Below are 288,358 nucleotides of genomic sequence, written 5' to 3' on the forward strand. Positions count from 1 at the left end.
GAGTTTAGTCTATAGCTCCAGGTGCTACCTTAAGCATGGATTTACCACAGACTTCTGTCATGATACTAGAATGAAGTCTGTCCTGTTTGAGTCAAAAGTAGAGATGAGAAGAGGGGAGAGGAGATGAGAAGGGAGGAGAAGAGAGCAGAGGAGATGAGAGGAGCCAGACAGGTCTGCTTTAGAAGTATACCTGACCCAGGCCTCTCCCAGGAGTGGCAGCATGGATCATGGAGCTCAGGCTCTGACTCAGTCTGCTCTGCTGCTCTCTGGCCAGATGTTTTCTGCTCTGCAGTGCAGCCGGCATCCTCTATCTCCTCTCTTCTCCTCCGTCCTCAGTGGGGGACACATTCTGCGGCACACGCCAGGGGACCCAGGCTCTCCCAGCACAGCCGGGCCTTCCAGCCCAAACAGCCCAGCTAACTTAGCCTCAACCCAAGCAAAGGACCCCCTGACGTAGAGTTACACAGAGGTCATCGCCTCTTAGCACTGTTGTTTCGCCCCCCTCAGAGAGACAGACAGTCTGGAAGGCCGTGTTTATCCACTTCACCACGTGTTTATTGGCTGTCTGAGAGTACCCTGGGGCCTGTCTGTCTTTTCACTATGTGTTTCATTAAAGTGGCCTAAAACGAATCTGCTACGGAGCTTCCAGCTCATTCCAGTGGAACTCCAGACCAGACACATACATACCTGTCTGCAATGTAAATGCGTTACCTCAGGGGCAGGACGTGTGCTACTCATGGCCACCACCAGGGGGCTCGGTTGGGCGGTAAAACTTGAGCCAGCAGTGTCACTCATAAACACCTGTTCCCACAGTCAGTGTCTGTAGAAAAATATTTTTTTCCAAGAATCTTTATCCATGTTGCATGTGATTACTTTTGGTTGAGCTATAATTCAGCCCAGGCCTGATATACACCATATGATAAAGTATTAAGGCTATGCCAACTCCTTAGGGAGTTTTCCAAACTCTGTCCTCAGGACCCCAAGGGGTGCACTGCAGGATAAGCCTCAGCTTTACCTCCTGGTTTACAGTAGGTGGTCATAGCAGCCTACAGGCTACAGGCTGGAGACACATGGGATGGATAAGGAACACTGGTTCAGTGAAGCTAGCTTATCTTCAAGCAGCTACCTGTCTGTGGGTTATTCTCACTAACAGACCCAGTTTTCCCCTCTCTCCTACATCTTGTACTCTCCCCAAATCCCCTATGGAATCCCAGACATGCACACACTGGACTGGAATTCTAATCTCCCTTGGGAAGCTGCAACACTTTTGCCAAACTCAGCAAACTTAGTGACTAGTGTACTCTAAGATCAATACTTCTCACTGGTGGCTCATTGTTATGAAATTGGAGTTTTTAGTAGTCTATGACTGAACGGTACACCCCCTCTTACTGTGACCTCATGTCTCAGGGCTTTGTATTTTCATTCAAACACTTCAGACCTGGTATGAGTCAGTCTATCAATGCACTACTTATTGACTCTCTGTCTGAGTGTTACAAATGCTTGAGCCAAAATAGAAATATTAGCCTACTGGGATTTCTCTGAATTTTGCTTCACTTATTGAGGTTTTGTAACATCTTACGAGTTATGGGCGATTTCCCCTGGATTACATGGTTAATATGTCATTTCATAAGGATGAGAAGCAGCTAACAATGACAATTGTAGTCACTGTCCTTGTTGTGGTTATGGCATGGTTACTTATGAGTCATTCTAGTATTGTCTTGACATGTTTACATACTGTGGGCCTATATCACTAGGATGTAGGTCACATCCTATCTGACTAAGACTGACGTACTATTGGGGTCTTTCCTGAAGCTCAGCACTATGAATGGAGTAGACTGAGATCACCTATTTTACTCTGACTTAAGGGACATGTCTGAGCTACCAGCGAGTATCAGAGAGGGTGGTCATCCCTGCAGTGCAGTGTGACATGCAACCGGTTGACATACTAACAGACGTTAGTGGATTTAAAAACCTGCATGCTTAGCCTAGCTCCCCCAGCCACCACATGGCCCTACGTTAGGTGTGTGCGTGTGCGCGTTCGTGCATGTTTTGCCTGCTGTTGACTGTGACAGGCGTGAGTCACTCTCAGACTTCCATTGTTAACTGTTTGCTGATCTATGGGGCATTTGATGTTGCTGCCCCAGCACAATGCAGAATGGCAGATAGATGCTGACACTGCCTCAAAATGGCTTTATTTAGCAAAAGCGACATAGAGCCTCTGACGTGTGTGTGCCACACGACAACAGAAATGAGGGAAATTGATAATAAAAGAGAGGGAGGGAGGGAGCACACAAAATGTAAACAAATAGTCTGTCGAATAGTCTAGCATCACTGGCTTTCAGTTAGTTTGTATGTTTCTATATTTGACCCTGGTACCCCTGATGCAGGTCTCCGTAGACTGTGTTTACACTGACCTGCAGCCTACTGATCTTTTTTCCACTTTGGACCAATCACATCAGATCTTTTCACATCAGATATTTTTTCAGAGCTGATCTGATTGGTCAAAGACCAAATGATGAAAAACAGAGCATAATTGGGCTGCGTGTTTAAACGCAGACATGGAGACATACCTCTGCATGTATTTCCACTATCTTGGGACATCACTAAAGGCTTGGGCTATAATAGATCTGCAACACTCTAACACATACAAATGGGGTTGTGCTATCGCATCATCCCTAAAGCCAACACCTCATTTTGGCCGCCTTTCGTTCCAGTACTCTGCTGCCTGTGACTGGAACGAACTGCAAAAATCGCTGAAGTTGGAGACTTTTATCTCCCTCACCAACTTCAAACATCAGCTATCCGAGCAGCTAACCGATCGCTGCAGCTGTACATAGTCTATTGGTAAATAGCCCACCCATTTTCACCTACCTCATTCCCATACTGTTTTTATACTGTTTTTTAAAAATTTGATTTATTTATTTACTTTTCTGCTCTTTTGCACACCAATATCTCTACCTGTACATGACCATCTGATCATTTATCACCCCAGTGTTAATCTGCAAAATTGTATTATTCGCCTACCTCCTCATGCCTTTTGCACACATTGTATATAGACTGCCCATTTTTTTTCTACTGTGTTATTGACTTGTTAATTGTTTACTCCATGTGTAACTCTGTGTTATCTGTTCACACTGCTATGCTTTATCTTGGCCAGGTCGCAGTTGCAAATGAGAACTTGTTCTCAACTAGCCTACCTGGTTAAATAAAGGTGAAATAAAATAAAGAGAATACCCTGCTCACCGTTGAGCATATAAAACGGTCTTGGCCACCCAACCACTGCCTGTTCCCCCCTCAGTCAAACTGTGCCAAGAGAGATACAGTGCCATCTTGCAAATCTGTGGACCACCACCACCCCAAGCAAACAGACGAGACACCAACAACTAGGTCTGGTGGAAACTCTCCTAAGCTTTGGCCAATGGACAATCTCGGTCTGAATGCTTGCGGATTCTTGTGCAATGCAGCACTTGAACCCCCCGGGTGGAACCGTTCATCACTGGTTGTAGTGGAGATGAGGAGAGGCTTGAGACAGCAGTTTGAAGAGAGGGGGAGCATGAGAGGAATGAGGGGGAAAATATGGGCGCCCAAGTAGGGGGTGTCAATGATAGGATTGCCTGGCTAATGCCGGGACGAATAAGGGACGTCAAGGTCGGCCGTAAAGAGAGAGAGCGAGAGTTCCCTTCTGCAAAACTACCATGAATTATTCAGCTTCTCTTTTGTCTCCTACTCCTCTCCTCAGCGCTCTACTGGAGCGGCCCTGACAAGTTTATTCCAGCTCTGCCTCAGTCTGTGGAGTGGGTTGTGTTGCCTGCCTGCATGCCTGCCTGCCCGCCTTCCCAGCTAACAATTGTTGGGAAAGAAAATGTTTTTGTAATGTTACAGTGTCCAATTTTCCATTAGTTAAGGAAACATTCTATCTATGTTAGCAGAAATATTCTGAGGACCTTTTTAGCATGTTTTGGTGTTAAAGTGAGGAGAGCATTCCCTTAATGTCAAGCAGAACTAATCTAGAACATGGTTACAATGTCCTCAGATTATGCAACATTATGTTCTAGATGTGTTTTATGGGACATTGCAAGAACATTGATGTGTAGTCTTCTTAGGGTTTAGGAGACTATTCCATCAACCAAACATAGACACCATGTTCTCAGAATAGAAGATATTAATGTTCTAGACACATTCCATGAGAACACTCCTGTGTCAAGGTTTTTGAGGGTTAGATCTTTTTGTCTGTTGGCAAGGTTAGGGATACTCACGCACAATGTTTTCAACTTACATACATGATTACATTGTGCATGTTCATTTATACAGTAATTATTATTTGAAATGTCCATACCTGGGATATGAACTCGCAACCTCTCGGTTCAAGGCAATCAGATCTTCCTGCTTTGCCACCATGTCTGTGTCAGTCATCAGTTAATGTGACTATTCTCTCATCACTGATTTGATTTGAGGGCTTTCTGTATGCCCTGAAGATATCCTTTATTGGGACAGTGGTTAGGGTGTTTGTCAATGGTGTAGGTGGCCGGGGTTCTAGACCTGCAAGGGGAGGCCCTCTACTCTCATATTCTTAGCAATATAGTATATATTAATGTCAACAGTTACAACACACTTATCTGATCTAATTAAAGTGTGTTTCTCATTGAAAGATGAGAATTGGTAGAATTCTAGATAGCTGAGCATCTCAAAGAGTATTTCTGAAATCCACAACACATATACCATGTAGAACAAAGATGTGCCTGTGATAAGGAATCACATCAGCTCTAGTCATTGCATTTCTGTCTGTAACATTCCTAATTTGTTGTAGAAATGTGGCCCAGGTGGTAGTGTTGCTTCTGATAGAAACATACCCAGAACATGGTTGCCATATTCTTAGAATATCAGAAATGTGTATATTTGCAGTAGCATCTGTACTTTATCACAATTGCCATTCAAGCAATGATGATGCCAGTTATACCAAAACAGTACACAACACAGATTTCCATCTCCAAGTTTTTATGTGGAAAATAGACAAATTGCAACAGAATCACTTGGGATCAATGTTATTACTTACAGCAATATAGTATAGTAATAAATTCCATTTATGAGTAATGAAGTAATATAACGAGTTATTGTCTTTAAATATTGTAATATTATTATAGTTACTTTTTCAAGTAACTTGCATTACTTTCAGGAGCAAATCTCTACGGGCCTGTTATATACATGTATATATTTTTTAAGTCTTGTCTCATACTTACGGGAATTTATGCCGTAGGCTAACCCGTTTTCCAATAGGCTAACGTAAAGCCTAAAATCGAAGCAAGATGGCAGCTGTGTTACCCCTCTTAACCTTTTCCTTGGGGAAATGCTCGAACCCAGACCACCAGCACCAATAATAACCACTGTCTCAATAAGGGATATCTCTAGGGCATGTGCTTATTAGGCCAGTATAGTTAGGCCCAGTCCGGAAGAAACCCTAAACCCTCCTCCCATAGACAACCACGTTCTGTCTATGTTTGGTGGGACATTGATAGAATATTCTCCTAACTCCTAACAGAAAACTGGACACATTAATGTTCTTGCAACGTTCCCATGAAATGTGTCTAGACTATTAACTATTAACATGATAACCACATTCTGGGTAAGTTCTATTTGATGTTAAGGGAATGGTGCAAGGAATGCTTCTGAGAGACATCACAGTAGCATTATTGTGAAAATGTTAGTTCATGACCTAAGGAGACTCTTAATGGAATGTTCTCTAAAGTTGTGAGAACATTTATCATTAGCTGGGTTCACACCACTTCACACTGCTCAAAATGGCCAGTTACTTAGATTGGCAAATTACAAACCCTGACGCTTCCTTGCAGCAGACGGTGGGAATTGCATGTTCTTCAAAAGCTCTTTTATTCCAAGGACCTGGAGAAGAAGCTCTGTAGCAGCTTCGGAGACTGAGGTATTGTTGTTAAATGGCCCAATGCAGTAAATATCCTATTGTACAACAACTGATGAAACAAATTTAATCAGTGTTATTTCCTGATAGTTGATGGTTGAAAGTACAATCTACACAGGACCTTCTAAATCAGCAGGTTTACATGGGTAGGAGTTTCGGCTTTCCATGGTGACATCATCATGCGGTAAATTGGCTAACAGACCAATAAAGAGACTTCAAAACCTGCCAATAACAGCTAGTTTTCAGTTCTCTCCTCCCCACTCAGACCAATCCCAGACATTCCTAACAAAATTCTTGCTTGAGAAATAGTTGTTTGCTAAAAAGCTATTTTTGCCTATTTGAATGAAAATCTATTACAGTAAGGTACTGTTACCCCGAAATTATATATATATATATATATATATATATATATATATATATATATATATATATATAAATGGCTGCATTTGGCTTTTAAGATGCATCCCTTGAAAAGGGGGCCTTGGATATGATTAGGGGCATTAATTATTTTCTGGCCATGTGACCTGACCAGGAACAACACTGGGCTATAGTTATATCCTATGAGAGACGACTCCCAAATATCTACCAATACAACTGTGACTTAGCCCAAAGTCAATATTGTGCCCATGCCAAATGTTACCTGAACGACAGGTCTTACCTGTATCAGGTTCACAAAGTCAATAAGGACAGATTTAAGGTGTGTGCATTTCATATCCACATGAGGTCATTCAGTAGTTGCATTGTGCAAATAATCATTCTCAACATTCTATCATCACCACAAAGGAATGTGCAAGTATCAATGTAAGAATAGTGTTGTGATGAATCAATCAATGAATGAATTGGATTCATCTGTTTCCTCTGTCATTTCTACAGGAGGATGAGACACACAGTTTTTTGACACATTGTCTAGCCTTCTAATTTCTTTCTGCGTTGCAAATTAATTTGTAGCTTGGCATTGCAATGAGACAGCAGATAATGAATTACGCCCACACAACCCTCAGGCCTGTTTGTCAGACAGTATCAGACTGATCTCTTGTCTCTCTCTGTATAGGTAAACATCTGAAATCTGCCGCTCGCTACAGAGTGCAAGGGGGAGGGGGGGGGGGTCCCGTGCTGGATCTAAAAGGCTGGGATGGTTCATTCCTTGGCTGCCGGACAATGCCAGAGAGGAATGCCAGCATTCCCCCTGTACCTAAGGCCTAGATGGGCAGCGCTTTGTGAAGCATGGCATGGTAGGCCGCTGTGTGAGAATCCATCACCAGGCAGTCTACAGCTGTCATTATGAGACTATAAAGCTGTATACCTCTATACTATAATATTTACCTCTGATGTTTAGCTTTCCTCTCTTCACAGTTTGTCTCCTGCATCCTAAAATAAAGGTATTTCTGTATGTACAGTGGCTTGCGAAGGTATTCACCCCCCTTGGCATTTTTCCTATTTTGTTGCCTTACAACCTGGAATTAAAATAGATTTTTTGGAGGGGTTTGTATCATTTGATTTACACAACATGCCAATCACTTGGAAGATGCAAAATATTTTTTATTGTGAAACAAACAAGAAATAATAATAAGAAAAAACGGAAAACTTGAGCGTGTATAACTCTTGGGGTATGTGTCTATAAGCTTGGTACATCTAGCCACTGGGATTTTTGCCCATTCTTCAAAAAAAGCTAAATTTGAGTCTCAACTGACCAGAGTACCTTCTTCCATATGTTTGGGGAGTCTCCCATATGCCTTTTGGCGAACGCCAAACATGTTTGCTTATTTTTTTATTTAAGCAATGGCTTTTTTCTTTTTTTTAAATAAAAAAATGTAAACAAGCCATTTTTTTTCATTTCACTTCACCAATTTGGACTATTTTGTGTTTGTCCATTACATGAAATCGTAACGTTTGTCGTCGGAAGGAGACCAAGGAGACCAATGTTCCACCAAGAAATAAACAATACAACGAACGAAAAGCTTCGTTGTGCAAACTACATGCACTCAAACAAAGATCCCACACTGAAGGAGGGCAAAAGGGCTGCCTAAGTATGATCCCCAATCAGAGACAATGAAAGACAGCTGCCTCTGATTGAGAACCACACACAGCCAAACACAAAGAAATAGAGAACATAGAATGCCCACCCCAAATCACACCTTGACCTAACCAAATAGAGAAATAAAACGGCTCTTTAGGGTCAGGGCCTGACAGAAATCCAAATAAAAATTCATTTAAATTACAGGTTGTAATGCAACAAAATAGGAAAAACGCCAAGGGGGATGAATACTTTTGCAAGACACTGTATATGGAAATATCTCTCTGCCCTCCTCCTGCCTCCTCTGCTCTGCCAACCAACCCTGAACAATCAGACATACTGTTGCTCCCAGCAAAATATGTAATTTTTGTTTGAAACATGAGACACGACTCCTGATACACTGTCAGGGAACTGGGAAAGCTGGGATACAGCAACTGAAGAACTGGGAAAGCTGGGATACAGCAATTGAAGAACTGGGAAAGCTGGAATACAGCAACTGAAGAACTGGGAAAGCTGGGATACAGCAACTGAAGAACTGGGAAAGCTGGAATACAGCAACTGAAGAACTGGGAAAGCTGGGATACAGCAACTGAAGAACTGGGAAAGCTGGGATACAGCAACTGAATAACTGGGAAAGCTGGGAGACAGCAAACCCAATGGTACAGTTACAGTGCCTTCGGTAATTATTCAGACCCTTGACTTTTTTCACATTTTGCTAGGTTTACAGCCTTATTCTAAGATTGATTCAATTGTTTTTTTTCTCATCAGTCTACACACAATACCCCATAACGACAAGGCAAAAACAGGTTTTTAGACATGTTTGCTCATTTATAATAAGTAAACTGAAATATTACATTTACATCAGTATTCAGACCCTTTACTCAGCACTTTATTGAACCACCTTTGGTGGCAATTACAGCCTCGAGTCTTCTTGGGTATGACTCTACAAGCTTGGCACACCTGTATTTGTGGAGTTCCTCCCATTATCCTCTGCAGATCCTCTCAAGCTCTGTCAGGTTCGATGGGGATTGTTGCTGCACTATTTTCAGGTCTCTCCAGCGATGTTCGATCAGGTTTAAGTCTGGGCTCTGGCTTTAAGTCATTCCGCTACCCAAGAATAGTAAAGCCCCCTTTACTGGGTTTACTGTTACCAACCCTTAGTAAACTTCTGAAAAAAATAGTGTTTGACCAGATACAATGCTACTTTACAGTAAATAAATTGACAACAGAATTTCAGCATGCTTATAGGGAAGGACACTCAACAAGCACCGCACTTACACAAATGACTGAGAGAAATTGATGATAAAATGATTGTGGGTGCTGTCTTGTTAGACTTCAGTGCAGCTTTTGACATTATTGATCATATTTTGCTGCTAGAAAAACTTGTGTGTTATGGCTTTACATCCCCTGTTATAATGTGGATAAATAGTTACTTATCTAACAGAACACAGAGGGTGTTATTTAATGGAAGCCTCTCAGATATAATCCAGTTAGAATCAGGAATTCCCCAGGGTAGCTGTTTAGGCCCCTTGCTTTTTTCAATTTTTACTAAAGACATGCCACTGACTTTGAGTAAAGCCAGAGTGTCTATGTATGCGGATGACTCAACACTATACACGTCAGCTACAACAGCGACTGAAATGACTGCAACACTCAACAAAAGCTGCAGTTAGTTTCAGAGTGGGTGGCAAGGAATAAGTTAACCCTAAATATTTCTAAAACTAAAAGTGTTGTATTTGGAACAAAACACTCACTAAACCCTACACCTCAACTAAATCATGTAATAAATAATGTGGCGATTTGAGATGACTAAACTGCTTGGAGTAACCCTAGACTGTAAACTGTCATGGTCAAAACATATTGATGCAGTAGTAGCTATGATGGGGAGAAGTCTGTCTATAATAAAGCGATGCTCTGCCTTCTTAACAACACTATCAACAAGGCAGGTCCTACAGGCCATAGTTTTGTCGCACCTTGACTACTGTTCAGTCGTGTGGTCAGGTGCCACTAAAAAGGACTTTTGCAAAAGGAAAATTGCAATTGGCTCAGAACAGGGTAGCACGGCTAGCCCTTGGATGTACACAGAGAGCTAAAATTAATAATATGCATGTTAATCTCTCTTGGGTGAAAGTGGAGGAGAGATTGACTTCATCACTACTTGAATTTATGAGCGGTATTGACATGTTGAATGCACCGAACTGTCTATCTAAACTACTGGCACACAGCTCGGACAGCCATGCATAACCCACAAGACATGTCACAAGAGGTCTCATCACAGTCCCCAAGTCCAGAACAGACTATGGGAGGCACACAGTACTACATAGAGCCATGACTACATGGAACTCTATTCCACATCAAGTAACTGACGCAAGCAGTAAAATTAGATTTTAAAGACAGATTAAAAAAACACCTTATGGTACAGTGGGGACTGTGAAGCAACACAAACATTGGCACAGACGCGTGCATATACACACACACACACAATAACAATACACAATATACATACACATAGATTTAGTGGTATGTGGTAGTGGTGGAGTAGGGGCCTGAGGGCACACAGTGTGTTGTGAAATCTGTGAATGTGTTGTAATGTTTTAAAAATGGTATAAACTGTCTTAATTTTGCTGGACCCCAGGAAGAGTAGGGGGATCCATAATAAATACAAAAACCACTGTCAAACACGTTTCAATAATGCCTTACATAAGATTTTACACTGAAAATAAGGAGTGTCCCTATAAATCACAGTGCTTAGTGTGATAATAGCTTTTGTTCTGATCATGTCAGTGGGCTATGGCTGCTCTTTGATTATCTCTGGGTCCGAATGAGGTGTAGCTTCCTCCATTTGAAGCCATTACCATGGAAACAGCGTTTTGTGGCAGGTGGGCACTGGCTACCCATAGCCCACCACTTCCGTCTCCATTTAATCAGCATGGAGAAAGGAGGTCTTAAAAGAATACACTTCCCCCTGAAGTCATCCTGTGGGTCAGTGAACAAGAGAGAGAGCTGCCTGACGCATTGCCTGCCTGTAAAACCACACTAATATCAAGCCCAGCTGTGAGGGAGGAGGGTTATGAGGAGCCAAGCGTCTGCAATTTGTCGAGGTTAGGAGAGCACTGCTCCCCTTCAGAGCCCATTTGTTTGCTAGCTTAAGGGAGGATGCATAGTTTTACTGCTGTAGTGTGTTCAATCATTGAGTGAGTGGGAAAGGTATTCAAATTAAGCCTTACCGCCCAATGGAAATGGGCTAGGACCTTATGGGAGAAATGGTGTGAGAAGAAAGTCTCACAAGCTGTGCTTTATTTGGCTAATAAACCATGTTGTACACCAGAGAGGTGGGGGGTTACTAATTGTCTCTTTAGTGGGGCAGTGAACAACATTAAGCAATATGAGAGCCTATAATAACAAATGAACCAAGCAGAAATGTGAAGGTGAAGACATATTAAACATCTATTTGTCCTTATTATAACCCTCCACTATTTCATGAAGAATTCATCACTCCCACTCTGTACTAGTGGTTGAGACTTGCACTTACCTACCGTTCAACGCCTTGTCTGCTACAGCCAGGCCTCTTAGAAAAATGGAATGATTTATCACATTAGTGTTTGAGGCTGTAACTGTGACTCTCCCCACATTTCACCTCTGCATCCTGACTGAGTCACTGGTTTAAGAAACCAGGCAGCTGTTCTGTTTGGAGATACTGCCAGGTCTGTTTTACATAATAACAGCATACGCTCTCTCAGGTCCGTCAGTGGAAAAGAACCAACTGGAGATCTTTAACCTTTTATTGTGGTGTGTTAAATCAGGGTCATAGAGTGATTCTTGGTAGTCTTAAACAAATCTACGTTGAAACAAAAGTATACACCTCACACACATGGTTAAGGGTTTAAAAAAATAAGACACCTGTACCATGTCAGATACAGAGTTGAAATTTGTTCAATTTTTAGTTTGCATCCCAATATTACACTTTATATACAGTACCAGTCAAAAGTTTGGACACACCTTCTCATTCAACAGTTTTCCTTTATTTTTTACTATTTCTACATTGTAGAATAATAGTGGAGACATCAAAACTATAAAATAACACATATGGAATCATGTAAAAAGCAAAAAAGTGTTAAACAAATAAAAAAATAGATTTGAGATTTGAGATTCTTCAACGGAGCCACCCTTTGCCTTGATGACAGCTTTGCACACTCTTGGCATTCTCTCAACCAGCTTCATGAGGTAGTCACCTGTAATGCATTTCAATTAACAGGTGTGCCTTGTTAAAAGTTAATTTGTGGAATTTCTTTCCTTCTTAATGCGTTTGAGCCAATCAGTCGTGTTGTGATAAGGAAAGGGTGATATACAGAAGATAGTCCTATTTGGTAAAATACCAAGTCCATATTATGGAAAAAACCAGCTTAAAATAAGCAAAGAAGAACGACAGTCCATCATTACATTAAGACATGCAGATCAGTTAATCCAAAAACTTTGAAAATTTCTCCAAGTGCAGTCGCAAAAACCATCAAGCGTTTTGATGAAACTGGCTCTCATGAGGACCTCCGCAGGAAAGGAAGACCCAGAGTTATCTCTGCTGCAGAAGACATGTTCATTAGAGTTACCAGCCTCAGATATTGCAGGCCAAATAAACGCATCCCAGACACATCTCAACATCAACTGTTCAGAGGAGACTGCATGAATCAGGCCTTCATGGTCAAATTGCTGCAAAAAAACATTACTTAAGGACACCAATAACAAGAAGAGACTTATTTGGGTCAAGAAACACGAGCAATGGACATTAGACTGATGGAAATCTGTTGTTTGGTCTGTTGAGTCCAAATTTGCGATTTTTGGTTCCAACCGGCGTGTCTTTGTGAAATGCAGAGTAGGTGAATGGATGATCTCCGCATGTGTCGTTCCCACCGTGAAGCATGGAGGAGGAGGTGTGATGGTGTGGGGTGCTTTTCTGGTGACATTGTCTGTGATTTATTTAGAATTCAAGGCACCCTTAACCAGCGTGGCTACCACAGCATTCTGCAGCGATACGCCATCCCATCTGGTTTGCGCTTAGTGGGACTATAATTTGTTTTTCAACAGGACAACACTTTTTTGGTTACTACATGATTCCATATGTGTTATTTCATAGTTGTAATGTCTTCACTGTTATTCTACAATGTAGAAAATAGTAAAAATAAAGAAAAACATTTGAATGAGTAGGTGTGTCCAAACCTTTGACTGGTACTGTACATCACAGAAGACGGAATTTTAAAACTGTTTGACATAGTAACACCGGATTTTTGTCTGCTTTTAATTAAAAAAGAATCTTTATTAATGACAAAATTATGAAAAGTATTAATGCAGGAAAGGGCTACAAGACAAAGTCTTACCAACTTTAGAACCGCCAATCCCTGAAAGTCCTTTCAGTCCACATGAGAAATATTACAGTTTACTACAGAATACTACAGTACTATAGAATTCTGTAGTATACTGTAGAATACCATACTACACACTGTAGTATCCCTCAATCATGTGTATTACTTACTATAAATTGCTGTAGTATGCTATAATAAATATTACAGTATTATCCACACAAAACACTACAGTCTGCAAAAACACCATATATTTTGTCATAGAAGAGAGCAAAAACGCATAACTACGTGTTCAGACGCTAGTACTATCTACAGGTTATGGAAAACTTGCTCTTTTAGTATTTTCCCAGTAGGTTTCCTGAAGGAGAAAGCCTCCGCATCTATGTGAAAGAAAATAAAACTAAACTCTATAGTAAATACTACAGTCATGTATGCAAAAACACGACAGTAAGTATTGCAGTATACTACAGCCTGCAAAAACACTACAGTAAATCCTTCAGTATTGTACAGTCCGCAAAAACACTACATTAAATACTACAGTATACTAAAATCCACAAAAACACTACATTAATTACTATAGTATATACTACAGTTTTTTACTACAGTATTTATACTATAGTTAACTGTAAATGCTACTGTATATTACATTATACTACAGTGAATACTACAGTAAAGTCAGCAAAAACACTACAGTGGATCAGTATCTGGTGTGACCACCATTTGCCCCATGCAGTGTGACAAATCTCCTTCACATATAGTGGATCAGGCTGTTGATTGTGGCCTGTGGAATGTTGTCCCACTCCTCTTAAATGGCTGTGCGAAGTTACCGGTTATTGGCGGGAACTGGAACATGCTGTCGTACACGTCTATCCAGAGCATCCCAAACATGCTCAATGGGTGACATATCTGCTGAGTATGCAGGCCATGGAAGAACTGGGATATTTTCAGCTTCCAGGAATTGTGTATAGATCCTTGCAACATGGGGCCGCGCATTGTGTATGTGCTTCTACACCTGCATTGCTTGCTGTTTGGAGTTTTAGGCTGGGTTTCTGTACAGCACTTTGACATATCAGCTGGTGTACGAAGGGCTATATAAATACATTTGATTTGATTTGATTTATCATGTTGAAACATGAGGTGATGGCAGCGGATGAATGGCACGACAATGGGCCCCAGGATCTCATCACGGTATCTCTGTGCATTCAAATGGCCATCTATGAAATGCAATTGTATTTGTTGTCCGTAGCTAATGCTTGCCCATGCCATAATTCCACTGCCATCATGGGCAGCACTCATTTCACAACATTGACATCAGCTAACCACTCACCCACACGACGCCATACACGTGGTCTGCAGTTGTGAGGCCGGTTAGACATACTGCCAAATTCTCAATAACGACATTAGAGGCAGCTTATGGTAGAGAAATTAACATTAAAGTCTCTGGCAACAGCTCAGGTGGACATTCCTCTGTTCAGCATGGCAATTGCACTCTCTCTCAAAACTTGAGACATTTATTGCATTGTGTTCTGTGACAAAACTGCACATTTTAAAGTGGCCTTTTATTGTCCCAAGCACAAGGTGCACCTGTGTAATGATCATGATGTTTAACTTCTTGGCGCACCCATCCCATTAGTGGGATCATTTTCGTCAACATTGCATAGCGCCAAATTGAAATTAAATTACAAAAAATATTTCATTTTCATTAAATCACAAGTGCAATATAGCAAAACATAGCTTAGCTTGTTGTTAATTCACCTGGCGTGTCAGATTTCAAAAAAGCTTTACAGCAAAAGCTATCCAAGCGTTTATGTTAGGACATCTCTCTCAGCAGACAAAACATTACAAACAGCTAGCAGCAAGGTAGATTGGTCACGAAAGTCAGAAAAGCAATAAAATGAATCGCTTACCTTTGATGATCTTTGGATGTTTGCACTCACGAGACTCCCAGTTACACAATAAATGTTCCTTTTGTTCGATAAAGATTATTTTTATATCCAAAATACCTCCATTTGGTTGGTGCGTTTTGTTCAGAAATCCACAGGCTCGAGCAGTCACGACGGGGCAGACGAAAATTCCAAATAGTATCCGTAAAGTTCGTAGAAACATGTCAAACTTTTTTTTACAATCAATCCTCAGGTTGTTTTTACAATGAATAATCAATAATATTTCACCCGGACCGTAGCTTTTTCAATAGGAGAGAGAGAGAAAATGTCTGCTCCAAGCATGCAAAACTCTGCTGGCACCCAGCCATCCACTGACGCGATGTGATCGTTCTCGCTCATTTTTCAAAATGAAAGCCTGAAACTATGTCTAAAGACTGTTCACACCATGTGGAAGCCATAGAGAAAGGAATCTGGTTGATATCCCTTTAAATGGAGGGAAGGCATGCAATGGAACAGAGGTTTCAGGAAAAACAGCACTTCCTGGTTGGATTTTCCTCAGGTTTTCACATGCAATATCAGTTCAGTTCTGTTCTGTTATACTCACAGACAATCCTAATCTGACAATTATATGCATTTTCTAGATTCTGGGCCTGAGAAATAGGCAGTGTCATTTGGGTACGTTTTTCATCCAAACATCAAAATACTGCCCCCTACACTCAAGAGGTTAATCAGCTTTTTGATATGCCACACCTGTCAGGTGGATGGATTATCTTGGCAAAGGAGATATGGTCACTAACAGGGAAACAAATTTGTGCTCGAACGTTTCTGGGATCTTTTATTTCAGTTTATGAAACATGGGACCAACACTTTACATGTTGCGTTTATGTTTTTGTTCAGGAAACATGAAGTGACAGAGACCCATTCCTCACATCTCTGGTCTTAACTGTACTGTACCTCCTATCTAATACCAGGCATACTGGATAGTAATGTCGCTTACAGATGACTGCCCTCCCTTACTCTACAAATGGAACAGGATGCGACAAACCACATGTGATACTCAGTCCCTCTGCTCCTCCTCTTGTAAAGAATGTGAAATGTGTGGGTAGCACTGGCAGACACTGAGGTGAAAACAGCTCACTGCTAATGAGTCTCTTTGGGTTTCTGTTCTATCGCTTACAGATGGTAAGGGTAGCTCAGCAAGACAAAACAAAGATGTTTCACTTAGTTTCTTGTTTTGTTTCCCATTTTAGAGTTATTCTGTGTGTGTGTGTGTGTGTGTACACTCCATGTTCCCTATGACCTTACCTTGTGAGTTATGGGATCACATGGCTGTTTCAATGTCATTTTATGCAATGTAATGAATTCCATTCTTCCTCTCCCATGACAGAGTGATGTTTAGTACACTGAACTGGAACAGAGACATTGTTCTCAGCCTTTATCAGATAGTTAGCTACTTCAAAACAAACAGTACATATGTCATATTGACCAAAAACAGAGTACCCAAAATGTAATTTATCATTCAAAAGTGTGAATGTGTCTTTCTAAAATGTTCTAAGATTTTATCTTACTTGTTCTGGCAAATTTTATGTTAAGAAGTAACATTTTATTTTAATTATGTGAATGTGTCTAAATACCATATAAAATACCATTGAATTTTAGGTAAGGGGTTCATTGTAACAAATGTTACAGTTAACCCCCAATTCAAATCTGAGTCTAATCTGTATAATCTGAGTCTAATCTGGGTAATCTGAGTCTAATTGGACTCTAATCTGAGTAATCTAAATCTAATCTGAGTCTAATCAGTAATCTGAGTCTTATGAAGAAATACAACAATAATTATTGTCATAAACTATACCGGTCAAAGGACCTCTTCGTGCTGATAAACATGATATACAGTATACTGAACAAAAATATAATCGCAACATGCAACCATTTCAAAGATTTTACTCAGGATCTCGTCACGGTATCTCTAGTACATGGGGAATGTTCTGCGGGTCAATAATAAAAAAAAAAAAGAATATTTATTCGGCCTGAACAAAAAAAAGTGTAAATAAAACCCAAAATAATGAATGGATTCAAGATAAACTTTCTTGGCATGTAAATAGATTAACTAAGCATTAACACATTGAACACGTTTCTAAGTGATTTCTAATTTGAGTTATTTAGTTGTTACTTTGGGCCCGTGTTACTTTCTTCCAATTGTCCCGTAGTCACTACTCTAGGTTTATGTTTCTGCTCACAAAAACACTAACTACTGCGGAGGACGACATTTCCATTAATGAATTCTCTGTGGAAGCTAATTTGTAAAGCTCTCATAACAAATTGCTGGAGGGTTATGTTCATATGACGTCACCATAGAAATACAGATGAAAGAGTGTAGCCTCAATCTGCTATTCTAAAGGCCATATGCAAGAGCTGGCTGTGGGAATTACTGTCCTTAGGACCTTGAAGGAGATTTTATCTCAATATTATAAAGATCAGTTATTGTACCAGCAGTAATGTCACTGAGATGTTCTGGTTGTGTCAGAGGGAAGCTGCAAAACACCCCCGCTGACATAGAAAATTAATAACCAAATAATCAGTTTTACCAATCACTTTACCATTTTAGATTCTAATTGAATCTGTCATATTCAAATGATTTAATCTGAAACAATAGTACTGTGTGATGCTGTGTATCTATCTACACAATGGAGCAGAAACCGAACTGTATAGCAAGATTGCCTCTCATTGGTTGCCTTCCCTACTGGACCAATAGGAGTAATGAGGCCTGTGACGGCTTCATCAATATGTACCGTCTTATCTATCTTTATTAGTAGTTTGACTTCACCATGGATTCATTCATTGTGGTGCTTGATTGATATCAAATTGTCCAGTGTGGTGCCAAGGAGACAATCTTTATGTGGCAGTTGTGGAGATAGATCTTCCTTCCTCTGGGCTCAAAGCTTCCTTTAATGGCAAGGCTAGCTTCCTGCAACATGAACCTGGCTTTAAATGTGGTGAGTCTTTCAGAGCACAAGCCTCATCTCTTAAACTTTATAAATGATTTTAGGTTTCACTTTTGAAATATAAATTCTTGGGCATGTCATTTAGTAAAAGTATGAACCAAAACGCAGGCTATAATCAACAGCTGTTGATGATAAACCTACAGTAAATTCAGAAGGACTGAATACTGTATGTGCGTAAGTATATGCTAAACTGAATCAGTTTTGTCTGACACAGAACAAACCACAGCAGGAAACCATATTACCAGATAACTTATTCTCTTCCTGTCTGGGTTGATACTATTTCTACCTCAGTGGCCACAGAATACAGCACAGTGTGTTAATGCTACTGTATAGTGTTTCAACATCATTTAAAAGATGACAGTGGGAATAGGTACACCTAGAACACAAGTACTTTTGATGTTTTTAAGAGCTTCTATGTTGTTGTACCTTGAAATAGTGGTATAAAGAGTTGCTTCAATGCAAGTGTTGTTCTCCAAACTCCTCTCCTCGCTCTGTGTTTCTCACCAGTTTTTAAAACTTATTTCAATGATTTGTATTTCTCAAGGACCATGACATAATTACCTGACTCCTCCGCACAACACTTGAACCATGGCAACAATAACAAACTCCAATTGCATACCCACACTTACAGCAGGTTTATGAGGAAGTGTGGTTGACTGGAATACTCTGTATAATTACGCTGGAGTTATTTTTTCATTGCATAGTTGTGTACTTTATACATTTTCTTCGTCAAAACGACAACTCATAGGCATATATTGACCTGACTGACCTGTACCTTGCTCGAATGTTAGGCATACATATGTTTTTATGTACTTTACATGTACAGTGACAGCACCTCTGAGATATCACTCGTTCCTGAGACCTATAGGGCATCAGTTGCCCTGGTGACACAGAGGTTAATACAGAGGCAGAGATTTATAGAGCCTTGTCAACAGTCACCATTTGAATCATCAAACTCCAAACTCCAAACCAAACTCTGCCAGAGCAAATGTTTATACAGCTTTGTCTGGCTGGACACTTTGCCTGGAGCCAATCCAACTGAGCCTCTTTGGTGTGTAACAGGATTGATGGCACAGGGTTGAGTGAGAGTTCCCAAAGGACACTGACACTGTAAATGCCGTTATATTGATGGTTCTGCAGCTGATGAATATATTGGCCACTCCAAGGTGGGCTCCCAAGTGGCGCAGCGGTCAAAACCACTGCATAAGGGGCAGCAGGTAGCCTAGTGGTTAAAGCGTTGGGCCAGGAACCGAAAGGTTGCTGGATTGAATCCCCGAGCTAACAAGGTAAAAAATCTCTCCTACTCCTGAATAGGACAGTTAACTCACTGTTCCCCGTTAGGCCGTCATTGTAAATAAGATTTTTCCTTAACTGACTTGCCTAGTTAAATAAAAGTTCAATTGAAATGTAACAAAAAAACAATCTCGGTGCCAGAGGTGTCACTACAGACCCTGGTCTGATTGAAGGCTGTATCACAACCGGCCATGATTGGGAGTCCCATAGGGTGGTGCACAATTGGCCCAGCATCGTCCAGGTTAGGGTTTGGCCGGGGTAGGTCATCATTGTTCTTAACTGACTTTCCTAGTTAAATAAAGGTTACATTAAAATACAGTAAAAAAATAAAGGTCACACCTTGATTGTCACCTTCCTCTTGACTCTGACTCTCAGTGTACATTTGTCTTCTAGTCATCGTATGTACAGTTGAACTCGAATAAAGTCAAGACAGCCTCACTTGAACCTTGAGTGTGTCTGTTTGCTAGGCTGTTCTCAAATGTGAAATTCAGCATGACTGTGAGAGTTTCCTTCTCCGGAGATGCAATACATTTTACACTGTGCTTTCAAATAACAAAAATCTTGCCACTGTTACATTTTTCCAAGACATCTGCACTACCTTTGGGAACATGGAGGAGTCACAACTCAATCAGCAGAATATGTCTCTTGTCGTGATGACACCTAATTTAGCCACTGTTCAGTACCATGGTGACATGGATAAACATGTTCTTTGCCTTTGTCAATTTCAGGTTAGCTATTCGTTTGAAGATATTTTGCAGACATAACATGTCCTTTTCATCTACCGTAATAGCGACAGTATAATTTTCCAAGTTTCCCCCCACAAATGTATCCCTCTGTTGGCCAGTCCAAGAGTTACATTTCCCTTTCCTTCTAAACAGGAAACATCTGCAGTGGTGAGAAATGTGAACGTTAGGGATAAGTCGGATTTAATTGTGAACATTTCAATTCCATTATGATGTGAACTGTCTCCCCTGATACAGAAATAAAAAGGTGGGAGGTGAAATCACACCTCTGCAAACAGAGCAATGCTAACAAAAGCAATCGTCATCTTAGTCAAATGGCACGAAGCAAAAACAGGTGAAAACAGAAATGGATAGAGATGGACCAAACCAAAGTCATCTTCATTCACAATACATGTCCAACAAAATGTTGCTGAGTGATCTTGTCTTTATTTACTATGTTGTGTCTGATGGAATGATTGGTGCAAAGACTGCAATCAGATTTTCTCTGAGTAACAATAACAAACTATCTTAGTAGACAGAAAATATCCCTTTATCCTGATTTCTACACTATCCACTGGCCCTGGTATAAGAATCCTTTGTCTTTATGCTCTGTAGGATGGTCTAGAATTTACTCAGCCATATAGTGCCCAGTCCCGTATGCCCATATAGAACGCAGGCAGCAACGTAGTGACGCAATTGGGCTTATATTGCGCCAGTGGCCACAGTAGCCCTGCCTGCCTCATTGACTTGACTGCTGCACAGGACTGCACAGCTGCGCTCGTCAGGTTTAACGTGATGCTGTCAGACTGTGCATGGCCCTTCCATCATTGCATGAGCACAGGAGCGAAAGCTACGCAAAGTAGGCCACACAGACAGAGCCATATGAGCAAATGCTCTGTTCAGCCCTGTTTTTATGATCCCATACAACACAACCTTCTTCTGTCTGACTGACAATTACAGCACACACTATTGCAAGAGGTTGTTGTTTTATATGCTGACAATTCCAAAGCATTTAGTCTTGAGTCAGGATCAAAATCTGTCGGTAGCAATAAAATGAGTATAAATGATGAGGCGATCACCGTTTGACCCTTCAGTTAGTGGCATGCCTATATCATGTCACAGTGACTTTTTCTGAGATCCAAAACAAACCTATGTCTCAGTGGGTGTGGTTACAGGATGACGACATTGCCATGGCAGTATGACAATCAACATTTACAAGACGCTCTTATCAAGAGCAACTTACAGTAGTGAGTGCATACAATTTCATTTGTACTGGTACCCCATGGGAATTGAACCCACAACCCTAGTGCCATGCTCTACCAACTGAGCCACACAGGACTAATCAACACCTGCTGACTCAGATCTGTTTTGGGGACAAGGAGAGAAACAGATAACATACATAGGCCTACTGTCATGAAATATTAGATAACATACAGGTAACTGACAAACTAAATGAAACACTTGAGTAAATATGGGATACAAAGTATGTTGAAAGCAGGTGCTTCCACACAGGTGTGGTTCCTGAGTTAATTAAGCAATTAACATCCCATCATGCTTAGGGTCATGTATCAAAACGCCCAGAAGCCCATTATTTTGGCTACTGTGACTAGTAGAAAAGATCTCAGTGACTTTGAAAGAGGGGTCTTAAAAGAGCATATGGGGTTTAAAGTGTGTGTGTGTGTCACCAGATCTCAACCCAATTGAACACTAAAGGGAGATACTGGACTGGTGCCTGAGACAGCGTTTTCCACCACCATCAACAAAACACCAAATGATGGAATTTCTCATGGAAAGAACAGTGTCACATCCCACCAATAGAGTTCCAGACACTTATACAATCTATGCCAAGGTGCATTGAAGCTGTTCTGGTGGCTCAATGCCCTATTAAGACAGTTACCTGTGGCATTATAACTAGATGACAATTGACATGAATATGCAATAGCTTAATTATTATTTATTGAACTGTGGTTTATTTATTTAACCTTTATTTAACTAGACAAGTCAGTTAAGAACATTAAGAACAAATTCTTATTTACAATGACGGCCTAGGAACAGTGGGTTAACTGCCTTTTTCTGGGGCAGAACGACAGATTTTTAACTTGTCAGCTCAGGGATTCAATCTAGCAACCTTTCAATTATTGGCCCAACGCTCTAACCACGAGGCTACCTGCCGTCCATTGACAACGTTTTTATTTTTTTGTATCTATGTCTTGTAGTAACTGGAAACTCAAATGGAAGCTGGACTGGAGTCGAAATAGTTAAGCGGGGACAGGCACAAATCACTATTGTGCTCGTGCACGGCGAATTGTAAGGATGTGAACGCGCACCAAGGTAGTCACATTTGGTTCCCGGGGAGAGAGAACGGAGTGCGATAAACGAGAGAGCGGGACGTGGAAACAGCAGGAGCGGTCCGCGAGAGAGGTGCAGCGACCGGTGACAGCTTTTCACTCGAACCGTATAGAGACCAAATAATTGCTGCATTTGTCTTTTTCCCCCGTGAATTTTCGGATCAGAGGCTTTTTGTAGGGACAAGGGGATCTTTCTTCTGTATAGAGAGTATCATTCGGGATTCAGAATGTCGGGGAGCAGGGAGGAGGAGCGGCGGAAACTAGCTGACATCATTAACCACTGGAACGCCAACCGGCTCGACCTGTTCGAGATCAGCCAACCCACCGAGGTGAGTCCGTGGACCTTCCCCGAGTACAGGCCGCACCAGTCGGAAAAGAGACGATAATTCCCCAGTGCAGTGGGAACTAGCTGAGGGAAACGCGCCTGATGAATTATTAAAAACTGGCAACCAAACACGTTTGTTAACAAATACCTGTAGAGTACTGTTGAAATGCAAAAATGAGTCTCAACAAAGTACCCAACCCACACCTTAGTTAATCGCTAACCAACCTGTCAACCAGATAGCTAGCCTAATGTTTGTGAACGTTAGCTAGCTAGAAAGACGCCTCGAACCGGGTTTTCTTGCGTCTAACAACAGCACGCTCTAGTTGTGGCGAGTGTATGCAATGCACGACGAGCTGCAACACAATTTATCCAACAGATCGCGTAAACTTACTACAATCATGTCAGTCACACTTAACTGTATTATTAGATCGCTAACGTTACCTAGCTAGCTAACAGTAACATCTAAACAGACGCAATCCGACCGGCGTTAGTTAGCTAGCTGGAAAACACTCCGTAGCTAGTTACAGACAATTCAGTTTTGTATTTGTGCAGTTATTTAGCTTGTTTTAGCTGCATTCATTCAAATTATAGTTATACCTACACGTGGGACACACACTTAGATACCAACCCCGTCATATCGCTATATTTCCGTCCAAGCCTTCTGTATTTCACCACCGTGATGAGGGCTATCATTAGCCGGCATCAAACTAAAACCACAGAAACCTAGATAGAGCAAATGCGATTCGCTGGCTAGCTAGCTTAGATATCAGCTAACGTTATCAATGGTTGAGATGACGATCAAGCCATTTTGTATGCCACCAGGTCGTTTGGTAGGTCCAATAAACACTATTTTCTACTATATACGAAATACGTGTTTACTAAGATAATGTCTAGTGTTTATGCAATACTAGTACTGTAGTGGGCAAAGTAAAATAATGATTATGGCTTATCCTACTACTACTGCATCTCTCGATATAACCAGATGGTTAGCTAGGCTAAATCCGTTTTAAAATGGTCTAAATACTGACCATCGATTATGGTTTGCTACCAATCTCTGTTCTAATCAAACTACTAAAATTAAACTTTGGTCTCATGCAGATATTTCTGCATCCAACGTGCACGTGGTTTTTGTCTGATGGGGTTTTAGGTCTAGCTAAGATTTGGTGGACTGTGTGTGTGCTGTTTGCCACCCGTAGTCAAGTGTTTTTACGCGCGCAGGTAGAAGCCAGCCACCCCCACCTCTGAGTTGCAAGTCAAAGCATTGGGGGTAACGGGGGACCCCTCTCATCCGATTAATTAGCTTTGGACAGCAGGACCGCTTCAGGCCTATGGCTGACGTAACTAACTTGCTGCGGTGTTCTGGGAATCCTGCAGTCCTGGGTCAGTATGCCCCCTCTTATTTCTAGGTGCATTATTTTTGCATTTGCTTGAGCAAAATGTATTTAGTGTTGGTTGGATTAACATGTCTCACATGTAACATACACCCCCCCCCCCTCTAGCCATTGCTCCCCACACCCACAAGTTCAACCATAATGCATGGCAATTTTCAGACAATTTTGAAATTGGTTTATTGCTTATGAGCTTGCCAACAAAATGTCAGGGATGTTGTCAGTTTTCATTACCATAATGGAGGCCTTCTCAAAATGTTGTCATTTTTAGCTATGTGTGATTTTTTTTGGTATTGTTAATGACATCGTTTTATAGCATGACCCCATGGCTGGTTATTTTAAAGCAGGTTGGCCAGTGTTTCTTTTCTTCCTCCCCCTGACTATGTCCTGTGGAATTCACTTCCTCTCATTACATTACCACACAATCATATATAGAAATGAGCAAATTGGGTTTGTTTGTAGTTTGTATGAAACTGCTGCTTTTCAGACATACTGGTGGCTTGTGGATAGCAGGGGAAAAACCATGTTTGTTCTCCTTACTCTTGATAAATGCTATAAGATTCAACTGGTTGTAACTGCTGACCAAGTCTGTCTCCTTTGGAGTATGGACAAAATACCAGCAGTCTTAAGGGCTTGAATGTTAAAACAATCCAAGCAGCATTTTCTTCTCCGATTTAGTATTGATCCTCATTAGCTGCGGGGCTTGAGAGAGGGTGGATGGAAACTTTTGACAGGCCCAAATCAACACCTCGTGCATCACTGCGTCGTGTCAGAAGGTTGAGTCTGTCCGTGAGTAACCAGCTTTGTTGCCGTCAGTGTTTCCGTTCTTCCCTGTGGAAGCCAGTGATTTGATTGTTGGTGTCAGTGGAACGGGTGCACTGTTTAGGCCCTATCACATCCCTCCTCGGACTTGCAATGTGTGACCACTGTGATCCTGCGAAGTGTGATTGTTTAAACGGGGCCACCTGGGTTAAAGCTAGGTATGTCATCACTCTGGGTGGAGTTAACCAGAAATGAAGCGCTATCCTCTTTTGTGTGGCACTGCTGCCAACCGAAATAAAGCACAGCTTGTTTTTTGTTATATTTTGAATGGAAAGAGGACTGAGTCAGTGATCAGAGCAACATTACGTATAACCTAACTGACCGTCTGATCCTTTGATGTTTAGTCCTAGTTTGTTTTTAACCATGCTGCTGTGAAATCCCATGTTAACATATCTACTTTCGTCATCCACCAGCAAAAGGCTGTGACGTCATGTGGCCGTGTTTGTTATTGTTCCGGGTCATCATGTATGACGGTGGAGAGCTTCTGGTCCTGCAGGTCTCCTCTCCAGCATGTGACTTGCCACTTGACTCACTATTGCCATGGCAACACCATACTAGTGATGAGCACAACACAGGACTTCTTGCGTTGTGCCCTATCAGCAAAGTGGACAAAGTCGATACCAACGGCGTATTATACATTCATCTCTACTGTGTCAATTCACTACAAGCTTTCATATTAACTGATACATCGGAGGTTGTGTGAAGGATTGTTTCATACAAAGCCCTATGATATGCTTCACTTTTGAGTGTATTGGATATCGTTATTCTCAGGGTTGTTTGTAATTGGAAAAGGAGAATGTGTCAACAAGATAAATACACACGGTCCACACACACTCCCCAGCTGGCATATGCTGCAGATTGTATAGAAAATAGTTTGTCCACAAAATGTTGTCTTCACGCCATGCAGAGTAAAGTAGGCTACATAAAAAATGTAGCACAGAGGAAATGGACCTCTTTGTTACATCTGCCATTAGTGTGTTTGCATTACTGAGTGGCTCCCAGTACTTTAGTAGACCATCCATTCCACATGGGCTGACTGGTATGTGGTTTTAGGGAAACGGATCTATCACCCTAGATAAAAGAGCACAACTTCAGCAGATGGAGCCTGTCTTGCTTCATAGTCTTGAGATTAAATTGATCAAAGACGACGTGTTATTAGATTTGTCACACACCCACTTTACACTATGTCATTTCAGGTTTACAATCTCCATGGAGATTCTTTCCCTGCATTTAAATATGTGCACACACAAGCATCCTTGTGTGGGCGTTCGCTGTGTACTGTAATTACACCGTACACAGAATAGAGGAGGTGATTTACAGTTCCCAACAGCTGTAATTTGTGATTTTTATAATCCAGACAGTGGTAATCTGTGGGGACCTTGGAGTGGGCTGCCTGGGATTAGCACATCCTGACTGTGCATTTGGCTCAGTAATTCCCTCTGTGACTTTGTTTGTTGCTGCTCATACTGGCCAACACTTGGCTCCTCTTCATTGGGCCAAATTTATTATCCACTTAAAGTTGGAGACATGCATTGTAATATTTGATTACCACTGCCGGTGTTGTTGAATAGTTCACAAGATGACTAGGCTGGTATTTGCTGAGCTATTGGAGCTATTGGCTTTTGACTTGAGGGGATGCTGAGGTTTGGACTAACACGTGTCGTTCATCCTACAGTGTGTGTGTGTGTGTGTGTACTACTGTGTCTTGTCTCCTCCTCCATGAACAAATCTGTTCAACTCTCTGCTACTGGGAGAATGGAGCCGTAAATGTTTTACATGTCATGGCTCAAGGGGGTGTGTGTGTGTGTGTGTAGCTGAGAAAGTTCTGTCAGAGTAATGGCTCCCACCCAGTTCATTAAGAATTGGGCCAAAGATCACAACCACATCTTGTCACTTACTGGCTTCAAATGGAATTATGGCCCTTATGTCTCATCTCCACACTGGCTATTACACATCCTAATCTATCAACTACACTGCCTGCTGCTATATTATGTTGGGTGATATAAATCAGCTGATTAACAAAAATGAGAACACATTTTCATGGATATAATTCTCAAATGGTGCTCTTTGGCTAATTGGTCACAGGATGTGGGGATGGTGACTCCCCCCCTTCCAGGGCACATTGAAAACACCTGGTATCATATGTGGATCTCTCTCTCACACGTACACAAGTGCCCTGATTAGTGGGCTCAGCAGAGAGGTGGTGGTGGTCTCTGCTGTAGGAGAGGCCTGGCCTTGGCTTGTCAGTCCCATTAATCCTCAGAGGCCCGGCGGTCGTTCCAGTCCGCCTCTGCCCTTTCCTCACTCGACCACACAGCCCATCTAGTCCCCTGATATGGTTGTTCCTTCAGTCACTCAGAGCCAGACTCAAGCCTGTAGGCCTTTGTGACCTCACACGATCAGATCATTTTGGGCTGATGACTTGTCTGTTTTGGTATTTACAATCAATAGAGATCTGCCCCACAACCTGGTATTTTCTTCCATTCTCTTCTGACTGGAGGAAATGTACATTTGCAGGCCCGGTGTCTGATATCAGGCTTATTGTTGCAGGACTTTTCTCATGTGAAAAAACATCATCATCTGATCGTGTTGCGTTGAGTCTGCTTAGCTAAGGGTAATTGAAACCTACCTCAGCCGCCCCTTGTTCTTTAGTTACAGGGAATGTCTCCTTCCATTTGAACAAAATGTCTTCATGTTTCTGTCTGCCAAATAGTTTGTGGTCGTCTTTCATATTCCCAGAATGGTGTCTTTTTGTTTAGTACAGCCTGTCAGTGGCCGTGGTGGTGTTTTGGTGTGTGGAATGTCTCTCATGCATGTTTATGAACAACAGTCCGATGCTAGAGTAGCATGGGAGCTGCTGCCGCTGCCAATTAAGCTTTTAGAATGACCCTGGCATGAACTTAGACCTCCTACAGTAGGTGACTCCTGCCTAGCTGCTCCCTTCAATGGTGTCTGGTGATCATCGCCTTGTTGAGTGAAAACATGCATATCCCTTGTACAGGATTCTCCTTAATACTTCTGGAGAATATTGTAACATAAACAGATTAGCACAATCTTCAGGGCTAGGTGTAGCCTAATACTCCGGTCCAGTCCACACATTATCCAGATGATTACGTGGCTGCCCTCCCGTTTAGTTTGAGTGATGGTCACATTAGAGACCAACCTTCTAGCTTTGAAAGCACACACAAATCCCTAGAACTGTGAAAGGTGAAGACGCATTAAACCTCCATTTTCTCCTATGATGAGGAACAGAAGGCGGGAGGAGAGAGCGATTTTAGAGACGGCAGGACTTCCTCTTCTCATTTTCAACCTGCTGGGAGAGCGCCTTCCTGGCAGAGGCAGCCTAATGCACGTGCTGTTCACTTCCTAATGTCCAAGTGGTGCTTCACTGATAAACTAGATATCCCAGTTGTATGGCCATGGTACTGTGCACAATGTAGCCTATACATTAACCTTGTTGTTGTACTTGTACGCATACATACATTTATTTAATTTCTTTCTCAGTATGACGAGCAATGAGTTAATGTTCAGCTGGTTGTCTTCCTGATTGGCTTTGAGTTTCCTCCTGAATAATGATCTATTCTCAGGTTGTTTCCCTTGGATTAGGAATGCTGCATGCCTGTGTATCTCAGAGCTTCCTGGAACTATGACATCATCCTAACCCCTTTTTGTATGCCTTATGGTACTGTATGTCCTGCTCAGACTCTTTGATGCTGCCTTTGGCAGTGCCGGCGACTCATCTCTGACCTACTCTGATCAAGCCAACTCTTGTCAAAGGCATCTATTCAAGTATGTTAATGATGGTGGGTGGCATCATATCCCAGTAGAGTTTTCAATTTTTTTTATAGCAAGATATTGTAGTTTTGATCAGTCAACAAAAGCATGTTACATTCTGGAAGCGGCAGAAACTCCAGCCGTCTTGTGGAGCCCGGCTCAGAAGATGAAGGGGGGAGTAGGTGTTTAAGAGCGTCTGCTAAATGACTTAAATGTAAATGTATGTGGAGTGTCATCACATATTATACTTACACAAGTGCTTAGCCCAGCGTTGTGCTCTTTGTCATGTCTGTCTGGCCGACCCAGGTTAGTGAGCATCTCTATTTTTGTATGTGGGAAAAACCTGAGCATGGCCTCTGTTGCTACTAGCCTGGGCCTAATCGCTGACACAGGAAAGTCTTCACTCTAGCACACTGTTGGAGGGGGGGTTGAGCTGAGAGGGGGGTCTGCTAAGTTGGCCCTCTGTTTGCTTTGGACAGGGAAGAAAAGCACAGCCATCCTGTGGGAGGGGGAGGGGAGGGGTTAAGGGGGTGGTCAGAGAGGGGAACGGTGGGGGAGGTTGTGTTTGTGCCTTGTGCGGACAGCGAGCTGGGTTGGAGATAAAGCTGGAATAAGGGTCTGCCCCCCCCCCATATCCTCTATCCCTTGTGGCCCCTGGGTGACCAAACTAGCCCTCCTGTCCCTCTGGCTGGTAAAGGCCTGTTAGATCACAGACTGAGGTTTGGGAGGAACGAGGGGGAGGTTGGGATGAATAGCACTGTAGCATCCTGCAGACAAGTCACTCAGGATTGTTTTGTAAACATTTGGTGAACCCTAATCTAAGTCTAAATATCTTTCAGTGAGAAGTAGTTTGGATATAATAACTTACAGGCTTTTAAATGTCCATTTCACAATGTTTGGTTGGTTGATAATTGTGTGTGTGTGGGAATATTCTGCCTGAAGCAGCCTCGCCCTGAAACTCCAAAAATGTAGACTGGGAACATCTGCTTCTCATATGGGTCCCTGGCGTACCCTCTCCTCTCCTTTTTAATAATTTCAGCGCTCGACCTGACCCCACCTTGCTGCTGCCTGTGTGGTGGGGCTGGGCTGGACAAGGAGGACGATTTGGCAGGCTGAGGGGGGGGCCTCTCTTGGAGTCTACTACCGGAGCACTTTCACCTTGTCCCACCTCTCCAACCCACACCCCTGTAGGCCTCAAGCAGGGGAACACCACAGACTGACCGGGCCTGGTCGACTGCAATAATAATAATAATACTGTTGCCAAGCAGACAATGGCTGCCTGAAGGATGACCGCTGTGGCCGAGGCTTCCCTAAACACAGCTCCACCCTCATGTTTGTTGACTTAACTGTCAGAAAAATGCCTTCAAGAGAGACTTCCTCCTTCGCACACACGTTTTCTTTCCCCCTAGTTGAATTGCCGGGCCAATTCTGAACAGTGGAACTGGAACACCCCTAGTTAGCAGTAGTCTGGGGCTGTGTTGTGTGCCAGGATCGGAACACGGAGGCCAGGACAAGAGGGGAGAGGCCTGGTGGCGTTGAGTGACTGACCTCTGCCACTCCCTGACGCAGGTTGGGCCCAGATGTGTGATCTAGCTGGCCACTGTGGTGTGTGGTTATGAGGAACCTGGGGGGGGGGGGAGTCCAGTCTGAAAGGATGTGTTCAGCTCCCAGACGTCTCCCTTCAGGCCCACGTGTTTGGTGGTGGTGGTGGTGGGTGGCTGTGGAGACTCCCGGCACACACACACACACACTAACATAGTCATCTGACAGAAAATGTGTTCCAAATGAGGCAGGCGGTCTGGCTCGCGCTTTGAGGGAGTTGATAGTATTTGGTAGGGCTGGGAATTGACTGGACTGGGCATGCCTTTATGGTTACACTACACCTGGCTGTGGTTGCTATGGACACAGAAGCCTGCATAGGTGTCCTAAATTGGCCTGACTCTCTAAGGACTGACTGGCCTCTGACTTCATAGTGCGAGGTTCAGGTGAATTTTGTAGAGAATTGCATTCTCCCACTCTGATAATTGGATAATGTTCGTCAGCACATTCTTACATTTTTTCCATTGTACCAAAGTCACCTCTCCAAGTGGATGGTGCTCTGTTGCATAATTCAGTGTATGCCCCTGTAAAACAACACATTTCACTGCACCTATCTGGTGTATGTGACATAAAACATCTTGTTTTTCATTGTGTGTCACATTTCTCATCTCCACACACAGGAGGACCTTTAGAACATGCACACTAACGTCACACACACACACACACACTGCGGAAAGCACTCTGACATGCAGCCTGCGTGTGAGAAAATCTATACATTGTAATCATACAGTGCCGTGTTGCACAACCACCCAATATTTCACAGCGAGGGTTTACATAAAGCCATTATCCAGCTTTAAACATCTATTGATTTCCAATGGAACATTTATTTATTTATTTTTGGCCATAGACAGTAGTACAGAAATGCAGTTATTGTTAAAATTACAGGGCTGTGTGTCGTCAACCCCATCCCATGTGATGGGACCTCAGAAGCACACAACAACCCCTGTTACTTACGCAGCCAGACCAATACCGACTTCTAAAAGAGAGCTCTACTCCCTCTGTCACATGATCATTCTTGTAATACTAGTGTGGGGGGGGGCAACAGTAAGACATTGAGTTACACAAGTGGAAGCCTCCATCTATAATGAACCATGGGACTGCAGTGCAGAACTACAGTTTTATTCAAATAAAAATGAAGCACCTTGTTTCACTCTGGTCAAACGGGAGTTTGTGTGCGCTAGCCCGTCAGTGTGCGAGCCGTCGAAGAAGACTGAATAACGAGCCTATGAGGAACAACCTTGAGTCCTGTCCTGGAACTCGCCTGCTATTCTCACTGGGCTCCGTTTAGGAGAGTCAGGAACTTCTTTTGGCAGATACAACACTATTTATCAAGGGAGGAGAAACAAAAAAAAGAAGCCACACCTGTTTTTATTTTCTTCAACCCGTGCCATAATGGTTCATGAGCAGGGCCTGTTTTGAGCTCCCAGGGATAGGATAACCCACATACCCGCTCAGCCACAACAGCCAACCATGTGACCTGCCAGGCTCAGAACCCTTTCCCCATTCATCCAAACCTAATCAATGGCTTTTTGCAAGCACTCCGTGTGTGGGAGTGCCTTTCACCGCTCTTACGTCTGGGGTTTGCACCCACCCAACTCTGCTTAGTCAGTGGTGCCTTCAGAGAGGAGCCCTGTTTCTGTGTACCACAGAGGGAATGCCGTTCTGCTGTCTCCTCAGCCAGGACGGGGCCATTTTAAGAGGCAGTATCCCTCCCTAAACGGTCTGTGTTATTGAAGCGGCAGACGGGCCCATCTCCCCCTGCGATTTACTGCCGTCTCTGTACACAGTGGACACTTTACACAAGGCCACTGGGCCTGATGATAAGACCTCACAACCAGGAAGTAAATTACCCAGCCCCCTTGGGGGACAGTAAATACTGGACCCCCCCATAACAATGCGTCCACAGTTGGGCTATCGCATAACCTTGATCTGGCTGTTTATCAATGCTGTTAAGTGTTTTCCACGATTGATTTGCAGTGTTGCCTGGCGTCAGGGGATTTATGTCATGCCCCAGGTCCTCACTCCATCCCCCTCCCACAATGCTCCAAACGGAACAGACTGGGCACACCTGGGACACAGGAGATGCACTCATCTGGAGAGTCAGAGATTTGCTATAGAGCAGTGTTCTTCAGTCTGTTTCCTGGGGACCTATGTTCCTGTCCAGCACTAACAAGGATACTGCTGCTTAATAGTAATGTGGGGATAACTCTATACAGTTACATGTCGCAATATTATTTTTGGCTGATATTACAGAATTCTGCGTTATTCACGCCAGAAACAAAAAATATCCTAAAATATTTAGCTGTGTATTGTAAAAGTATATATCTAAAATGCTTCTTATTGTAATTGCTGCTCTGCACCCGACAATTTTGACTTTGTGGATGTGCTATTTAGTGGAAGCCATTACAATTCCCTCATTCACAAACATGCATTATATCAGCAGACAGCGTTCCACCTGATGTGTACACTTCTCTCTGCTAAAATGTAAGATTTAACTTCAAGCCAAACAGTAGGTTTTCCTGTGTACTTTTCTATAATACACAGAAACATGATGGCCATACTTAGTTTTTGAAAAAAAGACCATGCCTTTTCATTGTAAGCTCATTTACTTACGTGTGGCTGTTAGCCAAATAGCATTGCACTTCGGTAGTCATCTGATGAAAATGAAGCTATTTTGTGTCGAATGTGTTCTACTAATACAATGGTCACCAATCGGTCGATCTCCAAGGCATTCCTAGTCGATCACCAAACATTTCTGTAGAAAAGCCAACGTTAAAGGCTTGCGCTCCTTTAAAAAATAAAAAATAGGTTCTAGGTGCACTTGATTCAGAAGCTCTGCACACCGGGTAGGCAAAGTGTTCTCATTTTCAACCGTTTAATTTGACTGAAAAGACACTCTGCCTACCCAGCGGACCAGGATCCTGTGGCTAAATCGAGTGCGCCTTCAGTACTGGCCTATCTGATAGCTCAAATCACCGTGTCTACCGCTTCCATGACCCCGGCCACAGCGACGTTTGGTAGGCTACTAGCCTACATTTCAGAACTTTTAAAACCATGACCAGAGAGAGGACTGTCAAAGAATACAGCAAATAGCATCATTTTGAATGGTCATCCAAATCCAAAGTGGGAATTCCCGACTTGAAGATCACACACTGATCACTCCATTTTTTTTTTCTCCAAGAGTTCCTAGTTGCCTTGAAAGCACCATGACCATCAGATGCAGGTACTATCAGTCCACTAAAATAAAATTTTAAAAAAGCAAATGATTTCAAAATCATTTTTTGATTTTTGCTCAGCTGTGCCTTGCAAGTGCTACACCAACTGATCTATTTTGTTCTCAAAATTGAAATAAAATATCGTCGGAGAAGAACAATATTGTCAAGACGGGCAAAATGTATTAGGTCTACTGCACTAACCTAATTCCTTCAGAACTGTTTTTATTAGGTTCAAAACCAAATCTGAGCGCTAGATCTCTGCTTGCTTTTTGACTGCGAAAGTGACCTTGCCTCCGAGGTTGGTGATCACTGCACTAATGTATTGTGTGAAGGAAAGCTACAGTTGCAACGCCCCTGATCGCTCTATTGAAGCAAAACACACTGACTTTCAATATAAAACACAAGTCAAATGTTTTATATTTTATTGTTCTGCGTCTTGAAAATGCAGATTTCTGAACGCTAACCTGACCCCTGTATTACTTCGACATTTGACTCCTAAGTATGGATTTGTAGCGCTAGTCAGCTGTACCTGCGCCAAAACTCTGGTGTTTCCTTCCTTTAGCTTCTTCTCTGTCTTCTTAAATAGTGAGCCGACCTGTTTTCAGCACTTGTTTCAAAACTCTTTTTCTCATGCTCTCTCGTCGCTCTGCAGCAGGCGGTGAGCAGTATGTTTAGAACATCAAATCGCAATTACATCGCAGTATTGAGTCGCAATACATATAGAATCGTGAGAATCACGATACATATCGTATCAGCACTTGGGTTTAGTGGTAATATCTTATTGTGAATTCCCAGCCCTAATGCTGTATGTATAAAGGAGGGGCATAGATACTCTCCATAGCGGGGAAGGAGAGCAGCAGTTTACGACACACCACATCCATAAGAGATGAGAAATTGGAAATGAAGACCATTGCCTCATGTTAAGTGGGTGTGTAGGAGGGGATTCGTTCCAGTGTAATGAAGGCTATTAAAGCACTATGATTTAAGTGTGTATTAATAGACTGGTAGGTGTTGTCTGGGTGTGGCATTAGTTTCGAGAGAGGAGAATGTGAAGAAGCCCACAAACATTAACTGCAAGTAGTGTGATGTCATTTCCCCCTCCAGTTCCTCTGAAATCCCCCTTCAGGTCTTAAGTCTAAAAATATTTACTTAGAAAGGGGAATCCTAATTTGCCCGCTCCTGGCTGAGCTGTTCCAATAAGGTGGTAATGCCTCACAGCGTGTTTAATAAGGCAGGTCAGATGAATAACCCAGAGTCCTGGGGAGATGACAGAATGCTGCTGGAATCCATATTGAACAGGCACCTGTGAAAGGCCCTCTTATCAGATGGGCTGTCATCAGCCACAAAGCACTATTTAAAATACCTCCAGCTCCAAGTCTCCTATCTTAATGAACCTTTCCCTCTGAAGGGGTGACTGACATTGGTGGCACCTGCCAAGTTTGGTTGATGGGGCCAGCAGACCTCCAGACCCAGGTCTCCTCTGAGTCTTGTCCCAGGACAGAGCTTCGCTCCTGGGACTCCCTTGTGGTGGAGGTCTGAGACTTGACGCCTTACCTGCCAGAGAGCCATATCCTCAAGCTGCTGCAAAGCTCTGGTTTTTACTGACCTCAAAAGCTGCAGTGTTGTCTAATGCCCAACGGAGTTCTCTCAAAACCTCAAGAGAACATGTGCTTTTTAGCTGTAGAATTCATACAGCAGAGCTGTCAACAACATTGACTTTGAGGTGAAAGCATTAAAGTTAATCTCACATTTAGTCTTTCCTCCATATTAAATTCAAATAAAACAAAAAGCCTGGTTTTGTGAGTTTAGGCTTCATACTTGTCTCCATGCTTTATGATGGGAATACTGTAGTAGTTTGAATTCCTCTTGGTAGTAAAATTATTGGTATTTTTGCTGTTGGAACATGTCAGTCAGTCTAGCTCAGTGGGCCTCTAACTGTATAGCTAAGGGGGTAGTGTCAGTGCAGGTGTGCATATCGCAGCTGGCCCCACCCGGTACACATGGACACTGTATTCTTAGAAATAGGCCATGGAGCTCATTTTAAAATGCATACCAGGGTTTTTTTTATCAGCCAAGCTTGATTTGTATCTGGATGTTTACTCAATATGGCACCACGCCCCGATCTAGAGATGGAATCCGTAATAAAGGCTGTTCTCGCAGTCGCTCTCTTTCTTCATTCACTCTCTCTCTGGAGAGGAGGATGTGGCTGTGTTCTGGCCTCTTGCCCTGCCGTGTGTTTTCTCCACGGCCCTTCAGGGGCGGTGGTCCAGCGCAGGCTGCAGCTGGGAATCTGTCTTTTATTACCGGAGAGGGAGAGATTCTTTGTTTAACTAAGCACTGCAGAGGGCCTAATGGCATTTCAGCCCGTCTTTTGAGTGATGTGCTATTCTCGCCTTAATGGTGACGACCTGCTCTTAACTCCGGCGAAAGTAGGTCCCCTTCAGACTTCACGGTGTTACAGGAAAGTGGGAGTGAAGGTCGAAGGTTAAGGAGGCATACAGTGTAACCTGGAGTCTTAACATGGACTGGGAGGGGGACTGACTGGCCGGGTGGTGTTACTTGTGGCTTTCAGCTCTCCCCTCTTGGCTTTCACAACCACCACCGCAGCTGCTGTGGTTACGACCAGTTCTAGTGTCTCTAACCACCACTAGCCTCCCAGAGGAGTTATTTAGTAAGACACTCCTGTCTGGCTGAGGCTGTAAATCCACTAGGCACGTCCAAAACGAGACCCTATTGACTGTGGGAACAAGGCCGAGAGGACCTTTTCGAGAAGACCTGACAAGCCTATCAGTCCACCATTACATCTTATCTTTGCCTGGTCCCTGTGTGAGTTGAGGGGGAAGGTATTCAGGACACCTGGTTTGTGTTCCTAACTGGTTGTCTATAGAGCTGATAGTGGAGGGGGATGTACGGTCAGTCTAGGGAAGGTGTTGCAGGGTCTGCTGTTCTCAGACTGATAAGAGCTACTCCGAGTTCATGACCCCTGTGTTGCTACATTATCTCCATTGAGGGTTGGTTGTAGCCTACTTTCCCCCCCCCCCAGACCTGGACTGATAGCAGTGTGTTTTTGTCCCCAGTGTGTCTGTGTCCCCTGCCTGGAAGCTCTAATAGATCAGTTTCTGTTTATTAGATTGTAAGGTTCCAAATGGACTTGAACTGCCTTTTTAGCAATCTAATCTTCATCTCCTGATTGTGGTTCTGTCAAACGGAGGCCATGGAACGGTTTCACTGTCACCGTTTTGCTTCGGGTTTTCGGCAGCACCTCAGAATTTGGCAAGCTGGGCTATGTGACAGAATCCGTCGAGTGACATTACCGCAACCTTTTGTCAGACTTCGTAGTGGGTTGTGCGACGCTGTTCTCAGACGCACGGTGACATGTTGTCGTATGGTGTCTAGTGTGTTATCTCCTTTCGTTTCAGACTTTCCCTGACTGACCCTGCAGTTATTGAGTTGTTAGCTAGCATTGGGGTGCTAGTTAGCATTAAACGTATCTTATAAAAAAACAATCTTAACATAATTACTAGTTAACTACACATGGTTGATATTACTAGTTTATCTAGCTTGTCCTGCGTTGCATATAATCGATGAGCTGACTGTTAATTTATCATTGAATCATAGCCTACTTCGCCAAACGGGTGATTTAACAAGCGCATTTGCGAATAAAGCACTGTCGTTGCACCAATGTGTACCTAACCATAAACATCAATGCCTTTCTTAACATCAATACACAGAAGTATATTTTTTTTAAACCTGCATATTTAGTTAAAATAAATTCATGTTAGCAGGCAATATTAAACGAGGGGAATTGTGTCACTTCTCTTGCTTTCATTGCACGCAGAGTCCGGGTATATGCAACAGTTTGGGCCGCCTGGCTCAATGCGAACTAATTTGCCAGTATTTTACGTAATTATGACAACATTGAAGGTTGTGCATGTAACAGCAATATTTAGACTTATGGATGCCACCCGTTAGATAAAATATGGAACGGTTCCGTATTTCACTGAAAGAATAAACGTCTTGTTTTCGAGATGATAGTTTCCGGATTCGACCATATTAATGACCTAAGGCTCATATTTCTGTGTGTTATTATATTATTATTATTAAGTCTGATTTGATAGCGCAGTCTGACTGAGCGGTGGTAGGCAGCAGCAGGCTCGGCTCGTAAGCATTCATTCAAACAGCACTTTTGTGCATTTTGCCAGCAGCTCTTCGCTGTGCTTCAAGCATTGCACTGTTTGACTTCAAGCCTATCAACTCCTGAGATTAGGCTGGCAATACTAAAGTACCCATTAGGACATCCAAAAGTCAAAGGAAAATGTAATACAAATGGTATAGAGAGAAATAGTCCTATAATAACTACAACCTAAAACGTCTTACCTGGGAATATTGAAGACTCATGTTTAAAGGAACCACCAGCTTTCATATGTTCTCATGTTCTGAGCAAGGAACTGAAACGTTCGCTTTTTTACATGGCACATATTGGACTTTTACTTTCTTCTCCAACTTTTGTTTTTGCATTATTTAAACCAAATTGAACATGTTTCATTATTTATTTGAGACTAAATTGATTTTATCAATGTATTATGTTAAGTTAAAATAAAATGGTTCATTGTTTATTCAGTATTGTAATTGTCATTATTACAAATAAATATATATAAAATCGGCCGATTTAATCGGTATTGGTGTTGAAAAATCAAACGGTCGACATCTATTCAGGACTGTGTCTGTCAGACCAACTGCCTGATAGTGCCCATGTACAGTACATTCAGAAAGTATTAAGGTTTTGATGACTTCCACGTTTTGTTACTTTCCAGCCTTTACCCCCTGAGGCCCTGAGTGCTCTGGAGCAGGTTTTCAATAAGAATCTCCCTGTACTTTGATTCATTCATTTCCCCCTCGATCCTGAGTAGTCTCCCAGATCCTGCCACTGAAAAATATCCTCACAGTATGATGCTGACACCACCATGCTTCACCGTAGGGATGTTGCCAGGTTTCCTCCAGAAGTGACGCTTGGCATTCAGGCCAAAGAGTTCAATCTTGGTTTCATCAGACCAGAGAATCTTGTTTCTCATGTTTTTCAGGTGCCTTCTGGCAAACTCCAAGCGGGCTGTCATGTACCTTTTTTACTGAGGAGTGGATTCTGTCTGTCCAATCTACCATAAAGGCCTGATTGGTGGAGTGCAACAGAATAGTGTTGTTAGTTCCAAACTTCTTCCATTTAAGAATGATGACCACAGTGTTATTGGGAACCTTCAATGCTACAGAAATTTGTTGGTACAATTCCCCAGATCTGTTCCTCGACACAATCCTGTCTCGGAGCTCTACGGACAATTCCTTCCACCTCATGGCTTGGTTTTTGCACTACCTTACACTGTCAACTGTGGGACCTTATATAGACAGGTTTGTGTGCCTTTCCAAGTCATGTCCAATCAGTTGAATTTACCACAGGTGGACTCCAAGTTGTAGAAACATCTCAAGGATGATCAATGGAAACAGGATGCACCCAAGCTCAATTTCTAGTCTCATAGCAAAGGGTCTGAATACTAATGTAAATACATTTTTTAAAACCTTTTTTGTTTTGTCATTATTGGGTATTGTGTGTAGTTGGAGAATGGGGGGTTTAAAAAAATTATATTCTAGAATAAGGCTGTAAAGTAACAATGGAAAAAGTAAAGGGGTCTGACTAGTTTCCGATGGCACTGTATTACACCCCTCTCTGTCTGTCTGGAGAATGTGGCTGCCAACTCGCTGGGTAGTTAAAAGCCCTGCTTTAGCTCAGCAATAATTACTGTTCTCAGATCAGTCTGACGTGGGAGGAGGGCTCTTCAAATACCAGAATAGCAGGGTTGGCCTGCCTTCTTAGATTTAAAGATGTGTGTAAAATGAGCTTTATCACTTGGTGTAAATGCACTGGACTAGAAAGACAAGCTAGTTCTATGTGCTGAACTTTGGAAATGACAACAAAAAGTTATTTTGGACCCATTAATTAAATATGGTCTATTATGCCCAACTTCTGTATTTAAGTCTTCTGTTGTTGAAGTCAAAATAAGCCTCCTGAGACTCACTAAGTGCATGATTTTATTTTTACATTTTTATACAGGAACACTGTCATAATCCTGAGTCAGTTTCAGAGTTCACCCCCCCCTCCAAAGCTTATCTCCCAATCCCCATTGTACTGTACTGCAGAGAGAGAGAGAGAGAGAGAGAGAGAGATCAGTGCACCTCAAACCAACTGGGCTGACTTTATAAGGTACTGCCCCAAGAGAGAGAGAGCAGCCTCACCAGGGATAGCGCATCAGGGTGAAAGGGGGACCAGAGAAAAGAAGGGAAGGAGAGTAGAGAGCAAGAGTAGGAGAGACTGAAAGAGTAGGAGATGGCTCCCAACCATCCAAGCTTGTCGGCTGTCCTGAACTCAATCATTAACCTCTCTTTCACCTCCCCCTTATGCCCTCTAACCTGTGGCCTGGGGGGGAGGGCTTTACTCACCCCCCCCCCTCTAACCATAGGGTTTAGTCATCCATTTCCCCCCTCTCTAACCATAGGGTTTAGTCATCCATTCCACTGGCCCTGTTTCCTGGATTAAGACCGTGACTGCAAGGATATAATGAGGTATGATGTCAGAGACCCTGTCGATTCATCTCTCCCTCCTAGCATGGTTCTGATCTCTTGAGGTGATTGGAGAGTTAGCCACTTGAAGCTTCCCCCCCCCCCCATATGGTTAGAGGCGGTCAAGTCATAACGATTAGAAGCTTTGCTTTGACATACTTACTGTGAGGCAGCTTCGGGACTAAAATGACACGGCAACAAAACAAGATGAATGACCGTATGTCACCTGACCTGCTACTTTTCAGATCCCTTTGTAACAACCCTTAAGATGGCTCCATGTTTGAATGGACTACAACCGCAGTTGTAGGCAGCTCTTATAAACGTAGTGTAAATAGTTAACCTCTTGCTTCTACTCGGGACGCTTGCGTCCCAACTAGAGCTCTGGAAATGCAAATGCGCTACGCTAAATGCTAATAGTATTAGTTAAAACTCAAAAGTTCATTAAAATACACATGCAGGGTATCGAATTAAAGCTACACTCGTTGTGAATCCAGGCAACAAGTCAGATTTTTTAAATGCTTTTCGGCGAAAGCATGAGAAGCTATTATCTGATAGCATGTAACACCCCAAAAGACCCACAGGGGACGTAAACAAAATAATTAGCATTTCGGCGTTACACAAACCGCACAATAAAATAGAAAACATTCATTACCTTTCACCATCTTCTTTGTTGGCACTCCTAGATGTCCCATAAACACTATTTGGGTCTTTATTTCGATTAAATCGGTCCATATAAAGCCTAGATATCGTTATATGTAGACTGTGTGATAAACGAAAAAAACATTGTTTCAAAACGTAACGTCATTTTTTAAAATTCAAAAAGTCGACGATAAACTTTCACAAAACACTTTGAAATATGTTTGTAATGCAACTTTAGGTATTAGTAAACGTTAATAAGCGATAAAATTCATCAGGAGGCGATGTAAAGATCATTAGCTGTCCGTCTGGAAAAATGTCCGGCTAGAAACTCAACGAAAATATCCGGTCCTAGACCTAAGGAAATACGGTGCCCTGCATGTGTTTGACCAAGAAAAAACTCGAAGGGAAATGACAAGACTCTAGACACCGTGTGGAAGCTGTAGCTACTGCAACCTCAGTCAATTAATTGTGGTTCACCTTTATCAATGGGTTCAAGTAGCGCATGGATATATTTTCCCATTTTCAGTGATCAGTTTTTCCTGTGCTTTTCGATGTAAATGCCGTTCTGGTAAAGCCACAGCAGTGATTTAACCAGTTTTATAAACGTCTGAGTGTTTTCTATCCACACAGACTAAGCAAATGCATATACTATATTCCTGGCATGAGTAGCAGGGCGCTGAAATGTTGCGCGATTTTTAACAGAATGTTCAAAAAAGTAGAGGGTCGACTTAAGAGGTTAAAGACTTCGTAGAGTGGGGATTAATTCAAACACTGACTAACATTGTAGTAGGAGTGTAACCTGTTCAAAGTCAGTGAGCGCTCTTATCACTGGGCCCTTCCTGGGGTAGATAATGTGTGGGGAGATGTTGACTGGACTGACTGGATACCCCCTGAGCTGCCTTGTTGTTCTGGCTTGGGGAATGCTGTGGAGATGCTGGGCCACGTTCAGTAAGTCAACGCTATGAAACACTACAGATAGAAATGGAACTGATGTAGGCGGAGTTCGACATCAAATATTTGTCTGATTGGTGCACAACATTGTGCCCTGCTGAACACCAGGCCATTCTGGCCTCAGTTTGACCCTAGCAGACAGGTGCTAATGGAAAGGCTCATTGGGTTGATTGGGGTCATCCTGTGAGCCTGCTGTGCCACCCTGCTGGAACTATGTTATGGTAATCACACAGCAGCAGCTTCTAATGAACCAAGACACTCTCTCACTCTGTGCTGATTGGTCACATATAGTTATTTACTCCCTTGATGTTTCCCCTTGTCAAAATGTGGTCGGACTACCTCTTTGTTTTGAATGAGAAGGAAAAGGCACACAGACTGTTGTATGTCTGGTCATGGTTGTTGGTACTGCATGGTTCGAGTTCTGACTGTGACCCAGCAAGCTCCTCAGGCTTATGTCTTACATGTTTCTGCTGTCGTCAGTTACAGACCTTCCTCCCCTCACTCATTCCTCCCCCATTTCTGTCACCCTAATTTTCTATATCTTTCCATGATTCATTCAAGGGTTATACAAATATCAACTCAATATATAGAATTGTGTCTGAAAGACCATAGTCCAAACCCCATGTCTCTACCATATATGGTTCTGACGATTAACTCTGAGAATTGAGCATGTTTAGTGTGACTGGAATGTCGTCACGGGATCAAAAAGTGGTCACTGCTCAATAAAACCCTGGCGCTGAGAACGGTGCTAACTTCCAACGTCAACTGAAAAGCTAACAAGTACAAAAATAAATCAAATACTAAAAGTTTGAGTGTAAACATGGGCTTTTTCTAAGTGAAATCCGCTGAATAGAAAACACAATACTGACGTGTATACTCATTTATTTTAGTATTTGATTTATTTTTGTACTTTTTACCCCATTTTGATCCCAGTTTCATGATATCCAATTGGTAGTTAAAGACTTGTCCCTTCGCTGCAACTCCTGTACGGAGCCGGGAGAGGCGAAGGTCGAGAGCCACGCGTCCTCCGAAACACGACCCTGCCAAACCCTCTCGTAACCCGGACGACTCTGGACTAAATAGCCCACCCATATTCACCTACCTCATCCCCATACTGTTTATATTTATTTACTTTTCTGCTCTTTTGCACACCAATATCTCTACCTGTACATGTCCATCGGATCATTTATCACTCCAGTGTTAATCTGCAAAATTGTAATTATTCACCTACCTCCTCATGCCTTTTGCACACATTGTATATAGACTCCCCCCTTTTTTTTCCTACTGTGTTATTGACTTGTTAATTGTTTACTACATGTGTAACTCTGTGTTGTCTGTTCACACTGCTATGCTTTATCTTGGCCAGGTCGCAGTTGCAAATGAGAACTTGTTCTCAACTAGACTACCTGGTTAAATAAAGGTGAATAAATAAAAAAATTGTGAGCTGCTTCATGGGTCTCCCGGTCACGGACAGCTGTGAAACTACAGACCCGGGATCGAACCAGTGTCTGTAGTCATGCTTCAAGCACTGCACTGCTGCCTTAGACTGCTGCGCTACTCGCGAGGCTTGACTAAACATCTTTATTTACAAAGCTAACAGACTGATTTTCAATATCCATCCTCCATGAAGACAATCTGTTCATGTTTTTTTTTTGTGTTTCTAAGTCTTTCCCTTTAAATCTCCATAGACATGCCCCCCTCAACGTAGCTTGAACACCAATATAGCCAATGAAAGCCAAAAATCTTAAAATTAAAATGACTAGGGTATCAAGTTGATTTTGATTGGTCCACAAGTAAAAAGAGCTGACAGGTAATGTCTTAAAAATAACTTTTGGAAGTGATATTGAGTACCACCTCCCGACGCCAAATATGGAAGAGATACAAGAGTTGTGCGGTCTAAACGAGCAACGGTCACAAGAAATGAAAGTATTTATTTCATCAACACTGTCAAGTACAAGTATATTAAATTAAGGTCCCCGAACAAGCTCTGTTTTTGGTGGCATCTGGAACATTCGAATGCCTTGATTATATCCGAAATACACAGCGAAATTATTGAAAACTTTGAATTTAGCCCCCAGATTGTGAAAATGTGTTTACAATTTAAATGACTGAAAATGTATGAATTCAGTGCATTGTTAGTTTTTTGGGTTATCGCCTAGGCTTATATGCTTGGGTCTATTTTCAAAGTAAGAGAACATTCAACTTTACATTTAAATTGTCTTCTCTTGAAGATGTAGAGTAGTAAATGTAGAGTAGCCTAGTGTTTAGAGCGTTGGACTAGAAACCGAAAGGTTGCAAGTTCAAATCCCTGAGCTGTCGTTCTGCCCCTGAACAGGCAGTTAACCCAGTGTTCCTAGGCTGTCATTGTAAATAAGAATTTGTTCTTAACTGACTTGCCTAGTTAAATAAAGGTAAAATAAAAAAAATATTAAAGTATTTTACTGCAACATATTAATTGCCTTAATTATGTTTGCTCAAATTATACAGTGGGGCAAAAAAGTATTTAGTCAGCCACCAATTGTGCAAGTTCTCCCACTTAAAAAGATGAGGCCTGTAATTTTCATCATAGGTACACTTCAACTATGACAGACAAAATGAGGGAAAAAAATCCAGAAAATCACATTGTAGGATTTTTTAATGAATTTATTTGCAAATTATGGTGGAAAATAAGTATTTGGTCAATAACAAAAGTTTCTCAATACTTTGTTATATACCCTTTATTGGCAATGACATGGGTCAAATGTTTTCTGTAAGTCTTCACAAGGTTTTCACACACTGTTGCTGGTATTTTGGCCCATTCCTCCATGCAGATCTCCTCTATAGCAGTGATGTTTTGGGGCTGTTGCTTGGCAACACGGACTTTCAACTCCCTCCAAAGATTTTCTATGGGGTTGAGATCTGGAGACTGGCTAGGCCACTCCAGGACCTTGAAATGCTTCTTACGAAGCCACTCCTTCGTTGCCCGGGCGGTGTGTTTGGGACATTGTCATGCTGAAAGACCCAGCCATATTTCCTCTTCAATGTCCTTGCTGATGGAAGGAGGTTTTCACTCAAAATCTCACGATACATGGCCCCATTCATTCTTTCCTTTACACGGATCAGTTGTCCTGGTCCCTTTGCAGAAAAACAGCCCCAAAGCATGATGTTTCTACCCCCATGCTTCACAGTAGGTATGCTGTTCTTTGGATGCAACTCGGCATTCTTTGTCCTCCAAACACGACGAGTTGAGTTTTTACCAAAAAGTTATATTTTGGTTTCATCTGACCATATGACATTCTCCCAATCTTCTTCTGGATCATCCAAATGCTCTCTAGCAAACTTCAGACGGGCCTGGACATGTACTGGCTTAAGCAGGGGGACATGTCTGTCACTGCAGGATTTGAGTCCCTGGCGGCGTAGTGTGCTACTGATGGTAGGCTTTGTTACTTTGGTCCCAGCTCTCTGCAGGTCATTCCCTAGGTCCCCCCGTGTGGTTCTGGGATTTTTGCTCACTGTTCTTGTGATCATTTTGACCCCACGGGGTGAGATCTTGCATGGAGCCCCAGATCAAGGGAGATTATCAGTGGTCTTGTATGTCTTCCATTTCCTAATAATTGCTCCCACAGATGATTTCTTCAAACCAAGCTGCTTACCTATTGCAGATTCAGTCTTCCCAGCCTGGTGCAGGTCTACAATTTTGTTTCTGGTGTCCTTTGACAGGTCTTTGGTCTTGGCCATTGTGGAGTTTGGAGTGTGACTGTTTGAGGTTGTGGACAGGTGTCTTTTATACTGATAACAAGTTCAAACAGGTGCCATTAATACAGGTAACGAGTGGATGACAGAGGAGCCTCTTAAAGAAGAAGTTACAGGTCTGTGAGAGCCAGAAATCTTGTTTGTTTGTAGGTGACCAAATACTTATTTTCCACCATAATTTGCAAATAAATTCATAAAAAATCCTACAATGTGATTTTCTGGATTTTCCCCCCTCATTTTTATCTGTCATAGTTGAAGTGTACATATGATGAAAATTACAGGCCTCTCATCTTTTTAAGTGGGAGAACTTGCACAATTGGTGGCTGACTAAATACTTTTTTGCCCCACTGTATATTTTTTTTATTAAAACCAAAAATGAAGTAAATAGCCCAAATGATCTTTTACAACTGACCAAATTATTAATTCTTAAAGAATCAGTCTGCTGACTTTCACAGGCTTCAAGCTTCTGTTTAAGAGGCATTTTCTCAACTATCTGCAATCCAGGTACGATTGAAGGATGTTACAGGTGTTAATCATGGGCTTTGCTACATTGCGAGCAGCAGTCGACTACTCCGTTGTCAACACTTTGATCAAATCAGTAGACCTAGATCAATATATTTGAGAATAACCGATGTATCGTTAGCTTTCAAAACAATCCAATCCGCTTTCCTTTATCACATCTTGGACCAGAGTGAGGCTCTCTGTCCACTAGCCTGCCTGTTGTTTCTGCAGTGAGGAGGATTCACCATCTTCATCGAATGTGTTCATAATTTATCTGCAGAGAATCGCCAACAAGCCCACTCTCTCTTACTGATGCGATTTGGTAGGCTGCTGACGAGTCACTCACTTTAACGTCACTTTCTGGCAAGTCCTGATGGACTAAATATGGAAAATGCAAACAATTTTTTTTTGTGTACTTGTCCCAATGTGATACCGTGGATATATAACTAAGTTGTATGATTTATGAATGGGAAGGATATATGAGATCGACTGTATTCAGTCAGTTCAACACCATTTATAAACTAGTCAAGCTTGCTGTTTGTTTGTCAATCAAATCTCACTAAGTCTACGCGCCAGCAATTCGTGGCTGCATATGAAACACGCGAAAGAAAATAACTGAATTAAATGGGAAGGGCAAATCTATTCGCGTAGACGATGAAGGGCCATCATTAAATGCGACTGCAACCACAGCGTACACAACACACACACACACCCAGGTACCGAGAGGCCGGCCAGATGGCAGACAGTCAAACCAGCAGCCTTTGCGATCGATAGATTGCTAGAAGATGCGTATCGTTCATCCTAGCGTGAGAGGGCTCGACTGACTTTTTGTACAGTGGTTCCTCTCAGGGTGGTGGCAGAGAGGGTGTGTATGGGGTAACTCCTCTTATTTAAAGCGTTACTGCCGGGATGATGTTAGCACTGACCGGGAACATTATCGTCATCCTGCAGCCCACTCTGGGAGAAGGCATTACTGTCTGCCTGCCTACCTTAAAGTGAATGTAATTCCTTTAGATTTGTTTTAATGTTTTAACTACTTCTGTGAGTAGTTTTGAGATCTAAGAGCCAAATCCTAACTTGAGATACGTGAACAGAATCTACATGCAAATCTTCCAATGACACCAATGCATGATTTAGGTGTCTGGCTTATGCATTGCATATGTGAAGTGATGATTCTCCCCAGACTGTGCTGCTAGCTAGCTGACTGGTGTACGACATCCTTTGGGTCAGACCCCAGCAGAGGCCAAGCCTTTGCCTGACAGGTTGTCACTTTCAGTCCCACACTGCAGACAGCCTGTCAAGTCCCAACCCGTCCCTGTCTCTTACCCTGAGTGACCCAGTGTGTGTGTGGTAAATTCCCTGGTTCCGTCTGTGCGTTTTAGTCACAGAGGTCACCCTTTCTCTCTCCCCCAGCTGCCCCCTGGGAAAGGGAAACCGACTTCCTTTGGGCGACCAAAGGGCCGACATACCCAGGAGTATGTAGACGTTAACCTCTAACCACAGATCTATGATCTGATTACCATAAGCATTTAGGGTTCTGAAAAATATCTGAACCTACATCTGTGGTTAGGGCAGGGGTTGCAAACTTTTTTGGGGGGGGCCCACGACCCCAGACGAGCTTCAATGCCATACAACTCTCCTTTCGTGACCTCCAACTGCTCTTAAATACAAATACAACTAAATGCATGCTCTTCAACCGATCGCTACCTGCCCGCCCGTCCAGCATCACTACTCTGGACGGTTCTAACTTAGAATATGTGGACAACTACAAATACCTAGGTGTCTGGTTAGACTGTAAACTCTCCTTCCAGACTCACGTTAAGCATCTCCAATCCAAAGTTAAATCTAGAATTGGCTTCCTATTTCGCAACAAAGCATCCTTCACTCATGCTGCCAAACATACCCTCATAAAACTGACCATCCTACCGATCCTAGACTTCGGTGATGTCATTTACAAAATAGCCTCCAATACCCTACTCAATAAATTGGATGCAGTCTATCACAGTGCCATCGGTTTTGTCACCAAAGACCCATATTCTACCCACCACTGCGACCTGTACGCTCTCGTTGGCTGGCCCTCGCTTCATACTCGTCGCCAAACCCACTGGCTCCAGGTCATCCACAAGACCCTGCTAGGTAAAGTCCTGCCTTAACTCTGCTCGCTGGTCACCATAGCAGCACCCACCCGTAGCACGCGTTCCAGCAGGTATATCTCACCTGTCACCCCCAAAGCCAATTCCTCCTTTGGCTGCCTCTCCTTCCAGTTCTCTGCTGCCAATGACTGGAATGAACTACAAAAATCTCTGAAACTGGAAACACTTATGTCCCTCACTAGCTTTAAGCACCAGCTGTCAGAGCAGCACACAGATCACTGCACCTGTACATAGCCCATTTATAAATAGCCCAAACAACTCCCTCTTCCCCTACTGTATTTATTTATTTTGCTCCTTTGCACCCCAGTATTTCTACTTTGCACACTCATCTACTGTCATATCTACCATTCCAGTGTTTTAATTGCTATATTGTATTTACTTTGCCACCATGGCCTAGTTATTGCCTTTACCTCCCTTATCTCACCTAATTTGCTCACATTGTATAAAGACTTATTTTTCTACTGTATTATTGACTGTATGTTTGTTTTACTCCATGTGTAACTCTGTTATGTGTTGAACTGCTTTGCTTTATCTTGGCCAGGTCACAGTTGTAAATGAGAACTTGTTCTCAACTTGCCTACCTGGTCAAATAAAAAATAATAAAATAAATAAAAAAGTGATATCTGAAAAAATCTTGTGACCCCAACCATGTGAAAAAAAATGGTGTAATTAAAAGGTCATGTTTACTTTTTAATGCGGGGCTATGACAGTCGATTACAAATTAGTCTGACATGATGCATCTTCTCTCACCACCACTAAAGAGATGGGTGTGCTTGATACACGTCGTGTCGGAGCTTCTCAAATTCGGGGGATGTGGTGGACAAAGCGCACCTGCTCTTTGCTGTCACATCCAACCCGTATGGATATTTGGTTTTAATGCAGACGAGCGCACTGAATCCAGCTGGAGAAGGGTACCATGAGTTTTATGGTGCTTTCAAGACAACTGGGAACTCTGAAAAATACATAGCCAAATCATGACGTCCGTTATCTTTAGTTTGGAATGTCAAAGTCCTAAAAAGAATTCTGAGTTGGCTGACCGTTTAAAATATTTTTCCCGGTCTTGTCTTGAATGCACTGAAGTTGGAAGTCAGAGATTTCAGAGTTCCGAGTTCCCTGTTGTTTTGAATGTGGTATTAATGCTCAGAGGGACACGGCAGGGTATTCCTTTTGAGTCAGGAACCAAAACTCCTCCTTAGTGACCCCTGAATGCATTCAGTCACATTACAGCGCAATCAGCTGTTCAATTTCACTTACCAGTATGTCAACTGAGCCAGGATCTTAGTCAAACGGATTAGGAAGTAGGTCCCAAAGTGCTCTTCCATGCACTGGAGGTGAGCAGTCATCACTCGTGTGGGACACTTGGAGTACAGAGTCATGCCTGCCGTTCCTGCCATAGATGGAGCCCCATCTGTACAGAAGTCTACCATTCGATCCCATGGAATCAGCTTTTCATCAATATAGCCACGCAGGCACATTGCACATCCCCTGTGACGATTCATGCTCGGGAATCGTGAGAAAGAATAATATGTCCTGGTGAATAACATCCCTCAATATTTAGAGCGAGCAAAAATCAATGCATGGGCATCTCGGCCCTCACAGCTAACGTCCATTTGGAGACCATACGATGTAGTTTTTGAGACATTCAGTCAGTTTCCACTTGATTGTCAGCAATAGCATAAATTCTTTATTCATCAGTGTTATCTGACCAAGGTATTGATGTGAGTTTCTGTGCCTCTGCCTCCCAACACATTGTTTTCACCATATCAATTGCGTCCGGTAATATCAAAGTTTCTGCAATAGTGTGTGGTTTCATAGCGTAGCGGGCTTAGCCATTCACCATGGGAATGATTCAAGTACAGGGGGTCAATCACGGCCTTTTCCCATGATCTAAGGGTTGAATTTAATCTGTTAGATTTGAATAATTTTAGATTTTGAAGGTTAGCCACATTACAATGATTTTGAGATACAAAGATGATATACTTTTTTTATCTGTTCTGCTTTTCTCTTTTTGGATTTGTAAATTCAACCGCGACCCCATTTTCATAACCGTGTGGGAAGCACTGGGTTAAGGGCTTCCAGGTAACGTGGAGGAAGATGGCGGTCAGCATTGTAGTTTATCCAGTGAGTCTCCTCTCTACCCAGTCCTCTCAGCAACAGTCACGTGAACTGATGATTTGTCCATATGTGGTCATAATTCTTCCTTTGAGCAATTATCATATTTTTCCCCTCTGCTAATCCTCAGAAATGCTGGACTGTCAAACTGGGGAGATGAAAGCACTGCTGGTGTAGAAGGGAATCTGGGGTGCTTTTAAAGCAGCGCTGTTTTGACATCTCCTCTGTCGGGAGATGGAAAGGAGAGCTCTCTGATGCCAAAGATACTGTTCTCCCCCTCTCTCCGTATCTTTCTCTGCTTGTGCTGCTACACGCTACGCATCACAAAAGCCCTCTTCAAAGGAGCATGGGCGTAGTGCGTGTTATTATTAACAAGAGGAGAGAGCAATGTCGGGTCTTTCAGAACATTGGTACAGGTCGTCAAAATGAGGCGAGATTGGGCTCCGGCAGGGCACACACACACACACACACACACACACACACACACACACACGACCTCCCAGTCACACCCCAACTCCCCTGCAGAAATACCATGAGAAGGAGAGGCCAAGCCCACACACTGAATTTGTTTTCCACTCGATCAAAGCCCATGTCCCAGCAGCCATTGTTTTTGTCTAACTGAGCCTCCCCCTCATGTAGAGATTCCATTGGGTTTGGACGGCTGGTTCCTTTTCATTAGGGAAAGGGTTACCGCGTAAGTTGTGAAACTGAATGCATTCAACCGAAATGTCTTCCGCATTTAACCCAACCCATCTGATTCAGAGAGGTACAGGGGCGGCATTAATCCACGTCCACATCATTGACGCCGAGGAGCAGTTGTTGTAGAGAAGGGGGGGTTTATCTGCTCCTCCAGCCCTGTAGTTGTAGTTCTGTTTGATGAAGATGTAAAATCTCTCTCGCTATAGTAATTAGGGTTGGGGGTTCATCAGGTCTTCAGTGGGCTGGCCTGTACATTCCTCCGGTGGGCCACTGCCGTCTCGGCCTGTAGCAGAGGGATTAACTCAGCCTTTGACACACACACACCTACCTCTCTGAAGGAGGAAAATCATTTCACTACCCTCCAGTCAGCCTTAGGCTCCGCTCAGAGAAGGATGTATATCTACCACTACGCTCTTCACTCAGCCGCTCCTCTGCCAAACTGAGCCACTGGGAATCAGCACACGAGCATTGTCACTTAATCCCAGTGTTTATCCAGCAACATTGTATACACCCAATAATCTCAATACCCGTCAACAATGACTAATCCAGATAAGTGTTACCACGGGTGAGAAATGGTTGGCTGACAGTTGACTGAAACCCGTTCCATTGGATCCCCCTCGAGTGGCATGCCAGCAACTGATCCTCTGGTGTGGTACGACTCCGCTCTTAGCTCAGCCTGCTGCTGCTGTGGAGAGAGACTGGCTTTACTCCGAGAGAAATCATCTCCACCAGCTCTCTATTCTAAGGCTGCAGTCATCTAGTTAGTTACTTTGCCCAGATGTCATTACAGCCTGCCTGAGCTAAGAGCTTAACTCATTGAAACCACTGGTAGATGACCGGAACTGTGTTTCTGCCAACTCCTTTGGCTACCAGGGTAAAATGTTCCTGCAGCCCTGTGAATGTGGCCTATCTACATCTAGTGTGGATCACCTCATCTTGAGTAACCAGGGCTCTCATGGTTGCTGCCGCTTGTATCAAAAGGGTGCAGTAGATGGATAGAGCTAGGGCCGTCCAGGGCCACAGCTGAGGGTCACCAGCTCTTGCTCTCTCTCTCGTTCTCTGGTTCACCGTGCTGCTGACGGTGTGGAGTTTATGGGAAAACCATTGTTCTCCTCTACCTATTGATTCTGCTGCAGCTGGGGTCTGGTCTCTCTCTTTGTCACTCTCCTGCAGTGACAGGTCAAAGGTGGGGTTTCCACTAGCTGATTTGGCAAAAAAGAAAAAATTAGCTTCGGGTTAAAGACGCCTGCGTTGGTTGTGCAGCATTTACGTTGATCTGGCCTCTGCAGAAGGTATTGCCACATTCCTGTCATGCCATTGGTGAAGAGCTAGCGGTGGGGTCAGAGTCCATAGTGTGATGTAAGCTGACAGAGCTAACGGTCATCTGTTCGCTGTCCCTAACACACTGAAACAGGGAAAGGGTTTGTCTGTACCGTGTGTGTTTTCTCCTGTGTGTGTGTGTGTGTGTGTGTGTGTGTGTATCAAGTTAGCGCATAACTGGTTTTAATCACGCCTGACTGCTTTATTTCCTCATTAATTATTGTGATTGAGGGAAGCCAAATGATGTTATGCTTTGATGGGCTCGCTGATTACCTGAACCCTGATATGACTGGAGTCGTGCTTAGTGCATACCCTCACAATCTGTGCTCGCTCTATCCCTGCCTCTCTTCGCTCCCAATCTCCCCCTCTCCTCTTCCAGTCTCCCCCTGTCTCTAATCTTCCTCCTCTCCTCCCCTTCTCCTCTCTACAGGAGCCTGATTGAAAGTGGTGTCAGTTTTACCCAAGGGGCCAGGGTTCCGGTCTAGAAGCACAGTTTCGACTGCTCCTGCAGGTTTTCTTCGGTACTGCAAAGGCCCAGCCCAGAAAGACATTTTCCATACAGGGCCACATAGAGAAGTCGGATTAGAAAATTCGTAATAAGACACTTTAGTCGTCACCTTTATGCACAAAACGTCTGAATTATTCCTATAATTGTCGCTGAGGCAGATTAAAAAATCGTTTTTTTCATCGCTCTCTCAGCCAAAGATGTTTACATTTTATATTCATCCAATGTCTGCCATGTTTTCGGGTTGATGTCGTCGCTTCTCGCACTGACGACTGTGTGTTCAGAGTGATGTTGGTCCGTATAAACCGGATGCAACCCGGATATAGACGGTCCATGAATCGGCATATGCTAATGTGAGTAGATTACCTTGAAGACAACGGTCAGACCTCATACCTCACTACTTATTTCCCCCCGTCTTTATTAGACAGGAACAATCCGGCCCGTTATCCCTGGTAATAGTGAGCTTATCCCAGATGACTTAATGCTTGGCTTGCTCTCCGGAGGTTTCTGGATGGGTCAGGTGTTTTGGGGGATTGAAAGCAGGAAAGGAAATGATTTTGTCATCCTAGCGTAGCCGCCACTGCTAGCTGTTTGAAGCTAAGTGTTTCCAGGTGCTGGCTAGCGGTGGAGGATGCTGGTTAATGGTGTAGAATGGCCTGTTAGCATGGCCTGGAGGGGGGAGGCTTCTGCTTGGGCATAGTGCTCTCCCCTCCCTGTGTCAGTACAGGGGTCAAATGGTCACTGTGGGTTTGGGACCGAAGGTATCATTCTAATCCTTCTGAGTGAATGTTTGCTTGATGCTCTGCAGTAGATTGAAGGTGAAAGGCAGGTTTACGTGTCTGGTGTTTTCAAAGTAAAACAACTATTTTATTCCCAAGAGAACCTCATATCGCTCTGAAACTAGTGAGTTGTGCGCGTGACTGGCTCTGCGTATCTCTGTGTGCGCGTGTCAGAGAGTGAATGAAAGAGTTCCTCGCTTTTGATTCTGTGGTTCATAACACAACGCACACCATGGCTTCTTCTCCAGGCCCAGTAGCTCATGTAATGGAATACTGATGTGCCGTGCAGGACAGCTTCTAACGTTGCTGCTGCTGAATAGCAGCACTCAGGCCTTTAGTCCAGCGCTCTCTTTCTCTCTTGATCTCTCCCTTTGTCTCTTTTTCTCTCCCACTCCCTGATCAATGAGCTAGCCTGCAGCTGACTGACAGCCATCACCCATCCAGCCATGCAACCTGATAGATAATCACCGTGTCTCGACCCATCTCCTCCTATTGGCTTTCGAGGTAGATGAGGAACGCTCAACTCCTTTCTCTTATATCGATGCGGAGTTGAGTTAGCAATTTGCTAGCAACAACATTGATTCTTGTAAAAATGTCAATTTGGGAAAAACTTGTCCTGTACAACAGTGCTCCTTCAGCGGGGTGTTGAAATTCATATACAACAGACCTTTTCCTCATTGCACGTACTATGTAAGCTCCTTGGGATGTCCCTACCCCCATCGAAGTAGACATTTTAAAGGGTTGGGGTTAAAGTTAGGGCTGTTCCAAGGATCCCGGATAGCACTGACCGATTTTCAATTGGCACATTCGAGCCGAGTTTCAAACACAAATTAGTCAAAAGTATTTTTTTGTAAAAAGTATGAATTTCAGCACAACGCAGAAGGCCCGGTAAGGTAAGCGTTTTCAGAGTTGACATTTTTACAAGAATCGACTGACGGTGACTCAATGTTGTTGCCAACAAATCCTGCATCCACATCAAAACTCAACTCCGCCTCGATATAAGAGAACGAGCGTTCCTCAGCTACCTTTTCGAGGACTCTGCGGTTGCAGTGGTGCTGTTGCTATACTAACCGGGCCTATATTTGGCTCCCGTTTGGAACTGTAGATGGGAATAAGACAGACAGAGGCACGGAGATGGCTACAGACTTGTTTTTCCAATGTGAGAAAGTGGTTGTTGAGTTGTGCGGGGCCCTAGAGGTAGATTAATAATTAAATGGTCTGGCTGGTCTACTCATTTTATCAGGGGACAGTATCTCTCCACAGTAAGGTAAGAAACTTAAAAATGAGTTATAGGCTTGGTGGATCTGTGACAATGTAATACAACTGATTTGCTTATAGCAGGGCACTCTGAGCCCATTGCCCCATCTCTCAGTTAGATTCCTCCATGCCTGTGCTGGAAGGATGCTCCTCTCTCTTCTGCGGAAGTATTGATTTCCTATTGTCGTTGACTGGGCAGCTCTGATGTAAAGGCCTGTCGACTCGTTTAGCTTAACGATCCTAACTGTGTTACACCTTTTTGACGGACCAACTATTTACTGCGCAGTGGTTGAGTGGTCTGTTCGTCTGCCTTTTTGCTTTGCAAGGAAATTGCATTGGATATATTTCCCATATCATATGGAGACAAACATAAACCTTTTAACTTTTCATAAGTAGACGTAATTGCAAATGATTAAATCCTTCCAATAGAAAAAAATATATATATTGTTACGAATTAATTAAATGAGTTGACTCTTCACATGGGATGATTTCACTGAACAACAAAAGGGAATATTGAATGATCCATCGCATCTCTCAAAAACCTTTTCAAAATACATCTGTAAAATGATAGTCCAGAAACTAAAGCTTTGGTTGTCTTCCTCTCAGGCTTCCATGTCTTCTCCCAGGACCTCCTCAATGTCTGCCTCTTAAACATCAGACTCTGAGGCCTCATCTTCGCTGTCACTTTCCAACCTTGTTGAGGATGGTTTGTTGTCAGGCTCAAAAAGCCTAAAATTTGCCCAGGTGGCCACTGTTTTTTTTTCAACCCTTGTATTGGTCAGCCTGTTGCATGCTTTGACGTGTGTATGTTCCCAAACAAGGACCAGTTGCGCTCTGAGGCGGCTGATGTTGGTGGGATTTGGAGGATGATGGAGGCAACAGGGGAAAGAGCCTCAGATCCACAAAGTCTCTATCACCAGGTGGCTGATGAGATATGTTGGCACGACTGCCATATTGCATCTCCATCCCAAAGCCCTTGCTTGGAAGTGTACTTTGCCAGGCTGCCAAGAAACTTTCTCTCATCCAGGACAAGGTGGTGAAACACGGTAGTGATGACACCATAAGCCTTGTTGATCTCTGCATCAGACGGGACGCTCTTGCCAGCATACTTGGGGTCCAACATGTACGCTGCGGCGTGTATGGGCTTCAGGCAGAAGTCTTTACGTTTTTTGATGTATTTCAGAACTGCATTTTCCTCTGCTTGGTGCAACAGTGAAGTGGGCAAGGCAGTACAGATTTATTCTCTTACATCTGCAAGCAGTCTGAACATGAGACATCAGACTCCTACCCCTCCAGGTGACTGTCAAACATGACGACACCACCCCACCAGGTGTTGCTGGGCAGCTTCAATGTGGTGCTCTTATTCTTCTCACTTTGCTCGATGAAGTAGATTGCTGTTGTAACTTGATGACCCTTCACATACCTAACCATTTCCTTGGTTCTCTTGTAGAGTGTATCCATTGTTTTCAGTTCCATGATGTCCTTGAGGAGCAGATTCAATGCGTGAGCAGCACAGCCAATGGGTGTGATGTGAGGGTCGGACTCCTCCACTTTAGACAAAGCAGCCTTCATGTTCGCAGCATTGTCTTGTCACCTCTGCAAACACCTTCTGTGGTCCAAGTCATTGACTGCCTTCAGCTCATCTGCAATGTAGAGACCGGTGTGTCTGTTGTCCCTTGTGTCTGTGCTCTTTTAGAATACTGGTTGAGGGTTGGAGATGTAGTTAATTATTCCTTGCCCATGAACATTCAACCACCCATCAGAGATGATTGCAATACAGTCTGCTTCCTCTATGATTTGCTTGACCTTTACTTAAGCTCTGAACTCTGCATCCAGCAAATGAGTAGATAAAGCATGTCTGGTTGGAGGGGTGTATGTTGGGCGAAGAACATTCAGAAACCTCTTCCAATACACATTGCCTGTGAGCAACAGAGGTGAACCAGTTGCATACACTACTCGAGCAAGACATTCATCAGCATTTCTCTGACTACGTTCCTCCATTGAGTCAAAAAAACTTCTGATCCCAGGAGGACCATGAGCTGTTGCTATCAATAACGTGTCTGATTCATCATTTTCACCTGGAATAGAAGTAGAGGGACTTTTGTCAGAGGTTGCTTGTTGTGAGCTCTGAGGGAACTTGGCCAGATGATTCTGCATCTGCTGCATCCTTCACATATGATTTGGCACATTATTTGCAAATGTACACCGCTTTTCTTTTCACATTAGCTGCAGTGAAATGTTTCCACACATCAGATGGTGCCCATGGCATTTTCCTGTAAAGATTAGGAAACATTTTGTAAAAAAACAACATACAATTCCACATACAGATAAATAGTTAAGCAGTTAGATTAGAAAACTCCTTTTTGTAAGATAAATGTTTTAAAATGAAACATGCATGGAAACAGGTGAATTGACACTCCTCAATTAGCAGGCTCAAGCAAGCTAAAACCCACATGGCAGCAGAAATGGTTAACTAGTTAGAAATGTTTTAAACACTTTTCTGTAGGCTACTACTTACGAGTTAACAAAAATCATGTCATATAAAATATATTCACCCCACCCAGTATTGTAATCAAAACTTACCAGAATGCATGTAGTCCTTGGCTCAGACAGTTTAGTAGTGTGGGCTCAATAGCATCTCATTAGTGTGGAAGATCTTGAGAATCAGCTGTACATGTGATGGAAGACTGCACTGTGCATGCAGAGGGTTGCAATTCCATTGAATTGGGGAAAGTTTAACCAAAATATACCACAAGACCTAGAATTGCATTGTGTATCCCACAAAAAAAGGTTCCCTGTCATAATCTACTTTAAAAATATATATTTTAAGCAAAAACCCCTAAATTCCCATGCCTAACTTCCCATGGAAAAATTCAGGATTTACAGGACAGTTTCGGACCCTTTGCAACCCAATCAGAAACTTGTTGTCCACAGGAAGAAGAGAAATATTACCTTTCCCTACAAAACAGTGCCAAGACAGCTGTGTTTATCTAACTTTCTGTGTTGCTCCCTCTTCTCTATCTCTCATCTCTTTCCTAGTTTGACTCCACATACTTTACTCCTGGTGCAACCTGTTGCTTAGTCAATAGCAGGAAGACAACTCACACACCACCCAGAACCAGCCAAACCAGAATGACACTTACCTCAAAGCACAGGTCTCGCTCTCTCAAACCTGGCCTTGTTTCCCTAGCCATTGGCTCTCTCTCTGACACCAGGGGGCTATGGGCTGGAGATGATGATGTCAGTGCTGTAGAACTATGGATGTGTTTTCGTATTACATGTCTGCTCTTCCCTCGCAATTCAACGGCTCAGACACAAGAGGGATGTGGCAGGGTCTACAGTCAATCACAGATTATAAAAAGAAAACCAGCCCCGTCGCGGACCAGGACGTCTTGCTCCCAGACAGACTAAACAACCTCTTTGCTCTCTTTGAAGACAATACAGTGCTACTGACATGGCCCGCTACCAAAACCTGCAGACTCTCCTTCACTACAGCCGACATGAGTAAAACATTTAAACTTGTTAACGCTCGCAAGGCTGTAGGCCCAGACGGCATCCCCAGCCGCGTCCTCAGAGCATGCGCAGACCAGCTGGCTGGTGTGTTTACGGACATATTCATTCAATCAATCCTTATCCCAGTCTGCTGTTCCCACATGCTTCAAGAGGGCCACCATTGTTCCTGTTCCCAAGAAAGCTACGGTAACTGAGCTAAACGACTACTGCCCAGTAGCACTCACTTCATGAAGTGTTTTGAGAGACTAGTCATGGACCATATCACCTCCACCCTACCTGACACCCTAGACCCACTCCAATTTGCAGCATTTAACACCATAGTATCCTCCAAACTCGTCATCAAGCTCGAGACCCGCCTGGACTTCCTGACGGGCCGCCCCCAGGTGGTGAGGGTAGGTAACATCTCTACCCCGCTGATCCTCAACACTGGGACCCCACAAGGGTGCGTTCTAAGCCCTCTCCTGTACTCCCTGTGGCCATGCACGCCTCCAACTCAATCATCAAATTTGCGGACGACACTACTGTGGTAGGCTTGATTACCAACAACAACGAGACGGCCTACAGGGAGGAGGTGAGGGCCCTCGGAGTGTGGTGTCAGGAAAATAACCTCACACTCAACGTCAACAAAACAAAGGAGATGATCGTGGACTTCAGGAAACAGAAGAGGGAGCACCCCCCCCCCCCAATCCACATTGACGGGACAGTAGTGGAGAGGGTAGTAAGTTTTAAGTTCCTCGGCGTACACATCACGGACAAACTGAATTGGTCCACCCACACAGACAGCGTGGTGAAGAAGGCGCAGCAGCTCCTCCTCAACCTTAGGAGGCTGAAGAAATTCGGCTTGTCAACAAAAGCACTCACAAACCTTTACTTATGCACAATTGAGAGCATCCTGTTGGGCTTGTATCACCGCCTGGTACGGCAACTGCTCCGCCCACAACCGTAAGGCTCTCCAGAGGGTAGTGAGGTCTGCACAACGCATCACCGGCGGCAAACTACCTGCCCTCCAGGACACCTACACCACCCGATGTCATAGGAAGATCATCAAGGACAACAACCACCAGAGCCACTGCCTGTTCACCCCGCTATCATCCAGAAGGCGAGGTCAGTACAGGTGCATCAAAGCGGGGACGAGAGACTGAAAAACAGCTTCTATCTCAAGGCCATCAGACTGTTAAACAGCCATTACTAACATTGAGTGGCTGCTGCCAACATACTGACTCCACATACTAACTCCAGCCACTTTAATAATGGAAATGTTGATGTAAAAAATGTATCACTAGCCACTTTAAACAATGCTACTATATAATGTTTACATACCCTACATTACTCTTCTCAGTACCATCACTTATTCATATATTGTTTATGTACATATTCTTCATCCCTTTACACTTGTGTGTAAGGTAGTTGTTGTGAAATTGTTAGATTACTCGTTGGTTATTACTGCATTGTCGGAACTAGAAGCACAAGCATTTCGCTACACTCGCATTAACATCTGCTAACCATGTGTATGTGGCAAATATAATTTGATTTGTGTGTGCACGATGCACTCCATGAGTCCTGGTGTCTGTAGGGTCAGGAGGAAATGCACACTGCAGCTGCAAGAGGAGAGGGGCTGCGGTCAAGAGCTACAGCTCAGGTTACTGTACAGAGTTCATTCCCACTCTGAACTCACTACCTCTTCGTTTAGTTCCAGAGCCATTTTTTTGTTGTTGTCTACGTTGGCTTGTGACTGCGAAGCCTAACCCACATCAACACTTGCCAATAGCAGTTGTGTGTCAGCGTGCTAAAGCAAGACGTGGTCCCTCTCAGATTTGTCATTTTAATCATTGCATTAGGGCCATTCCATGTGTATGTTTTCAAGTGAATGTCTGTAAGTGCTAGCTAGGATGTGATATTACATCATCTGTGAAGCAGGGTTAACATTTCTACCCAGCGAGGTTGACTGACGGCTTCATAATGAAACGGCACAGCCGCATTCCCCATGGAAGTGTTACACCTACTTCTCACTAGGTGGGAAAATACCACAGGCCTGGCTGACTGACAACTCTGGGCCACTTAGGAGTCCCAGGCCTGGCCAGCCAGCAGCTAAATAACAATCACAATGTGCCTCCATGTTCCTTCCTGCAGTACACACGGACACCGAAACAACACCCACGACACATTGCAACCCACCATGCCGGGCTCCTGTTCCAATCTGTTGTTTATGCAGTGTTCGTTTTTGACCGATGAAGGCTGGGGCTGTACTTCAGGAGTTTTGTTTGGCTGACAGGGGTGGAAACGGAACCTGACGGTGTTTCTGGCTAACCTACAGTAGCTCACGGTGCACAACGGGGTATTTGTGTTGGAAATGAGATGGTGGTATTTTAAGGGGCTGGTTTCCCTCAGGTTAGGTCTGTCTCTGTGGTCAGGGTCTTGATGGGCCTATGTTTGTATTAGCTTTGGCTGTGTGAGGTTCTAAGTGTGGGGCTGGGTGTTGCTCTGTAGCCAGACTCCTCTGAGGTGGTGAGTTAGGTCAAGGTATTCTCAACCCCGGGAAGGTTGGCTCTGAGGGAGCCCTTGGGGTTAGGAAGGGGGGACGCTATGAGGGAGTGAGAGGGTGATGTGGGTGGTTTCTCTTTCCCGCTACTCCCATTTTTAACGAGCTGCAGAGGAAGTAGTAGTTTCCCGTCCGGTAATCATTTAGGTCAAGAAACCTTCGCTCCTGGACCTTCTACAGACCCCGACGTCGCCATCCCTTTCTCTGTACCATACCTGTACTACTACACAACACCCTGAGGCCAGATGAAGCCCTGTGAGACGCTGGAGCATCCTACTAATAAAGCTTAGCGTCCGTTACTCCAGTCCGTACAGGACCTATTGAAATGGCTGGTAGTTGGTTTTTCTATCATGTCATGTGGAAAATGTGTTTGTGGCTAGACTTCACGTTAAGCGGTAGACTATGTATGTGCTGAGGCAAGTTGTGTGTCATCCATGTAGGCTTATGTTCTGAGCTCCTGCTCCTAGGGCAGTGTGCTTCCAGGGCCCTCATCCACTGTAAATTCCCCTCGAGTGATGCTACTGAAGGACAACGGGCCCCTGGGGCAGAGAGGGGCTTAGCAGGCCCTAAAGGTGTCCTGTAAGAATGCTGACGCCAGCAATACACACGCGCGCACGCAACCCTGAATGATGGAGAGACCCCGGGAGAGATGGCCTCACTTTCCTCCCCTCCTCTCCTCCGCTGTTCTTCTTATGATGGATGGGTGGAGGAGAGGAAAGACCAATCGAATAACAGCAGGCCAACTGACAGTCTGGCGGATGAGGCTCGGTAGAAGCAGCAGACCCAGCGGTCTGATCTCTGTGTCAGGGGGTTCGGGTGAGGTTGTTTGATGATTAGGGGGGAGGAGACGGGTCAAGTTGCCCCCCCCTCTAGAAAAGGGCATCATGGGATGGGTTGCGAGAGGGCACCCATCTATCAACATGTCAGCTCGGTAGAATTGGACTGGGACAGGGTTGTGACGGTGACCAGGGAGCTAGCTGCTGGCTACGCTGTGTTGTCTGATCTCTCGTAAAATGTGTCAGACTGAGATTTTATTCGGTCATTGTGTTGTGGTTTTGCTGCCTCTCCAGCTGTGCATTGTATGTAGGGTCCTGGGCAGGTCGACCATTGTTTAGGTGGTGTTGAATGAGGGGAAGTGGGAGTACTACAGGAAGTGACTGTGGTCAGTGTTAACTACTTCTCTGTGTTATCTCTGCTTACTGTAGAGGACTGGAATCAGTTTAGTCATGGATTTCACTGTTCTGCTTTTCAGCTTCAAGTATGAGCGAGAGGGAGCTGCAGTTGTACAAAGAGATGGTTTTACTTTCTCAAACCTGCAGACCATCCAATATTCAAAAGCTTTCTAAATAAAGCTGTCTTGCCCTTCCTCCGCTAGTGAACAGTAGTGTTGTCACGATAGCTGGTTTTCCTTGGCAAAAAAAGAAACCACGAAGCAGACTGAACTGTCTGGTCTTTTTAAAAACCTACTTTTGGAAGATATTGTGTGCTATAGCTTGGAAAATAAACACATGTGACTCTGGGTGACAACATCAGGCTATTTTCCTCAAGAAATTCAGCCCGCTTCGTGATTGGGTTTCCTTTCCTTCATTCCTTAGTATCGCGATACTGGTATCGTGACAACTCTAGTGAACAGTTCAGGAGCGGGAATTGGGAGGCAGGCTTTATCTGAAGAAGCACTTCTCTTTGTGTGGGAAACGCTGCTATTAGCATATTTTATCACCGGCATATGAAGCTGTAGTCTCTCTCTCTGTGTTAACCCTGGCCATGAATGAAAGGGAGACTTTGGCTTCTGCTTTAGGGGATTATAGCAACAGTATGGAGACTGGGGGAGAGGGGGGACAATGTGCTCTCACTCCCTGTTAGCCTGTCTCTTTGTTGCTTTTCCAAATGGATATATTACAAGAAACGCATCGTAAGTCATGGAATGGACAGGAAATGGAAGAGAGCTGAGGAGGAAATGAGATCTCAGAGGGAGTGATGTCCAGTCTGCAGTGCTTAACAAAGCCCAGGTGTGAATGTGTGTGTGTGTGTGTGTGTGTGTCCAGGAGAACAGGGTGGAGAGAACAGCCCCTCCAACCAGGAAACAGAGGTGGTGAGCTGTCATCTCCATTAACCTCCATGCCCCCTCTGTCACGTATGAGGAATGAGCTGCTACACAATCACTCCTCACTCACACACGTTTCAGTCCTGTTTTCCCTGCAGGACTGGTTTGATTTGATAAAGGTCTACAGGGCGAATTCAACACCACACTGTTGTCTTTGTCATGTCCCGTCCGTGTTGGTTTGGACTTTTTGTTTGGCCATAGCTGCGCTTGTCTCCTAGGAGACGGTTGCTGCAGCGACCAGACAGATCTGACTGCTCTATGACAGCCCTTAGTGACCCACATTCCAGCAGTAAATCAGCCTGCAGTGCTGTAAATCCTCCCTTCCTACCACTATAGTGTGAAACTTGCTGCTAATAATGCACCACTGTGCAGACTGTATTCAGTAGGTCCTGTTTGTTCTCCCATTCACCACCCATGTCCCCAGAGAGAACTGTTCGAAACTGCTCAACATCTCATGAGTCGGGGGGGGGGGCGGCGGCGGCGGCAAGTATTCAGTGAAAAGGGGCTTTGTTCTCTCCCCCCTCCCCAGGTCAGATCCAGTCAGCTCAGTAGACCAGCAGGGATGTCTCTATTCACAGCCACAAACTGATCCCCAGTCAGTCTGCAGGGTTCGCTCAAGGTGCTGAAAGTACTTGAAATTTGGCACTCTGAAATTCAAGTACTGGAATATCTTCAAAATCATTTTCTCAAGTTGGTACATGAAAATGACATGAATTAAAGTGAGGGGAGAGCAGAAAATGATGTGTTAAAATGAAAAGAGTTATTTCCTTGTGTTTTGTGCTCTGGTTGCCAGACGAGCTCGCTCATTCCACTCACGCTGCCACTCATCCAGGCAGGTACAGAACTGACTACTTAGGTGCCGCCAAACGTTACACAGATAGCTAAAATGCCCGGCAAATGTAGATTCAATCCTGCCTGGCAGGATATTGATGTTTATGAATGGGTTTTGCCAGACCCAACCAGGGATGTAGTGGAGGATACACGCAGGTAAGCACACCTTTTTATTTGTGAAATAGCATTTACTCACCTTTTTATGATTTTGTTATTTATTATTATTGCGTTCCCAGTGTTGATCAGCGCTCCGAAGGCTTCTTGATCCGAGTTTTAATTGCGCCCGCTGTAAACAAGTGCAATTGTGAATGATTTGTGTAGGCTCGTTATGTTCACCTGCTCCCACGGATTTGGCTTGTTAGCAGTGCATTCACTGACCACTCTGTCCATCGGGCCCACGACGTAGGCGACACGAACTGACTCAGCCCAGACCTACAGTGGCAAGAGAGACGCCGCTGACAGTGGGAATTATTTTAACATCCCTCGACTCCTGCCGTGTCAACAGACACCCCCCGACTCTCAGAATGAGTGTACAACTGATATTTTTAGCTAGCTCAATGGCTCTGGCTATTTGCCAGGTAGCTAGCTTCTAACAGCCTTCTAGCCAGCTAGTTATAGCTAACGTTGAACGGAGCCTGACCTCAGCTTGAGCAGTTGACTGAAATTAAGCTAGCAATTATCAAAAGATGGGCTACTCTTAAGTTCTCATAACAAAATACCCTTTCTTTAGTGAGACAGTGGTGAGTTGTGCTGCAAAGGAGATGCACAGAGAAAGCATTGAAGCAAGCAGGGAGAGCGGTTAGTAGTACAGTGGTTCCAAACCCAAAAATATAAACGCAACATGCAACAATTTCAAAGATTTGTTACAGTTCATATAAGGTCAACATCATCAGTACTGACTTACCGCTCATGTATGTAGTGAAACACGTATTATTGAGTAGAACTTATAAGGTAATGGTGAATAAATAGTAAGTTAGTTAATTTTGAGGTTGTGGCGATATACTGTCACCTGGTGGCGACTAGAAACAATTGCATAATAGGAACTATTACAAACTGATGGCCCTTGATAATAAATATTAGCGTTTGAGAATGTACTTGAAAGTTCTTGAATTTGACTTGCCACTGTTTTGTACGAACCCCGAGTCTGATAAACACCGCAGATAATAACGGGCCTGTGGGAAGTAGCCAGGGCTGTGAGAGATACAGGTGGGCTGTACCGTGTGGTTGGGTGTATAATCCTATGGAATTGTGAGCCACTGACTTGTTTTGTGTCTCTGGTAGCGGTGTCATGCTTTGGGATGACTGAGCATGTCTTTGTGGTTTCGACTGTAACAAAGCACGTTGATTTCCCAGTTAGCGAGCCTGTTAGGATATGTGATGTGTTGTTCCATGGAGTCTGGTAGCTCTCATAACTTCTGCTCCTTAGGGGGACTCCTCTCTGATGGCTCCATGAATTAGGCAGAGCCTATTAAAAACCATTTATTTTTTTATATTTTTTATTTCACCTTTATTTAACCAGGTAGGCTAGTTGAGAACAAGTTCTCATTTGCAACTGCGACCTGGCCAAGATAAAGCATAGCAGTGTGAACAGACAACACAGAGTTACACATGGAGTAAACAATTAACAAGTCAATAACACAATAGAAAAAAAAGGGGGAGTCTATATACAATGTGTGCAAAAGGCATGAGGAGGTAGGCGAATAATTACAATATTGCAGATTAACACTGGAGTGATAAATGATCAGATGATCATGTACAGGTAGAGATATTGGTGTGCAAAAGAGCAGAAAAGTAAATAAATAAAAACTGTGGGGATGAGGTAGGTGAAAATGGGTGGGCTATTTACCAATAGATTATGTACAGCTGCAGCGATCGGTTAGCTGCTCAGATAGCTGATGTTTGAAGTTGGTGAGGGAGATAAAAGTCTCCAACTTCAGCGATTTTTGCAATTCGTTCCAGTCACAGGCAGCAGAGTACTGGAACGAAAGGCGGCCGAATGAGGTGTTGGCTTTAGGGATGATCAGTGAGATACACCTGCTGGAGCGCGTGCTACGGATGGGTGTTGCCATCGTGACCAGTGAACTGAGATAAGGCGGAGCTTTACCTAGCATGGCCTTGTAGATGACCTGGAGCCAGTGGGTCTGGCGACGAATATGTAGCGAGTGCCAGCCGACTAGAGCATACAAGTCGCAGTGGTGGGTAGTATAAGGTGCTTTAGTGACAAAACGGATGGCACTGTGATAAACTGCATCCAGTTTGCCGAGTAGAGTGTTGGAAGCAATTTTGTAGATGACATCGCCGAAGTCGAGGATCGGTAGGATAGTCAGTTTTACTAGGGTAAGCTTGGCAGCGTGAGTGAAGGAGGCTTTGTTGTGGAATAGAAAGCCGACTCTTGATTTGATTTTCGATTGGAGATGTTTGATATGGGTCTGGAAGGAGAGTTTGCAGTCTAGCCAGACGCCTAGGTACTTATAGGTGTCCACATATTCAAGGTCGGAATCAAGGTCGGGTGCAGGCAGCGATCGGTTGAAAAGCATGCATTTGGTTTTACTAGCGTTTAAGAGCAGTTGGAGGCCACGGAAGGAGTGTTGTATGGCATTGAAGCTCGTTTGGAGGTTAGATAGCACAGTGTCCAATGACGGGCCGAAAGTATATAGAATGGTGTCGTCTGCGTAGAGGTGGATCAGGGAATCGCCCGCAGCAAGAGCAACATCATTGATATATACAGAGAAAAGAGTCGGCCCGAGAATTGAACCCTGTGGCACCCCCATAGAGACTGCCAGAGGACCGGACAGCATGCCCTCCGATTTGACACACTGAACTCTGTCTGCAAAGTAATTGGTGAACCAGGCAAGGCAGTCATCCGAAAAACCGAGGCTACTGAGTCTGCCGATAAGAATATGGTGATTGACAGAGTCGAAAGCCTTGGCAAGGTCGATGAAGACTGCTGCACAGTACTGTCTTTTATCGATGGCGGTTATGATGTCGTTTAGTACCTTGAGTGTGGCTGAGGTGCACCCGTGACCGGCTCGGAAACCAGATTGCATAGCGGAGAAGGTACGGTGGGATTCGAGATGGTCAGTGACCTGTTTGTTGACTTGGCTTTCGAAGACCTTAGATAGGCAGGGCAGAATGGATATAGGTCTGTAACAGTTTGGGTCCAGGGTGTCTCCCCCTTTGAAGAGGGGGATGACTGCGGCAGCTTTCAATCCTTGGGGATCTCAGACGATATGAAAGAGAGGTTGAACAGGCTGGTAATAGGGGTTGCGACAATGGCGGCGGATAGTTTCAGAAATAGAGGGTCCAGATTGTCAAGCCCAGCTGATTTATACGGGTCCAGGTTTTGCAGCTCTTTCAGAACATCTGCTATCTGGATTTGGGTAAAGGAGAACCTGGAGAGGCTTGGGCGAGGAGCTGCGGGGGCCGGAGCTGTTGGCCGAGGTAGGAGTAGCCAGGCGGAAGGCATGGCCAGCCGTTGAGAAATGCTTGTTGAAGTTTTCGATAATCATGGATTTGTCGGTGGTGACCGTGTTCCCTAGCCTCAGTGCAGTGGGCAGCTGGGAGGAGGTGCTCTTGTTCTCCATGGACTTCACAGTGTCCCAGAACTTTTTGGAGTTGGAGCTACAGGATGCAAACTTCTGCCTGAAGAAGCTGGCCTTAGCTTTCCTGACTGACTGCGTGTATTGGTTCCTGACTTCCCTGAACAGTTGCATATCGCGGGGACTGTTCGATGCTATTGCAGTCCGCCACAGGATGTTTTTGTGCTGGTCGAGGGCAGTCAGGTCTGGAGTGAACCAAGGGCTGTATCTATTCTTAGTTCTGCATTTTTTGAACGGAGCATGCTTATCTAATATGGTGAGGAAGTTACTCTTAAAGAATGACCAGGCATCCTCAACTGACGGGATGAGGTCAATGTCCTTCCAGGATACCCGGGCCAGGTCGATTAGAAAGGCCTGCTCACAGAAGTGTTTTAGGGAGCGTTTGACAGTGATGAGGAGTGGTCGTTTGACTGCGGCACCGTAGCGGATACAGGCATTTAGACTAGTGTCATGCTCTGGGAGGAAGTGCAAACAAGGCGATCTAGAATCCTTGACTCCTGAATTCCTTGACTCAATATGTGGATTTTTAAAATTCAAACGTATGTAGACTGTGGAGTGTTGTGTTTTAAGGAAAATAAAGGGTGTGTGAGGCAGAGGAAGTCCAGCCATCCGGCCTGCTGTATCTTTCCATCCTGTCTGCTGTATCTTTCCATCCTGTCTGCTACAAAGCATGTCCACACCCAGCGTCGCTAATGCCACACTGGTCTCTGGGCACCAGCACTGTGTTAGCTGTTTGTGTGTGTGTGTTAGCTGTTTGTGTGTGTGTGTTAGCTGTTTGTGTGTGTGTGTTAGCTGTTTGTGTGTGTGTGTTAGTGTGTGTTAGTGTGTGTTAGTGTGTGTTAGTGTGTGTTAGTGTGTGTTAGTGTGTGTGTTAGTTGTGTGGGTTAGCTGTGTGTGTGTGTGTGTGGGTTAGCTGTGTGTGTGTGTGTGTGTGTTAGCTGTGTGTGTGTGTTAGCTGTGTGTGTGTGTGTTAGCTGTGTGTGTTAGCTGTGTGTGTGTGTGTTAGCTGTGTGTGTGTGTGTGTGTGTGTTAGCTGTGTGTGTTAGCTGTGTGTGTTAGCTGTGTGTGTTAGCTGTGTGTGTTAGCTGTGTGTGTTAGCTGTGTGTGTGTGTGTTAGCTGTGTGTGTGTGCTGTGTGTGTGTGTGTTAGCTGTGTGTGTGTGTGTGTTAGCTGTGTGTGTGTTAGTGTGTGTGTTAGTGTGTGTGTTAGTGTGTGTGTTAGTGTGTGTGTGTGTGTGTTAGTGTGTGTGTGTGTGTTAGTGTGTGTGTGTGTGTTAGCTGTGTGTGTGTGTGTGTTAGCTGTGTGTGTGTGTGTGTGTGTGTGTGTGTGTGTGTAGTGTGTGTGTGTGTGTGTGTGTGTGTGTGTGTGTGTTAGCTGTGTGTGTGTGTGTTAGCTGTGTGTGTGTGTGTTAGCTGTGTGTGTGTGTGTTAGCTGTGTGTGTTCGTGGTTACCAAGCCTAGCCTGTTGAGAACACTGGGCCTCTCTCTCTCTCTGGTGCCTGTCTCTCCTTAGCCCCTCAACACAGACTTTAATGGCAGGGTGATGACAACCACAGTCCACTACAGCCTTGTCATATGGAGGGGCTGCTGTGCTGTGTCTCTCCTATTCTCCCCTTTTCTGCCAGTGTCTTTCTATGTCGCCACCACTTCACCTCTACCGTCTCTTTTCCACCTTCCTGTGTGTGTATGTGTGTGTGTGTGTGTGTGTGTGTGTTAGTTCTCCAGGCGTTGTTAATGAGGCCTGGGGTCAGGGCCAACGGCTCCTGTTGTGTATGTTCTGTGCTCCTGTAGCTTTAGTGCTGTGCAAGCGCTGCTCTTGTATCCAACATGAGGGCACAGGGCCATTATTGGATTCCTGTCCTCCCACCTCCCTCCCCCACCCCCCTCCAAGAATCGACTCCTCAAAGTCCATAAAGCCACCGATTGAAGATGCTGTCCTGGGGGCCTCTCTCTCTCTCTCGCTCCCTCTCTCTGTGTTCTTTTATTTGATCTATTTCTCTCGCTCTTTATTTTTCACGTTCTCTTGCTGTCTCCCTCCCTCTCTCTGACTCCTGTCTGTAAAAGGCCACCTTTGCTATTTTGGGGGTGCAGTGTGCAGAGATGAGGGTGTGTGAGGAGAAAATTGTGTCCTAACAAGCACTGAGCAGCACAGTGTAGAGAATGTACTTACTGAACACAACTCCTCGTCTGGCACCTTCCCTGAGAGAGATGGAAAAAGAGACGAGAGCGAGACGCGGAAAATGAAAAACAGGGAGTGAGGTGGATGCTCTCTTTCGCTCGCTCGGGTGGTGAGCCAGTAGTAACTTCGAACACCGAAGAGACACAGGCCAGCCTGACTCCAGGAACTCTAATCTGTGCGGGTACACAAACAGAACAGGCCTGCTAATTAGATTGTGATTTCCACTAGCCAGTGCCCTTCCAGGTCACACGAGTAGGACAACAGTCGGCTCAAAGCTGCCATGAGGGATCCACATCGATGGAACAGTAGTGGAGAGGGTAGTAAGTTTTAAGTTCCTCGGCGTACACATCAGACAAACTGAATTGGTCCACCCACACAGACAGCGTCGTGAAGAAGGCTCAGCAGCGCCTCTTCAACCTCAGGAGGCTGAAGAAATTTGGCTTGTCACCAAAAGCACTCACAAACTTCTACAGATGCACAATCGAGAGCATCCTGTCGGTCTGTATCACCGCCTGGTACGGCAACTGCTCCGCCCACAACCATAAGGCTCTCCAGAGGATAGTGAGGTCTGCACAATGCATCACCGGGGGCAAACTACCTGCCCTCCAGGACACCTACACCACCCGATGTTACAGGAAGGCCATAAAGATCATCAAGGACAACAAACACCCGAGCCACTGCATGTTCACCCCGCTATCATCCAGAAGGCGAGGTCAGTACAGGTGCATCAAAGCTGCGACCGAGAGACTGAAAAACAGCTTCTATCTTAAGGCCATCAGACTGTTAAACAGCCACCACTAACATTGAGGGGCTGCTGCCAACACACTGACTCAACTCCAGCTACTTTAATAATGGGAAATGATGTAAAATATATCACTAGCCACTTTAAACAATGCTACCTAATATAATGTTACATACCCTACATTATTAATCTCATATGTATACGTATATACTGTACTCTATATCATCGACTGCATCTTTATGTAATACATGTATCACTAGCCACTTTAACTATGCCACTTTGTTTACATACTCATCTCATGTGTATATACTGCACTCAATACCATCTACTGTATCTTGCCTATGCCGCTCTGTACCATCACTCATTCATATATCTTATGTACATATTCTTTTACTTGTGTCTATAAGGTAGTAGTTTTGGAATTGTTAGCTAGATCACTTGTTGGTTATTACTGCATTGTCGGAACTAGAAGCACAAGCATTTCGCTACACTCGCACTAACATCTGCTAACCATGTGTTATGTGACAAATAAAATTAGATTTGATTTTTGATTTGATTCCCAACTTCACAGTCCTAATACTAGCTAGTTTCTCCTCAAGAGCTTGACCCTTCATTTAAGTGGTGCTTCTGGATTGGTCCCCTTGTCTGTGGTTGTATTTGATTAGCTGCTCCCTCTGATTTAGTGACAGGGGCCAAGCTTGTGAGAACTGTGGTTTTGACAGCTGGGGACCCAGATGTGGTAGCCGTGGTAACACATTTTTACAGCTGTACACGCCTCATCTGCCCAGAGAAAATGGGGACACAGACTACGGAGAAACACACACTCCGAGCCACATTTGGATGGATCATAGGACACCTGCTAGTGTCATATCAGGCCGAGGGGTTTCAATGGATGAGTTGCCATTGAAGGGATGATTTGATAGTTAAGAGGCTCTGAGATTAAGTCAAATGAGTTAGGCCATACACACGGCTGGAGATAACAACCCTGCTTATTACGTAGTGTGTTTGAGCTGGGGCCAGCATGGGGTATTGAACTACAGAGAGGGAGAGCTCCCTCCCTCCGTCTCCTGCGAAATTCAGCTCAGACATAAGAATTAGCCTTCACACATCTCCTCATTCCCGTCCCAGTGTGGCTCTGCTGCTAGGCTAGTCCTCTCTTCAGTCCCGTCCCAGTGTGGCTCTGCTGCTAGGCTAGTCCTCTCTTCAGTCCCGTCCCAGTGTGGCTCTGCTGCTAGGCTAGTCCTCTCTTCAGTCCCGTCCCAGTGTGGCTCTGCTGCTAGGCTAGTCCTCTCTTCAGTCCCGTCCCAGTGTGGCTCTGCTGCTAGGCTAGTCTTCTCTTCAGTCCCCTCCCAGTGTGGCTCTGCTGCTAGGCTAGAGGGGCCGAGGGGTGGCTCTGCTGCTAGGCTAGTCCTCTCTTCAGTCCCGTCCCAGGTGGACTCTGATGCCAGGCAGACATCTCCCTCCCATGTGACTCCTCATCAGCTACCTCTGCTCTGGCCTATTTACCATTACCACTGACAAAAGGGGAAACCCAGACACATCACAGGGGGTATAAATCTTCCACTCACCACCAAGGACAGAACATTGCACAAAATGGCTAAGCCTGAAAAAGATTACTTGACTCCTTTTCTCACCTGCTAGTGCCCTCCTTGTCAAAGTGCAGTGTTTGGAGACTAGGCTGAGCCCAGGGATGTGCTACCAAGCCATGTGTGTGAGGCAGACTGACTTTGTAGAGGTCTCCAACCCTGTGCTAACAGCTGCTGACAGGCCAGGGCTACAGATGCTGGGCTCGGCTGCCATGCTATTCTGGTCTGTCTGTCAGAGGGAGACGGTCTATTCTGAATGCCTGGCTGTCACCACACCAGTCCATCATCCAGAGTGTCAGGGCTGTTTGATGTATATTTACACCCTTAGTTGTCCTATGCTCTGCCACATACTTTTTATCCACGCCAAACTTGGTGCAAAACCACGACCGCGAGTAACCTAGCAACAGTTAAAAGGCGAGCTGATTACGTCGTCACGGACATTCCCTGTGACGAAGAAAATGTGCCAAAGAGGGTTCGTGCCTGCGGCGTTCGCTCGTGCCTGCCATTCCACGAACCGCGGGAGATGCGCAGTTTTGCGGGCTCATTTGAAATGAGCTAAACGAAAGGCAAGCAGCAAGTGACTGTAGATGGCTAACATTATTACATATTTGTCAGTAATAGTGAATCAATGGAGCTAGCTTTTCCCATTTCACCTAGAGCTAGCTATGCAGCGTCTAGTTTAGTTGCCAACGGGCACAAATGTCATGTAGCTTAGATGACCACACTAAGCTAATGCTAGATGATGCACGCTACTTCAGCTCGATCAGCGTTGTAAGCTTGATAGAATTTATATCCAGTGGTGTAAAGTACCTAATTAAAAGATACTTTAAAGTACTACTTAAGTAGTTTTTCTTGCGGTGTCTGTACTTTACTTGACTATATTTTGGACTACTTTTACTTCACTACATTCCTAATGAAAATGATGTACTTTTTACTCCATACATTTTCCCTGACACCCAAAAGTACTAGTTACAATTTGAATGCTTAGCAGTACTGGAAAAAGTTGAATACAGTTATCAAGACAACGTCCCTGGTCATCCCTACTGCCTTTGATCTGGTGGACTCACGAAACCCACTTGCTTCCTTTGTAAACGATGTCTGAGTGTTGGAGTGTCCCCCTGGCTGTCTGTAAATGATGTGAGTGTTGGTGTCCCCCTGGCTGTTTGTAAATGATGTGAGTGTTGGTGTCCCCCTGGCTGTCTGTAAATTATGTGAGTGTTGGTGTCCCCCTGGCTGTCTGTAAATGATGTGAGTGTTGGTGTCCCCCTGGCTGTCTGTAAATGATGTGAGTGTTTGTGTCCCCCTGGCTGTCTGTAAATGATGTCTGAGTGTTGGTGTCCCCCTGGCTGTCTGTAAATGATGTGAGTGTTGGTGTCCCCCTGGCTGTCTGTAAATGATGTGAGTGTCCCCCTGGCTGTCTGTAAATGATGTGAGTGTCCGTGTCCCCCTGGCTGTCTGTAAATGATGTCTGAGTGTTGGTGTCCCCCTGGCTGTCTGTAAATGATGTGAGTGTTGGTGTCCCCCTGGCTGTCTGTAAATGATGTGAGTGTTGGTGTCCCCCTGGCTGTCTGTAAATGATGTCTGAGTGTTGGTGTCCCCCTGGCTGTCTGTAAATGATGTGAGTGTTGGTGTCCCCCTGGCTGTCTGTAAATGATGTGAGTGTTGGTGTCCCCCTGGCTGTCTGTAAATGATGTGAGTGTTGGTGTCCCCCTGGCTGTCTGTAAATGATGTGAGTGTTGGTGTCCCCCTGGCTGTCTGTAAATGATGTTGGAGTGTTGGAGTGTCCCCCTGGCTGTCTGTAAATGATGTTGGAGTGTCCCCCTGGCTGTCTGTAAATGATGTTGGAGTGTGCCCCTGGCTGTCAAAAAAGAAGGAAACTGTACCGTCTGGTTTGCTAAATATAAGGAATTTGATGTATATCTTTTACTTTTACTCAAGTATGACAATTGAGTACTTTTTCCACCATTTAAAATCGGATACTTTTAGACTTGAGTAGCATTTTACTGGGTTACTTTCACTTTTACTTGAGTAATTTTATATTAAGGTATCTTTTACTTTTACTCAAGTATGACGATTTAGTACTTTTTCCATCTCTGTTTCCAGCTTACTTACCTCCAAAAACAATGCAACTATCTAGTATGTCAATGCTATCTGTCTGGTGAGTCAGGCTGGCTGCAATCACTCACCCAAAAGCTACATAGCTTAATGCAACTTCATATCCTAATTCGGGAAAATGCAAGTTATGGATGGCACTGTTTTGTTTTGGTGAGGATTCTGTCTCTAGTGTTTTGTTCTTTCTTAAAACGCAGGGATCAACTGACCAATCAGTGCGGGTTTGAATGTTGCTAGGTTTCTTGTGGTTTGGCGAGGCCAATAAAGGATGCTGCCCTGCCTCCTCAAATGTGATGACTAGTTTGTTCCTCACTGCTGTTAATATGCTGGATGAACAATACTGTAGTTCAATTCTGTCCAAATGACAGTTGGTGTTGAAGTGGGATCCGGTGGGGTCTTAACAGCTGCTGGGTCTGGATACAGCAGCAACTGTGTAGGGTGTTAAATCACTGGTCCTATAGCTCATCTTCTGGTCAAGGGGAGTGACTGTCCATCCACCCAGTAGCCCCATGTCCACAGTCCCTCAGAGGCCTCGTCATCCTCGATCACTATCCCCTAGCCCTTCTCCCCCTCGTGGGCATGGGACTGTGTCTGAGAGTCACACTGTGAATTCTGCTCCGAGTGAAGTGTTACTACTGCCCCAAGGATAATGTGCTGCTCCCCTCGGTCCCAGAGGACACATGAGGGAAGAAGTGCTTTCATACCAGATTAAACTAGCTCGTAGTTATATGGATCCCAATTGAATGGAACTTTAGTGATTATCTGGCCTTTTATTAAATGAGATGATGAGTTACATGGAACATGCTCGTGATGGCTTCTGAGCGAGAGCGTTTTTTTTAAGGCATTGGAATAGGTAACGTTAGATTGTAAGTTCACTCCAACAGTGTGTTGTCACTATTCAACGAGCACATCTGGAGCAGTTTGAACAACTCTTGACTGCTATTTTACGTCAGTGGTGGGAGTTGGAGCAGAGAAAAGCCTCCACTCCTGCTGAATCGGGTTCAACCAGAGTCCCAATGGCTCAGTAATAGTGCAGAATGTGTGGGGGGTGGATTGACGGCATGCTAGCTAAGCGGTTCATACAGGGAGAGGTTCTGACTGCTGATGGACTGACGGGAGAGGCCTGTGTGTTTCTGAGGTGTGTGTGTGTGTTTCCGCTCCACCACACTGTCCTTCTGCAGCCTCAGCCTGTCCTGTTATCACGTTTACTGTATGGCTGTAATAAACACAAGCTCACTCTCGTGTGAGTGCGTGTGCGTCCAGGCTGCTCCCTCCATCACACACACTTCCGTCTCCACAGCTAAAAGAAGGTTGACTGTTTATTTGAGGACCAGATGCTTTGCTCCTGCTGCAGCTGTGCTTCCTTCTCTCTGCACCTCTGGACAAGACAACGCTGTCTATACTTGATCCACTATGGGATTATGGTCAGGTACACTAGACATACAAAAGTATGTGGACACCCCTTAAAATGTGTGGATTTGGCTGTTTCAGCCAACCACTGTTGCTGGCAGGTGTATAAAATCGAGCACACAGCCATAGACAAGCATTGGCAGTAGAATGACCTTACTGAAGAGCTCACTCTTCACCATCTGGCAGTCCGACAGACAAATCTGGGTTTGCCGGATACCATGAGAATGCTACCTGCCCCAATGCGTCGTGACAACTGTAAAGTTTGGTGGAGGAGGAATAATGGTCGGGATGTTTATCATGGCGCAGGCTAGGCCCCTTAGTTCCAGTGAAGGGAAATCTTAACGCTACACCATACAATGGCATTCTAGACAATTCTGTGCTTCTAGCTTAGTACACGTTTTAACACCAAGGGCAAGGCCAGTGGTTTAACATTAGAGACAAATATAGATTTCTCTCTGCTTCCTCTGCCTTTTTACTATATTGAAGGGAATTGAAAGTGCTCTAGTGCTGGAATTGAAAATTGTTGAACGACATTACCAAGCTTTTATGACTTTCCCCCCCTAGGCCCCAGGCCTGTTTAAAAAAAAAATGTTTTATAAGGAATTCATTCATGATGACTACATCGTTGTTCGTTCTCTCACCTCATGAGATCATGTGTTTTGCATGTCCCTCCCATGGCCTCATCTGTGTTTCCCTGTTATGACTGGCAACTATTATGACAGATGGCCCGTATCTCTGTATAGAGACGGGAGGAGGAGCTGCATGGCTCGTAGCTAGATAACTCTTCCTTGGTGTGGAGAGGCTTGGCATATTGAAACGTTGCAAAAACGCACTCGGGAGTGTAAAGGTTGCTTAGATCTATACACATAATTGCACATCCTATAGGTATGTTTCTGACTGGGTCACTGCCCTGTCTCTCTCCAGCCGGTGTGCTGGCTTTAAGAGCTGTGTTTATACAGAGCATTTCTCTGGTACCTCTGCTATGTAAACTCTGCCCTAAATTCCATTTCACAGGGACTTCTCTACCCTCTGTCCTCCGTCACTATCTGATGGAGAACACCTTGGAAATGCCTAATCTGGCCTCGCTGCAGAGATGACACAGAGGTATCTTCCTTCTCCTCTCCTTTAAACCTCAGCCAGCTCACTGACTGACTGAGCATCGGCCCTTTCATGTGCTGGACTCAGTTAAGACCCAATCTAGCCTCTCATTGCCAGAGTGAAATATGCTGCGGCATATCGCTCTCATTCTCAACCAAGTCACAGCAGGACTATTAGCGTTAGAAGCAGCACTGTCTGTGTTGAATGTACAGTAGTATATTTCTCCATGTGGGTCCCTGGCCCTACAGTAGCTGTGACCATGTGTATATCCTCCAGTCTGTCCAGCTAGAGCCTTGGGGAGCTTGATGAAATGCTTTCCGTGTCATGATGTAATGCTTGATTTTCCCAGCCAATCCCCTGCCTGCTCTCCTCCCAGCTAGCCAATCCCCTCCCTGCTCTCCTCCCAGCTAGCCAATCCCCTGCCTGCTCTCCTCGCAGCCAGCCACTTGGCAGAAATCGTCATGTCTCTCACGAGAAAGGGAGAGGAGTGGAGGAGAGAGAAAGGAGGCTAGAGGAAGAGTGACAGCCTCCATCTAGAGTTACCAGTGGTCATGATATGTGTGCAGGGAGTTGGGTGGGGCTTGCTGGATGGATGTGGCTGTGGTGATGGTGGATGATGTGTCTATGTGATGATTACAGCAGTAGATGGATCAGGTTGCCTCAGCTGATTCTAGGTCTGCGGTAACGTGGCTTTCTCGAACCCCTCCATTACTCTGCTGACAAGGTCAGGCTGTTCTGTGTGTATGTTCGAGGTTTGCTGACACCCACACAGTCTGTGCTGTTAATCCTAGACACTGACCTGACTGCTAGAGGAGAGACTTTGATTTCTCCTGGCATGCTTCAGGCTGAGGAAGAGGATAGAGGAAGAAAGGTGCTGCTGAGAATGGATAACTGTGTATGTCTGTCTCCAGGACCTGAATCTTGGTCTTGACAAAGGTCAACCTGACCGCAGTTACTATGCCAAATACAGGTTTAGCAGGTGTGTTGGTTTTACCATGTTACCATGGCAACCGCTCCCTCCCCCGTCTGTTTCTCTCTTTCTCTCCACTTTCTCCCCTGTGGCCCTCCGTGGTCTGGTCATGTGACCAGGGTCAGTGCTTCGCTTGGCAGTGGTTAGTGATAGCCTAGGCAGGCAGAGCGTGGTCTCGTTTGCCCATCAGTTAGCCAGTTAGGCAGGCTGTTGTTTGCCAATCAGTTAGCCTACTATGGCGCCTTCCTCCATCCCTCTCCCCCACTGGCCCAGTGCAGTTCTGACTGGAGCCAGTCAGATTAGAATACTTATGCTGACACAGGCAGGATGCTGTCGGGCCCCTCTGTGTATCAGACATGTCAGTCCCATGCTGTAGTCCAGCGCGCGCACACACACGCTCACTCTCACACAACCCTCTCCTCGTCCCCTGCTTCTCTCCCCACCGCTGGGGAAAAGTGGAATGAGGATGTATATTAAATGGAGTTAATCCATATAGGTCTGTATTACCTGTCTATTTGCTGAAGGTTTCTCATGTCAGATGAATCGGGTCAATGCAAGTCGTGTTAACCTAGCATTACTTTAGATAGTAAAGCTACACTGGGCTTTATAGGGCGGTGGGTTTATCGTCTGACTAGGATTGCAATCATTTAGATCATGTGGGATTTAAAAAATGCCACATCTGGCATCGAACAGATTCTATTGTGGTCATATACGCTGAGTGTACAAAATATTAGGAACACCTGCTCTTTCCATGACAGACTGACCAGGTTGAGTAGAAGTGACAGCTATGATCCCTTATTGATCCACTTCAATCGGTGGAGATGAAGGGTAGAAGACTGGTTAAAGGATTTCTAAACCTTGACATTTGAGACATGGATTGTGTATGTGTGCCATTCAGAGGGGGAATTTTTTAAATTTGATTTTACCTTTATTTTACTAGGCAAGTCAGTTAAGAACAAATTCTTATTTTCAATGACGGCCTAGGAACAGTGGGTTAACTGCCTGTTCAGGGGCAGAACGACAGATTTTGTACCTTGTCAGCTCGGGGATTTGAACTTGCAACCTTTCGGTTACTAGTCCAATGCTCCAATGCTCTAACCACTAGGCTACCCTGCCGAATTGGCAAGACAAAATATTTAAGGGCCTTTTGAAGAGGGTATGGCAGTAAGTGCCAGGTGCAAAAGAATGCACAACTCATCGTACCTTGACTGTAGTGCCATTTCTTCCTGCAAAAATCAAGCAACTTCGGTTGCAGTGAGCTAAGGAACGAAAACACTAGACACTGGGGAATTCCCTTGTCTGATGAATCCCGGTTCCTGATGTAAAAAAAAAATATATATATATATATTCTTCCTTTATTCAACCAGGTAGGCCAGTTGAGAATAAGTTCTCATTTACAACTGCGATATGGCAAAGATTGAGCAAAGTGACCAAAAACAACAGAGTTACACATAAACAAACGTACAGTCAGTAACACAATAGAAGAAAGCAATTGTACAATGTGTGCAAATGTAGAAGATTAGGGAGGAAAGGCAATAAATAGGCCATAGAGGGGAAATAATGACAATTTAGCGTTATCACTGGAGTGATAGATGTGCAGATGATGATGTGCAAGTAGAGATACTGGGGTGCAATATAGCAAGGAGATGAATAACAATATGGAATTGAGGTAGTTGGGTGTGCTATTTACAGATGGGCAGTGTACAGCTGCAGCAATCGGTATGCTGCTCTGACAGCTGATGCTTAAAGTTAGAGAAGGAGATATAAAAGGAAGTGTTGGCCAAAGGAAGTGTTGGCTTTGGGGATGACCAGTGAAATATACCTGCTGGAGCGCGTGCTACGGGTGGGTGTTGCCAACGAGAGCATACAGGTCGCAGTGGTGGGTAGTATATGGGGCAGTGGTGGGTAGTATATGGGGCAGTGGTGGGTAGTATATGGGGCAGTGGTGGGTAGTATATGGGGCAGTGGTGGGTAGTATATGGGGCAGTGGTGGGTAGTATATGGGAGAGTGGTGGGTAGTATATGGGGCAGTGGTGGGTAGTATATGGGGCAGTGGTGGGTAGTATATGGGGCTTTGGTGACAAAATGAATGCCGCTGTGATGGACTACATGCAGTTTGCTGAGTAGAGTTTTTGGGGGCTATTTTGAAAATGACATCGCCAAAGTCAAGGATTGGTAGGATAGTCAGTTTTACGAGGGTATGTTTGGCAGCATGAGTGAAGGAGGCTTTGTTGTGAAATAGGAAGCCAATTCTAGATTTAATATTGGATTGGAGATGCTTAATGTGAGTCTGGAAGGAGAGTTTACAGTCTAGCCAGACACCTAGGTATTTGTAGTTGTCCACATATTCTAAGTCAGAACCGTCCGGAGTAGTGATGCTAGTCGGGTGGGCGGGTGCAGGCATCAATCAGTTGAAGAGCATGCATTTAGTTTTGCTAGCATTTAAAAGCAGTTGGAGGCCACGGAAGGAGAGGTGTATGTTTCATGCGGATGGGAGGCATGCAGGCTGGTCAACATTGCAGGCTGGTGGTGGTGTGGGGTGTGTTATTCATGGCACACATTGGGCCCCTTGATAAAAGTGCAGCAACGTTTGAACGCCACAGGATATCTGAACATCGCCAATCAGGTTCATCCCTTCATGGCAGCAGTGTATCCATCTGCAAATAGTTTTTTTCCAGCAGGATAAAGTCCCATGCCACAAGGCTAGGATTGTCCAGGATTGGTTCCACGAACACGACTGGGAATTCCGCTTACTGGAGCTACTTGCTTTATTGTCCAGTCACCAGATCTCAATCCAGTTGAGATGGAACAACCTATTCAGAGTAGAGATCTACTACCAGCCAACTTGACACAACTGTGGAACGCATTGTAGTCAACATGGGCCAGCATCCCTGTGGAACGCTTTCAACACCTTGTGGAGTCCATACCCTGACGAATTGAGACTGTTCTGAGGGCAAAAGGTGGTGCAACTCAATATTAGGAAGGCGTTCCTAATGTTTTGTACACTGTATTTAAAACGGGTCTCTGTCTACATTGTTTGTAACTTGATATAGACGGACGGAGGGAGAGATGGGATTTAACCTTTTTAATTTGTGTGTGTATATATATACATATATTTTACCTCTGGCATATTCCTGTGCTGATGAAAGTGCCTTTACTCCTCTGCTCTCGTCTTATGGGGAGCTGAACTGTACAGGCATATTGAGTCAGGGTGGGCTGAATTCCCCATGGGATTGTTAACATCCAGACCTCATCATGCAGTGGCTAACAAGCCTTCGTTGATTACAGTCCTGCTTTGTTACTGTTCAAATGACCTGCCAGTGTACATTGACTTGGCAGTGCCACCTGTTGGGCTGATGGGGAACTGCAGGCTGTATATTTAAATGGGAGAGATGACAACAGTGATGTGGTGAAGAGCAATCTAGTATTACCGAATTAGTCATGTAACTCCTTTTGCTTGTTGCAATTCTCATTCTTCATTTCAAAAGACTTGAAAAGATGCTTTACTGTGGTGTCTACGAATGGAGCTTTTCTTTCATGCTCTAGCATATTGTTGTCTGCATTGATGTCAGTTGATTGATGTGTGTCACACTGTACGTGCAGTATACTGGCCGTCATCATAACTTCAGCACGGTCTCTCAAACCCATCAGTCTGCTCTGCAGTCCTGGACCCAAGACAAGTCTCTCTTGTTATATTCAATCACCAGCCAGGTCCAGAGAGCCTCCCTGGCCTGATCAGCTATAGTTTAAGTTCCCTTCTAATATCCCCCATCCCACTCTTTAATATCTCTCCTCCACATGGTTTTCCAGAAGGCCGGGTGAGGATGAAAGCAGCCATATTTCTGCCCAGGGACAGAGGAGGAGTGTGGGGGCCATAAATCAGCAGATTAACGCTGCGCTTGAGGAGGCAGGGCGATTTTGGGAATGTGAAGCGAGTCGAGGGATGAAAGGAGCTATAATGGAGTGAAGCTGATTTATCACCTCTGCTATGAGGCTCGGGTCAGGCCTCTGTCAGAGAGAGACTAGTCAGTCTGGGCCCCTCGGAGCAAAGAGCAGACTGTCTGTCGGTCTGTCTCCGTCTGTCAGTGGAGGCAGGCCTGAGGTGGGTGAGTTAGCTGGTTAAGTCCATGACTATATACAGTCAGCATGCAGAGGGCCTCACCACAGCTCTCTCGCCTTTCTGCCTTTTTGTCAAGTCCACTCCTTTAACTTCAAGGACATTGCTGCCTGTGTATGTCTTGATTTTGCATGGTCAGTGAGTGGGGATGAGACTCATCATGACTCAGGGTTGTGTTTCTTGTAATAGGAGGGTGTGTGTGTGAGCTGAGCTCTCCCAGGTGCATTCTGGATCTGTAAATAAACCAATAGATGAACACCTAGTCACAGGTTAGGAATGAGGTCATAGATATCTTTGTGCGACTCTTTCTGTATATTCCCCTCACTCACACACAACGCTCACCCGTTTTCACACACACACACACACACACACACACACACACACACACCATATAGAGCAGGGGGTTTTAGGAAGTTTTCTCAGAGGTGAGGAAACACACGGTGACTCTCCTGACATCCATTGTTCGGGTTGGCCTGACATCACTCACTCCTCCCGCTCTCATTGGCCAAGAATGAGTGTCTGTGGCCCATGAGCCCGTGGGATGAGGGCTGATGTGATGTCACATGCTGAGGGATTGGACACAGCTGACATGGAAAAACCAGATCATGCTGGACCAGTGGACGGCCCAGTAGAAGACCAGATCATACTGGACCAGTGAACTGCCCAGTAGAAGACCAGATCATACTGGACCAGTGAACTGCCCAGTAGAAGACCAGATCATACTGGACCAGTGGACTGCCCAGTGGAAGACCAGATCATACTGGACCAGTGGACTGCCCAGTGGAAGACCAGATCATACTGGACCAGTGGACTGCCCAGTGGAAGACCAGATCATACTGGACCAGTGGCCTGCCCAGTGGAAGACCAGATCATACTGGACCAGTGGACTGCCCAGTGGAAGACCAGATCATACTGGACCAGTGGACTGCCCAGTGGAAGACCAGATCATACTGGACCAGTGGACTGCCCAGTGGAAGACCAGATCATACTGGACCAGTGGACTGCCCAGTGGAAGACCAGATCATACTGGACCAGTGGAAGACCAGATCATGCTGGACCAGTGGAAGACCAGATCATACTGGACCAGTGGCCTGCCCAGTGGAAGACCAGATCATACTGGACCAGTGGACTGCCCAGTGGAAGACCAGATCATACTGGACCAGTGGACTGCCCAGTGGAAGACCAGATCATACTGGACCAGTGGACTGCCCAGTGGAAGACCAGATCATACTGGACCAGTGGACTGCCCAGTGGAAGACCAGATCATACTGGACCAGATGATCACATGGCTTTTTATTATTTGGGTATAAATATCATGCGACCTGTGAGTGCTGTGTATGTTGTCCCTGGATTCACCTGTGTGGAGTGCAGTTGTCACGACAAGGTCCTATGTGATCATGTAGGGCTATTTCTGTTCTTAGCTGAACAGACTCTGAGAGGAGCGCTGGAGTGTAGTCTGCCTGGGAGAGGAGCAGGTAGGCTGAGCTGGCTGTTTCACACACACCCACACACACTGACTGCTACCTGCACACCTCTCTTCCTTTTAGGTCATATGATGAGTATTAGTTGGCCTGTCTGTCCTCCTGCCCCCGACTCTCTCCTAAGGCCCTTTTTTATAATGATCACACTTGTTACCACCATTCTACATCTTGTCTAAACTGTCCACAAAAGGCCGGTTTAGCTAGAAATGACAGGCGCCTATAGATGTTGATCGTTGCCACTTGACCAAGGGCGGTCTCCGAGCTTGACGTGGTCAGGGGTCTAGGTGTGGTGGGAAATGAGCTCTGTATGCTATTATAGTGGAAGTGTGCTCTGCTATTAGACGTGACACTTATAGCGAAGTCTAATTTTCTTGCTCCCATACACAAGCGAAATGCTTGTGTTCCTAGCCCCAGCAGTGAGGTAGTATCTAACAATTCACAACTATACACACATCTAAAAATAAAAGAATGGAATTAAGAAATATATCAATATTAGGATGAGCAATGTCAGAGTCCGGAGTATAAATAAATATGTATATACTGTGCGTGTGTGTGATTTTTATAGACATTGTGGACAGTATGTGGATAGAATATTTGTTGTATATCTGACGAATACGTGGATATAATAGGAAATGTCCAGACATGGTTAAATAGGATGGCCTTGACTAGTGGAACAGCATGTAAACATTATAGTGATTCCATGTCTGTGTACATTTCCTGGCTATTGCTGAGTCACTGTAGCTACGGAGCGCCTGCTTCTCTTTTGTACAGACCAATAAGGAGAGCAGGTTCCTCCAGCGTCTTCCCTCCATCTCCTTCCTTCTATCCTTCTCTCTCCGTGCTGAGTTAGAAACGGGAGCAGCTATCCCCCGACTACCGTCCTCTCCTCTTCCCGTTACTTCTTATCTTGTCCAAGAAATATCTCCTCGCTCAAATTTCAGCTGCAGGTTGGTTATGAGGTTACTGGTGTCAAAATAAGGCTGCGTTCAACAAAATTATATATATATTTCCGGTGATAAATGTGATTTTTCAAGACGCTCAGTGTTTTGTGTAGCATGAAATGTTTATTATGAACGTGTGAGAAAGGAAGGATAAAGCCAAACTTGGCCCTTCAGGTCTTCAGCTGTAAAGGAAACGAATGACCCCTCACCCTTCTCTCTTCTCGTCTTCCCTCTCTTTCAGGACTTGGAGTTCCACGGCGTGATGCGTTTCTACTTCCAGGACCGCGTGGCGGGGAACTTTGCCACCAAGTGCATCCGCGTGTCCTCCACGGCCACCACTCAGGACGTCATCGAGACGCTGGCCGAGAAGTTCCGGCCCGACATGAGAATGCTCTCCTCGCCAAAATACTCCCTCTACGAGGTCCACGTCAGCGGGGGTGAGTGGAAGGATGGGGGTGTGTGTTTCGGTGGGTTGTTTTGTAAGTAGACCAAGGTTATTGAACGGGTATTATGGTCGACCACACCGAGCATTAGACTGCTAACATTCAACATCGGGTTGCTTATTTGTTTGGATATGTGGTTTGAGTGAGCCACTCTGTTTGGGTCACGAGACAAGGACTGTTAGCCTGCGCTACAGAGAAGCCAGGAGAGCAGGGTCCAGCTCCCATGGTGCCTAACGGGACCTTGAGATCAGCAGCCCTCAGTCCAGGCTTTGGTATCTCTTCATATTGAGAGAGGAGTAGCGTGTACTGTACGTGTGTGTGCCTGCATAGTACAGTTGTGCTTTTATATAGTCATATTTTAAATCTCCACAGTCCTACCACATTTGTCTGTCAATCATTAATGCTATATCCTAAGCGCATCCTAATACTTTATCCTAAGCTTATTCTGTTTATTTATGTTAAATGAGAGTATATAGCCCAGAGCTAGCTAAGCTGGCTGTATAGGGGTGTGGGATAGCAGGGTGTAAAGCAGTGTGTTAAGCGGTTGACTCCCCCCTTCTCTCTCTGGCAGAAGAACGGAAGCTGGACCTGGATGAGAAGCCACTGGTGGTGCAGCTCAACTGGAACAAAGACGACCGCGAGGGACGCTTCGTCCTCAAGAACGAGAACGACATCATCCCCAAGGTGAGTGACGACAGCAGCAACAAGGAGCAGAGCGGTCTCAGGCAAGCCTGGCTTCCAGTATGCTTCTGCTAGACATAAAGCAAGTACTGGACTATATGGTGTGATTTGGGGATTCCTGTGAATGTGCGTTGCATCATTGGAAAATAATAATGGACCTAGTCTATTCTTAGATTTGGCATCAGTGAAATGACTCAAAACTGCTGCACAGCAGGACCCTCGCGATGACAACACTATCAGATTTCTCTGCCTCTGTAGAACTGTAACTAAATACCCAACCGTCAAGTCCACTGCTATGATCTTGTTAGTCTATATTTCATTAGAGGATCATATGAACTGACTGCTCAATGTGTTGATGTGCATCCTGGCTCTGATACAATGAAGTGCCTCCTGCTCCGAGACTTCTTTAGTGCTCTTTAGCACCCTAGAGAGATGCAACTGTTTTTATTTTATACTGGGCCACTTGACCTGGAGTAGCTCGGCTCCCGAACCTCTCTCCATTTCCTCAGCCAAATATGTTCTCCCCCTGGCCCAGGATATAAAAGCAGTTGTGTGTGGTGGGGGTGGGGGGGGGGGTGAATGAGATGTGAATGAGTTATGTGTGTTTCATCTCTTGGGATGAGTGGCTACACTCTGACCAGTGTGAGGATAATCAACCACCTCTGCCCAGGGGAGCAGTAAAAGAGCTATAAAACACACACACAATTCTCCTACCCAGTCATCACTCCAGTCATCACAGGGGAAGCAGATCTTAAACTACACTTATCTCCTCTTAGTGGCAGCACCTCTCCTCGCCTCCTAAAAGCATCTGCTACTAGAGGTACATAGAGGACTCCCCAAAAGGCTTTTAGGCTGAAATGTGTGAGCGTGTGTGAATGAGTGATAGGCGATCAGGAGTGCTTTTGGGGAGTGGAAAGAGATGGAGTCTTCTCAGAAGAGTCCCCTGCTCAGCCATTTGACAGGGCAGTTCTGGAACACTGGAAGGCTTTAACACATCTAATGCTTTATGGGGATTTAGACTCCAACTGATCCCCTCTGAAAAGGCTCTCTCTGCTTTCTTTGGCCAAGTAAGTTCACATTTTGGCTTTTGATTGAACTCTCACCCTGTTGTTCTGTCTGTCAGCTGATGGTTTTATTCGGCTGGCTGGTAGAGTGGTGCCCAGACCCCTAGGCCTCAGGCTCTAGGTGTTAAGTTGGCCCCGTTCCAACTCTGTGTGGCCTTGGGTCACTGAGTCCTAAGACCTCAGCCCAGCCAGTCCCCCTCTCGGGCCCCCTAATACCACGTATCGCCTTAATAAAACACTTAGTAACAAACCTCACACCCTCTCACCTATCGTAACCTTTTCCCTTGTCTGTCTCTCTCGCTTTCTCTTGTTTTCTCTCACAACAGAAGATGCAGAGCAACGGGCCGGAGAAGGAGGGAGTAATCCAGAACTTCAAGCGGACACTGTCCAAGAAAGAGAAGAAGAAGGAGAAGAAGAGAGAGAAGGAGGCTCACATTCCGGACGGAGATGAGCAAGCACTGAACAGAGAAGATGGGTAAGGAGGGCAATGTCACGTGTGTGTGTATATATACACGTGTGTATGTGTGTGTGTGTATATAGATAGATAGATATAGATGGCGTATAAAGAAGTAACCTGCATGGTAAAGTAAATATATTTCTGTGAGTAGGTTTGCAGTGGAGTACTTCTGAGTGTTGTGTTTCTCCTGCTCCTCCAGAGAGAACTCCAGACTGGCGGCGGAGGTGTACAAGGACATGCCGGAGAACAGCTTCACCAGGACCATCTCTAACCCTGAGGTGGTGATGAAGAGGAGGCGGCAGCAGAAACTGGAGAAGAGGATGCAGGAGTTCCGCAGCAGCGACGGCAGGCCCGACTCGGGTAGGGTCCCTGGACACCTGGATCTACCCATTTCAAATGTGTTACTTTGAGCGAGATATGCCTATAGGCCAGTACAAATCCATTGTCTCTTGTCCCGGTCCTATCAGTTGCCAGGAGAGAACACCCTGTCTCCATACTGTAATTACATAAGGCCTGGGCCAGACAGAGCAGGGGGCCACTCTAATCTGCCCATGTCCTCAGTGAACAACACACACTGGCTGGCACTGCCAGGTCTCACATCTTGTTCCCAATGGCTTACAGCCCTCTGCCAACCATGGGAGGGACACCATTAATGTCCGCAGGAGTTTTTTCTTTTGCAGCCTGAACTCTGTATCCCAAATCTGTTTTGGTCAAGTGGTGACACTGACATAACTGTTTTAAAAATGTGTTGATCTCAAGTGTTGTTTAGAAGAAGTACAAGTTTTTGTTTTGAATCTAGTTTAATCTGATCCTAGATCTGAGGTTAGGGGCAACTTTCTACCTCTGGCCACTTCTTTACTTAGACTAGCTTCTTAGAGGCACATGAGGGGAGGGCTTCTTTGATTTATCGTTAATCCACGAGGTGCTCTTTGATCATGGGGTAAAATACTATGGAACAAACAGAAGTTGATGCTGGAGAGTAAAACTGCCGTTGTGCAAACCAACTTCCAGAAGTAGTCAAAGCGCTCTCATGTAGTGAAACCATGTAAAAGCCTTTAATGTATTACGGCTAGGCAGGGCTCGTCGCAGCGACAACAGCCTTCATCAGGGTGACAAAGAATAGTGGTGGACAAAACAGGTTTATATCGCAACTCTCACAGGACGTGACTCAATTCATTGTAGTTGATAAAGAGGAAAAAACACCTTCAAGATGCAAAGAGGAACAGAATAAACATGGTATAAGGAGAATGCAACACCACAAATGAAATGCAGTATCATAAAAGGAAAAAAACAAACTGTGACAAACTTCTGAATAGAGAACAACAACATTTGACACTTCTTACAGGAAGGGAGAATAGTTAATTTCCTCATATACATCTGGCAATGCAGTGGCCCTTATTCTAAAGATCCCCTGTCCTCCTATGTAAAAACACCCACACGGGCACTCCAACCACTCCACACACATGTGGTGTTGCACTTGACAGACTCTCGGTCCCTGAACGGATTTGTTTTTACAATGTGATTTGCAGATGCCAAATGGGAAGTTGCCTGTGGGCTTGGGGAGCCAACTTGGGTTCCAGAGAACACAAAAAAAATGTATTTGTCATAAACTTACCATTTTGTAACATAAAATAGTTAGCAGAACCGAGAATAAACTTCTCTTCCCGAAGTCCCATAAATAAGTTAGCATAGTTTTGGAGTGGCTCAAACCCCCATAGCAGTCCCCTTCTGTTGTCTGAAGAGCTTGTCCTGGAAAAGGGAAATGTTGTTTATCGAATTTGTTGTTGACTGACTTGCCTAGAGGTTCCAGTAAAAAAATACAAAATAAAATAAATGGAAAATGTGTTAATTGAAGGAGAAAGTCAGCAGAGGGCGTACTTGCCTCTGGCCTCAGTTGGAGATAATGCTTAAAAGCCTCCAGACCGTCATTGTGTACAATACTGTTGTGAAGAGATTCAACATCCATTGTTAGCAGATACGAAGGTCCATCTTTGAGCTCAGTGTGAGTGGTGTCTTGAAGGAAAGAGATGAGTTTGGACACTAGGCTTAATGTAGAAATGAACATGCATGGAGGCATGCTCTGATATATAGTATCATTGTTGCTTGTGATTGGCCTTCCAGGAGGGTTATGAGGATCCTTGTGGATTTCTTGGTAACATGTAGCAAGCAAACTTAGAATGGGCAGGGAGAAGAAAGTAATATTAGGGTCACGTAAATTGCCTCCAGTGTGTCAGTGCGCTCTGGGTCGTTCATAAAATCAGAGCGTTGTCAGATTGTCTGTTCATAAGTTCAGAGTTTTGGCACACTGGACGCTCTGGCTGAGGAGTAGGGTTGATCTGGGAGTTCTGACCTCTCAACGGCAGTCGAGCACCCCAAGCCAACTGGCTAAAGTTGTCTAGCTTGCTATCTCCTTCCAGACACAAATGAGAGAACCTCACTGACCATTTTACTCGCCCTAGCAGAGCTGGTCAGGCTGTTTTCATGTTATCTAGAGCGTTAGGGGCTAACTGGTGCTGCGGTTACTGACACGGTCATATCCAACATTAAAGGCCTTTACATTTCTTCACTACATGAGTGCCTCGATTACTTCTGGAAGTATGTTTGAACAAAGGCTGTTTCTGCATTTACTTTTTATTTATTTTTAACTTCCAGACTTTCTCCTATTGAGTGATATCCAGACCTCAGATGTTATGTAATCTGGAGGCCTGAACCATAAGCCCTCTGGCCTGGTCTGCTGGTTCACTCCCAGCTAAAATGCCATCTATCTGACACGGACATAAACCCCCTTCCCAGTTCCTCCTCAGTCTCTCTCTCTCTCTCTAGTCCCAATCCAGAGGAGTAAATCCCTGTGTGAAATGGGCAAGCGTCCTAGACCTACATCCCTGTCTGTTAACTCCGAGCCAGTCTGTAGTCTGATAGAGAGAGAAAAGAAAGTGTGTGTGACAGAGTGCTGATGGTGAGGTATGCTGCTATGTGGAATATTCCTGCTAAAGGAAAACAAAATATATTGAGTACAGATGTGGCATAATAAAATGAGTGTGTAACTCCAACTCCTGCTTCTGTCTCTTAGGGGGGACGTTGAGGATCTATGCAGACAGTCTGAAGCCCAACATTCCTTATAAGACCATCCTGCTGTCCACGACAGACATGGCAGACTTTGCTGTGGTGGAGGCCCTGGAGAAGTACGGCCTGGAGAAGGAGAACCCCCGGGAGTACTGCATCGCCAGGGTAAGAGTCCGCACCCCCATCCCTTACCAAGAACAACTAGACCTTACTCTCCCCCCCACCCGTTGGAAGCCAACTGTGGTCCTGGAGAGCTTTCATTCCGACCCAGCGCCAACCCTCCTGTTTCAACTCTTAGTCTCATCCAGCCATCCACACTCTTCCTAGTCGTCTGTCAGATTAAAGCAGGAAAGGAACTGTTGGCACAGTCATCTGTTTGGTTGTAATTGAATTGCATTTCTTCAAAGTGCCAGGCCAGCAGGTGTGTGTGTATGGAGTCCCGGGCAGGGATGACAGAGTAGCAGCAGAATGGCTGGCCTAATCTCTCCTGTCACCATGTGACCGACATCTCCTTCGCCGCCACACGCCTCCTATCCCTGCCGCCTGACAGCTCCAGTCACAGCCAATCCCATTCAGTTCCCCCTCTCTCCAGCCGTCCATCCGCCTCTCAGTTATACATCTGTCGTTAATATATACAACATCAAACTGCTGTGACCAGACATGGACAGCGCATGTTTCTCACCAGCGTCTTGTGTTGGGACAGTCAGTCATTACTACAGCAGAGATGTGAGGGAGAGACCATTATTAGGGAGTGGAGGAGGGAGAAAGGGTTGGATGGGAATAGAGGGAGAGGTCATGTCTGGTGCGTGCAGGAGACATGGAGGGGAAACCTACCAAGGGAAAGGGAGAGCAGCCACCTATTGGCTCATGTTCTAATGGGCAATAATCAAATGGTTTGGAACACATCCTATGTACACCCTATATACGCTACACTATATTTAAGCCATGGTTGTATGGTCACAAGTCGATGCATGTTGATATGTCACTCTTCTAGTTGAACGTGTGGTGGTTTTACGGTTGTGTTTTGTGGTCCTGCAGCACACAGATGACAAGTCTGGGAAGGAGATCGTCCTGGACGATACGGAGTGTCCTCTTCAGATCTTCAGAGATTGGCCCAACGACCGAGGTAGAAGTCTCAATGAAATGTGCAGATCTAAAGGGAGTTGACCTTACAAGAACAACCAAAAGCTAGTTTTAACCGACTTGGTTGTTGAGGTTTTTGTTCATACGTTTTTTCCCCCGAACTAGTTCATTGTCTTTATGCTTTGTGTTTTTATCCGATGTCCCCCGTCTGTACTGCCCTCTCCTGGTAGCTCTGGGTCATAACGCAGCTCCTTGTGTTGTTTCAGGAGCCCTCGTGTTCCAGCTGAAGAAGAGACCTCCAGACTATGTGCCTAAGAAGGGCCGGAAACCAGAGGACAAGGGCCTCAGAGGGAAGGGCATGGACGGGCCCCTGTACGGCTCTCTACCCCCAGAGAAACTGCCGTACCTGGTGGAGCTCAGCCCAGGTGCATCTCACACACACACATAGATACAGGTAGACACACACTTGAAGATACACACATTCCCAGCTGACGCCGAACACAAGAGAGCACAGACATTCTGTAAGGAAGGCCCAGTTCTACTCACATAGCCAACAGAACCGTGTAATGGCTGTGTGATTGTGCACTGACATTCACACACCTGTAGTGGCAGTGAAGGTAATATACTGAATGGATCAGACTTGCTGATGCCCTGAGAACTCTGTAGTCTCTTCTAACAAGGTGAGTGAGTGGGCCTTAGAAGCATCTCCTGCCCAGTTTATTGTACCACTCCACCAAGAGAATACATCAGGTCTAAGTTAGCTAGTCCTCAGATGTTGTGTCCAGTAATTTGGCCAGTCCTCACTGCTGGGCTGGCCCTAACAGCTGCTTGTTACCCTCCATGCTCCCCTTACCAACCTATCACCCATACAGTTAACTAACCCTGTCTCTCAGAACCATCTTAACCCCGTCAGAGATTTATTTAGTAGTTATAAGTTATTCAGGTATCTAAGAGATTCGGTTTGAAGGTTTGAGATCCGTTTGAGTGCATTGCAACAAAAGAGCATGTCTCCCAGGCTAGGGTTTTCTTCTTTCCGCATGAGGGATTCAAGGTGTGTGTTGAGTGTTTGGGGGAAAGCTGTGTGTCTGTGTGTGGAAGTCTGAATTGGGTGTGTGTTTGGACAAGTATGTGTGTGGACTCTGGGGGTCTGTGTGTGTGTCGACTCTGGGGGTGTGTGTGGACTCTGGGGGTGTGTGTGGACTCTGGGGGTCTGTGTGTGGACTCTGGGGGTCTGTGTGTGGACTCTGGGGGTCTGTGTGTGGACTCTGGGGTGTGGACTCTGGGGTGTGGACTCTGGGGGTCTGGGTGTGGACTCTGGGGGTCTGTGTGTGGACTCTGGGGGTCTGTGTGTGGACTCTGGGGGTCTGTGTGTGGACTCTGGGGGTCTGTGTGTGGACTCTGGGGGTCTGTGGGGACTCTGGGGGTCTGTGGGGACTCTGGGGGTCTGTGTGTGTGTGGACTCTGGGGGGTCTGTGTGTGTGTTGACTCTGGGGGGGTCTGTGTGTGTGTTGACTCTGGGGGGGTCTGTGTGTGTGTTGACTCTGGGGGGTCTGTGTGTGTTGACTCTGGGGGGTCTGTGTGTGTGTGGACTCTGGGGGTTTGTGTGTGTGTGTGGACTCTGGTGGGGGTCTGTGTGGACTCTGGGGGTTTGTGTGTGTGTGTTGACTCTGGTGGGGGTCTGTGTGTGTGTGGACTCTGGTGGGGGTCTGTGTGGACTCTGGGGGGGTCTGTGTGTGTGTGTTGACTCTGGGGGGGAGGGGGTCTGTGTGTGTGTTGACTCTGGGGGTCTGTGTGTGTGTGTGGACTCTGGGGGGGTCTGTGTGTGTTGACTCTGGGGGGTCTGTGTGTGTGTTGACTCTGGGGGGGTCTGTGTGTGTGTGGACTCTGGGGGCGTTTTGTGTGTGTGTGGACTCTGGGGGGTCTGTGTGTGTGTGTGGACTCTGGGGGGGTCTGTGTGTGTGTGTGTGTGTGTTGACTCTGGGGGGGTCTGTGTGTGTGTTGACTCTGGGGGGGTCTGTGTGTGTGTGTTGACTCTGGTGGGGGTCTGTGTGTGTGTGTGTTGACTCTGGTGGGGGTCTGTGTGTGTGTGTTGACTCTGGGGGTCTGTGTGTGTGTTGACTGGTGGGGGTCTGTGTGTGTGTGTTGACTCTGGTGGGGGTCTGTGTGTGTGTGTTGACTCTGGTGGGGGTCTGTGTGTGTGTGTTGACTCTGGTGGGGGTCTGTGTGTGTGTGTTGACTCTGGTGGGGGTCTGTGTGTGTGTGTTGACTCTGGTGGGGGTCTGTGTTGACTCTGGTGGGGGTCTGTGTGGACTCTGGGGGGGGGTCTGTGTGTGTGGACTCTGGGGGGTCTGTGTGTGTGTGGACTCTGGGGGAGTTCTGTGTGTGGACTCTGGGGGGGTCTGTGTGTGTGGACTCTGGGGTGCGCGTGTGTGTGGACTCTGGGGGGTCTGTGTGTGTGTGGACTCTGGGGGGTCTGTGTGTGTGTGGACTCTGGGGGGTGTGTGTGGACTCTGGGAGGTGCGTGCGTGTGGACTCTGGGGGGGTCTGTGTGTGTGTGGACTCTGGGGGGTGTGTGTGGACTCTGGGAGGTGTGTGTGTGGACTCTGGGAGGTGCGTGCGTGTGTGTGGATTCTGGGGTGCGCGTGTGTGTGGACTCTGGGGTGCGCGTGTGTGGACTCTGGGGGGGTGTGTGTGTGTGGACTCTGGGGGTCTGTGTGTGTGTGGACTCTGGGGGTGTGTGTGGACTCTGGGAGGTGCGTGCGTGTGGACTCTGGGGGGTCTGTGTGTGTGTGGACTCTGGGGGGGTGTGTGTGGACTCTGGGAGGTGCGTGCGTGTGTGTGGACTCTGGGAGGTGCGTGCGTGTGTGTGGACTCTGGGGTGCGCGTGTGTGTGGACTCTGGGGTGTGTGTGGACTCTGGGGTGCGCGTGTGTGTGGACTCTGGGGTGTGTGTGGACTCTGGGGTGCGCGTGTGTGTGGACTCTGGGGTGCATGTGTGTGTGGACTCTGGGGTGCGCGTGTGTTAACTCTGGGGTGCGCGTGTGTTAACTCTGGGGTGCGCGTGTGTTAACTCTGGGGTGCGCGTGTGTTAACTCTGGGGTGCGCGTGTGTTAACTCTGGGGTGCGTGTGTGGACTCTGGTGTGTGTGTGGACCCTGGGGTGCGTGTGTGTGTGGACTCTGGGGTGCGCGTGTGTGTGGACTCTGGGGTGCGCGTGTGTGTGGACTCTGGGGTGCGCGTGTGTGTGGACTCTGGGGTGCGCGTGTGTGTGGACTCTGGGGTGCGCGTGTGTGTGGACTCTGGGGTGTGTGGTCTCTGGGGTGCCTGTGTGTGTGTGGACCTTGGGGGTGCGTGTGTGTGTGGACTCTGGGGCGTGTGTGTGGACTCTGGGGTGCGCGTGTGTGTGGACTCTGGGGTGTGTGTGTGTGTGGACTCGGGTGCGCATGTGTGTGTGTGTGGACTCGGGTGCGTGTGTGTGTGGACTCTGGGGTGCGCGTGTGTTAACTCTGGGGTGCGCGTGTGTGTGTGTGGACTCTGGTGTGTGTGTGGACCCTGGGGTGCGCGCGTGTGTGTGGACTCTGGGGCGCGCGTGTTTGTGTGTGTGGACTCTGGGGTGCGTGTGTGTGGACTCTGGGATGCGCGCGTGTGTGTGGACTCTGGGGTGCGCGCGTGTGTGTGGACTCTGGTGCGCGTGTGTGTGGACTCTGGGGTGTGTGTGGACTCTGGGGTGCGCATGTGTGAGGCGAAGAATGGCGCTGCATTTTCTCCTTGCTGCAACATTTTCACCCTCTGCTCTGTGTGTGTGTGTGTCCTCTCTCCTGGCCTCCTCTGGCATGGTGTTTGTTCTGTCTGTCCTTACTGCGGCCGCCTCCTCTGCATGTCTGCTCACCTAGGGAGGGGAAATCACTATGGCTACTACACGTATCAGCACCTGGAAGGTAAACCTGCCTACCCACCACACATGCCTGTCCTCCACTCTCATCACCAGACCCATCTACTGCTGTGTTTCTCTGGAAACAAGCTGGCTTGTGGTAGAAGTTGCCCTTAACTACAGATCTAGGATCAGATTACCCTGAAGATTGAGTATTCTATTTTTGACCGATATAGTGATGGAAAACGATCTGATTGTATCAGTGGTTATGTTCAACTTCTACCCACTCTCAAAAGTTGACCTTTGACACAGATCTAGGATCAGCTTCTCCACCCCCAAAATGCTGACCATAACTGTTGTGGGGAAATGGCACAAAACAGATCTGAGATCGGTGTCTATGGGCAACTGAATGCTACTTTCCTGAATTCCTTTTTACGCCATGATTCAGCCAGTCAGAGGAGTTCCTCACTGTCTAGGGCTAGCCGCCTGAAGGCAGCTCCTTTGCTCCAGGCCACGTTTAAGGCCCATGACCAATATTGTTTGGCTTAACAATAGCAAGTGCATTTTTGCAAATGAGGATTTTCAAAACTAACAATCTTCAGAGGACGAATACATGTTAACTAAGTTCCTGCTTGCTTTTACTAAAATATGTGGTTTAGTAATCAAAATGCACAATTGATCTGGTCTACTGGTGGTTGTTAGGAATACATGGTCTTGTATGTGTCTTTCCCCTCGTGTGTGTGTGTGTGTGTGTGTGTGTGTGTGTGTGTGTGTGTGTGTGTGTGTGTGTGTGTGTGTGTGTGTGAGGTGTACGACTCAAATCCCCGCACTGTAGTGTGTGTGTCTCTCCTGCTGTGCTCTGTAGTGCGTGTTTGTGTCTCTCTGTGTAGCGAGTGAGTGTGTGTGTGTGTCCATATTGTGTGTACTGACTATCTCCTGGTCTCCACCATAGACGGCTCCGACTCCAGGGACAAACCGAAGCTCTACCGTCTGCAGCACAGTGTCACTGAGGTGGGCTCAGACACGACAGACGACGGCTCCATCCAGGTAAGGACATGCCCTTTGTGTGTGTGTGGTCACGTGCTACATTGACCTAGCTGTAAGTTACTAGCCTAATCAAATCAAATGTATTTATATAGCCCTTCGTACATCAGCTGATATCTCAAAGTGCTGTACAGAAACCCAGCCTAAAACCCCAAACAGCAAGCAATGGAGGTGTAGAAGCACGGTGGCTAGGAAAAACTCTATAGAAAGGCCAAAACCTAGGAAGAAACCTAGAGAGGAACCAGGCTATGTGGGGTGGCCAGTCCTCTTCTGGCTGTGCCGGGTGGAGATTATAACAGAACATGGCCAAGATGTTCAAATGTTCATAAATGACCAGCATGTTCGAATAATAAGAAGGCAGAACAGTTGAAACTGGAGCAGCAGCACGGCCAGGTGGACTGGGGACAGCAAGGAGTCATCATGTCAGGTAGTCCTGGGGCATGGTCTTAGGGCTCAGGTCCTCCGAGAGAGAGAAAGAAAGAGAGAAGGAGAGAATTAGAGAACGCACACTTAGATTCACACAGGACACCGAATAGGACAGGAGAAGCACTCCAGATATAACAAACTGACCCTAGCCCCCCGACACATAAACTACTGCAGCATAAATACTGGAGGCTGAGACAGGAGGGGTCAGGAGACACTGTGGCCCCATCCGAGGACACCCCCGGACAGGGCCAAACAGGAAGGATATAACCCCACCCACTTTGCCAAAGCACAGCCCCCACACCACTAGAGGGATATCTTCAACCACCAACTTACCATCCTGAGACAGGGCTGAGTATAGCCCACAAAGATCTCCGCCATGGCACAACCCAAGGGGGGGTGCCAACCCAGACAGGATGACCACATCAGTGAATCAACCCATTCAGGTGACGCACCCCTTCCAGGGACGGCATGAGAGAGCCCCAGTAAGCCAGTGACTCAGCCCCTGTAATAGGGTTAGATGCAGAGAATCCCAGTGGAAAGAGGGGAACCGGCCAGGCAGAGACAGCAAGGGCGGTTCGTTGCTCCAGAGCCTTTCCGTTCACCTTCCCACTCCTGGGCCAGACTACACTCAATCATATGACCTACTGAAGAGATGAGTCTTCAGTAAAGACTTAAAGGTTGAGACCGAGTTTGCGTCTCTGACATGGGTAGGCAGACTGTTCCATAAAATGGAGCTCTATAGGAGAAAGCCCTGCCTCCAGCTGTTTGCTTAGAAATTCTAGGGACAATTAGGAGGCCTGCGTCTTGTGACCGTAGCATACGTGTAGGTATGTACGGCAGGACCAAATCAGAGAGATAGGTAGGAGCAAGCCCATGTAATGCTTTGTAGGTTAGCAGTAAAACCTTGAAATCAGCCCTTGCTTTGACAGGAAGCCAGTGTAGAGAGGCTAGCACTGGAGTAACATGATCACATTTTTCGGTTCTAGTCAGGATTCTAGCAGCCATATTTAGCACCAACTGAAGTTTATTTAGTGCTTTATCCGGGTAGCCGGAAAGTAGAGCATTGCAGTAGTCTAACCTAGAAGTGACAAAAGCATGGATTAATTTTTCTGCATCATTTTTGGACAGAAAGTTTCAGATTTTTGCAATGTTACGTAGATGGAAAAAAGCTGTCCTTGAAATGGTCTTGATATGTTCTTCAAAAGAGAGATCAGGGTCCAGAGTAACGCCGAGGTCCTTCACAGTTTTATGTGAGACGACTACAACCATTAAGATTAATTGTCAGATTCAACAGAAGATCTCTTTGTTTCTTGGGACCTAGAACAAGCATCTCTGTTTTGTCCGAGTTTAAAAGTAGAACGTTTGCAGCCATCCACTTCCTTATGTCTGAAACACATGCTTCTAGCAAGGGCAATTTTGGGGCTTCACCATGTTTCATTGAAATGTACAGCTGTGTGTCATCCGCATAGCAGTGAAAGTTAACATTATGTTTTCGAATAACATCCCCAAGAGGTAAAATATATAGTGAAAACAATAGTGGTCCTAAAACGGAACCTTGAGGAACACCGAAATTTACAGTTGATTTGTCAGAGGACAAACCATTCACAGAGACAAACTGACATCTTTCCGACAGATGAGATCTAAACCAGGCCAGAACTTGTCCGTGTAGACCAATTTGGGTTTCCAATCTCTCCAAAAGAATGTGGTGATCGATGGTATCAAAAGCAGCACTAAGGTCTAGGAGCACGAGGACAGATGCAGAGCCTCGGTCCGATGCCATTAAAATGTCATTTACCACCTTCACAAGTGCCGTCTCAGTGCTATGATGGGGTCTAAAACCAGACTGAAGAATTTCGTATACATTGTTTGTCTTCAGGAAGGCAGTAAGTTGCTGCGCAACAGCCTTTTCTAAAAATTTTGAGAGGAATGGAAGATTCGATATAGGCCGATTAGTTTTTTATATTTTCTGGGTCAAAGTTTGGCTTTTTCAAGAAAGGCTTTATCACTGCCACTTTTAGTGAGTTTGGTACACATCCGGTGGATAGAGAGCCGTTTATTATGTTCAACATAGGAGGGCCAAGCACAGGAAGCAGCTCTTTCAGTAGTTTAGTTGGAATAGGGTCCAGTATGCAGCTTGAAGGTTTAGAGGCCATGATTATTTTCATCATTGTGTCAAGAGATATATTACTAAAACACTTGAGCGTCTCTCTTGATCCTAGGTCCTGAGAGAGTTGTGCAGACTCAGGACAACTGAGCTTTGAAGGAATACGCAGATTTAAAGAGGAGTCTGTAATTTGCTTTCTAATAATCATAATCTTTTCCTCAAATAAGTTCATGAATTTATCACTGCTAAAGTGAAAGTCATCCTCTCTTGGAGAATGCTGCTTTTTAGTTAGCTTTGCGACAGGAATTTCGGATTGTTCTTATTTTCCTCAATTAAGTTAGAAAAATAGGATGATCAAGCAGCAGTAAGGGCTCTTCGGTACTGTCTTTCCAAGCTAGTCGGCAGACTTCCAGTTTGGTGTGGCGCCATTTCCGTTCCAATTTTCTGGAAGCTTGCTTCAGAGCTCGGGTATTTTCTGTGTACCAGGGAGCTAGTTTCTTATGAGAAATGTTTTTAGTTTTTAGGGGTGCAACTGCATCTAGGGTATTGCGCAAGGTTAAATTGAGTTCCTCAGTTAGGTGGTTAACTGATTTTTGTACTCTGGCGTCCTTGGGTAGACAGGGAATCTGGAAGGACATCAAGGAATCTTTGTGTTGTCTGTGATTTTATAGCACGACTTTTGATGTTCCTTGGTTGGGGTCTGAGCAGATTATTTGTTGCAATTGCAAACGTAATAAAATGGTGGTCCGATAGTCCAGGATTATGAGGAAAAACATTAAGATCCACAACATTTATTCCATGGGACAAAACTAGGTCCAGCGTATGACTGTGACAGTGAGTGGGTCCAGAGACATGTTGGACAAAACCCACTGAGTTGATGATGGCTCCGAAAGCCTTTTGGAGTGGGTCTGTGGACTTTTCCATGTGAATATTAAAGTCACCAAAGATTAGAATATTATCTGCTATGACTACAAGGTCCGATAGGAATTCAGGGAACTCAGTGAGGAACGCTGTATATGGCCCAGGGGGCCTGTAAACAGTAGCTATAAAAAGTGATTGAGTAGGCTGCATAGATTTCATGACTAGAAGCTCAAAAGACGAAAACGTCATTTTTTTTTTTTGTAAATTGAAATTTGCTATCGTAAATGTTAGCAACACCTCCGCCTTTGCGGGATGCACGGGGGATATGGTCACTAGTGTAGCCAGGAGGTGAGGCCTCATTTAACACAGTAAATTCATCAGGCTTAAGCCATGTTTCAGTCAGGCCAATCACATCAAGATTATGATCAGTGATTAGTTCATTGACTATAATTGCCTTTGAAGTAAGGGATCTAACATTAAGTAGCCCTATTTTGAGATGTGAGGTATCATGATCTCTTTCAATACTGACAGGAATGGAGGTGGTCTTTATCCTAGTGAGATTGCTAAGGCGAACACCGCCATGTTTAGTTTTGCCCAACCTAGGTCGAGGCACAGACACTGTCTCAATGGTGATAGCTGAGCTGACTACACTGACTGTGCTAGTGGCAGACTCCACTATGCTGGCAGGCTGGCTAACACTGGCTAGCCTAGACTGGACTATAAGTTAGCTGAGGTTAAGTATGTTGTGATACCAAGTGTATTTTGTCTCCAGCTGTTTGGTCCAGGTATCCTGCCCCACCACTGCAAACTGATGCACACAGAGGGTCTGGTGACAGTGACGCCACACAGTCTGGAGGCTGAGACCTACGTGGACGGCCAGCGTGTCACCGAGACCACCGTGCTGCGAAGCGGAGCCACACTTCAGTTCGGCGCCTCCCACGTCTTCAAGTTTGTGGACCCCAGCTACGACCACAGCATGGGCAAGGGAGGTCCCGGACCGATGATGAGAGGAAGGCACAAGTCAGGGTAGGTGGAGTGACGGCTGTTGACACAGGTGGGCACACACACACACTCACTTGGAGGCTAGGTCTCTCATCCCAGTGGTGATAGCAGGAATGGCTTTGAATGAATAGGCCCAGGGACAGGAAGCAGTGACCTGCTGAAACCAGTGTCATCAGACTCAGGATCTGTCTCTCAGCTGGGTGACAGAGGAGCACGAAGGTGGCTCTCATCTCAGTCCTCTGAACACACCAGCACAGCTTCCTATTTACACGTGCCAGCCACCAGAGATGATATCAGGTGCAGCCTAAACGGAAGTCTGTTCCCTATATAGTGCTTAGCATTGCAAAAGCATCACAAATCATTGTATTTGGTTCAAAGCGTTCTCTTAGACCTCAACCTGGAGTTGTGCATTAAAGGTGTGCCCGTTGAAGAAGTTGAACTCCCAGGAGTAACATTGGGAAGTCACTTATCCAAGTGATATTGATCAAGTTGTTGTGAAGATGAGGGGTGTGTCTGTTATTTTTAAAAATCAGTTCTGCGTTTTTGACACAGATCAACTGTACTAGTTGTTCAGACGCTGGTCTCATCTTGATTACTGTCAGGTAATATGTCAGGTGCAGCAAAGAACGACCTAGCAAAGCTGCAGCAAAGAACGACCTAGCAAAGCTGCAGCAAAGAACGACCTAGCAAAGCTGCAGCAAAGAACGACCTAGCAAAGATGCAGCTGTCTCAAAGCAAAGCTGCAGCTGTCTCAAAGCAAAGCTGCAGCTGTCTCAAAGCAAAGCTGCAGCTGTCTCAAAGCAAAGCTGCAGCTGTCTCAAAGCAAAGCTGCAGCTGTCTCAAAGCAAAGCTGCAGCTGTCTCAAAGCAAAGCTGCAGCTGTCTCAAAGCAAAGCTGCAGCTGTCTCAAAGCAAAGCTGCAGCTGTCTCAAAGCAAAGCTGCAGCTGTCTCAAAGCAAAGCTGCAGCTGTCTCAAAGCAAAGCTGCAGCTGTCTCAAAGCAAAGCTGCAGCTGTCTCAAAGCAAAGCTGTCTCAAAGCAAAGCAAAGCTGTCTCAAAGCAAAGCAAAGCTGTCTCAAAGCTGCACGCACAGAAATAACATCAAAGCGTGATCGTCTTTCCTGATTGAGGAGAAATGTGCTGTTCTTCTCTCCGAGTCTCTTTAAGAAACCTGCGTGTTGAAAATGCCTCACCACTTGTATCTGTTTGCGTACACTTCAAACAGAGTCTGACATGCATACTCCACCAGACACTGGGGGTTTCTTCACGGGACCCAAACCAACAACAGATTGAATGCTTCGCTCAGTTACGTGTAGAGCCATGTCGTGGTGGAAGGCTCTGCCACCAGAGGTTACTCAGACAGAGAACTAGTTAAAACACATTATCACAGCTCCGCTCCTTTTTCTAAAGATCTAATTTAACTGGCTATATGAATGTGGATATGAGTGGTAAGGGCGTAAGTTGTGTTGTCTTTCGGTGTCTTTCCCATATCTCGTTTTTTTAGAGCGTGCGTTCGTCGAAAGGAGTGCACTATGAAGGGATTAGTGCCATTTGGAATGCAGACATCTTGTAACCTTGTCACACCAGCCCATGGCCTTCCTGCTAGTCATTCAGGTCCAGGACTCTGTGGCCTCAGTACACCTCGGTGCATGGGATTTCCTCTGATAGTTGAAGCTTTGATCAGAGCCTATATCCTGTCAGGTATCCTAGCCACCGCTGTATAACTTCTCTCTAGCTGTGGCTTTACTGCTGTCTCTGTCTGCATCAGAGAAGTCAGTGCTGCTGAATTCCATTTCCAGGGTTCTGACCCTTCTCAAGGTTGTGTGTGTGTGTGTGTGAGAGAGATTGCCTGGGGGTGGGATGTGACTTGAGGCCTGGAGTTGACCACACTGCTGCCGTGGAAACAGATTCCACATGGACATGAGGGGGAGGAGCCATCTGAGTGCAGCAACTGTAGTTGTAATTTAACTCTGCAGGGAGAAGGGGAAAGAGAGGGAGCCGAAGAGAGAGAGGAGGAGGCAGGGAGAGTGTATTAGAGGAAGGGAAGGGAGAAGAGGGAGAGAGAGTCCAAGAAGGAGAAAAGGGTAACGGGCGGAGTTATTGCAGGCGAGGGACTGGTACATCTGGGCTGTTGTAGGGACTCTAATCTGGCTGGCTGGCTGGGGTGTGGCCTGAAGTGCCTTGTCATTGAAGAGGGAGGGATGACCAGAAGCCTGACACACACATGCGCACACACACATATATACACCGATCACTGATGCAGCCTCCGTGCTCACTATCCACCCTACTCCACCCAGAGAGCGAGACCAGCACAGAGGGTACAGGAAGGGGACAGCTCCGGTGGGTCCTTCACTTGCCAGGTGAGTGAGAGTAGAGGCTTTTATGGTAAAAATGGAAGTTAAGGGCCTGGGATCTCGGCTCCGTCCCACAGAGGAGGAGAATGTGTCAATATAAGTGGACTTCAGCTGCGTCGGTCTCCAGCACAGAGGCTTGTACACTGTAGTAGACGACTAGAGAAGGACTTTCTAGCCCCTCATTGACAGTAGTTGTATGAGGACTCGTCAAAAATATTGACCACATTAGCATGTTGTTACCAGTCGTTAGGCTTCTAGAGTGCATTTGGCGGTTGGAGACCGGCTGTGGCGTGTTGTTGAATCAGATGTGGTTTTAGTTGTACAGTAATTCGAGGGTCATTAAGTCGCTGTATATCTGTGCTTTTAGTGGAATGACAGAATCCCTGTGATGTTAATTTAACCAGCCACGTTGACTTGATGTGTAACATTTGGACTGAACGACAGGCTGGCTGGTGAATGAATTTACGGCTGTGGATGTAGCCAGAAGCCTTAATCCGCCGTTAATGCTGTGGCCTGATGCTGGAGAGGATTACGTCTGGGTGGGAGAGGAGAGCGGGAACGAGGGAGTGGGAGGAATTGTGGCAACGAGAATTGAAGGACTTCAGCTTTTGTGACAGTTCTGATGGTTCTGGTTGATTTCTTGCTTGTTGTACATTGGGCCACGTGTGTTTGCAATGGGACCTCATGCTTACATCCAATAATTCCATTGCTTTGAACACTAATGGAAATCAAATGACACCAAGGTAGTTCAAACACAGACTGTGGTTTGCATGATGTATGAACGTTTGTGATTTAAAAGGCTTTTGACTGAATACGTGGGTACACAGTTATCCTGTATCAGTGCCCTATGGTCAATTACACAGCTTTCAGTGAGGGCTACTGTCACATTTCCCTCAGGGCAGACAATATGGCTCATATGTTTCATCATGGGGCAGCATGGGAAATTCTAAGGCCTTTTCTTAAGAACAGACCGCTCTCTCACACAGCCACACTGTGTGGCTCCCGGCCTGTCATTGCATGTCACCACTAATGTGGTTAGCTGGATTTAATTCAAGTGTAGTGCAAGGGTATATTTAGATAAACATGTTCTAGTCATTCATTTGCAGTGATAAGGCCAATGAAAGGGAATTTCTGACTTTCTGTTGATCGTCCCAGTCCTGGGATGGCAGAGTGCGTGTGTACGTACAGCATGTGACTGTGTGTGCATGTTTATATCAACTCAGGTCATTTCTTCTCAGTAATGGAAGTTCCCACCGCCTTGTGGCAGTTCTGTTCCTGATCTTATTGATGCTCTCTGTCCCTCTCTCTCGCTCTCCCCCCCCCGTCCGTCCGTCTCTGTCCCTCTCCCGTCCGTCTCGTCGTCCGTTCGTCTCCACTTTCTCCTTCTCATTCTCTCTCTCTGTCCACCTTTCACGCAGGAGTGTTTCTGAGACGACCTTTGACCTGCAAGGGGACATTCACAGTGGGACGGCCCTCCCCGCCAGCAAGGTACATTAACTACCCTGGTCCTCTGTATCAATGTGTGTCCATACAGTTGAAGTCAGAAGTTTACATACATGTTAGCCAAATACATTTAAACTGTTTTTCACAATTCTTGACATTTAATCCTAGTAAAATGTCCCTGTCTTCGGTCAGTTAGGATCACCACTTTATTTTAACAATGTGAAATGTCAGAATAATTTTTTGTGTGTGTTTTTCTCCCCCCCAGCTTTTATTTATTTCATCATATCCCCAGTGGGTCAGAAGTTTACATACTAATAGAGTGTGTTTGGTAGAATTGCCTTTAAATTGTTTAACTTGGGTCAAACGTTTCGGGTAGCCTTCCATAAGCTTCCCACAATAAGTTGTGGGAATTTTGGCCCATTCCTCCTGACAGAGCTGGTGTAACTGAGTCAGGTTTATAGGCCTGCTTTCTCATACACGCTTTTTCAGTTCTGCCCACAAATTTTCTATAGGATTGAGGTCAGGGCTTCGTGATGACCACTCCAATACCTTGAATTTGTTGTCTTTAAGACATTTTCCACAACTTTGGAAGTATGCTTGGGGTCATTGTCCATTTGGAAGACCCATTTGCTACCAAGCTTTAACTTCCTGACTGATGTCTTGAGATGTTGCTTCAATATATCCACTTCATTTTCCTACCTCATGATGCCATCTATGTTGTGAAGTGCACCAGTCCCTCCTGCAGCAAAGCACCCCCACAACATGGTGCTACCACCCCCGTGCTTCACGGTTGGGTGGTGTTCTTTGACTTGCAAGCCTCCCCTTTTTCCTCCAAATATAACGATGGTTATTATGAACAAAAAGTTATATTTTTGTTTCATCAGACGAGAGGACATTTTTCCAAAAAGTATGATCTTTGTCCCCATGTGCAGTTTAGAACCGTAGTCTGGCTTTTTTATGGCGGTTTTGGAGCAGTGGCTTCTTCCTTGATGAGCGGCATTTCAGGTTATGTCGATATAGGACTTGTTTTACTGTGGATATAGATACCTTTGTACCTGTTTCCTCCAGCATCTTCACAAGGTGCTTTGCTGTTGTTCTGGGATTGATTTGCACCTTTTGCACCAAAGTACGCTCATCTCTAGGAGACAGAACGCGTCTCCCTCCTGAGAGGTATGACGGCTGCGTAGTCCCATGGTGTTATACTTGCGCACTATTGTTTGTACAGATGAACGTGGTACTTTCAGGTGTTTGGTTCATCCTTGGGAGGAATTTCCAGACTTGTGGAGGTCTACAATTTTTTTCTGAGGTCTTGGCTTCTTTTTATTTTCCCATGATGTCAAGTAAAGAGGCACTGAGTTTGAAGGTAGGCCTTGAAATACAATGGGGCAAAAAAGTATTTAGTCAGCCACCAATTGTGCAAGTTCTCCCACTTAAAAAGATGAGAGAGCCCTGTAATTTTCATCATAGGTACACTTAAACTATGACAGACAAAATGAGAGAAAAAATCCAGAAATCCACATAGTAGGATTTTTTAATGAATTTATTTGCAAATTATGGTGGAAAATAAATATTTGGTCACCTACAAACAAGCAAGATTTCTGGCTCTCACAGACCTGTAACTTCTTCTTTAAGAGGCTCCTCTGTCCTTCACTCGTTACCTATATTAATGGCACCTATTTGAACTTGTTATCAATATAAAAGACACCTGTCCACAACCTCAAACAGTCACACTCCAAACTCCACTATGGCCAAGACCAAAGAGCTGTCAAAGGACACCAGAAACAAAATTGTAGACCTGCACCAGGCTGGGAAGACTGAATCTGCTATAGGTAAGCAGCTTGGTTTGAAGAAATCAACTGTGGGAGCAATTATTAGGAAATGGAAGACATACAAGACCACTGATAATCTCTCTCGATCTGGGGCTCCATGCAAGATCTCACCCCGTGGGGTCAAAATGATCATAAGAGAATGGTGAGCAAAAATCCCAGAACCACACTGGGGGACCTAGTGAATGACCTGCAGAGAGCTGTGACCAAAGAAACAAAGCCTACCATCAGCAACACACTACGCCGCCAGGGACTCAAATCCTGCAGTGCCAGACGTGTCCCCCTGCTTAAGCCAGTACATGTCCAGGCCCGTCTGAAGTTTGCTAGAGAGCATTTGGATGATCCAGAAGAAGATTGGGAGAATGTCATATGGTCAGATGAAACCAAAATATAACTTTTTGGTAAAAACGCAACTCGTCGTGTTTGGAGGACAAAGAATGCTGAGTTGCATCCAAAGAACACCATACCTACTGTGAAGCATGGGGGTGGAAACATCATGCTTTGGGGATGTTTTTCTGCAAAGGGACCAGGACGACTGATCCGTGTAAAGGAAAGAATGAATGGGACCATGTATCGTGAGATTTTGAGTGAAAACCTCCCATCAGCAAGGGCATTGAAGATGAAACGTGGCTGGGTCTTTAAGCATGACAATGATCCCAAACACACCGCCCGGGCAACGAAGGAGTGGCTTCGTAAGAAGCATTTCAAGGTCCTGGAGTGGCCTAGCCAGTCTCCAGATCTCACCCCCATAGAAAATCTTTTGGAGGGAGTTGAAAGTCTGTGTTGCCCAGCAACAGCCCCAAAACATCACTCCTCTAGAGGAGATCTGCATGGAGGAATGGGCCAAAAATACCAGCAACAGTGTGTGAAAACCTTGTGAAGACTTACAGAAAACGTTGACCTTTGTTATATACCCTTTGTTGGCAATGACAAAGTATTGAGAAACTTTTGTTATTGACCAAATACTTATTTTCCACCATAATTTGCAAATAAATTCATTAAAAATCCTACAATGTGATTTTCTGGATTTTTTTCCCCCTCATTTTGTCTGTCATAGTTGAAGTGTACCTATGATGAAAATTACAGGCCTCATCTTTTTAAGTGGGAGAACTTGCACAATTGGTGGCTGACTAAATACTTTTTTGCCCCATTGTACATCCACAGGTACACCTCCAATTGACTCAAATGATGTCAATTAGCCTATTGGAAGCTTCTAAAGCCATGACATAATTTTCTGGAATTTTCCAATCTGTTTAAAGGCACAGTCAACTTAGTGTATGTAAACTTCTGACCCACTGGAATTGTGATACAGTGAATTATATGTGAAATAATCTGTCTGTAAACAATCTGTAAACAATTGCTGGAAAAATGACTTGTGTCATGTACAAAACTATAGTTTGTTAACAAGAAATTTGTGGAGTGGTTGAAAAACGAGTTTTAATGACTCCAACTTAAGTGTATGTAAACTTCTGACTTCAACTGTATACCCCAGGTCGGGGTCGCCATTCCGCTTTAGTCTGTACGACTCATGTCTTTTTTTTAATGTGATTGCGGTGGGTGTGTGTGTTAGAGGGATGATGGTGCCATCAGCATCATTGTTGGGCTGCAGAACATTCCATCATACTGTGTATTGCTGTGTCATTGCAGAGCTCAGGGAAGCTGGATATGGAGCGTTCAGCCAACGGCAGCGAGAGAGGCATGGTCAAACCCATGATCCGCGGAGAGCAGCAGGACGGCAGGTGAGACACACACATCTGGAATCTCCGTTGTAGTCAATTAAATCCTAATAGTTCGGTCAACTGCTACTAGAGCCTATGTGTTTGTTGTGGTGCTGCCTAGAGAGCATAACATCATAACTCTGTCACGCTCTGCCTGTCAGACACCTTATCTCCATCTGCACCTTGTGAGCCAGCCACAGCTCAATTCTCCTCACTGAGCTGTACTGGGTCCCCTCATCAATAATACAGACAGACCACTGAGCTGTACTGGGTCCTCTCATCAATAATACAGACAGACCACTGAGCTGTACTGGGTCCCCTCATCAATAATACAGACAGACCACTGAGCTGTACTGGGTCCCCTCATCAATAATACAGACAGACCACTGAGCTGTACTGGGTCCCCTCATCTATAATACAGACCACTGAGCTGTACTGGGTCCCCTCATCAATAATACAAACAGACCACTGAGTTGTACTGGATCCCCTCATCAATAATACAGACAGACCACTGAGCTGTACTGGGTCCCCTCATCAATAATACAGACAGACCACTGAGCTGCATTGGGTCCCCTCATCAATAATACAGACAGACCACTGAGCTGCATTGGGTCCCCTCATCAATAATACAGACAGACCACTGAGCTGCATTGGGTCCCCTCATCAATAATACAGACCACTGAGATGTACTGGGTCCCCTCATCAATAATACAGACAGACCACTGAGATGTACTGGGTCCCCTCATCAATAATACAGTCAGACCACTGAGCTGTACTGGGTACCCTCATCAGTAATACAGACAGACCACTGAGCTGTACTGGGTCCCCTCAACAATAATACAGACAGACCACTGAGCTGTACTGGGTCCCCTCAACAATAATACAGACAGACCACTGAGCTGTACTGGGTCCCCTCATCAATAATACAGACCACTGAGATGTGCTGGGTCCCCTCATCAATAATACAGACCACAGAGCCGGGTACATACACTCACACACCGATATCTACGGAAACACACACACACCCCTGGAGAGGTGGACAGCGGGGTGAACGGGCCCGACTTGTGCTGGTTCACTGAGAACCACCTCTGTCCTCCCCTCAGGTCCCAGGACATCCTGAGCCCAGAAGTGACGCTGCCGGCCAGCATCGAGTTCAGGGACAACTGTGAGTACTGCAACCACCTTTTGTTGTGGCTTTCTCTCGCTTTGTGCCCTTCCTCTCTTTCTGATACTTGGTGTGTAGTAAAAGTCATGATAACATAACTCTATGGACCCATCCACACTCCATCTGAGCGATGATTTCAGTGTCTATTTTAAACTGGAGGTCGTACCATAACTGCACTTAGCTAGTGTCTGAAAGATCAATGGGTGGAAAGTATTGGTTCATCGTCTGCTGCTGCTGCTAATTGGCTTTTACTGTTTTATTGAACACGGTCATGTTAACATTGAGTGAGAAGGTATTATGTAAAACTACGCACATTGTTAGACCTTAGTACCATAGAGGTTATATCTGTATGAATGCCTACTGTGAGCTGTGTCAACTGATGTGGTCTCTCTAGCGCTCTTGCTCTCTAGCGCCATCTCTTGCTAGCCTTAGCGCTATCGTACTAGCCCTAACGCTAGCATGGTAGTGCTAGAGCGAGCTGAAAAGGGGGCCTTCGCCAATAAATGTTTTTTGTTTTGTTTTTCCTCTGGGTTTAATAAGTAAACAATTTGAACATGTAGTAATTTCTATCAGTTGTGAGGAATATTTCTCAAATTAAAGGAGAAAGTGCCTCTGTTTCTACCTCCCCTGTGGTACAGTGACCACACACGCTCCTCTTTGGATAGCCATTTCTTTTTGTCTGCTGGTTTCTATTGCCAATTGGTGGTCTCTCAGCCTGTACTTGGGAAGGATCTGTCTCTTTATCTCTCTCTCTGTATTTATCTCTTATCTGTCTCTCTCGTCTCTGTCTCTCTCTCTCTCATCTGTCTCTCGCTTTCTCTGTCTCAATTCAATTTAAGGGCAAGTGAACTAGATGATAAACAATAAAAATGAACATTACACAAAGTTCCAAAAGAATACTCTCCATCTCCCCCTCTCTCCTCCATCTCCCCCTCTCTCCTCCATCTCCCCCTCTCCCCTCTCTCCTCCATCTCTCCTCCATCTCCCCCTCTCTCCTCCATCTCCCCCTCTCCCCTCCATCTCCTCCATCTCTCCTCCATCTCCCCCTCTCTCCTCCATCTCCCCCTCTCTCCTCCATCTCCTCCATCTCTCCCCTCTCTCCTCCATCTCCTCCATCTCCCCCTCTCTCCCCCTCTCCCTTCTCCTCCATCTCTCCTCTCTCCTCCATCTCCTCCCTCTCTTCTCCATCTCCCCCTCTCTCCTCCATCTCCCCCTCTCTCCTCCATCTCCCCTCTCCTCCATCTCCCCTCTCTCCTCCATCTCCCCATCTCCCCCTCTCCCCTCCATCTCCCCCTCTCTCCTCCATCTCCCCCTCTCTCCTCCATCTCCCCCTCTCTCCTCCATCTCCCCCTCTCTCATCCATCTCCCCCTCTCTCATCCATCTCCCCCTCTCTCATCCATCTCCCCCCTCTCTCCTCCATCTCCCCCTCTCTCCTCCATCTCTCTCCTCCATCTCCTCCCTCTCTCCTCCATCTCCCCCTCTCTCCTCCATCTCCCCCTCTCTCCTCCATCTCCCCTCTCTCCTCCATCTCCCCCTCTCCTCCATCTCCCCCTCTCCTCCATCTCCCCCTCTCTCCTCCATCTCCCTCTCTCTCCCCCTCTCCCCCTCTCTCCTTCATCTCCCCCTCTCTCCTCCATCTCCCCTCTCTCCTCCATCTCCCCCTCTCTCCTCCATCTCCCCCTCTCTCCTCCATCTCCCCCTCTCTCCTCCATCTCCCCCTCTCTCCTCCATCTCCCCCTCTCTCCTCCATCTCTCCTTCATCTCTCCTCTCCTCCATCTCCCCCTCTCTCCTCCATCTCTCCTTCATCATCTCTCCTCCTCCTCCTCCTCTCTCCCCCTCTCTCCCCTCTCTCCTCTCTCTCCCCTCTCTCCTCTCTCCTCCATCTCTCCTCTCTCCTCCATCTCTCCTCTCTCCTCCATCTCTCCTCTCTCCTCTCTCCTCCATCTCTCCTCCTCTCTCCTCCATCTCTCTCCTCTCTCCTCCATCTCTCTCCTCTCTCCTCCATCTCTCTCCTCCCTCCTCCATCTCTCCTCTCCTCCATCTCTCCTCTCCTCCATCTCTCCTCTCCTCCATCCTCTCTCTCCCCCTCTCCCCTCTCTCCTCCATCTCCCCTCTCTCCTCCATCTCCCCCTCTCTCCTCCATCTCCCCCTCTCTCCTCTCTCTCCTCCATCTCCCCCTCTCTCCTCTCTCTCCTCCATCTCCCCCTCTCTCTCCTCCATCTCCCCCTCTCTCTCCTCCATCTCCCCCTCTCTCCCCTCCATCTCCCCCTCTCTCCTCCATCTCCCCCTCTCTCCTCCATCTCCCCTCTCTCCTCCATCTCCCCCTCTCTCCTCCATCTCCCCCTCTCCTCCATCTCCCCCCTCTCCTCCATCTCTCTCCCTCTCCTCCATCTCTCTCCTCTCTCCTCCATCTCTCTCCTCCCTCCTCCATCTCTCTCCTCCCTCCTCCATCTCTCTCCTCCCTCCTCCATCTCTCTCCTCCCTCCTCCATCTCTCCCCTCCCTCCTCCATCTCTCCCTCCCTCCTCCATCTCTCCTCTCCTCCATCTCTCCTCTCCTCCATCTCCCCTCTCTCCATCTCCCCCTCTCTCCTCCATCTCCCCCTCTCTCCTCCATCTCCCCCTCTCTCCTCCATCTCCCCCTCTCTCCTCCATCTCCCCCTCTCTCCTCCATCTCCCCCTCTCTCCTCCATCTCCCCCTCTCTCCTCCATCTCCCCCTCTCTCCTCCATCTCCCCCTCTCTCCTCCATCTCCCCCCCTCTCCTCCATCTCCCCCCTCTCCTCCATCTCCCCCTCTCCTCCATCTCCCCCTCCTCTCCTCCTTCATCTCTCCTTCATCTCCTTCTCTCCCCTCTCTCCTCTCCTCCATCTCCCCTCTCTCCTCCATCTCTCCCCTCTCTCCTCCATCTCCCCCTCTCTCCTCCATCTCCCCCTCTCTCCTCCATCTCCCCCTCTCTCCTCCATCTCCCCCTCTCTCCTCCATATCCCCCTCTCTCCTCCATCTCCCCCTCCATCTCCCCCTCCATCTCCCCCTCCATCTCCCCCTCCATCTCCCCCTCCATCTCCCCCTCTCTCCTTCATCTCCCCCTCTCTCCTTCATCTCTCCCCCTCTCTCCTTCATCTCCCTCCTCTCTCCTCCATCTCCCTCCTCTCTCCTCCATCTCCTCCATCTCCCCCTCTCTCCTCCATCTCCCCCTCTCTCCCCCTCTCTCCTCCATCTCCCTCTCCCCCTCTCTCCTCCATCTCCCCCCCTCCCCTCCATCTCCCCTCTCCCCTCCATCTCTCTCCTCTCTCCTCCATCTCTCTCCTCTCTCCTCCATCTCTCTCCTCTCTCCTCCATCTCTCTCCTCTCTCCTCCATCTCTCCCCTCCCTCCTCCATCTCTCCCCTCCTCCATCTCTCCCCTCCTCCCCTCCATCTCTCCTCTCCTCCATCTCTCCTCTCCTCCATCTCTCCTCCCTCTCCTCTCTCTCCCCTCTCTCCTCTCTCTCCCCTCTCTCCTCTCTCTCCCGCTCTCCTCTCCTCCATCTCCTCCCCGCTCTCCTCTCCTTCATCTCCTCCCCGCTCTCCTCTCCTCCATCTCCCCGCTCTCCTCTCCTCCATCTCCCCGCTCTCCTCCATCTCCCCTCTCCCCTCCATCTCCCTCTCTCCCCCCTCTCCCCTCCATCTCCCCCTCTCCCTCCATCTCCCCTCTCCCCTCCATCTCCCCCTCTCTCCTCCATCTCCCCTCTCCTCCATCTCCCCTCTCCTCCTCTCCCCTCTCTCCTCCATCTCCCCATCTCCCCCTCTCCCCTCCATCTCCCCCTCTCTCCTCCATCTCCCTCTCTCCTCCATCTCCCCCTCTCTCATCCATCTCCCCCTCTCTCATCCATCTCCCTCTCTCCTCCATCTCCCCCTCTCTCCTCCATCTCCCCCTCTCTCCTCCATCTCCTCCCTCTCTTCTCCATCTCCTCCCCTCTCTTCTCCATCTCCCCCCTCTCTCCTCCATCTCCCCCTCTCTCTCCTCCATCTCCCCCTCTCTCCTCCATCCCCCTCTCTCCTCCATCTCCCCTCTCCTCCATCTCCCCCTCTCTCCTCCATCTCCCCTCTCCTCCATCTCCCCTCTCTCCTCCATCTCCCCTCTCTCCTCCATCTCCCTCTCTCCCCCTCTCCCCCTCTCTCCTCCATCTCCCCCTCTCCTCCCTCTCCCCCTCTCTCCTCCATCTCCCCCTCTCTCCTCCATCTCCCCCTCTCTCCTCCATCTCCCCCTCTCCCTCCATCTCCCCTCTCTCCCTCCATCTCCCCTCTCTCCTCCATCTCCCCCTCTCTCCCCTCCATCTCCCCCTTCTCCCCTCCATCTCCCCCTCTCTCCTCCATCTCCCCTCTCTCCTCCATCTCCCCCTCTCTCCTCCATCTCCCCCTCTCTCCTCCATCTCCCCCTCTCTCCTCCATCTCCCCCTCTCTCCTCCATCTCCCCTCTCTCCTCCATCTCCCCCTCTCTCCTCCATCTCCCCCTCTCCCCCTCTCTCCTCCATCTCCCCCTCTCTCCTCCATCTCCCCTCTCTCCTCCATCTCCCCCTCTCTCCTCCATCTCCCCCTCTCTCCTCCATCTCTCCTTCATCTCTTCTCTCCCCTCTCTCCTCTCTCCTCTCCTCCATCTCCCCCTCTCTCCTCCATCTCTCCCATCTCTCCTCCTCTCCTCCTCTCTCCCCTCTCTCCCTCTCTCTCCTCTCTCTCCTCCATCTCTCCTCTCTCCTCCATCTCTCTCCTCTCTCCTCCATCTCTCTCCTCTCTCCTCCATCTCTCCTCTCCTCCATCTCTCCTCTCTCCTCCATCTCTCCTCTCCTCCATCTCTCCTCTCCTCCATCCTCTCTCTCCCCCTCTCCTCCCCTCTCTCCTCCATCTCCCCCTCTCTCCTCTCTCTCCTCCCTCTCTCCTCTCTCTCCTCCATCTCCCCCTCTCTCCTCTCTCTCCTCCTCTCTCCCCCTCATCTCTCCCTCTCTCCTCTCTCTCCCCTCTCTCCCCTCCATCTCCCCTCTCTCCTCCATCTCCCCCTCTCTCCTCCATCTCCCCCTCTCTCCTCCATCTCTCCCTCTCTCCTCCATCTCTCCTCTCTCCTCCATCTCTCCCTCTCTCCTCCATCTCCTCCTCTCTCCTCCATCTCTCTCCTCTCTCCTCCATCTCTCCTCTCTCCTCCATCTCTCTCCTCTCTCCTCCATCTCTCTCCTCTCTCCTCCATCTCTCTCCTCTCTCCTCCATCTCTCTCCTCCCTCCTCCATCTCTCTCCTCCCTCCTCCATCTCTCTCCTCCCTCCTCCATCTCTCTCCTCCCTCCTCCATCTCTCCTCTCCTCCATCTCTCCTCTCCTCCATCTCCCCCTCTCTCCATCTCCCCTCTCTCCATCTCCCCCTCTCTCCTCCATCTCCCCTCTCTCCTCCATCTCCCCCTCTCTCCTCCATCTCCCCCTCTCTCCTCCATCTCCCCCTCTCTCCTCCATCTCCCCCTCTCTCCTCCATCTCCCCCTCTCTCCTCCATCTCCCCCTCTCTCCTCCATCCCCCCCTCTCCTCCATCTCCCCCTCTCTCCTCCATCTCCCCCTCTCTCCTCCATCTCCCCCCTCTCTCCTCCATCTCCCCCTCTCCTCCATCTCCCCCCTCTCCTCCATCTCTTCTCTCTCCTCTCTCCTCTCTCCTCTCCTCCATCTCCCTCTCTCCTCCATCTCCCCTCTCTCCTCCATCTCCCCCTCTCTCCTCCATCTCCCCCTCTCTCCTCCATCTCCCCTCTCTCTCCCTCCCTCTCTCCTCCCCCTCTCTCCTCTCCCCTCTCTCCTCCATCCCCCTCTCTCCTCCATCTCCCCTCTCTCCTCCATCTCCCCCTCTCTCCTCCATCTCCCCCTCCATCTCCCCTCCATCTCCCTCCTCCATCTCCCCCTCTCTCCTTCATCTCCCCCTCTCTCCTTCATCTCCCCTCTCTCCTTCATCTCTCTCTCCCTCCTCTCTCCTCCATCTCCCTCCTCTCTCCTCCATCTCCTCCTCTCTCCTCCATCTCCTCCATCTCCCTCCATCTCTCCTCCATCTCCCCCTCTCTCCTCCATCTCCCCCCTCTCTCCTCCATCTCCCCCTCTCTCCTCCATCTCCCCCTCTCTCCTCCATCTCCCCCTCTCTCCTCCATCTCTCCTTCATCTCTTCTCTCCCTCTCTCCTCTCTCCTCTCCTCCATCTCCCCCTCTCTCCTCCATCTCCCCCATCTCTCCTCCTCTCTCCCCCTCTCTCCCCCTCTCTCCCTTCTCCTCCATCTCTCCTCTCTCCTCCATCTCTCCTCTCTCCTCCCCCTCTCTCCCTCTCTCCCCCTCTCCCCCTCTCTCCTCCATCTCCCCCCCTCTCTCCTCCATCTCCCCCTCTCTCCTCTCTCTCCTCCCTCTCTCCTCTCTCTCCTCCATCTCCCCCTCTCTCCTCTCTCTCCTCCATCTCCCCTCTCTCTCCTCCATCTCCCCATCTCTCTCCTCCCTCCTCCATCTCTCTCCTCCCTCCTCCATCTCTCTCCTCCCTCCTCCATCTCTCTCCTCCCTCCTCCATCTCCCTCCTCCATCTCTCTCCTCCCTCCTCCATCTCTCTCCTCCCTCCTCCATCTCTCTCCTCCCTCCATCCATCTCTCTCCCTCCTCCATCTCTCCTCTCCTCCATCTCTCCTCTCCTCCATCTCTCCTCTCCTCCATCTCCCCCCTCTCCATCTCCCCCTCTCTCCATCTCCCCCTCTCTCCTCCATCTCCCCCTCTCTCCTCCATCTCCCCCTCTCTCCTCCATCTCCTCCCTCTCTCCTCCATCTCCTCCCTCTCTCCTCCATCTCCTCCCTCTCTCCTCCATCTCCTCCCTCTCTCCTCCATCTCCTCCCTCTCTCCTCCATCTCCTCCCTCTCTCCTCCATCTCCCCCTCTCTCCTCCATCTCCCCCTCTCTCCTCCATCTCCCCCTCTCTCCTCCATCTCCCCCTCTCTCCTCCATCTCCCCCTCTCTCCTCCATCTCCCCCCTCTCTCCTCCATCTCCCCCTCTCTCCTCCATCTCCCCCTCTCTCCTCCATCTCTCTCCTCCCTCCTCCATCTCTCTCCTCCCTCCTCCATCTCTCTCCTCCCTCCTCCATCTCTCCTCTCCTCCATCTCCTCTCTCCTCCATCTCCCCCCCTCTCCTCCATCTCCCCCTCTCTCCTCCATCTCCCCCTCTCTCCTCCATCTCCCCCTCTCCTCCTCCATCTCCCCCCTCTCTCCTCCATCTCCTCCATCTCCCCCTCTCTCCTCCATCTCCCCCCTCTCCTCCATCTCCCCCCTCTCTCCTCCATCTCCCCTCTCTCCTCCATCTCCCCCTCTCTCCTCCATCTCCCCCTCTCCTCCATCTCCCCCCTCTCTCCTTCATCTCTCCTTCATCTCTTCTCTCCCTCTCTCCTCTCTCTCCTCTCCTCCATCTCCCTCTCTCCTCCATCTCCCCCTCTCCTCCATCTCCCCCTCTCTCCTCCATCTCCCCCCTCTCTCCTCCATCTCCCCCTCTCTCCTCCCCCTCCCCCCTCTCTCCTCCATCTCCCCCTCTCTCCTCCATCTCCCCCTCTCTCCTCCATATCCCCCTCCATCTCCCTCCTCCATCTCCCCCTCTCTCCTTCATCTCCCCTCTCTCTCCTTCATCTCTCTCTCTCTCTCTCCTCTCTCCTCCATCTCCCTCCTCTCTCCTCCATCTCCCTCCTCTCTCCTCCATCTCCTCCATCTCCCCTCTCTCCTCCATCTCCCCCTCTCTCCTCCTCTCTCTCCATCTCCCCCTCTCTCCTCCATCTCCCCCTCTCTCCTCCATCTCCCCCTCTCTCCTCCATCTCTCCTTCATCTCTTCTCTCCTCTCTCCTCTCTCCTCTCCTCCATCTCCCCTCTCTCCTCCATCTCCCCCCATCTCTCCTCCTCTCTCCCCTCTCTCCCCCTCTCTCCCTCTCTTCTCCTCCATCTCTCCTCTCTCCTCCATCTCTCTCCTCTCTCCTCCATCTCTCTCCTCTCTCCTCCATCTCTCTCCTCTCTCCTCCATCTCTCTCCTCTCTCCTCCATCTCTCTCCTCTCTCCTCCATCTCTCTCCTCCCTCCTCCATCTCTCTCCTCTCTCCTCCATCTCTCTCCTCCCTCCTCCATCTCTCTCCTCCCTCCTCCATCTCTCCTCTCCTCCATCTCTCCTCTCCTCCATCTCTCCTCTCCTCCATCTCTCCTCTCCTCCATCTCTCCTCTCCTCCATCTCTCCTCTCCTCCATCTCTCCTCTCCTCCATCTCTCCTCCCCTCTCTCCTCTCTCTCCCCTCTCCCCCTCTCTCCTCCATCTCCCCCTCTCTCCTCCATCTCCCCCTCTCTCCTCTCTCTCCTCCCTCTCTCCTCTCTCTCCTCCATCTCCCCTCTCTCCTCTCTCTCCTCCATCTCCCCTCTCTCTCCTCCATCTCCCCATCTCTCTCCTCCTCCTCCATCTCTCTCTTCCCTCCTCCATCTCTCTCCTCCCTCCCTCCATCTCTCTCCTCCCTCCATCTCTCCCTCCTCCATCTCTCCTCTCCTCCATCTCTCCTCTCCTCCATCTCCCCCTCTCTCCATCTCCCCCTCTCTCCTCCATCTCCCCCTCTCTCCTCCATCTCCCCCTCTCTCCTCCATCTCCCCCTCTCTCCTCCATCTCCTCCTCTCTCCTCATCTCTCCCTCTCTCCTCCATCTCCCCCTCTCTCCTCCATCTCCCCCTCTCTCCTCCATCTCCCCTCTCTCCTCCATCTCCCCCTCTCTCCTCCATCTCCCCCCTCTCTCCTCCATCTCCCCCTCTCCTCCTCCATCTCCCCCCTCTCCTCCATCTCCCCCCCTCCCTCCATCTCCCCCTCTCTCCTCCATCTCCCCCTCTCCTCCATCTCCCTCCTCTCTCCTCATCTCTCCTTCATCTCTTCTCTCCCCTCTCTCCTCTCCTCCATCTCCCTCTCATCCTCCATCTCCCCCTCTCTCCTCCATCTCCCCCTCCTCCTCCATCTCCCCTCTCTCCTCCATCTCCCCCTCTCTCCTCCATCTCCCCTCTCTCCTCCATCTCCCCCTCTCTCCTCCATCTCCCCCTCTCTCCTCCATCTCTCCTTCATCTCTTCTCTCCCTCTCTCCTCTCTCCTCTCCTCCATCTCCCCTCTCTCCTCCATCTCCCCCTCCCTCTCCTCCATCTCCCCCTCTCTCCTCCATCTCCCCCTCTCTCCTCCATCCCCCTCTCTCCTCCATCTCCCCCTCTCCATCTCCCCCTCCATCTCCCCCTCTCTCCTCCATCTCCCCCTCTCTCCTTCATCTCCCCCTCTCTCCTTCATCTCCCCTCTCTCCTTCATCTCCCCCTCTCTCCTTCATCTCTTCTCTCTCTCTCTCTCTCCCTCTCTCCTCCATCTCCCTCCTCTCTCCTCCATCTCCCTCCTCTCTCCTCCATCTCCCCCTCTCTCCTCCATCTCCCCCTCTCTCCTCCATCTCCTCCATCTCCCCCTCTCTCCTCCATCTCCCCCTCTCTCCTCCATCTCCCCCTCTCTCCTCCATCTCCCCCTCTCTCCTCCATCTCCCCCTCTCTCCTCCATCTCCCCCTCTCTCCTCCATCTCCCCCTCTCTCCTCCATCTCCCCCTCTCTCCTCCATCTCCCCCTCTCTCCTCCATCTCCCCCTCTCTCCTCCATCTCCCCCTCTCTCCTCCATCTCCCCCTCTCTCCTCCATCTCCCCCTCTCTCCTCCATCTCCCCCTCTCCTCCATCTCCCCTCTCTCCTCCGTCTCCCCTCTCTCCTCCGTCTCCCCCTCTCTCCTCCGTCTCCCCCTCTCTCCTCCGTCTCCCCCTCTCTCCTCCGTCTCCCCCTCTCTCCTCCGTCTCCCCCTCTCTCCTCCGTCTCCCCCTCTCTCCTCCGTCTCCCCTCTCTCCTTCATCTCTCCTCTCTCCTCTCCTTCATCTCCCCCTCTCTCCTTCATCTCTTTCTCTCCTCTCCTTCATCTCCCTCCTCTCTCCTCTCCTCCATCTCCCCCTCTCTCCTCCATCTCCCCCCTCTCTCCTCCATCTCCCCCCTCTCTCCTCCATCTCCCCTCTCTCCTCCATCTCCCCCTCTCTCCTTCATCTCTCTCCTTCATCTCCCCCTCTCTCCTTCATCTCTTCTCTCTCTCTCGCTCTCTCCTCTCTCCATCTCTTCTCGCTCTCTCCTCTCTCCTTCATCTCTTCTCTCTCTCTCCGCTCTCTCCTCCATCTCCCTCCTCTCTCCTCCATCTCCCCCTCTCTCCTCCATCTCTCCTCCATCTCCCCCTCTCTCCTCCATCTCCCCCTCTCTCCTCCGTCTCCCCCTCTCTCCTCCGTCTCCTCCCCTCTCCTCCGTCTCCCTCTCCTCTCCCCTCTCCTCCTCTCTCTCTCCCCCTCTCCTCCGTCTCCCCCTCTCCTCCGTCTCCCCCCCTCTCCTCCGTCTCTCCCCCTCTCCTCCGTCTCCCCTCTCTCCTCCGTCTCCCTCTCTCCTCCGTCTCCCCTCTCTCCTCCGTCTCCCCTCTCTCCTCCGTCTCCCCCTCTCTCCTCCGTCTCCCCCTCTCTCCTCCGTCTCCCCCTCTCCTCCGTCTCCCCCTCTCCTCCGTCTCCCCCCTCTCCTCCGTCTCCCCTCTCTCCTCCGTCTCCCCCTCTCTCCTCCGTCTCCCCCTCTCTCCTCCGTCTCCCCTCTCTCCTCCGTCTCCCCCTCTCTCCTCCGTCTCCCCCTCTCTCCTCCGTCTCCCCCCTCTCTCCTCCGTCTCCTCCCCTCTCCTCCGTCTCCTCCCCTCTCCTCCGTCTCCTCCCCTCCTCCGCCCCTCTCCTCCGCCCCCTCTCCTCCGCCCCCTCTCCTCGCCCCCTCTCCTCCGCCCCCTCTCCTCCGCCCCCTCTCCTCCGTCTCCCCTCTCCTCCGTCTCTCCCTCTCTCCTCCGTCTCCCCCTCTCTCCTCCGTCTCCCCCTCTCTCCTCCGTCTCCCCCTCTCTCCTCCGTCTCCCCCTCTCTCCTCCGTCTCCCCCTCTCTCCTCCCTCCCTCTCCCCCTCTCTCTCCTCCGTCTCTCCCTCTCTCCTCCGTCTCCCCCTCTCTCCTCCGTCTCCCCCTCTCTCCTCCGTCTCCCCCTCTCTCCTCCGTCTCCCCCTCTCTCCTCCGTCTCCCCCTCTCTCCTCCATCTCCCCCTCTCTCCTTCATCTCTCTCCTCTCTCTCCTCTCCTTCATCTCCCCCTCTCTCCTCTCCTTCATCTCTCCTCTCTCCTCTCCTCTCTCCTCTCCTCCATCTCCCCTCTCTCCTCCATCTCCCCCTCTCTCCTCCATCTCCCCTCCATCTCCCCTCTCTCCTCCATCTCCCCCTCTCTCCTTCATCTCTCTCCTTCATCTCCCCCTCTCTCCTTCATCTCTTCTCTCTCTCTCGCTCTCTCCTCTCTTCTCTCGCTCTCTCCTCTCTCCTTCATCTCTTCTCTCTCTCTCGCTCTCTCCTCCATCTCCCTCCTCTCTCCTCCATCTCCCCCTCTCTCCTCCATCTCTCCTCCATCTCCCCCTCTCTCCTCCATCTCTCCTCCATCTCCCCCTCTCTCCTCCATCTCCCTCTCCATCTCTTCTCTCGCTCTCTCCTCTCTCCTTCATCTTCTCTCTCTCTCGCTCTCTCCTCCATCTCCCTCCTCTCTCCTCCATCTCCCCCTCTCTCCTCCATCTCTCCTCCATCTCCCCCCTCTCTCCTCCATCTCTCCTCCATCTCCCCCTCTCTCCTCCATCTCCCCCTCTCTCCTCCATCTCCCCCTCTCTCCTCCATCTCTCCTCCATCTCCCCTCTATCTCCCCCTCTCTCCTCCATCTCCCCCTCTCTCCTCCATCTCCCCTCTCTCCTCCATCTCCCCTCTCTCCTCCATCTCCCCCCCTCTCTCCTCCATCTCCCCCTCTCTCCTCCATCTCCCCCTCTCTCCTCCATCTCCCCCTCTCTCCTCCATCTCCCCCTCCCCCTCCGTCTCCCCCCTCTCTCCTCCCTCCTCCATCTCTCCCTCTCTCCTCCATCCTCTCTCCTCCATCCTCTCTCCTCCATCCTCTCTCCTCCATCCTCTCTCCTCCATCTCCCCCTCTCTCCTCCATCTCTCCCCTCTCTCCTCCATCTCTCCCCTCTCTCCTCCATCTCCCCTTCTCTCCTTCATCTCTTCTCTCTCTCTCGCTCTCTCCTCTCTCCATCTCTTCTCTCGCTCTCTCCTCTCTCCTTCATCTCTTCTCTCTCTCTCGCTCTCTCCTCCATCTCCCTCCTCTCTCCTCCATCTCCCCCCTCTCTCCTCCATCTCTCCCCTCTCTCCTCCATCTCCCCTCTCTCCTCCATTTCCCCCTCTCTCCTCCATCTCCCCCTCTCTCCTCCATCTCTCTCTCTCTCCTCCATCTCTCTCTCCTCCATCTCCCCCTCTCTCCTCCATCTCCCCCTCTCTCCTCCATCTCCCCCTCTCTCCTCCATCTCCCCCCTCTCCTCCATCTCCCCCTCCATCTCCCCCTCTCTCCTCCATCTCCCCCTCTCTCCTTCATCTCTCTCCTTCATCTCCCCCTCTCTCCTTCATCTCTTTCTCTCTCTCTCGCTCTCTCCTCTCTCCTTCATCTCTTCTCTCTCTCTCGCTTCTCTCCTTCATCTTCTCTCTCTCTCGCTCTCTCCTCCATCTCCCTCCTCTCTCCTCCATCTCCCCCTCTCTCCTCCATCTCTCCTCCATCTCCCCCTCTCTCCTCCATCTCTCCTCCATCTCCCCCTCTCTCCTCCATCTCCCCTCTCCATCTCTTCTCTCGCTCTCTCCTCTCTCCTTCATCTCTTCTCTCTCTCTCGCTCTCTCCTCCATCTCCCTCCTCTCTCCTCCATCTCCCCCTCTCTCCTCCATCTCTCCTCCATCTCCCCCTCTCTCCTCCATCTCTCCTCCATCTCCCCCCTCTCTCCTCCATCTCCCCCTCTCTCCTCCATCTCCCCCTCTCTCCTCCATCTCCCCCTCTCTCCTCCATCTCTCCTCCATCTCCCTCTATCTCCCCCTCTCTCCTCCATCTCCCTCTCTCCTCCATCTCCCCCTCTCTCCTCCATCTCCCTCTCTCCTCCATCTCCCCTCCTCCATCTCTCTCCTCCATCTCCCCCTCTCTCCTCCGTCTCCCCCTCCCCCTCCGTCTCCCCCTCTCTCCTCCCTCCTCCATCTCTCCCCCTCTCTCCTCCATCCTCTCTCCTCCATCCTCTCTCCTCCATCCTCTCTCCTCCATCCTCTCTCCTCCATCTCCCCCTCTCTCCTCCATCTCCCCCTCTCTCCTCCATCTCTCCCTCTCTCCTCCATCTCCCCTTCTCTCCTTCATCTCTTCTCTCGCTCTCTCCTCTCTCTCTTCATCTCTTCTCTCTCTCTCCTCTCTCCTCCATCTCTCTCTCCTCTCTCCTCCATCTCCCCCTCTCTCTCTCCATCTCCCCCTCTCTCCTCCATCTCCCCCTCTCTCCTCCATCTCCCCCTCTCTCCTCCATCTCCCCCCTCTCCTCCATCTCCCCCTCTCTCCTCCTTCTCCTCTCTCTCTCTCTCCCTCCTCTCCATCTCTTCTCTCATCTCTCTCTCTCTCCTCCATCTCCCCTTCTCTCTCTCTCCTCTCCCTCCATCTCCTCCTCTCTCCTCCATCTCCCCCTCTCTCCTCCATCTCCCCTCCTCTCTCCTCCATCTCTCCATCTCATCTCCCTCTCTCCTCCGTCTCCCCCTCTCTCTCTCTCTCTCCCTCTCTCCTCCGTCTCCCTCCCCTCTCCTCCGTCTCCCCCTCTCTCCTCCTCTCCCCCTCCCTCTCCTCCATCTCCCCCTCTCTCCTCCGTCTCCCCCTCTCTCCTCCGTCTCCCCTCTCCTCCGTCTCCCCCCTCTCCTCCGTCTCCCCCCTCTCCTCCGTCTCCCCCTCTCTCCTCCGTCTCCCCCTCTCTCCTCCGTCTCCCCTCTCTCCTCCGTCTCCCCCTCTCTCCTCCGTCTCCCCCCTCTCTCCTCCGTCTCCCCCTCTCCTCCGTCTCCCCCTCTCTCCTCCGTCTCCCCCTCTCCTCCGTCTCCCCTCTCTCCTCCGTCTCCCCTCTCTCCTCCGTCTCCCCTCTCTCCTCCGTCTCCCCCTCTCTCCTCCGTCTCCCCCTCTCTCCTCCGTCTCCCCCTCTCTCCTCCGTCTCCCCTCCCTCGTCTCCTCTCGTCTCCGTCCCCTCTCCTCCGTCTCCTCCCCTCTCCTCCGTCTCCTCCTCTCCTCCCCCCTCTCTCCTCCGCCCCCTCTCCTCCGCCCTCTCCTCCGCCCCCTCTCCTCCGTCTCGCCCCCTCTCCTCCGTCTCCCCCTCTCTCCTCCGTCTCCCCCTCTCTCCTCCGTCTCCCCTCTCTCCTCCGTCTCCCCCTCTCTCCTCCGTCTCCCCCTCTCTCCTCCGTCTCCCCCTCTCTCCTCCGTCTCCCCCTCTCTCCTCCGTCTCCCCCCTCTCTCTCCGTCTCCGTCTCCTCCGTCTCCCCCTCTCTCCTCCGTCTCCCCCTCTCTCCTCCGTCTCCCCCTCTCTCCTCCATCTCCCCTCTCTCCTTCATCTCTCCTCTCCTCTCCTTCATCTCCCCCTCTCTCCTCTCCTTCATCTCTCCTCTCTCCTCTCCTCTCTCCTCTCCTCCATCTCCCCCTCTCTCCTCCATCTCCCCCTCTCTCCTCCATCTCCCCCCTCCATCTCCCCCTCTCTCCTCCATCTCCCCCTCTCTCCTTCATCTCTCTCCTTCATCTCCCCCTCTCTCCTTCATCTCTTCTCTCTCTCTCGCTCTCTCCTCTCTCCATCTCTTCTCTCGCTCTCTCCTCTCTCCTTCATCTCTTCTCTCTCTCTCGCTCTCTCCTCCATCTCCCTCCTCTCTCCTCCATCTCCCCCTCTCTCCTCCATCTCTCCTCCATCTCCCCCTCTCTCCTCCATCTCTCCTCCATCTCCCCCTCTCTCCTCCATCTCCCTCTCCATCTCTTCTCTCGCTCTCTCCTCTCTCCTTCATCTCTTCTCTCTCTCTCGCTCTCTCCTCCATCTCCCTCCTCTCTCCTCCATCTCCCCTCTCTCCTCCATCTCTCCTCCATCTCCCCCTCTCTCCTCCATCTCTCCTCCATCTCCCCCTCTCTCCTCCATCTCCCCCTCTCTCCTCCATCTCCCCCTCTCTCCTCCATCTCTCCTCCATCTCCCCTCTATCTCCCCCTCTCTCCTCCATCTCCCCCTCTCTCCTCCATCTCCCCTCTCTCCTCCATCTCCCCTCTCTCCTCCATCTCCCCCTCTCTCCTCCATCTCCCCCTCTCTCCTCCATCTCCCCCTCTCTCCTCCATCTCCCCCCTCTCTCCTCCATCTCCCCCTCTCTCCTCCATCTCCCCTCCCCCTCCGTCTCCCCCTCTCTCCTCCCTCCTCCATCTCTCCCCTCTCTCCTCCATCCTCTCTCCTCCATCCTCTCTCCTCCATCCTCTCTCCTCCATCCTCTCTCCTCCATCTCCCCCTCTCTCCTCCATCTCCCCTCTCTCCTCCATCTCTCCCCTCTCTCCTCCATCTCCCTTCTCTCCTTCATCTCTTCTCTCTCTCTCGCTCTCTCCTCTCTCCATCTCTTCTCTCGCTCTCTCCTCTCTCCTTCATCTCTTCTCTCTCTCTCGCTCTCTCCTCCATCTCCCTCCTCTCTCCTCCATCTCCCCCTCTCTCCTCCATCTCTCCCCTCTCTCCTCCATCTCCCCCTCTCTCCTCCATCTCCCCCTCTCTCCTCCATCTCCCCCTCTCTCCTCCATCTCCCCCTCTCTCCTCCATCTCCCCCTCTCTCCTCCATCTCTCTCCTCTCTCCTCCATCTCTCTCCTCTCTCCTCCATCTCTCTCCTCCTCCATCTCTCATCAGTCTCTCTCCCGTCTCTCCTCCATCTCCCCTCCCCTTCTAATCAATAGGAAGCGTAACCCAAGTTTGCTCTGTGAATGACATGTATCACATGGGAGAATCATTACAACTTCATGTCAGATGGGCTTTCTCTCCAGCCTTCGGCATATCTTTATTAATTTAAGCCATTTTAACTGCCTTTCAAGCTCTTTCATATGCCGAACATTGTTTGTGGACTCTGCAGTCTTGGGCCCGGCTCAGTCAGTCGTTGTATATTTGCAGTTTTATGAGCTCATGTGTTTGGCTAGGGAGCAGAGAGAGCAGAGGCCTTTGATTTCCAATAGAGGGGGTTTGCTCTCTCACATCTGTCACAATGCACTACAAACAACCCTTGCTGAGGAACCGGGAAGACTGGGTTTGGGGACAATGTTATCACAAAGCCCATCTGAGTCCCTACTGTAACAAGCTCACACACTGAGACTCCTGGGTGAACCTGTAGCTAGTTAGTTTCTTTAAAGCCAGACTGATATTACCTGTGTGACCTATGTCATGTAAACTCACACCTTATCCCCTCCTGTCTGTCTGCCTGTCTGTGTGTCTGCCCGTGTGGATGTCACCTGTCTTGCCCCCTCCAGCCGAAGATGCCTTTCTGTCGGCTATCATCAACTACACCAACAGCTCCACGGTTCACTTCAAGCTGTCCCCTACCTACGTACTGTATATGACCTGTCGCTACGTCATGTCCAGCCACTACCGGCCCGACGTCAGTCCCTCGGAACGCACTCACAAGGTCATAGCCATCGTTAACAAGATGGTGAGCATGATGGAAGGAGTCATCCAGGTGAGTCCACCCTGCCGCCTCGCTCTCTCCTTCTCTTCTCCTGTTTTTATTTCAGCAGGAACTTCATGGTTGATTCCACTACCCTCTAAATACAGAGTACCAGGACCGGTAGTAGTCGTAGTACTGGTAGTAGTAGTCGTAGTACTGGTAGTAGTAGTCGTAGTACTGGTAGTAGTAGTCGTAGTTGTAGTACTGGTAGTAGTAGTCGTAGTTGTAGTACTGGTAGTAGTAGAGTTTCTCTTGCAAAGTAATTTCTTAATTTATTCATCCAGGTCCTTTCCAGAGAATATTTTGTATAGATGCAAATCCCACGTTGTGTTTGTCTGTCTGTCCAGCGTCTCTGTGTCCCCCTCCATAATGATTTAAACAAGGCATGGCCCTTTAAATGAAAACACTGGAAACCACTGAAATACAGGGTCCTTGTGGTGTTCCAAAAGCCCTCTCAGCCAACACATAAAACCCAAATGCGTAGCAGGAACACCCATACACCAACCCTGGAGTTTTGTGAAAAGCCCAAATGGTCCAAAACAATAAAACCCAGTAGGTTTTGACTGACTCCACATAACACCGTCCATCTCCGAGGAAGCGAAGATGTGTGGTTAGTCTGGTCAGTCCTTATGGGATGCCTCATCCTATCTCGATATGCAACCCTAAAGACACAGTCTCAACTTCCATGTAGAGTGTAGTCTGTTTTGTTAATAGATGATTATCTGTCTACACACTAACAGTGTCTGAGACGCACGAACACACCAGGAGCTTTAGGGAAATCTCCCCATGTCTGCTCTGCGTGAGTCCTACATGAATCAGGATTACAGTCCTTAAATCCCGTTTTAAAGGTGGTTTTCATCCAGATGATTTTGGAAGTCCCAAGTCTTAAACCTCCGTAAGGGACATTGGATATTTAGGCTGAGTTCCTTAAATAATCACATCTGCACACAAGCCTCTGCCTCCTACAGGAATACATCATTTTGGATACATGCAAAAGTATATGCTGGCAGTTTTTAGCAGCAAACGCTCATAACTTAATCTCAGGAGTTAATTTAATCAAAAGAGCTCATCACTTTTTGTTAACGGAACATCCTAAGTTATAGAGATTTATTGTTGTGTGTGTTTTGTTGACATGCCTGTGTCAATCTCTGTCCTTGGCTGTTGTTGACAGTCTCTCTCTGTCCTGTGGGATGTGTCTGTCTGTTTCCCCTCCCCTCTCTGTGACAGGAGATTCCTGAAGGGGCCCAGGTAGGACACCTAACGCGTTGCTCGGGGGGAGAAGTCTCTCTCTTACCTCTCTCACGCCGTCTCTCCCTCTATCGGCTCAGTCCTCCATGCTTCTTTTCTCCATAGCAGAACCCCCCCCAAACCCTCAACCAAACCAAACTGCCAAATAATCCCTCCTCCGACAGCTGGACTCTAAAACGCCAACATAATAACCCTCATTCAGCAACCTGGAACATGTCGTACTAAAAACAACCCCAACAAATCTTTCTGATTGTGGCAACATTTTAATGAATTAATGTCATGTGACCTCCTGCTTTACTGCACTTCAGTGTGGATGAGCGACAAAACCCCGCTGTTCTTTTGCTGAATTTTTCCCTTTACATTTTTTTTAATTTGACGTCTGTTTAACGTTCTTTTGGATGCGTTCTGTTCTGTGGCCGTTCTGAAAGGGTGTTGTTGTCGTTTCGTTGCGGGGATAGACAAGTGTGGAATACACAGGGGCCAGTGCCGGCCGAGACACGTTGGGCGGACCTTGTGTATCCCTTTTTTCTTTGTGTCAAGGGGACATGGACATTAACTCATCACACAGACCAGACACTGGGCTCTGAAGCGCTTACTGCCGCCTCATAGTTTTCTCTTGATCATCTCTGCTAAATGTTAGAGATGTTCAAGAACAGCTTTACAGGGTAAAATACAGTGCCTTCAGAAATTATTCATATTGCTTGACTTAGTCCACATTTTGTTCTTACAGCCTGAATTCAAAATGGATTAAAGTAATTTTTCTCACCCATCTACACACAATACCCCATAATGGCAAACTGAAAACATGTTTTTATAAATCTTTACAAATGTATTAAAAATTAAATAGAAAAATATCTTATGCAAATATTAACACCCCTGAGTCAATACAAATTACAATCACATTTGGTAGCGATTACAGCTGCGAGTCTTTCTGGGAAAGTCGGAGCTTTGCAAACCTGGATTGTCCAATATTTGCACAACTCTTTTTTTTTTCATAATTCTTTAACTTCTTCCATGTTGGTTGTTGATCATTGCTCGACAGACATTTTCAAGTCTTGCTTTTTGATTTTTAGTCGATTTTAAGTAAAACCGAACTATGCTACTCAGGAACAGTCGATGTCGTGTTGGTAAGCAACATCACTGTATATTTGGCCTTGTGTTTTAGGTTATTGTCTTGCTGAAAGGTGAATGTGTCTGTTAAAAAGCAGGCCGAACCAGGTTTTCCTCTAGGATTTTACCTGTGCTTAGCTCTATTCTGTTTCTTTTATCCTAAAAAAAACTCTAGGCCTTGCCGATGATGAGCATACCCATAACATGATGCAGCAACCACCATGCTTGAAAATATGAAGTGGTACTCAGTAATGTGTTGTTGGATTTGCCCCAAACAACACTTTGTATTCAGGACATAGTTAATTTCTTTGCCACATTTTTCTGCAATTTTACTTAAGTGCCTTATTGCAAACAGGATGCATGTTTTGGAATATTTTTATTTGTCACAGGCTTCTTTCTTTTCACTTCTTTTGTGGAGTAACTACAATGTTGTTGATCCATCCTCAGTTTTCTCCTATCACAGCCATTAAACTCTTAACTGTTTTAAAGTCACCATTGAACTCATGGTGAAATCCCTGAGTTGTTTCCTTCCTCTGAACTATAATAAATAAAATCATGCTTAAATTTCTGCTTTTAAACACACAAAATATCTACTAATAGGTGCCATTCTTTGCCAGGCATTGGAAAACCTCCCTGGTGTTTGTGGTTGAATCTGTTTGAAATGTACTGCTCGACAGAGGGACCTTATTATCTGTATGTGTAAGGTACAAAGATGAGGCAGTCATTCAAAAATAACATGAAATACTATTATTGCACACTGAGTGAGTCCATATGACTTGTTAAGCACATTTTTTACTCCTGAACTTATTTAGGCTTGCCATAACAAAGGGGTTGAATACTTATCGACTGAAGACATTTCAGCATTTTATTTGTAATTAGTTTGTAAAAAAATATATTTAAAAAACATAATTAAACTTTGACATTGAGGGGTATTGTGTGTAGGCCAGTGACACAAAATCTTCATTTTAATACATTTTAAATTGAGGCTGTAACACCACAAAATGTGGAAAATGTAAAGGGGTGTGAATACTTTCTGAAGGCACTGTACATGAGGACTGAGCTGAATGTCCATCCCAACAAAATATTGTTTGTATACTGGTTGATGTAGAATATTTGGGCCCGTGCAGAGATGGATGCTGCTAGAGTGAAGTAGAGGCTATTTATATCAGAGGACTGGCAAAGAACTGCTAGAAAAGACAAGTTGAATGAAATTCCCCCTAAACGATATTTTAAGGTCAGTTTACCCCAAATGGTTCCGGTTAGGATTGGGGAGGGTAAACTGAACTTAGATCTGTGCTTATTCCGTGCCACTTGTGCCTGGAGTGGTACAGGAACTGCCACTGTAATATGCCAAAGAGCTTGTTAATCCAGTAGCCAACTCTGCAAAGGGCCCTTCCTCCAAAATGACCTTGAGGTCAGGGACCTGTTCCCCTCTGGGAAAGGCTGTAGCTTGGGGCCAGTGTCTGGTTCTGTGGGTCTCGGGTGGGGTGTCTGGCACAAGTCTATCCCTGGAGTGCTGCTACTGCTCATGCCTGTGAGTCTGAGAGAGTGACCCCTCTCTGTGTTCTACCCTGCCTCTGACCCCTGCTCTCGCTCTTTCTCTCTGTCCTGTCCTGCTCTGTGATTGGTGTATTCCAGAAGCAGAAGAACATCGCGGGGGCCCTGGCCTTCTGGATGGCCAATGCCTCAGAGCTACTCAACTTCATCAAACAGGACAAGGACCTGTCGCGCATCACACTGGACGCCCAGGACGTGCTGGCACACCTCGTCCAGATGGCCTTCAAGTGAGTGACCAGACTTCCTCCCTACGCTCTGGCCCCTGTCTCCTTCCTAACCCTGGGCCTCTCTAGTTTAGTTTGGTGCTCCTGTCGAACCTTATACTACCTCTGCCTTGTCTCTGCTCCTGCCCCATTATGTACTCCTTACCCTGTTAATGTCTTGCCTCTTTTCCTGTCCTAGTCCAAGCTGACCTGTCCTTATACCCTCCCTTCTTACCACTCCCTATAGCGCTATGATTCCCTCCTTGTTCCTGCCCCTCCTCCGATCCTTTCCTTGTCCTCATTATCCCGTCCGTGACCTAAACACAAGGCTTTAGGTTATCCTGCTCCCAGCTGTGTCTGTGTGCTGACCAAGTGGTGCAGCAGTCCCACACCGTGCTGTGTACGCCATCAGGGCTAACGCAAACCACATGTGAGCCGCAGGAAACCTTCCCATTCATGGTAATGTGATAATTGGGAAATGATGAAGCAAATTATAGATCCAAATGTGACCTTCCCTGCCACTGCTGTCATTGACTCTCCTGCGAGAGAAATCAAAATCTAGGCGTCTGCTGCCCGTGTTGTAGCTGTCTGTGCCAACTTCTGCCTGACCTCAACCGTGAGCTGTTGATCTAGCGTTTTATTCATGTTGCCATGTTTTATATTGCTTCATCTCAGACCATGTGAGGATCTGGAGAAAGTGGTATTTCTGGAGCCATTGTGTGGATGCAGGAAGTGGAGCGGTGAATTTGTGGAATGTCCCAGGCCTGGCTTGTATTGGCCAGGCTGGGGCAGGGCTGGATGTGCCTGGCGAGAGGTCCCAGTAAAAACACAGTAGTTTTAGACTCTCCACGGCCCTCTGTCCTCCGTTTCCCCTGCTCGCCACTCCCTGGAATAGTCAGCTGAAAACTGCTGCTTGATGTCCCCAGAGTAGATCTGAGCGATGGCTGAGCTGGCCAGACTGCAGGTTTATGGTGGTATTCCAGGAGAAGTCCCCTTAAGGCTGCAGAGCAGGGGAAGTCCCCTTAAGGCTGCAGAGCAGGGGATGTCCCCTTAAGGCTGCAGAGCAGGGGATGTCCCCTTAAGGCTGCAGAGCAGGGGATGTCCCCTTAAGGCTGCAGAGCAGGGGATGTCCCCTTAAGGCTGCAGAGCAGGGGATGTCCCCTTAAGGCTGCAGAGCAGGGGATGTCCCCTTAAGGCTGCAGAGCAGGGGAAGTCCCCTTAAGGCTGCAGAGCAGGGGAAGTCCCCTTAAGGCTGCAGAGCAGGGGAAGTCCCCTTAAGGCTGCAGAGCAGGGGAAGTTTGTTTCTGCATTCTTGTCTGTCTTTTGTGTTTGTGTGTCTCTCTGTGCAAGTGAACATGTGCAAAGTTTGGTTCGCGTAGTTGGCCGTATATGCATTGTGTGGGTCTTTGTTTGTCCATATCCATGTGGACTATTCAGAACCAATGTGTTGTTGTCTCAGGTACCTGGTCCAGTGTCTGCAGTCTGACCTGAATAATTACATGCCTGCATTTTTGGATGACCCAGAGGAACAGAACCCTCAGAGGCCCAAAATAGGTGACTCACTTCTGTTCATACACTGATACTCTTACTGTGTACGTTAACTACTGTCAGCCAGGCCACAGTGGGGGGGGTTCTGTTACCAGTGCATTTACAGCCACACAGAATGTCACTCAGTTTGGCTTTGAAGACTGAGCCCTCTAGTGGAGATGTACTGTATAATGTGTTAATACTGAAACTGAAACGTTGATAGAATTACTTCTACTTCTTCATGTTCCCTATGGACTTTAATGGTATTAGACCCAATGGTCAATGCTGACTTCACTAGTCCTGATGACCCCCCCATTCCTTATCCTCCTCTCACAGAGGACGTTCTGCACACCCTGACGGGCGCCATGTCGCTACTGCGCCGTTGCCGTGTCAACGCGGCGCTGACCATTCAGCTGTTCTCGCAGCTCTTCCACTTCATCAACATGTGGCTGTTCAACAAGCTGGCGATGGAGGCCGACTCTGGGCTGTGTTCACACTACTGGGGCGCCATCCTCCGCCAGCAGCTCAGCCACATCGAGGCCTGGGCAGAGAAACAGGGCCTGGAGCTGGCCGCCGACTGCCACCTCAGTCGCATCGTACAGGTAGGATCCATCCTACCATTGTCCAGGAAGGCACATCCTGATAGGACTGTTAGTTACCCACTGTTTTTCATACCACGACTTACTGTATGCCCTTTCACCGCCAAAGATTACTTGTCAAGTGGTTTCTGTTGAAAAAGCAGAAAATGCAGCAGCTCTGTATGATGCTTAAGGGGTCTTCGGGACCCTGCCTAAGGAAAGTTTTAGGGGAAACCATTCAGTGTGGACCACAGGTCACTGTAAATCATGTTATTAATAGCACTCTGTCCTGCTGTTCCTCCCCAGGCTACGACTCTCCTCACCATGGACAAGTACTCCATGCAGGACGTGCAGAACATCCACAACACCTGCTTCAAGCTGAACTCCCTGCAGCTCAACGCCCTCATGACCAACTACCACTGTGCTCCCGACGAGCCTTACATCCCCCCCGTAAGACATGACGACACGTATCTCCATTCACAGACACACACACACACACACACCCTGCTCTATTCACACACTACAGTTACAGTAAGTGACTATGAATGAATGTCTCCGAAGATGAGAAATAGGGGGTTGCGATTTGAAGCATTGCTTAACACACATCTCCTCCCGTCGTTGTAATGCGTTGTCCTGTACATTTTGGGGGAACATTAGCTAAGCTCTCCACTTGACTGATCTTCATAGCTCCCCCCCAGGTGAGGTTGCTGATTCTACACGGAGGGTTTTTGAGGAAACATTCAGAGGACTATTAGACACTTAACTGTCTGCTCGAACGAAACCCTCATTGGTCTATCTCGTGTCTCTAACCAGACCCTCAGTGGTCCGTCTGGTGTCTCTAACCAGACCCTCATTGGTCTATCTGGTGTCTCCCAATAGGAGCTGATAGACCACGTGGTTGCCGTGGCGGAGAACACGGCAGATGAGCTGGCCCGTAGCGACGGCCGAGAGGTCCAGCTGGAGGAGGACCCCGACCTGCAACTGCCCTTCCTACTGCCCGAGGACGGCTACTCCTGCGACGTCGTGCGCAACATTCCCAACGGATTCCAGGAGTTCCTGGACCCCCTTTGTCAGAGAGGTACTTGTGTCGAGGAGAGAGAAAAAAAACACGATTGAGTTCCATTCCCGGAATGTCACACGGGTTGTGTTCTGTCGTTGGGAGCCAATCAGAGGCTGAGCTGGCCCGTGTTTGTTCTGTTGGCAGTGGAATGTAGTATGTAAGAAGAGTCTAGAAGACTGGAGAGCTGTTTGCGCCTGTCCTTTTCATTGTGTTTGCTTATGAGAGAGAGGGAGGTGTATTCCTAGAGCAGTTTGTGCAACCGTGTGACTGTAGTCTCAGATATGTCGTAAGTAGTAGAAGAAGATGACTGTGATTTTCTCTTGTCCTGTGCAGGATTCTGTCGGCTAACCCCTCACCCCCGCTCCCCTGGGACCTGGACCATCCACTTTGAAGGAGCCGACTGCGACAGCCACTTCTTTGCAGACAACTCCGACCTGGTAGGTGTCCCACAGGACGTTACAACTGTAGAACTATGCAAGGCAAAGACCATTTGCTTGCTGTATGACCATGCGGAGTAGTGGCTAGTCGTCATGGCCATGCGGAGTAGTGGCTGGTCGTCATGGCCATGCGGAGTAGTGGCTGGTCGTCATGGCCATGCGGAGTAGTGGCTGGTCGTCATGGCCATGCGGAGTAGTGGCTGGTCGTCATGGCCATGCGGAGTAGTGGCTGGTCGTCATGGCCATGCGGAGTAGTGGCTGGTCGTCATGGCCATGCGGAGTAGTGGCTGGTCGTCATGGCCATGCGGAGTAGTGGCTGGTCGTCATGGCCATGCGGAGTAGTGGCTGGTCGTCATGGCCATGCGGAGTAGTGGCTGGTCGTCATGGCCATGCGGAGTAGTGGCTGGTCGTCATGGCCATGCGGAGTAGTGGCTGGTCGTCATAGTGCTAAGTCACTAAGTGCAGAGGGAATAGGCTGCTGCTTTGAACTGTTTTATGATACTTAAACATGTTTGTTACTCACCATGTATGTTTGTGACGATGTTTTGGCGCGGCTCCTGCTTTATGTAACGACCGTATGGACAGCCTTAATGTCCCATACTGCAGTCATGTAATCACTGCTCTACTCTACCCTATCACTCACTCACTCCTGCTCGATTTCAGTCAACACCAATTACACCACAGAGGCCAATTAGTGACCGGGGGCTGTGGAACAGCAGCAAATGATACCCTTCTCCTCACACTAATCACACAAAAAAAACTCAAATCCACCGCTTCCTACATAATTGCCCTGTTTTTCCCCCAGCTCTCCTTCTTCATGCTTTAAACCCCAGGTCAGCTCAGGGTGGGCGTCAGCCCCCACAGTAGTGACGGGACCGGGGAGAGGGAGGGCGTCCAAACCGTTTAAACACCGCTGAGGTTCTGATTAATGGCTTCTTGGTTGTGTGCCAGGAACCCCCGCCTCATGTTACCACCGCCTTGCTCCAGAATCACTACTGTAGTGTTCCATGATGTTCTCATATTAACAGCCATTACAGGGTTAATCAGACACACCAGAGACACACAGGGGATCCCTGATGAGAAGAACAATCGGGTGTATTCATTTGTTGGATTCCGTTGCAAAAATAAATTAAAATGGTCAGTTCCCAAAACGTTTTCTCGTTTTGCTGCAGAAATGGTTTATTCCAAAACGTTTTGCAACAGACAAAATGTTTTTCAATGGAATTCAACAATAAATACACCCCAGGTGTCTAGGTTTCCCTGATCACTAGTCCAGACAGGAGGTGTAACTGTTGCTAGCCTAGTGCAGTCAGACTGTTTAGAAGAGCGGCTGTGGTACTAAAACTCAGGAAGCTCGCTCTCTCTGAAAAACTCTCATTGGCAGGTGTTTATGAGTTAGTCTCTTAACTGCAAAATTGCTATTGCCTGAAAGAATGCATTGTTTCCTCATTGTAGCCAGCTGACCCCTGCATCACAATTGCCCTGCCCTCTAGCACTTGGTGAATCACTCCAATGGCATTCAGAAAGACTTGTTCTGCACCACATCACACGATGAGAAATGCAACCACAGCCCTGTTACTTAATGTGGCTTTGTGTCCTCTCTCCCTTTCTCGTTGTCTCTGAACTATGTGGCAGTATAGCATAGCTCTTCAGCTGAGAGAAGAGTTGTTTGTGTCTTTGGGGCTGTTGAGTGTCAATGTGTTCAGTGCCAAAGGGAGGAGAGGCTGTCTGTCTGTGTGCCTCTTTGTGTGGGAAGCACTGCTCTCTCGCTTTCACTCTCTCTCCCTCCCTCTCCCGCCCTGCTTCCAGGCAGCCCTCCTTTTTAAATGAGCCCATTGAGAGCCTCTGGAGCCAAGCGCATATGGCTTTCATTCTTGACTCCTCTCCAGCACCCGCCGTTTCTCGCTGCGGTCACCCCAACCCGGCGCTCTCTCTGTCTGTATGACGACCCTGCTCTGCTCTCTATCCCCCTGCTTCCTCCTCCAGAGCCTCATTCCGCCAGAGGAGCGTCCCAGAGAGACAGCTCAGAGTCCTTTAGAAGCCTAGCTGACCGGATCCCACCGTTGACACCAACTGCACTCCAGCTACCCCAGTTGATAAGATTTTTCCTGAGCTAAAATTGCTCTCTCTTCTCGTTGCAGCAAATGCGGAAGGAACCGGAAGTTGTGACGGTCACCCTGAAGAAGCACAATGGCATGGGCCTCAGCATTGTGGCTGCCAAGGTAAGACATCTCTTAATCGTGTCCTTTAGTATTTAGGCTAAACGTTTTTTGTCGGTACACACTAGTGCTCCTGGAAGAGGTTTGTGACTTCCTGACTGGAAGGGAAGTGCTATCTGAGCGATGTGGAAAAACAGACTCTACAGAACAAGCCAGAAACGTTGAATTACATTTGTTGCGTCCATGCTTGAGCAGACTTACTGCCTAGTGAACACATAAATAATCCAAATTAAGCCCTTATCTCAGCCGTTGTCAAGAGGCCTGCCTGCTGTTGCCTCTAGGTTTTTTTAGTGTGTCCTCATTTTCGGGTCCACAACAATGCCAGTGGAACATGCTGTTTCTAGCCGTGTGGATGGATGTAAGAGCCTTACATTTTCCTGCTTTAACTCTGGATAATGATGGGATGACAGAAAAGAGATCGACAGAGCAGGCAGCCTTTTGTTGAAAGTGTGTGTGTGACTAAGCGACTGTCATGGTTCCTCTACCTGCAGAGTTAGCTCACTGTTCTCTCTGATCTCAGCACTCTGAGGGATGTTTTTTACTGAAACAGGTCGCTCTTTGTTTCTGTCCGTCTGTTTGGCAAACATTCAAATTGGAAGTCAAAACAGCAGTAAGCTCATTTGTCTTCCGACTGACAGTTTCAGCCGTCCCTGGTCCTAACCATCATGTCCTAGTGTTGGAGGAAGCGGAGCAGGTTTTCCTCACCACACTCACCACAAAACCACACCTCACCACAAAACCACACTGTGGTTTTCCTCACCTTTTGGTCCGACTGCTAACGACTAACCGTAATAGGTTCTTTAACTAAAGCGTCGTCATTTGCAGTGGGGAATTAGTTAGTTAACATTTTACCCAGGCGGTGTTGGCCTGGGTACTGACCTGCAGCTGGCCCAGCTTTAGCCCAGTTCTGACCCGGTTTGGTCTGTGTGGGTAATGTGAGAGTGTCTTACTGGGCTGCCAGAAGACTGGGTGTATGAGAGGAAGAGGAGGTTGTGAATAGAGGAGGGAAAGGGGGGACCTTCATGAACGCTTTATTTTCAAAGCAAAGTTCTGGAGTTTGAGGTGGCCACATCCCCTGTGTTTTTACTGCTATTTTCAACCTGAGGTGGTGTGTAAGACAAGGACGGATGGGGGGAGCAGCGGGAGGGAAGGAGAGAAATGGGAGGGGTAGAAGGAAGGCACAAGGCACAATGAGAAAGAAAGACAGAGTAATGATAGATTTGCCTGGTGCAGAACACACAGCTGGGAAGTTTACCCAAACTGTTGCAGAGTAGCGGGGGCTAGCGCTGGTGGTCTGGTTACGTAACCGTCTGGATATGGTATTTCCTACTCCGGCTAGCTGCTGATATTTGCCATATGGGTCCAACAGTAAGATGTGGAGTAGAGATATCTTTCACTCGCTGCTCCACACCTAGTCTCTCCTTCGTTGGCTGTTTAGTTTTGTTCTCTGTGAGTACATCTGGGCTGTGATCTGCCCCTTGTTGCCCGAGCCGAGTGGGAACTATCTTCACCATGTGGTTCTCTGTGGTTGGAAGGAAGGACCAGTCCAAGTTGGTAAGTCTCGATGCTGACTTCTCTTGGAAACCAGGGTTTAAGCATGCCTTGTATGGTGTGAATGCGTAGAGGTGTGGGCAGGACCACAGCAGGGGAGGAGGAGGTTGAGGGTGTGAAGACGCAGGAAATAGAAGGGGACTCCAGTATATGCTCCTGTTCTACTCGCTGTAACCTTCCATATCTGACACCTTGGTGTTCTTTTTCTCAAGTTTACTTCTCAGTGGGAGTTCAATCTTTCACAGTTGCTCGTTTCAAATGTGTGAGACTGTAAATAAACGTCCAGCGCGAACCAGTTCGTCACGTTGATATGACCCACTATGTAAGGGACCTAAGCCCGCTCATATCTACGAGCTATTTCCCCAGTTAGGGTGCTGCAATGCACACACACAGGCCAGAACTTCAACACGAGGACCCCCAGTTAGGGGTGCTGCAATGCACACACACACAGGCCAGAACTTCAACACGAGGACAAGAGTCTTTGTTTGTTTTGTAGATGCTGGTGCAATAGTGATGGAACCGTAGAAGCTGCTTTACAATGGCTAGCTGGTTGAATACAAACCCTGTGGTTTCCCTGCTGTACAGCAGGTTTCCCAAACACGGTCCTGGGGACTCCCCCTGGGTGCATGTTTTGGTTTTAGCCTCCTTCCCCCTGCTTTGTGAACGACTGTTTTTTAATGACTTAATTAGAGCAGTACTGTGTGTGTGTGTCCTGCAACTTAAACACATCCTTTCTGACAGACAAAAAGAGGTGCATGTTATTAAATGACAAAATGAAAGACTTGAATAGCATCGAAGGATTGAGCGAGAGATGGATTGTACAAAACACCCCCTTCTTACCCAGAACCATGTCTGTCAAGACCCTGTTTAATAGAAAAGCACACGAAGCACCTAGCGGCCTATAACCATCACCACCACACACCCCCAGACAGAGGGACGAGGACACGGCTCTGTGTGGTCTCCACGAACCCAAGCAAGCAGGGCAGAGCCCCCCCCCACACCCCCTTTCGCCGCACAGACACAGCCGTCTGACTCAACAGTGAGGGAAGCACACTGGAGTCATTTAGACCACAGCCACATGTCAAGACATTCCCCTCTGCTATTCATTGATTATCAGATTAGTGTGGTGCCGAACTGTGTACTGTGAAGTGTTTTTAATATGGGGTCACACAGTGTCTGTCACAGAGGTGGCCCAGTGTGCTGAGAGCTCATTCTGATGATGGAACTGTCTGACCCACTTGACCTCAGATCCAAGGAAACATTCTCTTTGCTCAATTCAATGTCATCACAGACGGGCCGTTCTTCTCGAGGGGAAAAATATGTTGTCTCAGTCGTGTGAGATTGTGCTGCTACTTGTTCCATGCTTCTCCTGTCTTCAGTCAGATTGCGTCGCCTTTAAGAATGAAGTGTATTGATGGAGCTATTTCCCCAACGGTATGGAGGTCAGATTGACAACCTCGGAGCTGTGGACAAATTGACTTGAGACAGAGATTTGTGTGTGTATATTATAAACTCCCCCAGGACTCCAGTTCAACTATTGTCTCCTCTGGTAAACCCCTGTGGCAGGAAACTGCAGACCGTAGTATGGCTTTGAGATATATGCAGGAATGTACACACATACACCAGGGTATCCGTTAGCCGGCAATTGACGTAAATAAAACTGTTGTCGGTCAAAATAACTGAGGGGGAAAAAAATCCCTTTAAATTTTTTATTCATCGATGGAAATACATTTGACGTCATCCTTATCGGTCTATAGGTTAATAAGCATAATTGAGTGGAATTAAATTGTCCGTTGTGTATTTTCGTTACATTTTTATTTATCCAACCCAGCTATCACACGCACACAGCATACAGAGCCTATTTTCAGCTGGGTTCCTCCCTGCAGCTCGTCAGCTGGTTTCTGTGCTCTTGTCAGCCCATTCATTGCGCAACAATTCTATATGCTTTCGCGTGTTTAACTGTTTTGGTGCACGACATTATCAGGACCGAGAAACCAGGAACATGCTCATTGCTCACATTAAGCGCTCCAAACAAAAGACAATGGGAAAAAATGGACAACTCTCTTATGGTTATGAAATTAACTAAAAGTTGTTTCTCACAAGTGTAGCAGGTTGTGAACTCCATAAACTACGTTTCCACTCCGAGAATGAGAAATGTAAATGACTAATACATGCATTAACGTTTTTCGCTTTGTCCTTATGGGGTATTGTGTGTAGATTGATGAGGAACATTTTGAATTGAATCCATTTTAGAATAAGGCTGTAACGTTGTGGAAAAAGTAAAGTGGTCTGAATAGTTTCCGAAGGCACTGTATGAAATGGGCAATTGATACGCATTTTTAATAAAGGGCTAACAATTCACACAATTAAACAATGAATGTGCAAGAATTTGTGGAAGACTTGAGCCATTCTGGATAGAGGCTCTCCTACAGTGCATCTTTGCCACACACCTCTTGTCTTTGTTTTGAAGTTCTACTCAAGACCTAGGCCTGTTTCCACTCCACGCGTGCTGCCCAAATGGGCAAAAGCGTACGAGCTTATGATTTGAAACAATTCAGTCATTTTCTTTTAATAGCTAATGATCCTTGATTCCTCTTTGACTAAGTCATGCTTTCTGGTGAAGTATTTTATTTTTTGTGTAGACAGGAGTAATTATATCATTATGGCAAATTTGTTTCCATTTACTTCCCTATTGGACTCGCCGCTATTGGCATTTTCCGGCACCACATTTTCCTAACAGAAACTGACATCCACAAACACAGTATGATTGCCGGTTCAGTGCAAAGGACAGTTGTGTGGCAGAGTCTGATGCCTTGGCTCCAAATTCCTATAGAGCAGAACTGGGTTACAGTGCACTCATGGCAGGGCGGGACGGGAGAGCTGTTTGTGACTTACAGCCAACACATTCATCTGACTGGAGTAAAGTTTATTCACTACTGTACAAGGGTGTGTGTGTGTGTGTACAGAAGTGATATGTCTCTGGATTGTACTAGGACTGTGTCCTTACTGGACCCTACCACCACAGTGGAAATGTGCTCATCCTCAGATCATAACACCCGGTGAACTGAGCAGCTATTACTTCGTAAGGGGGTCATTTCCCTGCCCCACCCTGTTTACCATATGGTCTGCTGTTAGTGGTGCAAGTCAACACACTTAGGACAACATTTTCTGTCTGTAAAATAGCTCTTGCAGTGTGCAAAATTGTGGAGTTCTTTCCAAGCTCAACCATAACATTGAAATAGATGGAAAGCATTTAAGGCTCTTTGGAATACTGCAGCTTGCTAGTCATCTTCTTCCATTGTTTCTATTGGATCGTTTCTATTATGCATTTCAATTGTAAAGAGCTTGGATCTCTCCTCTGAACATGCCGTCTCCAGTGTCTGAGACGTGACTAGACGTGTTAGAGCTGTATAGCAGTCTGTAGTAGTCTCATTTTGAGGCTCTCACAGCCCCAGCTGTCTGGCTTCAATCCCCAGGTGTGATGTGTGCCACGCTTTGACTCCACACATAACTCCCCTCAGTTTCGGGCGAGGCGTGTAGCGTGACTTCAACTCGACACGTCCAACACCCTCCGACATCCTGACAGTTAACAGGATCGTAGCTAGCTACACACGTGCTCACCATAATGCTACAGTGCGTCAGCTTCCTCTCCTTTACTAAAATCAATGTTAGGGTCTTTAGGTGTTTTAGGTAAGGAGGTTTTAGTGAGAGTGGTGGGATACATGTTGGATGAATGGGTATTATGCCACCTTTTAAGCAGGTATAAATACTACCCAGTATTCTACTACACTAGCCAGCCCTCGTACTTAAAAACGGTAGCAATTAGAGCTCTCGTTAAAGCACTGCGGAGTTTTATTCATGGACTTTATAGACCTCTGTTACATGTGTTTTGCCAGACTGAGCCTATGAACTTGTGCCGGGCTGATAGGCCAAGGCGGGGTAGGGGAGCCCTGATGCTTCTCGCTCAATTCAATTTGCTTTATTGGCATGACGTAACAATGTACATATTGCCAAAGCTTACTTTGGAGATTTACAATATTAACATAATGATATTATGGACATGTGCAGGTTGGTTGTAGTGTTCTGCCAACCCCACAGCTCTCTGCGCCTATACTCATCAGAGAGGTCTATGAAACACTGTAATTGTTTTAGATTTTTGACATTTTGTTCAGCTGGTTCAGCTGGGGTTCAGCTGGGGTGCAGTGGTTGCAGAGCCTTTCCTCTACAGGGAGCTAAGTTTTCCTGTGTCTAACCTTCTCAATGGCAAGGCTGTGCTCACTGAGCCTGTACTGTGTCAAGGTTTAGTAACCATGGTCAAATAGTTTGCCATGCTACGGTATACTGGCCAGATAGCACTGCATTTTGTTTGTGCTTGTTTTTCTCAATAAGTCATGTAGTTTTTTTGGACTGTGTAATTTGGTTTATTCTGATTGATTGGATGTTCTGGTCCTTGCATGCTGACCACACCGCTCATCGCCATGTGCAAAATATATTTCGACATCTGTTATTCAATTATTGCACCCACACTGCTCGTGCGTGTCAACGAACGTCTGCGTTGCCACGGGCTAAAATAGAACTCCTTTGTATATCTGACGCAGATCGTGTTGCACGTCCTGCCTCTCCCATCTCCTCATTGGTTATACCCATGTGGGTGATTGAAAGACAACTGTTTCCGGTTGTCGTGGTAATACTATGTAAGTTTAGATGCCAATCACCATATAAGTTCAGAGTTGAAAAAGCCTGGAAGGAGGAGAGATGACTAGAAATTATTCGGTTGACCGTTTTATGTGTGGATTAATTGTCGAAGTAGAGGACCTTGTGCATTTCAGGTAAAATAACGACTCAATGTTTATATCCCAGGACAAATTACCTAAGAAGTGCAAGCTAACTAGCTAAATTGCCATAAATGTTTAATGCGTTTCAACCTGTCCCCAAATTAATGTTATTAGTTCAGAGTTTGTTTTGATATTTTAACCTACGTGTCGTGATTGCGTTTGGTGTAGGGGGACAAAATAAATGTATGCACAATGGCACACGCGCGCAGCCGGTTTGGGTTCCGTGTAAAATAGAAATGGGTTCTATTTGTGGATGAATTAGGAGCATATACCCACGTGGGTGATTGAAAGATGAACTGTCATATAAAGTACAAAGAAGAAAAAGAAGCCTGAAGGAAGGAGGAGAGCTGAAAAAACGAATTCCTTTCTCATTTGTGGATGAATTGTCGGACTAGAGGACCTTGTGCATTTCAGGTAAAATAACAACCCAATGTTTATATCCCAGGACAAATTAGCTAGCAACAGCAAGCTAGCTAAATTGCCATAAATGTTTCATGCTTTTTGACCTGTCCCCAAATTAATATAATTGGTTCAGAGTTTGTTTTGATAATTCAACCTGCGTGTCCAGATTGCTTCTGGTGTGGGTGAACAAAATCAACGTGCACACGCGTGTCTGTTTTGGTCAGCATGTTAGGCTTCAGTGTGTTAGTAAAAGAGGTTTGTGAACTCAGGGACCAGCTGGATGAGGGAACTATTTACTTTGCTCAGCTCTTGGCATTGCAGAGCTTGATAATGATATGAGTGGGGGTCACTGTATTTTAATGTTTCCAAAACTTAATTGCTCTTTTTTTAAAATTATTATGAGTGGTTATTGGCCTAATTCTGCCCTGCATGCATTGTTTGTAGTTTTCCTCTGGACATGGAGGAGAATCTTAACATAACTCTGCATGCAGTGTTTCAATGGGGTGTTTATCCCATTTGGTGAAATCTTGTTTTGCATGTGGACCTGTCATAAAGTGCAATTGGTTCAATGACACATTTGAATTACATTTGAATACTTGTTTTTAATGGCATAGGTTGCCCTGCGTGAACTCTTACATTTATAATGCTACAGAAAACCTTCCCCGGGTTACTGTTCACACACATGCCTCTGTAATTATTAGGGTCAAATGTATCTCCGTTCTTAAAGATTGGGGCTATAAATCCTTGATTCCAGATGTCAGGGAAATAACCTACACTCAGGATCAAATTAAACCGTTTGAATATAGCCATTTGAAATCTCTGTCTCTCTCTCTGTCGGTTAGAACTCCCATTTCCCTCAAATCACTCTTTATGTAAAGGCCTTAATCGAGAACAGAGGTGGGATCCAATCAAATTTGATTTGTCACATACACATGGTGAGCAGATGTTAATGCGAGTGTAGCGAAATGCTTGTGCTTCTAGTTCCGACAATGCAGTAATAACCAACAAGTAATCTAACCTAACAATTTCACAACAATTACCTTATACACACAAGTGTGAAGGAATGAATAAGAATATGTACATAAAATAATATATGAATGAGTGATGGTACAGAACGGCACAGGCAAGATGCAGTGGATGGTATAGTGTACAGAATATACATATGAGATGAGTAATGTAGGGCATGTAAACATATAAAAGTGGCATTGTTTCATGGGGAAATGCAGTGGGGTCAAAAGTATTCAGACACACGCGTACACACATTCCCAGGTTTGTTTGTCCCCTGTGGCAGTAACTTCTGACTGGCACCCTGGTTCTCGCACTAAACCCAGTCTCCTGTCCCCATCCAAATGTGAGCTGTAGTAAGATTTTCCTCTTGTAGGACAATAAACATGAAATCTGTATCAGCCTGGCAGAGGGCCAGTAGTCCTGACCTGTGTAAGGGGACCCCCTCTTGTATTTGAGTGGGACCATTGTGTCCCCCGGGAGGACGGGTGGCCCTCTGGAATGTCCCCCTCCTGGCTCAGGTGACATCCCTCTAGGAGGAGTCCATGCCACAGCTCCAGTGTCTGCACTGTTCATAATCAAACACACACACCTATGCCAGATTAGCGACTTCCACCACAGTGCCAGACTGAACTGAAGACTGAACAGATTGGCGTATTTACTCTATCTGAAGGTATCTCTTCTATTGCAGGGGTGTCGAACTCTTTCCATGGAGGGCCTAGTGTCTGCTGGTTTTTGTTTTTTTCCTTTCAATTAAGACCTAGACAACAGTTGGGGTAATGGGTAGTGGAGGGCTGGGTGGGTGCTTCTGATGGTCTATTGTGGTGTAAAGAGCCAGGCTTTCTCAGGCGGATTCTGTTTCTGCGTTTCCTCACCGCTACTGTGGCTGAATACTGTGCTAGGCTTCCTTAACCACAGATCTCGCTCCCTCTTTTTCTCTCTCTCTGCTCTTCAGATCCTCTGTCTTTACATTCTTTGCGTTAGCATCCAAATAAGGCATCAATTTAAGGAGTGTGACAGTCGAATCCTCTCTGGTTTACATTTCAGTGGTTGTTTTGGCAGCTCTTCACAATGCCCATCAAACGCTTTGAGGAGTAAACAGCTGTTCAGACAGCAGGCGACTGTCCAAACCTCTCCCCTAGCTTCAGTGTCGACCGCCAGCCTTTCTCAGCTGACCACCACACATTAGACTTAAAACAACAGAGTGTCGCATCCACAGCAGCCTTCGTGTGAGACGGCCAATGGGCCCACACATGGGTGGCTTTTACTGGTCACACCCTCCAATCCCGGTTCTCGTGTTTGACATGTGTATTGTTAGCACCTCCAGCTGAAGGTCATCTCTGCCCACAATCCCATGCTATTCTCTCTGTTAGGACGTCACTAGGGCCCACCACACATCCTTTATGTTGACCAGCGTCGAGGTGTTACTGCGCAGACTCTAATGTCCAGTGTCTTGTTGTGAGTCACTACACTTGAATAGGGGAGGAAGTAATAAGGTAGTGTGGAACTGGTGCTGTGGAAGAGCAGGACCCCCTGGCAGGCTGTGCTGTGTGGCGGTGGCTATCTGCTGCAGCTAGAGGAATGTGTTGTTGACCATGGAGGAGAGCAGTGCTGTGATCGCCCTCCCTGGTCTGGCTGTTGTCTCTCTGGTACTGGTTCCCTTGAATTGAATGATGGAGTTAATGTTTTACTTCAGATACTAACATTGTTCTCAACAACACACACGCCAAGTTCTCTCAGTCAAGCTCATTTGATATCTGTTGCGTAGGTTCCTTCAGACAAGCGTGTTGTTGAATTGTGTTACACAAAGTTCGTAAGGCGCAATAGTTTTCGGTGGGGTTCTCGGGTTAGAGCACTGCCTGTATCTATTATCTAGCCTGCTGTGTTTGTACAGGTGAAAGCTCTTTTTTTTTTACAATTGTCTGGTATTATTGGGCTGTAGATCCATGTGAACAGGGCTCTCGTGTTATTTTGAGATGATATTACATTGAACAAGACCGTACTGTTCCAGGCAGCTCAATGTGATCTCCACCGGATATACCCCCAATATTACAGCTGGCTCTGGCCCAGGATTTCCTTTAGGAAAATTTGATGCCGGACATTTGACCGACAACATTTTAATTTACTGGACATTTGATACATTTACCAGACCCATAAGCATTGGGCCTGATTAGGGCGTCCACCCACCGTGCTCAGAATGACAGGAATCACATTTAGAATATGGTAATTCATATTAACAGAACATGCATTTCGCGGATGCAACAATGTGCGGTCCTTTTACCAAATTCTGATGTGCACTTTGAACATGCGCTTAAATATTTTATAACTGTCCAGATGTACTTTTCCTCAGCCAACAAGACGAGTAACAAAGAGCCAAATCACTAGCTTATGTCAATCTACTATAGTAGAAAAGTTTAGGCTACCTATTCTATTGGTCAGCTTGTCGAGAACGAAATAGCCTATTCCAAACAGACTCTGGGACAGTTGTGGGACGATAGATCCCAAATTTATCCAGCCAAAAGGCCTGATGCAACCGATCACAACGTTTAGCTTCAAATGTTGATCAACTATTATTTCTTCACATTATATGCGCAGCAATGCGCACAAGGCAGTAAGTAGGCTATGCACAAATGTTCATTCCGTAATGCAATTAGCGGGAAAACAGTTAACAAAATTCATACTGCCTCCAACTCATTGCAGCGTGGTGTGTGATGCGCTGATGAGGTACTGGGGGGGAACTAGCTTCAACTGGAAATATTTTATTTTGAATGGTCATCAAACTTGGAACTAACTCGGGCCTCTTTCTAGAGCTCCGACTTTCCGACCTGAAGATCACTGACGTCATGATTTGACCTTTCCGGGTTCCTAGTTGTCTTGAAAACACCACAAGATGCTGCAGCAGCTCTTGCGCGGTCTGGCAGATTTTCAATTCGAAGGCTCTGTATCTGTATGCTGTACGCGTGATAAATGAGATGCATAACGAATATACTGTAGACGCGCCAATTTAATTCCACAAAATTATGCAAATTAACCTATAGGCCAATAGGCTTGAACAGTCAAATGTATTTACATCGACTGGTATTTCTATCAAGGAATAGGCTAAAAAGCATTATTACGCAATGGGATTTTTTTGTTATTTACTGGACAATTGTCCGATGGCAATTTTATTTATCAGCTTTAAAAAACAAAATAATTATGGACAAAAGCTGGCTATTACCGGCTAACTGAAATCTTGCCCGTCTGGGCATGCCATATTGGGTGGGTAGTTAGTTACCTTTTTGAGAGCTCAGCCATGGGAAAATACCTTTTTCATCATGGTAGATACATTTTTAGTCCACTCTCATAAAACACTGACTCTCAAGAGTTCTTCCACACTACAGTCGTGGCCAAAAGTGTTGAGAATGACACAAATGTACATTTTCAAAGTCTGCTGCCTCAGTTTGTATGATGAAAATTTGCATATATTCCAGAGTGTTATGAAGAGTGATCAGATGAATGGCAATTAATTACAAAGTTCCTCTTTGCCATGCAAATGAACTGAATCCCACAAAAACATTTCCACTGCATTTCTAGCCCTGCCACAAAAGGACCAGCTGACATGTCATTGATTCTCTTGTTAACACAGGTGTGAGTGTTACATTTACATTACATTTAAGTCATTTAGCAGACGCTCTTATCCAGAGCGACTTACAAATTGGTGCTTTCACCTTATGACATCCAGTGGAACAGCCACTTTACAATAGTGCATCTAGGTCTTTTAAGGGGGGGAGAAGGATTACTTTATCCTATCCTAGGTATTCCTTAAAGAGGTGGGGTTTCAGGTGTCTCCGGAAGGTGGTGATTGACTCCGCTGTCCTGGCGTCGTGAGGGAGTTTGTTCCACCATTGGGGGGCCAGAGCAGCGAACAGTTTTGACTGGGCTGAGCGGGAACTGTACTTCCTCAGTGGTAGGGAGGCGAGCAGGCCAGAGGTGGATGAACGCAGTGCCCTTGTTTGGGTGTAGGGCCTGATCAGAGCCTGGAGGTACTGAGGTGCCGTTCCCCCTCACAGCTCCGTAGGCAAGCACCATGGTCTTGTAGCGGATGCGAGCTTCAACTGGAAGCCAGTGGAGAGAGCGGAGGAGCGGGGTGACGTGAGAGAACTTGGGAAGGTTGAACACCAGACGGGCTGCGGCGTTCTGGATGAGTTGTAGGGGTTTAATGGCACAGGCAGGGAGCCCAGCCAACAGCGAGTTGCAGTAATCCAGACGGGAGATGACAAGTGCCTGGATTAGGACCTGCGCCGCTTCCTGTGTGAGGCAGGGTCGTACTCTGCGGATGTTGTAGAGCATGAACCTACAGGAACGGGCCACCGCCTTGATGTTATTTGAGAACGACAGGGTGTTGTCCAGGATCACGCCAAGGTTCTTAGCGCTCTGGGACGAGGACACAATGGAGTTGTCAACCGTGATGGCGAGATCATGGAACGGGCAGTCCTTCCCGGGAGGAAGAGCAGCTCCGTCTTGCCGAGGTTCAGCTTGAGGTGATGATCCGTCATCCACACTGATATGTCTGCCAGACATGCAGAGATGCGATTCGCCACCTGGTCGTCAGAAGGGGGAAAGGAGAAGATTAATTGTGTGTCGTCTGCATAGCAATGATAGGAGAGACCATGTGAGGTTATGACAGAGCCAAGTGACTTGGTGTATAGCGAGAATAGGAGAGGGCCTAGAACAGAGCCCTGGGGGACACCAGTGGTGAGAGCACGTGGTGAGGAGACGGATTCTCGCCACGCCACCTGGTAGGAGCGACCTGTCAGGTAGGACGCAATCCAAGCGTGGGCCGCGCCGGAGATGCCCAACTCGGAGAGGGTGGAGAGGAGGATCTGATGGTTCACAGTATCGAAGGCAGCCGATAGGTCTAGAAGGATGAGAGCAGAGGAGAGAGAGTTAGCTTTAGCAGTGCGGAGGGCCTCCGTGATACAGAGAAGAGCAGTCTCAGTTGAATGACTAGTCTTGAAACCTGACTGATTTGGATCAAGAAGGTCATTCTGAGAGAGATAGCGGGAGAGCTGGCCAAGGACGGCACGTTCAAGAGTTTTGGAGAGAAAAGAAAGAAGGGATACTGGTCTGTAGTTGTTGACATCGGAGGGATCGAGTGTAGGTTTTTTCAGAAGGGGTGCAACTCTCGCTCTCTTGAAGACGGGAGGGACGTAGCCAGCGGTCAGGGATGAGTTGATGAGCGAGGTGAGGTAAGGGAGAAGGTCACCGGAGATGGTCTGGAGAAGAGAGGAGGGGATAGGGTCAAGCGGGCAGGTTGTTGGGCGGCCGGCCGTCACAAGACGCGAGATGTCATCTGGAGAGAGAGGGGAGAAAGAGGTCAGAGCACAGGGTAGGGCAGTGTGAGCAGAACCAGCGGTGTCGTTTGACTTAGCAAACGAGGATCGGATGTCGTCGACCTTCTTTTCAAAATGGTTGACGAAGTCATCTGCAGAGAGGGAGGAGGGGGGGAGGATTCAAGAGGGAGGAGAAGGTGGCAAAGAGCTTCCTAGGGTTAGAGGCAGATGCTTGGAATTTAGAGTGGTAGAAAGTGGCTTTAGCAGCAGAGACAAGGCTGGACAAGGCTGGAGATCACTCTGTCATGCTGATTGAGTTCGAATAACAGACTGGAAGCTTCAAGAGGAGGGTGGTGCTTCGAATCATTGTTCTTCCTCTGTCAACCATGGTTATCTGCAAGGAAACACGTGCCATCATCATTGCTTTGCACAAAAAGGGCTTCACAGGCAAGGATATTGCTACCAGTAAGATTGCACCTGAATCAACCATTTATCGGATCATCAAGAACTTCAAGGAGAGCGGTTCAATTGTTGTGAAGAAGGCTTCAGGGCGCCCAAGAAAGTCCAGCAAGCGGCAGGACCGTCTCCTAAAGTTGATTCAGCTGCGGGATCGGGGCACCACCAGTACAGAGCTTGCTCAGGAATGGCAGCAAGCAGGTGGGAGTGCATCTGCACGCACAGTGAGGCGAAGACTTTTGGAGGATGGCCTGGTGTCAAGAAGGGCAGCTATGAAGCCACTTCTCTCCAGGAAAAACATTCAGGGACAGACTGATATTCTGCAAAAGGTACAGGGATTGGACTGCTGAGGACTGGGGTAAAGTAATTTTCTCTGATGAATCCCCTTTCCGATTGTTTGGGGCATCCAGAAACAAGCTTGTCCGGAGAAGACAATGTGAGCGCTACCATCAGTCCTGTGTCATGCCAACAGTAAAGCATCCTGAGACCATTCATGTGTGGGGTTGCTTCTCAGCCAAGGGAGTGGGCTCACTCACAATTTTGCCTAAGAACACAGCCATGAATAAAAAATGGTACCAACACATCCTCCAAGAGCAACTTCTCCCAACCATCCAGGAACAGTTTGGTGACGAACAATGCCCTTTCCATCATGATGGAGCACCTCGCCATAAAGCAGAAGTGATAACTAAGTGGCTCGGGGAACAAAACATCGATATATTGGGTCCATGGCCAGGAAACTCCCCAGACCTTAACCCCATTTAGAACTTGTGGTCAATCCTCAAGAGACGGGTGGGCAAACAAATTCTGACAAACTCCAAGCATTGATTATGCAAGAAAGGGCTGCCATCAGTCAGGGTGTGGCCCAAAAGTGAATTGACAGCATGCCAGGGCTGATTGCAGAGGTCTTGAAAATGAAGGGTCATTACTGCAAATATTGACTCTTTGCATCAACTTCATGTAATTGTCAATAAAAGCATTTGACACTTGTGAAATGCTTGTAATTATACTTCAGTATTCCATAGTAACATCTGACAAAAATATCTAAAGACACTGAAGCAGCAAACTTTGGAAATTAATATTTGTGTCATTCTCAACTTTTGGCCACAACTGTATTCTAGGATTATTTTTCAATTGGATGCTAGTGAAATGATTTAGGTTAACCTGTTGTAACTGGTATGAAGTGATTTATTTTAGTTTGGTCAGAGGTATTCGTGGGATCCCCTTGTCGTTTTCCTGTGTTTTAAATGTGGCGACGCTGAAAGGGAACCTGAACTGGTTGAAGGGGCTAGTCAGAACAGCAGATGGTATGGATCATGCCAAGCCACCTTTTGGCCTCGTCTCATGTAGCCTCATTATTAGTACCATGTTTGTTTTTGTCGATTTTAATATAAATTGTCCTGCTCAGGGTCTCTAGTCTCCAGATGAATAGTTTAATTTAGTTGGCAGTTCACTGCAGACCGATGCCTCCACATAGTGCTACAGTAGCTGTGTGATTTATTGAGGAATTGTGCTGCTACGTTAAAACTAAATGGTCTCTGTTTAGTGTAAACAATGTTCTACCAGGTCAGCTGATCAGCATCCGCTCCACAGTAACGTTCGTTACAACAGAACACTATGGGCCACGTGTTCAGACTGTCTGGCTTGTAAAGTGATGTGTTCCCTTCTGTCTGTCTTTCTCAAGGGTGCTGGACAGGACAAGCTCGGGATCTACATCAAGTCTGTTGTGAAGGGAGGTGCGGCTGAAGTGGTGAGGGTTTTAGATCATGCAGACTCCATACAGAATGACCTCATCTAGATTGACTCACAATGTTGCTATAATATGACTTCTCTCTCCTTCCCTCTCCCTCCTCTGTGTGTGTCTGTGTGCGTGTTACATTTGTTTTTGTGTGTTTAGGACGGGCGTCTGGCTGCAGGGGACCAGCTGCTGAGTGTGGACGGCCGCAGCCTGGTGGGCCTCTCCCAGGAGAGGTAATGCCTCAAACTTCCCTGACCCGCCTCGCCCCGGGTCACTCCCCAACACAACACCAATTGGACCTTGTGTACAGAACAACCCGGGTTTAGGAGTGAAGCAGGACACGTAATGTCCTGCTGTTGTTATCCATATAAAGCGCTGAAGAGTGGAGAAACCAAGATGAAACCGATAGGATACATCAAGGCCAATTTGATACAAAGAACTCTTTCAGTAGCAGCAGTCACACCATAGAAGGAAATGAGCTCAATCGCGTAGAACAAGCAGAGACTATCTACAGTGCACTGACTTACAATGACCTCCACTATGTTTATGTTGGGTCTAGTAGTAATGAATAGCTTATCCTTGGTTCACACCTCTCTGATTAGTTAAGAGCGTTGGGTTAGCGCTTTTTGAAAGGTCGCTAGTTCGAATCACCGAGCCGACAAGGGGGAAACTCTGTCTGTGCCCTTGAGCTAGGCACTTAAACCCTAATTGCTTGGTAAAGGCTGACCCTGACCGGTACCCCACTCTCTGAGGGTGTCTCAGGAGAGTTGGGATATGCAATAAAAGCTCAATTCAATTTCACACATGAGTGTGACACATACTTGTACATCGGATAAATATAAGCACCCACCATAGAAACAATACACTTTCAGACAAACACAAACCTTTTGGACATTTTCTTTTGGTTTCCAAATGCCAAAACAGTTGAGGCTCAGTGCTCAATCTATAACGTTGTCTATTCTCGTAGGGGGGAAAAATGGGACTTTTAAAATCGAATTGCCACGTTGATTTAAAAGCACACGGCTCATTACTTTTAGATCTGCTTGTAAACTGACGACAGAATCTGGTCCGAGTCTTGGATTTATTGATTGCTTTGAGAAGTTTGTTTGTGTGTGTGTCTGCCAATTATTAACCACAAGGCTTGAGCACCAAACAGACAGTCGAAAACTGTTGGGAAATGAACTTCTTCTAAAGAACTATTGCGTATGGAGAATGCCATTCCTGATACAGTACTGTTAACTCCTGGCCTGCCAATGGACAATGGAAGCCTCATAAACATCCGTCCTTGGTACTGCCATGATGAAAAACTAGGACTTTGGCATATTTGCTTTGTTCTGTTGCATTCAATCATCTTCCCAGTCCAATGAATTCTGAATCCCATTATTATCTCTTCTCAGGGCTGCAGAGTTGATGACGAGGACAGGCTCTGTGGTGACACTGGAAGTGGCCAAACAGGGTGCTATTTACCACGGCCTGGCCACACTCCTCAACCAGCCTTCTCCTATGATGCCCAGAGGTAAGGGTCTGCTAGGACAACGGGGGCACTGCTGTTAACTATGGTCCATAGGGCGCAGGTAAAAAAGTAATTCACTATATAGGGAATAGGCGGCCATTTCGGATGCAGACAATGTCCCTCCTTGTTGTCCCCAGTAACGGTCTAGAGTCAGAGGAAAGCCGAGGTTTGACTAAGTAGATAATGAGGGTTTGTGGGCTCCAGATTCCATGAAATGTCAGAAGCAAAAGTCTACTTTGTTTTGTTTTCAACATTCAGCCTCTAGACTTCTGTGGTATTGGAGCGAGACGGTTGTAGTTTATGGGCGTTGGCTGGCTGGTAGTGTTTGTACTGAGACTGTGACTGATAGTTAACAATGTCCATTGTAAATGTACTGTCTGCTATGGTTGGCTCATTAAGGGGCGGCGGGTAGACAAATTGGGCCAGTAACCGAAAGGTTGCTGGAATCTAGATCGAATCCCGAGCTGACAAGGTAAAAAATCTGTCGTTCTGCCCCTTAACAAGGCAGTTAACCCACTGTTCCTAGGCCGTCATTGTTAATAAGAATGTTCTTAACTGTCTTGCCTAGTTAAATAAAAAATGATTTTCCTCCTTTTCCTCTCAGCGTTACAAGGAGGGCGTGATAAGAACGGTAAACTGAGACCAAAGAGTGAAGGCTTTGAACTGTACAACAACTCAGTCCAGAACGGCTCTCCAGAGAGCCCCCAGGGTGACTGGCAGGCCTGCCCAGAACCAAAGAAGTTGAGCGGGGAGGAGAGACTACTGAAGAACCGGGCCGACCACCGCTCCAGCCCCAACGTGGCCAGTGAGTAGATGGACGATTCCAGCATCATGGACATTAGATTTACATGCAAAATTAAGGGGTCCATTCTGTCTCACAAAATAGAATTGTAACTTTTGCTGTGTGAGTATAGCACCCATTGGAGGGAGTGCATACCCCAAAAACTGGACTTGTTAATATTGACCTGTTGTATGTTTTTCTTTGTTATTTATATTTTGTGGTTTGGAGAAGAAGAAAAAATATATAATATATATATAATCACGTGTTGGAGAAATTAAGCAAATAAGAAGTATTATGGATGTTACTTGAAATGGCATTTTGGGGAGACTGAACATATTAGCAAAAGTCTGAGTTTGTTTTAGGTCAAATCATGGATTGACATTTCGAAGGAAAGGCTTGGCTGAACACAAAAACAATCAAATGAATATTGTCATTTCTGTTATTACTTTAGAGAGGAAAAGCAACCCTTATGGATGTTACACCCTCCGTTGTGGACATTAAGAGTCTGAAATAGACATTCAAATCTACAAGATTTCTTGATCCGACTCTATCATAACGTGTTGTCATTTGGAGCGTTTTTAAAATGTCCGCAGAAGGCATAGTACAGGGGTGTCCAACTCTTCTTTTTTTCTTCCCCGGGGTGCAACGAGGTCCGGAGGGCCGCACTGAAAATTGGTTGTAATTTCCTTGTCGTCAATATTTGCAATGCATAGTCCTCTGTCAATCATTTCTGGAATTGTGGATGCTCCCTGGCTGTTTTGTGATTATTAGCGAGCTGGACAGTCAAGAAACTGTATGTATATTATGTAGGTCCATTATCAATCCTAAAGAGTTTCCATTAGGTTTAGTCATTTTAAAGTATATTGAGTTTGTTTCAGTTAAATGTTTTACATTTTTACTCAAACCACCCGCGGGCTGGATTGGACTCCCTAGCGGGCCAGATCCGTATGTTTGACACCCCTGGCATAGTACTTTAGGATTGAGTAATTACAGGTAGCCTTATACAAGGCCAGACACCACACCAGGTCATTTTCTATCTTTATATACAGTACCAGTCAAAAGTGTGGACACCTACTCATTCAAGGTTTCTTTATTTGACTTTTTCTACATTGTAGAGTAATAGTGAAGACATTACAACTAGGAAATGACACATGGAATCAGGTAGTAACCCAAAAAGTGGTAAACAAATCTAAATATATTGTAGATTTTAGATTCTTCAAAGTAGCCACCCTTTGCCTTTGAAAGCTTTGTGCACTCTTAGCATTCTCTCAACCAGATTAACTTGGAATGCTTTTTCAACAGTCTTGAAGGAGTTCCAACATATGCTGAGCACTTGTTGGCTGCTTTTCCTTCAGTCTGCGGTCCAACTCATTCCAAACAATCTCAATTGGGTTGAGGTCGGGTGATTGTGAAGGCCAGGTCATCTAATGCAGCACTCCATCACTCTCCTTCTCGGTCAAATAGCCCTTACACAGCCTGGAGATGTGTTGGGTCATTGTCCTGTTGAAAAGGAAATTATATAGTCCCACTAAGCGCAAACCAGATTGGATGGTGTATCGCTGTAGAATGCTGAGGTAGCCATGCTGGTTAAGTGTGCCTTGAATTCTAAATAAATCAGACTGTGTCACCAGCAAAGCACCATCACACCACCACCTCCATGCTTCACGGTGGGAACTACACATGCGTTCACCTACTCTGCGTCTCACAAAGATACGGCGGTTGGAACCAAAAATCTCAAACTTGGACACATCAGACCAAAGGAGAGATTTCCACTTGTCTAATGTTCATTGCTCATGTTTCTTGGCCCAAGCAAGTCTCTTTTAATTGTATTTATTTTTTACCAAATAGGGCCATCTTCTGTATACTACCCTGTCACAACACAACTGGTTGTCTCAAATGCATTAAGGACAGAAATTCTACATATTCACTTTTAACAAGGCACACCTGTTAATTGAAATGCATTCCAGGTGACTACCACATGAAGCTGGTTGAGAGAATGCCAAGTGTGCAAAGCTGTCATCAAGGCAAAGTGGCTACTTTGAAGAATCTAAAATATATTTGTATTTGTTTTACACTTTTTTTGGTTACTACATGATTCCATATGTGTTGTTTTAATAGTTTTGATGTCTTCACTTCTATTCTACAATGTAGAAAATAGTCAAATTAAAGAAAAACCCTGGAATGAGCAGGTGTGACCCAACTTTTGACTGGTACTGGATATTGACTTTTCTGGACACTGGATTAAGTTAGTGTATTTTGGGGGGTTTCATTGGAAGAAGACACTATACTGCCATGTGTGAGAAATGCATTTCAGCATACATTTTCCAAAATAATCTTAGCTAGGACACATTTTCAAGATCTCACCAATTGCTTCAGTAAACGTCTGATGAATTACGTCCCAGATATATACGTCGATGTGATTCGTCGATGTCCATCACATCCATATCTGTTATGGATGTTACGGATATCATAACACTGATAATGAAAAGCGAAGCCAATTATAAACCATATAAAACCTTGATGAAAGTTTGCTTTACAGAGAATGTTTCAAAAGGATCTTTTTGGATGTTACATTGCCTGTCCCAGTCAGCCACTATCTTTACAGGACTGTAGAACACGCAAATAAAACTCAAGGCACTTAAATTTGTCTGTCTTGCTTCATTAATATCTTGTCATAGCTAACACTGCGGGACAGCTGTGAGTGGAAAAATAAGCTCTGTGAGCCCTTTCTAAAAGCCATGAAATATGATTGACTGGAAAGTATTAATTGAAACTTGGCCACCTTCTCTGTAATCATAAAAATGCATGCAATTTCCTACTTAAACTTTTCAAATAAACTCCAACACATGGACCTTTTGTGCTGGGTTGGAACAAAAACCTCCAAACCCCATAGCGCTCCAGGGCAAGAGATGGCGAATGGCAGGTTGGCATTTATTGTCATGAATCTTTCCCTGGAGGCAGCTCTGCAGAGTGGTCACTAGCTAGCACAGCCACAAAGTCATAATCTCATGTTTAAACCTAACCTTAATAACCCTAATGCCTAACCTTATATTAAGACCAAAAAGCAAATGGCCCATCTAGCGGAAATCAGTAAGTTCTGCCTCCACGGCAAGATTCATGACAATAAATGACAACTTGCTGGTGAAGGGTGATCACTGGAGTAGTGTACGTGTGTGTGACCACTGAGTTAGTGTCTGCTCAGCTCTGACTACCTGGTGTTTTTCCTCCAGACCAGAGTCAGAGTCCAGGAGGAAATACCGTCTACCCAGGAGGACCTGGGACAAAGATCACCTCCGTCTCCACGGGCAACCTGTGTGCTGATGTGAGTAACCACAGCAACACCACCAGTCAGAGGAATGTCGCCGTAACATATCTCCCTGAGGAAGGTCTACTCTGTCTCAGTTATGAGACCAGACCACACCAAGACATTACCAGTCACACAACTGGACATGTCACACGAGTAGGACAGGACTGTGATCCGGCACAAGACGATACATTATTGCAGCGTTCCCTGTGTTCGATCTGTTCTTCTCAGCTCTCACAATCAAAACAATAATCAAGATTACTAAGAGTCATTATCGGTGGTAAAATCACAACGTTCCAGCGTAACTGAAAATAGCTTTATCTATTGTTCCCCCTGTAATAAATCCTCATCAGCTCTCCAACCACTATCACTGATGAGCTACCCAGCTGTGGTGTTCTTGTGCTGCCTCTCCAACATTCTTATCCTGTCAACAAACAATGGTCTCCCTGAGCACAGGACCCCACCGCCATCTGCTACCGTTAATAACACTGATGCCGGAAATTTGCACCGTGGCCACGAGCGTTTGGTCTAGTTTATCCGACGTCTCTTAGCCAACCGTAGTGCGTGTTCTAATCGTAGTCCCCTTTTTCTATAGGACGAGCCCTCTCCACCTCGTCCCGAGGCCTACCCAATCCCCACTCAAACCTACCCCAGGGAATACTTCACCATCCCAGCCTCCAAGTCTACAGACCGGATGGGCCCGGCCGCGGGGCAGTTATACACTGACGACAGGGGCCCTCCTGGCTCCATGGAAGACCACCACAACAGCAGCATCGCCATACAGGTGGGCACACAGGCAAAGGAATCATCATAATATGACATACTATACCTGCATGTTACTAATTTATACATGTACTAGGTGTATACAGTGGTGTACAAGTGCTGTGCTGCTCTTGCACTGTGTTAATGTTTGTGTATGTGATTGCTGTGTCTGTCCTCTCAGCGGATGGGCCACTCTCAGGAGGAGCTGTGTGACCTCCCAGGGGGCTACCCTCCAGCCCCCCTGCGTCCTGAGGACCTGGTCCACCTGCAGCAACAACAGAGAGAGGCTGACTACCAGCGGGGCAGTGGGGAACACTGGGTCAACCACCACCAGGTCTCCTCCTCCGTGGAGTCCTCCACTTCCAGCCAGGAGCACCTCAACTACTCCTCCAACAAGACCCAGAGCAACCACAAGAGTGGCCCAGGACGCTGGAAGACCCCTGGCCCCATCGCCCCGCACCCAGGCCCCGTGGCTCAGGCCACACGCACAGACCTCCCACCCCCTCCACCGCCCCCTGTACACTACCAGGACTTTGATTCCCAGCCCGACCTGCCCCTACCCCCCCCTCCCTCGGCCTCCCAGCAGCAGGCAGCAGCCGCCGACCGCAAGAAGCGCGAGGAGCAGCAGCGCTGGTATGAGAAGGAGAAGGCCCGGTTAGAGGAGGAGAGGGAGAGGAAGAGGAGGGAACAGGAGAGGAAGCTGGGACAGGTCCGTAACCCATCCATGCCTGTAGCCCACAACAACAACCAACATGGGGGCACACTCCCCCCTCCCACACAGCACTATCAGATGCCCCCTCCCCAGTCCCCCATGCCAATGCAGCAGGTGCCCTTGCCCTACTTCCCCCCCCAGGGCCAACAGCAGGCCCAGCAGCAGCAGCCCCCCAGGCCTGAGAAACTGTCCACTCTGCCCAGAGCAACAACCCTGCCCCCTCAGGGTAACCCAATGGACACAGTGATCAGAGAGCTGCTCCCCCAGCAGCAGCCCCGCACCATCGAGCGCCGGGACCTGCAGTATATCACCATCAGCAAGGCGGCGCTGTCCTCCAGCGACAGCCTGTCCCCAGACCCCTGGAAGAGGGATGCCCGGGAGAAGCTGGAGAAGCAGCAGCAGCTGCACATCGTAGACCTGCTGGACAGGGAGATCCAGGACCTGCAGGCCAAGCCGGAGCGTACGGCCGAGGAGAGCGACCGGCTCAGGAAGTTGATGCTGGAGTGGCAGTTCCAGAAAAGACTGCAGGAGTCCAAGCAGAGTGATGAGGAAGATGAGGAGGATGACGACGAGGACGTGGACTCCATGATGATCATGCAGCGGCTGGAGGCGGAGAAGAGAGCAAGGGTGAGCTGCCCTGGAGAGCAGGGGTCTAGTGTAGCACACTGGAGAACATGGAGAAGGTACGCTGTGCTATAGAGAATCATACAGCACATCAGGGAGGTAAGGTGTATGGAGGAAGACTCGTGGCCCAAGATGTTCAGTGCTGAGATCATTAGATTCAGACTCATCATTGATTACAGTAGACCCATTTATAAATTACTTGAGCGCTATGAACATTTTGAGTCACTTGACTCACAGGGCATGACATTTCTCATGCCAAGGAAGGGCCAGCCATGGGCCAAGCAGGGCAGTGGGAAGACAGGAAATGGAACTGGTCTTAAAGGGATACTTCAGAATTTTGGCAAAAAGTCCTTTATCTACTTCTCCAGAGTCAGATGAACTTGTGGTCTCTGTGTGCAGTTTGAAGGGAGTTGCTAACAAGTGTTAGCTCAATGGATAACAATTTCTAACTGGCGTTAGTGTAATTGCTTACTGGCGTTAACGCAATGACTGGAAGTCTATGGTTACTGTCAGCATGCTAGTAGATACCATAGACATCCAGTTATTGTGCTAATGCTAGTTAGCATTAGCCTGCGAAACTGCCTCAAACTTCCATCATACTGGATGCAGATCACAAAAACAGTATGCATGAGTTCATCCGACAGAGAAAGGGCTTCATTTCCATTATCCTAATGTATCCCTTCAATGGGTACAGAGTAGGATATGGAATTCCCCTGAGGAACTCCCATTAAGTAGCTAGCTACAATGAATGTTTTGCAGTGTGCACCTGCAACATGCTTATGCTCATTGCTTTGCCACATGCTAAGCTGAGCTGCTGTTATCAACTGGCTGCAAGAGAGGGAGGGGCAGGATGCCGAACACACAACAAACCTACATGGAAAAGTATAATTTTTTTTTATATATATTTTTTTAATATTATGGCCATTTGTAAATGATTCATCTCCTGGTCTAACAGGATGGCCATCAGAAAGTGTTACATTCGGCAAGAAAACAGTCTGACTTGAATCGAGTAAAACGTCATCTAACGAGGGTTAATGTCCCTGGTCTCCTCAGACAACAGCACAGATGAACATAAACCAGCGAGGCCTCTCTAGTATATTACTCCTCATTAGTAACTGTTACAACAGTACTGTCTCTGTCTAGTGAGACTCCAGGAAGTTTCCTTAAGTAGTGAGCAACATTCTTCTGAGTCCCTGCCATCCAGGCTCTGGCATCTCAGGGGTAGGGGGGGGGGGCTCCATGCGAGGAATCGGACGGAGCGAAGTGGAGCGTTATCGGTCTGAGGGGAAGTGGGCCGTACATTCACCGCTGGCTGTAATCAGCCCCATACTGGGGAGGAATGTTCCTGGCACCACATCACTGCTGCCTCTAAAACCCCTAGCAATGTTTTCACCTTCTTCCTCCTCTTTTTTTAAAATCTCTATTTTACTCACTCTCTTTATCCCACGTTCCTATCCTCCTCTTTTTTCTCTCTCTTTGATTTCCTCTTCTTCCGCAGCAGACTGCTGTCCCAGCAATCTCTGTTCTAGACTTGGTACGTTCTATCTTTACGCATTCTCCCTACTTTCTCCTTTCTTACTTGTCTTGGGCTCCACCTGTGTTTCCTCTCCTTCATTCTCTGCCCTCCCTCATCAGGCCTGGGGGCCGGCTGCTGTGCTCGTGGGGCGGGTTTGGGAAGTTGGAGGTGCCACTCTTGGCTCTAGAGTAGCCACGGGGAAGTCATCCTGCGATTCTCATTGGCTGTTGGGGACCCTGTCGATCTGTGGAACAGTGATCTAACTTGGTCTCTGTGAGAGCCCAAGGCCACACTAATTATTTTGGTCAGGGCTCATTTAAAGACGATATCAAATAATAATGCCTCATAAGATACATCATCATCATTGATTAAAACAATTCCCAGAAAGAAAAAGAAAATCAGTAGGACACACTAATCTCACCTAAACATTTTTTTATCTAAAACTAACTGGGGCATGGTTAAATAAAGTATTTGTTCCAGGGAGGCTCAGTACCATGCAGCTGTTGTTTCAGAGCAGGGAGCTGCCTGGCCTGCTGCAGTGGGGGTCTGTCTGTGCATGGTGGAAGACCCTCCCCAGCAGCGGTCACCTGCATGTGGGGCGGGGCGTAACCATCATTGCACCGTGTGGGTGTCAGTCCACTTCATTCCAGTCATCCAGCTCTGTGTGTGAACAACGCTCGTGCTCAGCCTGAATGCTGTAGCATCTCTCCTCCTCCTCCTCTCTCATTGGGGAAGTTGCACAGTGTTTTCTTCTGTCCGTCTGTAGTCATGTTTCATCTGGTGATTGACTTCCAGTCTGTTGTTTGGTCATCATGACATCAGTGAAAACAAAGTGGACACTCCTCTGCTCCACTCTGCCCAGCCATGCTGTTGTTGTTTGATATTGCTGCACGTTGTTGTCATTCATTCTGCATGTCCAGCTGTCGCCATGTGCCTGTCTGCAGTGCACACTGCTTCTCTCAACACAGACGACCTATCCTGTGGCAGAGTGGAAATGCCCCTCCCCCCACTAGACGTTTAACTAAGCATACAGAGCATTCCCCCACAATATCTAGACCTAGACGTTTTCAACACAACGGGCCCTTGTCTGGAAACCCGATGCCCCTGACAGGGGGCCAATCTGCTGAATGAGCCTGTGTATAGACGTGTGTAGGTGCAGACCTTAGGGCTTTACCGTTGAGCTGTGACGGACTGAGGAAACACGGGCTGACTGGATTAACGTGAACTCAAGGTAGGACAGTGTGACGAGGGCATCGGTAGGTTTGCTTCAGTTGGAGATCTGAGGATAGTTTTTGTTACTAAGTTGTACTTCCACCTTTTCACCTTAGAGAGCAGGGCCTCGAATAACACTCATGTATAACACATTTGGGTCTACTATATGAAACGGTTCGATTTAACAAAATATATTCCACTCTACAACAGATGAATCTCCAAGCACACCTTTTAGGAGATCATAGACTGTAGGACGACTCCCCGGGCCGTGTACACGGTGCTGAATGGTGTGTGTGTGTGTGTGTGTGTGTGTGTGTGTAGTTGCAGGATGAGGAGCGGCGGCGGAAGCAGCAGCTGGAGGAGATCCGTAAGCGCGAGGCGGAGGACCGGGCCAAGCAGGAGGAGGAGAGACACTGGAGAGAGGAGGAGAGGGCCAGACGAGAGGTCGATGAGAAGGTACACCTCCCTGACGGGACCCATTGGACCGTGTACACTACACAGTCCTCTCAGCAGTTAGCTAACACACAGCTGGTTAGACGGGTTCTGACAAAATATGATACATTTCTATGAAAGTGATTTCTGTCCAGTCAGACTGTAATTAGATTATTGTTTAATATTTTATATGAATCTGATAGATCTCAATGGAATCCCGATGCAGCTGTGTTTCATTGTTTTTTGTAAAAACAATTTTGAGGCTAGTTAAGTTTTGTAAAGGATTGATGTCATTGCCAGCAGAGCAGATTAAAGCAGAAAGCCACAGCCAAATCGGAAGCAGAGGACATCAGAGTAACGGAGTGTAAACCCAGAGAGAGACTAAGCTGCACTGTAATTAAAGTATTACCCCGTGGGGATCTGCCCAGCTAATTGTAGTTTACCTCATGAAAAAGGAGTCGTGCCTAAACACAACAGCCCACCAGCATAAGAGAACAATTATACAGTGGAAAGTAAAGACCGATCTGTGGGGACCACTTCCCTTCAGGGGGTGTAGAGGGGCAACTGAGGCGGCGGCCATTTTTTATAATCAGCTAACATTACCAGCTTTTTCAAGGTTTCTACTGTTCCTGGTCACTCTCTCCACGGAGCTGTAAGTGATCCTGTATGAAGAATTGTGAACACGCCCCTCTACAATGAACCAATCAGAGAACTGTGGAGGGGACTGTCTGGCTGGGTTTTTAGGACTCCAGTCGAGTAGTGATGGAGGTAGTATTCAGTGTTCTGTGTACAGGAGAAGTAGTATTGGGTCAGAGAGCCCACAGCCAGACAGAATGCTCACTTATCTTAATGATGCCTGGTGGTGTTTGGTCTGTCAGGGGCCAAGTGTGGTTTTGGAGCACTGAGTGTTTCCTGTGCTCAGTCCCAGTTAGTTATGGGGACGTTGAATCACCAGTGGTCTGAGAGCATCAGCATCCAGTCATCTGACCTTGTGTGACAATGTTACAACATCCCAGCGCCATTTTGTTTTCACTGTGTGACCATTGATTTAGTTGTGTTCCTGTGAGTCATCCTCAGACCACTGGTAATCTAAAGCTCTGTAATCATGACAACGATGTCCTAACGGCATGTTCTCAAGATGGTCCCCTTCCTCTGTGTTATGTAATGTTATGAATGGATGCATGTAACCCTCCTACCCCCAAAAGCATGGGAGTCACTTGTTGTTGTCTATGTCCGGTTGTTTATGGAATCCTACGTTTGTTGGAAGCCATTTGTCATTTCATCAGGCACTGCTTTGGAACTGCTGTTGGAATGCCCCACCCTCGCTGTGGCCATACCAGAGTACAACACATCACCATCCTCTCATCGACGTCATATACCTACCCACCATACCACACACTAACCCAGGGGATCCATGTACAGAAACCAGAGCCAACCAATCTCTGTTGCTAGCTGGTCCCTTTTCCAGAGCTAAAACCATAGAACCCCTCTAAAAGTCCTTGAGTTCAAGCCTATCGAATCACTTGACTGTAGTCTAACCCAAACCGCTTCAAACTGCCCCAAGCTGTCAGAAAAGTACCTGTTATCTCACCGATGGCGGTTCTCAACACAGCGTGTAGAGGAGATGAAAAACAGCACATGAAGTACCCAGAACACAACACACAGAGTAGCCTCCCCCGCACATTACACACACACAACACACAGAGTAGCCTCCCCCGCACATTACACACAGACATACACAGACACATAGTGAACAGATAAGGAAGTGGCGGACTTCTCTGGCTGTCTTGTGGCCATGGGATCCTCCCTCCAGCAGAATGCGTCAGTCTCAAGACAGTCAGCCATGCCTTGGCCACACTAACAGGCTCTTCCCATTCCCTTAGAGGAGGCAGGAGGAGGAGTACTACACACGTCTGGAGGAAGGGCGGCGCCGGCAGCACGAGGAGGCCGAGCGCAAGCTGCTGACCCCTGACGAGCCTGGTCTGTACAGACCTCCCCTCCCCAGGGACTACCAGCCTCAGCCCCCCCCTCCCACTGCATCCCCCACTGCCACTAACGCTCCACCACCCCCTCCTCAGAGAAACGCATCCTACCTCAAAACCCAGGTCGTCTCCCCTGACGCCTTGTACACTGCCAAGTTTGTCTCGTACAATGACGAGGAGGAGGAGGACGCTGCAGGTCAGGTTAAGCTCTCCGCCACCAGAAAGTCCTATGGTGACCTCCCGCCCGCGCACAAGCCGCAGCCGCCTGCGCGCAAGCCCCGCCCTCTGTCTGATGGGATCTTTCTGTCCAGCTCATTCCAGCCGCCGGCTGTCAATGCCAACAGTACTGCAGGGCAGCCCCCTCCCCCTCCCATCAAACCCAGCCTCAGCTTCATCCCGACAGGCAACTCTAAAGGTAGACACGGAGAGGAGAGAGGACACGCCCTCCCATACGCCTCCCTCTCCAGATCTCTCATTCATTCATGTTTTTTTATTTTTGTGTTCCTGTTTTTTTCAGTAGAGTCATTCTGGCTTCCTTTTCCCTTCTCCCTTCCTCTGTCTCTCGACAATCCAGTAGATCTGTATTGTAGTTGCCAATCAACTTGTAATTTGTTATTTCTCCAGCCATCTCCCATCAGTTTGTTATAGGTTGTTGGAAATTCCACTCCTCCACTAGCAAATCAGATTCCGTTTTGTTTGTTTTTCCCGATCCTTCTGTCAAATGTCCTGTCCTCACCCGTTCCTCTACCTCCAATCATCCTTCTAGCAAGTAAAAGCAATCGATAAACCAACCCGTGATTCGCCGTGATCGCACTCCAGATATCCAATCATAGTACTGTTGGTGTTGCCGCCCCTCGCCCACCCATGTGTTTGGTTTTGCTGTGGTGGTGACTTGCCGCCCGCCTGCCTGCCCAGCCCTGCCGCGGGCCCCACAGCTGCTTGGGGGTGGGATTGGCATTAAGGAACACTGAGCCACTGGCTTCTTATCTATCACATTGTCTCTGTGATGGGACCTGAGAGGAGCAACTCTCCTCAGGTTCACTTGGCAAAGGGGAAAAGATCTGTTGAGTGAGCCATTGCATTTGTCTGTGGCTGTTTAAAGGTCTGTCAGGGCTCCAAACCAATCAATCACTCATTAGATTACTGAGCGGTAGTACTACTTCACTATAATCTAGTTCTATGGTTTAAATCTGTGGCACAATGTATTCTGTTTTAAAGCCTTTAGTGACCCCTACTGGCAGAAGTGTCAACTTTCAGTTATTGTCTTCTATTGCTGGAACCTCTTCTTTCAAGATAAACTTTGCTTGACGTTTTAGGGATAGTCTGCATTTTTGGTCAACAAACCACAATAATTTAAGTCTCTTGGTGAGAAGGGCATTCAAAAGCCTATTAGTATTCTCATACTCTAAATACAATACATTTTCAGTGTTTCATTGTGAGCCATAACATAGTCTACTGTAGTTTGAGGAACTAATAAGATATTTCTTAAGTAGAAATGCTGTTAGTAACTAATGATATCCACCATTGACAATCACAGGATTATGCCTTTCTATTTTCGAGGCCATGTTTATAAGTGTTCTTAAAGAAAATGTGAACGCAAGCCCTCCGATGTGAACACTTTAAACAGCCATGGACAAAAGATGGCAGTAATGCAACACAGTCTTAGTCAAGAGGCTCAGTGAATGTCACCCTGCATGTCACCTGCACACAGCACCAGTGCCCCTGCCCTACCCAGTATGGATGATGTGTGGTGGGCCTGTTGTTAATGTGTTGCATTACTCACTCAAATTGAGGGACCAATCACTAACCTTGCTATAATCTCACATCAACAAAACCTGCAACCCGCCCCCGCTGAATCCTAGCTTCATTCCAATCGGCCTGATGAGATCCATTGCTATTTACTGCCTCTGCTGCTTTGCTCTCCTCCTTTCAACACTCATGTATTCTGTTCACTCCTCTTTTTAGCTGCTATGACTGTTCCTAATTCTGCCCTGTCTCGGTCTCTCTATCTCTCTGTCTGTTTGCCATGTCTCTGTCTGTCTGTGCCGCGTGTCTGTCTGTGCCGCGTGTCTGTCTGTGCCGCGTGTCTGTCTGTGCCGCGTGTCTGTCTGTCTGTGCCGCGTGTCTGTCTGTCTGTGCCGCGTCTCTGTCTGTCTGTGCCGCGTCTCTGTCTGTCTGTGCCGCGTCTCTGTCTGTCTGTGCCGCGTCTCTGTCTGTCTGTGCCGCGTCTCTGTCTGTGCCGCGTCTCTGTCTGTGCCGCGTCTCTGTCTGTCTGTGCCGCGTCTCTGTCTGTCTGTGCCGCGTCTCTGTCTGTCTGTCTGTCTGTGCCGCGTCTCTGTCTGTCTGTGCCGCGTCTCTGTCTGTCTGTCTCTGACTGTCTGTCTGTCTGCCGTGTCTCTGTCTGTCTGCTCTGTCTCTGCTATCTGTCTCTGTCTGCCTGCCATGTCTCTGACTGCCATGCCTCTGTCTGTCTGCCGTGTGTCTGTCTGTCTGCCATGTCTGTCTCTGTCTGTCTGTGTGCCATGCCTCTGTCTGCCAGTCATCTGTCTGTCTGTGTGCCATGTCTCTGTCTGCCTGCCAGTGCCATGTCTCTGGCTGTCTGTGTGCCATGCCTCTGTCTGCCAGTCATCTGTCTGTCTGTGTGCCATGTCTCTGTCTGCCTGCCAGTGCCATGTCTCTGGCTGTCTGTGTGCCATGCCTCTGTCTGCCAGTCATCTGTCTGTCTGTGTGCCATGTCTCTGTCTGCCTGCCAGTGCCATGTCTCTGGCTGTCCCGTCAGTCTGTCTATGTGTCAGTGACATTGTCTAATGCTGCTGCTTCCCTCTGAGGCCATGCCGTGGTTCAGGTAACCGGTTTCCACTTGAACCACTGGCTCCCTCTGTTTACCACAATCCACTGGCAGCATCAAGGTGAAGGGCAACCCAGCTCTCTGATAGATAAGATATCTAAATGTTTTGAGACTGCTCAGATTCCACCTCCTGCTCCACTTTATCGTAAAAGAATATCAGCAAAATCTAACTGAATTGTTGGAGTTAGGGGTATTTGTGTTCGCCTTTTTTTAATGAAAGGAACACATTATCCATGGCTCTAGAAAGACCTTTGGTTGACTTACATTACATCTGATGCCAAAGTACTGTTCTGTATAAGCTTACATTTGGCTCACTAAAAGAATGAAATCCACAAACCATCAGAGGCCCTTTCTTTAGTGTTTGTTATTGGAGGGTTCATAAGCTGTTGTTTTAGCTCAGGGGACAGACCTTGGATAAGTACCAACTTATCAACTAGCCTGTAGACTGAGAGCCGGTTCTGCACCAGAAGAACTTGACCATGCCAGTGGAGTCCTGCCTCGGTTCACACAAGTCAATGTGTTTGTGTCTGCCCTGTTATCCCCAGTTTCATTCCATTTAAAACAAAATCAACATGCATTTGGATTCTGGTTGTGCTTCCACACACACACACACACCATTTGTTGGAACACAACCAGTCAGATTCTATTGGTGGGAGTTCTGGGTTAGTGTGAGACGCCAGCCCCAGCCGCCGCTGGCATGGCCCTGACAGACACACGGACACGTGAGCCTACTGATTAATGCCTACTGTGGGTCAGAGGTAGAGTTCACCTGTGGGTCAGTGATGCTCGGTTAGAAGTAAGAAATCCAGTTCGGACATCAAATGGGTCCTCATTCAGGCCCCTGTGGCTTTGATGAGCTCCTACCGATCATCCAGCGGTTTTTAACAGGCTTGATGACTTTACTTCGGGTGCTACATGCCTTAATGGTTGACCTCCACCTTTGATCCCACACACTTGTTTTACAGACCCTGCTGCTTCAGGCGTGCCTTGGAATGCACTAACGCTATTCAGTCAGCTAATCTAGTCCCAACGGCTTCTTTTGGTCTGTGGAAAAATCTTGGTTTGTTGTAGAATTTGAAGTTGACTGAGAAGTTGCTGGGTACAGATAAATCAAATTATAGCCTGGATTGTGACTTGGCAACGATTTACAGTTGACAGTGTTACGTCACAATAACTTTACATTGCCGTGCAGTACTCTTCGTGTACTGATGCAGGTAAATTAATCCCAGTGAATAAATTGTTAATAGACAGTGGTTCTATACACATTTTTGTACCCGGCATCTTTTTAAAACACGCTTTGGGTTTACCAGCCAACATGGTACTAAAACTAAATGAATTATTAACTAATGTGCTCTATTTCCCCAATGAATGAATTCATACAGGATTTCATTCATACACTGGAAACACAACCGGGGTTGTAGGATCAGAAGAAGGTTACAAGGACCTGCGAGAGAAATGGACAAAAGGGTGAGGCCTGCCATGCATCTCTCTCTCTTCATAAACAGAACATTCAACTGGGTCAGCCTCCTAAGAAGGAAACGCCTGAATGAAGGACCATCAGAAACTTGAGACATTGTCGTGTAGGAATTCTGAGAACTCACAACGTGGTACAGTATATGTTGTAGTCATATTGTGGTTATTCTTCTCATTGCAGTGGTCAAGAACAGGAAAACACTTTAACTGGAGAAGCGCCAGAGAGTATGACCTTCAAGGAGCGCCAGCGGCTCTTTTCCCAAGGGAAGGAGGTGTCTAACAAAGTCAAGGCCTCACGGAAACTCATGGAGCTGGAAAATGAACTCAATACAAAGTAGTAGACTGGAGCCTTAGCAAGACAGACCGCCAAGCCCCAACTCGGCAACGAGAAAGAGAGCCAGGTTTTGTTTCCCAGTGACTCTCCTTTTTTGTTTTTTTATTTAATAACTGGACCATTACGTACAATTTAAATGTATCATTGCAATAGGAGAGACATTTATTTGCTTAATTTCCCTCTTAAACTGTCGAAGATATATTAAAATAAACCACTGTAAAAACGTTTTAATTATACTAGTAAGACATCTGAAATCACGTGAAGGGGGGGATATATTAAAATAAGCCACTGTAAAAACGTTTTAATTATACTAGTAAGACATCTGAAATCACGTGAAGGGGGGGATATATTAAAATAAGCCACTGTAAAAACGTTTTAATTATACTAGTAAGACACATCTGAAATCACGTGAAGGGGGGGGTATATTAAAATAAGCCACTGTAAAAACATTTTAATTATACTAGTAAGACATCTGAAATCATGTGAAGGGGGGGATATATTAAAATAAGCCACTGTAAAAACGTTTTAATTATACTAGTAAGACATCTGAAATCACGTGAAGGGGGGGTATATTAAAATAAACCACTGTAAAAATGTTTTAATTATACTAGTAAGACATCTGAAATCACGTGAAGGGGGGGGGGGTATATTTTTGTTTGTAAAATGATTCTTGGGTTAGGGATGAAAAGTTTTGCTTTATTTAAAAAAAAATGTAATAGCTTACTGTAATGTGGAATATTTTATGCTCCTTCTGCATTACATATTTTCACACTTAATTTCTCCTTGTTTAAATAAATGCCCAGGCTTTCCATACCAGACTAATCATTTTAGTTAACTTCTTATACGCAGTGGAGGCTGCTGAGGGGAGGACGACTCATAAATGGCTGGAACTGAGCAAATGGAATGGCATCAAACACATGGGAAACTTGTTTGATATATCGATACTATTCCACTAATTCCGCTCCAGCCATTACCATGATCCCGTCCTCCCCAATTAAGGTGCCACCAACCTCCTGTGACTCTGATTCAAATGGAGTAATGTTGTCCATTCTGGTTTGTGATACACTGTTCTTCATTCCTTAGAATGTGGGTTTAGTTTTGCTCCAGCTATTACTGGAAGATGCTATGTCTTCACTATGACTTCCACATATATAAACTGGTTTACTGGGTCCTACTGGGGGTCCACTTGAGTGCACACACACACACACTGTAAATATCTCTCTCGTTCCAAACAGAACTTATACTTCGTGATAGTAGCAACTCTCTCATTTGGTGTTCATCTTCAGAAATGGACAGTTCAGACTTTATAGAAGTGTGACGTAGGAAATTAAAGCAATTAACTCCTATCTTTTGGTTCTCGCTGTCAATGGGGGTGTTAACAGTTTTTTAATGTTTTCTATTCCCCCCACTTTTTAGTATTGATTTTCTTTGAATTGAATAGTCATTTGCAGAGTTGTGAAATTTGACAAATTGTATACATCACCAGTATGAGGGAAATTACTTCACTGTCAGTTCAAATGATAATAAAAATCAAAAGTAGGAACATTGTTTGAACCTTATGTAATGTACTTGCACAGATTTTGTTTATTTAAAATGTTTGAGCCTTCTGTTAAATCTATAAAACATGGAATACATTTGGATCTATAAGGCTACTGTAGGAAACTATTATTTGAAGGATTTGGGCAGTATGCTATTTACATGAAGTAAATCTCTCCAGTCTTAAACCCCTACATCTCTTCATTCACAGCTTTTTCATCCATCTTGTGTAAATATTCTTTTCAGGAGAACATGTGCCAGATTTCACTGTTAACTTTAATTGTGCATAAAGTATCGGTGGCAATATCCTGTTTCAGCTTCAAAGACTGTATTCAACTTTGTTTCTCATTTTAGGTTACACATTTTAATAATTTAAATTGTTTTGCTTGGGCCTTTTGTAAATCATGAATAAATACAGATTTTACAAAATGCTGGAACTTCGTTCAAATTTGTATAGAAATATTTAAAATGTGACAGAAATAAATGCAAAAATGTCAAGATTTTACTGAGTTACAGGAATTAAATGTGTTAGGCCCTAATCTATGGATTTCACATGACTGGGAAGACGGATGCACATCTGTTGGTCACAGATACCTTTAAAAAAAGGAAGGCCTGTGGGTCAAAGAACCACCATTTACCTCATGCAGTGCGACACATCTTCACATAGACATGATCAGGCTGTTGAATGTGGCCTGTGGAATGTTTTCAAACTCTTCAATGGCTGTGCAAAATTGGATATTGGTGGAAACTGGAACACGCTGTAGTACACATCGATCCAGTGCATCCCAAACATGCTCAAGTGGGTGACATGTCTGGTGAGTATACAGGCAATGGAAGAACTGGGATAATTTCAGCTTCCAGGAATTGTGTACAGACCCTTGCAACATGGGGCTGTGCATTTTCATGCTGAAATGAAGTGATGGTGGGGGATGAATTGCATGACAATGGGCTTTAGTATTTCGTCACACTACCTGTGTTCAATTTGCCATTGATAAAATGAAATGGTTCGTTCTCCGTAGCTTATGCCTGCCCATACCATAACCCCAGTGGTGTAGTTTTTACTATTTATTTTTTACTACATTCCTAAAGAAAATAATGTACTTTTTACTCCATACATTTTCCCTGACACCCAAAAGTACTTGTTGCATTTTGAATGCTTAGAATGACAGGAAAATGGTTGAATTCACGCACATCTAAGGTAACATCCCTGGTCATCCCTAGTGCCTCTGCATATGGCAGACTCACTAAACACTGTGTTGGAGTGTGCCATCTGTAAATAAATCAAATGTGCTGTCTGGTATGTTTAATAAAGAATGTGAAATTACATAGTATCACTTTTTTGATACTAAGTATATTTTTGCAATTACATTTACTTTTGATACTTATATTTAAAACAAATACTTTTAACTTCCACTCAAGTAGTATTTTGCTGTATGACATTCACTTGAGTCATTTAAAATTAAGGTATCTACTTTTACTCAAGTAAACCCCACCACCACGGGGTACCCTGTTCACAACGATGACCTCAGTATACTGGTAGCCATCGGTGAGCATTTGCCCACAGAAGTCGGCTACGATGCTGAACTGCAGTCAGGTCAAGACCCGAGTGAGGACGACGAGTACACCCAAGACAGTTTCTGACATTTTGTGCAAACCCACAGTTTCACCAGCTGTCTGGGTGGCTGGTCTCAGATGATCTTGCAGGAGGAGCCAGATGTGGAACTCCTGGACTGGTGTGGTTATGCATGGTTGTGAAGCCAGTTGAACTTACTGCCAAATTCTCTAAAAAGAAATTGGAGGTGGCGTATGGTAGAGAAATTAATATTAAATTATCTGGCAACAGCTCTGTTGGACAATTCTTGCAGTCAGAATACCAATTGCACGCTCCCTCAGCTTGACACATATGTGGCATTGTGTCCAATTGATAGTCTTGTCCCATTTCTGCAACTCCCCTACGGACTCAGGAGAGGCGAAGGTCGAGAGCCATGCGTCCTTCAAAACATGACCCTGGCAAGATGGACTGCTCATTGACAACACTGCTCGCTTAACCCGGAAGCCAGCTGCACCAATGTGTCGGAGGAAACACCGTCCAACTGGTGACAAGGGTCAGCTTGCAGGTGCCGGGCCCGCCACAAGGAGTCGCTAAAGTACGATGGGGCAAGGAAAACCCGGCCGAGGCTAGGCCAATTGTGCACCTCATGGGTCTCCCGGTCACAGCCTGCTGTGACACAGCTTGGTATCGAACCCGGGGCTGTAGTGACGCTGTGTCACTCAGGAGGCGATCGGCTAAGACACTAGAGGGCGGTCACGAATTTGTGAGGCAGAGGTCCCTAGTTCACGCCAGGTATGAGGCAAATCGGGAGGCAGTGGTACTCACTAAGCAAGCAGAATTATTTCCTTTAAACTAGCAACTACTAATGAGCCTCATGGCATTTGTTATGCTATCTTGAAAGCTTGTACTCTTCAGAAACGTTAATATTAATTAGCTAGCTAAGCTATCTGATAACAGCTTCCCAATAATCTATATGCATAGGAAGTGTAGTGTACTGTTTTTAAAATTATATTAGGGTAGCCTAGTGGTTAGAGCGTTGGACTCGTAACCGAAAGTTTTAAAGTTCAGATCCCTGAGCTGACAAGATACAAATCTGTTGTTCTTCCCCTGAACAGGCAGTGAACCCACTGTTCCTAGGCCGTCATTGAAAATAAGAATGTTCTTAACTGACTTGCCTAGTTAAATAAAAATATGTGAATTACAAATCAGCCTTTAAATAGTTAAATCCTGTTTCTAGTCTATTAGTTACAATGTGTAACCATTGATGTCCCAGGACCAAGATTGGTAAACACTGTTTAAGTGTATAATTGTAATACATACATGCAGACACCGCATCATTCAAATACTGGAATTTGATTCTCCTGGTATTGAATATGACTGAAAAATAACGTCAGACATTCATACCTGAACTGCACCTTTATTTGCCAAGGTAGAGTACATGATCAGTGAATATGTTAAATGTACAGGCTACAATGTGAGGATCTCATGCATGGTAATAACAACATGTATATACGACTTGCATCCTTGGCACAAAGCTATTATATTCTACTCATTCAGCCTGTTTTTAAATTGATACAACTGGCTATGATAGCTGAGGTTCATAGCTAGGTTCTGAACTCATTTGTATACCAAACGTTTGGGTCCATACACAGATCGGCTAGATAGCTAGCTACACATCCATAGGCATACAGGTAATTATATCTTCCACTGCACAATAAGCAACGTTATTTCATCTATCTGCATGGCAAATATCAGCAAGACAAGCTTACACATTTGTACAGTGAATTAGCAGTAAATGCTTTAACTAGCTAGATTCTTTACATCCACTGTTTTACAAGACGGCAGTCTAGTTTGCTAGTTATTTCAGGAGTCCCTAAAACATTAAATAACCAGAATTACAATGTAATACATGTCACAACGCGCATAAAGCTAGTGAGCTAACATTATCAGGCTAATGTTAGCTAGTCAGCTAGCTTGCTAAATCGCGATTTTCATAAATTAACTTTGATTTAAAAAAAAATCATAATTTGTTTGTCTCTACAGTAACTAATATATTCCTGTCAACTGTACATTTTTTTGCATGATTCGTTATGACGTTATAATCCCTTACATTTGCTTCCGTCATAGTATTTTTGTCAGCCATCTTTGCTGAAGAAAGTCCAACCCTCCTGATATTTCATCAAACATCGATACAGATAGTTGACACGGGTTGTAAAAATGTTTCAACCTATTATTACTACCTGCACTGCAGATTTCCATCATCACACATTCGTATTCAGATGGGACAGGTATATTACGATATACAATACTTTCCCTTATGAATGTAGCACAACCACCATCCTGTCCAGTTGAACTGGCTAATGTTACTTCACCTCTCTTTCTTTACAGCATTGGTTAATAGAATATGGTGTAGATGAGACCATGTGGTCGCATCCAACACCATTCCGCTCTGACACATTACTTTTATTCAATACCTTCGCCCTCTTCACTAGGTCCCACTGCAGTCAGTAGCGCTTATAGCAGGGTCATTATTTGTCCTTTTACAACAGACCATCCAGGTCCTTGACTATCAACATTTTGTTTAAATTAAAACGTTTTACATTTATTTACCCTTGCCCAATGACAGCTTACCCCAGCCAAACCCCAATGACGCTGGGCCTTATTGTGCGCTGCCCTATCGGACTCCCGATCACAGCCAGTTGTGATACAGCACATGATCAAACCAGGGTTTATAGTGACGCCTCTAGCACAGAGCTGCAGTGCCTTAGACAGCTGTGCCATTCGGAAGCCCAACAAACCCACCAATACCATCAGAACTATCATCCATTTGGACCGCAGTCCGCCAACGATAATACAAAACTATTGATTTTGTTTCGGTTCTCCACAAACACTCAAACTCCGAGAAGCTCCCTCTACAATAGCGAGCATCAATGGGTATAACTTGATATCAAGAAACGCCCATTTACAAAACGCCCCGAATTGCGGGCTGCAATTACACCCTTCCCGGGCTAGCAGCAGTAGAGAAACAATGTAGCAGTCGAATACGTAGACGGCGCTAGCACTAGCAAACAGAATAGATGCCTTGCATGAGATGCTACGTTGCACCCACATAATGATCAATCTATGGTTGAAATTAACTGGCCACCAAATGCGCAGTTAAAATGGGCAAACTGCGCTGAAATTAGCCACATCCAGATAACACGAATTGCTGATGTCAATGTCTGCTAATGTAATGCTAACAAGGAAGTCTGCACGAGAACATCTTACGATAGCACGTAATTTTTAGACAGCAATTTAGCCTCTCATAAAAATGAAAAACAGCATACAAATGTCAACAAGCTATAGCGTGTGTATATTTTTGTCACAATATTAGTGGTCTCAAGTCATTATTTCCTTACATGTCAGGATGGCCGAGCGGTCTAAGGCGCTGCGTTCAGGTCGCAGTCTCCCCTGGAGGCGTGGGTTCGAATCCCACTTCTGACAGCATTTTTTATGTGTTCAAGTGTGGTGTCCTGAAAACATTCACATGACTGCTTTTAAATGTGCAAAGCATTTGTTTAATGAACGATTGTTATACGTGTGGATTCTTTAGAATTATTCACAACCAACTGTGTCATCTCTAACAAATAACTAAAATAAGATTAAATGTTATCAATTATTTAAATGAGTAAGGTTCTTTCTCAAAGACAAACATTTTACTTGCAACAATTATTTAAATTTGTAAGGTTCTTCTGTCAAAGGCATACATGTTATTTGCCACAGAAATAACATCGATTACAGTACAAACCATACTGTAAAGACAGATGTGGCATCAAAACCAAAGAAAAAAAAGTAGGCCTATCAAATCAAACTTGACTAGTCAGTAGTCATAACATTTTAGAAGATTGTTGCCTACATTTTATAATGTATAACTGCTGGAAAATGCTTTGAAAAGGGTATGCAACTCAACCTTTAAAAACATTGTCAACAACTATGCAAATATCCAAACCATATTGTTTCATAAGCAAAAGGCAAAATATCATTCAAAAGGCATTCCACTTCAGTTATTTATTATCCACAAATATCAAGACTAAGGGCTAGATTCTATCAGAAGTGTCGGAGGTGGAACTGCGCTAGAGCTGTCAAATCCACAAGCAGCTCCCGCCATTATACCTAAAGCGGACATTGCCATTGGCTACAGTCATTATGAGAAATCCCATGCAGCCTTGTTCACAACTTCAAACACTGGGATGTGAGGTGTAATCTACACCTCGATGAGGCTGATAGAAATCCTCATTTTGTTGAATGATTTTGAAATTTGAGTGATTATTTCTATAGTCTACACTTTTTCATGTTGAACTCTAAAGCGAGTGGAACGGGTGTAGCTTCATGACAAAGATTACAAGAGCAGCAGCTCACCGATTTGACAGCTCCATTTCAATGACACCTCTGACACCACCAAAACATCAGCTGTGCAAGGTATCATCTATCACTGTTTAACATTTAATCTGGTTGAATCTAGGCCTAAACTGTACCAGTCCAAAAGCAAATCTGTTGCAACACATTCAATTTTCTTTCAGATATACTGCAAAAAGGAGATGTCATACTGAAATCTTAATTTAGATAACTTAAGCCATCCTTAAAAATGTGAGTCACTGATATAAATACAACCATGTGTAGAAAAATAGAATATAGAGGATTATAACTGCTGCATTAATCTTGACCCAAGAGAAAATTCCAATCATCAGAAGCATGATGGCTTGTCGTGCATTTAGTCTTTCTGAATGAAAATGTCTGGAATAGTGTTGTAGTCCTTTGCTCCTCTTCACGCGCTTGTCACACAACCTTTGAGATAAAAAAATAGTACTATGGAATGTCAATGTTGGTATGGACCGACAGTCAAATATGTTTTTTAAATTGAACCTACCCCCGTAAAACCCTAACCCGGACAACGCTTTGCCAATTGTGCGCCGCCCTATGGGACTCCCAATCACGGCCGGTCGTGATACAGCCTGGAAATGAACCAGGGTCTTTATGACACCTCTAGCACTGAGATGCAGTGCCTAGACCGCTGCACCACTCTGGAAATTAGTAGAACTAATCAAGCAAATACACCAGCTTAATACATGTTTTTGGTTAAGACCAGTCATAAAATACATCTTATTTATAGTGTGATTACCTGATATGGAGTAGCGTCTCACTGGTAGTCACAACTAACCAGTAGTCACATCAGGGCACCTGTGAAATGTAGAATGGAGGCGGGGGGGATTAATTATAATATTTAATGTATTCCCTTGCATTTAATAGTAAAACATTAGAGGGTTCAAAGATACAATTGTAATTAGGCCTACACCAAGTTACATTTAAAATGTCTTACCCAACATGCAGAACAAAAATAATTAGCAGGTGAAAGTACTTACAATGTCTTGTTCCAGTCATTGTGCTACAGTGTGTCATCATCTCTGCTCCTTGGCCATCAGGGTACTCAGTAGCACGGGCTGTCTTCTCACGTGCTTTTTCAAATCCTTGCCCATGGAAGGGAGCCTCACTTGAAGTGTGTCCATCGAGTTCTAGTTCTTCATTCAGTCTTCTCAGGAATTTGTTCGTCCTAGGTGGTGTCATTTCCGGTTCCACTTTGGATGTTCTATCTGCACGACTCATGCCTTGTTTCTTTTCAGGGGCTCTGATGGGGCGTTGTTCTTGAAATCTCAGTCCAAGCATGATGTCGATGTATTCTGCATGGCCAGCATCAACCAGGTCTTTAGCCACGTGAACGCCATCTGCTACAATGTCCACCTCCCAGTGTGCTTCAGAAATGTACTGCCTGAAGTATATTTGAAGGTTTTTCTTACAGATGCACTCTTGAAAGAAAACAACTGCTTCATCTGTCCATTGCCCCTCGACTGATTTTACTCCTCTCAAAGTGCATGGATACGTGACCTTTGGTAGCCTGGTCAACTGGTCAGGAAGTCTTCTCAGCTCAGACCAATCTTTGTACGGCATGTCCACACAATGGCCATAGTCAACCAAATTGATCACAACCACTGTGCTATCGGAATGGACGATTTCAGCTCGGCACCATTTGTTCTTACTATCAGACCTCACAAGGCAGCATGACCCTGGAATTAGGTGTTCTTCATGAAATGGCAACAGCTCCTTTGGAAGATCCTCAAGAATCGTAGACACATTGTTCATGATGAGAAGCAAATCTTCCAGAACAATGTAGAATTCACTTGGTGTGGTGACTGCAGCTGCAAACCGGAGTATCCCAGATCCATGTTCACTGGGGAAAGGAAGAACCTCTGGGGACTGTTGTCCAAGTTGGAGTTTTTCTCTTTTGGGGTTACAGTTTGAGTCTTTGTGGGGATTGGTCTTTCTTCAGTAAATTCAGAAGTTGCAGTCTTCATTTGCTGAACAAGGAACAGTCCATTTATCATGATTTCGACCATCCACAAGTTATCAGCTTCAGAGTAGGACACAAACATCAGTTTTACATCCTTGCCTACCATTTGTTTCAGAGTTTTCTTCAATATCTCATAAGCGTCGCCGATAGGGAGGCCAGGGCTATTCCACTTGCACAAGACTGCTTGCACAGGAGTTTGCTTGAGGTCATTACAGAGGTCTTTGATGCAGCCCATTGGGACGTCCTCTGCAGTGCCATGATCCACAAGGAACACAACGCATTTTCCTTGGTCAATAGATGCATGCCGTACAACTGCTCTGTGCCACTGGTCGTCTTTGGTTGATTTTGCCAAGCATTGAAGTCCTTCTTTGACATTCTTCTCAGACATGACTTTGCACTTAGACAAATGTTCAACTATGAGATTCTCAAGTACAGTAAACTGTTCTGTGGTGCTGTGGAGTCTTAGATATAGATCTCCATTCTCCAAGATGGACAACAATGTCCCACTCTCTGCCTGTCCGGCTCTTATATCCTGTGATGGAATGGCCATATCCTTCACGGCCTCCATAGATGGTCCAAACGTTGTTGATTGGAGTTGATTGGAGTCCTGGTGTTTGCAAATGTCATTTTTGTGCCTAGTTGGCGAGGGCCTTGGGGACACATTCTGCAAGACCTTTTCACCTTGAGCAGTGAACATAACCCTCTCAGAATGTGTATTGGACTGGCTATTGTCCTTGATGGTTACTCTTGTTTGCTTTTTAACTGTGTCAACTAGGCTTGCACACAAAGCTTGGACCTGTTCATTTTCAGTCACATCATTGTCAAGTGTTGGGTTGTCCTGTTGGATCTCAACGTTAACCTCCCACTGTGTCCCAAAACGACTGACAATTTCAAACATGAGAGGTTTTCCCATTACTGCATCAGTGAAAGAGGCATCACTTTTATAAGAGCCACTGTTTAGCAATGAACAGGGTATGCTTAGTCTATGTTGTGACAAAAAAACACTTGTCAGAGTGTACAGTTTGTCCTTAGTCACAGTGGCTGTATTTCCATAGTCAACAAACTCCACCTTGAAATGGTCATTATACGCATTATCTGTCACAACTGCACGGTAAAGTGCACCATCCTCTTCATATTCAGCAGCAACAAGGTTATTCATTCTGAAGTCCAATGTGCTGTTCCCCATGGTTTCTTTAAACAGCTCAGTGTTGAGGTCTTCTCTCATTTTCAGAATGGATTGTTCATCATTTTGCATTTGGATAAAAAAGCTGTCGAAGGTATTGATATGGGAAACAAACCCCAGACCTCGGAATCCAGACTTTATTTTGGGATTGGAGGGTAGTTGTGAAAGTTTTGGCAATTGGACGGAGCAAACGGTTCCTGTGAGTTTGGAGGAACGGTCTACATGTTGATCCGTTTTTCCTTCTGTGCTTTCCTCAGATTTGAACTGAGCGATTCTTTCACTTTGCCCTTTCCAATCTTGCTGGGCTTCAGGACGCTTTGGTGGGTTTGCTTTTTGAGCATTTGAAGACTTCTTATTTTGATGTTGGTGCTGTTGGCTGCCCTTGCATGTGGGTTTCAGATGCTGTCCCGCTTGAGTTTTTCCAATTTTGTTCTTCGTTTGTTCTTTGTGTCCTTCTTGACCAGTCACAGGTCTACTGCTTTTCTTCTCCTTTGGTTTTTGACTTGCAATAAGCTCCTTGACTTTCTCATTGATGTTTATGCCTCCATCAAACAGATCAAAAAAGACTGTCCCATCCTCATTCTTTCCTGCAACGACAGCTCGAAGTGGCTTGTCGAGAATGGATTTCTCTAGCCATTTGTTGACATCTGCAAAGTTGTCCTCTTTCGGGATTTGAGAGAGACTGCATCTTAATGCCTGCATGGGAGTGAACAGTAAATCTGCTGAATGTCTGGGAATAGATACAGCATTGTTTTTTTCAACAATATGCATGTTTCCATAGTCCACAAAAAACACATTTAGAAGCAGCGTAGTAGATTGAACAGGGCAAGCCACACCCCTGTACCATTTGCCATCACCGTAATATTTTGCCAGGCAAAGTTTTCCGATATCAGGCCCAGAGTTGGCACGCAGTATTTCTTTACTTTCTGTGGCAACTTTCTCCATCAAGTTGTCGATAATTTCAGTATTTCTGTCCAACTGGCAATACATCTCCCATGGACTGCACACATGAGTGACACAGACTTGCTCTTCACTTCCACATCTCAAGTTGAAGGAAGAATGGACAAAAGAGTCTGGGCATACTGATGGCATAAGCTGCATAGGGGTTTGCACTTCTCTTGCAAGACCTTTTTCCACAAGCTTCTTTGTTGCATTCTGTTGAGTGTTGTGGAGGTCGACAACATTGCACAGGCCCTTGTTTTTCACATACAGTTGAGCGTGTATATAGCATGTCAACTTCACTGACTGGCCTTGAGCGAAGTACTTCAGTAAATCGCATGCCTCTCTGCCCCAATCACTATCACTGCCCTTTGCAGGTTCAATCAAGTTGTAAAGGCTACATCTAAATGCTTGCCCCTCAAGATCAAGGAATTCTGGCACTATTGCTTGAAGATTGTGCACGCTCTCTTTTGATATAATCCCGTAGTCCACAAATATAAGTTCAACTTCATCTCTCTGTGCTCCTATAATGCAGGCCCTATACCATCTGCCGTCATCTTTAGATTTGGTAACACAACAGGAATCATTTAACTGCACAGGAAGTGTGTGTGCTTGGTAATACCGCTGAATCGCTTCCATCATGTCCTCCAAGTTGGGGATCTTGCTTTCCAGCTGGCACCAAAAATCTGAGGGTGTGTTGACGTGAGAGCATCGCACAACTAGCTCACTTCCGGGCTTGAATGTCTGTGCTTTGAATTTCACCGTTGGTGCCTTGTCTTTTGGGGTGCTTGACTTCGGGCTTTCAGGTTTCTTTTCACAGCCAACCAATTTAGAAATTTCCCATGTCTCTTTGGAAGGTTTCCTTGTAATTCCACTTGTGCTTGATCCATTTGTATGAACTTGTCCTTTTTTACCGGTCTTCGGTTTCATCATTTTCTTCTCCATCTCGCTCTTAGGTATCACAGGCGCCGAAGGAGTGTATTTCCAAAATTCTGCATGATTTGTTGTGGTCAAGAGCTCTGTGATGCTCTTTGATGCTCTTTGTGATGAGTTGTTTTCACGCTCATACAAATCAACCACATATAGATCTTTCCTTATGTGGACAACATGCACAAGGAGAGTTTTGCTGGAGACTGCTCGTCGGAAGTAGTCGGTTGCAGAGATCGTCCATACATCGTCGAAAGGTATGACATTCACCAGAGAACAACTCAGGGCAAATGCTGGTTCAATAGCAAACTTGTCCGGGATCTGCTTGATGCACATGCGTGGTACCTTTTCTGTATTTCCAAAATCAATGAAAAATACTTCAGCTCCATTGTCAAGAGTGTCTGTCACCATTGCTCTGTAGTAATGCATATCCAGCTCATACATTGCACAGCAAAGTGCACCAGGCTCTGGATTCTCCAGAATTTCTTCATCCAATTGGACTTGGCTGAAGTGCTTGGCCATGTTCTCCATCATCTCTTCAAACTCTTTGTTGCGTTTCTGTGTTCTCAACCAGAACGCACCTGGATTCAGGACATGCTCCACGTATCCTTCAAACACAGAGTCCTCTTGCATTTCCTCAACAATGACTGAATTATCCATTGCTTGGATTATTGCGGTCTCATAATACAGGTATCCATTTAGAGGGAAAGCAGGCTCACTTTCAAGAACAAAGTCACACTCCCTTTGTCCAGGGACATCTTGAATTGGCCCTGCCTCAACAGCTGCATAGTCTTCAGCACTGAGCACTGTGACCGAATAGAGATTTTGCTCTTTGTCAAAGCCATTGATTTCAACATCTAATACTCCACCCAGCAATCCTTTCTTGAAGCAAGTCAGCTGCTGGATCTTCACTGCCTTATCTTGTCCATTCAGGCAGGAAAGAGCGCACGGGAATGCCATGATTGGTGTTGAGAGAAAATCTAGTGGAAGCTGGAGGACATTCTCAATTTTCACAGACTCACAGAATCCGTAATCAACAAACAATACTCTTACTTTAGAGTTTACAGGGAGAAACTGCACAAAGCCTCTATGCCACTTCTCATCTTTTCCTTTGACTGAGCAAAGCAAGCCCATATTTTCTGCTGGCTGTAGACTGGGGTCTTTGCTCTTGGACTCACAGGACAATGCCAATTTGTCTGACATCCGTTTCAGATCTTTTGCCATACTTGTCATTTGACAGTAGAATGTAACAGGGTTCACTGCAGCGGTTACCCTAACCCTCACTTTTTTGCCAGTGGTCAACTTAGGGCCTGAAAATGACAGAATATCCTCAAAACCCTTCAAGCTGGATGATTTGAATGAGAATTCTTGTCCACCTTGCTTTTCAATCAGTAGATCTGGGACAGGTTCGATGCTCTGCTTGAGTGGTACCTCTGTCAACAATTCCACCAAGAGAAGGAATGTGTCTGTGTCCATGTGTTTCCCTAAGCTCAGCCTAAAGAGATCCTTGTTGATATCTGGGGCTTCTAGTATGAGGACTTTGTGAGGAAGAAAGGCTTGGATGTATCCTTTGACATGACTTCCAATCAAGGAAGCAAAATACATCTCTGAAAAAGAATCCCAATTTTCTCTCAATGGTAACACATTTGCAAAGAAACCACAGATGATTTTGGGAGGAAGCATGAAGAGCTCATCCAAAGCTGTGGCCAAATGGCTGACATCAACACTCAGAACATTCCCATGGTCTATGAGGAACACGTCAAACAATTCTTTCTGTTTGTTCTGAACCCTTCCTCTGTACCACCGGGTAGATAGGACATCCTCTACCAAACAGAACTCCCCCACTCCCACCGCCATCTGTTTTTTCCGTGCATTCTGTATTTCCACTTGCAGTATGTTATAGTCCAGTTCACATATTGTGAGATATTGGCCCTGGAAGTGCACCAGTGTATCCGCTGGGTTGCAGCTCACATGCGTTAACTGTAGGTCCACAGGCCACAGAGCACATGGTGCAGGAAGACTTGAATCATCCCGAGGTCTGGAACAAAAATAGCCTTTATTACTTACGTGTTTGGAATATTTATTGATGCTTAGGCATAATTGTGTTTTTTTTTTTGTAACTGGTCTTGATTCTAGTATTTTATGTAAGACCTACATCTATATCAAAACATAACCAACAGCACATACATTTAGAGTATTATAGTTCAGCTGTAAATATGTGAATTATGTTTGTAGGTAAAACTGGTGGTGAGATGAAAGGGGATCCCTGAGGAGTTAACTATAATAAATCATAACAATTCTGTGGACATCTTACTTTTTTGTTGTTGATGTTTGAGCTATTCATAATGAAACGAGTTAACATGAGGTAAAATATTACAATGGATTTACTAATGTATACCATGGCTTTGATGAATACTCTACTATGATGACAATGTGTGTGCAGGGCCGTTTAATGAGACACTTTGAACAATTATTACATTCTAAACCATGATTATTACATTTACTCCAGTCATAAGAAATTAGGGTTGTGCTTACAAATACACAAATAGACGAATGCACTTTCACAACCCTCTTTATACTTCAACAAGCTTGTGACCTAAAAACCCATGCGTGTGTGTGTGCACGCGCTCTTGCCCTAATGATATAAATTCAGTGCTTGGTTATATTAAGTCATACCACGGTGGTTGGCATCATTAACTATATCTCAGCATTTGCATCTACATCATAATGTAGGCTAATATGGGTATTGTTCAATCACTTTCTACATACTTTCTATTTTCTGAAGTCATTCTCAACAACATTGCGACAGAGAGTGGAACCTTCCTAAAAGAAAACAAACAAAAACATTAATTATACATAATATCAAATCAAGGAAGAGGCTCAAATGTGGCTGTCAGCCTTCTTTGAGGAAAAATAGCATATTGAATATGCCATTCCAGAATTTCTACTAATACAACTAGGCATGCACTTCAACTCATCAAACATAGATATACCCTGAAATTATGCTACCATTTAGTTAACCAAGTTCTCATTAAAAATAGTAATCTTACCTTAAAGTCTTCAGCTAGCTAAAATTCACTTGATCACAGAGGGGGTTCATCATGAAGCGGAGCCTTATCCCGAGTGACTAGGAGGAAAAACTTTATTTAGATAATGCATAACACTTGTTTGGTTAATTAGTCTAGGATGATGTAGCTAATAAGTCTACAAAATGTGTGTAGCTACTAAGGGGGTGCATTGTGCTTAGAATGAACAAGTCAGACCTGAAGATGCATGCATTTACAGCAAATGATTTAGCCACTTAGATAGCTGCCATTATCTAGCTAGTTAGATACACAGTGCATTCGGAGAGTATTCAGACCCCTCAATTTTTTTCCACGTGTTATGTTACAGCCTTATTCTAAAATTGATCAAATTGTTTTCCCCTCATCAAGCCACACACACACACAATACCCCATAATGACCATGCAAAAACAGGTTTTCAGAAAAGCTTTCAAATTTAAAAAATGAAATATCACAAGTATTCAGACCCTTTACTCAGTACTTTGTTGAAGCACCTTTGGTAGCGATTAGCCTCGAGTCTTCTCGGGTATGACGCTACATGCTTGGCACACATGTATTTGGGGAGTTTCTCCTATTCTCCAGAGAAGGTCGATCGGTTTCAAGTCCGGGCTCTGGCTGGGCCACTCAAGGACATTCGGAGACTTGTCCCGAAGCCACTCCTGCATTGTCTTGGCTGTGCACTTAGGGTCGTTGTCCTGTTGGAAGGTGAACCTTCGTCAGTCCGAGGTCCTGAGCGCTCTGGAGTAGGTTTTCATCAAGGATCTCTCTGGGTCTCAACCCAGAGCAATTGGGTTCTGGCCTTCCTTTCAGGCCGCCCCCAGGTGGTGAAGGTAGGAAACAACATCTCCACGTCGCTGATCCTCAACACTGGGGCCCCACAATGGTGCGTGCTCAGGCCCCTCCTGTACTCCCTGTTCACCCATGACTGCATGGCCATGCACACCTCCAACTCAATCACCAAGTTTGCCAACGACAGTAGTAGGCTTGATTACCCACAATAACGAGACAGAATAACAGGGAGGAGGTGAGGGCTCTTGGAGTGTGGCATCAGGAAAATTACATCTCAACGTCAACAAAACAAAGGAGATGATCGTGGCCTTCAGGAAACAGCTGAGGGAGCACCCCCCCTATCCACAAACGTGACAACAGTGGAGAAGGTGTAAAGTTCAGTTCCTCAGGGTACACATCACTGACAAACTGAAATGGTCCACCCACACAGACAGTGGGGTAAAGACAACGCAACAACATTTGGCTTGTCACCTAAAACCCTCAAACTTTTACAGACGCATAATTGAGAGCCTTCATGGGTCGGGCTGTATCACCGCCTGCTACGACAACTGCACCGCCCACAACCGCAGGGTTCTCCAGAGGGTGGTGCTGTCTGCACAACATCACCTGGGGTGTCCTGTCACCCAGGACACCTACGGCACTTTGGTAAAAAGTTAATTTGTGGAATTTCTTTCCTTCTTAATGCGTTTGAGCCAATCAGTTGTGTTGTGACATGGTAGGGGTTGTATACAGAAGATAGCCCTATTTGGTAAAAGAACAAGTCCAAATTATGGCAAGAACAGCTCAAATAAGCAAAGAGAAACAGTCCATCATTACTTTAAGACATGAAGGTCAGTCAATCCGGAACATTTCAAGAACTTTGAAAGTTTCTTCAAGTGTAGTCGCAAAAACCATCAAGCGCTATGATGAAACTGGCTCTCATGAGGACCGCCACAGGAAAAGACCCAGAGTTACCTCTGCTGCAAAGGATAAGATCATTAAAGTTAACTGCACCTCAGATTGCAGCCCAAATAAATGCTACAGAGTTCAAGTAACAGACACATCTTAACGTCAACTGTTCAGAGGAGACTGCATGAAATCAGGCCATCATGGTTCAATTGCTGAAAAGAAACCACATCTAAAAAGACACCAATAAGAAGAGACTTCCTTGGGCCAAGAAACACGAGCAATGGACAATAGACTGGTGGAAATCTGTCCTTTGGTCTGATGATTCCAAATATGGGATTTTTGGTTCCAACTGGCGTGTCTTTATGAGATGCAGAGTAGGTGAATGGATGATCTCTGCATATGTGGTTCCCAACGTGAAGCATGGAGGAGGAGGTGGGATGGTGCTTTGCTGGTGACACGGATTTATTTAGAATTCAAGGCACCCTTAACCAGCGTGGCTACCACAGCATTCTGCAGCGATACACCATCCCATCTGGTTTGCGCTTAGTGGGACTATCATTTGTTTTTCAACAGGACAATGACCCAACACACCTCCAGGCTGTGTAAGGGCGATTTGACCAAGGAGGAGAGTGATGGAGTGCTGCATCAGATGATCTGGTCTCCACAATAACCTGATCTCAACCCAATTGAGATGGATTGGGAAGAGTTGGACCGCTGAGTGAAGGAAAAGCATCCAAAGGGTGCTCAGCATGTGGGAACTCCTTCAAGACCGTTGGAACAGCATTCCAGGTTAAGGTGGTTGAGAGGATATAAATTGTGTGCAAAGCGGTCAAGGCAAAGGGTTGCTACTTTGAAGGATCTAAAATAAAATAGGTTAATACATGATTCCATGTGTTATTTCATAGTTTTGATGTCTTCACTATTATTTTACAATGTAGAAAATAGTAAAAATTAAAAACCCTTGAATGAGTAGGTGTGTCCAAACTTGACTGGTACCGTACTATATATTTTTGCTTTGTCATTATGGGGTATTGTGTGTAGATTGAGGAATTGTTTTTATTTAATCCATTTTAGAATACGGCTGTAACGTAACAAAATGTGGAAAATACTTTGAGTGCACTGTATACAAAAGTATGTGGACACCTCTTCAAATGAGTGGATTCGGCTATTTCAGCCACACCCATTGCTGACAGGTGTAAACAATCAAGAACACAGCCATTCAATCTCCATAAACACGCACTGGAAGTAGAATAGTCTTACTGAAGAGCTCAGTGACTTTCAATGTGGCACCATCATAGGATGCCACATTTCCAATTAGTCAGTTCATCAAATTTCTGCCCTGCTAGAGCTTGCCCGGTCAACTGTAAGTGCTGTTATTGTAAAGTGAAAATGTGAAGTGGAAATGTCTAATAGCAAAAATGGCTCAGCCGCGAAGTGGCAGGCCACACAAGCTCACTGAATGGGACCTCCGAGTGCGTTGCATGTAAAAATCGTCTGTCCTCGGTTGCAACACTCACTATCGAGTTCGAAACTGCTTCTGGAAACGACGTCAGCACTGTTCGTCGGGAGCTTCATGAAATGAGTTTCCATGGCCGAGCAGCCGCACACAAGCCTAAGATCACCATAAGCAATGCCAAGCGTCAGTTGGAGTGGTGTAAAGCTCGCCGCCATTGGACTGAAGCAGTGGAAATGCGTTCTTTTGGAGTGATGAATCACACTTCATCTGGCAGTCCGACAGACAAATCTGGGTTTGGCGGATGCCAGGAGACACTACCTGCCCCAATGCATAGTGCCAACTATAAAGTTTGGTGGAGGAGGAATAATGGTCTGGGGCTGTTTTTCATGGTTCGGGTTAGACCCTTAGTTCCAGTGAAGGGAAATCTTAATGCTACAGCATACAATGACATTCTAGACAATTTTGTGCTTCCAATTTTGTGGCAACAGTTTGGGGAAAGCCCTTTACTGTTTTCGCATGACAATGCCCCCATGCACAAAGCGAGATTCATGCAGAAATGGATTGTCGAGATCGATGTGGATGAACTTGTTCTGGCCTGCACAGAGCCCTGATCTCAACTCCATCAAACACCTTTGGGATGAATTGGAACGCCGACTGCGAGCCAGGCCTAATCGCCCAACATCAGTTCCCAAACTCACTAATGCTCGTGGCTGAATCGCAGCAAGTCTCTGCAGCAATGTTCCAACCAGTGGAGGCTCCTCAGAGGAGCAGGACCATCCTCAGTGAATTTCATAACTGTAAAACATTTTAAAAGTTATCCTTTTTAGGTAAAGCTATACCAAATAATTAAAAATTAAAGTCTACAGTACTGTCGTGTCTTTGGCTATGCCGGATTAAGTGATATGACATGCTATTCTATAAAATAATTTCTCCGTAATTAATATTACCTGATTGAGCTAATCATGTAAATGTAATTAACTAGAGTCGGGCACCACAAAATAATATTTATAGAGCTGTTATCTTCCGAATAAACTCTCAAAGACCTAGTAATATTTTACATCAATAGCAATCAATATTAAATCGGCATCTTAATTCACAAGAATTTACAACTTTCAGATATCTGCACGAACCCTCGCTAACAAGTTGAATCAGCCATACAAAATTGGGTTTAATTATTTATTTACTAAATACTTAACTAATCACACAGAATTACACATACTTAAATCATAATTTGATTCCAAATGATGTCATAAAAGGAAAACGTCCCTAGCGGGCGGAACAGATATGACAGCTGGTTACACACACAAAAAGGGGCTGGGTTTGAGTGAAAGAGCTGGAAGACTGAGGTACAAAGGGCGAAGCTGTGCTATCGTAAATACAGTATCTTATGCATTCTAAATTACTGCCCATTTGGAAAAGGAAAATGCAATAAATATTTACTCAGCTGCGCTTCGGTAAGTTGGTGGTAGATGGAAGGCCGTGTTGCCCAACCAAGTCCTTCGAAGAATGTCTCTGCTGGTAAATTGAATACGTTGTAGTAACGTCGTTGTGTGGTAGACGGGATACTCTGTCTGTTCCTTCCTAACCCTCGTTTGCAGCGGCTGTTGCTAACTCAACGGCTAGGAGGTATCACTTCTGTAGTGAATAAGAGTTCAAAGTTCATACCATTCGCAACCAAAGCTCACGCTGATGTTGGCTTCGTTCTGTAGTTATTATCTGAACCATTCTGACATCAGCCCGTCCTCGGAACAGGAGGTTATATTGTCGTCAAGGCTTTATATAGGAAGGGAGAGGAGGGTGTGTTTGAAAAGTTTTATAGCCCACGTCCCTTCACAAGGGCAGGCCACTGATTGAGCAGAGCCATATCTTATGAAAACCCACATTTTAGAAGCTAAAATCACATTTTATCCCATCACAAATAATTTCATATTCAAACATTAAAATTGAACAACAATTCCATGTGAATCCGATAACTGTGATGTGTAGACTTTCCACTGTAGAGTTTATGTCATCTTATCATTGATGAGAATGTCTCAGATGACAACCGAACTGACATCATATTCATTAAGTACCACCGCATATGTTCAATTGGTCAGATTACCAGAATATAGTTAATTTCCCCCCACCTTCTGATGTTCCCAGAATCTCTATGTTAACCATGGGTTTTGCAAATGTAACATCAGTAGGGTAGAGAGAGGAAAAAGGGGAAAAGAGGTATTTATGACTGTCATAAACCTAGCCCCAAGACCAACTTCATGACAGTAGCCTCAACAGTACTCTGTAGGGTAGCACCATGGTGTAGCCAGGGGACAGCTAGCTTCCATCTTCTTCTGGGTACATTGGCTTCAATACAAAACCTAGGAGGCTCAAGGTTCTCACCCCCTTCCATACTTCTACAATAATTATGACAACTTCCGAAGAACATCCTCCAACCTATCAGAGCACTTGCAGTATGAACTGACATGTTGTCCACCCAATCAAAGGATCAGAGAATGAATCTATCTAGCAAATGCAGCTAGCTAGTTTAGCCTGCTCAAACAGCCTGCTCAAACAGAGGGATGCTATGTTAGCTAGCTGGCTATGACTATCCAACACAACAGTGCAACTCTTCCAAGGTAAGCCTTTGGCTTTACTATTTTTTTGCCATCGGGGCCTGCCGGTGTAACTGTTAAAGTGCCTACTGACTATACACTAACGTTACTGCATGATTGCAGCGGGTTTACTAACACATTAGTTCTATTAGCTATGTTGACTATGACGTTACTTTAGCTAATATGGTGACAACTATGTAGGGCAACTGTGTGTAGGGGTTATGATATGGCGTGGAAAGTTTTTTCCCCGCCTGGTCACATACAGCTGATGTGTTGTGCATTGAGGTCCACAAACGAAGGGAAAAGGTGAGAGGAGGAGAGTGCATAGACATGAGAAGGAATACAACGTGGCAGCTATGAAAGTGAACTGTGTTAACGAGTGATCAGGGGTGTATTCATTCCGCCGATTCTGTTAAAAAATGTTTCTTAAATGGAAGCAAACAGAACGGGGATAAAAATATCTGAATTTGTACAATAGTAACTCTCGTTTGCAACTGTTGGACTAATGATTACGCTCAAGATCACCTAGATGCAGGCAAGAGTGTGCAAGGCGGTATTGAATGTGTCACCTCAAAGTCTTATCTCGACCTGTGCGTACCTATGTTGCCTTCTCGCCCACTCCAATTTCGCTCCAGTAGAATTCACTTCAAGAGCTTAGGGAGTGCCCACCCCCAGCATGCATTTGTAGTCTACTTGTGTGCTGCTACAGCCCCTTGCTTTTGCTACTGTAATGGAGTTCGCTATATATTTTTATTAAGAAACTGATAGAACACAGGTGCTAAATCAAGGTAACTTACAAAGATGAGGCCAAAGAGCAAGAGATGGAGTGCCGTTATGTAGTGTCCACAACTAAAGAATCATTGTGGAATCTGAAAAGACAAGGATCCCAAAAGTATGATGGTGTACTTACTTGCACATGCTAAAAGAAAGGAATGAGATGGGTAGATAACTAAGTGTGTCATTGTAGCGAAGTATTTATAAACTAAAAATCAGATCTCAAACATTCTTCATTTTCGATCTATTACCTATACAATTGTCCATAATTGATGTTGGCCCAATAGATCTGGCATGTTCTTTGAATGTGGGAACTTTCCGTTTTGATTAGGTAATTTTGCCTAAAAACCTTTAGGCCTACCAACAACAAGTCGCTCTGGATAAGAGCGTCTGCTAAATGACTTAAATGTAAATGTAAACAAAAAAACTCTGCCCAGCCTGGCTAGAGTGGACAAAAAGGTGTTTAGCATTCCCAGAGGCTCTGTAAGTGTGGAGAGGACATTCTCTGCTGCTGGCTGGTTCTCCAGGCACTGTCATGAGCCTGAAGCCACAGACTGCCCAAACTCGTGTTTCTAAAAATGAATTCAAAAGGCACTAATAAGTCATTTTTATTTCATTTTAAGTCACAGCCTATATGCGCAATTTTAAGTCACAGCCTATACGCGCAAACAGCCTATATGCGCAATATATAAACTATAATGATTTAATAAAACGTTTAAACGCTGTGGCTTTATGTCTTGACCTGTTGAAATAATATAGTGAAAAATAACCTATTTAGTGTTTGTATGCTGTTAAACATGACATGTAGCCTATTAGAAATTATGTTCACTTCTTACATTCACATTTTCATGTTTATTCAAAATACTCGTCATTCAAATCCATATGGTTTGGTTTCAATACGTAAAACAATTGGTAGGTCCAGGTAGTCACAACAAATAGATGGATGTTGGTTAAATTGTGATTTGAATGAATGGATCGAATTTGGAGCGGGAGTTGTCTCTAAGTGTGGAGCAGTTTTTAGCGGAGCTGTATGTAGGAAAGGACATGGGGCACCAGAGCAGTGCGCACCATGGAGAGGGGATTTTAATCAACTCCGCTCATGTGCTCTGCTAGGTTATAGGAACCTCAATATGAGTATAGGGAAAATTAGAGCATCATGTAGTACCCTACACCTATCGATGTTACATTGAACTGGGAGAATGGAATATGAATGACAGGCATCCAATGTACTATAATAGGAAAAAAATGAAAATACTCTACTGTGTCCAACATTAGTTATTTTATCTTTATTTAACTAGGCAAGTAGGAACAAATTTTTATTTTCAAAGACGGCCTAGGAACAGTGGGTTAACTGCCTGTTCAGGGGCAGAACGACAGATGTGTACCTTGTCAGCTCGGGGGTTTGAACTTGCAACCTTCCGGTTACTAGTCCAACGCTCTAACCACTAGGCTGTTATAGCAGCAAACGGGGGACAAACTCCATATCAATGCCAATGATTTTGTTATGAGATGTTCGACGAGCAGGTGTCCACATACTTTTGGTCATGTAGTGTAAACGTTAGCTGGTGCTACACATCGACCTCATATTGCGTGTCATGATGAGCAGTAGAACTAACCAACTAACACATCGAATGTAATTCCCAAAGTCAAACATTACTTTAGATATGGCTACGAATTTAGCTACTATTAAAAAGCTTAGACTATAGTTACTGTAAAGCATTTCTGTCTGTGCTTGAGACACCTTCCTATTTCATTCACTAGCTAGCTAGCGAGCAAACGTTAGCCATTCTCCGCATGGAAATTAGCAAGCTAGCTAAATTACACTACTACACATGGAAGGTGACAGATAGCTAAAATAAACAAGATAATTCAGTGACAAATAACACGTTGGCTGCCACGTTTTTGTTGCTAGAAATTACTGTACCTTCGTTTCAATGAAGACACATCCAACTTCGGAGCAGCAGCCAACAACCGTGACCGTAAAAAGGATGGAGAAAAATCTAACTTCCTGCCACCTGCTGCATCGGGCAATTTAGAAGTTTCTCCCCTTAGAGAAATGAGGTGAGATTTTGCCCTGAAAATAGTAGATACAATTCTATGGTATTTCATGACATTTCAGATTAGAAACATATTTCTTGTGTTCAGATATAATTTAAGCGCAAAAGGAAAAACGAATGGCTTGTCTACACTAGAGGGGGACATTTCTGCGTAGCAATTGCCATAATTGTCACCCTGCCTTGGACAACTAAACCTAATTTATGTGTTTAGGGCGGCCTGCTTGTTGCTCCGAACCTGTTGCATTTAGGTATTTCGCATATGCCTATGGGAAATCATAATTATGTGTAGACAAATACACTGCTGTACGTTCTATCATTTTCAATGAGGCCTACTAGTTATAGAAAACATATCTGTTTATGCCATGACGCCCTGGCAGGCTGGGCTGGCTGAGTGCAAACCTAGGCTACAGCAGACCAAGGAGAGATTATGTTTTTTTAGTTAATCATTGATCGTCTGAATCAGCCCCCCCGTCCTCTGCAAATATGATAAATGAATACCTAGGCAATCACCAGTGTGACGTCGGTGTTAAACCACAGCACAGGTTTAATTGACTCTGGAAGGTAGTATCAGAGTAAGAGAGAGACTACAGAACTGCACTTTACCTTTTCTATTACAAGAAAATATTTTTTATTATCTTATTCCAAGAGAAAATGGCAAAAGAAAACGTTTGACCTTGCAGTGTGGGCAGTTTCCTTGTCCTATTATGAGAGGATCAAATTGGGGGAAAAGTAATTTATTTGGGTGATTTTATTTGTGAGGATAGGATAGTTCCCCTCCTGAAGATAATGTGTACATTTTCTAACGCATGCATTTAAATGTTTAATTTAAACAATTTTTCATTTGTTTTCTTTTACTTTCACTTTTTATTTTGCATTTAACATGCCTATGAAACGGAATACAGGAAGCCCGATCCAGGATGGACAATTTCTTCATGTTCATTCACCATCAACCAATCATTTCTGCAGTGCATCCGAAGAGCTCATGCACACCACTTTATCTAACGAAAAATTACGCAGTGCTTTCCATGGACATTCAATCTCAAAGTTTGACGAGGAAGGTGATTTGGGAATTAAATCAGGTGAGGAATAAAGTCAGATTAATAGGCCTACACATAGACTGAGAGGTTCCCTCTTCACCCAAGAGTCATACAAGAATAACATCCAAAACAAGAGCCATATTTGTTGATGTCAACTAATACAGTTTGTGCTGCATTAAATTGTAGGATTTTTTTTTTAAATATACCTGCACTAAAATATACTTCTTTCATTTTTTTATGGGTAGGCTAGAATAAAATAATGTATTATTTACCACATAAAAACAATCTACTCAATCTGACCCAGTTGAACAAAAATACAATTTTCTCTGCTATGTTAATTTTGAAGAGTCTTGAAAATCCTGTATAGAGAGTACTTATTTCTAATTGTATGGTTCATTTAGCCACGTACCAATCTGGAAAGATGTCATGGCCCTGAACTACTCAAATATATATTTCACCTCATGACAGTTTTCTCCCCCACAACCCTGTCAGAAGCAGATGACAGCAATGAGACCCCATCTTCTGAGGAGGACCAGGACCTCCTCGAGTATTCTAAAGATTTGGCTTTCAACCAGACGACCCCGAGGAAAAGCATCACTCAGATCATCAAGGACAAGAAGAAACAGACTCATTTGACCCTTCAATGGTAGTGTTCCAAAGTCACAACCTATGGAAATCTATAATATAGCTTGTGATGTGATGCACTTGTATAATAACAATCCTTCTTACAAATGTTAATGTTTCTTTTCTTGTTGGTGATTGATTTGACATGGATTTGTGTGACTGCTTGTTCGCTAGGCTGGATGAAAACTACACTGTTTGTGAAGGGGTTTGTCTGCCCCGTTGCATCCTGTATGCTCACTACCTAGACTTCTGTAGGAAGGAGAAACTGGATCCAGCCTGTGCTGCTACATTTGGCAAGGTGAGATGAGTAATGTCTTGTAGTTGAGGTGGCGGGCTGGATAGGTCGTAGTTTGTGGTAGATGTTATAGATACTGTAAGTACAACATAGTAATAATTGTGGTGGAAAAAGCTATTATGTTTTTTTGTATCGTTCTCTGTGCATATTAGACAATTAGGCAGAAATTTCCACTTCTTACAACAAGAAGACTTGGGACCCGAGGTCATTCAAAGTAAGATATAGTGGAAAATATTATTTTCAAAAGATTTCTTGTTGTAGTGATCTGATCGGTCTCAATATAAAATGCTTAATTTTGTTGATATTTAACAGATATCATTATTATGGGATTGGCATTAAAGAGAGCAGTGCCTATTATAACTTGGTGTACTCAGGAAAAGGCTTGACGAGGTAAGATCATTCTAGAATAAGTCAAATGTTTGGAATTGTTGTGATAGTATGGGATTTAATGTCAGTCTGATTTCATATCTGATTGTAGATTTTCAGGGAGCAAACTCAACAATGAGGTAAGATTGACATATATATTTAAAATATATATATATTTTTAAATGCATTTTTTATGTGAGATATTACAGACATGAATCATGTTATCTAATTCATTCAAACTGTAGTCATGAGACTACATGACTAGTCATGACTACAAGGTCAAAATATTGATACAGTTTGATATTCCTCTATTTAATAGGGAGGGTTCACTCGGAAATACTCCCTCAGTTCCAAAACAGGAACTTTGCTTCCAGAATTCCCAAGTCCACAGCATCTAGTGCTTCAAAGTTCCATCTCTAAAGAGAAGGTTTGTTGTATTATTTTCATCAGTACTTCAACTTTCTTTGCCATCAAGATTTGCTGATTACATACAGTACAGTATCCTCTGCAAAAACACCTGTAACCATTATGGATTATCTTCACATATCCAATAGGTGGACACGCTCATCATGATGTACAAAACACATTGTCAGTGCATCCTGGACAATGCCATCAATGTCAACTTCGAAGAGGTATTCTACCAAAACAAGACATAAGATGTTGTAGACACGTCTGACGAATTGTCTCCTGATTCTATTTACAATGTTTCAGATACAGAATTTCCTGATGCATTTCTGGCAAGGAATGCCCGACCACCTCTTACCCCTGCTGGAGAACACCATTATCGTGGACATCTTCTGTGTGTGTGACTCTATACTATATAAGGTGGGTGTTTTTCCAGAATCATAGAGCAGCATCCTCATTAGTTGTTGAAGGACTCCTACCTCAACTGGACAGGTTGTACTATCCATTTGGTGTTTTTCAGGTTCTGACAGATGTCCTGATCCCTGCTACGATGCAGGAGATGCCTGAAAGGTAGAGTATTTTCAACTTTCATCATTCGTATTTTGCTCATCTAAACACCAGATTTGCTGTAAGGTTTATGGTGTATGAAATTAACGGAAATAAGATGCTGCCGTCTCTCCAGGTGATGTATTGTTGTGTATAAAGATTGTCCTGTTTGCAGTCTCCTGGCAGACATCCGTAACTTTGCCAAGCACTGGGAACACTGGATGGTGTCTTCTCTGGAAAACCTCCCAGAATGCCTCTCAGAGAAGAAGCTCCAGATCGCACGCAGATTTGTGTCCTCTCTAAAACGTCAGACCTCCTTCTTACACCTTGCCCAGGTAAAGCACTGTATTACAGCACGGGAGGAATATAAATATCATTGTGTTAACTTTACAAAGACATTTAAAAGTGTCTAAAATGTATCTATATCGCATATCTTATTATGACTCTAAGAAATTGAAATTGTATTTATAAACTGGATGTCCTAGGGCTTGATTCAGTCTGTAGCACTGAATGTCGGCGTTACAGCGTGATAGAAATTTAAAGGCAATGTTGCAATGTTTCCGCGTTTGCGGAGACTGCAATTACGGTAAACGCTGCATATGTCGGCTCAATTTGAAATTACCTTTACATTTCAAGCGCACTATACCGCTGATCTTTCGACGAAACAGATTGAATACAGACGCTAATTTTGGTTATTTTGGTCATTTTCTTTTCTTACAACAGATTGCAAGACCAGCTCTTTTTGACCAGAATGTGGTGAACTCAATGGTGGTGGATATAGATAAAGTGGATTTGAACAGCATAGGGTCACAAGCCCTTCTCACCATCTCAAGTGGAGACCAAGACTCTGACCTCTACTCTGAATGTGAGTAGAACATTTGCATTGTACATGGAAAACCCTGCCAGGTTCATTCCTGTAAACAATGTTAATTAGCTTTCTCCTCGTGTTGCTAGATGACTCAATAACAGTGTTCCAAGAGCTGAAAGACCTACTGAAGAAGAATGCCACTGTGGAATCCTTTATCGAGTGGCTGGACACTGTTGTGGAGCAGAAAGTCATAAAGGTACGTTGTCCCCATTTCAGATCTAAGATTGGGGTTGTCAGATTGGATGTTGACATCCAATCTGTTTGTTCCTTTCTCTCCAGCCTGGGAAGCAGAACGGACGGTTCATAAAGAAGCGAGCTCAGGACTTCCTCCTCAAGTGGAGTTTCTTTGGAGCACGTGTTATGCACAACCTCACGTTGAACAACGCCACCAGTTTTGGTGAGAAATTACTACGTCCCTCTACCAGTTCCCCTGGTAACCTGTATATCCATGTAACAACTACAACATGTAGGAAATGCTGTCAAACTTCTCTATTTGTATTTTAAATTCAGACTCTCCCATTACTACTGAGTCTAAATGATACACGGTCCGTCACTATGTCAGACGCAAACACGTCACTATGTCAGGCCGGCTCTGAACAGAATGCTACAATGAGCCATAAATTATAATGGCCTGGCCCCAAGTAAAGAAAGCATTATCAATTGGTTGCGTGCACTGTGTTTGAAGACAGACCTCTCCCATGCACCTTCCTCACCCCCATTTGGCGGCTCTATCACCAAACACAAGTCAAACAGACTGGGGGAGTATCACATGACCCTACAAGTCAAACAGCATGCCTGGTGAGATGAAAGCCTACGGGAAAGCAGATCTCTGGAGCTGGTCAGGTCAAACCCTCAGCACCTGCAAATTGGTGCACAGAATAGCCTTTGGAGCCTTGTCACAGTTTGTAAGGTGAAGGCTGTTAGCGATTGGCTGATAGTGATAGTGACATGAAACCAGATTAGATTTCTGGTGGGCAACTAGGACAGTAAGAGATGTGTTTTTTATTATCCCAGGTTCGTTCCATCTCATCCGCATGCTGCTGGATGAGTATATCCTACTGGCTATTGAGACACAATTCAACAACAACAAAGAACAAGACCTTCAGAATCTCCTAGATAAGTACATGGGAAATGCAGGTAAGCAATTACATAACATACATAGACTATCTAATTATATGTATAAACTCTGATTGTTCTTTTTCATTAGTAAGTTGTTATTGCGTTTCATATTAATACTATCAGTTTTTATGGAGCAGTACAGAGAAATAATGGAGGAAGTAGGATCATTGAGGTGCGTTGTTATGATTATTTTCAGATGCCAGCAAGGCGGCATTCACTGCCTCCCCCAGCTCCTGTTTCCTGGCCAACCGTAACAAGCCCAGTGCGGTGTCCAGTGATCTGTCTGTGAAGAACGAGTCCCTCTCAGAACACGCATACATGACCCTGTCAGCCAATCATCAGCAGGCTCCGGGAGCAAACATGGCCATCTACCAGGGCTCTGAAACCGATGGATTCTGCCTATCAGGTGCAAATATGTTTTTAAGGGTGACATGACTCATTTTGTCACTTGTTTCTGAATTTAATTTATCCCCGTTCTATGTTAGCTTTGTTCATACTTTCATTGGTTTAACATAAAATGTAAACTTGTGTGACAACTGCTCATTTGTAGTAAAGGTTCCTATTGTGTTGTCTAAAATCTTTCCTCTGTGCCCCCAGGACAAATGGACTTTTCCCAGAACAGTGGCCCTCTGATGACCCCTCCCATCTCCCCAGCCATGGTGAACAGGGGCAGTGTCATCAACCAGGGCACCATGGCCATCAGACCCCAGAGCGCCTGCACCACCATCCAGCCCCACATCTCCTGCCAAGCCTTCCCAGACACCATGTACCAGAGCCTCCCTCCCAGCAGCCCCAGCTACTACCCCACCACCTCCAACTACCAGGCTGTGTTCAGGCCCCAGACACACGCCCAGGCCCCTGCCTACCTCACCCACTCTGACAGCAGCCACTACCCGTCCTTCAGTGAACAGCACCTGGCCAAAGACTACTTCAACAGCAGCTGTGCAGTATCCCCCTACAGCTCCAGACCCACCTCCAATTACAGCGCAGTCCCTGATCCTGGGATGGAGACTCAGGGGGTTCAGCTACTGGACTCTGGAGGATACAACTTTGATGGGAGTGGGTTAAACAGTAGTGGCTGTCAGGAGTCTGCCTACTCAGCAGCAGGACACAATGGTATGAATGACTACACCTAAGTCTTCTCCATTGAATTATCAGAAAATGGGCCCTGAGTTTTTCTAGACTTCGTGGCCTCACTAGTCAGTTCATCAAGGTTAGATCACATGGTCACGTCACCTGGTCAGAAATAATTAAGGGCCCTAACAATAAGAATTATCGTAAATTAAAAAACAAGTTGAACCATAAATGTGTATTCTACTCATAAAGGAACCTCTCTGTTTTTCAGGGTACTACGGAAACAGTAGCTACCTGGATAGCCAGAGGCTGGGTTCCATGATAGACCAGCATGTGTCAGTTATCAGCAGTGTGAGCAGTATCCGCTCAGTCCCAGTGTACGGTGAAGTACACGACCCCCTCAACATCCTGGATGACACGGGCAGGAAGACGGCTGGGCCTTACTACACCGAGTCTGACTCACTGGGCTCCCACACACCTGGAGGTCAGTGACAAATTATGGATTGATAGGGAACTCCAACAATGTTCCACTACCAATCTGTAGCAATGGATGAAACAATGAATGCAAGACAAGAATGATTGTAGTAAATGACAGAAAATGTTTTTGTTTTTTAAAGATACTATTTTGTTTACTTGTTTTCTCTCTGCTGTAGATCCGACCCTCCCCTCCTCGGTCTCTGCACCCTGCATGTACGGAGGTCCTGCCCAGTTCCACTCCCAGGATGCACTGCTTCCTCACCGGGCACCATCTGAGGTACGGGACATGATGTCATCGCTGCCCCCCATAAACACTGTGTTCATGGGGTCTAGTGGAGGAGGAACGTGAGCCGTGACTGTCCCTCCCACCACCAACACTCCTCAAGCTCCTCCCACACCACTCAGTCACTGTAAACAGTGACGCAGATCACAGACAGAAATGTGCTCAGTGTATCTCTCTTGTGTAGCCTTAGCGTTGGGGAAACTACTCTGAAAATGTAGTTTACCAAGTTACCAATTACTTCATACTGGAAGAAGTGAAGATACACACACTAAAGCTACCCTTAAGAAAATGTTACTTTCAAAAAGTAGTTCACTACATCCAAACTACTTTGTGATCAATAGTTATATCTAATTCTGAAATATCATAGACTATAAATTGCTCGACATATCACTCTGTAGTCAGATTTTAACAGAATGTTTATTTTAGCCTATTAAACACAAAAACTGTTTCAAGTGAGAATTAGGAAGGTCTGATGGCAAAAAACTCCACCCATATGATGGCCTACTTCACCCATATGATGGCCTACTTCACCCATATGATGGCCTACTTCACCCATATGATGGCCTACTTCACTCATATGATGGCCTACTTCACCCATAACGATGGCCTACTTCACCCATATGATGGCCTACTTCACCCATAACGATGGCCTACTTCACCCATAACGATGGCCTACTTCACCCATATGATGGCCTACTTCACCCATAACGATGGCCTACTTCACCCATATGAACTACGAAAAACACCACGATTAGAATTTAGTTCAACTACCACCAAGCTACTGCAAAATGTAGTTACATTACTCGTTGAACTACATATAGTTCACTACTCCCCCCACACTGTGTAGCCAATATATATTTTGTAAATTGATGAAGGCCTCAGCTGTTCAATGTTCAGTGAAATATTTTATTGAACTGAATTAATTAATCATTTGCAATTCAACCATTTTAATATAATTCAATCTGTTCCTGTTCATCTTAATGTTGCCAGAGGAGACTTTGTTAACATGTAAATATATACCCGTAGAATAAAGCGAGTAATGTCAAATTTGAAATTGTTAGAGGCATAATCAGTCAAACCTGCAAGACTGGTTTGATTGATTATGACAAGTAAAAAAAAAAAACATGTTATTTATTTGAGTTGCCTTTATAGCCTATTACGGTGTAATATTATTGTCTGAAATGTAAACTTGTACTTATCTGTATATGGCCGAATGAGAGGTAGGAACTTAGAAATGACTGTTGTTTTCAATTCAAATGTATTAAATAACAAGAACTTATTGCTTAACTAACACATCAGAGAGAGAGGCAGAAAGAGACACTTTGTTAGGTCGCTTTCATGTGCTCCTTCAGGCAGTTTGGCTGGTCGTCAATACATCCAACAGAACAGTCTCTCTTATCTCACAATTCAAAACCCCCAGTGTCAAAACTCTGAATAAACAGTCCTTTTAATTGGTAAACTGGACCCACACCAGGCGAGGAAAGAAAGATTACAGTCCGGAAACACAATTGTAGAAAGCAGCGGATCAAAGTTGAGCTTTATCTGTGATTATGTGATTATGTGATTTCACCATTATACAATGGAGGGAGATATGGTTGGATAAAGGTGTTGACCAGAAACTAGAACCAATAGACATGTATGACCCACAGCAGGATCAAGCTGTTTATACATAGTGACCCTTTAGAGAAACAGAGATTGTTTTATTCACCCGCAGGTTGTCCAAATTCAGCTTTGTTAGTCTTGGAGCAGATGGAAGCTAATAAAACCATAATCAGTAACATTAGATTGACCAGGGCATTTGTGTGGCGAAATGACATCATTTCAAAGCGATACACTTTATTTAAATGTATGGAGTAGATACGTACACTCGCAGGCTATGGATTAATGTAGACTATTCAGCATTTGTTTCCACAACATGAATAAACAAAGCAAAATGAATGATAACATTACCCACCTATCAGCCTTATCCTTTAGCTACTCAGGGGGAAAATCCATTTCAGCCCATGGACAGGAACAGATGGCTTGAAATGTAATGATTACAAAATTCCCAACGTTAACACAGTTTAATTACAAAGTCAATAATGCCTCCCAACAGTTGCGGGGCCTTTAGTGTAAAAACAACAGAAGGTTGAACGCAAACTTTGGGACAATGTTTAACCAGAACTTTGCATTAGGCGGTGAGTCTCCATATGTAGCCCAGGTGAGCCAAAGACTGAGAGACCCAGTGATGTGTAAGGCACACCAGGCATCACTCTGTCTGGTGGATTTACTGTTGTACGTCAGAGCGTCACGTCGTCACACTCCTCTAACATGACATCATAGTGCTGCTTGCAGGCCCCATAGTCCCCCAAGTCACCTCAGATATAATTTTGTATGCAATGTGTTTTTGTGACTTTATACCTCTACAGGTTATTCATACTGTCGAATCAAACGTCTGTTTTGCCGACTTCATCCAGACAGTTGGTATTCTATCATGGTACAACAAAAGCAAGCTTATTTCTACGGGATATTTATTTTAAAAGGGGGTCTGACTAGGATGTATTCCAAACATAATCTCCGTCCTCGTACTGTTCACCTCTACATTCTGCCTTCAATGCAGAAGAGTGATTATTATGTACTTTAATGAGCTTTTTACTCATATCTTCCCAGACACACAAGCTCAGTAAAGTGATTGTTGGAGATAAGGATATCAGTAGTAAAGGATAAACAACGGCCAAACAGGAAGCTGCCTTTTTATCACAATATCAACTGTACAGGTAGCATTAATACGTTTTAGCCACTTGAGATGTCAGTGTCGGGAAGAACAGGGAGCGGACACCTTTAGCAACATTGTAATGTAGGAGGTTAGATTGGAAAGCGCTATGGGACTCTGACTGGCATCTTGTCTTTGTGTTGTGCCTTAATGAGTTTGTCTGTAGCGAGTGCAAAGCACACAACCGCCGGCTGGAGCCTCTGTTAGAACAATATTCAGAGGTGTCCTGTACTGCCAATGATTAAGCTTTTGTTGAATGGGATCATTCACCAATCTGCATTTGCAGCTAAACACAAAACATTAATTTCTTACATTTTTAACTGCTACTCCTTTTTTTGCTATTAGTAAAAACAAAATAATCTTTCATTCAACAAGATCTCTGCCACTGTCTTATTCCCCTTTCTGTGAAAATGATGATGTGGTGTTTGTCTTGAATGATGAATCTCCTTGAGTAGTTATGTGTAGGTTCAGAAGTGTCCATATGATGGCAGTAAAGTGTCAAAAATACCCCTATCACATCCATTTCTGTTTTCATTGTCCCCACCAAATCTGTTATTACTAAACTGTGCAGTATCTGGATAAACAGAGGTTAAATAGGCATGCCAACCAACAGCTTTGTTAACATGTTACTAAATAACGGGCGGGAAAATATCTGCTGTACTTTATGGATTTCATGTAAACAAACGAGTTAGCTGTTGAAAATGATCACATTTCAGATATTGATTTCCAAATATCTTAGCAATATTTTTACTATCACTATAACCAAATAAATCAAATAGATCACACTTACTATGAATCCAAAACAGTTATGTTGTTCTATCTTGATGTGATTGTTTGATTATACATACCAGCTCTTTCCATGACAGACTGACCAGGTTGAAAGCAGTGATCCCTTACTGATGTCACCAGTTAAATCCACTTCAATCAGTGTAGATGTGGAGACAGGTTAAAGCAAGATTTTAAAGCCTTGAGACAATTGAGACAGGGATTGTGGATGTGTGTCATTTAGAGGGTGAATGGGCGAGACAAAATAAGTGCCTTTGAACGGGGTATGGTAGTAGATACCAGGCGCACCAATTTGAGTGTCTCAAGAACTGCAATGCTGCTGGGTTTTTCATGCTCAACAGTTTCCCATGTGTGTCAAGTATGGTCCTCCACCCAAAGGACATCCAGCCAACTTGACACGACTGTGGGAAGCATTGGAGTCAACATGGACCAGCATTCCCTTTGGTACGCTTTCGACACCTTGTAGAGTCCATGTCCCGATGAACTGAGGCTGTTCTGAAGGCAAAAGGAGTGCACCTCAATATTAGGAAGGTGTTCCTAATGTTTGGTACACTCAGTGTGTAATTACACTGAATGATGAACAAAGACACCACCAGTGATGTTGATCCTCAGGGAGAGAAACTGAACTTCAAAGTCGTCAGTTAAAAACCTGACCGATGTAGAGATAATCCTGGGATTTGATGTCTAAACCTCCTGTCACACTCTTAGGGCCTTCCTCCCAAAGTCCCGGCCTGCTGTTAGTTTAAGTCATTATGGAGAACAACATTACACATTTTGCCATGTGGCATAGAGAAAATGTTGCCGTTTTGAAACACGTTTTCTCCAGTATTACACATTTTGCCATGGGGTGGAGAGAAAATGTGTCAATTTTATAACAAATGTCATGCAGTTTTACTCATTTTGCCAGTTTTCAAGGGATTTTCCTGCATTCTATCAATTATGCCAAGGCTTATACCATGTTAATACTATCTGAGTGAGAGGGACTAACAAAATCAATGTGGGCCCCCTGGAGGTCAGCGCCCCTTAGGATGTGCCCTGCGTGCCTGGTCGGTATTCCGCCATGATTACCGCAAGTTTAGATAACTGGCTAGACGAACTTACCAATCTAAAAATTGTTAGCTGACATTGAGTGACTTTCAGTGACGGACAAAACAGAAAAACTGATGATGCACAAAAGAAATTTGAACTTGCACCTTGTGTATTCTACCATTCTAACTCTCAACAGTAAGTAGACTGAGTTCCTAAAAGTACAAATATATTTTTGGGGGGGTTGGAGCCCCCTACCGGCCCTATGCGACCACTTATGTCGCTTATGCCTGGAGCCGGTCCTGCTTACTCTATATATTAACCATACACTGGTCTCCCAGGTCCCTGCTGGAATTTAACCTCTGGAAACGATGAGATTACAGAACAATAACCCTAGAACCTTAGATTGGTAGTGACAGAAATGGGAGAAGCAATTGTTTGTTTGTTTCACCCCAACCCCTTGTGGCATTAGTACCTTTTCTGGAAACTTTGGTTGATGCATGGTTTTGTGCCATGTATTGTCACGAGTGGTGTCCTATTCTACCATGTGTGTATACTGTATTTACCTATTTATTTTCCTATCCAGCCATCAGTATTTTGTCATGTTTTTAAGAACCTAATGATTTGTAGGAAAATGAATCCCTTTGATTTGAAAGTGCATCATAGTGAATGTGAATGGATACCGGTGTCATTTTCTCTGTTCACTGTTGCCCACAGTCCTGTGAGATGTTGTCGATCAGTTTATGGGTTTTGACTAACGCGAGGTCCAAGAATTCCACAACTGTGTGCGTCTTAACCCTGAGCGAGCAGCAGGTCAGTGTGGCTGTATCTGGAGAGCAGCATCAGATATTGTAGGAATTTCTCTCATTGGTGGTAAATATCTGGGGGAATCTCGCTGCATATTCTGGCACAGGAACTCTGAATCACTGCGGCTCATCTCCGAAGCAATAGTGAGAGTTTCCAACAACAAGAGGACAAACATTGAAGGCCTTTGAAAGCCGCGGCTGTTGACTCAGTGTGTGCCAATTTGGCTCAATAGTGACATGATTGCAAATTATGATAATTTTTTTATTAAATGGATTGATAGGTGAAGTGTATGATGACGTTTGGCAACCAAAAAACAGATATGGTTATGTATACAAGTACAGTGTTTGAGTTTGGCAGCTATGTGACTGGCAAAATGCCTAACCACAACATTTTTAATTGACTGTATATGAGCGAGATGGAGAGCTCCTTTCCTATAACTAACCCAGACAATCTTAAAGGAAGCACAATCCCTCTTTGTCACTGACAGACACATATACACACACACACACACACACACACACACGGTTCGTCTGCCTATATTCAGTCAGTCACATGAAAGGAAAGACCATTAAATACACCAGACTCCTATCCCTCATAGAAAATCCAACATAAAAGACCCTGGAGTGACGTTGCTATTGTTAGCCTGTGACTATAATTTATGCTTTCCTTGCCAAGTGCAATATAATGAACTGAGCTTTAACAGTCCATTATGATTATATGAAATAGGGCCTGATTGTCGTTGTTATGTATGTGAGAATACAAAGCAGTGAAGAAGATAACAAGTGTATAATGACTGTGGGTTTCCATATGCCCCTTGGCATATTGTTATTGTCAGTCTTTTGTTGTCATGATGGAGGCTAGCCTTTTCATGTATTTTTCTGTGCTCATCTGCCATTAACAGCTATCATTCAAGCATGCCTTTACACCTCTCTGTCACCCAGACACAATTAAAATGTTAATCAACGTTGTATGAATTATTAAGCTGTGAAATAGTAAGAGTAAGCTGGTGTTCGGTTCTACCTCATTTCTATCAACATGTTAAATGTGCAACCAGAGGGAAAAGAAATCGAGATCACCTGTACTCCACACACAGAGACTCGTACAAAGCTCTCCCTCGCCCTCCATTTGGTAAATCCAACCACAACTCTATCCTCCTGATTCCTGCTTACAAGCAAAAATTAAAGCAGGAAGCACCAGTAACTCGGTCTATAAAAAAGTGGTCAGATGCTAAACTACAGGACTGTTTTGCTATCACAGACTGGAACATGTTCCGGGATTCTTCCGATGTCATTGAGGAGTACACCACATCAGTCACTGGCTTTATCAATAAGTGCATCGAGGACGTCGTCCCCACAGTGACTGTACATACATACCCCAACCAGAAGCCATGGATTACAGGCAACATTCGCACTGAGCTACAGGGTAGAGTTGCCGCTTTCAAGGTGCGGGACTCTAACCCGGAAGCTTATAAGAAATCAGATCCACAGATAATGCCATCTCTATTGCACTCCACACTTCAATCTCTATTGCACTCTGCCATTTCCCAAATGGACAAAAGGAACACCTATATGAGAATGCTATTCATTGACTACAGCTCAGCGTTCAACACCACAGTGCCCTCAAAGCTCATCACTAAGCTAAGGATCCTGGGACTAAACTTCTCCCTCTGCAACTGGATCCTGGACTTCATGACGGGCCACCCCCAGGTGATGAGGGTAGGTAGCAACACATCTGCCACGCTGATCCTCAACACTGGAGCCCACCAGGGGTGCGTGCTCAGTCCCCTCCCGTACTTCCTTTTCATCCACGACTGCATGGCCAGGTACGACTCCAACACCACCATTAATGACACAACAGCCTGATCACCGACAACGACGAGACAGCCTATAGGGAGGAAGTCAGAGACCTGGCCGGGTGGTGCCAGAATAATAACCTATCCCTCAACGTATCCAAGACTAAGGAGATGATTGTGGACTACAGGAAAAGGATGACCGAGCATGCCCCATTCTCATCAACGGGGCTGTAGTGGAGCAGGTTGAGAGCTTCCACATCACCAACAAACTAGAATGGTCCAAACACACCAAGACAGTCTTGAAGAGGGCACGACAAAGCCTAATCCCCCTCAGGAAACGAAAAAGTTTTGGCGTGGTGTCCTCAGATCCTCAAAAGGTTCTACAGCTGCAACATCGAGAGCATGGTTGTATCACTGCCTGGTATGGCAACTGCTCGGCCTCCAACCGCAAGGCACTAAGGAGGGTAGTGCGAAGGGCCCAGTACATCACTGGGGCTAAGCTGCCTGCCATCCAGGACCTCTACACTAGGCGGTGTCAGAGGAAGGCCCTAAATATTGTCAAAGACCCCAGCCACCCCAATCATAGACTGTTCTCTCTACTACCGCATGGCAAGCGGTACCGGAGTGCCAAGTCTAGGCTTCTCAACAGTATTTACCCCCAAGCCATAAGACTCATGAGCAGGTAATCAAATGGCTAACCGGACTATTTGCATTGTGTGCCTCCCCCCAACCCCTCTTGTAGCTGCTGCTACTCTGTTTATCATATGCATAGTCACTTTAACCATATCTACATGTACATACTACCTCAATCAGCCTGACTAACCGGTGCCTGTATGGAGCCTCGCTACTGTATAAAGCCTCACTACTGTATATAGCCTCGCTACTGTATATAGCCTCACTACTGTATATAGCCTCACTACTGTATATAGCCTCACTACTGTTATAGCCTCACTACTATATATAGCCTCACTACTGTTATAGCCTCGCTACTGTTATAGCCTCACTACTGTATATAGGCTCACTACTGTATATAGCCTCACTACTGTATATAGGCTCACAACTGTTATAGCCTCACTACTGTTATAGCCTCACTAATGTATATAGCCTCAGTACTGTATATAGCCTCACTATTATATATAGCCTCACTACTGTATATAGCCTCACTAGTATATATAGTCTCGCTACTGTTATAGCCTCACTACTGTATATAGCCTCACTATTATATATAGCCTCACTACTGTATATAGCCTCACTAGTATATATAGTCTCGCTACTGTTATAGCCTCACTAATGTATATAGCCTCACTACTGTATATAGCCTCACTGCTGTTATAGCCTCACTACTGTATATAGTCTCACTACTGTTATAGCCTCACTACTGTTATAGCCTCACTACTGTTATAGTCTCACTACTGTATATAGTCTCACTACTGTATATAGCCTCACTACTGTTATAGCCTCACTACTGTATATAACCTCACTACTGTTATAGCCTCACTACTGTATATAGCCTCACTACTGTATATAACCTCACTACTATTATAGCATCTCTACTGTATATAGTCTCACTACTGTTATAGCCTCACTACTGTATATAACCTCACTACTGTTATAGCCTCACTACTGTATATAGCCTCACTACTGTTATAGCCTCACTACTGTTATAGTCTCACTACTGTTATAGTCTCACTACTGTTATAGCCTCACTACTGTATATAGCCTCACTACTGTATATAGGCTCACAACTGTTATAGCCTCACTACTGTTATAGCCTCACTAATGTATATAGCCTCAGTACTGTATATAGCCTCACTATTATATATAGCCTCACTACTGTTATAGCCTCACTACTGTTATAGCCTCACTAATGTATATAGCCTCACTACTGTATATAGCCTCACTATTATATATAGCCTCACAACTGTATATAGCCTCACTAGTATATATAGTCTCGCTACTGTTATAGCCTCACTAATGTATATAGCCTCACTACTGTATATAGTCTCACTACTGTTATAGCCTCACTACTGTTATAGCCTCACTACTGTTATAGTCTCACTACTGTATATAGTCTCACTACTGTATATAGCCTCACTACTGTTATAGCCTCACTACTGTATATAACCTCACTACTGTTATAGCCTCACTACTGTATATAGCCTCACTACTGTATATAGGCTCACAACTGTTATAGCCTCACTACTGTTATAGCCTCACTAATGTATATAGCCTCAGTACTGTATATAGCCTCACTATTATATATAGCCTCACTACTGTATATAGCCTCACTAGTATATATAGTCTCGCTACTGTTATAGCCTCACTACTGTATATAGCCTCACTATTATATATAGCCTCACTACTGTATATAGCCTCACTAGTATATATAGTCTCGCTACTGTTATAGCCTCACTAATGTATATAGCCTCACTACTGTATATAGCCTCACTGCTGTTATAGCCTCACTACTGTATATAGTCTCACTACTGTTATAGCCTCACTACTGTTATAGCCTCACTACTGTTATAGTCTCACTACTGTATATAGTCTCACTACTGTATATAGCCTCACTACTGTTATAGCCTCACTACTGTATATAACCTCACTACTGTTATAGCCTCACTACTGTATATAGCCTCACTACTGTATATAACCTCACTACTGTATATTGTCTCACTACTGTATATAGCCTCACTACTGTTATAACCTCACTACTGTATATAACCTCACTACTGTTATAGCCTCACTACTGTATATAGCCTCACTACTGTTATAGCCTCACTACTGTTATAGCCTCACTACTGTTATAGTATCACTACTGTTATAGCCTCACTACTGTTATAACCTCACTACTGTTATAGCCTCACTACTGTTATTGTCTCACTACTGTATATAGCCTCACTACTGTTATAACCTCACTACTGTTATAACCTCACTACTGTTATAGACTCACTACTGTTATAGCCTCACTACTCACTATATAGCCTCACTACTGTATATAGCCTCACTATTATATATAGCCTCACTACTGTATATAGCCTCACTATTATATATAGTCTCACTACTGTTATAGCCTCACTAATGTATATAGCCTCACTACTGTATATAGCCTCACTACTGTTATAGCCTCACTACTGTATATAGTCTCACTACTGTTATAGCCTCACTACTGTTATAGTCTCACTACTGTTATAGTCTCACTACTGTTATAGCCTCACTACTGTATATAGCCTCACTACTGTATATAGGCTCACAACTGTTATAGCCTCACTACTGTTATAGCCTCACTAATGTATATAGCCTCAGTACTGTATATAGCCTCACTATTATATATAGCCTCACTACTGTTATAGCCTCACTACTGTTATAGCCTCACTACTGTATATAGCCTCACTACTGTATATAGCCTCACTATTACTATATAGCCTCACTACTGTATATAGCCTCACTAGTATTATAGTCTCACTACTGTTATAGCCTCACTCACTACTGTTATAGCCTCACTACTGTATATAGCCTCACTACTGTTATAGCCTCACTACTGTTATACTCACTACTGTTATAGTCTCACTACTGTATATAGTCTCACTACTGTATATAGCCTCACTACTGTTATAGCCTCACTACTGTATATAACCTCACTACTGTTATAGCCTCACTACTGTATATAGCCTCACTACTGTATATAACCTCACTACTATTATAGCATCTCTACTGTATATAGTCTCACTACTGTTATAGCCTCACTACTGTATATAACCTCACTACTGTTATAGCCTCACTACTGTTATGTATATAGCCTCACTACTGTTATAGCCTCACTACTGTTATAGCCTCACTACTGTATATAACCTCACTACTGTTATAGCCTCACTAATGTATATAGCCTCACTACCGTTATAGCCTCACTACTGTATATAACCTCACTACTGTTATAGCCTCACTACTGTATATAGCCTCACTACTGTTATAGCCTCACTACTGTTATAGCCTCACTACTGTATATAGCCTCACTACTGTTATAGCCTCACTACTGTTATAGCCTCTATACTGTATATAGGCTCACTACTGTTATAGTATCACTACTGTTATAGCCTCACTACTGTTATAACCTCACTACTGTTATAAACTCACTACTGTTATTGTCTCACTACTGTATATAGCCTCACTACTGTTATAACCTCACTACTGTTATAACCTCACTACTGTTATAGCCTCACTACTGTTATAGCCTCACTAATGTATATAGCCTCACTACTGTATATAGCCTCACTATTATATATAGCCTCACTACTGTATATAACCTCACTATTATATATAGTCTCACTACTGTTATAGCCTCACTAATGTATATAGCCTCACTACTGTATATAGCCTCACTACTGTTATAGCCTCACTACTGTATATAGTCTCACTACTGTTATAGCCTCACTACTGTTATAGTCTCACTACTGTTATAGTCTCACTACTGTTATAGCCTCGCTACTGTTATAGCCTCACTACTGTATATAGCCTCACTACTGTTATAGCCTCACTACTGTTATAGCCTCACTACTGTATATAACCTCACTACTGTTATAGCCTCTCTACTGTATATAGTCTCACTACTGTTATAGCCTCACTACTGTTATAGCCTCACTACTGTATATAGCCTCACTACTGTTATAGCCTCACTACTGTATATAGCCTCACTACTGTATATAGCCTCACTACTGTTATAGCATCTCACTGTATATAGTCTCACTACTGTATATAGCCTCACTACTGTTATAGCCTCACTACTGTTATAGCCTCACTACTGTATATAGCCTCACTACTGTTATAGCCTCACTACTGTTATAGCCTCACTACTGTATATAACCTCACTACTGTTATAGCCTCACTACTGTATATAGCCTAGCCGTTATAGCCTCACTACTGTATATAGCCTCACTACTGTATATAGCCTCACTACTGTATATAGCCTCACTACTGACTCTTATAGCCTCACTACTGTTATAGCCTCACTACTGTTATAGCCTCACTACTGTTATAGCCTCTACTACTGTATATAGGCTCACTACTGTTATAGTATCACTACTGTTATAGCCTCACTACTGTTATAGCCTCACTACTGTTATAAACTCACTACTGTTATTGTCTCACTACTGTTATAGCCTCACTACTGTTATAGCCTCACTACTGTTATAACCTCACTACTGTTATAGCCTCACTACTGTTATAGCCTCACTACTGTTATAGCCTCACTACTGTATATAGCCTCACTACTATATATAGCCTCACTACTGTATATACCTCACTACTGTATATAGCCTCACTACTGTTATAGCCTCACTAATGTATATAGCCTCACTACTGTATATAGCCTCACTACTGTTATAGCCTCACTACTGTATATAGTCTCACTACTGTTATAGCCTCACTACTGTTATAGTCTCACTACTGTTATAGTCTCACTACTGTTATAGCCTCGCTACTGTAGCCTCACTACTGTATATAGCCTCACTACTGTTATAGCCTCACTACTGTTATAGCCTCACTACTGTTATAGCCTCACTACTGTATATAGCCTCACTACTGTTATAGCCTCTCACTACTGTATATAGTCTCACTACTGTATATAGCCTCACTACTGTTATAGCCTCACTACTGTATATAACCTCACTACTGTTATAGCCTCACTACTGTTATAGCCTCACTACTGTTATAGCCTCACTACTGTTATAGCCTCACTACTGTATATAGCCTCACTACTGTTATAGCCTCACTACTGTATATAGCCTCACTACTGTTATAGCCTCACTACTGTATATAACCTCACTACTGTTATAGCCTCACTACTGTATATAGCCTCACTACTGTATATAACCTCACTACTATTATAGCCTCTCTACTGTTATAGCCCCTATAGCTGTATATAGTCTCACTACTGTTATAGCCTCACTACTGTATATAACCTCACTACTGTTATAGCCTCACTACTGTATATAGCCTCACTACTGTTATAGCCTCACTACTGTTATAGCCTCACTACTGTATATAACCTCACTACTGTTATAGCCTCACTAATGTATATAGCCTCACTACTGTTATAGCCTCACTACTGTATATAACCTCACTACTGTTATAGCCTCACTACTGTATATAGCCTCACTACTGTTATAGCCTCACTACTGTTATAGCCTCACTACTGTATATAGCCTCACTACTGTTATAGCCTCACTACTGTTATAGCCTCTATACTGTATATAGGCTCACTACTGTTATAGTATCACTACTGTTATAGCCTCACTACTGTTATAACCTCACTACTGTTATAAACTCACTACTGTTATTGTCTCACTACTGTATATAGCCTCACTACTGTTATAACCTCACTACTGTTATAACCTCACTACTGTTATAGCCTCACTACTGTTATAGCCTCACTAATGTATATAGCCTCACTACTGTATATAGCCTCACTATTATATATAGCCTCACTACTGTATATAACCTCACTACTGTATATATAGCCTCACTACTGTATATAGCCTCACTAATGTATATAGCCTCACTACTGTATATAGCCTCACTACTGTTATAGCCTCACTACTGTATATAGTCTCACTACTGTTATAGCCTCACTACTGTTATAGTCTCACTACTGTTATAGTCTCACTACTGTTATAGCCTCGCTACTGTTATAGCCTCACTACTGTATATAGCCTCACTACTGTTATAGCCTCACTACTGTTATAGCCTCACTACTGTATATAACCTCACTACTGTTATAGCCTCTCTACTGTATATAGTCTCACTACTGTATATAGCCTCACTACTGTTATAGCCTCACTACTGTATATAACCTCACTACTGTTATAGCCTCACTACTGTATATAGCCTCACTACTGTTATAGCCTCACTACTGTTATAGCCTCACTACTGTATATAGCCTCACTACTGTTATAGCCTCACTACTGTATATAGCCTCACTACTGTTATAGCCTCACTACTGTTATAGCCTCACTACTGTTATAGCCTCTAACCTGTATATAGGCTCACTACTGTTATAGTCTCACTACTGTTATAGCCTCACTACTGTTATAACCTCACTACTGTTATAGCCTCACTACTGTTATTGTCTCACTACTGTATATAGCCTCACTACTGTTATAACCTCACTACTGTTATAGTCTCACTACTGTATATAGCCTCACTACTGTTATAGTCTCACCACTGTATATAGCCTCACTACTGTTATAGCCTCACTACTGTTATAGCTCTCACTACTGTATATAGCCTCACTACTGTTATAGCCTCACTACTGTTATAGTCTCTACTGTATATAGCCTCACTACTGTTATAGCCTCACTACTGTATATAGTCTCACTACTGTATATAGCCTCACTACTGTTATACCTCACTACTGTTATAGTCTCACTACTGTATATAGCCTCACTACTGTTATAACCTCACTACTGTTATAGTCTCACTACTCTTATAGCCTCACTACTGTTATAGGCTTACTACTGTATATAGCCTCAATACTATTATAGCCTCACTACTGTTATAGCCTCACTACTGTTATAGTCTCACTACTGTTATAGTCTCACTACTGTTATAGCCTCGCTACTGTTATAGCCTCACTACTGTATATAGCCTCACTACTGTATATAGGCTCACAACTGTTATAGCCTCACTACTGTTATAGCCTCACTAATGTATATAGCCTACTGTATATAGCCTCACTACTATATATAGCCTCACTACTGTTATAGCCTCACACTGTTATAGCCTCACTCTGTATATAGCCTCACTACTGTATATAGCCTCACTATTACTATATAGCCTCACTACTGTATATAGCCTCACTAGTATATATAGTCTCGCTACTGTTATAGCCTCACTAATGTATATAGCCTCACTACTGTATATAGTCTCACTACTGTTATAGCCTCACTACTGTTATAGCCTCACTACTGTTATAGTCTCACTACTGTATATAGTCTCACTACTGTATATAGCCTCACTACTGTATATAACCTCACTACTGTTATAGCCTCACTACTGTATATAGCCTCACTACTGTATATAACCTCACTACTATTATAGCATCTCTACTGTATATAGTCTCACTACTGTTATAGCCTCACTACTGTATATAACCTCACTACTGTTATAGCCTCACTACTGTATATAGCCTCACTACTGTTATAGCCTCACTACTGTTATAGCCTCACTACTGTATATAACCTCACTACTGTTATAGCCTCACTAATGTATATAGCCTCACTACTGTTATAGCCTCACTACTGTATATAACCTCACTACTGTTATAGCCTCACTACTGTATATAGCCTCACTACTGTTATAGCCTCACTACTGTTATAGCCTCACTACTGTATATAGCCTCACTACTGTTATAGCCTCACTACTGTTATAGCCTCTATACTGTATATAGCCTCACTACTGTTATAACCTCACTACTGTTATAGCCTCACTACTGTTATAGCCTCACTACTGTTATACTCACTACTGTTATAGTCTCACTACTGTATATAGCCTCACTACTGTTATAAGCCTCACTACTGTTATAACCTCACTACTGTTATAGCCTATACTGTTATAGCCTCACTAATGTATATAGCCTCACTACTGTATATAGCCTCACTACTGTTATAGCCTCACTACTGTATATAACCTCACTATTGTATATAGCCTCACTACTGTTATAGCCTCACTACTGTATATAGCCTCACTACTGTATATAGCCTCACTACTGTTATAGCCTCACTACTGTATATAGTCTCACTACTGTTATAGCCTCACTACTGTTATAGTCTCACTACTGTTATAGTCTCACTACTGTTATAGCCTCACTACTGTTATAGCCTCACTACTGTATATAGCCTCACTACTGTATATAGCCTCACTACTGTATATAGCCTCACTACTGTATATAACCTCACTACTGTTATAGTCTCTGTATATAGCCTCACTACTGTATATAGCCTCACTACTGTTATAGCCTCACTACTGTATATAGCCTCACTACTGTTATAGCCTCACTACTGTATATAGCCTCACTACTGTTATAGCATCACTACTGTTATAGCCTCACTACTGTATATAGCCTCACTACTGTTATAGCCTCACTACTGTATATAGCCTCACTACTGTTATAGCCTCACTACTGTTATAGCCTCACTACTGTTATAGCCTCTAACCTGTATATAGGCTCACTACTGTTATAGTCTCACTACTGTTATAGCCTCACTACTGTTATAACCTCACTACTGTTATAGCCTCACTACTGTTATTGTCTCACTACTGTATATAGCCTCACTACTGTTATAACCTCACTACTGTTATAGTCTCACTACTGTATATAGCCTCACTACTGTTATAACCTCACTACTGTTATAGTCTCACCACTGTATATAGCCTCACTACTGTTATAGCCTCACTACTGTATATTGTCTCACTACTGTATATAGCCTCACTACTGTTATAACCTCACTACTGTTATAGTCTCACCACTGTATATAGCCTCACTACTGTTATAGCCTCACTACTGTATATTGTCTCACTACTGTATATAGCCTCACTACTGTTATAACCTCACTACTGTTATAGTCTCACTACTGTTATAGCCTCACTACTGTTATAACCTCACTACTGTTATAGTCTCACTACTGTTATAGCCTCACTACTGTTATAGGCTCACTACTGTATATAGCCTCACTACTATTATAGCCTCACTACTGTTATAGTCTCACCACTGTATATAGCCTCACTACTGTTATAGCCTCACTACTGTATATAGTCTCACTACTGTATATAGCCTCACTACTGTTATAACCTCACTACTGTATATAGCCTCACTACTGTTATAGCCTCACTACTGTTATAGCCTCACTACTGTTATAGCCTCTAACCTGTTATATATAGTTATAGCTCACTACTGTTATAGTCTCACTACTGTTATAGCCTCACTACTGTTATAACCTCACTACTGTTATAGCCTCACTACTGTTATAGCCTGTCTCACTACTGTATATAGCCTCACTACTGTTATAACCTCACTACTGTTATAGCCTCACTACTGTATATAGCCTCACTACTGTTATAAGCCTCACTACTGTTATAGTCTCACCACTGTATATAGCCTCACACTCACTACTGTATATAGTCTCACTACTGTATATAGCCTCACTACTGTTATAACCTCACTACTGTTATAGTCTCACCACTGTATATAGCCTCACTACTCTGTTATAGCCTCACTACTGTATATAGTCTCACTACTGTATATAGCCTCACTACTGTTATAACCTCACTACTGTTATAGTCTCACTACTGTATATAGCCTCACTACTGTTATAACCTCACGACTGTTATAGTCTCACTACTCTTATAGCCTCACTACTGTTATAGGCTCACTACTGTATATAGCCTCAATACTATTATAGCCTCACTACTATTATAGTCTCACCACTGTATATAGCCTCACTACTGTTATAGCCTCACTACTGTATATAGTCTCACTACTGTATATAGCCTCACTACTGTTATAACCTCACTACTGTTATAACCTCACTACTGTTATAGCCTCACTACTGTATATAGCCTCACTACTGTATATAGCCTCACTACTGTTATAGCCTCACTACTGTTATAGCCTCACTACTGTATATAGCCTCACTACTGTTATAGCCTCACTACTGTTATAGTCTCACTACTGTTATAGCCTCGCTACTGTTATAGCCTCACTACTGTTATAGCCTCACTACTGTATATAACCTCACTACTGTTATAGCCTCTCTACTGTATATAGTCTCACTACTGTATATAGCCTCACTACTGTTATAGCCTCACTACTGTATATAACCTCACTACTGTTATAGCCTCACTACTGTATATAGCCTCACTACTGTTATAGCCTCTATACTGTATATAGCCTCACTACTGTTATAGCCTCACTACTGTATATTGTCTCACTACTGTATATAGCCTCACTACTGTTATAACCTCACTACTGTTATAGTCTCACTACTGTATATAGCCTCACTACTGTTATAGTCTCACTACTGTTATAGCCTCACTACTGTTATAGGCTCACTACTGTATATAGCCTCACTACTGTTATAGCCTCACTACTGTTATAGCCTCACTACTGTTATAGCCTCACTACTGTTATAGCCTCACTACTGTATATAGTCTCACTACTGTATATAGCCTCACTACTGTTATAGCCTCACTAACTGTATATAGCCTCACTACTGTATATAGCCTCACTGTATATAGCCTCACTACTGTTATAGCCTCACTACTGTTATAGCCTCACTACTGTAGCCTATAGCCTCACTACTGTATATAGCCTCACTACTGTTATAGCCTCACTACTGTATATAGCCTCACTTCTATATAGTCTCACTACTGTTATAGCCTCACTAATGTATATAGCCTCACTACTGTATATAGCCTCACTACTGATATAGCCTCACTACTGTATATAGCCTCACTACTGGTATAACCTCACTACTGTTATAGCCTCACTACTGTTATAGTCTCACTACTGTATATAGTCTCACTACTGTATATAGCCTCACTACTGTTATAGCCTCACTACTGTATATAACCTCACTACTGTTATAGCCTCACCACTGTATATAGCCTCACTACTGTATATAACCTCACTACTATTATAGCATCTCTACTGTATATAGTCTCACTACTGTTATAGCCTCACTACTGTATATAACCTCACTACTGTTATAGCCTCACTACTGTATATAGCCTCACTACTGTTATAGCCTCACTACTGTTATAGCCTCACTACTGTATATAGCCTCACTACTGTTATAGCCTCACTACTGTTATAGCCTCACTACTGTATATAGCCTCACTACTGTTATAGCCTCACTACTGTTATAGCCTCTATACTGTATATAGGCTCACTACTGTTATAGTATCACTACTGTTATAGCCTCACTACTGTTATAACCTCACTACTGTTATAAACTCACTACTGTTATTGTCTCACTACTGTATATAGCCTCACTACTGTTATAACCTCACTACTGTTATAACCTCACTACTGTTATAGCCTCACTACTGTTATAGCCTCACTAATGTATATAGCCTCACTACTGTATATAGCCTCACTATTATATATAGCCTCACTACTGTATATAACCTCACTATTATATATAGTCTCACTACTGTTATAGTCTCACTAACTCTGTATATAGCCTCACTACTGTATATAGCCTCACTACTGTTATAGCCTCACTACTGTATATAGTCTCACTACTGTTATAGCCTCACTACTGTTATAGTCTCACTACTGTTATAGTCTCACTACTGTTATAGCCTCGCTACTGTTATAGCCTCACTACTGTATATAGCCTCACTACTGTTATAGCCTCACTACTGTTATAGCCTCACTACTGTATATAACCTCACTACTGTTATAGCCTCTCTACTGTATATAGTCTCACTACTGTATATAGCCTCACTACTGTTATAGCCTCACTACTGTATATAACCTCACTACTGTTATAGCCTCACTACTGTATATAGCCTCACTACTGTATATAGCCTCACTACTGTTATAGCCTCACTACTGTATATAGCCTCACTACTGTTATAGCCTCACTACTGTATATAGCCTCACTACTGTTATAGCCTCACTACTGTTATAGCCTCACTACTGTTATAGCCTCACTACTGTATATAGCCTCACTACTGTTATAGTCTCACTACTGTTATAGCCTCACTACTGTTATAACCTCACTACTGTTATAGCCTCACTACTGTTATTGTCTCACTACTGTATATAGCCTCACTACTGTTATAACCTCACTACTGTTATAGCCTCACTACTGTATATAGCCTCACTACTGTTATAACCTCACTACTGTTATAGTCTCACCACTGTATATAGCCTCACTACTGTTATAGCCTCACTACTGTATATTGTCTCACTACTGTATATAGCCTCACTACTGTTATAACCTCACTACTGTTATAGTCTCACCACTGTATATAGCCTCACTACTGTTATAGCCTCACTACTGTATATTGTCTCACTACTGTATATAGCCTCACTACTGTTATAACCTCACTACTGTTATAGTCTCACTACTGTATATAGCCTCACTACTGTTATAACCTCACTACTGTTATAGTCTCACTACTCTTATAGCCTCACTACTGTTATAGGCTCACTACTGTATATAGCCTCACTACTATTATAGCCTCACTACTGTTATAGTCTCACCACTGTATATAGCCTCACTACTGTTATAGCCTCACTACTGTATATAGTCTCACTACTGTATATAGCCTCACTACTGTTATAACCTCACTACTGTTATAACCTCACTACTGTTATAGCCTCACTACTGTTATAGCCTAGCCTCACTACTGTATATAGCCTCACTACTGTTATAGCCTCACTACTGTTATAGCCTCACTACTGTATATAGCCTCACTACTGTTATAGCCTCACTACTGTTATAGTCTCACTACTGTTATAGCCTCACTACTGTTATAGCCTCACTACTGTTATAGCCTCACTACTGTATATAGCCTCACTACTGTTATAGCCTCACTACCTCACTACTGTATATAGCCTCACTACTGTTATAGCCTCACTACTGTATATACCTCACTACTGTTATAGCCTCACTACTGTTATAGCCTCACTACTGTTATAGCCTCACTACTGTATATAGCCTCACTACTGTTATAGCCTCACTACTGTATAGCCTCACTACTGTATATAGCCTCACTACTGTTATAACCTCACTACTGTTATAGCCTCACTACTGTTATAGCCTCACTACTGTTATAGCCTCACTACTGTTATAGCCTCACTACTGTTATTATACTGACTCACTACTGTATATAGCTCACTACTGTTATACTACTATTATAGCCTCACTACTGTATATAGCCTCACCACTGTTATAGCCTCACTACTGTAGCCTATACTGCCTCACTACTGTTATAGCCTCACTACTGTATATACTCACTACTGTTATAGCCTCACTACTGTATATAGCCTCACTACTGTATATAGCCTCACTACTGTTATAGCCTCACTACTGTTATAGTCTCACTACTGTTATAGCCTCACTACTGTTATAGGCTCACTACTGTATATAGCCTCACTACTATTATAGCCTCACTACTATTATAGTCTCACTACTGTATATAGCCTCACTACTGTTATAGCCTCACTACTGTATATAGTCTCACTACTGTATATAGCCTCACTACTGTTATACCTCACTACTGTATATAACCTCACTACTGTTATAGCCTCACTACTGTATATAGCCTCACTACTGTATATAGCCTCACTACTGTTATAGCCTCACTACTGTTATAGCCTCACTACTGTATATAGCCTCACTACTGTTATAGCCTCACTACTGTTATAGTCTCACTACTGTTATAGCCTCACTACTGTTACTCTGTTATAGCCTCACTACTGTTATAGCCTCACTACTGTATATAGCCTCACTACTGTTATAGCCTCACTACTGTATATAGTCTCACTACTGTATATAGCCTCACTACTGTTATAGCCTCACTACTGTATATAACCTCACTACTGTTATAGCCTCACTACTGTATATAGCCTCACTACTGTTATAGCCTCATACTGTATATAGCCTCACTACTGTTATAGCCTCACTACTGTTATAGTCTCACTACTGTATATAGCCTCACTACTGTTATAACCTCACTACTGTTATAGTCTCACTACTGTATATAGCCTCACTACTGTTATAGTCTCACTACTGTTATAGCCTCACTACTGTTATAGGCTCACTACTGTATATAGCCTCACTACTATTATAGCCTCACTACTGTTATAGTCTCACCACTGTATATAGCCTCACTACTGTTATAGCCTCACTACTGTATATAACCTCACTACTGTTATAGCCTCACTACTGTTATAGCCTCACTACTGTATATAGCCTCACTACTGTATATAGCCTCACTACTGTTATAGCCTCACTACTGTTATAGCCTCACTACTGTATATAGCCTCACTACTGTATATAGCCTCACTACTGTATATAGCCTCACTACTGTATATAGCCTCACTACTGTTATAGTCTCACTACTGTTATAGCCTCACTACTGTTATAGCCTCACTACTGTATATAGCCTCACTACTGTTATAGCCTCACTACTGTATATAGTCTATACTGTTATAACCTCACTACTGTTATAGCCTCACTACTGTTATAGTCTCACTACTGTATATAGTCTCACTACTGTATATAGCCTCACTACTGTTATAGCCTCACTACTGTATATAACCTCACTACTGTTATAGCCTCACCACTGTATATAGCCTCACTACTGTATATAACCTCACTACTGTTATAGCATCTCTACTGTATATAGTCTCACTACTGTTATAGCCTCACTACTGTATATAACCTCACTACTGTTATAGCCTCACTACTGTATATAGCCTCACTACTGTTATAGCCTCACTACTGTTATAGCCTCACTACTGTATATAGCCTCACTACTGTTATAGCCTCACTACTGTTATAGCCTCACTACTGTTATACTGTATATAGCCTCACTACTGTTATAGCCTCACTACTGTTATAGCCTCACTACTGTTATAGCCTCACTACTGTTATAGCCTCACTACTATCACTGTCTCACTACTGTATATAGCCTCACTACTGTTATACCTCACTACTGTTATAACCTCACTACTGTTATAGACTCACTACTGTTATAGCCTCACTACTCTGTATATAGCCTCACTACTGTATATAGCCTCACTACTTATATATAGCCTCACTACTGTTATATAGCCTCACTACTTATATATGTTATCACTCACTACTGTTATAGCCTCACTACTGTATATAGCCTCACTACTGTGTATATAGCCTCACTACTGTTATAGCCTCACTACTGTATATAGCCTCACTACTGTTATAGCCTCACTACTGTATATAGTCTCACTACTGTTATAGTCTCACTACTGTTATAGCCTCACTACTGTTATAGCCTCACTACTGTATATAGCCTCACTGTATATAGGCTCACAACTGTTATAGCCTCACTACTGTTATAGCCTCACTACTGTATATAGCCTCACTACTATAGCCTCACTACTGTATATAGCCTCACTACTGTATATAACCTCACTACTATTATAGCATCTAGCCTCACTACTGTATATAGTCTCACTACTGTTATAGCCTCACTACTGTATATAACCTCACTACTGTTATAGCCTCACTACTGTATATAGCCTCACTACTGTTATAGCCTCACTACTGTTATAGCCTCACTACTGTATATAGCCTCACTACTGTTATAGCCTCACTACTGTTATAGCCTCACTACTGTATATAGCCTCACTACTGTTATAGCCTCACTACTGTTATAGCCTCTATACTGTCACTATATAGGCTCACTACTGTTATAGCCTCACTACTGTTATAGCCTCACTACTGTTATAGCCTCACTACTGTTATAAACTCACTACTGTTATTGTCTCACTACTGTATATAGCCTCACTACTGTTATAGCCTCACTACTGTTATAGCCTCACTACTGTTATAGCCTCACTACTGTTATAGCCTCACTACTGTATATAGCCTCACTACTGTATATAGCCTCACTACTGTATATAGCCTCACTACTGTATATAGCCTCACTACTGTATATATAGTCTCACTACTGTTATAGCCTCACTAATGTATATAGCCTCACTACTGTATATAGCCTCACTACTGTTATAGCCTCACTACTGTATATAGTCTCACTACTGTTATAGCCTCACTACTGTTATAGTCTCACTACTGTTATAGTCTCACTACTGTTATAGCCTCGCTACTGTTATAGCCTCACTACTGTATATAGCCTCACTACTGTTATAGCCTCTGTTATAGCCTCACTACTGTTATACCTCACTACTGTATATAGCCTCACTACTGTTATAGCCTCACTACTGTATATAGTCTCACTACTGTATATAGCCTCACTACTGTTATAGCCTCACTACTGTATATAACCTCACTACTGTTATAGCCTCACTACTGTATATAGCCTCACTACTGTTATAGCCTCACTACTGTTATAGCCTCACTACTGTATATAGCCTCACTACTGTTATAGCCTCACTACTGTATATAGCCTCACTACTGTTATAGCCTCACTACTGTTATAGCCTCACTACTGTTATAGCCTCTGTATATACTCACTACTGTTATAGTCTCACTACTGTTATAGCCTCACTACTGTTATAGCCTCACTACTGTTATAGCCTCACTACTGTTATTGTCTCACTACTGTATATAGCCTCACTACTGTTATAACCTCACTACTGTTATAGTCTCACTACTGTATATAGCCTCACTACTGTTATAACCTCACTACTGTTATAGCTCACCACTGTATATAGCCTCACTACTGTTATAGCCTCACTACTGTATATAGTCTCACTACTGTATATAGCCTCACTACTGTTATAACCTCACTACTGTTATAGTCTCACCACTGTATATAGCCTCACTACTGTTATAGCCTCACTACTGTATATAGTCTCACTACTGTATATAGCCTCACTACTGTTATAGCCTCACTACTGTTATAGTCTCACTACTGTATATAGCCTCACTACTGTTATAACCTCACTACTGTTATAGTCTCACTACTGTTATAGCCTCACTACTGTTATAGCCTCACTACTGTATATAGCCTCAATACTATTATAGCCTCACTACTGTTATAGTCTCACCACTGTATATAGCCTCACTACTGTTATAGCCTCACTACTGTATATAGCCTCACTACTGTATATAGCCTCACTACTGTTATAACCTCACTACTGTTATAGCCTCACTACTGTTATAGCCTCACTACTGTATATAGCCTCACTACTGTATATAGCCTCACTGTTATACTGTTATAGCCTCACTACTGTTATAGCCTCACTACTGTTATAGCCTCACTACTGTTATAGCCTCACTACTGTTATAGCCTCACTACTGTTATATCGCTACTGTTATAGCCTCACTACTGTTATAGCCTCACTACTGTATATAACCTCACTACTGTTATAGCCTCACTACTGTATATAGCCTCACTACTGTTATAGCCTCACTACTATAGCCTCACTACTGTATATAACCTCACTACTGTTATAGCCTCACTACTGTATATAGCCTCACTACTGTTATAGCCTCACTACTGTATATAGCCTCACTACTGTTATAGCCTGTATATAGTCACTATAGCCTCACTACTGTATATAGCCTCACTACTCACTACTGTTATAGTCTCACTACTGTATATAGCCTCACTACTGTTATAGTCTCACTACTGTTATAGCCTCACTACTGTTATAGGCTCACTACTGTATATAGCCTCACTACTATTATAGCCTCACTACTGTATATAGCCTCACTACTGTTATAGCCTCACTACTGTATATAGTCTCACTACTGTACTATAGCCTCACTACTGTTATAGCCTCACTACTGTTATAGCCTCACTACTGTATATAGCCTCACTACTGTTATAGCCTCACTACTGTTATAGCCTCACTACTCTTATAGCCTCACTATATAGCCTCACTACTGCCTCACTATATTATAGCCTCACTACTGTTATAGTCTCACCACTGTATATAGCCTCACTACTGTTATAGCCTCACTACTGTTATAGTCTCACTACTGTATATAGCCTCACTACTGTTATAACCTCACTACTGTTATAACCTCACTACTGTTATAGCCTCACTACTGTATATAGCCTCACTACTGTATATAGCCTCACTACTGTTATAGCCTCACTACTGTTATAGCCTCACTACTGTATATAGTCTCACTACTGTTATAGCCTCACTACTGTTATAGTTTCACTACTGTTATAGCTTCGCTACTGTTATAGACTCACTACTGTATATAGCCTCACTACTGTTATAGCCTCACTACTGTTATAGCCTCACTACTGTATATAACCTCACTACTGTTATAGCCTCACTACTGTATATAACCTCACTACTGTTATAGCCTCACTACTGTTATAGCCTCACTACTGTTATAGCCTCACTACTGTATATAGCCTCACTACTGTTATAGCCTCACTACTGTTATTGTCTCACTACTGTATATAGCCTCACTACTGTTATAACCTCACTACTGTTATAGTCTCACTACTGTATATAGCCTCACTACTGTTATAGTCTCACTACTGTTATAGCCTCACTACTGTTATAGCCTCACTACTGTATATAGCCTCACTACTATTATAGCCTCACTACTGTTATAGTCTCACCACTGTATAGCCTCACTACTGTTATAGCCTCACTACTGTATATAGTCTCACTACTGTATATAGCCTCACTACTGTTATAGCCTCACTACTGTATATAGCCTCACTACTGTATATAGCCTCACTACTATATATAGCCTCACTAATGTTATAGCCTCACTACTGTTATAGCCTCACTAATGTATATAGCCTCACTACTGTATATAGCCTCACTACTATATATAGCCTCACTACTGTATATAGCCTCACTACTGTTATAGTCTCACTACTGTATATAGCCTCACTACTGTATATAGCCTCACTACTGTTATAGCCTCACTACTGTATATAGTCTCACTACTGTTATAGCCTCACTACTGTTATAGCCTCACTACTGTTATAGTCTCACTACTGTATATAGTCTCACTACTGTATATAGCCTCACTACTGTTATAGCCTCACTACTGTATATAGCCTCACTACTGTTATAGCCTCACCACTGTATATAGCCTCACTACTGTATATAGCCTCACTACTATTATAGCATCTCTACTGTATATAGTCTCACTACTGTTATAGCCTCACTACTGTATATAGCCTCACTACTGTTATAGCCTCACTACTGTATATAGCCTCACTACTGTTATAGCCTCACTACTGTTATAGCCTCACTACTGTTATAGCCTCACTACTGTTATAGCCTCACTACTGTTATAGCCTCACTACTGTTATAGCCTCACTACTGTATATAGCCTCACTACTGTTATAGCCTCACTACTGTTATAGCCTCACTACTGTATATAACCTCACTACTGTTATAGCCTCACTACTGTATATAGTCTCACTACTGTATATAGCTCCTCACTACTGTTATAGCCTCACTACTGTTATAACCTCACTACTGTTATAGCCTCACTACTGTTATAGCCTCACTACTGTATATAGCCTCACTACTGTATATAGCCTCACTATTATATATAGCCTCACTACTGTATATAGCCTCACTATTATATATATAGCCTCACTACTGTTATAGCCTCACTACTGTATATAGCCTCACTACTGTATATAGTCTCACTACTGTTATAGCCTCACTACTGTTATAGTCTCACACTGTTATAGTCTCACTACTGTTATAGCCTCACTACTGTTATAGCCTCACTACTGTATATAGCCTCACTACTGTATATAGGTTATAGCACTACTGTTATAGCCTCACTACTGTTATAGCCTCACTACTGTTATAGCCTCTACTGTTATAGCCTCACTACTGTATATAGCCTCACTACTGTTATAGCCTCACTACTGTTATAACCTCACTACTGTTATAGTCTCACTACTGTATATAGCCTCACTACTGTTATAACCTCACTACTGTTATAGTCTCACCACTGTATATAGCCTCACTACTGTATATTGTCTCACTACTGTATATAGCCTCACTACTGTTATAACCTCACTACTGTTATAGTCTCACTACTGTATATAGCCTCACTACTGTTATAGCCTCACTACTGTTATAGTCTCACTACTGTTATAGCCTCACTACTGTTATAGGCTCACTACTGTATATAGCCTCACTACTATTATAGCCTCACTACTGTTATAGTCTCACCACTGTATATAGCCTCACTACTGTTATAGCCTCACTACTGTATATAGTCTCACTACTGTATATAGCCTCACTACTGTTATAACCTCACTACTGTTATAACCTCACTACTGTTATAGCCTCACTACTGTATATAGCCTCACTACTGTATATAGCCTCACTACTGTTATAGCCTCACTATATAGCCTCACTACTGTTATAGCCTCACTACTGTTATAGCCTCACTACTGTTATAGTCTCACTACTGTTATAGCCTCACTACTGTTATAGCCTCACTACTGTTATAGCCTCACTACTGTATATAACCTCACTACTGTTATAGCCCCTACTGTATATAGCCTCACTACTGTTATAGCCTCACTACTGTTATAGCCTCACTACTGTTATAGCCTCACTACTGTTATAGCCTCACTACTAGCCTCACTACTGTATATAGCCTCACTACTGTTATAGCCTCACTACTGTATATTGTCTCACTACTGTTATAGCCTCACTACTGTTATAGCCTCACTACTGTATATTGTCTCACTACTGTATATAGCCTCACTACTGTTATAACCTCACTACTGTTATAGCCTCACTACTGTATATAGCCTCACTACTGTATATAGCCTCACTACTGTTATAGCCTCACTACTGTTATAGTCTCACTACTGTATATAGCCTCACTACTGTTATAGTCTCACTACTGTTATAGCCTCACTACTGTTATAGCCTCACTACTGTATATAGCCTCACTACTATTATTGCCTCACTACTGTTACCCCCTCACTATATAGCCTCACTACTGTTACTGTCACTACTGTATATAGTCTCACTACTGTTATAGCCTCACTACTGTTATAGCCTCACTACTGTATATAGCCTCACTACTGTATATAGCCTCACTACTGTTATAGCCTCACTACTGTTATAGCCTCACTACTGTTATAGCCTCACTACTGTATATAGCCTCACTACTGTATATAGCCTCACTATGTATATAGCCTCACTACTGTATATAGCCTCACTAGTATATATAGTCTCACTACTGTTATAGCCTCACTACTGTATATAGCCTCACTACTGTATATAGCCTCACTACTGTTATAGCCTCACTACTGTATATAGCCTCACTACTGTTATAGCCTCACTACTGTTATAGCCTCACTACTGTTATAGTCTCACTACTGTATATAGTCTCACTACTGTATATAGCCTCACTACTGTTATAGCCTCACTACTGTATATAGCCTCACTACTGTTATAGCCTCACTACTGTTATAGCCTCACTACTGTATATAACCTCACTACTATTATAGCATCTCTACTGTATATAGTCTCACTACTGTTATAGCCTCACTACTGTATATAACCTCACTACTGTTATAGCCTCACTACTGTATATAGCCTCACTACTGTTATAGCCTCACTACTGTTAGCCTCACTACTGTATAGCACTCACTCACTACTGTATATGTATATAGCCTCACTACTGTTATAGCCTCATACTGTTATAGCCTCACTACTCTCACTACTGTTATAGCCTCTATACTGTATATAGGCTCACTACTGTTATAGCCTCACTACTGTTATAGCCTCACTACTGTTATAACCTCACTACTGTTATAGCCTCACTACTGTTATAGTCTCACTACTGTATATAGCCTCACTACTGTTATAACCTCACTACTGTTATAACCTCACTACTGTTATAGCCTCACTACTGTTATAGCCTCACTGTATATAGCCTCACTACTGTATATAGCCTCACTACTGTTATAGCCTCACTACTGTATATAGCCTCACTACTGTATATAGCCTCACTACTGTTATAGCCTCACTACTGTATATAGCCTCACTACTGTATATAGCCTCACTACTGTTATAGCCTCACTACTGTATATAGCCTCACTACTGTTATAGCCTCACTACTGTTATAGTCTCACTACTGTTATAGTCTCACTACTGTTATAGCCTCGCTACTGTTATAGCCTCACTACTGTATATAGCCTCACTACTGTATATAGCTACTGTTATAGCCTCACTACTGTTATAGCCTCACTACTGTATATAGCCTCACTACTGTTATAGCCTCACTACTGTATATAGCCTCACTACTGTTATAGCCTCACTACTGTTATAGCCTCACTACTGTATATAGCCTCACTACTGTTATAGCCTCACTACTGTATATAGCCTCACTACTGTATATAGCCTCACTACTGTTATAGTCTCACTACTGTTATAGCCTCACTAATGTATATAGCCTCACTACTGTATATAGTCTCACTACTGTTATAGCCTCACTACTGTTATAGCCTCACTACTGTTATAGTCTCACTACTGTATATAGTCTCACTACTGTATATAGCCTCACTACTGTTATAGCCTCACTACTGTATATAACCTCACTACTGTTATAGCCTCACTACTGTATATAGCCTCACTACTGTATATAACCTCACTACTATTATAGCATCTCTACTGTATATAGTCTCACTACTGTTATAGCCTCACTACTGTATATAACCTCACTACTGTTATAGCCTCACTACTGTATATAGCCTCACTACTGTTATAGCCTCACTACTGTTATAGCCTCACTACTGTATATAACCTCACTACTGTTATAGCCTCACTAATGTATATAGCCTCACTACTGTTATAGCACTACTGTTATAGCCTCACTACTGTTATAGCCTCACTACTGTATATAGCCTCACTACTGTTATAGCCTCACTACTGTTATAGCCTCACTACTGTTATAGCCTCACTACTGTTATAGCCTCACTACTGTTATAGCCTCACTACTGTATATAGTCTCACTACTGTTATAGCCTCACTACTGTTATAGCACTCACTACTGTTATAGCCTCACTACTGTTATACTCACTATAGCCTCACTACTGTATATAGCCTCACTACTGTTATAACCTCACTACTGTTATAGCCTCACTACTGTTATAGTCTCACTACTGTTATAGCCTCACTACTGTTATAGCCTCACTACTGTATATAGCCTCACTACTGTTATAGTCTCACTACTGTTATAGCCTCACTACTGTTATAGCCTCACTACTGTTATAGCCTCACTACTGTTATAGTCTCACTACTGTATATAGCCTCACTACTGTTATAGCCTCACTACTGTTATAGTCTCACTACTGTTATAGCCTCACTACTGTTATAGTCTCACTACTGTTATAGCCTCACTACTGTATATAGGCTCACTACTGTATATAGCCTCACTACTATTATAGACTCACTACTGTTATAGTCTCACTACTGTATATAGCCTCACTACTGTTATAGCCTCACTACTGTATATAGTCTCACTACTGTATATAGCCTCACTACTGTTATACCTCACTACTGTTATAGCCTCACTACTGTTATAGCCTCACTACTGTATATAGCCTCACTACTGTATATAGCCTCACTACTGTATATAACCTCACTACTGTTATAGCCTCACTACTGTTATAGCCTCACTACTGTATATAGCCTCACTACTGTTATAGCCTCACTACTGTTATAGCCTCACTGTATAGCCTCACTACTGTTATAGCCTCACTACTGTATATAGCCTCACTACTGTATATAGCCTCACTACTGTTATACTCACTACTGTTATAGCCTCACTACTGTATATAGCCTCACTACTGTATATAGCCTCACTACTGTTATAGCCTCACTACTGTTATAGCCTCACTACTGTTATAGCCTCACTACTGTATATAGCCTCACTACTGTTATAGCCTCACTACTGTATATAGTCTCACTACTGTTATAGCCTCACTACTGTTATAGTCTCACTACTGTTATAGTCTCACTACTGTATATACTGTATGTTATAGCCTCACTACTGTATATAGCCTCACTACTGTTATAGCCTCACTACTGTTATAGCCTCACTACTGTATATAGCCTCACTACTGTTATAGCCTCACTATATAGCCTCACTACTGTATATAGCCTCACTACTGTTATAGCCTCACTACTGTTATAACCTCACTACTGTTATAGCCTCACTACTGTATATAGCCTCACTACTGTTATAGCCTCACTACTGTATATATCCACACTGACTCTCACTACTGTATATAGCCTCACTACTGTTATAGCCTCACTACTGTATATAGCCTCACTACTGTTATAGCCTCACTACTGTTATAGCCTCACACTGACTTATAGCCTCACTACTGTTATAGCCTCACTACTGTTATAGCCTCACTACTGTTATAGCCTCACTACTGTATATACCTCACTCTATAGCCTCACTACTGTTATAGTCTCACTACTGTTATAGCCTCACTACTGTATATAGCCTCACTACTGTTATAGCCTCACTACTGTATATAGCCTCACTACTGTTATAGCCTCACTACTGTTATAGCCTCACTACTGTATATAGCCTCACTACTGTTATAGCCTCACTACTGTATATAGCCTCACTACTGTATATAGCTGTTATAGCCTCACTACTGTATATAGCCTCACTACTGTATATAGCCTCACTACTGTTATAGCCTCACTACTGTTATAGCCTCACTACTGTTATAGCCTCACTACTGTATATAGCCTCACTACTGTTATAACCTCACTACTGTTATAGCCTCACTACTGTTATAGCCTCACTACTGTATATAGCCTCACTACTGTTATAACCTCACTACTGTTATAGCCTCACTACTGTATATAGCCTCACTACTGTTATAACCTCACTACTGTTATAGTCTCACTACTGTATATAGCCTCACTACTGTTATAACCTCACTACTGTTATAGTCTCACTACTGTATATAGCCTCACTACTGTTATAACCTCACTACTGTTATAGTCTCACTACTGTTATAGCCTCACTACTGTTATAGGCTCACTACTGTATATAGCCTCACTACTATTATAGCCTCACTACTGTTATAGTCTCACCACTATATAGCATCACTACTGTTATAGCCTCACTACTGTATATAGTCTCACTACTGTATATAGCCTCACTACTGTATAGCCTCACTACTGTTATAACCTCACTACTGTTATAGCCTCACTACTGTATATAGCCTCACTACTGTATATAGCCTCACTACTCACTCACTACTGTTATAGCCTCACTACTGTTATAGCCTCACTACTGTATATAGCCTCACTACTGTTATAGCCTCACTACTGTATATAGCCTCACTACTACTTATAGCCTCACTACTGTTATAGCCTCACTACTGTTATAGCCTCACTACTGTTATAGCCTCACTACTGTATATAGCCCTCACTACTGTTATAGCCTCACTACTGTATATAGTCTCACTACTGTATATAGCCTCACTACTGTTATAGCCTCACTACTGTATATAACCTCACTACTGTTATAGCCTCACTACTGTATATAGTCTCACTACTGTATATAGCCTCACTACTGTATATAACCTCACTACTGTTATAGCCTCACTCACTACTGTTATAGCCTCACTACTGTATATAGCCTCACTACTGTTATAGCCTCACTACTGTTATAGTCTCACCACTGTATATAGCCTCACTACTGTTATAGCCTCACTACTGTATATAACCTCACTACTGTTATAGCCTCACTACTGTATATAGCCTCACTACTGTTATAGCCTCACTACTGTATATAGCCTCACTACTGTTATAGCATCACTACTGTATATAGTCTCACTACTGTTATAGCCTCACTACTGTATATAACCTCACTACTGTTATAGCCTCACTACTGTATATAGCCTCACTACTGTTATAGCCTCACTACTGTTATAGCCTCACTACTGTATAGCCTCACTACTGTTATAGCCTCACTACTGTTATAGCCTCACTACTGTTATAGCCTCACTACTGCCTCACTACTGTATATAGCCTCACTACTGTTATATAGCCTCACTACTGTTATAGCCTCACTACTGTTATAGCCTCTACTACTGTTATACCTCACTATAGCCTCACTACTGTTATAGCCTCACTACTGTTATAGCCTCACTACTGTTATAGCCTCACTACTGTATATAGCCTCACTACTGTTATAACCTCACTACTGTTATAGTCTCACTACTGTATATAGCCTCACTACTGTTATAACCTCACTACTGTTATAGTCTCACCACTGTATATAGCCTCACTACTGTTATAGCCTCACTACTGTATATTGTCTCACTACTGTATATAGCCTCACTACTGTTATAACCTCACTACTGTTATAGTCTCACTACTGTATATAGCCTCACTACTGTTATAACCTCACTACTGTATAGTCTCACTACTGTTATAGCCTCACTACTGTTATAGGCTCACTACTGTATATAGCCTCACTACTGTTATAGTCTCACTACTGTTATAGTCTCACCACTGTATATAGCTCACTACTGTTATAGCCTCACTACTGTATATAGTCTCACTACTGTATATAGCCTCACTACTGTTATAGCCTCACTACTGTTATAAGCCTCACTACTGTTATAGCCTCACTACTGTTATAGCCTCACTACTGTATATAGCCTCACTACTGTTATAGCCTCACTACTGTTATAGCCTCACTACTGTATATCACTACTGTTATAGCCTCACTACTGTTATACCCTCCTCACTACTGTTATAGCCTCACTACTGTTATAGCCTCACTACTGTTATAGCCTCACTACTGTTATACCTCACTGTTATAGCCTCACTACTGTTATAGCCTCACTACTGTATATAGCCTCACTACTGTATATAGCCTCACTACTGTTATAGCCTCACTACTGTATATAGTCTCACTACTGTTATAGCCTCACTACTGTTATAGCCTCACTACTGTTATAGCCTCACTACTGTATATAGCCTCACTACTGTTATAGCCTCACTACTGTATATAGCCTCACTACTGTTATAGCCTCACTACTGTATACTGTATATAGCCTCACTACTGTTATAGCCTCACTACTGTTATAGCCTCACTACTGTTATAGCCTCACTACTGTTATAGCCTCTCTACTGTATATAGTCTCACTACTGTATATAGCCTCACTACTGTTATAGCCTCACTACTGTATATAACCTCACTACTGTTATAGCCTCACTACTGTATATAGCCTCACTACTGTATATAGCCTCACTACTGTTATAGTCTCACTACTGTTATAGCCTCACTACTGTATATAGCCTCACTACTGTTATAGCCTCACTACTGTATATAACCTCACTACTGTTATAGCCTCACTACTGTATATAGTCTCACTACTGTATATAGCCTCACTACTGTTATAGCCTCACTACTGTATATAGCCTCACTACTGTTATAGCCTCACTACTGTATATAGCCTCACTACTGTATATAGCCTCACTACTGTTATAGCCTCACTACTGTTATAACCTCACTACTGTTATAGCCTCACTACTGTATATAGCCTCACTACTGTTATAGCCTCACTACTGTATATAACCTCACTACTATTATAGCATCTCTACTGTATATAGTCTCACTACTGTTATAGCCTCACTACTGTATATAACCTCACTACTGTTATAGCCTCACTACTGTATATAGCCTCGCTACTGTTATAGCCTCACTACTGTTATAGCCTCACTACTGTATATAATCTCACTACTGTTATAGCCTCACTACTGTATATAGCCTCACTACTGTTATAGCCTCACTACTGCCTCACTACTGTATATAGCCTCACTACTGTTATAGCCTCACTACTGTTATAGCCTCACTACTGTTATAGCCTCACTACTGTATATAGCCTCACTACTGTTATAACCTCACTACTGTTATAGCCTCACTACTGTTATAGCCTCACTACTGTATATAGCCTCACTACTGTTATAACCTCACTACTGTTATAGTCTCACTACTGTATATAGCCTCACTACTGTTATAACCTCACTACTGTTATAGTCTCACCACTGTATATAGCCTCACTACTGTTATAGCCTCACTACTGTATATTGTCTCACTACTGTATATAGCCTCACTACTGTTATAACCTCACTACTGTTATAGCCTCACTACTGTATATAGCCTCACTACTGTTATAACCTCACTACTGGTATAGTCTCACTACTGTTATAGCCTCACTACTGTTATAGGCTCACTACTGTATATAGCCTCACTACTGTTATAACCTCACTACTGTTATAGTCTCACTACTGTATATAGCATCACTACTGTTATAGCCTCACTACTGTTATAGTCTCACCACTGTATATAGCCTCACTACTGTTATAGCCTCACTACTGTATATAACCTCACTACTGTTATAGCCTCACTACTGTTATAGCCTCACTACTGTATATAGCCTCACTACTGTTATAGCCTCACTACTGTTATAGCCTCACTACTGTTATAGCCTCACTACTGTTATAGCCTCACTACTGTTATAGTCTCTCACTACTGTTATAGCCTCACTAGCCTCACTACTGTTATAGCCTCACTACTGTTATAGCCTCACTACTGTTATAGCCTCACTACTGTTATAGCCTCACTACTGTATATAGCCTCACTACTGTTATAGCCTCACTACTGTATATAGCCTCACTACTGTTATAGCCTCACTACTGTATATAGCCTCACTACTGTATATAGCCTCACTACTGTTATAGCCTCACTACTGTATATAACCTCACTACTGTTATAGCCTCACTACTGTTATAGCCTCACTACTGTTATAGCCTCACTACTGTTATAACCTCACTACTGTTATAGCTCACTACTGTATATAGTCTCACTACTGTTATAGCCTCACTACTGTATATAGCCTCACTACTGTTATAGCCTCACTACTGTATATAGCCTCACTACTGTTATAGCCTCACTACTGTTATAGCCTCACTACTGTATATAGCCTCACTACTGTATAGCCTCACTACTGTATATAACCTCACTACTGTTATAGCCTCACTACTGTATATAGCCTCACTACTGTTATAGCCTCACTACTGTATATAGCCTCACTACTGTTATAGCCTCACTACTGTTATAGCCTCACTACTGTTATAGCCTCACTACTGTTATAGTCTCACTACTGTTATAGTCTCACTACTGTTATAGCCTCGCTACTGTTATAGCCTCACTACTGTATATAGCCTCACTACTGTTATAGCCTCACTACTGTATATAGCCTCACTACTGTTATAGCCTCTCTACTGTATATAGTCTCACTACTGTATATAGCCTCACTACTGTTATAGCCTCACTACTGTATATAACCTCACTACTGTTATAGCCTCACTACTGTATATAGCCTCGCTACTGTTATAGCCTCACTACTGTTATAGCCTCACTACTGTATATAATCTCACTACTGTTATAGCCTCACTACTGTATATAGCCTCACTACTGTTATAGCCTCACTACTGCCTCACTACTGTATATAGCCTCACTACTGTTATAGCCTCACTACTGTTATAGCCTCACTACTGTTATAGCCTCACTACTGTATATAGCCTCACTACTGTTATAGCCTCACTACTGTTATAGCCTCACTACTGTTATAGCCTCACTACTGTATATAGCCTCACTACTGTTATAGCCTCACTACTGTTATAGTCTCACTACTGTATATAGCCTCACTACTGTTATAACCTCACTACTGTTATAGTCTCACCACTGTATATAGCCTCACTACTGTTATAGCCTCACTACTGTATATTGTCTCACTACTGTATATAGCCTCACTACTGTTATAACCTCACTACTGTTATAGTCTCACTACTGTATATAGCCTCACTACTGTTATAGCCTCACTACTGTATAGTCTCACTACTGTTATAGCCTCACTACTGTTATAGCCTCACTACTGTATATAGCCTCACTACTATTATAGTCTCACTACTGTTATAGTCTCACCACTGTATATAGCATCACTACTGTTATAGCCTCACTACTGTATATAGTCTCACTACTGTATATAGCCTCACTACTGTTATAACCTCACTACTGTTATAACCTCACTACTGTTATAGCCTCACTACTGTTATAGCCTCACTACTGTATATAGCTTCACTACTGTTATAGCCTCACTACTGTATATAGTCTCACTACTGTTATAGCCTCACTACTGTTATAGTCTCACTACTGTTATAGTCTCACTACTGTTATAGCCTCACTACTGTTATAGCCTCACTACTGTTATAGCCTCACTACTGCATATAACCTCAACTACTGTTATAGCCTCACTACTGTATATAGCCTCAATACTGTTATAGCCTCACTACTGTATATAACCTCACTACTGTATATATATCTCACTACTGTTATAGTCTCACTACTGTATATAGCCTCACTACTGTTATAGCCTCACTACTGTATATAACCTCACTACTGTTATAGCCTCACTACTGTATATAGCCTCAATACTGTTATAGCCTCACTACTGTATATAACCTCACTACTGTTATAGCATCTCTACTGTATATAGTCTCACTACTGTATATAGCCTCACTACTGTTATAGCCTCACTACTGTTATAGCCTCACTACTGTATATAGCCTCACTACTGTTATAGCCTCACTACTGTTATAGCCTCACTACTGTATATAGCCTCACTACTGTTATAGCCTCACTACTGTTATAGCCTCACTACTGTTATAGCCTCACTACTGTTATAGCCTCACTACTGTTATAGTCTCACTACTGTTATAGCCTCACTACTGTTATAGCCTCACTACTGTTATAGCCTCACTACTGTATATAGCCTCACTACTGTTATAGCCTCACTACTGTATATAACCTCACTACTGTTATAGCCTCTCTACTGTATATAGTCTCACTACTGTATATAGCCTCACTACTGTTATAGCCTCACTACTGTATATAACCTCACTACTGTTATAGCCTCACTACTGTATATAGCCTCACACTACTGTTACTAGCCTCACTACTGTATATAACCTCACTACTATTATAGCATCTCTACTGTATATAGTTATCTCACTACTGTTATAGCCTCACTACTGTTATAGCCTCACTACTGTTATAGCCTCACTACTGTATATAGCCTCGCTACTGTTATAGCCTCACTACTGTTATAGCCTCACTACTGTATATAACCTCACTACTGTTATAGCCTTACTACTGTATATAGCCTCACTACTGTTATAGCCTCACTACTGTTATAGCCTCACTACTGTATATAGCCTCACTACTGTTATAGCCTCACTACTGTTATAGCCTCACTACTGTTATAGTCTCACCACTGTTATAGCCTCACTACTGTTATAACCTCACTACTGTTATAGCCTCACTACTGTTATTGTCTCACTACTGTATATAGCCTCACTACTGTTATAACCTCACTACTGTTATAGTCTCACTACTGTATATAGCCTCACTACTGTTATAACCTCACTACTGTTATAGTCTCACCACTGTATATAGCCTCACTACTGTTATAGCCTCACTACTGTATATTGTCTCACTACTGTATATAGCCTCACTACTGTTATAACCTCACTACTGTTATAGTCTCACTACTGTATATAGCCTCACTACTGTTATAGTCTCACTACTGTTATAGCCTCACTACTGTTATAGGCTCACTACTGTATATAGCCTCACTACTATTATAGACTCACTACTGTTATAGTCTCACCACTGTATATAGCCTCACTACTGTTATAGCCTCACTACTGTTATAGCCTCACTACTGTATATAGTCTCACTACTGTATATAGCCTCACTACTGTTATAACCTCACTACTGTTATAACCTCACTACTGTTATAGCCTCACTACTGTATATAGCCTCACTACTGTTATAGCCTCACTACTGTTATAACCTCACTACTGTTATAGCCTCACTACTGTTATAGCCTCACTACTGTATATAGCCTCACTACTGTTATAGCCTCACTACTGTTATAGTCTCACCACTGTATATAGCCTCACTACTGTTATAGCCTCACTACTGTTATAGTCTCACTACTGTATATAGCCTCACTACTGTTATAACCTCACTACTGTTATAGCCTCACTACTGTATATAGCCTCACTACTGTATATAGCCTCACTACTGTTATAGCCTCACTACTGTTATAGCCTCACTACTGTTATAGCCTCACTACTGTACTATAGCCTCACTACTGTTATAGCCTCACTACTGTTATAGCCTCACTACTGTTATAGCCTCACTACTGTTATAGCCTCACTACTGTATAGTCTCACTACTGTTAGCCTCACTACTGTTATAGCCTCACTACTGTTATAGCCTCACTACTGTTATAGCCTCACTACTGTTATAGCCTCACTACTGTTATAGCCTCACTACTGTATATAGCCTCACTACTGTATATAGCCTCACTACTGTTATAGCCTCACTACTGTATATAACCTCACTACTGTTATAGCCTCACTACTGTATATAGCCTCAATACTGTTATAGCCTCACTACTGTATATAGCCTCACTACTATTATAGCTACTACTGTATATAGTCTCACTACTGTTATAGCCTCACTACTGTTATAGCCTCACTACTGTTATAGCCTCACTACTGTATATAGCCTCACTACTGTTATAGCCTCACTACTGTTATAGCCTCACTACTGTATATAGCCTCACTACTGTTATAGCCTCACTACTGTTATAGCCTCACTACTGTTATAGCCTCACTACTGTATATAGCCTCGCTACTGTTATAGCCTCACTACTGTTATAGCCTCACTACTGTATATAGCCTCGCTACTGTTATAGCCTCACTACTGTTATAGTCTCACTACTGTTATAGTCTCACTACTGTTATAGCCTCGCTACTGTTATAGCCTCACTACTGTATATAGCCTCACTACTGTTATAGCCTCACTACTGTATATAGCCTCACTACTGTTATAGCCTCACTACTATAGCCTCACTACTCTATATAGCCTCACTACTGTTATATCACTACTGTATATAACCTCACTACTGTTATAGCCTCACTACTGTATATAGCCTCACTACTGTTATAGCCTCACTACTGTTATAGCCTCACTACTGTATATAAGCCTCACTACTGTTATAGCCTCACTACTGTATATAGCCTCACTACTGTTATAGCCTCACTACTGTTATAGCCTCACTACTGTATATAGCCTCACTACTGTTATAGCCTCACTACTGTTATAGCCTCACACTACTGTTATAGCCTCACTACTGTATATAGCCTCACTACTGTTATAGCCTCACTACTGTTATAGCCTCACTACTGTTATAGCCTCACTACTGTATATAGCCTCACTACTGTTATAACCTCACTACTGTTATAGTCTCACTACTGTATATAGCCTCACTACTGTTATAGCCTCACTACTGTTATAGTCTCACCACTGTATATAGCCTCACTACTGTTATAGCCTCACTACTGTATATTGTCTCACTACTGTATATAGCCTCACTACTGTTATAACCTCACTACTGTTATAGTCTCACTACTGTATATAGCCTCACTACTGTTATAACCTCACTACTGGTATAGTCTCACTACTGTTATAGCCTCACTACTGTTATAGGCTCACTACTGTATATAGCCTCACTACTGTTATAGCCTCACTACTGTTATAGTCTCACTACTGTATATAGCCTCACTACTGTTATAGCCTCACTACTGTTATAGTCTCACTACTGTATATAGCCTCACTACTGTATATAGCCTCACTACTGTTATAGCCTCCTCACTACTGTTATAGCCTCACTACTGTTATAGCCTCACTACTGTTATAGCCTCACTACTGTTATAGCCTCACTACTGTATATAGCCTCACTACTGTTATAGCCTCACTACTGTTATAGCCTCACTACTGTTATAGTCTCACTACTGTATATAGCCTCACTACTGTTATAGCCTCACTACTGTTATAGTCTCACTACTGTTATAGCCTACTACTGCCTCACTACTGTATATAGCCTCACTACTGTTATAGCCTCACTACTGTTATAGCCTCACTACTGTATAGTCTCACTACTCTATAGCCTCACTACTGTATATAACCTCACTACTGTTATAGCCTCACTACTGTATATAGCCTCACTACTGTTATAGCCTCACTACTGTATATAGCCTCACTACTGTATATAGCTGTTATAGCCTCACTACTGTATATAGCCTCACTACTGTTATAGCCTCACTACTGTTATAGCCTCACTACTGTTATAGTCTCACTACTGTTATAGCCTCACTACTGTTATAGCCTCACTACTGTATATAGCCTCACTACTGTTATAGCCTCACTACTGTTATAGCCTCACTACTGTTATAGCCTCACTACTGTATATAGTCTCACTACTCTGTATAGCCTCACTACTGTTATAGCCTCACTACTGTATATAACCTCACTACTGTTATAGCCTCACTACTGTATATAGCCTCACTACTGTTATAGCCTCACTACTGTTATAGCCTCACTACTGTATATAAGCCTCTCACTACTGTTATAGCCTCACTACTGTATATAGCCTCACTACTGTTATAGCCTACTGTTATAGCCTCTATACTGTATATAGCCTCACTACTGTTATAACCTCACTACTGTTATAGCCTCACTACTGTTATAGCCTCACTACTGTATATAGCCTCACTACTGTTATAACCTCACTACTGTTATAGCCTCACTACTGTTATAGCCTCACTACTGTATATAGCCTCACTACTGTTATAACCTCACTACTGTTATAGTCTCACTACTGTATATAGCCTCACTACTGTTATAACCTCACTACTGTTATAGTCTCACTACTGTATATAGCCTCACTACTGTTATAGCCTCACTACTGTATATTGTCTCACTACTGTATATAGCCTCACTACTGTTATAACCTCACTACTGTTATAGTCTCACTACTGTATATAGCCTCACTACTGTTATAACCTCACTACTGGTATAGTCTCACTACTGTTATAGCCTCACTACTGTTATAGGCTCACTACTGTATATAGCCTCACTACTATTATAGTCTCACTACTGTTATAGTCTCACCACTGTATATAGCATCACTACTGTTATAGCCTCACTACTGTATATAGTCTCACTACTGTATATAGCCTCACTACTGTTATAACCTCACTACTGTTATAACCTCACTACTGTTATAGCCTCACTACCTATAGCCTACTACTGTATATAGCTCACTACTGTTATAGCCTCACTACTGTTATAGCCTCACTACTGTATATAGCCTCACTACTGTTATAGCCTCACTACTGTTATAGCCTCACTACTGTATATAGCCTCACTACTGTTATAGCCTCACTACTGTTATAGCCTCACTACTGTATATAGCCTCACTACTGTTATAGCCTCACTACTGTATATAGCCTCACTACTGTATATAGCCTCACTACTGTATATAACCTCACTACTGTTATAGCCTCACTACTGTATATAGTCTCACACTGTTATAGCCTCACTACTGTTATAGCCTCACTACTGTTATAGCCTCACTACTGTATATAGCCTCACTACTGTTATAGCCTCACTACTGTTATAGTCTCACTACTGTATATAGCCTCACTACTGTTATAGCCTCACTACTGTATATAGCCTCACTACTGTTATAGCCTCACCTCCACTACTGTATCACCACTGTATATAGCCTCACTACTGTTATAGCCTCACTACTGTATATAGTCTCACTACTGTTATAGCCTCACTACTGTTATAGCCTCACTACTGTATATAACCTCACTACTGTATATAGCCTCCTACTGTTATAGCCTCACTACTGTTATAGCCTCACTACTGTTATAGCCTCTCACTACTGTATATAGCCTCACTACTGTTATAGCCTCCTACTGTTATACTCACTACTGCCTCCTATATAGCCTCACTGTTATTGACTGTATATAGCCTCACTACTGTTATAACCTCACTACTGTTATAGTCTCACTACTGTATATAGCCTCACTACTGTTATAGCCTCACTACTGTATAGCCTCACTACTGTATATTGTCTCACTACTGTATATAGCCTCACTACTGTTATAACCTCACTACTGTTATAGTCTCACTACTGTATATAGCCTACTACTGTTATAACCTCACTACTACTTATAGTCTCACTACTGTTATAGCCTCACTACTGTTATAGGCTCACTACTGTATATAGCCTCACTACTATTATAGTCTCACTACTGTTATAGTCTCACCACTGTATATAGCATCACTACTGTTATAGCCTCACTACTGTTATAGTCTCACTACTGTATATAGCCTCACTACTGTTATAGCCTCACTACTGTTATAGCCTCACTACTGTTATAGCCTCACTACTGTTATCTACTGTATATAGCCTCACTACTGTTATAGCCTCACTACTGTATATAGCCTCACTACTGTTATAGCCTCACTACTGTTATAGCCTCACTACTGTTATAGCCTCACTACTGTTATAACCTCACTACTGTTATAGCCTCACTACTGTATATAGCCTCACTACTGTTATAGCCTCACTACTGTTATAGCCTCACTACTGTTATAGCCTCACTACTGTATATAGCCTCACTACTGTTATAGCCTCACTACTGTTATAGCCTCACTACTGTTATAGCCTCACTACTGTTATAGCCTCACTACTGTTATAGTCTCACTACTGTATATAGCCTCACTACTGTTATAGCCTCACTACTGTTATAGCCTCACTACTGTTATAGCCTCACTACTGTATATAGCCTCACTACTGTTATAGCCTCACTACTGTTATAGCCTCACTACTGTTATAGCCTCACTACTGTTATAGCCTCACTACTGTTATAGCCTCACTACTGTATATAACCTCACTACTGTTATAGCCTCACTACTGTTATACTCTGTACTGTATATAGCCTCACTACTGTATATAGCCTCACTACTGTTATACTGTTATACCTCACTACTGTATATAACCTCACTACTGTTATAGCCTCACTACTGTATATAGCCTCACTACTGTATATAGCCTCACTACTGTATATAACCTCACTACTGTTATAGCCTCACTACTGTATATAGCCTCACTACTACTGTTATAGCCTCACTACTGTATATAACCTCACTACTGTTATAGCATCACTACTGTATATAGCCTCACTACTGTATATAGCCTCACTACTGTTATAGCCTCACTACTGTATATAACCTCACTACTGTTATAGCCTCACTACTGTATATAGTCTCACTACTGTTATAGCCTCACTACTGTTATAGCCTCACTACTGTATATAGCCTCACTACTGTTATAGCCTCACTACTGTTATAGCCTCACTACTGTTATAGCCTCACTACTGTATATAGCCTCACTACTGTTATAGCCTCACTACTGTATATAGTCTCACTACTGTTATAGCCTCACTACTGTATATAACCTCACTACTGTTATAGCCTCACTACTGTATATAGCCTCACTACTGTTATAGCCTCACTACTGTTATAGCCTCACTACTGTATATAGCCTCACTACTGTTATAGCCTCACTACTGTATATAGCCTCACTACTGTTATAGCCTCACTACTGTTATAGCCTCACTGACTGTTATAGCCTCACTGTTATAGCCTCACTACTGTTATAGCCTCACTACTGTATATAGCCTCACTACTGTTATAACCTCACTACTGTTATAGCCTCACTACTGTTATAGCCTCACTACTGTATATAGCCTCACTACTGTTATAAGCCTCACTACTGTTATAGTCTCACTACTGTATATAGCCTCACTACTGTTATAACCTCACTACTACTTATAGTCTCACCACTGTATATAGCCTCACTACTGTTATAGCCTCACTACTGTATATTGCCTCACTACTGTATATAGCCTCACTACTGTTATAACCTCACTACTGTTATAGTGAGGCTTATATACAGTAGTGAGACTATATACAGTAGAGGTACCTATAACAGTAGTGAGGTTATATACAGTAGTGAGACTATAACAGTAGGTGAGGCTATAAATAGTAGTGAGGCTATATACAGTAGTGAGGCTATAACTGTACTGAGGCTTCCTGTAACAGTAGTGAGACTTATAACAGTAGTTGACTATAACAGTAGTGAGGCTATATACAGTAGTGAGACATAACAGTAGTGAGGCTATAACATTAGTGAGGCTATATACAGTAGTGAGGACTATAACAGTAGTGAGGCTATAACAGTAGTGAGGTTATAACAGTAGTGAGCTATAAACAGTAGTCTGACTATACCCCCTAGTAGTGAGACTATATACTGACTATAACAGTAGTGAGGTTATATACAGTAGTGGTACCCCCTGTATAGTGAGCTATAACTATAATAGTAGTGAGCTATATACAGTAGTGAGGCTATATACAGTGAGTGAGGCTATAACAGTAGTGAGGCTATAACAGTAGTGAGACTATATAACAGTAGTGAGGTAGTATATACAGCTATAGTGAGACTATAACAGTAGTGAGTTATAACAGGTTAGGCTATAACAGTAGTGAGGTTATAACAGTAGTGAGGATTTATAACAGTAGTGAGGCTATATACAGTAGTGAGGCTTCATTAATTAGGGCTATAAGTGGTGAGTAGTGTTTATAACAGTAGTAGCCTATATATGGTAGAGGCTATAACAGTAGTGAGGTTATAACAGTAGTGAGGCTATATGAGACTATAACAGTAGTGAGGCTATAACAGTAGTGAGACTATATAACAGTAGTGAGGCTATAACAGTATAGAGGCTATACAGTAGTGAGCTATAACAGTAGTGAGGCTATAACAGTAGTGAGGCTATAACAGTAGTGAGGTTATATACTAGTGACCAGTAGTGAGGTTATAACAGTAGTGAGGCTATATACAGTAGTGAGAGCTATAACAGTAGTGAGGTGAGGCTATAACAGTAGTGAGGCTATATACAGTAGTGAGGACAGTATATACAGTAGTGAGGCTATACAGTAGTGAGGCTATATACAGTAGTGAGACTATAACAGTAGTGAGGTTATAACAGTAGTGAGGCTATATACAGTAGTGAGACTATAACAGTAGTGAGGCTATAACAGTAGTGAGGCTATATACAGTAGTGAGGCTATAACAGTAGTGAGGCTATAACAGTAGTGAGGTTATAACAGTAGTGAGGCTATATACAGTATAGAGGCTATAACAGTAGTGAGGCTATAACAGTAGTGAGGCTATAACAGTAGTGAGCTATATATACAGTAGTGAGGCTATAACAGTAGTGAGGCTATATACAGTAGTGAGGCTATAACAGTAGTGAGGATTATATACAGTAGTGAGGCTATAACAGTAGTGAGGCTATAATAGTAGTGAGGCTATATACAGTAGTGAGGCTATAACAGTAGTAGTGATATAACAGTAGTGAGGCTATAACAGTAGTGAGGCTATATACAGTAGTGAGACTATAACAGTAGTGAGGCTATAACAGTAGTGAGGCTATATACAGTAGTGAGACTATAACAGTAGTGAGGCTATAGTAGCCTATGTAGTGAGCTATAACAGTAGTGAGGTTATAACAGTAGTGAGGCTATAACAGTAGTGAGACTATAACAGTAGTGAGACTATAACAGTAGTGAGGCTATAACAGTAGTGAGGCTATATACAGTAGTGAGGCTATAACAGTAGTGAGGCTATAACAGTAGTCTATAATAGTAGTGAGGCTATATACATTAGTGAGGCTATAACAGTAGTGAGGTTATATACAGTAGTGAGGCTATAACAGTAGTGAGGTTATATACAGTAGTGAGGCTATATACAGTAGTGAGGCTATAACAGTAGTGAGGCTATATACAGTAGTGAGGCTATAACAGTAGTGAGTCATATACAGTAGTGAGGCTATAACAGTAGTGAGGACTATATACAGTAGTGAGATGCTATAATAGTAGTGAGGTTATATACAGTAGTGAGGCTATATAACAGTAGTGAGGCTATATACAGTAGTGAGGCTATAACAGTAGTGAGGCTATATACAGTAGTGAGGCTATAACAGTAGTGAGGCTATATACAGTAGTGAGACTATATACAGTAGAGAGGCTATAACAGTAGTGAGGCTATAACAGTAGTGAGGCTATAACAGTAGTGAGGCTATATACAGTAGTGAGGCTATAACAGTAGCGAGGCTATAACAGTAGTGAGACTATAACAGTAGTGAGACTATAACAGTAGTGAGGCTATAACAGTAGTGAGACTATATACAGTAGTGAGGCTATAACAGTAGTGAGGCTATATACAGTAGTGAGGCTATAACAGTAGTGAGGCTATAACAGTAGTGAGGTTATAACAGTAGTGAGGCTATATACAGTAGTGAGGCTATATACAGTAGTGAGGCTATAACAGTAGTGAGGTTATAACAGTAGTGAGGCTATATACAGTAGTGATACTATATACAGTAGTGAGGCTATAACAGTAGTGAGGCTATACAGTGGTGAGACTATAACAGTAGTGAGGCTATAATAGTAGTGAGGCTATATACAGTAGTGAGCCTATAACAGTAGTGAGGCTATAACAGGTTATAACAGTAGTGAGGCTATATACAGTAGTGAGGCTATATACAGTAGTGAGGCTATAACAGTAGTGAGGTTATAACAGTAGTGAGGTTATAACAGTAGTGAGGCTATATACAGTAGTGAGACTATATACAGTAGTGAGGCTATAACAGTAGTGAGGCTATATACAGTGGTGAGACTATAACAGTAGTGAGTCTATAATAGTAGTGAGGCTATATACAGTAGTGAGCCTATAACAGTAGTGAGGCTATAACAGTAGTGAGACTATAACAGTAGTGAGGCTATATACAGTAGTGAGACTATAACAGTAGTGAGGTTATAACAGTAGTGAGGCTATATACAGTAGTGAGACAATATACAGTAGTGAGGCTATAACAGTAGTGAGGCTATATACAGTGGTGAGACTATAACAGTAGTGAGGTTATAACAGTAGTGAGGCTATATACAGTAGTGAGACTATAACAGTAGTGAGGTTATAACAGTAGTGAGGCTATATACAGTAGTGAGACAATAACAGTAGTGAGGCTATAACAGTAGTGAGGTTATAACAGTAGTGAGGCTATAACAGTGGTGAGACTATAACAGTAGTGAGGCTATAACAGTAGTGAGGCTATAACAGTAGTGAGGCTATATACAGTAGTGAGGCTATAACAGTAGTGAGGCTATAACAGTAGTGAGGCTATATACAGTAGTAAGGCTATAACAGTAGTGAGGTTATATACAGTAGTGAGGCTATAACAGTAGTGAGGCTATAACAGTAGCGAGGCTATATACAGTAGTGAGGCTATAACAGTAGTGAGGGTATATACAGTAGTGAGGCTATAACAGTAGTGAGACTATATACAGTAGAGATGCTATAATAGTAGTGAGGTTATATACAGTAGTGAGGCTATAACAGTAGTGAGGCTATATACAGTAGTGAGGCTATAACAGTAGTGAGGTTATATACAGTAGTGAGGCTATAACAGTAGTGAGGCTATATAGAGTAGTGAGACTATATACAGTAGAGAGGCTATAACAGTAGTGATGTTATATACAGTAGTGAGGCTATAACAGTAGTGAGGCTATATACAGTAGTGAGGCTATAACAGTAGCGAGGCTATAACAGTAGTGAGACTATAACAGTAGTGAGACTATAACAGTAGTGAGGCTATAACAGTAGTGAGGCTATATACAGTAGTGAGGCTATAACAGTAGTGAGGCTATATACAGTAGTGAGGCTATATACATTAGTGAGGCTATAACAGTAGTGAGGTTATATACAGTAGTGAGGCTATAACAGTAGTGAGGTTATATACAGTAGTGAGGCTATAACAGTAGTGAGGCTATAACAGTACAGAGCTATATACAGTAGTGAGGCTATATACAGTGAGGGTATATACAGTAGTGAGGCTATAACAGTAGTGAGACTATATACAGTAGAGATGCTATAATAGTAGTGAGGTTATATACAGTAGTGAGGCTATAACAGTATTGAGGCTATATACAGTAGTGAGACTATAACAGTAGTGAGATATATATACAGTAGTGAGGCTATATACAGTAGTGAGGCTATAACAGTAGTGAGGCTATATACAGTAGTGAGGTAGTGAGGTTATATACAGTAGTGAGGCTATAACAGTAGTGAGGCTATAACAGTAGTGAGGCTATATACAGTAGTTGAGGTTATATAACAGTAGTGAGGCTATAACAGTAGTGAGGCTATAACAGTAGTGAGACTATAACAGTAGTGAGGCTATAACAGTAGTGAGGCTATATACAGTAGTGAGGCTATAACAGTAGTGAGGCTATAACAGTAGTGAGGTTATAACAGTAGTGAGGCTATAACAGTAGTACAGAGTGAGACTATATACAGTAGTGAGGCTATAACAGTAGTGAGACTATATACAGTGGTGAGACTATAACAGTAGTGAGACTATAATAGTAGTGAGGCTATATACAGTAGTGAGCCTATAACAGTAGTGAGGCTATAACAGTAGTATATACAGTAGTGAGGTTATAACAGTAGTGAGGCTATATACAGTAGTGAGACTATAACAGTAGTGAGGTTATAACAGTAGTGAGGCTATATACAGTAGTGAGACAATATACAGTAGTGAGGCTATAACAGTAGTGAGGCTATATACAGTGGTGAGACTATAACAGTAGTGAGGTTATAACAGTAGTGAGGCTATATACAGTAGTGAGACTATAACAGTAGTGAGGTTATAACAGTAGTGAGGCTATATACAGTAGTGAGGCTATAACAGTAGTGAGGCTATAACAGTAGTGAGGTTATAACAGTAGTGAGGCTATATACAGTATAGAGGCTATAACAGTAGTGAGGCTATAACAGTAGTGAGGCTATAACAGTAGTGAGGCTATATACAGTAGTGAGGCAGTAGTGAGGCTATAACAGTAGTGAGGCTATATACAGTAGTGAGGCTATAACAGTAGTGAGATTATATACAGTAGTGAGGCTATAACAGTAGTGAGGCTATAACAGTAGCGAGGCTATATACAGTAGTGAGGCTATAACAGTAGTGAGGTTATATACAGTAGTGAGGCTATAACAGTAGTGAGGCTATATAGAGTAGTGAGACTATATACAGTAGAGAGGCTATAACAGTAGTGATGTTATATACAGTAGTGAGGCTATAACAGTAGTGAGGCTATATACAGTAGTGAGGCTATAACAGTAGCGAGGCTATAACAGTAGTGAGACTATAACAGTAGTGAGACTATAACAGTAGTGAGGCTATAACAGTAGTGAGGCTATATACAGTAGTGAGGCTATAACAGTAGTGAGGCTATATACAGTAGTGAGGCTATATACATTAGTGAGGCTATAACAGTAGTGAGGTTATATACAGTAGTGAGGCTATAACAGTAGTGAGGTTATATACAGTAGTGAGGCTATAACAGTAGTGAGGCTATAACAGTAGCGAGGCTATATACAGTAGTGAGGCTATAACAGTAGTGAGGGTATATACAGTAGTGAGGCTATAACAGTAGTGAGACTATATACAGTAGAGATGCTATAATAGTAGTGAGGTTATATACAGTAGTGAGGCTATAACAGTATTGAGGCTATATACAGTAGTGAGGCTATAACAGTAGTGAGGTTATATACAGTAGTGAGGCTATAACAGTAGTGAGGCTATATACAGTAGTGAGACTATATACAGTAGAGATGATATAATAGTAGTGAGGTTATATACAGTAGTGAGGCTATAACAGTATTGAGGCTATATACAGTAGTGAGGCTATAACAGTAGTTGAGGTTATATGCAGTAGTGAGGCTATAACAGTAGTGAGGCTATAACAGTAGTGAGGCTATAACAGTAGTGAGACTATAACAGTAGTGAGACTATAACAGTAGTGAGGCTATAACAGTAGTGAGACTATATACAGTAGTGAGGCTATAACAGTAGTGAAGCTATATACAGTAGTGAGGCTATAACAGTAGTGAGGCTATAACAGTAGTGAGGTTATAACAGTAGTGAGGTTATAACAGTAGTGAGGCTATATACAGTAGTGAGACTATATACAGTAGTGAGGCTATAACAGTAGTGATGCTATATACAGTGGTGAGACTATAACAGTAGTGAGACTATAATAGTAGTGAGGCTATATACAGTAGTGAGAGCTATAACAGTAGTGAGCTATAACAGTAGTATATACAGTAGTGAGGTTATAACAGTAGTGAGGCTATATACAGTAGTGAGACTATAACAGTAGTGAGGTTATAACAGTAGTGAGGCTATATACAGTAGTGAGACAATATACAGTAGTGAGGCTATAACAGTAGTGAGGCTATATACAGTGGTGAGACTATAACAGTAGTGAGGTTATAACAGTAGTGAGGCTATATACAGTAGTGAGACTATAACAGTAGTGAGGTTATAACAGTAGTGAGGCTATATACAGTAGTGAGGCTATAACAGTAGTGAGGCTATAACAGTAGTGAGGTTATAACAGTAGTGAGGCTATATACAGTAGTGAGGCTATAACAGTAGTGAGGTTATAACAGTAGTGAGGCTATATACAGTATAGAGGCTATAACAGTAGTGAGGCTATAACAGTAGTGAGGCTATATACAGTAGTGAGGCTATAACAGTAGTGAGATTATATACAGTAGTGAGGCTATAACAGTAGTGAGGCTATAACAGTAGCGAGGCTATATACAGTAGTGAGGCTATAACAGTAGTGAGGTTATATACAGTAGTGAGGCTATAACAGTAGTGAGACTATATACAGTAGAGATGCTATAATAGTAGTGAGGTTATATACAGTAGTGAGGCTATAACAGTAGTGAGGCTATATACAGTAGTGAGGCTATAACAGTAGTGAGGTTATATACAGTAGTGAGGCTATAACAGTAGTGAGGCTATATACAGTAGTGAGACTATATACAGTAGAGAGGCTATAACAGTAGTGAGGTTATATACAGTAGTGAGGCTATAACAGTGGTGAGGCTATATACAGTAGTGAGACTATATACAGTAGAGATGCTATAATAGTAGTGAGGTTATATACAGTAGTGAGGCTATAACAGTAGTGAGGCTATATACAGTAGTGAGGCTATAACAGTAGTGAGGTTATATACAGTAGTGAGGCTATATACAGTAGTGAGACTATATACAGTAGAGAGGCTATAACAGTAGTGAGGTTATATACAGTAGTGAGGCTATAACAGTAGTGAGGCTATATACAGTAGTGAGACTATATACAGTAGAGAGGCTATAACAGTAGTGAGGTTATATACAGTAGTGAGGCTATAACAGTAGTGAGGCTATAACAGTAGTGAGGCTATATACAGTAGTGAGGCTATAACAGTAGTGAGACTATATACAGTAGTGAGGCTATAACAGTAGTGAGGCTATATACAGTAGTGAGGCTATAACAGTAGTGAGGCTATAACAGTAGTGAGGCTATATACAGTAGTGAGACTATATACAGTAGAGAGGCTATAACAGTAGTGAGGTTATATACAGTAGTGAGGCTATAACAGTATTGAGGCTATATACAGTAGTGAGGCTATAACAGTAGTTGAGGTTATATGCAGTAGTGAGGCTATAACAGTAGTGAGGCTATAACAGTAGTGAGGCTATAACAGTAGTGAGACTATAACAGTAGTGAGACTATAACAGTAGTGAGGCTATAACAGTAGTGAGACTATATACAGTAGTGAGGCTATAACAGTAGTGAAGCTATATACAGTAGTGAGGCTATAACAGTAGTGAGGCTATAACAGTAGTGAGGTTATAACAGTTATAACAGTAGTGAGGCTATATACAGTAGTGAGACTATATACAGTAGTGAGGCTATAACAGTAGTGATGCTATATACAGTGGTGAGACTATAACAGTAGTGAGACTATAATAGTAGTGAGGCTATATACAGTAGTGAGCCTATAACAGTAGTGAGGCTATAACAGTAGTGAGACTATACCAGTAGTGAGGTTATAACAGTAGTGAGGCTATATACAGTAGTGAGACTATAACAGTAGTGAGGTTATAACAGTAGTGAGGCTATATACAGTAGTGAGACAATATACAGTAGTGAGGCTATAACAGTAGTGAGGCTATATACAGTGGTGAGACTATAACAGTAGTGAGGTTATAACAGTAGTGAGGCTATATACAGTAGTGAGACTATAACAGTAGTGAGGTTATAACAGTAGTGAGGCTATATACAGTAGTGAGGCTATAACAGTAGTGAGGCTATAACAGTAGTGAGGTTATAACAGTAGTGAGGCTATATACAGTATAGAGGCTATAACAGTAGTGAGGCTATAACAGTAGTGAGGCTATAACAGTAGTGAGGCTATATACAGTAGTGAGGCAGTAGTGAGGCTATAACAGTAGTGAGGCTATATACAGTAGTGAGGCTATAACAGTAGTGAGATTATATACAGTAGTGAGGCTATAACAGTAGTGAGGCTATATACAGTAGTAGAGGCTATATACAGTAGTGAGGCTATAACAGTAGTGAGGTTATATACAGTAGTGAGGCTATAACAGTAGTGAGACTATATACAGTAGAGATGCTATAATAGTAGTGAGGTTATATACAGTAGTGAGGCTATAACAGTAGTGAGGCTATATACAGTAGTGAGGCTATAACAGTAGTGAGGTTATATACAGTAGTGAGGCTATAACAGTAGTGAGGCTATATACAGTAGTGAGACTATATACAGTAGAGAGGCTATAACAGTAGTGAGGCTATATACAGTAGTGAGGCTATAACAGTAGTGAGGCTATAACAGTAGTGAGTTATATACTATAACAGTAGTGAGGCTATAACAGTAGTGAGGTTATATACAGTAGTGAGGCTATATACAGTAGTGAGACTATATACAGTAGAGAGGCTATAACAGTAGTGAGGTTATATACAGTAGTGAGGCTATAACAGTAGTGAGGCTATATACAGTAGTGAGACTATATACAGTAGAGAGGCTATAACAGTAGTGAGGTTATATACAGTAGTGAGGCTATAACAGTAGTGAGGCTATAACAGTAGTGAGGCTATATACAGTAGTGAGGCTATAACAGTAGTGAGACTATATACAGTAGTGAGGCTATAACAGTAGTGAGGCTATATACAGTAGTGAGGCTATAACAGTAGTGAGGCTATAACAGTAGTGAGGTTATAACAGTAGTGAGGCTATATACAGTAGTGAGGCTATATACAGTAGTGAGGCTATAACAGTAGTGAGGTTATAACAGTAGTGAGGTTATAACAGTAGTGAGGCTATATACAGTAGTGAGACTATATACAGTAGTGAGGCTATAACAGTAGTGATGCTATATACAGTGGTGAGACTATAACAGTAGTGAGACTATAATAGTAGTGAGGCTATATACAGTAGTGAGCCTATAACAGTAGTGAGGCTATAACAGTAGTGAGACTATACCAGTAGTGAGGTTATAACAGTAGTGAGGCTATATACAGTAGTGAGACTATAACAGTAGTGAGGTTATAACAGTACATATACAGTAGTGAGACAATATACAGTAGTGAGGCTATAACAGTAGTGAGGCTATATACAGTGAGTAACAGTAGCTAGTAGTGAGGCTATATACAGTAGTGAGGCTATAACAGTAGTGAGGTTATAACAGTAGTGAGGCTATATACAGTAGTGAGGCTATAACAGTAGTGAGGCTATAACAGTAGTGAGGTTATAACAGTAGTGAGGCTATATACAGTATAGAGGCTATAACAGTAGTGAGGCTATAACAGTAGTGAGGCTATAACAGTAGTGAGGCTATATACAGTAGTGAGGCTATATACAGTAGTGAGGCAGTAGTGAGGCTATAACAGTAGTGAGGCTATATACAGTAGTGAGGCTATAACAGTAGTGAGATTATATACAGTAGTGAGGCTATAACAGTAGTGAGGCTATAACAGTAGCGAGGCTATATACAGTAGTGAGGCTATAACAGTAGTGAGGTTATATACAGTAGTGAGGCTATAACAGTAGTGAGACTATATACAGTAGAGATGCTATAATAGTAGTGAGGTTATATACAGTAGTGAGGCTATAACAGTAGTGAGGCTATATACAGTAGTGAGGCTATAACAGTAGTGAGGCTATAACAGTAGCGAGGCTATATACAGTAGTGAGGCTATAACAGTAGTGAGGGTATATACAGTAGTGAGGCTATAACAGTAGTGAGACTATATACAGTAGAGATGCTATAATAGTAGTGAGGTTATATACAGTCATGAGGCTATAACAGTAGTGAGACTATATACAGTAGTGAGGCTATAACAGTAGTGAGGTTATATACAGTAGTGAGGCTATAACAGTAGTGAGGCTATATACAGTAGTGAGACTATATACAGTAGAGAGGCTATAACAGTAGTGAGGTTATATGCAGTAGTGAGGCTATAACAGTAGTGAGGCTATAACAGTAGTGAGGCTATATACAGTAGTGAGGCTATAACAGTAGCGAGGCTATAACAGTAGTGAGACTATAACAGTAGTGAGACTATAACAGTAGTGAGGCTATAACAGTAGTGAGACTATATACAGTAGTGAGGCTATAACAGTAGTGAGGCTATATACAGTAGTGAGGCTATAACAGTAGTGAGGCTATAACAGTAGTGAGGTTATAACAGTAGTGAGGCTATATACAGTAGTGAGGCTATATACAGTAGTGAGGCTATAACAGTAGTGAGGTTATAACAGTAGTGAGGCTATATACAGTAGTGAGACTATATACAGTAGTGAGGCTATAACAGTAGTGAGGCTATACAGTGGTGAGACTATAACAGTAGTGAGGCTATAATAGTAGTGAGGCTATATACAGTAGTGAGCCTATAACAGTAGTGAGGCTATAACAGTAGTGAGGTTATAACAGTAGTGAGGCTATATACAGTAGTGAGGCTATATACAGTAGTGAGGCTATAACAGTAGTGAGGTTATAACAGTAGTGAGGTTATAACAGTAGTGAGGCTATATACAGTAGTGAGACTATATACAGTAGTGAGGCTATAACAGTAGTGAGGCTATATACAGTGGTGAGACTATAACAGTAGTGAGTCTATAATAGTAGTGAGGCTATATACAGTAGTGAGCCTATAACAGTAGTGAGGCTATAACAGTAGTGAGACTATAACAGTAGTGAGGCTATATACAGTAGTGAGACTATAACAGTAGTGAGGTTATAACAGTAGTGAGGCTATATACAGTAGTGAGACAATAACAGTAGTGAGTTTATAACAGTAGTGAGGTTATAACAGTAGTGAGGCTATAACAGTAGTGATACTATAACAGTAGTGAGCCTATATACAGTATAGAGGCTATAACAGTAGTGAGGCTATAACAGTAGTGAGACTATAACAGTAGTGAGGCTATAACAGTAGTGAGGTTATAACAGTAGTGAGGCTATATACAGTAGTGAGACAATAACAGTAGTGAGTTTATAACAGTAGTGAGGTTATAACAGTAGTGAGGCTATAACAGTAGTGATACTATAACAGTAGTGAGCCTATATACAGTATAGAGGCTATAACAGTAGTGAGGCTATAACAGTAGTGATGCTATATACAGTAGTGAGGCTATAACAGTAGTGAGGCTATAACAGTAGTGAGGCTATATACAGTAGTGAGGCTATAACAGTAGTGAGGTTATATACAGTAGTGAGGCTATAACAGTAGTGAGGCTATATACATTAGTGAGGCTATAACAGTAGTGAGGTTATATACAGTAGTGAGGCAGTAGTGAGGCTATAACAGTAGTGAGGCTATATACAGTAGTGAGGCTATAACAGTAGTGAGGTTATATACAGTAGTGAGGCTATAACAGTAGTGAGACTATATACAGTAGAGATGCTATAATAGTAGTGAGGTTATATACAGTAGTGAGGCTATATACAGTAGTGAGGCTATAACAGTAGTGAGGTTATATACAGTAGTGAGGCTATAACAGTAGTGAGGCTATATACAGTAGTGAGGCTATAACAGTAGTGAGACTATAACAGTAGTGAGGCTATAACAGTAGTGAGGCTATAACAGTAGTGAGACTATATACAGTAGTGAGGCTATATACATTAGTGAGGCTATAACAGTAGCGAGACTATATATACTAGTGAGGCTATATACAGTAGTGAGGCTATATATAATAGTGAGGCTATATACAGTAGTGAGGCTATATACATTAGTGAGGCTATAACAGTAGTGAGGCTATAACAGTAGTGAGGCTATATATAATAGTGAGGCTATATACAGTACTGAGGCTATATACATTAGTGAGGCTATAACAGTAGTGAGGCTATAACAGTTGTGAGCCTATATACAGTAGTGAGGCTATATACAGTAGTGAGGCTATAACAGTAGCGAGGCTATAACAGTAGTGAGACTATAACAGTAGTGAGACTATAACAGTAGTGAGGCTATAACAGTAGTGAGACTATATACAGTAGTGAGGCTATAACAGTAGTGAGGCTATATACAGTAGTGAGGCTATATACATTAGTGAGGCTATAACAGTAGTGAGACTATATATAATAGTGAGGCTATATACAGTAGTGAGGCTATATATAATAGTGAGGCTATATACAGTAGTGAGGCTATATACATTAGTGAGGCTATAACAGTAGTGAGTCTATAACAGTAGTGAGGTTATAACAGTAGTGAGGTTATAACAGTAGTGAGGCTATATACAGTAGTGAGACAATAACAGTAGTGAGGCTATAACAGTAGTGAGGTTATAACAGTAGTGAGGCTATAACAGTAGTGAGGCTATAACAGTAGTGAGCCTATATACAGTATAGAGGCTATAACAGTAGTGAGGCTATAACAGTAGTGAGGCTATAACAGTAGTGAGGCTATATACAGTAGTGAGGCTATAACAGTAGTGAGGCTATAACAGTAGTGAGGCTATATACAGTAGTGAGGCTATAACAGTAGTGAGGTTATATACAGTAGTGAGGCTATAACAGTAGTGAGACTATATACAGTAGAGATGCTATAATAGTAGTGAGGTTATATACAGTAGTGAGGCTATATACAGTGGTGAGGCTAGTAGTGAGGTTATATACAGTAGTGAGGCTATAACAGTAGTGAGGCTATATACAGTAGTGAGACTATATACAGTAGTGAGACTATAACAGTAGTGAGGCTATAACAGTAGTGAGGTTATAACAGTAGTGAGACTATATACAGTAGTGAGGCTATAACAGCAGTGAGGCTATATACAGTAGTGAGGCTATATACATTAGTGAGGCTATAACAGTAGCGAGACTATATATACTAGTGAGGCTATATACAGTAGTGAGGCTAAATATAATAGTGAGGCTATATACAGTAGTGAGGCTATATACATTAGTGAGGCTATAACAGTAGTGAGGCTATAACATTAGTGAGGCTATATATAATAGTGAGGCTATATACAGTACTGAGGCTATATACATTAGTGAGGCTATAACAGTAGTGAGGCTATATACAGTAGTGAGACTATATACAGTAGTGACGCAATAACAGTAGTGAGGCTATACAGTGGTGAGACTGTAACAGTAGTGAGGCAATAATAGTAGTGAGGCTATATACAGTAGTGAGCCTATAACAGTAGTGAGGCTATAACAGTAGTGAGACTATAACAGTAGTGAGGCTATATACAGTAGTGAGACTATAACAGTAGTGAGGTTATAACAGTAGTGAGGCTATATACAGTAGTGAGGCTATATACAGTAGTGAGACTATAACAGTAGTGAGGTTATAACAGTAGTGAGGCTATATACAGTAGTGAGACAATATACAGTAGTGAGGCTATAACAGTAGTGAGGCTATATACAGTAGTGAGACAATATACAGTAGTGAGGCTATAACAGTAGTGAGGCTATATACAGTATAGAGGCTATAACAGTAGTGAGGCTATATACAGTAGTGAGGCTATAACAGTAGTGAGGCTATATACAGTAGTGAGACTATATACAGTAGAGAGGCTATAACAGTAGTGAGGTTATATACAGTAGTGAGGCTATAACAGTAGTGAGGCTATAACAGTAGCGAGGCTATAACAGTAGTGAGACTATAACAGTAGTGAGGCTATAACAGTAGTGAGGCTATATACAGTAGTGAGGCTATAACAGTAGTGAGGCTATAACAGTAGTGAGGCTATATACAGTAGTGAGGCTATATACAGTAGTGAGGCTATAACAGTAGTGAGGTTATAACAGTAGTGAGGTTATAACAGTAGTGAGGCTATATACAGTAGTGAGACTATATACAGTAGTGAGGCTATAACAGTAGTGAGGCTATATACAGTGGTGAGACTATAATAGTAGTGAGGCTATAATAGTATTGAGGCTATATACAGTAGTGAGCCTATAACAGTAGTGAGGCTATAAGAGTAGTGAGACTATAACAGTCGTGAGGTTATAACAGTAGTGAGGCTATATACAGTAGTGAGACTATAACAGTAGTGAGGTTATAACAGTAGTGAGGCTATATACAGTAGTGAGACAATATACAGTAGTGAGGCTATAACAGTAGTGAGGCTATATACAGTGGTGAGACTATAACAGTAGTGAGGTTATAACAGTAGTGAGGCTATATACAGTAGTGAGACAATATACAGTAGTGAGGCTATAACAGTAGTGAGGCTATAACAGTAGTGAGGCTATATATAATAGTGAGGCTATATACAGTACTGAGGCTATATACATTAGTGAGGCTATAACAGTAGTGAGGCTATAACAGTTGTGAGCCTATATACAGTAGTGAGGCTATATACAGTAGTGAGGCTATAACAGTAGCGAGGCTATAACAGTAGTGAGACTATAACAGTAGTGAGACTATAACAGTAGTGAGGCTATAACAGTAGTGAGACTATATACAGTAGTGAGGCTATATACATTAGTGAGGCTATAACAGTAGTGAGACTATATATAATAGTGAGGCTATATACAGTAGTGAGGCTATATATAATAGTGAGGCTATATACAGTAGTGAGGCTATATACATTAGTGAGGCTATAACAGTAGTGAGTCTATAACAGTAGTGAGGTTATAACAGTAGTGAGGTTATAACAGTAGTGAGGCTATATACAGTAGTGAGACAATAACAGTAGTGAGGCTATAACAGTAGTGAGGTTATAACAGTAGTGAGGCTATAACAGTAGTGAGGCTATAACAGTAGTGAGCCTATATACAGTATAGAGGCTATAACAGTAGTGAGGCTATAACAGTAGTGAGGCTATAACAGTAGTGAGGCTATATACAGTAGTGAGGCTATAACAGTAGTGAGGCTATAACAGTAGTGAGGCTATATACAGTAGTGAGGCTATAACAGTAGTGAGGTTATATACAGTAGTGAGGCTATAACAGTAGTGAGACTATATACAGTAGAGATGCTATAATAGTAGTGAGGTTATATACAGTAGTGAGGCTATATACAGTGGTGAGGCTATAACAGTAGTGAGGTTATATACAGTAGTGAGGCTATAACAGTAGTGAGGCTATATACAGTAGTGAGACTATATACAGTAGTGAGACTATAACAGTAGTGAGGCTATAACAGTAGTGAGGTTATAACAGTAGTGAGACTATATACAGTAGTGAGGCTATAACAGCAGTGAGGCTATATACAGTAGTGAGGCTATATACATTAGTGAGGCTATAACAGTAGTGAGACTATATATAATAGTGAGGCTATATACAGTAGTGAGGCTATATATAAGTAGTGAGGCTATATACAGTAGTGAGGCTATATACAGTAGTGAGGCTTATATAACAGTAGTGAGGCTATATATAGTAGTGAGGCTATATACAGTAGTGAGGCTATAACATTAGTGAGGCTATAACAGTAGTGAGGCTATATACAGTAGTGAGACTATATACAGTAGTGAGGCTATAACAGTAGTGAGGCTATACAGTGGTGAGACTATAACAGAGCTATAATAGTAGTGAGGCTATATACAGTAGTGAGGCTATAACAGTAGTGAGGCTATATACAGTAGTGAGACTATAACAGTAGTGAGGTTATATACAGTAGTGAGACTATAACAGTAGTGAGGTTATAACAGTAGTGAGGCTATATACAGTAGTGAGACAATATACAGTAGTGAGGCAGTAGTATAACAGTAGTGAGGCTATATACAGTATAGAGGCTATAACAGTAGTGAGGCTATATACAGTAGTGAGGCTATAACAGTAGTGAGGTTATATACAGTAGTGAGGCTATAACAGTAGTGAGGCTATATACAGTAGTGAGACTATATACAGTAGAGAGGCTATAACAGTAGTGAGGTTATATACAGTAGTGAGGCTATAACAGTAGTGAGGCTATAACAGTAGCCAGGCTATAACAGTAGTGAGACTATAACAGTAGTGAGGCTATAACAGTAGTGAGGCTATATACAGTAGTGAGGCTATAACAGTAGTGAGGCTATAACAGTAGTGAGGCTATATACAGTAGTGAGGCTATATACAGTAGTGAGGCTATAACAGTAGTGAGGTTATAACAGTAGTGAGGTTATAACAGTAGTGAGGCTATATACAGTAGTGAGACTATATACAGTAGTGAGGCTATAACAGTAGTGAGGCTATATACAGTGGTGAGACTATAATAGTAGTGAGGCTATAATAGTATTGAGGCTATATACAGTAGTGAGCCTATAACAGTAGTGAGGCTATAAACAGTATAACAGTGAGAGGTTATAACAGTAGTGAGGCTATATACAGTACTGAGGCTATATACATTAGTGAGGCTATAACAGTAGTGAGGCTATATACAGTAGTGAGACTATATACAGTAGTGAGGCTATAACAGTAGTGAGGCTATAACAGTAGTGAGACTATATACAGTGGTGAGGCTATAATAGTAGTGAGGCTATATACAGTAGTGAGCCTATAACAGTAGTGAGGCTATAACAGTAGTGTACTATAACAGTAGTGAGGCTATATACAGTAGTGAGACTATAACAGTAGTGAGGTTATAACAGTAGTGAGGCAGTATATACAGTAGTGAGGCTATAACAGTAGTGAGGCTATATACAGGGGTAGAGGCTATAACAGTAGTGAGGTTATATACAGTAGTGAGGCTATAACAGTAGTGAGGCTATAACAGTAGTGAGGCTATAACAGTGAGTGAGGCTATATACAGTAGTGAGACTATATACAGTAGTGAGGCTATAACAGTAGTGAGGTTATAACAGTAGTGAGGCTATAACAGTAGTGAGGCTATAACAGTAGTGAGGCTATACACAGTAGTGAGCTATATAACAGTAGTGAGGCTATAACAGTAGTGAGGCTATATAGTAGTAGGCTATACAGTAGTGAGGCTATAACAGTAGTGAGGCTATAACAGTAGTGAGGCTATATACAGTAGTGAGGCTATATACAGTAGTGAGGCTATAACAGTAGTGAGTTATAACAGTAGTGAGACTATAACAGTAGTGAGGTTATAATAGTAGTGAGTAGTGAGACTATATACAGTAGTGAGGCTATAACAGTAGTGAGGCTATATACAGTGGTGAGACTATAATAGTAGTGAGGCTATAACAGTATTGAGGCTATATACAGTAGTGAGCCTATAACAGTAGTGAGGCTATAACAGTAGTGAGACTATAACAGTAGTGAGGTTATAACAGTAGTGAGGCTATATACAGTAGTGAGACTATAACAGAGACTATAACAGTAGTGAGGCTATATAAGTGAGACATATACAGTAGTGAGGCTATATACAGTAGTGAGGCTATATACAGTGGTGAGACTATAACAGTAGTGAGGCTATAACAGTAGTGAGGCTATATACAGTAGTGAGACTATATACAGTAGTGAGGCTATAACAGTAGTGAGGCTATATATAGTAGTGAGTAGTGAGGCTATAACAGTAGTGAGGCTATATACAGTGGTGAGACTATAACAGTAGTGAGGCTATAACAGTAGTGAGGCTATATACAGTAGTGAGACTATAACAGTAGTGAGGCTATAACAGTAGTGAGGCTATAACAGTAGTGAGGCTATAACAGTGAGGCTATAAGTGAGGCTATAACAGTAGTGAGGCTATAACAGTAGTGAGCTATAACAGTAGTGAGGCTATAACAGTAGTGAGGCTATAACAGTAGTGAGGTTATATACAGTAGTGAGGCTATAACAGTAGTGAGGCTATATACAGGAGGTAGTGAGGCTATATACAGTAGTGAGGCTATAACAGTAGTGAGGCTATATACAGTATAGACAGTAGTGAGGCTATAACAGTAGTGAGGTTATATACAGTAGTGAGGCTATAACAGTAGTGAGGCTATATACAGTAGTGAGGCTATATAGTACAGTAGTGAGGCTATAACAGTAGTGAGGTTATATACAGTAGTGAGGCTATAACAGTAGTGAGGCTATAACAGTAGTGAGGCTATAATAAGTAGTGAGGTTATATACACAGTGAGGCTATAACAGTAGTGAGGCTATATACAGTAGTGAGGCTATATACAGTAGTGAGGCTATAACAGTAGTGAGGTTATAACAGTAGTGAGGCTATAACATAGTGAGGCTATATACAGTAGTGAGACAGAGTATATACAGTAGTGAGGCTATAACAGTAGTGAGGCTATATACAGTAGTGAGACTATAACAGTAGTGAGACTATAACAGCTATAACAGTAGAGGCTATAACAGTAGTGAGAGACTATAACAGTAGTGAGGCTATATACAGTAGTGAGGCTATAACAGTAGTGAGGCTATAACAGTAGTGAGGCTATATAACAGTAGTGAGGCTATAACAGTAGTGAGGCTATAACAGTAGTGAGGCTATATACAGTAGTGAGGCTATAACAGTAGTGAGGTTATATACAGTAGTGAGGCTATAACAGTAGTGAGACTATATACAGTAGAGATGCAGTAGTGAGGTTATATAACAGTAGTGAGGCTATATACAGTGGTGAGGCTATAACAGTAGTGAGGTTATATACAGTAGTGAGGCTATAGTACAGGCTATAACAGTTGTGAGCCTATATACAGTAGTGAGGCTATAACAGTAGTGAGGCTATAACAGTAGTGAGACTATAACAGTAGTGAGACTATAACAGGTGAGACTATAACAGTAGTGAGGCTATAACAGTAGTGAGACTATATACAGTAGTGAGGCTATAACAGTAGTGAGGCTATAACAGTGAGTGAGGCTATATACATTAGTGAGGCTATAACAGTAGTGAACTATATATAATAGTGAGGCTATATACAGTAGTGAGGCTATATATAATAGTGAGGCTATATACAGTAGTGAGGCTATATAACATTAGTGAGGCTATATACAGTAGTGAGACTATAACAGTAGTGAGGTTATAACAGTAGTGAGGTTATAACAGTAGTGAGGCTATATACAGTAGTGAGACAATAACAGTAGTGAGGCTATAACAGTAGTGAGGTTATAACAGTAGTGAGGCTATAACAGTAGTGAGGCTATAACAGTAGTGAGCCTATAACAGTAGTGAGGCTATAACAGTAGTGAGGCTATAACAGTAGTGAGGCTATAACAGTAGTACAGTAGTGAGGCTATAACAGTAGTGAGGCTATAACAGTAGTGAGGCTATATACAGTAGTGAGGCTATAACAGTAGTGAGGTTATAACAGTAGTGAGGCTATAGTGAGACTATATACAGTAGAGATGCTATAATAGTAGTGAGGTTATATACAGTAGTGAGGCTATATACAGTGGTGAGGCTATAACAGTAGTGAGGTTATATACAGTAGTGAGGCTATAACAGTAGTGAGGCTATATACAGTAGTGAGACTATATACAGTAGTGAGACTATAACAGTAGTGAGGCTATAACAGTAGTGAGGTTATAACAGTAGTGAGACTATATACAGTAGTGAGGCTATAACAGCAGTGAGGCTATATACAGTAGTGAGGCTATATACATTAGTGAGGCTATAACAGTAGCGAGACTATATATACTAGTGAGGCTATATACAGTAGTGAGGCTATATATAATAGTGAGGCTATATACAGTAGTGAGGCTATATACATTAGTGAGGCTATAACAGTAGTGAGGCTATAACATTAGTGAGGCTATATATAATAGTGAGGCTATATACAGTACTGAGGCTATATACATTAGTGAGGCTATAACAGTAGTGAGGCTATATACAGTAGTGAGACTATATACAGTAGTGAGGCTATAACAGTAGTGAGGCTATACAGTGGTGAGACTATAACAGTAGTGAGGCTATAATAGTAGTGAGGCTATATACAGTAGTGAGCCTATAACAGTAGTGAGGCTATAACAGTAGTGAGACTATAACAGTAGTGAGGCTATATACAGTAGTGAGACTATAACAGTAGTGAGGTTATAACAGTAGTGAGGCTATATACAGTAGTGAGACAATATACAGTAGTGAGGCTATAACAGTAGTGAGGCTATATACAGTATAGAGGCTATAACAGTAGTGAGGCTATATACAGTAGTGAGGCTATAACAGTAGTGAGGTTATATACAGTAGTGAGGCTATAACAGTAGTGAGGCTATATACAGTAGTGAGACTATATACAGTAGAGAGGCTATAACAGTAGTGAGGTTATATACAGTAGTGAGGCTATAACAGTAGTGAGGCTATAACAGTAGCGAGGCTATAACAGTAGTGAGACTATAACAGTAGTGAGGCTATAACAGTAGTGAGGCTATATACAGTAGTGAGGCTATAACAGTAGTGAGGCTATAACAGTAGTGAGGCTATATACAGTAGTGAGGCTATATACAGTAGTGAGGCTATAACAGTAGTGAGGTTATAACAGTAGTGAGGTTATAACAGTAGTGAGGCTATATACAGTAGTGAGACTATATACAGTAGTGAGGCTATAACAGTAGTGAGGCTATATACAGTGGTGAGACTATAATAGTAGTGAGGCTATAATAGTATTGAGGCTATATACAGTAGTGAGCCTATAACAGTAGTGAGGCTATAAGAGTAGTGAGACTATAACAGTCGTGAGGTTATAACAGTAGTGAGGCTATATACAGTACTGAGGCTATATACATTAGTGAGGCTATAACAGTAGTGAGGCTATATACAGTAGTGAGACTATATACAGTAGTGAGGCTATAACAGTAGTGAGGCTATACAGTGGTGAGACTATAACAGTAGTGAGGCTATAATATAACAGTGAGGCTATATACAGTAGTGAGCTATAACAGTAGTGAGGCTATAACAGTAGTGAGACTATAACAGTAGTGAGGCTATATACAGTAGTGAGACTATAACAGTAGTGAGGTTATAACAGTAGTGAGGCTATATACAGTAGTGAGACAATATACAGTAGTGAGGAGTAGTTATAGTACAGTAGTAGTGAGGCTATAACAGTAGTGAGGCTATATACAGTAGTGAGGCTATAACAGTAGTGAGGTTATATACAGTAGTGAGGCTATAACAGTAGTGAGGCTATATACAGTAGTGAGACTATATACAGTAGTGAGGCTATAACAGTAGTGAGGTTATATACAGTAGTGAGGCTATAACTATAGGCTATAACAGTAGTGAGGCTATAACAGTAGTGAGACAGTAGTATAACAGTAGTGAGGCTATAACAGTAGTGAGGCTATATACAGTAGTGAGGCTATAACAGTAGTGAGGCTATAACAGGCTATAACAGTAGTGAGGCTATAACAGTAGTGAGGCTATAACAGTAGTGAGGCTATAACAGTAGTTATAACAGTAGTGAGGTTATAACAGTAGTGAGGCTATATACAGTAGTGAGACTATATACAGTAGTGAGGCTATAACAGTAGTGAGGCTATATACAGTGGTGAGACTATAATAGTAGTGAGGCTATAATAGTATTGAGGCTATATACAGTAGTGAGCCTATAACAGTAGTGAGGCTATAAGAGTAGTGAGACTATAACAGTCGTGAGGTTATAACAGTAGTGAGGCTATATACAGTAGTGAGACTATAACAGTAGTGAGGTTATAACAGTAGTGAGGCTATATACAGTAGTGAGACAATATACAGTAGTGAGGCTATAACAGTAGTGAGGCTATATACAGTGGTGAGACTATAACAGTAGTGAGGTTATAACAGTAGTGAGGCTATATACAGTAGTGAGGCTATATACAGTAGTGAGGCTATAACAGTAGTGAGGCTATATACAGTGGTGAGACTATAACAGTAGTGAGGTTATAACAGTAGTGAGGCTATATACAGTAGTGAGACTATAACAGTAGTGAGGTTATAACAGTAGTGAGGCTATATACAGTAGTGAGACAATAACAGTAGTGAGGCTATAACAGTAGTGAGGTTATAACAGTAGTGAGGCTATAACAGTAGTGAGGCTATAACAGTAGTGAGGCTATATACAGTGAGGTTAGAGGCTATAACAGTAGTGAGGTTATAACAGTAGTGAGGCTATAACAGTAGTGAGGCTATAACAGTAGTGAGGCTATAACAGTAGTGAGGCTATATACAGTAGTGAGGCTATAACAGTAGTGAGGCTATAACAGTAGTGAGGCTATATACAGTAGTGAGGCTATAACAGTAGTGAGGTTATATACAGTAGTGAGGCTATAACAGTAGTGAGGCTATATACAGTAGTGAGACTATATACAGTAGAGAGGCTATAACAGTAGTGAGGTTATATACAGTAGTGAGGCTATAACAGTAGTGAGGCTATAACAGTAGTGAGGCTATATACAGTAGTGAGGCTATAACAGTAGCGAGGCTATAACAGTAGTGAGACTATAACAGTAGTGAGACTATAACAGTAGTGAGGCTATAACAGTAGTGAGACTATATACAGTAGTGAGGCTATAACAGTAGTGAGGCTATATACAGTAGTGAGGCTATATACATTAGTGAGGCTATAACAGTAGTGAGACTATATATAATAGTGAGGTTATATACAGTAGTGAGGCTATATATAATAGTGAGGCTATATACAGTAGTGAGGCTATATACATTAGTGAGGCTATAACAGTAGTGAGGCTATAACAGTAGTGAGGTTATAACAGAGGTTATAACAGTAGTGAGGCTATATACAGTAGTGAGACAATAACAGTTTATAACAGTAGTGAGGTTATAACAGTAGTGAGGCTATAACAGTAGTGATACTATAACAGTAGTGAGCTATAACTATATACAGTAGTAGAGGCTATAACAGTAGTGAGGCTATAACAGTAGTGAGGCTATAACAGTAGTGAGGCTATATACAGTAGTGAGGCTATAACAGTAGTGAGGCTATATACAGTAGTGAGGCTATAACAGTAGTGAGGCTATAACAGTAGTGAGGCTATATACAGTAGTGAGGCTATAACAGTAGTGAGGTTATATACAGTAGTGAGGCTATAACAGTAGTGAGACTATATACAGTAGAGATGCTATAATAGTAGTGAGGTTATATACAGTAGTGAGCTATATACAGTGGTGAGGCTATAACAGTAGTGAGGTTATATACAGTAGTGAGGCTATAACAGTAGTGAGGCTATAACAGTAGTGAGACTATATACAGTAGTCTATGAGACTATATACAGTAGTGAGGCTATAACAGTAGTGAGGTTATATACAGTAGTGGACTATAACAGTAGTGAGACTATATATGAGACACAGTAGTGAGGCTATAACAGTAGTGAGGCTATATACAGTAGTGAGGCTATAACAGTAGTGAGACTATATATACTAGTGAGGCTATAACAGTAGTGAGGCTATATATAATAGTGAGGCTATATACAGTAGTGAGGCTATATACATTAGTGAGGCTATAACAGTAGTGAGGCTATAACATTAGTGAGGTTATAACAGTAGTGAGGCTATATACAGTACTGAGGCTATATACATTAGTGAGGCTATAACAGTAGTGAGGCTATATACAGTAGTGAGACTATATACAGTAGTGAGGCTATAACAGTAGTGAGGCTATACAGTGGTGAGACTATAACAGTAGTGAGGCTATAATAGTAGTGAGGCTATATACAGTAGTGAGCCTATAACAGTAGTGAGGCTATAACAGTAGTGAGACTATAACAGTAGTGAGGCTATATACAGTAGTGAGACTATAACAGTAGTGAGGTTATAACAGTAGTGAGGCTATATACAGTAGTGAGACAATATACAGTAGTGAGGCTATAACAGTAGTGAGGCTATATACAGTAGTGAGGCTATAACAGTAGTGAGGCTATATACAGTAGTGAGGCTATAACAGTAGTGAGGTTATATACAGTAGTGAGGCTATAACAGTAGTGAGGCTATATACAGTAGTGAGACTATATACAGTAGAGAGGCTATAACAGTAGTGAGGTTATATACAGTAGTAGGCTATAACAGTAGTGAGGCTATAACAGTAGCTATAACAGTAGTGAGACTATAACAGTAGTGAGGCTATAACAGTAGTGAGGCTATATACAGTAGTGAGGCTATAACAGTAGTGAGGCTATAACAGTAGTGAGGCTATATACAGTAGTGAGGCTATATACAGTAGTGAGGCTATAACAGTAGTGAGGTTATAACAGTAGTGAGGTTATAACAGTAGTGAGGCTATATACAGTAGTGAGACTATATACAGTAGTGAGGCTATAACAGTAGTGAGGCTATATACAGTGGTGAGACTATAACAGTAGTGAGGCTATAATAGTAGTGAGGCTATATACAGTAGTGAGCCTATAACAGTAGTGAGGCTATAACAGTAGTGAGACTATAACAGTAGAATGAGGAGGTTATAACAGTAGTGAGGCTATATACAGTAGTGAGGCTATAACAGTAGTGAGGTTATAACAGTAGTGAGGCTATAACAGTAGTGAGGCTATATACAGTAGTGAGACTATAACAGTAGTGAGGCTATATACAGTAGTGAGACTATAACAGTAGTGAGGTTATAACAGTAGTGAGGCTATATACAGTAGTGAGACAATATACAGTAGTGAGGCTATATACAGTGGTGAGACTATAACAGTAGTGAGGTTATAACAGTAGTGAGGCTATATACAGTAGTGAGGCTATAACAGTAGTGAGGCTATAACAGTAGTGAGGCTATATACAGTAGTGAGACAATAACAGTAGTGAGGCTATAACAGTAGTGAGGTTATAACAGTAGTGAGGCTATAACAGTAGTGAGACTATAACAGTAGTGAGCCTATATACAGGTTAGAGGCTATAACAGTAGTGAGGCTATAACAGTAGTGAGGCTATAACAGTAGTGAGGCTATAACAGTAGTGAGGCTATATACAGTAGTGAGGTTATAACAGTAGTGAGGCTATATACAGTAGTGAGACTATATACAGTAGTGAGGCTATAACAGTAGTGAGGCTATATACAGTGGTGAGACTATAACAGTAGTGAGGCTATAATAGTAGTGAGGCTATATACAGTAGTGAGCCTATAACAGTAGTGAGGCTATAACAGTAGTGAGACTATAACAGTAGGGAGGTTATAACAGTAGTGAGGCTATATACAGTAGTGAGACTATAACAGTAGTGAGGTTATAACAGTAGTGAGGCTATATACAGTAGTGAGACAATATACAGTAGTGAGGCTATATACAGTGGTGAGACTATAACAGTAGTGAGGTTATAACAGTAGTGAGGCTATATACAGTAGTGAGACTATAACAGTAGTGAGGTTATAACAGTAGTGAGGCTATATACAGTGGTGAGACTATAACAGTAGTGAGGTTATAACAGTAGTGAGGCTATAACAGTAGTGAGGTTATAACAGTAGTGAGGCTATATACAGTAGTGAGGCTATATACAGTAGTGAGGCTATAACAGTAGTGAGGTTATAACAGTAGTGAGGTTATAACAGTAGTGAGGCTATAACAGTAGTGAGGCTATAACAGTAGTGAGGCTATAACAGTAGTGAGGCTATAACAGTAGTGAGGCTATAACAGTAGTGAGGCTATAACAGTAGTGAGGCTATATACAGTAGTGAGGCTATAACAGTAGTGAGGCTATATACAGTACTATAATAGTAGTGAGGTTATAACAGTAGTGAGGCTATAACAGTAGTGAGGCTATATACAGTAGTGAGGCTATAACAGTAGTGAGGTTATATACAGTAGTGAGGCTATAACAGTAGTGAGGCTATATACAGTAGTGAGACTATATACAGTGGTGAGGCTATAACAGTAGTGAGGTTATATACAGTAGTGAGGCTATAACAGTAGTGAGGCTATAACAGTAGTGAGGCTATAACAGTAGTGAGGCTATAACAGTAGTGAGGCTATAACAGTAGTGAGCTATAACAGTAGTGAGACTATAACAGTAGTGAGGCTATAACAGTAGTGAGGCTATAACAGTAGTGAGGCTATAACAGTAGTGAGGCTATATACAGTAGTGAGGTATATACAGTAGTGAGGCTATAACAGTAGTGAGACTATATACAGTAGTGAGGTTATATACAGTAGTGAGGCTATATATAATAGTGAGGCTATATACAGTAGTGAGGCTATAACATTAGTGAGGCTATATACAGTAGTGAGGCTATAACAGTAGTGAGTTATAACAGTAGTGAGGCTATAACAGTAGTGAGGCTATATACAGTAGTGAGACAGTTGATAACAGTAGTGAGGCTATAACAGTAGTGAGGTTATAACAGTAGTGAGGCTATAACAGTAGTGAGACTATAACAGTAGTGAGGCTATATACAGTAGTGAGGCTATAACAGTAGTGAGGCTATAACAGTAGTGAGGCTATATACACAGTCAAGTGAGGCTATAACAGTAGTGAGGCTATAACAGTAGTGAGGCTATATACAGTAGTGAGGCTATAGTAGTGAGGTTATATACAGTAGTGAGGCTATAACAGTAGTGAGGCTATATACAGTAGTGAGGCTATAACAGTAGTGAGGTGTATATACAGTAGTGAGGCTATAACAGTAGTGAGGCTATATACAGTAGAGAGGCTATAACAGTAGTGAGGCTATATACAGTAGTGAGGCTATAACAGTAGTGAGGCTATATACAGTAGTGAGACTATATACAGTAGTGAGGCTATAACAGTAGTGAGGTTATAACAGTAGTGAGGCTATATACAGTAGTGAGGCTATAACAGTAGTGAGGTTATATACAGTAGTGAGGCTATATACAGTAGTGAGACTATAACATACAGTAGTGATGAGGCTATAACAGGGTGAGGCTATATACAGTAGTGAGGCTATAACAGTAGTGAGGCTATATACAGTAGTGAGACTATATACATTAGTGAGGCTATAACAGTAGTGAGGTTATATACAGTAGTGAGGCTATATACAGTAGTGAGGCTATATATAGATATAACAGTGAGGCTATAACAGTGTGAGGCTATATACAGTAGTGAGGCTATAACAGTAGTGAGGCTATAACAGTAGTGAGGCTATATACAGTAGTGAGGCTATAACAGTGGTGAGGCTATATACAGTAGTGAGGCTATAACAGTAGTGAGGCTATAACAGTAGTGAGGCTATATACAGTAGTGAGGCTATATACAGTAGTGAGGCTATAACAGTAGTGAGGCTATAACAGTAGTGAGGTTATATAACAGTAGTGAGACTATAACAGTAGTGAGACTATATACAGTAGTGAGGCTATAACAGTAGTGAGGCTATATACAGTAGTGAGCTATAACTATAATAGTAGTGAGGCTATATACAGTAGTGAGTCTATAACTATAACAGTAGTGAGACTATATACAGTAGTGAGGCAGTAGTATATAACAGTAGTGAGGACTATAACAGTAGTGAGGCTATAACAGTAGTGAGGCTATAACAGTAGTGAGACTATATACAGTAGTGAGGCTATAACAGTAGTGAGGCTATAATACAGTGGTAGTGACTATATACAGTAGTGAGGCTATAACAGTAGTGAGGCTATATACAGTAGTGAGGAGACTAGGTTATAACAGTAGTGAGGCTATATACAGTAGTGAGGTTATAACAGTAGTGAGGCTATAACAGTAGTGAGGCTATAACAGTAGTGAGGCTATAACAGTAGTGAGACTATAACAGTAGTGAGGCTATATACAGTAGTGAGGCTATAACAGTAGTGAGGCTATAACAGTAGTGAGAGCTATAACAGTAGTGAGGCTATATACAGTAGTGAGGCTATAACAGTAGTGAGGCTATATAACAGTAGTGAGGCTATATACAGTAGTGAGGCTATAACAGTAGTGAGGCTATATACAGTGGTGAGGCTATAACAGTAGTGAGGCTATAACAGTAGTGAGGCTATATACAGTAGTGAGGCTATAACAGTAGTGAGAGCTATATACAGTAGTGAGGCTATAACAGTAGTGAGGCTATATACTATAACAGTAGTGAGGCTATATACAGTAGTGAGGCTATAACAGTAGTGAGGCTATAACAGTAGTGAGGCTATAACAGTAGTGAGGCTATATACAGTAGTGAGACTATATACAGTAGTGAGGCTATAACAGTAGTGAGGTTATATACAGTAGTGAGGCTATAACAGTAGTGAGGCTATAACAGTAGTGAGGCTATATACAGTAGTGAGGCTATAACAGTGAGTGAGGCTATATACAGTAGTGAGGCTATAACAGTAGTGAGGCTATATACAGTAGTGAGGCTATAACAGTAGTGAGGCTATATACAGTAGTGAGGCTATAGTACAGTAGTGAGGCTATATACAGTAGTGAGGCTATAACAGTAGTGAGGTTATAACAGTAGTGAGGCTATAACAGTAGTGAGGCTATATACAGTAGTGAGGCTATATACAGTAGTGAGGCTATATAAGTGAGGCTATAACAGTAGTGAGGCTATATACAGTAGTGAGGCTATAACATTAGTGAGGCTATAACAGCTATATACAGTGAGGCTATAACAGTAGTGAGGCTATATACAGTAGTGAGGCTATAACAGGTGAGGTTATAACAGTAGTGAGGCTATATACAGTAGTGAGGCTATAACAGTAGTGAGGCTATAACAGTAGTGAGTTATATACAGAGGTGCTATAACAGTAGTGAGGCTATACAGTAGTGAGGCTATATACAGTAGTGAGGCTATATACAGTAGTGAGGTTATATACAGTAGTGAGGCTATAACAGTAGTGAGGCTATAACAGTAGTGAGACTATATACAGTAGTGAGGCTATAACAGTAGTGAGGCTATATACAGTAGTGGGGAGGCTATATACAGTAGGGGTCCTATAACAGTGAGGCTATATACAGTAGTGAGGTAGTACTATACAGTAGTGAGGCTATAACAGTAGTGAGGCTATATACAGTAGTGAGGCTATAACAGTAGTGAGGTTATAACAGTAGTGAGGTTATAACAGTAGTGAGGGCTATAACAGTAGTGAGGCTATAACAGCTATAACAGTAGTGAGGCTATAACAGTAGTGAGGTTATAACAGTAGTGAGGCTATAACAGTAGTGAGTCCTATATACAGTAGAGTGAGGCTATAACAGTAGTGAGGTTATATACAGTAGTGAGGCTATATACAGTAGTGAGGCTATAACAGTAGTGAGGTTATATACAGTGAGGTTATAACAGTAGTGAGGCTATAACAGTAGTGAGGCTATATACAGTAGTGAGGCTATATACAGTAGTGAGGCTATAACAGTAGTGAGGCTATAACAGTAGTGAGGCTATATACAGTAGTGAGGCTATAACAGTAGTGAGGCTATATAACAGTAGTGAGGCTATATACAGTAGTGAGGCTATATACAGTAGTGAGTCCTATAACTATATAACAGTAGTGAGGCTATATACAGTAGTGAGGCTATATACAGTAGTGAGGCTATAACAGTAGTGAGGCTATAACAGTAGTGAGGCTATATACAGTAGTGAGGCTATAACAGTAGTGAGGCTATATACAGTAGTGAGGCTATAACAGTGAGTGAGAGGCTATAACAGTAGTGAGGCTATAACAGTAGTGAGTAGTGAGGGTTATATACAGTAGTGAGGCTATAACAGTAGTGAGGCTATATACAGTAGTGAGGCTATATACATTAGTGAGGCTATAACAGTAGTGAGGACTATATATACAGTAGTGAGGCTATATACAGTAGTGAGGCTATATATAATAGTGAGGCTATATACAGTAGTGAGGCTATATACAGTAGTGAGGCTATATAACAGTAGTGAGGCTATAACAGTAGTGAGGTGAGGTTATAACAGTAGTGAGGCTATAACAGTAGTGAGGCTATATACAGTAGTGAGACTATAACAGTAGTGAGGTATAACAGTAGTGAGGTTATAACAGTAGTGAGGCTATAACAGTAGTGTCCTATAACAGTAGTGAGGCTATATACAGTAGAGGCTATAACAGTAGTGAGGCTATAACAGTAGTGAGGCTATAACAGTAGTGAGGCTATAACAGTAGTGAGGCTATAACAGTAGTGAGGCTATATACAGTAGTGAGGCTATAACAGTAGTGAGGCTATAACAGTAGTGAGGCTATATACAGTAGTGAGGCTATAACAGTAGTGAGGTTATATACAGTAGTGAGGCTATATACAGTAGTGAGGCTATAACAGTAGTGAGGCTATATACAGTAGTGAGGCTATAACAGTAGTGAGGTTATATACAGTAGTGAGGCTATAACAGTAGTGAGACTATATACAGTAGAGAGGCTATAACAGTAGTGAGGTTATATACAGCTATATACAGTGAGGCTATATACAGTAGTGAGGCTATAACAGTAGTGAGGTTATATACAGTAGTGAGGCTATAACAGTAGTGAGGCTATAACAGTAGTGAGGCTATAACAGTAGACTATAACAGAGGCTATATACAGTAGTGAGGCTATAACAGTAGTGAGGCTATATACAGTAGTGAGGCTATAACAGTAGTGAGGCTATATACAGTAGTCATATAACAGTAGGAGGCTATAACAGTAGTGAGCTATAACAGACTATAACAATAGTGGAGACTATATACAGTAGTGAGGCTATAACAGTAGTGAGACTATATACAGTAGTGAGGCTATAACAGTAGTGAGGCTATATACAGTAGTGAGGCTATATCACAGTAGTGAGGCTATAACAGTAGTGAGACTACTGCACAGAGTACAATAGTGAGGTTATATACAGTAGTGAGACTATAACTATATAACAGTAGTGAGGCTATATACAGTAGTGAGGCTATATACAGTAGTGAGGCTACAGTGGTGAGGCTATAACAGTAGTGAGGCTATAACAGTAGTGAGGATACAGAGTGAGACTATAACAGTAGTGAGGTTATAACAGTAGTGAGGCTATATACAGTAGTGAGACAATAACAGTAGTGAGGCTATATAACAGTAGTGAGGTTATAACAGTAGTGAGGCTATATACAGTAGTGATACTATAACAGTAGTGAGGCTATATACAGTAGTGAGGCTATAACAGTAGTGAGGCTATAACAGTAGTGAGGCTATATACAGTAGTGAGGCTATAACAGTAGTGAGGCTATAACAGTAGTGAGGCTATATACAGTAGTGAGGCTATAACAGTAGTGAGGCTATAACAGTTATATACAGTAGTGAGGCTATAACAGTAGTGAGGCTATATACATTAGTGAGGCTATAACAGTAGTGAGGTTATATACAGTAGTGAGGCTATAACAGTAGTGAGGCTATAACAGTAGCGAGGCTATAACAGAGGCTATATACAGTAGCGAGGCTATAACAGTAGTGAGGCTATAACAGTAGTGAGGCTATATACAGTAGGAGGCTATAACAGTAGTGAGACTATATACAGTAGAGATGCTATATACAGTAGTGAGGTTATATACAGTAGTGAGTCTATATACAGTAGGGGCTATAACAGAGTGAGGCTATAACAGTAGGAGGCTATATACAGTAGTGAGGCTATAACAGTAGTGAGGCTATATACAGTAGTGAGACTATATACAGTAGTGAGACTATATACAGTAGTGAGGCTATAACAGTAGTGAGGCTATAACAGTAGTGAGGACTATATACAGTAGTGAGGCTATATACAGAGTATTAGTGAGACTATATACAGTAGCGAGGTATAGTACTGGAGGCTATATACAGTAGTGAGGCATATATAATAGTGAGGCTATATACAGTGAGGCTATAACAGTAGTGAGGCTAGAGTCAATAGTGAGGCTATAACAGTAGTGAGGCTATATACAGTAGTGAGGCTATATACAGTAGTGAGGCTATATACAGTAGTGAGGCTATATACATTGAGTACAGAGTGGCTATAACAGTAGTGAGGGCTATAACAGTGGTGAGCCTATACAGTAATGTGGGCTATATACAGTAGTGAGGCTATAACAGTAGTGAGGCTATAACAGTAGTGAGACTATACCAGTAGTGAGACTATATACAGTAGTGAGGCTATAACAGTAGTGAGACTATATACAGTAGTGAGGCTATCCCCATGGTGAGACTATAACAGGGAGGCTATATACAGTAGTGAGGCTATATACAGTAGTGAGGCTATAACAGTAGTGAGGCTATATATAATAGTGACCAGTAGTATATACAGTAGTGAGGCTATATATAGTAGTGAGGCTATATATACAGTAGTGAGGCTATATACATTAGTGAGGCTATAACAGTAGTGAGTGAGGCTATAACAGTAGTGAGACTATAGGTAGTATATAACAGTAGTGAGGTTATATACAGTAGTGAGACTATAACAGTAGTGAGACAATAACAGTAGTGAGGCTATAACAGTAGTGAGGTTATAACAGTAGTGAGGCTATAACAGTAGTGAGGCTATAACAGTAGTGAGGCTATAACAGTAGTGAGTCTATAACAGTAGGAGGCTATATACAGTAGTGAGGCTATAACAGTAGTGAGGCTATAACAGTAGTGAGGCTATAACAGTAGTGAGGCTATATACAGTAGTGAGTATATACAATATAACAGTAGTGAGTTATATACAGTAGTGAGGCTATATACAGTGGCTATATGAGGCACATAGAGATGCAGTAGTGAGGTTATATACAGTAGTGAGGCTATAACAGTAGTGAGGCTATATACAGTAGTGAGGCTATAACTATATACAGTAGTGAGGCTATAACAGTAGTGAGACTATAACAGTAGTGAGGCTATAACAGTAGTGAGGCTATATACAGTAGTGAGGCTATAACAGTAGTGAGCTATGAGTGGCTATATACAGTAGTGAGGCTATATACAGTAGTGAGGCTATAACAGTAGCGAGGCTATATACAGTAGTGAGGCTATATACAGTAGTGAGGCTATATACAGTAGTGAGGCTATATACAGTAGTGAGCTATATACAGTAGTGAGGCTATAACAGTAGTGAGTCTATATATACTAGTGAGGCTATATACAGTAGTGAGGCTATATATATACAGTAGTGAGGCTATAACAGTAGTGAGGCTATAACAGTAGTGAGGCTATATACAGTAGTGAGGCTATAACAGTAGTGAGGCTATAACAGTAGTGAGGCTATATACAGTAGTGAGGCTATAACAGTAGTGAGGCTATATACAGTAGCAGGCTATAACAGTAGTGAGGCTATATATGTACAGTAGTGAGGTTATAACTATATACAGTAGTGAGACTATAACAGTAGTGAGCTACTGTTAACTATACAGTAGTGAGGCTATATACAGTAGTGAGACTATATACAGTAGTGAGGCTATATACAGTAGTGAGGCTATAACAGTAGTGAGCTGCTAGTAGTGAGGCTATAACAGTAGTGAGACTATATACAGTAGTGAGGCTATATACAGTAGTGAGGCTATATGTAGTTATAGTGAGGGTGAGACAATATACAGTAGTGAGGCTATAACAGTTAGCTATATATGGCTGCTATAACAGTAGTGAGGCTATAACAGTAGTGAGGCTATATACAGTAGTGAGGCTATAGCCCAGTATGAGGTACAGTAGTGAGGCTATATACATTAGTAGGCTATAACAGTAGTGAGGCTATAACAGTAGGGGTTATATACAGTAGTGAGTCAGTGGAGGCTATAACAGTAGTGAGGCTTAACAGTAGTGAGAGGCTATAACAGTAGTGAGGACTATAACAGTAGTGAGCTATAACAGTAGTGATAGGCTATATACAGTAGTGAGGCTATAACAGTACTGTGAGGTATATAACATTAGCGAGGTATATACACTATTGGCTATAACAGTAGTGAGTAGGCTATAACTATATACAGTAGAGATGCTATAATAGTAGTGAGGTTATATACAGTAGTGAGGCTATATATACAGTAGTGAGGCTATAACAGTAGTGAGGGTCAGGCTATACAGTAGTGAGGCTATATACAGTAGTATAGAGGCTATAACTATATACAGTAGTGAGACTATATACAGTAGTGAGACTATACAGACCAGGCTATAATAGTAGTGAGCCTATATACAGGTGAGGCTATAACAGTAGTGAGACTATATACAGTTGTGTCACTACTGCTATAACAGCCTCAGTGAGGTTATATACAGTAGTGAGGCTACTATACACAGGGTGATACTATATACAGGAGGCTATAACAGTAGTGAGGTTATATACAGTAGTAGAGCTATACAGTGTGAGGCTATACTACAGTAGTGAGGCTACAGTATATAACAGTAGTGAGACTATATACAGTAGACTATACTGTTTTATGAGGCTATAACAGTAGTGAGACTATATACAGTAGTGAGGCTATACAGTAGTGAGGCTATACAGTATATATAACAGTAGTGAGGCTATATACATTGATAGTAACTAGTAGGCTATAACAGTATATATATATTAGTGAGGCTATATACATTTGTGAGGCTATAACAGTAGTGAGGCTATATACAGTAGTGAGGTTATAACTGATATAACAGTAGTGAGCTATATACAGTAGTGAGACTACCACTGTTATAGGTAGATGCTATAACAGTAGTGAGAGACTATATATAGTAGTGAGGCTATTTCTACAGGGCTATAACCTCACTGACCATCCCTTAGGGTATAGTGTCCATGGAAAACACTACTATTATAGTATCTCTACTGTACTACCAGAGAGTTTTTAGCACCATCTTCGGTCTTATATATTTCATTGAATGTTATTTCCTTTCTGTCTTTTAGTCGATATAATTCACTACTGTCATTAATCATATAACTGTATATTTTCATAGACTTTTTGGCCTCACTACTGTTATAGCCTCTATACTGTTATAGCCATTGTTATAACCTCACTACTGTTATAACTACTGTTATAGCCTCACTACTGTATATAGCCTCACTACTGTTATAACCTCACTACTGTTATAGCTTACTATAGCCCTCACTACTGTTATTCCTCACTACTGTTATAGTCTCACCACTGTATATGACTACTGTTATAGCCTCACTACTGTTATAATTGTCTCACTACTGTTATAGCCTCACTACTGTTATAACTTCACTACTGTTATATAGCCACGCTCCACTACTGTTATACCTCACTACTGTTATACCTCACTACTGTTATAGCTCTCACTACTGTTATAGCCTCACTACTGTATATAGCCCTACTACTATTATAGCTCTACTACACCACTGTATATAGTCTCACTACTGTTATAGCCTCACTACTGGATAGAATGGACTGTTATAGCCTCACTACATCACTACTGTATATAGCCTCACTACTGTTATAACCTCACTACTGTTATAGTCCTCACTACTGTTATAGCCTCACTACTGTATATAGCCTCACTACTGTTATAGCCTCACTACTGTTATAGTCTCACTACTGTATATAGCCTCACTACTGTTTATAACTCACTACTGTATATAACCTCACTACTGTTATAGTCTCACTACTGTATATAGCCTCACTACTGTTATAGCCTCACTACTGTATATAGCCTCACCACTGTTATAGCCTCTCTACTGCCTCACTACTGTATATAGCTCCTCACTACTTTTATAACCTCACTACTGTTATAGCCTCGCTACTGTTATAGCCTCACTACTGTTATAGCCTCACTACTGTATATAATCTCACTACTGTTATAGCATCTCACTCCACTGTATATAGCCTCACTACTGTTATAGCCTCACTACTGTATATAACCTCACTACTGTTATAGCCTCACTACTGTATATAGCCTCACTACTGTTATAGCCTCACTACTGTTATAGCCTCACTACTGTATATAACCTCACTACTGTTATAGCCTCACTACTGTTATAGCCTCACTACTGTTATACTGTTAGTAACCTCACTACTATTATAGCATCTCTACTGTATACTGTTATAGCCTCACTACTGTTATAAACCTCACTACTGTTATAGCCTCACTACTGTATATAGCCTTACTGTTATAGCCTCACTACTGTTATAGCCTACTACTGTATATAATAACTGTTATAGTCTCACCACTGTATATAGCCTCACTACTGTTATAGCTCTCACTACTGCCTCACTATAATAGCCTCACTACTGTTATAGCCTCACTACTGTTATAGCCTGTTATCACTACTGTATATAGCCTCACTACTGTTATAACCTCACTACTGTTATAGCCTCACTACTGTTATAGCCTCACTACTGTATATAGCCTCACTACTGTTATAACCCCACTACTGTTATAGCCTCACTACTGTATATAGCCTCACTACTGTTATGGCCTCACTACTGTTATAGTCTCACTACTGTATATAGCCTCACTACTGTTATAGCTCTCACTCTACTGTATATAGTCTCACCACTGTATATAGCACTACACTCACTACTGTTATAGTCTCACTACTGTATATAGCCTCACTACTGTTATAACCTCACTACTGTTATAGTTATCTCACTACTGTATATAGCCTACTAACTGTTATAGTCTCACTACTGTTATAGTCCCTCACTACTGTATATAGTCTCACTACTGTATATAGCTCCTCACTACTATTATAGCCTCACTACTGTATATAGTCTCACCACTGTATATAGCCTCACTACTGTTATAGCCTCACTACTGTATATAGTTCACTACTGTATATAGCCTCACTACTGTTATAACCTCTACTGTTATAACCTCACTACTGTTATAGCCTCACTACTGTATATACTGTTATAGCCTCACTACTGTATATAGCCTCACTACTGTTATACTGCCTCACTACTGTATATATAGCCTCACTACTGTTATAGCCTCACCACTGTTATAGTCTCTGTTATAGCCTCACTACTGTATATAGCCTCACTACTGTATAGTCTCACTACTGTATATAGCCTCACTACTGTTATAGCATCCTCACTACTGTTATAGTCTCACCACTGTATATAGCCTCACTACTGTTATAGCCTCACTACTGTTATAGTCTCACTACTGTATATAGGCTCACTACTGTTATAGCCTCACTACTGTTATAGCCTCACTACTGTTATAGCCTCACTACTGTTATAGCCTCACTACTGTTATAGCCTCACTACTGTATATAGTCTCACTACTGTATATAGCCTCACACTGTTATAACTCTCACTACTGTTTATACCACTGTATATAGCATCACTACTGATATAGTCACTGTATATAGCCTCACTACTGTTATAGCCTCACTACTGTTATAACCTCACTACTGTTATAGCAACCTCACTACTGTTATAGCCTCACTACTGTTATAGCCTCACTACTGTTATACCTCACTACTGTTATAGCCTCACTACTGCTATTGTCTCACTACTGTTATAGTCTCACTACTGTTATAACCTCACTACTGTTATAGTCTCACCTGTATATAGCCTCACTACTGTTATAACCTCACTACTGTATATAGTCTCACTACTGTTATAGCCTCACTACTGTATATAGTCTCACTACTGTATATAGCCTCACTACTGTTATAGTCTCACTACTGTTATAGCCTCACTACTGTATACCATTGCCTCAGCCTCACTACTATTATAGTCTCACTACTGTTATAGCCTCACCACTGTTATAAGGCTCACTACTGTATATAGCCTCACTACTGTTATAGCCTCACTACTGTTATAGTCTCACCACTGTTATAACCTCTCTATAAATATACCACTGTTATAGCCTCACTACTGTATATAGCCTCACTACTGTATATAGCCTCACTACTGTTATAACCTCACTACTGTTATAGCCTCACTACTGTATATAGCCTCACTACTGTATATAGCCTCACTACTATTATATAGCCTCACTACTGTTATAGCCTCACTCACTGTTATAGCCTCACTACTGTTATAAGCCTCACTACTGTTATAGTCTCACCACTGTATATAGCCTCACTACTGTTATAGCCTCACTACTGTTATAGCCTCACTACTGTTATAGCCTCACTACTGTTATAGCCTCACTACTGTATATAGCCACTACTGTTATAGTCTCACTACTGTTATAGCCTCACTACTGTTATAGCCTCACTACTGTATATAGCCTCACTACTATTATAGCTCACTACTGTTATAGTCTTACTGTTATAGCCTCACTACTGTTATAGCCTCACCACATATAGTTCACTACTGTATAGGCCTCACTACTGTTATCACTACTGTATATAACCTCACTACTGTTATAGCCTCACTACTGTATATAGCCTCACATTGTTATAGCCTCACTACTGTTATAAGCTCACTACTGTTATAGCCTCACTACTGTATATAGCCTCACTACTGTATATAGCCTCACTACTGTTATAGCCTCACTACTGTATATAGTCTCACTACTGTTATAGCCTTCACTACTGTTATAGCCTCACTACTGTTATAGTCTCACTACTGTATATAGCCTCACTACTGTTATAGCCTTCACTACTGTATATAGCCTCACTACTGTTATAGCCTCACTACTGTTATAGCCTCACTACTGTATATAACACTCAGTTCACTGTTATAGCCTCACTACTGTTATATCACCACTGTATATAGCCTCACTACTGTTATAATCATACTGTTATAGTCTCTCACTACTGTTATAGCCTCACTACTGTATAATACTACCTCACTACTGTTATAGCCTGTTATAACCTCACTACTGTATATAGTCTCACTACTGTATATAGCCTCACTACTGTTATAGCCTGTATATTGTCTCACACTGTATATAGCCTCACTACTGTTATAGCCTCACTACTGTATATAGCCCTCACTACTGTATATAGACTCACTACTGTTATAGTCTCACCACTGTTATAGCCTCACTACTGTTATAGCTCACTAATGTCTATACTGGCTAGACTCACTACTGTTATAGTCTCACTACTGTATATAGCCTCACTACTGTTATAACCTCACTACTGTTATAGCCTCACTACTGTATATAGCCTCACTACTGTTATAACCTTCACTACTGTATATAGCCTCACTACTGTTATAGCCTCTCTACTAGCCTCACTACTATATAGCCTCACTACTGTTATAGCCTATACTGTATATAGTCTCACTACTGTATATGCCTCACTAGCCTCACTACTGTTATAACCTCACTACTGTTATAGCCTCACTACTGTATATAGCCTCACTACTGTTATCACTACTGTATATAGCCTCACTACTATTATAGCATCTCTACTGTTATAGTCTCACTACTGTTATAGCCTCACTACTGTATATAGCCTCACTACTGTTATAGCCTCACTACTGTATATAGCCTCACTACTGTTATAGCTACTGTTATACTACTGTTATAGCCTCACTACTGTATATAGCCTCACTACTGTTATATAGTCTCACTACTGCATATAGCCTCACTACTGTTATAGCCTCACTACTGTTATAGCCTCACTACTGTATATAGCCTCACTACTGTTATAGCTCACTACCTCTCACTACTGTTATAGCCTCACTACTGTATATAGTCTCACTACTGTTATAGCCTCATACTGTATATAACCTCACTACTATTATAGCCTCACTACTGTTATAGTCTCACTACTGTATATAGCCTCACTACTGTATATAGCCTCACTACTGTTATAGCCTCACTACTGTATATAACCTCACTACTGTTATAAGGCCTCACTACTGTTATAGCCTCACCACTGTATATAGCCTCACTACTGTTATAGCCTCACTACTGTATAGCCTCACTACTGTATATAGCCTCACTACTGTATATACCTCACTACTGTTATAGTCTCACTACTGTATATAACCTCACTACTGTTATAGCCTCACTACTGTATATAGCCTCACTACTGTTATAGCTCACTACTGTATATAGCCTCACTACTGTTATAACCTCACTACTGTTATAGTTCACTACTGTTATAGCCTCACTACTGTTATATAGCTGCCTCACTACTGTATATAGCCTCACTACTGTATATAGCCTCACTACTGTTATAGCCTCACTACTGTTATAGCCTCACTGTTATAGCCTCACTACTGTATATAGCCTCACTACTGTTATAGCCTCACTACTGTTATAGCCTCACTACTGTTATAGCCTCACTACTGTTATAGCCTCACTACTGTTATAGCCTCACTACTGTATATAGCCTCACTACTGTTATAGCCTCACTACTGTTATAGTCTCACTACTGTATATCACTACTGTTATCTCACTACTGTATATAGCCTCACTACTGTTATAGCCTCATCACTGTATATAGTCTCACTACTGTATATAGCCTCACTACTGTTATAACCTCACTACTGTATATAGTCTCACTACTGTTATAGCCTCACTACTGTTATAGCCTCACTACTGTTATAGTCTCACTACTGTTATAGCCTCACTACTGTTATAGTCTCACTACTGTATATAGCCTCACTACTGTTATAGCCTCACTACTGTTATAGTCTCACTACTGTATATAGCATCACTACTGTTATAGCCTCACTACTGTATATAGTCTCACTACTGTATATAGCCTCACTACTGTTATAGCCTCACTACTGTATATAGCCTCACTACTGTTATAGCCTCACTACTGTATATAGCCTCACTACTGTTATAGCCTCACTACTGTTATAGCCTCACTACTGTATATAGCCTCACTACTGTACTGTATATAGTCTCACTACTGTTATAGTCTCACTCACTACTGTATATAGCCTCACTACTATTATGTTCACTACTGTATATAGTCTCACTACTTATATAGCCTCACTACTGTTATAGCCTCACTACTGTTATAGCCTCACTACTGTATATAACCTCACTACTGTTATAGCTCTCTACTGTATATAGTCTCACTACTGTATATAGCCTCACCACTGTTATAGCCTCACTACTGTATATAACCTCACTACTGTTATAGCCTCTCTACTGTATATAGTCTCACTACTGTATATAGCCTCACTACTGTTATAGCCTCACTACTGTATATAACCTCACTACTGTTATAGCCTCACTACTGTATATAACCTCACTACTATTATAGCATCTCTACTGTATATAGTCTCACTACTGTATATAGCCTCACCACTGTTATAGCCTCACTACTGTATATAACCTCACTACTGTTATAGCCTCTCTACTGTATATAGTCTCACTACTGTATATAGCCTCACCACTGTTATAGCCTCACTACTGTATATAACCTCACTACTGTTATAGCCTCACTACTGTTATAGCCTCACTACTGTTATAGCCTCACTACTGTATATAACCTCACTACTATTATAGCATCTCTACTGTATATAGTCTCACTACTGTTATAGCCTCACTACTGTATATAACCTCACTACTGTTATAGCCTCACTACTGTATATAGCCTCACTACTGTTATAGCCTCACTACTGTTATAGCCTCACTACTGTATATAGCCTCACTACTGTTATAGTCTCACGACTGTTATAGTCTCACCACTGTATATAGCATCACTACTGTTATAGCCTCACTACTGTATATAGTCTCACTACTGTATATAGCCTCACTACTGTTATAACCTCACTACTGTTATAACCTCACTACTGTTATAGCCTCACTACTGTTATAGCCTCACTACTGTATATAGCCTCACTACTGTTATAGCCTCACTACTGCCTCACTACTGTATATAACCTCACTACTGTTATAGCCTCACTACTGTATATAGCCTCACTACTGTATATAATCTCACTACTGTTATAGCCTCACTACTGTATATAGCCTCACTACTGTTATAGCCTCACTACTGTTATAGCCTCACTACTGTTATAGCCTCTATACTGTATATAGCCTCACTACTGTTATAACCTCACTACTGTTATAGCCTCACTACTGTTATAGCCTCACTACTGTATATAGCCTCACTACTGTTATAACCTCACTACTGTTATAGTCTCACTACTGTATATAGCCTCACTACTGTTATAACCTCACTACTGTTATAGTCTCACCACTGTATATAGCCTCACTACTGTTATAGCCTCACTACTGTATATTGTCTCACTACTGTATATAGCCTCACTACTGTTATAACCTCACTACTGTTATAGTCTCACTACTGTATATAGCCTCACTACTGTTATAACCTCACTACTGGTATAGTCTCACTACTGTTATAGCCTCACTACTGTTATAGGCTCACTACTGTATATAGCCTCACTACTATTATAGTCTCACTACTGTTATAGTCTCACCACTGTATATAGCATCACTACTGTTATAGCCTCACTACTGTATATAGTCTCACTACTGTATATAGCCTCACTACTGTTATAACCTCACTACTGTTATAACCTCACTACTGTTATAGCCTCACTACTGTTATAGCCTCACTACTGTATATAGCCTCACTACTGTTATAGCCTCACTACTGTATATACTGCCTCACTACTGTATATAACCTCACTACTGTTATAGTCTCACTACTGTATATACGCTACTGTTATAGCCTCACTACTGTTATAGCCTCACTACTGTATATAATCTCACTACTGTTATAGCCTCACTACTGTATATAGCCTCACTACTGTTATAGCCTCACTACTGCCTCACTACTGTATATAGCCTCACTACTGTTATAGCCTCACTACTGTTATAGCCTCACTACTGTTATAGCCTCTATACTGTATATAGCCTCACTACTGTTATAACCTCACTACTGTTATAGCCTCACTACTGTTATAGCCTCACTACTGTATATAGCCTCACTACTGTTATAGCCTCACTACTGTTATAGTCTCACTACTGTATATAGCCTCACTACTGTTATAGCCTCACTACTGTTATAGTCTCACCACTGTATATAGCCTCACTACTGTTATAGCCTCACTACTGTATATTGTTCACTACTGTATATAGCCTCACTACTGTTATAACCTCACTACTGTTATAGTCTCACTACTGTTATAGCCTCACTACTGTTATAACCTCACTACTTATAG

General features: G+C 43.8%; 3 protein-coding genes and 1 non-coding gene across 16 annotated transcripts; 3 read left to right on the forward strand and 1 right to left on the reverse strand.

Annotated features, from left to right (window-relative positions):
• Nucleotides 1-22,518: 22,518 nt before the first annotated feature.
• Nucleotides 22,519-170,052, forward strand: LOC115139431 (afadin). 13 transcript variants are annotated; one of them, XM_029676785.2, is made up of 34 exons: nucleotides 22,521-22,874; nucleotides 84,385-84,580; nucleotides 85,158-85,270; nucleotides 86,658-86,806; nucleotides 86,988-87,148; nucleotides 89,859-90,016; nucleotides 90,890-90,977; nucleotides 91,201-91,359; nucleotides 94,826-94,870; nucleotides 95,756-95,850; nucleotides 100,011-100,264; nucleotides 104,011-104,080; nucleotides 107,509-107,600; nucleotides 108,683-108,744; nucleotides 125,166-125,371; nucleotides 126,587-126,607; nucleotides 129,356-129,501; nucleotides 130,937-131,031; nucleotides 131,341-131,606; nucleotides 131,889-132,032; nucleotides 132,462-132,660; nucleotides 132,976-133,079; nucleotides 135,221-135,301; nucleotides 150,541-150,606; nucleotides 150,754-150,827; nucleotides 151,992-152,110; nucleotides 152,712-152,912; nucleotides 156,119-156,210; nucleotides 156,788-156,976; nucleotides 157,136-158,293; nucleotides 161,340-161,474; nucleotides 163,334-163,847; nucleotides 167,663-167,747; nucleotides 167,935-170,052. In XM_029676785.2, exons 1-34 carry the CDS (start codon nucleotides 22,773-22,775, stop codon nucleotides 168,089-168,091), a joined length of 5,796 nt encoding a protein of 1,931 aa, XP_029532645.1. In that variant the 5' UTR covers nucleotides 22,521-22,772; the 3' UTR covers nucleotides 168,092-170,052. The 13 variants fall into 13 exon arrangements, with proteins under 13 accessions (XP_029532653.1, XP_029532645.1, XP_029532650.1 ...); XM_029676790.2 differs by having other exon boundaries at nucleotides 163,334-163,628; XM_029676791.2 differs by having other exon boundaries at nucleotides 163,334-163,430.
• Nucleotides 170,053-172,576: 2,524 nt separating this feature from the next.
• Nucleotides 172,577-181,566, reverse strand: LOC135559600 (tudor domain-containing protein 15-like). The gene is made up of 5 exons (XM_065026973.1): nucleotides 180,594-181,566; nucleotides 180,302-180,365; nucleotides 176,575-177,530; nucleotides 176,334-176,392; nucleotides 172,577-175,999 (listed from the first exon to the last, which is right to left on the reverse strand). The coding sequence occupies exons 1-4, from the start codon at nucleotides 181,564-181,566 to the stop codon at nucleotides 176,379-176,381; spliced, it is 2,007 nt and encodes a 668-aa protein (XP_064883045.1). The 3' UTR covers nucleotides 172,577-175,999; nucleotides 176,334-176,378.
• Nucleotides 174,576-174,658, forward strand: trnal-cag (transfer RNA leucine (anticodon CAG)). Its single transcript has one exon. It is a non-coding gene; the product is annotated as a tRNA-Leu (tRNA).
• Nucleotides 181,567-192,815: 11,249 nt separating the features above from the next.
• LOC115140412 (DNA-binding protein RFX6-like) lies at nucleotides 192,816-201,684 on the forward strand. Its single transcript, XM_065026046.1, has 19 exons — nucleotides 192,816-193,303; nucleotides 193,760-193,907; nucleotides 194,060-194,183; nucleotides 194,333-194,394; nucleotides 194,493-194,570; nucleotides 194,659-194,686; nucleotides 194,866-194,973; nucleotides 195,101-195,178; nucleotides 195,258-195,371; nucleotides 195,472-195,521; nucleotides 195,673-195,832; nucleotides 196,221-196,362; nucleotides 196,452-196,561; nucleotides 196,645-196,762; nucleotides 197,380-197,502; nucleotides 197,681-197,890; nucleotides 198,082-198,600; nucleotides 198,830-199,042; nucleotides 199,212-201,684. Exons 1-19 carry the CDS (start codon nucleotides 193,105-193,107, stop codon nucleotides 199,382-199,384), a joined length of 2,757 nt encoding a protein of 918 aa, XP_064882118.1. The 5' UTR covers nucleotides 192,816-193,104; the 3' UTR covers nucleotides 199,385-201,684.
• The last annotated feature ends 86,674 nt before the right edge of the window (nucleotides 201,685-288,358 follow it).

The sequence above is a fragment of the Oncorhynchus nerka genome, linkage group LG13, assembly GCF_034236695.1.
Source record: "Oncorhynchus nerka isolate Pitt River linkage group LG13, Oner_Uvic_2.0, whole genome shotgun sequence".
Taxonomy (NCBI): Eukaryota; Metazoa; Chordata; class Actinopteri; order Salmoniformes; family Salmonidae; genus Oncorhynchus; species Oncorhynchus nerka.

Coding starts and splice junctions, on each gene's coding strand:
- LOC115140412 (XM_065026046.1), top strand. CDS start 193,105: ATGCCTATGAAACGGAATACAGGAAGCCCGATCCAGGATGGACAATTT. Junction 193,908..194,059: donor ACTCATTTGACCCTTCAATG/GTAGTGTTCCAA, acceptor CTTGTTCGCTAG/GCTGGATGAAAACTACACTG. Junction 198,601..198,829: donor CTCAGCAGCAGGACACAATG/GTATGAATGACT, acceptor TCTGTTTTTCAG/GGTACTACGGAAACAGTAGC.
- LOC135559600 (XM_065026973.1), bottom strand. CDS start 181,566: ATGGCATTCCCGTGCGCTCTTTCCTGCCTGAATGGACAAGATAAGGCA. Junction 180,366..180,593: donor AATGATGAAACCGAAGACCG/GTAAAAAAGGAC, acceptor ACACACCCTCAG/ATTTTTGGTGCCAGCTGGAA. Junction 177,531..180,301: donor ATGATGGAAGCGATTCAGCG/GTATTACCAAGC, acceptor AATTTACTGAAG/AAAGACCAATCCCCACAAAG.
- LOC115139431 (XM_029676785.2), top strand. CDS start 22,773: ATGTCGGGGAGCAGGGAGGAGGAGCGGCGGAAACTAGCTGACATCATT. Junction 94,871..95,755: donor CACGTATCAGCACCTGGAAG/GTAAACCTGCCT, acceptor TCTCCACCATAG/ACGGCTCCGACTCCAGGGAC. Junction 161,475..163,333: donor GACGAGAGGTCGATGAGAAG/GTACACCTCCCT, acceptor CCATTCCCTTAG/AGGAGGCAGGAGGAGGAGTA.